The sequence below is a fragment of the Mastigoproctus giganteus genome, chromosome 9 (assembly GCF_048544385.1).
Source record: "Mastigoproctus giganteus isolate SK-2022 chromosome 9, ASM4854438v1, whole genome shotgun sequence".
Taxonomy (NCBI): domain Eukaryota; kingdom Metazoa; phylum Arthropoda; class Arachnida; order Uropygi; family Thelyphonidae; genus Mastigoproctus; species Mastigoproctus giganteus.
In genome coordinates this window covers 225,919,362-226,177,863 of record NC_143583.1, presented here as the reverse complement: position 1 = coordinate 226,177,863, position 258,502 = coordinate 225,919,362, and the positions used below count along the sequence as shown (strand labels likewise).

Here is a 258,502-nt window from a genome sequence, read left to right as displayed (position 1 = left end):
GGAACTTCAAACATGCTCGAGTAACACCGCACATAAATGGGGAAACTTCTGCCTTCAGAAGATGTGAATACGTGAGAATTTTACGCATACTACATTGCCACAGCTCGATCACAGGATTAATTTGATAATGTTTTTCTTCCCTGTCTGTACCATGTTGGCAGCTAGAATAAAAGACAACTTTCACGAGATGCACATCGGAAATCTGTACAAGGGACCAATTAAATCTGTACAAGACCATTTACTTTATTTTCATAATCTTCAAGTTCACTCCCTCCCCCAATTATAATTTTGCTGTCATTTTTTTTTTCTGAATTCTTGCGTATCATTTCCATTCATCATTCTATATGAGTGTGTATATATATGCCCTGTTGTTTATGCTATAATTAAAACTTAATATTTTCCCACCAATATATATATATCAAAGCACAACTATATATATCAGAACTATGATGTATCCGCACATATACCTTATTTCTTTATTATAATTACTATATTTTGCTTTCTGAAAATCAATCATGGCAGCACTGTCGTCTTCTTTCTTCAATTTCAGCGATAAAGATGGCTTCCTCTATGTTAGCCCATGGGGGAATTATAAACCTTACATCTTGACAACCCCTGACTAGTACGACTTCAAATCGCCATTCCTAAGTTCCTCCAGTCTTAAACTTTCCATAAATATCACTTCCAGGATTCACACCCCATTATCAGCAGTTATAGGCCACTTTATTACCCAGATCTCAACTTCCCTTCAACAAAATGGCCGCCAAATTTTTCATCTATTTTCTTTACCAATTCTTGACTCGAACGTTTTGTTTTTACTATACAATATCGTCATAGTCTATCATTTTTGAAATTTTTAGTAACCATGTATATTAATAACCCCTGAGCAGGCGCTTGCGTTCCTTTTCACATTTAAACTCAATAATAATGTCTTCCCACGAATAATTTAATTTTATTGAGAAATATATAAATATGAAATGACTCTCGATCTTCTCAGCTGTTTTTTTCCCAATCATGACCCTTACTGCTTTTTAACTCCCCTAACCAATCATTAATGTCCACAGTTGCAGTAAAATCCAAATCGATCCATTCACAATTGCCAGACTCACCCAATTTCAAATTGTTGTCTTTATTTTTTTGACGTCCTACGTTAAAACAGGCCGACATTACAATTCTTACAATGCTTACAATTCTAAGAAATTTTCAGCTGTTAACAACCTATTTTTAAACTTATTGCTATATAATTACCACCTCATTCTCTTAAAGCTGTGCCATCCTGTAGATATAACTTGATTCATCAGACCTGTATAAATTTAACTTTGAAGTCTCACTTTAAACGCTAAATAATGGTGTAATCTTATCACAGGTGTTCCTATTATTTTATCCGCCTTCTGTAAGTTAGTGTGTTAAAAAGTATAAAAACTACAAAAAAAATCGATTCTCAATAAAAATAAGTAAATAAACAATAGTGTAATTGTTAAAAGTGCATTTATATACAGGGTGTTTGTACTAAAACGCGTCCGCAAATTTCAATGTGCGCGTGTTCGCTCGCGGTGTCACTGCGACCTCATTTCTTCGCTATATGGCTAAGCAGACGAGAGAGTTTGGTTGTTTTCTGGTAAGATTCGAACCAAGTAAAACTACCACAAACGTTATGTCTGTTTGTATGGTATGGTAGACATCCAGGCCATTTGGCTTAGGCGATCCAGGCCTAGGGATAAAGCAAGAACCAAAGCATAGAACCAGAGGTCCCTCTGGCTTCCGACGAAAGAGACGAGAGAAACTGGTATTGGAAAGACTCAGAATTGGACACACTCATCATACTCATCTCTTCCTATTATTGGGAGAAAATCCACCGCAGTGCTCATACTGTCAAAGACAACTTACCGTCCGTCATTTTCTAGTTGATTGTCCCTTTTACATTCAACCATCCGGTCAAACACCTTTCAGTCACTTTCCACGTTGAATATCTCATATGATCTATCTCATTTTAAAGGAAATGAAGCAAATATTGATGAACTTTTGATATTTTTAAAATGTATTTGCCTGTACAGGACGATATACAGTAATTTAACATCTTTAACAATATGTTACCTGTACAAAAACCATGACCGGGCACAATTTTTCCACAGCAGCCCTTGTGCCGTTAAACCTAATAGTAACAACAACAACGACGCCTAGGGCGCCATTTGGATAGGGCCGCTTCGCGGTCGTGCGGGTTATTTAAAAGGGCGCCAAATGTTTGATTTGCCTAGGGCGCAAAAAAATCTCACGACGGCACTGCCTGCGTGTATCCATTTTGGAGATGAGAAATATTTTGGAGATGAGAAATATTTTGGAGATGAGAAATAGGCTGCCATTTTGGAGATGAGAAATAGGGGTTTTAAGGAGAAAGAAAAACCGCGCACCTTGGCTAGACACAAACTCGGTGGTCATCAAGTGTTTCCACCGTTCCGATGGATATCTTATTGTGTGACTACGGGAATCAAACCATACCGTTCTGTAAGCCTGATAAGCAGCGTAATCCATCAACCATAAAGGAGGCTGGCATCTACAAGAGAAAAAAAATTTTGTGGTAGGGTGACAAATATAGTATCTTAGGTACAACGGCTCCAGAACGGTAGTTCAACTCGGTGCAAAAATCTGTATAACAGTCAGAAATGTGCGTAATGTTTGCGAAGTTTGAGTGTTGCTTCTGGTGAGGTGAACAAAAGCAGCCTTCTTGCGAACACCCACTTGACACCACTAAAGTAACCGCGAGACGTGCAACGTTGCGCGCCACGCGTTCGTGTGGGGGAGGGAGAGGAACAGTCCAAGAAGAAGTACATTGCACACATGAATCCTACGCATAGCGCAAGTAGGCAAATGTGTGATCTATTTACGACAAAAATTTTATTTAATCTTTTATTTAAACTGCGGAAATTTATTTCATTTCAGAATGAAATTCGAATGAAGCAGACATGTCGGGCGCATCTACAGTACAGTAATAAATTAGCATCGTCGTGCCCGCGCAGGAAATGCTCACTGGATGTGTATAAAATCCACTGGGTTTACAATTTTGCCCATGGCGATGATGAGCCCACCTATATTGTCCAGGACGAAATACATAAAAGGTCTGTCCAGAGTTATGTGGACTACGTCTTTTCCGCTGGAGTAAGTCGAGTGGGCAGCGCGTCCAGGCTCCTTTACTTCGACGTAGGCGTCGTGAGTGATGTTGGTGACGTGCAACCAGCCGTATCTGCTGATTCCGAACAAGGAAGCGTAGCCAGGGGTGAAGATATCGACCAAGCCAAGATTGAAGAGCGCCTTTGTCAGGTTGCTGTTCCGGAACTCCACGCGTATTCGAGGCATCTGAAATAAATGGGGAAAACCAAATTCATTATCACAGCAGATAACCGAACTACTTATTCACAGTATTAGTGAATTACAAAAGTCTTAAATATTCAAAATGTTTCTGAAGAAAAGGTAGTAGAAGATGTACATGTTCATTGTCGCAGAAAGAGTTAAAGTAGGTCATGTAGTTGTATTTGTTTTAGAAAATACGAAAAATGCGGAGAGAGTTGAGTCATAACCGATGATATTACAAAGTTTCCTTTAAATTTGACACAGAATCGAATGACATCTGCTTGGGTACTTCAACAAGCATCTGATTCACGGATGGTGGCAGTGTGTTCCCAGTGGAAGATCCTCTGCTGTAAGAAGAAAGCGATGAGTGAGTGAATGTGACCTATTCGGGTTCTGTTTAGGATTTCTTCTTCCTGTCTGTTTGTCTGGAAGCCCATGATTGGGACCCAGGCTTATTTCGAATTAGTTTATTGTGTATTTCAGTTTTCCATAAAAGTGCATATTCTCCGTATGTTGGCTATGTGAGCGGCAAATGGTACTTGAAAATATGAAGAGGTTCTGCTGGATGGAAATTTGGCAGAATGATCTGTATACCCTTTCCCTAGTATTCTAGTGTGAATACTAGGGAAAAATACTAGTGTGAAAAAAAAAAAAAAAAAAAAAAAACTATTTTCTGGTGTTCCCGAAAATGCATACCAGCAAGGTCTTCTGTGTGGATTTAATAATAATAAGACCGGAGTGTCCGATGTCACCTGGCCTCGGAAACGATCCAACACATCCCTGTGCGATGCAAGGTGATCATTCAGACTGAGTAGCCAGGATAATACATCAGAAGCTATCAAGGAAATACCAGTTGATCGAAGAAAGTGTACCGTACTACAAGTACGAACTCCAGGCAGTACTAATGACCCCAACCCACAAGCTGTACTGGGACCGCGCCATAATAACGGATAGGACAATCCCACACAACAGACCGGATATAACCCTTGTGGACAAGAAGGAAAAGGCTACCTATCTGATTGACATAGTGGTACCCAACACTGGCAACCTGCAGAAAACCCATGGGGAAAAAATCAGGAATTAAACGAACCTAAGGCAGGAGATGAAAGAGATGTGGCATATGCAACGTCGTCTGCCTCGCAGAAACGTGGCTTCAACCTAATCAAGACACACTCTTCTGCTCAACTATTGCTGGTTACCACATGCTGTCTGCCTCCAGGGAGCAATCTAGAGGCGGTCGAGTAGCCATACTGTACAACACCTCCTTATTCTCATATGAGAATTCGACCTCAACTACAACTCAAGCTTTCGAAGCAATTATAGTCTCGCTACGCGAGTGACAAGCAAGAAGAAATCTCTAAAGCGAACGAGGCATACACATCGCAACAAATGGAGCCACCCTTCACCATGGAGGAGCTACAAAATGCTGCGGCACAGATGCGAAATAAGAAATGCCCGGGACCGGACCTCCTGGAGCCGGAGCTGATCAAAAAGGCTGTGGAACACATACCTGGCCTCCTGCTCAAACTTCTAAACTGCTGCCTGCAAGCGGGGAAATTTCCGACCTCCTGGAAAACCGCAAATCTGAAACTCATCCTGAAGAACCCTAACAAGCCACCGGAACAACCGGATTCCTACCGACCGATAGCTTTACTGACTACCCTGAGTAAACTATACGAAAGGCTGTTGCACAAAAGAATTATGAACCACTACAAAGCTGCAAACCTAGAATCACCAAAACAATATGGATTCAAACCGGGATTATCAACCATAGAAGCAGTCCAAAACCTTATATTCAAAGCAACCCAATGCGACAGGAAGCACTTCCTAGTCATTGCAGTGGACTTCGCAGGGGCGTTCGACACCCTGTGGTGGCCGAGCGTCCTCGACCGGCTCCGGGAGGCAGCGCTCCCAACAAACCTCTACAAGTGTATAAAGGATTACCTAACTGACCGAAGAATTGAGGTGGTAACACCTTTTCGAAAAGTGGCTCGATGGGTCCGCAGGGACTGCCCCCAGGGCTCGGTCTTGGGGCCACTCATGTGGAACTTTGTCTTTGACGAATTCCTGGCTCAGGACTTGGGCGAAGTGAGCTGCCAGGCCTTTGCTGACGATTTGGTCCTGATGGTGGAGGCGGACTCCAGATCGGGCCTGGAGACTCGTGCAAACCAGGCAATACAGGTGTTACAGGATTGGGCAAAGCTACACATGTTGAAGATCTCACCCACGAAGACGAACTCTGTTCTACTGAAAGGAGTGCTTGACATCCACAGACCACCGCAAATAAAGATAGCAGGAGCAACCATCAAACTTGCAAAACAAATACGATACTTAGGAATTACAATCGACAGTAATTTATCCTTCACCCCCTGACATCATCCACCTGAAAGAAAAACTAAGGAATTATGCAGCATTAATAGCAAGAGTCTCACGCAGGGACTGGGGATTAAACAGAAAAACCCTGTCCCTGTATTACAAAGCAATTTTCATCCCAGTCATTACCTACGCATCCCCGATATGGTACAAAAAAGCAGGAACAGTAGTATATAAAAGACACCTGGACACAATCCAGCGTAGCATTATGCTCATCATCTCCCGTACATGCAGAACAGTGAGCACGCACGCCCTCCAGGTCTTGACAGGAGTCCTCCCACTGGACCTGGAGGTGACTCGCTGCGGGCTCATGTACCACCTCTCTAAGGGAACACCCACTAACATCTATGGACTCACCCTAGAACCAAACAACAACCGCAAAGCAGAAAAGGATAGAATCGTGGCTCACCTGCTGCAGCTGTGGCAGGACAGATGGACAGCATCAAATAAAGGCGAAGTGACGAAGAGATTCATACCACTGGTTGCCAAGACGTATCCAAAAGCCCCCCCCCCCCCGTGGTTTAACCCGGGGTTAAATGCAACGTACTTATTAACGGGCCATGGCCCATTCAAGGCAAAATTGAACATGCTGGGTATAACGGAGGAGCTAACTTGCACCTGTGGTGAGCCTGAAACATGGCATCATATAATGCACGACTGTGAGTGCTATGAGGAACACAGAAGCCTGCTAATAACTAAAATACAATACATACCAAAAAATAAAGAACACCATCTCTTGGACACAGAAGACGACTACGCGGCTTTCAGCCAATTTGCACGAGAAGTCTTCGACCGAAGAAGAACGGAAATTGCCATCCACAATGAATGAAAGTAAATTACATGCTCGAAGAAAATCGACCACCCCACAAGACTGCAAAGAGTTAGAGAGGAAATCAAAATGAGCGTGGAAGAAGACAACCCCGACCAAAGTGAGGCCATAAATGGATCAAAGGACCCAACAGGACCCTACAAAGATCAAGTAAATAGTAAAGTGACAAGGAACCTGGTCAGACACAGCCATAGGAACTAACCGACGAAGATGAGTACATGCAAACAAACCAAGTGACAAAAAGCCCGGACTGGACATAAATGCAGGAACTACTTGCATTACGCCATATGGCGGTATGAATAAGACACCCTAGTCCTATTCACCTTTAATTCCCAATCCCCAGACAGAGGGGGAGACGGTTTGCTGTTTCCCCCCTGCCACTCCCCGCTTCTCTACCTCTGGTGGGGCATGGGCCTGCCCCACTGCTTTTGGGGACACCTACTCTATTGTCCCCATACTTCTGGCTTTCCCCCCAGTCTTTAGTCTCCCTCCCCTACTCTGTCTATACACCAGCGAACGTCCCACACAATGTTAAAAAATTAAAATATGTCCAAATTGAAACCGCGCACGCAAAACTCTTTCGGCTTAAACCTTTTCAGCAATTATTTTATTTTTTTATTTAAAAAAATTTTTTTTTTTTTTTTTTTTTTTTTAAGGCCACTGAAATCTCAGGAAACTAGGTGGCAGGGCCTGCCAGAGTAAAATATCAACTACTGGGTACCTGGTCTGCCTCCACGAGGCTAAGTGTGGACGACGTTGGGCCCCAGCAGGGGTCTAGCGGCTAAATGGCCAGAAGAACAACGATACACAACATTAAACTTACAAAATCCATACACTTTTAAATCTCTGGCCTTTACAGTGAACTGTTACACCTACAATGAAAGCAACGCGGAGTTGGGGGAAACCTCCGGTGCCGCTAGACACGAATACACTTTAGTCTCGCTACGCTTCACTCCAGCCACATTGATATCACATCTGTGTATATTCCCCCAGGGCCTATAATTGAAATTATTGAAGATCTAGGGAACTGGCTGTTAAACCATCTTCGTCCGTCTGCACAACATCTTGTTTGTGGTGATTTTAATCTGCCTTCAAACCGCCATCACCTCTTTATCAGGCTCTGTGAGTTCTTCAAATCCATTGACATGACACGGGTCAATGAGAACCCCACCAGTGGATTGAACCTACTGGATCTCGCTTTTGCTTCAACACCATGCACAGCTGAGGATGATCCCATCGCATTCTTCCTGTCCTATAGTTTTGACATGGTCATTGCAGGTGCCAAACTTCAACATCCCTGACAACAAAATTGTCAAATAAGTTTCAGCACCTAAAACCTTAATCCTCAACTCTGTGTAGAAGCAGCATCCTGCATTCCTTGGGATGTCCTCATTGACTGCGACCTCATCCTCGCAGTGACACTCTTATCTAACTGGATTAAATCTGTCACCGACTATGCTGCCACCAAACAGGTAACAGTAACTCCCCGTTCCAGATCGTGGTGGACTGTTGACCTCAACAACAGCTTCAAAATGAAACAAGTCCTACATAAGAAATGGAAGCTTACGAATGGCAGTCAAGACAGAATAGCCTTTTCCCGCGCCAGGGCCCACTTTAATCGAAAGAAAGCTGCTGCAATCCAAGTAAATCTTAACCGCACTCTGAGGAAAGGAAAGCCATTCTGTGCTGTCCCACATGGTGGATTCAATCATATGCTTGATCCTCAAGAATGGCTCAAATACATCGCCAGGTTTTCAAATACAACCACAGTCCCATCTATAGTTGTCCAGCCTGACTATGGAAACCCTTCAAATGTCCTAGGGACTGTCCAGATCACGAAGAAGCTCATACGTGACATCAATTCCCTTCCCACAGCAGCCACTGTTGGGGAGGATGGAATTCCGCAATTTATGATCAAATGCTTGAGCACATTCATCATAGATCCCCTTCTCTCGATCTACAACAGATGCCTCGCTGAGCATTATTTCCCACCACAATGGAATAAGTACAGAGTGTACCCCATCCATAAAAATCAATTTTCCACAAAAGTCAGCCAGTTCAGACCCATATCAGTTGCCTCGTGTGTTAAAAACTCTTGAAAAGACTTTGCTACCCACAATTACTCAACAAATCCTCCAGACTGAAATCCACTATGCCATCGCAGGAAAATCATCAATCACTAACTTGGCAGCCACCACAGAACGCATCCTCTCAGCATTCGAACAAAGAGCTGAGCTAGCAACCACGTATCTCGACATAAGCGCAGCCTTTGATGCCGTGTCGAACCCGGCCTTGCTCCTCCTACTTAAGGATAAATTTCACATTCGATGATATGCTGTGATTTGCTGTACTCTGTCACAGAATACTTATTCTCCATCGGCAACAACACACCCTATCCTGCGACATTACTGCTAGAGTACCGCAGGGGGGGGTGTCCTATCTGGTGTCCTGTTCACAGCTATCGTGCCCATTATTGCCTCAACGAATGGTCTCCTAAGCTATGCCGATGACTTCAAACTGCTGACTCAAATTAACCCTGGCGGCGACAACCCGTTCAGCTCAGCAACAGGATCAATTCCCAACTTAAGGATCTAGAATTGTCAAACTTCAATCTAAAAATCAACCCACTGAAGTCTGCTCAGGTTATATTCTCCCTTAATTCCATGCCGACAGTACTCAACGTTTCACTCGCAGGGATACGAATACCAAACGCACCCTCGCACACAGACCTTGGCGTTCTGTTTGACCAAAAGATGTCCTTTGTCAACCAGATCGACAAAATCAGTACCAAATTTTCTCATCTACGGCGGATCTCAAAGCAGCAGCTGCTACACGTTCGGCATCCTGTCACCGTTAAAGGTTCATCACCTCCACCGTCTACCCCGCCATTCTGTATGGTGCAGAAATATGGGCCTCTGCTGCATCTACAAACCTCAAGCGGGTGTACACCTCTGAATACTGGTTACTGAAATGGGCCAATAACAAGCTTCGGCTACCTCCCTCTACCACAACTACCATGATGGCACAAGCACTCGACATCCCGAGGATGAAGTTCCTGATCGTGGAAAAGAGCTGGTCTTCACAGCCGAACTCATCACAGGTCGGATATCCAAATATTTGGAACGCTTGTTCTTGGAGGATTCCAAAGCCAAGCCTAAGGTCGGTACCAGCACTCGTGGCTCACCACAACAGGCTTGTACTCACTGAGAGATTTCTTCCAGCATAATAAGTAAGAAGAAGGACAGACACAACTTTATCAAAGCCCTTGAACCCTGATCTATTGCCAAGTTGTATTTATTTCTGTATTTGTGTTCAGCTCTGTGTTTTTATGGTGAATTTGTATTTCTTTTGCATTTGTGATCGGTATTTTGTAGCCTTTTATATTTGTACGCCGTACTTATCTTTTCCCTAACTGCTATATGTGAACCCCTGGCGCTCGTCGCTGTGATGGGATATTGTGCTGTAACTCTACTTCACAATAAAGATTTATTTATTTATTTAAGTAACGACCATCCCGATCATCGTGTCAACCACAGGTATGGTGCCAAAGACCCTGCATAACAGCCTAGCAGCAATAGGGCTCCCGCCCAGCGAACACCTACAAGGAACTCCAGAAAGTCGCAATCCTGAACGCCTGTAGGATAGTGAGAGAGTTCCTCGACCAGCTATAACACCAGACATAACAACAACAATCACCCTGTGTACTTGGTAGCAATACCCATCACAAGGTGGAACCTCCAGTCAGGGAGAAATAATAACAACAACAACAGTAAAGGATAGGAAGAGGTCAAATTAGCTGCCGAATAGGGTGAAATTCAAAGAGGCGTTGAATTTATTTCATCTGCATAGTTCAGCAGTAACATCTTCCTCCTGATATTGAGTGTAGGTTCGTGGGACTCAAGAACTCCGTCCTTCCGACGTTTTGCAAAATGATGGATAGGGGGCGAGACGCGCTAGCACCCCCTATCAGAATCATAGACCGTAGTCTAATGATATTTTATTACAGCTCTGTGCAAGAGAAGTAGGGTTTAAGGATAAATCTTGCAATCTACTCTTTAGAAGAAATGACCCACAGTACGTTCATATTTCGCATGTGGTCTAAGAAAGGTCCTTGCAGCCTTTTTGCAGTGCAAAAAGGCTGTAAGAGTAGTTCATGGTGTCTTGTCAATGATATACAGAAATTTTTCTAGCAGAAAAATTTCTGTATATAAGGCGGTGATTGTCCCGTTGTATAAGGCAATGGTCAGGCCACATCTAGAGTACTGCATACAGGTCTGTAGGCATCATTTTAGGAAAGATGTAGAGCTGCTGGAACGAGTACAGAGAAGGGCAACGAGATTGATGAGTGGAACAAAGGGTGGTGTTACCAAGCAAGGCTTGAGTTCTGCAAATTGCAGCTTCTGGAGACTGCGAGGTAGCTGCGAGGCGATCTAATTGAGGTGTGTAAGGCCTTGAATGGACTGAGCAAGCCAAATGCTAATGAGATCCTTCCTCCTGCTCAGATTACTCACGTGAGGGAGCATAAATTCAAATTGAGGAAAGACAACTGTAGAATAGATGTGCGGAAATTCGCCTTCATCCAGCGGGTGGTTGATAGTTGGAACAAATTTCCATCTGTTGTAGTGGAGGTCGAAAACTTAAATAAGTTCAAGCAGAACTAGACAAACATTTGGAGTGAATGGATGGGTGAAACGGAAGGTTTTTTTTTTTTTTGTTTGTTTTTGGCTGATGTATATAATTATGCTTTTTTATCATATGCCCTGCTAATGCTAATGCTAAATTTAACTCATTATCGAAAATTAGGCACAGGAGACGAAAGTTAATTGGCCAAGGTTAAATATGCATCTTGCGCTTATCACAAAAGTGTACGGCTGGAGATTTCTGGGAGAATAATTCTGTGCCGTCTGTTGCTCGATATTATTATTTTATTTTGAGATGTGGTGGTGCCTCTGTACGAAGTTAATTCTGTGAATAACAGAAAATGGCAAGACCATCAGCATGACTCTGCAGTTTTCAGAATGTTTCTTAAACAATTTATTGTTTGTTTGTTATTTGGAGCATTAGCAACTAAGGCCATATTGCTCTGGGATATGCGGTGGTCATTTCCTGACCTTTCCGCATCCTCCGTATTTGGTGGTGACGGGTTCGAACCCCGGTCTAATCAAGAAGCGTGTGCTATGCACTGCTGCTCCTTCCCATCTGGCTATGGCGGCGCCAAACAATTTATTCTTCTCGAAGTTTTCAGAATATGTTTCTCAAATAATTTATTCTTCTAGAAGAAGTCCCAGACAGTTCTGAGAACAGAACCGTATGGGACCTCTGAGGTCCTACGGTGGTCCTCAGAGAACAGAACCTTATGGAACTTCTTGTATTCCAGAGAGAACATTCCGCTAGAATACTTGAAAGGATATGCGCTGAAGGAAATTTTGGATGATTTGACTTCTATGTATGAATCTCAAGTCGAAGAAATAAAGATCTCTCAAGGCACCAAAAGCCATGTGGTGTCGAAGGCTTTTTCTATATCTGGGCATCCCATAGCGAGATGGCGATTATCTATTTTTCCGGAAGCCAAATAGATTACACTGATCAGGTTTCGGGACTCATGATAATACACTGGTGTGCAAAATTTAAGGACTAGTCAGGTTTTCACCTGTAGCTTGTCATAGGAGTGGCCTGGATATGGCAACAGCATACCAAAGGAACCTCGTGAGGTACAGAAATGAAGAAGGAAACAACAACGTCAACAAAACGGTACAGAGGGACTTTATTCAAAAATGGCAACATAGCACTGGCTGCCATGATACAGATGCATCACTGCCAAAGATGGAACAAAGGGAAGAGGTGGTCCTCAGTAGGAAATATGGCCACCCTTAATGTCGATGCAGGCTTTGTATCCCCTGTCCATATTTAGTAAAACAATGTTGTTGTTCTAAATATGAACAGGGGATACATATTTAGTACAATGTTTTTGATAAGTTCTTGCGGTAACATCGTCCATTCCTCTGTTAGCGCCATCTTCAGCTGGTGAACATTTTCTGGTGGGTGTGGACGTGCCGCTAGGCATCTCCCCAGAGCCTCCCATATGTGTTCGATGGGATTTAGATCATAAGAACGGACAGGCCAACACATACGAACAATGTCCTCACTTTCCAAAAGTATATCAACAGCTGCAGTGCGATGGAGTGTGGCGTTATCATCCATAAACACGAACTCGGAGCCAATGGCACCTCGGAACAGACGCACATGGGGAAAGATTACCTCAGTACAGTAGCATGCACCGGTTACAGTACCGCCTTCCAGTATCTGGAGTTGTGTACGTCTATCCAAGATAACGCCTTCCCAGACGAGAACACCTCGACCGCCATATCGATCCCTTCCAGTGACGTTTGCGGGGTGATACCGTGTGCAAACCTCTTGCCAGATTAGCTGACGTCCAGAATCGCTGCTGAGACTGAATCTACTCTCATCAATAAAGAGTACCTTTAGTAAAGATTTTGTGGTTGTAACCTTTAGAAATAGTGTTGGTCCTTAAGTTTTGCATACCAGTGTATATGTATGTTATATGTGATAATATACATAATTATAATAATAAATGACCCTATCATACCACGTGAAATTAGTAAAAAAAAAAAAAAAAAAAAAAAAAAAAAGGTTTTATTACACTCATAGAATATAAGCTCATATTGTACACTAAATTGCTAGGATTGTACACTAAAATAAAACAACTATGTAAAATAAAGGTTATTTTAATTGAAATTTATTAAAATAATATAATACCAGGGGGCTCCGCCCCCTGCTCGGCAATCCCCGCGCATGCTTTTCTACGTAATATGTAGAGGTATGACAGAGTAAGTCAAATCTTTTCTACGTGAAAGGCACACTTGTCGAAACGCACTGATCGATATCTAATCTAATATATAAAATAAAATAGAAAATGTAAGAAAAAAACTATAAAAAGTAAAGTTGTGTGAATGTTGAGTGAATGAAAGTTATTATTAATTGCATATTCTATCTTAGCCTCTTCACTGGAGAGACTGATGGCTATGCAGGCCCTCAAGGACCTCATGGTTATCCAAGCTGACACCATGATGTAGCTTTTCCTATCTGGCGTGGTGTGGGAAGCTGACACTGGCCATTAGGGTAACCCCCAGGCCAGTGTGGGACAGCGCTTCCCAAAGCAAGTTCCACCATAGGAATCTCTTTCCCTGTGTTCTTTTATTCCTACCACCTGAGGTGGTTGAGTGTCCTTCACCCTATCTACTTCCCCCACCACCCACTTTCAACTCCCACCATCTCGACCAGGATGGGCATCCTGTACCAGGGGTCCTCTTACTGTCTCCCCTTTCAAATAAGGCGATTGCCTCAACTTCTCTCTGTTCTCTGCTCCTTTTATCTCATCCTCTTCCTATCTCCCCATTATTTCCTTTTCAATGAAATATATATAGTTTTTTGCTCCCCTTGGATGCATCGGGTACACCAAGATGTACCCTGCTAGAGCTTTCTTCTTTCCTAATGTGTTCTGGCCCGCCTCCCCGGGGTAGTGATGGAAACTGGGGTGTTAGTGGCTCTCCACAGGCCCCCAGGCTAAATGGCCAGAGGAACAACACAACCCACACTAATATTTCACAAAACACGCACTAGCACACGCCCTGGCCTTATGCAGAGTATTGTATTCTACACAGAGTAAAAACGCGGAGTTGTGGTCGACTCCCCCCCCCCGGTGCCTCCAGACAAAAAACATTGATCGATATCTAATCAGGAAATGAGCTATGTAATTATTTACCTGCGTTCACATAGGCCACTTAGGAAAAGGCCTTTGGGTTCCCATAATGCATGAGGAATATTGTTGCATCCGAAGGACTGATATATTTAATTGAAATATTTACAAACTATACTAATATTTACAAAATACTAAACTACTGTATTTACAATTTACAAATATACAATATTCATTAATGCAGTATATAACAACGTTTCAATGGAACATGAAATGTTAGACGCTGAAGCACGAGCTTAGTGAACGTTATGGAGGCAGCTGTCAATAATTAATTGCATTTGTAGTGACGTATTGCCTCGCCCTCTTCTCCCATTGGCTCGAATAAATATCACGAGGAGGAAAACGTTTTTACTGTATAGAAGAGATTAAAATTTATTTTAAAATAATTTAATTTTACATAGTAAAATTGATTTTACTATGTAAAATAAAGTTGCATTTAGTTTTTGGTTACAGTAAAATTAAATAAAATTTATTTTACTTAGTTGTTGAATGCTCTTCTATTCTTCCCCCCCCCCCACCCTAGCACTTATGGGCTGAGGTTTTGGCAAGAATCCTGAAACGTCACCCGCTAACAATTTAGTGTAGAATTTGGACTTGTATTCTGTGAGTTTAATAAAACCTATTTGGTTGCTAATTTCAAGCAGTGTCTGTGGCTTATTTATTATCGATTTTAAAGTATCGATCGTGTCCATTTTGCACCACAAACCAGAAGCATTCATCGCGAATGTTTTTCTGTTCCCCCGAAAAGATGCGTTTTCATTGTGTGATCAAGGAAGGAGCAGATGTCTATTTTAGAAAGGATCTCTCTACTTGCACGTACCACGACCGCTATCTATGAGCGACAGAAGACTGCCGAACAAAATGACTGTTACGTACTCACCCGCAAGGTGGCGTCTACAACCGTCATGTTGTTCAGGAGGTCGTGAAATCTCTGGGCGCTGAGTCGAGTTTCCATGAGTGGTAGTCCTTTGGGATCGTTGGACATCGTAAGAACTAAAGACACGAGGCCAGTGTGAAAAGGAACTTCTACGGCAGTGCAGTTCAGATAGTCGTCCTGTCCGTAACGAACTCGCGCTTTCCGTGCTTCCAGCATCACTGGAACTCTTCCGGTTCGGCTTCTGTCTTCGTCCAGCGGGACTCCCTCATTCCAGGTCACTTCCGACCTGGCGTAGTCGACAACCGACATGTTCATGTCGAGAGTGCCTTGAAAATAGATGGCGCTCAGCAGCAGTAGGTTGGTGGAGGGCGAAGGGACCTGAGGAAGGACTTCTCTGATCGTCCCGAAAGTCTCTCTCTCGAAGAACGAGTTGACGTGAAGCACGCTCTCCGGTCCGTTGCGCACGAAGTCCAGAGGATGGACGCTGGTGTTGTAGAAGCGCTGCAGGAAGAAGGTGAAGGGGAAGTTGATGGGGAAGTGCGGCTGGGTGTAGATGTTGCTGATAATCTTCAAGGTGTTTCCGTCTTGGTCTCCCGACTGCCGCTCGCTGTCAGCTCCTCCCGCGTCTTCGGGGATCTGTAGATTCAGCGCCAGGTGGGAGAGCAGATCGTGGTAGGCGTGGTGAATTTCGTGGGGATGCAGAGCCCCCAAGTACAGGGCCTGTCGCAAGGTGAAGGCGGTCGTTTCCCCCGCACCGAGCAGCAGCATGGAGAGTAGGGAGGACACGCAGAAGGGACACAGGGCGACGTTTTCGTCGCTTACATTCATGGCTCTGTACAAGTCGATGCCGAACTGGTTGGTCGAAGACGCGACCTTCCTCATGGTGTAAGTGACCACCTGGGTGGCTTGTGCGGACGATTGCAAGTTCGTTGTTGCGGAAATCGTTAAAAGGCACCAAAGTATTCTTCTCATATTCACGGAAGGAAACTGGAAAAAAGGAAACGACACATTTCAGTTGCAACAAATATTTCAACAAACATTTTTCATCTCAAAATTATTCTTTCCATAAAAAGAAATAAGACAAGCGCAAACTTGTGGCCTACTAGTATACACAGTGGACGAGTCTCCTGCCCCGCTTGTTATCGAACACGAATAAAAATGCTATTTTGAGAGAGAGAGAGAGAGAGAGAGAGAGAGTGAGTATGTGTGTGTGTTTAGTGTGAAACGGCACCTCGGGTTTCCCCATCTCCGTGTGCTATACATTGTGGGTGTGAAACAGAACACTGTCAATGCCAGAGGTTTAAAAGTGTATGGATTTTGTACATGTGCAGTGTCGTGTACCGTTGTTCCTCTGGTCATTTAGCCGCTGGGCCCCTAATGGGACCCAACGTTGTCCATCTGGTGTGCCCCTTGGAGGCAGACCAGGTACACAAGTAGTTTAGGTATTATTTACTCTGGCAGGTCCTGCCACCTAGTTTCCTGAGATTTCAGTGGCCAATACCTAATAAAAAAAAAAAAAAACCGCTATAGATAGGGGTCAGCCAAAACAGGGAGTACTAGTTGGACGTTTTGCTGTTATTATGTTTTTGGGTGTAGGGCTCAAGCAATTTGGAGTTGATTCGGACACTAGTAGTTGTAAGTTAGAGAGAGGGGGGGGAGACTGAAGGCTGGGGAACAAAGACAGAGATAAGGGGTCCATTGAGAAGATGACCCCGAAATCAGTGGAGCAGGCCCATGCTTCACCACAGGGAAAGAGGGGGCGACCAGGGGGAAGGTGAACAGGGATAAATTGCCCCGCCCGCCCGGGGAGTGGAAGCAAAGGGCCACGCAAGGGAGCGTGACTAGGAAGGCCTAATGGCAGCATCCGATCTGTGCTGGTGGTTGTGTCACTTCTGGGACGAACCAAGGAAGGAGTTGTATGGCGCTGTTCCCGTGGAGGTTTACAGTTCGTTGCCTGGCAAAGGGGTCTTGGGCAAACTTGGAAAAGGCGCGGTAGTATTGCTCGTGTTCCGGAAGATGTTTTTTGATCCTGCAGAAGGTAATGAATCTGTGTAATGAGAATGCGTCGAAGATCTTCGTAAAGCGGGCAGTGGTACATAAGGTGGTTGCAGGTTTCCTGGGACCACCTTATGTACCACTATATTCTTAGAACGGAATCCTGCAGGCAGACTCGGTATATATGTCTTGAAACGTGACTGTAGGGGGTCTTCACCATGATGTTTCTATCTGAAAGATGATGTAGCTACTGATGTAGTTATTATTATTATTTTTTTTGTTTGTTTCTTTTGAAACAGTTATTGTTTCTTTGAACACACTAGTGTTCAAAGAAACAATAACAATAACTGTGACACCGTCGAGGCATTGACAAGATCAATTTCTGAAGATAACCAACTGATAATTCGTGGTTCCAAACACCAATTATGGCTTCCACGAAGGGTCTTTTTGGTTTTTTTTCTGGCAACTGCACATTCCACAGGATGCTGTTGTTGTTGTTATTTGGTTTTTAGCAACTAAGGCCATATTGCTCCGGGGATATGCGGTGGTCATTCCCTGACCTTTCCGCATCCTCCATATTTGGTGGTCACGGGCTCGAACTCCGGTCTAATCAAGACGCGTGTGCTACACATTGCTGCTCCTGCTCACATGACTACGGAGGCGCCCACACACGATGCAAACAGTTCTCTATAGGATTCAGGTCTCAACTAGACATTCACATTGTGGTGCTGTGGGTACAGATGGCGAAACTACCGTACCACTACGTCCTGAACGTCCCGAGAAGAAGATTTACGTGATAAACAGAATCGCGTTTATTTCGACGTCTGCATTGAATTCCAGAGAGATTTTCAGAAAGTATTCCGCTTATTTCGGACCGTTATTTTATCGAAGCGCTGGCGAGTTAGACGAATGCCCACGGTAGAGACGTGCTTGAAAATTATTTAGGAGAGCATTTAGAATTGCTCGTGCAATGTAACGATAGGAATAATGAAAATTAGCTCGCCAATTTGGTGGTATCGCGCTGAAAGTAGCGCAGAAAGAAAAACGCCTGGGGTGATTGTACAGTCTGACTTCGAGTTTTCTGAGCAATGCACACAGGCTGCGAGAGGAGCTAAGTCCTGCCAAGGCCTTGAATGGTTTGAGCGAGCTCAATGCTGATGGATCTTCTTCTTGCTCAGATTAAGAACCTGAGGGGGCATAAACAGAAATTGAGGAAAGACCGTTGTAGAATAGATGTGCGGAATTTGCCTTCAGCCAGTGAATGGTTGATGGGTTAAATAAATTCGAGAAGGAACTGGACGAATTTGGGCGAATGGAAATTTCATTTTTTTTGCCCGATGCGTGCTTTCTTGCATCATTTGCCTTTACTGATGTAACAATTTGCGAAATGACGAAAAATTCTGCGTTGCGGCAGCTTTTTTTCTCGTTTGATCGGGCGGGCAGAATGTTAATGGCATAAAGCATGCGCATGCTACTAAAGCATGTGCACCCGTGCTTTTTTATCGAAAGCATATGGACGCTGTGACCGAAATAAAATAAAAGTTTTTTTTTTATTCGCGTAAGGGCGAATTCTCTGGGCGAAAGGGGCATAAGGGTAGACAACACGCCGTTGCACATGAAACACCCAAAAAGGTGTGCAAAAACAACGCCAATGTTTTCTACGAGACCGAAGAGGGCAGAAAACATTTGAAATACGAATTTCGAACTTAATGGACGGCCCCTCTACAGAACATCATTATTATCGATTTTTCAGATTACGTCTCGAAGAAGAGAACCCTAATTTCGGCGAAGTTAGAGGAAGACGAAGTTGAAGAGTGGTACTCACGTTTTCGGTGGATCCAGCTGTCCCGGGCCAGTCTCGAAGCTCGATTGCTGGCACTTTCCCGCTGCTTGTGCCGTCAAGGGTGCATTCACAACTGCCGAAATTGCTTTGTTTGCTCGCGACACTTGATGGCGATGTGGAAATGGTGGGGATCCTTACAACCGGAGTGCACCGCCGCGAAGAAAAGACTTCATTCTTCGCTTTCAGAGACAAAAGAGGCAGCTCAGTTGTCACAGATCGACTGTTCCTCGGCGTTTGCGAAAATAATGCGAATGTTCTCCGCCCACTTGGCTCAAGATCTCCTTCCGTGGCTCTGTTTTGTCGGCAGGTTTACCAATTCGTGCGTGCTGCGGAACACTTGAAATGAAAGGTCATGCCGCAGTTCTAAACGCTCTACATATTTTGTCGAGAGCTTTCTATTGAAAGAGCGAACCACCCACGCGGTTCAGGGGGCGGGAAATATTCCTTTAATAACGGAGTTCGCATCACGCGCAGTATAACCAACCGCCCCGCCCGTATTTGCATTTAACCTCAACCCTGACCGATTCGACAGTCGCACTTCTGCCGGCAACCGTTTCGCATTTCGGGCTCGAAACTCAACGGAGCAGAAGTTCCATTGAGAAGTCATTCGTAATGCGTCATACCGGGGGACGGAGGGGGGGTGCAGCGTACCGTTCGGCTTTCTTTCACCGCTGACCTCGAGAGGACGCCGATTTCACAGCAACAACACCACAGGACCCGTCTTATTTTTGTCAAATTTCCTGAAACTTGATGACGAAACCCGTAAAGATGGCTCCTCACCAGCGTGCGGTTAAGCAGATGCATATTGGCCACGAGGCGCGAATAAGAACCGTGATCAGCGAAAAAGGTGAAAGGAAAACAAATTCCCTAAACCAGTTTAAGTTTTTAGGAAGTCTTTGAAATTCCTGGCAGCAACGATGCTCGCCAGGATCCTACAGTTTGAGGGGCTTTCACAAATTCAGAACAAAACTCTTCATGAAATTCGAAAAAAAAAACAAAGCTGGTAAAAAAAATATATTAAGAACTTTGTGTACTGATCTAATCATTAGTAACATATTTATACATTTGCCTCTACTACCATTAGCATCAATAGAGGCATATGATGCAAGAAAGCAAGCTCATGTAGCATCAGCCAATTAACAAAAAAAAAAAAAAAAGATCCCATTTCACCCATCCACTCGCTCCATATGTTTCTCGAGATCTGCCTTGAATTTATTTAAGCTGTCAACTTCTTCAAGTTTGTTTCAGCAATTAACCCCCCCGCTGGATAAAGGCAAACTTCCGCACATCTATCCTACAACTGTCTTTCCTCAATTTGAATTTATGCCCTCTCAGGTGATTATTAGTATTAGTAATGGCCGCATGGTGCAAGAAAGCCTATGGTTTATGCTGCTCCAGACAAAAAAAAATAAATAAATAAATAAATAAATAAAATAAAATAAAATAAATTTTAAAAAAAACCGAAAAAAAACAATAATAAAAATAATAATAAAATAAATAAATAATAATAATTAATAAAAGAAAAAGAAATTAAACTTATCATTCTATGCGCTTCCCTGACCCGAAAGTACTATCCAGATGACCTTTGAATTTCCCCAAACTGTCGGCCTCTACCACCCATGAAGGCAACTTATTCCACTAATTTATAACTCGCTGGCTAAAATAAAACTTGCTGCAATCCAATCTAAACATTTCCCCCCGTAACTTGAATTTATGTCCCCTAGTTCTAGCATCATTTATAATCTTGAAAATTTCGTCCTCATTCATTTTACTGATGCCTCTCAGAGCCCAAAACACCCAAATCAAATCTCCTCTAAGGTGTCTAGTTTCGAAGCTGTGCAACCCACATATTCGAAGTCTTTCTTCATAAGGACGCCCTTTTGCTGTTCTCACCAGGCGAGCTACCCTTCTTTGCACCCTTTCAAGAAGCTCGATGTCTTTCTTTAGGTGCGGTCTCCATACTTGAACACAGTATTCCAAGTGTGGTCTAACAAAAGCCTTATATAATGTGATTATCACGTCCCTATCTCTACTTGCAAGAGTTCGACACATCATAGAAAGGACACCATGGGCCCTCCTTGCAACCTGTTTACAATGCTCAGAGAATTTCATGTCTGATCGTATCGTAACACCCAAGTCCCTTTCCTCCAGTACTGGCTTTAGTTGAACTCCACCAAGTGAATAAGTTTTTTTGGGATTACTGTTTCCCAGGTGTAAAACCTTACACTTTGTTGGATTAAAGCACAGCTGCTATTTTTCTGACCATTCTTGAAGTCTATCTAGGTCTCTCTGAAGACGCCCAGCTTGACAGTGATCATTAACTACTCTCCCAATTTTAACATCATCTGCAAATTTAGACATCACACCCTCTATCCGTTCATCGATGTCGTTTATGAAAATTAAAAACAACAGTGGTGCTAATACCGATCCTTGAGGAACCCCAAGGATCGGTATTAGCAACACAACCCAATCTGAGGAATAGCCATTTATCACAACCCTCTGCATCCTGCCCTGAAGCCATCCTGCTATCCATCTAAGGATTTTCCCAGTGATTCCAACTGTTCTAACTTATAAAGCAACCACATGAGCGGTTGCTTTATAAAGCTTATAAAGCAACCGCTCATGTGGGACTGAATCAAAAGCTTTGCTGAAATCTAAATAAATAATGTCGAAATTATTCCCTAAATCCAGCTTGTGAGTAGTGACCCTTTCAAAATAGCGAACCAGATTTGTTAAACCTGATTTTCCCTTTACAAAACCATGCTGAGTATCCTTGAGAATTTCTATTCTATCCAAATGATCCTGAATTCCACCCCTTGATCATGGCCTCCATGATTTTCCCTACCACTGGCAGCAGACTGACAGGTCTGCTGCCATTCTGAAGCCATCCTGCTATCCTTAGATGGATAGCAGGATGGCTTCAGGGCAGGATGCAGAGGGTTGTGATAAATGGCTATTCCTCAGATTGGGTTGTGTTGCTAATACCGATCCTTGGGGTTCCCCAAGGATCGGTATTAGCACCACTTTTGTTTTTAATTTCCCACTTCACTCATACACCACCCTTGTGTATGGGAGATACACTGGCACTTTTCCAATCCAAGGGAATTTCCCCAAGAGTCTAGTGATGCTCGCATAATTAGCCTCAATGGTTCAATGCACTCACTTGCCGCCTCCCTTATGCTTATAGGGTATATTCCATCAACCCCAGGAGCCTTACTGGCCTGTAGGCTCGAAAGTTTTTTCATTAAATAATCTTGCGAAATTTCAATATCATTAATTACATATTTTTCAACTTCGCTCCCACAATTTGCCATTGCCCCAAAAGGTTTTTCATTTTTAAATATCGATGCAAAATAACTGTTGAGTTCATCTGCAATGGTAGCTGGTGTACTTAATACTATCCCCTTTCCCTTACGTAAAGGTCCGATCTGGTTTGTCCTGCTCTTCTTGCCATTTATATATGTGAAGAATTCCTTATCTCCCCCCCCCCCTCTTCGCTCTGTTTGCTAGTGATTTCTCATAAACTGCCTTTGCCTGTCGAACCTTTTCTGTGGCTCTATTACACATCACCTTGTAGCTGTTATAGGCTTCAGTACTTTTTATTGCTCTGTATCCTTTCCATGCCACCTTTTTCTGCTCAAGTAATGCGGCAACTTCACTATTCATCCAACTTGAAACCCTCCTCGTGGAGTATTTTTTTAATGGTATATTCAAGGCATCTGTGATTAATGTTTTAAAAGCGTACCACAGTTCAATTGTATTCATTCTCTGCGCGATATCTACCCAGTTAATAGAGGCCGTGTGGTACCTTAAGGCATCGTAATTTCCTTTTCTTTGCATTTTACTTCTGCTATCTCTCTCATCATCATCCGCCATAGAACTGCGTGATCACTTCCTGCTACTGGTTCCTCTACTGTCAGCCCTGTTATGTCATCTGATTCATGTGTGATGAGGTCATGAGGTCTAGGATATCCTTTTGTCTAGTATTCTTTTCCCTGACATGTTGATACAAATAACAGTCATCTAGTTGATTTAAAAATTTTGTTCCCCATGTCGAGTTTCCTTCCCATTTACTCCAATCAATTAGAGGCAGATTGAAACCACCCATAATAAGGCATTGACGCTTACTTGCCCATTCCATTTGCAAGTAGAGGCTTTCGTCATAATCTTCACAATCACCTGGTCTGTAGATTACTCCTACTCGCATTATACCTTTGTTTCCAACTATCTCACACCATACAGACTCTATACTAGCATGTGAAACGTCTGAATCCGGGAAAGCTATCGTCGCACTCAGGCTGCTTCTGATAAGAAGCATTACCCCACCACCCCTTCCATCTACTCTATCCTTCCTAAATACATTATACAAGCCTTACTTAAACTCATCATCCCCAATTTCCGGGTGGCACCACGGGTCTGTAAGCCCTATTATGTCCGCGTTACTTGTTTTAACCAGCAGTTCGAATTCGCTCATTTTATTGACGACACTTCTAACAATACTATATAAACAATTAAGACTTACTGTTGTTGTATATTTAACAACCCTAACACAACCCTCGAAGTTTTTTAGTCTCTCTTCCCTGATATTAGCTACCCACTCACTGGAAACGTTTCTGTCCCCAGAACATCTAGATAATATGTCCAGTTGGGGTAACAGATAAGAACTCTTAAGGCATGTGCAAGAGTTACTTTGACCAATATTATCAGATAAACGCGTGTCAGTATTACCCACATTACCCACATCCCCCCTAACTAGCAGTTTCCCTGAACCTTTAAGGTATCCTCAATAATACTGGCAAAAACTTTTGCACCACCTTTGTTTAAGTGTATCCCGTCTCTACAAAAAATTCCTTCTAACTACAAGTGTGGGCCGATCTGATAGAAATTTTCCCTCCCCCTAAAGTTTTGCAGAGTCTTTCAAGTCTTGAGTTAATCCAAAAGGCTCTTAACATATAATCCCTCCTATCATGTCTGGGCAGAAATGCAGCCACATAGACATTGTCGCCTAGCCCGCGGCATTTCCTCAGCATGGTCCTGTATTTTGCCAACAAATCATGAGATTGTGTACGTTTAATGTCATTAGTCCCCGCATGAGTAATAATATTCTCTTTACCCCCCCCCCCCCCCCCCCCTTAAAATCTGACGATCTGCTGGTAACATCATTAATGGTTGCTCCCGGCAAACATACCCTGATTATAGTCCACCTATTCTTATTACAAAAAATATTCCCCGTTTCCCTGACAATGGAGTCTCCTAATAAAATAATGTCCTTTTTAACCAGAATAGTTTGCACTTGGTTTTTCTGTTTTGTGGCCCGAATCGGGTGTGCATCACCAAGCATTATTCTGAGCAAGAGGAAGAATCCCATCAGCATTGAGCATGCTCAAACCATTCAAGGCTTTATACACCTCAATCAGATCACCTCGCAGGTGCCTAGTCTCCAGACACTGTAATTTGCGAAACTTAAGCCTTTCTTGGTAAGAGCAACCCTTTGTTCCCTTCACTAATCTTGTTGCCCTTCTCTGTACTCGTTCCAGCATCTGTACATCGTTCTTAAACTGAGGCCTCCAGACGTGTATACAGTTCTCAAAGTGTGGCGACCATTGTCTTGTACATGGGAATAATCACCTCCTTATCCCTGCTAGAAAAATTCCTGTATATCATTGACAAGACACCATGAGCTACTCTTGCAGCCCGTCTGCACTGCTCAGTAAACTTCATATCTCCCTGCACAATTACCCCAGGTCCTTTTCATTCTCTACCACTGTCAGTGTGGTACCACTGAGTTGATACATTACTCTGGGATTACTGCTTCCCATATGTAGTACTTTACATTTGTCAATGTTAAACTTCGTATGTCACCTCTCAGCCCATCTGCTCAACTTTTCTAGATCCTGTTGCAGCAGCAGCATACTGTCATTAACAACCCTGCCAACCGTTGTATCATCTGCAAACTTCGACACTAAGCCCGATATACCTTCATCAATATCATTGATAAATATACAAAACAACAGTGGACCCAACACCGAACCCTGTGGGACTCCACTAATAACATTAGTTCACGAAGAGCAGCACCCATTAATTAACACTTTCTGTCTTCTCCCACTCAACCATCCTTTTATCCATTGTAACAACTTGCCCTTAATACCATTCTGCTCTAATTTGTACAATAGTCTTCCATGCGGAACAGTGTCAAAAGCTTTTCTGAAATCCAAATATATGATATCACAATTATTTTTTCATCCAGTTCCTTTGTGGCCACATCATAATAACCAATCAAATTTGTCAGACAAGGCTTTCCGTTAACAAACCCATGCTCTGTCTGAATTAAGGGCTTCTTAAAGTTATTCATATAACTAAGCTGTTTTGGTAACCGAGGCCTGCGTGTCGCCATTCTAAACAAGAGGGCCTGTTGATACGAAGATAGAAAAACGCAATAAATTCTTTTATTGCACGTTGCCGTTTTAGACTTTGAAATTTTTACTGTTATGGGAATTAGCACTACTAGTAGCACATGATGCTAGAAAGGAGCATCATACAGCATCAGGCAAAAAACGCATACACCTCGGATCGATAATCTAATTTAGAACAAACGAGTGCACAATGAAAAGATGAAGTAACGTACAACGATCTGCATCCCACGTGTTGGTGGATATAGCTCTGACATATACATGTCTGTGTTCGGAGTTGACGAATGTGTTGCAAAAATGTCAACTTTTTATCCAATTTAAGTCTCAGGAACTTTATTTCAGGTATTACTGGAATCGCGTTCTGTCCGAGCTTTAGTTCTGGTTCAGGGTGAAGGTTCCGTTTCCGACAAAAGTTAACGGAAAGGTCTTCTGGGATGAAACTCGCACCCATTAGCTATTGCCAAGGAGTTCAATGTTATGCTGCAGTTGCTTTTCGATAACCCTGTGAAAAGATTGAAGTCATCAACGAAGAGGGTTCAGTTTACGGTTGGAGGAAGCTGCTCAGTAGTAGAATTAACTTTGGTAGCAAAAAGCGTTTCGCCCAACACGATCCTTGAGGAATTCTTTCTTCTTGGAAAAATGGCCGAGAGAGAGAGAGAGAGAGAGAGAGAGAGCAATGAACGGTTTGAGAAATATTTGATAAAAATGGCAGTGTCCCCAAGATCAAAGTTGTAAATATCTTTTAAAATTCCAAATTTCAAAGCTGTGTCATATACGCTTTTTCCATATCAAAGAAAACCGACACATTAGCCATATGGTGCAAGTAAGAGGGAATCACCAAAAAAGAGAAGAATGATGATATCCAGCTCAGGACCCTTGGTGTGCCAAGCCCACACTCACCGGATGTGAACTCCTAAGGGTTGGTGCTGGATGTTTCCATTCGGATTAAATGCCCTAGTTTTGATCTGTTTATTTGGAACTCACAATGTGTCCTGGAAAGGAGGTCATTAGCTTCTAAATGCAGCATAATTCTATCATTGACCATTCCTATAGCCGGTCAGAGCTATAGGTAGATAACTATTTGATATTTTTGGAGACTTTCCTGGTCAGTGGATGTCGGGAAGTGGATTGGGAACATGAGGAAGGTTTGTCCATTAAGGAAAGCAAGTACGACTGACTTGTACCCACGAATCCGGAAATTGCTCTTCGAGATAGATTCTGTTGTAGAGAGAGAATCTACTTCAAAGAGAGAGAGAGAGAGAGAGAGAGAGAGAGAGAGAGAGAGAGATGGCCTCACTGTCCCTTTCCAGTTCCTTCTCGTAACTGGCTGCGTCCAATTCCAGTTTCGATCCAGCAATTTCAGATTTTACAGAACGAAACGAAGAACGCACTCACTCACTTTCAGTGAATGTCGGAAAGTGGATTGGGAACAGGTGGAAGGTGTTCATCCATTACACTCTAATCCTCGATTACTGCCAGGTTGTAAGTTGTATCTTCTAACGTGTTCAGGGGTGAGGTGAAGGGAAAAACTCGGGGAGGGGGTGTTGCTTGGCGCTGTGTCATATAAAGAAGGTATCAAGGTTTCTTCTGAACGAAAGAATACTAACATTTTATCGTGAAGAGTCCGAGTCCGTACGTTGACCTTCTGGTAAGCATAGTAACGCAATCCTCTCGAAACAGGTGTTTCCTCACACGTGGAACAACTACTCCACGAGACCGTTACAGATGTCAGGCCTATATGATCTGCTTCGACCCTCCCCAAAAAAAAGCAATTGTACCTGTGCTAACAGAACTCTCCCTTTTACAGTCTCTGCAATATCACCATGCATTAGCTAACCGCTCTACTGTTACAGATCTGGCGATGATTTGAGTGGACTCAATAAGTGCGCCACTCAAAGTTCTGATGATGAAGCAGACTTGGCTATTCCGAACATTGACCTGGGAATAGCCTTTAATAGCATCAACGTCAGAAAACTTCACGCGCTGCTGGAATCATTTTCCCACTTCGGCGAAATACCCTGGCCTTCATGAATCCTTACTCGCATGCAGAACTGCATCCACGAGAACAACAAACCAGTCTAAACCAGAAAATTAAGTTATTTTTCTTGGGGTGTTTTGTCTGGATTGCTGTTCATTGCTCAGCTGATAACTTTCATCGATTGCAATGAAGACATTTTGGACGACATCAATAAGATGCTAACTGCCGGCCTGCCAGGAGCTGATCCAGCCAAAATTACCAATTTTATGAATAACAAGCTGTGACGTAAAAAAACAATTTTATGAATAACAAAGCTGTGAGGTAAAAAACCAACAGTGACAGCAAAGATTCGTTTTTCAATTAAGATGGAAAATGTCGTGGGATGTGCAACTGGATGCCTTCTGCTGCTCTTGCACGCTTTGGGTTGGGTCAAGCGGAAGTGAGTTTTCTGTATATTTTTTTAATTATGATGCGAATATCGCGTAATTGGCACTCCTGCTGCAATTGAATTTCAACGTTTTTAGAAAACTGTTAGCCTGTTTTGGATTTCACCTGACTTTCCCTTTCGGTTAACACAGGCCCCCAGTGGCCAACATCGATGACCCAGCAGTGAACTGAAACCGACCATGTATTTCCCCCCCCCTCATCCTGCTACACGAGCTGTGGAGCTTGTTTCTGCGGAAGAAAAACACCATCTCTCTCTCTCTCTCTCTCTCTCTCTCTCTCTCTCTCTCTCTCTCTCTCTCTCTCTTCCCCCCTCCCCTTTTTATTTATTTATTTTTATTTTATTTTTTTATTATTTTTTTTTCTCTTCGCGTTCTACAATCAGTCACATAGTTGTTGCTTTTTTTTTTTTTTTTTTTTGCGTTCTTCAGGGTTGCTGTCACCTTTTTTTTTTTTTTTTTTTCTGTTTCGCGTTTTACAGTGATATCTTTTTTTTTTTTTTTAATTTTTATTTATTTTTTCTTTCTTTTGCACCACGGGAAAATCTAAATATATATATATATTTTTTTCTCTCTCTCTCCTCTGGAGTGGGCCCCTAGAGGAATCTGGCCCACCTTCTGGCAACATCAGATGGGTCAGAGTCTCGTTTTGAGACAGTGCGTGTTCCACTGGGACTGGCCCACCTTCCCGAGGTGTGGACGAGTACCCAGAATGATCTATCCAGGTGACTGATGCTTCTGGGTAGCCAAGAGGCCAGAACATAACAATAGAACACACACACACACACACACACACACACACACACACACACACACACACACACACACACACACACACACAAACCGACGTCACACACATATCTGGCCCATTTGTAGTGATACTGTTCTTCACAGAGAGACGAGGCAGAGTTGAACTAACGTTCTAGGAGCCGCCCTTTACAAAAACACATGTCCACATGTCCATGTTAACATAACCTGTTCAGGGCTAAACTTTTCGAAAGGGGCCTTGAGCCTGATCCTTTCTGTCACTGCGGAGCATCTGAGACATGGCAGCACGTTCTCTTTGAATGTAACGATTATTCGAATGAAAGACAGGTACTGCTGAGTAAAATAAATAATCTCTCAGAAAATAATGTACATTTGCTCATCGAAAATTCTGATGTCTTCACTACATTTCAACAGTTCTCTGCGGCAGTTTTCAAGAAAAGACTTGCGGCTAGAAACTCTACTGCGGGGTCATAATGATCCAGATTAACTCACTTTTGGGAAGAACATATAGGAAGATAGCCATCGACGCAACAGGAAATAACAGGTAGACCCCTTTCTCCTCTAAGTGATGCTGGACGGCTCACTGAGAAACTTTGTGTATAAATGGGCCTAAATTGTTAGGAAGCTAACCTCGAAGAATTGTAAATAATTGCTTAACGTACAGTTAAGAATACCCATACTTCTGTGCACCCGAACACACTTCTCTCTTATGAAATCTTACTTTTAAAAACATAATAAAAAAATAAAATAAAATAAGATCTTCTCCCCATGAGAAGAATCCTGCAATAATCTGAAATGCTACCAAGCCAATTGAACACAAAAAACTCCAATTTCTGCTCTCTGACTGATGTAATGCTACAACGTATAGAAAAACCTTCTGCAAGGACGCTAGTGTTACTCCGAGTGCTTTAATGCATGCTGGCAACTTCCTCTCCTGCCTAAAGCTCAGGAATACCATGTGAACTTTCTACATGGAAATCGCATCGAGGAACTTCTATCGCCCAATACTCTACCAGCTCAGATTCTACCGGGGAAGAAATTAAATGAGACTGTATTTCCCGAACAGTTAGACTACCGGACAGACTTTACCATTGTATAAAACGGAAATAACTATTGGAATGTAACAACTAATGTTGCTGTAAAAACGACTGTAAATGATTTTCAAATTCTGTTGCTAGAACTGATCAGAGAGAGTGGTAAACCTCACTGGAATGTAAATAGTGCAATCAATGTCAACAGTTTATCTCCTTGTTAATGCTAAACGTAATAGGATTACTAATATATAATGCAATTGAAAACTGCAGGGGTCTTTTAAAATGTTTGTCTTGGTTGTGTGACTTCAATGGATTTTTGAAGCTCCAGCCTTATTTTATTTTATTTTTTTTTTTTTTTGCGGGCTCCCAGGCCTGGGCAGCCTGGGAGTGGGTTTAGTTGGCACCCACTGGTATTGCACTACCTCCAGTGGGTGCGGGATTTCGTGCACTTTGGCACGTAAGAGGATAAAAAAAACCCAGGCCCGGCTACTCGTGCCTGGGAACAGACACCAGGCAGCAGCTGCCCAGGTTGCTCCTTTGCAGAAGTTTTATATTGAATACAGATCCACTAGGTGGAGATGGACTATGCCTAGGGGCCACCCTTGATATCAGAACACACACACACGTGTTTTGTACTGTGTTTCCTCAACTGTATTCTGAACAATATATATATATGCTAGGGTATATATATGAGAATGAAAACGTACATAAAATTGTATATAAATTATTGTATATGTTTCTTGAGATTGTAAATAATATTTGAGTGTGTAAATAAATGAAAAAAAAAAACTCCTAATCTCTAATTGTTCGTTGCCGTGTCCTGCGCTTGTCAAATCCCTGGCCTCGCAGGCCGTGGTGGGTATTTATTACCCGCTCTATCTGTGGATGCGTCCAATGAAATGTATCTTTACAACGACAGCAGATGGGCCAATTTGCGTGTCCCGATGATTTCAGCATTGGTAACCCGAAAGTAAACGAAACCCGTGATATCCCGGCATTCCATTCGTCTTGTAGAAAGCCCTCGCGGTAGCGCAGCGGTGACGTTCGATTGGGCTTCGGTCCTTTAATTGGGATTCATTCTCGTCAATGACGAGAGAAACTTTTTCTTTTTTCTTTCACACCGTGGACGAGTGTGTCTTGGGGATGCCAATGTGGATTTTTTGTCGAACCCAGAACTCACGCAAATTACAGACACGTATACACACACACACACACACACACACACGGACGATGAGCTTCTGTTCAGGGAATCCCAAAACTGAACCTGTTTGCTGATCGTTGGTTGTTGGAGGTTGTTGGACAACAATCAGTAAACAAACGGACCTGTCCGTGGGATTTCATTGTTGCTCGTTAAACAATGCGCGTGCCCTTTGGGCAAAGTGACGTCACCTCTCGCTTGTTGGAACAATGCGGTCGAACAATGCGCATTTCTCGCTGCATTTGTGATGTGGCCAACAAGTTTCAGTGAATGAAGGCAGAATGAACCCAATTAGCTCGCGCGGAGTTGTAGGAAGAGAATCGTCGTCTCCAGTCGAGACAACCGTCCGCCTTCCACTTCCACTGTGATCCCGTACACGGGTTGAGGCTTGCGAATATTCGATTACGATGCATTCCCTTCTCCACCACCCTTAAGGAGCTGAACCAAAATGAATAAAGAAGACGAATCTTCAGAAAAGGTGAGTACACGGACGTTTCTGAAAGGTACGAGGGGGAAGAGTACGTTAAATACCCGAATGTTAGTTAAGGTGTTATCACGCGTGCGCGCTTTTTTATGCATTTATTATTTTTTATTATATACGTATTTATTTAACAGCGCATTAAATCCCACAGCGTGATTTTCACAAAAGCCAAAGTCGAGGATCTGCATAAACTTGTGACATTGACCGGTCTCAGATGCAAAGTAGGCGCAGTAATTCGTAAAAGACTGCGCGGTCATAGAGTGGATATCTGGGAGCGATTTACCTCATTAACTTTCGCTTAACTGTTTCTACCCCTTTGAGGTCTCTTCCCTCTGTGGATTGCATACTTCCGATGCAATCCACAGAGGGATTACACTCGTATGATAGTTGCCTCGAATAATATCCGTGCGTGTTGTCATTTTCAAATCTCTACGGTCCTCTGTCAGCTGAAATTCCTCGCATTTCATCAATTAGGTTAGTTTAATGTGTCTCTCAACGTCTGTCTCTCTCTCTCTCTCTCTCTCTCTCTCTCTCTCTCTCTCTCTCTCTCTCTCTCTCTCTCTGTTTCATTAATGTCTCTCTCAAAGCGGCGTTTGAAGGAAAACAGGAAGCCGAGATCGTTCTCGTGATCACCCTTTTCAATTTGAACAGAATGGATGGTTTAGTTTGGGACTTGATCTCGAAGGTGAGTAAGAAATGAATTGGCTCTCGTATCGAATGAGCCCTTGGAAACTGCCCACTGACCCAGTTTGTTGTTTAAGGGTTTAAGACACAATGGCATCAAAGGCCGAGATGTGTCTTTCCGGGTTTGTTAATGTAAATCAAATTGTTAGATTTGTTTATTTGTTTATCAAATCAGATTTGCAAATGAAATTAAACGGTTCATCTGGTTACCTAATATCTTTGAAGGCAAGTGGAGTCTGATTATCGCACAAACTCTAGAAGCCGAGGAATCTGGAATTTCTGAAGCGAGGGCATACCTAAAGAATGTGTCATGCAGAAAGCCGAACTTGGCATTGATCACAGAGAGGGATGTTTTCGTTAGCTAATAGATGATATGTGTAAAATGAGTGTGGCCAATTCGTAGTCTAGCACGCATTACTTTTCTGCGACTTTTTCTGATGCTGGAGTTCCATATTTCTGGATTAGGTTTTATTTCCTGTATTTATTTGATTTCTTCATATCTGAGTCCATTCGTCTTCACTTGCTCTAATAACAATTGGCCTAAGATCAGCGTATGGAACTGCCATTCTTTTGTTTGGTAGTTCTGATGCTGATTTTGCTGCATTATCTGCTTTGTCATCGCCACCTGTTCCGGGGTATCCTGTGATTCAGCAAACAGTTATTTCAGAGTGTGTTTTTTGTTTTTGCCAGAGAATGTTTAGAAAGCTTGTAGGATGGGATGATGAGAATGAAGTTTACCCTGTATGGCTCAGATAGCACTGAAAACAACGGTCAGACAAAGTGCTGACCGTTGGCATATTCCACTTAATACAAGCTGGAGAGCATATGATTTTGCAGAAAGTATTCTGTACTCAACTGGAAAGGATTTTGAGACCATGTGCGAAGGGAATGAGGTAGTTTAGCCTCACTTGCCCTAATATCAGAAGCACTACCGCTCACTTTCCCTAATGGTGGTAACGTGCCCTAAGGAACGCTTGCCATAATGGTGACTGCACTTTCCCTAATGGCAACGTGCCCTAAGGAACGCTTGCCAATGCTAAGTGTGTTAATTTATTCAGAACGCCATGAGAACAAAAGTGGTGGAACAAATGAAGGAGAAAATCATTACACAACCAGAAGCAACGATTACTACAGTTTATAGGGAAATATTAAACAAAACGCTGGATTCCCAAGATGTATGGAAGCTGCTTCCGCTATGCCCAGCTATGAGAACGTGCGATCATTGCTTCATACAGCTTCTGCTAAATCTCGTCCTTGTCTTCATTATCAGAATTGAACATCCCGGATGAATATAAGTTGTTGAAAAGTGAAGAATTTTTACTATTTGAAGATGGCGAGGAGGAAAAGATTCTTGGTTTCGGAATTACGCAGTTCCTTCAGATACTCTTCAGAAATTCAAGAAATGCTATTTACACGGATTCTATTGGCTTCATACCATGCAGAGGCCAAATGTTTCCGTTTCTTTATATTCTTCTTCCAGATAAGTCAAAAGCAACTTACAATCGCATGTTCCGATTAATTCAACAGAAAGCATTGCAAATCGGGAAAACGTTTCAACCAAGAAAATTCCAAGTTGATTAGGAAAGTGCTGTCGTCAGATCCATCGAAGAAACGTTTTCTGATGCTGATGTTAAGGGCTCTTTATTTCATTTCAGTCAAGCAATTCGGGGGAAAGCACAACATTTAGGATTACGACTGGCCTACAACGAGGAAGAAGTTGTCAGAAAGTTAGTGAAGTCGATGGTGGGATTGGCATTTGTTTCTTTAGATGAACTACAGGAAGATTGGGAAAGAATCACTCGAGAACGTCCACCGCCAGAACATCATTCATATGAAAAGTGTGAAGAGCTTATAAAATATTTCGAAACAAATTGGATTGGACTCGCCGCTCGCTTTCTGCCATCATTCCTGGCGCGTGCGCGAATGGTTACTGTGGTGTTGTGTTTGTTCTCCTGCAAATGTATGCTAGAATGAATGATTCAAGTTGAATCTGTTCCAACACTTTGATACACTATGGGTCAGCGAGCGTTACTCTTCACAACTCTGAAAAAAGAAGTACTCGAAAGATAGTTTTCAAGCGTTAGTAAACGAAAATTATGTTCCTCTTCAACAAGGTATCTCATATAGTTTCTATAGGCAGCCACGAAGCTGGGAAGTTTTCAGCGTAAGGATTACTGTCTCGCAGGTTAACCAAGGTCAGTCACTTTACTGTTTTTGTCTGATTATTGCCCGCAAGGTCACCTGTCATTGTTCCTACAAAGAGGACCGTGCCTTTCAAAAGACTACTGATTAATCTGTAGTGGTGTGACCTTGAGTACTACGTGTAGTTCAAATTAGGACTGTTCTAAGCTTATCTCAGGAATCGCACTTAAATCTTTGAATGTATTTTAAAGAATTCTAAAGTATTTCAACTAATTCTCTAATTAGTTTACTGTAAAATTAGTTCAAATAGCAATAATATTGTTTCGAATATTGCATATTGTATATTTTGCATTTAATTTTTCATTTTAACTTTCACATTAAATTTTCATCTTAATATAAAAAAAGAAATTTATTGTTTTCACACTGTTAATTACAATGGCTCCGCAAGTGCAAATTATTTGCCATATGTGTAAAAAGAAATGCAAAGACTTCCTCCAATGCAATGCGGAATGCGGTCTTGTGTACTGTATAAAATGCATAGATTTGTCAACCGTAAACTGGAAAAAGATGTCGCAGGCAGCTATCGACTCGTGGAAAGGTCCCTGTTGCATAAATTACAGGCAGACGAAGAAAAAACAGACGAAAAATGAAAATAACTCAGGATCAACCCCAACGGATCTTTTAAGTTTTTCCGACGGTGAATCTCAGAGTTTCACCTCATTGTCAAATGGCACTCAACATAGTGGGCCATCTGAGGACATACCTCATGACGTGGTATCAGAGCAGACAAGTTGCTCCTTCTCTCACCTTCTTAACCACGAAGTCTCACAAGTTGAAAAGCCAAATGAGATGACCACGAAAATGATTTTTCAAATCCTGGACACTCAAAAATCCTTGATGGCCTCTCTTCTTGACGAAACTAAAAAAATGAGGTCAGAAAACGCCCAACTTCGCGAAATAAATTATAGCTTACTACAAAAAATTTTGGATTTAACAAATCTTATTCAAAACTCCAGTAGATCCGTCAGTCCTACAAGAAACTTGGCGAAATCTATAGAAAATCCCACATTTCAACCGACTCCTATAGCAGAAGCCACTTATGCATCTATTGTAAGGCAACCTCCACATCCTCCAGTATATGCTCCAGTTACTAGTCAATCTCAGAAAGCGTGTAAATATCGCAATAGATCTGTCAATCCACTCCTAGAAGATGTCATTTTCTCCAGGAAGCAGGCAGATCACATCAAAGGACAACGGAATCAATCTGCCTCTAATCAGACAGGAAGACATCGACACATCCCTGCTGTTGTGGGAACAGCTACCAACTCATCAATCAGAGCAGTCCCTAGAACTAAAAGTTCAACCAAGGGTATTTTCGTCTCGCGACTCGAACCCCAACTGGGCGGTACAGAAGTACAGCAGCATATCCGAACTCAACTGCAGATAGAAGTAAATGTAATAAAAATGAATTCCAAACACGATTCGTACAGCTCTTTCTATATTCAGTGTCAACAAACGGATTTTGATCTATTACTAAAGGATCACTGCTGGCCTGAGGGAGCCATCATTCGGCCTTTCTATGGACGCCCCCCTCTTGCTCGTACTGGGTCATCAGCCAGTGACTCAGCTATCGAAACTAGTCAACGGGATTGACAATTCGAGCATTTTTCAGATATTCTGGAATCTCAACTGGAAAGGACTTCGATAAATGATTCATCAATCTCTTCATCCTACCAGAATTTGAATGACTCTAACTCTTGTGAAAATACCTTTCTGCCATGTCACTTGCCAACAATTAAACCAAATAACTTATGCCTTACTACAGCATCAAAAGATGCAATTACTGTATTCTATATGAACGCACGCAGTCTTGTAAAACATAATGATGAAATCCTCGCTCAACTGACATCGTGGAATCTCCATCCAGACCTGATGGTTTTTACTGAGACCTGGTTCTCTCCTGAAGTTTCAGTCCGATTTCAAGACTATGCTCTCTTTCACAGCTGCAGATGTGATTCTAAAGGGGGTGGAGTTGCTATTTACGTTCACAATCATCTGCGATGCTCTGCCTTTCCTATCACAAATCTGCCTGATCAAGCTTGTGAAATCACTTTTATCCGCATTGCTTCTCTGGTGATTGGGTGTCTATATCGACCTCCCTCAGCTTCAGTCAACAGTTTCTTTGTAACTCTTGACAATATTCTATCTCACTTCACAAGCAAATCCCTTAGTCTTCTGCTGATGGGAGACTTTAATATTAACATACTTCAAAGCTCTTCCTCTCAAGTGCAAGACCTCCTAGATGTCATTTCTTCCAATGGTTTTTCTCTTCTGACTGACGGAATTATCCCGACTAGAATGGGAGAGTCCCACAATTCCCTTCTTGACTTCGCAATTGGGGAATGCTCACTAACCTACGCAGTACTGGATGCAACCATTTCTGATCATCGTCCCATCTTAATGGTAATTGAAAATGAAGAAATTGTGGAAGAGATCATGCACAATTACAGATCTGTGACTCCAGGCTCTCTCAATCAGCTCTGTTATGATCTCCAGCAGTCTTCGTGGGATGGGGTGATTAGCACAGATGATCCTGAAATTGCGACGAACTTCTTCTTTGAGCATATCCTAAATAGTTACGAAAAATGCGCGTCATACATCAGGATCCCAGGGATTAAAAAGACCACTAGGCCAAGACGGAAATTATGCCCATTTATGTCAAACAAAATTTGTAACATGCTAAAGAAAAGGGACAAACTTGCAAGAATTGCTAGAGAAACAGGAAAGGAGGCGGATAAAAACAAATACACAACGTACAGAAACAAAGTCACCGACACTATTAGGTCGGAGAAAAGGAATTATTATAGTTCCCAACTTAAAGGCGTCATCACAAGCAAGGAAAAGTGGACAGTCTTGGACAAGCTACTACCTGGAAGGAAAACGAAATCACAGAGCTACGTTGGAGATGTAGTTGAGAACGAGGTACTCATTTCGGATGACCAGGAAAAAGCCGCAGCCTTCCGTAATCACTTCATCTCAAGTGTGAATAACCTTTTTAAAGACGAAATTGACTCTAGAGATAATGCAACGAGTGAATCTGTCAAGCACTCAATGAGGAGCTCTTTTTTCCTCGCTCCACTCTCAGATCAAGATATTTTAGAAGCAGGACATCAACTAAAAGAAAAGGGAGCCCCTGGCTTTGATGAAATATCTCCTGCTCTTCTGAAAAAGGTCCTTAACTCAATTCTAACACCACTGAAGTATATTTACAATCTTTCCTTTCAATCTGGTAAATTCCCGTCTCAATTCAAAAAAGCAGTCATTGTTCCTGTTCCTAAGGGAAAAAATTGTAACTCTATCACCAAGTTTCGTCCAATAGCTCTTCTCTCAGTTTTTGCAAAATTATTCGAAAAAATTCTTCACGGCAGACTCATGGGCTTCCTGGAAGTCAATCAGCTTATCCATCAACAACAGTACGCTTATCGTTCAAAAAGATCAACTGACCTGGCAATTGTTGACTTCTGCTCTAGGATCACGGACTGTCTTGAAAAGGGTCACTATGCAATAGCACTGTTTCTAGACCTATCAAAAGCTTTTGACTGCATAAATCACAATATCCTACTCAACAAGCTCAACAATCTTGGCTTGAGAGGAAAAATTAACCTTCTCATTGAAGACTACCTTACTGATAGGCCATTTGTCGTCAAAACAAACCAGTCCTTTTCAGACATTTCTTATTTCTCCAGGGGAGTACCTCAAGGCTCACTTCTCGGACCTATCCTATTTGTTCTTTACATTAATGAATTTCTCTCTCATCTTCCATCTTCCCACCTAGTAGCGTATGCCGATGACATCTCTATTCTAATCACTGATAAAGACCCTAACCAACTTCAATGCAAGATCTCTGCCCTGCTCTCTGAAATGCATAGTTGGCTTCAAAAGAATCAGCTGATACTAAACCCAGAAAAATCCAAATATATGGTGTTTAGGACGAAAAATAAACCATTAAATATTGATTTCGAAATAACATACAAAGGAAAACAACTGGAAAGGGTGAATGATACCAAGTTTCTAGGAATCTGGCTAGATGACAAGCTGAGTTGGGATAAACAAATGATCACCTTACGAAAGAAGACTTCGTCACTAGCAGGAATACTCGCCCGAGCCTCTGCCTGGGTACCTCCTTCCCTTCTCAGACTAGTATTCCTTTCCTTAATACAGCCTCACGTCACATATGGAATCATCTCATGGGGTACGACCAGTCAACATAACCTTAGGAGAATCAATTCAATCGTCAATCGATGTGTTCGTTCAATTTTGGGCCTTCCCTGGAATGCATCCCTGACTTCGAGATATAAGGAAGCGAGACTCTTAAGCATCTACCAACTGATACAAAAAGCTGAGGCGGTCTTTGTCTACAATGCTTTGAAAACACCAAACTTTCCTCCTCTCTTCAGATCCTTTTTTATAACAATAGAAGAAGAAGGAATAAGATATAATTTAAGAAATGAAGCGAACCTGAAGGTTCCGCTTTTTAGAAAAGCCATAGGTCAAAAAAATATAAAATACAGAGGCGCAAAAACCTGGAATAATCTTCCTGAAAACATCAAAAATGCCATTTCACCAAACAGGTTCAAGAAGCTCCTAACTGAACACATCACCAGGAATGTCTGATCTAAATCACCTTCCACTGAACTCCTGAACTTTCCACAATGCATACCAGTTTGGAAATTATGTAAACAAGTTGAAGGAATAGCTGTCAAAAAGCTTGTAACTCTATACGCAATTATTTCATAATTTTTTTTCTTTCATACTTGTTATTGTAAAAGTACTCACAATGTAATTATAAGTACTGTTGTTAACCACGCGACATGTGTGGTTGGTTTACGAAGTCTCTGTACTGGAATGTAGAAATATGTCCGATTCATGGTGTATCTGGTTTGATTGTTATCTTTTTCAAAGGGAACACCCCCTAAAAAGCCTCTGGCTTATGTGTTCTCCCTCCCTTCTTGCTGTTAACTCCCAACAATTGTAACACAAAATAGGGATAAATAAATTATCAATTATCAATTATCAATTGTGCAATCATCGTGCTAAGTTTGGTCCTCGGACAATAAATCATGTGCAAGGATGGCATTATGCCTTAAACAAATCTGTGGGGCACCATCGTGTTAATATACGGAAGATGATTACCCTTTAAAAAAAAAAACAAGATTACTTTAAAAGAATAGTAGGATTAGGAAATGTTGGAAATCTTCCACCTCGTAAAAACCGCAAATTCATTAATAAGAAATGAAAAGCCGACAGACAAAACAAAGACAACGATTTACACCCCTGTGGTTCAAGCAGTTGGTTACTTTCTTCCACTAAATAATTAGTATAATTTAAATTCAAATCATTTCTATTTGTATTCTTTATTTTATATCAAAACATTTATATATAAAGAAAAATAAATTGTTTATTAACAAAACAATAATTTTTTATTAATGTATTTTTATGTTGTTGTTATTTTTATTTATTTTTTTTTCATTGTGTTTTTGAAGCTTCTCTTCTTTGAAATGCTCTGTTAGCAAAGGACAAGAAGTTCCTTGTGACTCGGATAAAAGTTGGATACAGAAAGCTGCAGTTCACGTCTTAAGTCGCAGTACGAAGAACAATCAAAGAGCACGTGATCCGCAGATTCTGGTGCTCCACAATGTCATAAGGGAGTAGCAGATAATGCAAACTTGAAGCGTTTAAGGTTTAGACTCCAGTGTTCGATGAAGAGAAATGTGAATAAACTAGGTGACAGCCAGAGCATCTCATTCTTCAGGAATTCTCTAGCAACAGGGAAATAACCTCTGGTGGAAACACCAACAGAAGAATTAGACCAGTCTTGTTGCCGCAGGGTGGCAAAATGCAATCTAATCCTCTTCTTTTCTAGAGAAAAAACTTCAAGATTCCGCTGATGGTGGCAGGAATACGTCTTCTTAAATGGTACAGGAGATAACGATGCTGCAGCTCATAATGAATTGGGAGTCGTCCAAGCAACACCTGTAGAGTGGCGGTTGAAGTGGTCGTACAAGTGCTAGACAAAGTAGCAAAGTGGATCTTTGTGCTTGCTGAAGCTGGTTTATGATAGCCACTTTATTTGCCCGGTACCCCAGGCACCAGCCCCATACAAAATGATGGCCAAAAAGATGCAGCGATAATACAGGCGAAGTGTGTGAGCTTTGATGCCCCAATCCTGTCTAGCAATTTGTCTTAATATAATCATCAATATCTTACATTTTTCTTTAATAAATTTAGCATGTTGCAAGAAACTTCTACGGTCGTCCAGTAGAATCGCAAGATACTTTGCGGTGGAACTATAATGTATGGGCAGACCATTATACTCGATAGCAGGTGGGCGTCCTGGATCCAATTTACTCTTAAGCAGCATTTGACAGGTTTTTGCAGTCGATACTTGTAACTGATATGTGCAGGTCCATTTGAAAAGCTCCGTCATCACATGAAGATATCCTCTGTGTCCTAAATAATAATTTGACAATTATTATTAATGGAAAGTCTAGGAAACGCCTAGAAGAAATAGCTAGGCGTTTCCTAGACTTTCCATTAATAATAATTGTCAAATTATTATTTAGGACACAGAGGATATCCTTTTAGAGCAAATGGGAAAGAGGGCAAGTGGAATATAGGGCTTAGCTATTAGGGCATATGGTTTAGGGCAAGTGAGGTAATGCGAGTGGGACTTAGAACCATCCGTATAGATTATAAGTTTCCAAGTATATTCCAAAGCATGGTTGTTATGTAGCTGTTGGATGTTAAGTGATGAAGTGGTATTTTTATTCACTGAGTGAAGTACAGATCAGTGTCTACAGTATATCATGTCTATCCCATGGAGCTAAAGGCATATTTGTATTTTCCTCACTTTTATCGAGATTAATTTTTTCCCTTCCGTATTTGAAGGCGTATCTGAACAGGCCTAGGTTCATTGGGCTTGGATTCGTAGAGTGTTGGCCAAAGAGGATGGTTGAGCTATACCCAACAAGGATGGGATGGAGAGCTTCTTATTTTGGCAGCGTATTAGCTAAGATAAAGTGGGTGGTCAAGTGCTTCCACGTACAAGCTCTGAACTGGCGAGGTTCTGAAGGCAGATTGAAGGGCACTGTGTTGAATGCAGAGGCGGCCTGGGTCAAAAATTCTTACCGGAGAAAAGTTGTGGCGACCTCATACTAGGTGGCGTCTAGTTATATACCTTGTGAATTTTGTGCTCCTAATTAAAGGTGATTTATGTGAATTACAGTGAATGCTCGACCGTTCAAGTGATACAGAGGTCATCAGTGAGTGCCTGTCTACTGGTGCATGAAATTTCAGCTGCGTTGCTCCAGCCAAAGATAAGTATTTTATAATTTTCCCTTTTTGGCCTGCGACAATGAATTTTTCCAAGATGGACGATATCTTGTCGTTTCTTATATAGCACGATGGCAGTTAGTGGACACTAGCACAACTGACCAACAGTGTTTTCCCTCGCTCTCGCTCTCTCCGTGTCACCTCCCTGCCTGCGGCAATCACTGTACAGCAGGAGGTCCCTTTCACATTTGGGGAGAGTCTCGTTTTTGCAGCAGTGACTAACGGGATTATGTTGAGTGCGCGCGCCATATACTGTACGTAGTTTCCACTCTCATTCATACCGTTCTCTATGGAAGGGGAGACTCGACCGAAAAATGCAGACAGCTGCAAATTATGCAAAAAAGAGGTTAATAAAGACTGCAAAGGAGTCTACATCAAATGTTCGAAGTGCAAATGCCAAATTTGCCAAAGCTGCTCAGGTCTGTCCCAGATAAGCCTGAAAAAATTATCAAGCGCAGCCCGCGCGAAATTCGTTGCTTACTGCTGTCGGAAAAAGCCGACGAATGGACAAGGGAGCCCTTTCCAATCAGTACCGGATTCCTCCCCCCCGAAATTGCTGCTCGACTGCAACCTGGCGTCGCCCTGCCCACTGCAGCATAGTAGAAGGCGGCACGTCAGTGACAGCCAGGTGTATTTCACCCAACTTGATCAACACGGCCGCGCTGAAGCTGTTTCTGTTCAAGGAGAGCGAACAGACCACGAAAATGGAAGTTCACACCAAAACGTACACACTAATCCGGAAGATTCAAAGTCTAAAAATACAGTACAGAAAGATACTGGCACAGTTGGTGACAAAACTGAACCAACAAATCCAGAAAATACTGAAAATATTAGCCCCTCCCAGACAACAGGGGTTCAAAGCACGTCTTTCACCGATACCTTGGATCTTGGAGCTTCTTTGGATCCAACTATTGTACACGCCACAGTTATAAAAATAAAGAAGGCGCTCGGAGATTTTATGTCAGCAGATACCAGTATGGTAACGAAAATTGCATCAAACTTCATTCACAGCCTTTGGGCTGACATGGAGGCACTAACAATGTCTCTAATAATAGATAATGAGAGGCTGAAGGCCAAGACGACCAGCACAGAATGTCGGGCAGATATTTTTGATCAACATATACTCTCCCCAGGAGGTTCCCATGGAGGAAATCAATCGTTGATGAAAACGACTTTTGCAGAGGCTGCAAAATCAAATTGGGGCCGACTTGATCCTGAGCGATCCCATCCATTGGAGAAAGTTAATTCCGGAAGACGGGGCGAAAAGCCTAGACAACTATCAACAGAAATGTCAAATGAACCACAGAAGGTGGCCCATTCAGAGCCTGCCAAAACCCCCTGGATCTCTCGACCTGGTGATCCACGCAATATACTAATCCTAAGACCCACTGCTAACTCAGTGATACAGTCCAGTCAAGACATTAGGAATGCGGTGACAAACACACTCAAAACCGAGTATAAAGAAATGAAAGTTAAGAACATCAGACTCCTCAGGAACAAGGGTTTGTTAGTAGAGACTACAAACTCATCTGATGCCACCAAAATCTGTACTTTGCCTGCACTCAAGAATGCAGGACTTTCAATAGAAAAGCCAAAAATGTCAAACCCAACAATTCTAGTCTATGGAGTTCCAAAAGATTATAGTAAGGCAGATTGGACGACCTGTATCATAAAAATTTAAAAGATTATTCCTTCTCACAACAGAAGGTAAACGAGGGTACAACATTTAGGTTCAGCTCAGGTTCTGGAAACAGTATTACTAACTGGGTGATTGGATTCAATCCTCAACTTCTCCACTGTTTACTTCAAAACAATCGAATATATTTAGGCTTTACATCGCATAAGTTCAGAAAATTCACCGTAGTTAACAAATGTTTCAGGTGCCTGGCCTACGGGCACTCTGCACAAAATTGCTCTCATAAAACCGTGTCATGTAGTCACTGTGCCAATGGGGGTCACATCTTCGCAGAGTGCCCCAACAGAGAAGAATCACCAAAATGCATAAACTGTAAACGCAAGAACAAGGACTCCAATCACTCAGTCAGGGATGGAAAGTGCCCCGAGTTTTTAAAAGCGATGGAACTAGCAAATAAGCGAATCGTTGATGGATAATACAACTACAAGCAGAAATAACTTTGGCTACTCTCAAAATACAGACACAATTAGAATTTTACAGATAAACGCACAGCGCTCCCGAGCCGCAGCTGACGAGATCAGAAATGTAGCCATAGAACATAATTATGATATTGTCTGTCTACAGGAACCATATTATTCATCAGGAACCATATTATTCAAGTAGGTGGAACAGCGCATAAAATCATGGGCTACCCCAATTCCACTAGAATCATAGCAACTTGTGATCCTCCACCCAAAACTGCAATTGTTGTGTTTAATAACGAACTAGTTATTACTGCGATTACAGGAGAATGCTCAGCGAATGCTACCTGTATCCTCGTATCTTCTAGTTCCATCTCTTTCTACCTAACTTCACTATACTGTCCCCCCTCAGAAGATGTGCATATAGCATTGCACCTACTGGACAAGATCTGTGATAAATTCGCAAATAATAACTTGGTGGTGGCGGCGGACCTGAACGCCAAATCGACGTTCTGGAACAGTGGCTTCACTGATCCTCGGGGAGCCCAATTTGAAAATTTAATTATGGCTCACAGCCTTTGTATTAAAAATGTACAAAATAAACCATTTACTTTCTGCACTACCAACGGAGAATCAAACATTGACGTCACACTTACTTCCATAAGGATGGATGACAAAACTGGAAACTGGGACGTGAAACCCTCCTTGGTGAACAGCGATCACAGGGCTATCACGTTCAACATATCAAAGAACTCCCAACACAATGACTTGACTGTCCATGACTTAAGAAGATACCGTACGGATAAAGTCAACTGGAAAAAATTCGAGGATTATCTGCGTACAGTATTTAATGGAGAAGATGCTGAAGCATTAAACCAACTATCGGCTTCAGAATATGTAGACACTGTTCAGCAACATCTATATATAGCTATGTCAAACTCAAGTAAAAGGAAACATATAAGAAAGCCTTCAGTGCCATGGTGGAACGCTCAGCTTTCTGATTTGAGGCTTCAAACTCAACAAGTCAGACGCTTATATCAGCGTAGTAGACATCTTTCTAACGAGGACGTTGAAAGGCTGAAAAACAGTTATAGAGAGAAAAGAAAATTATTCCATCGAGCCATATCTGAAAGTAAGAGGACCTGCTGGCAAAACTTGGTCAAAGATGTTGGGAATACCAACCCCTGGGGGATCATATATAAAATAATGAGGAATAAACTGATAAGTGGAGATATCTATCAGACTGTAATTAGTAATAACCTAGAAACAACAGACTGGCACTCTACTGTCGGAACGATTGTTGATAATTTGTTTCCAAAGGATCTACCTCACTGTGTTACTCCAGAACAGGCAGAGATCAGGAGGAAAAACCAGAATTATGTTGGATCTACCGATGTTTGCCTTTTCACTCTCGTGGAACTAGGAGCTGCTACTGCTAAACTCAATAAGAAAAAATGCCCTGGCATTGACTTGCTAGAGAATTTGGTAATTGTGAAATTTTTTAAACTGCTTCCCAATATCCTACTGAATATGTACAATAAATGCTTCCTCGAAGGACTTTTTCCCAAACCCTGGAAACTAGCTCTACTGAAAATTTTATATAAACCTGGAAAAGTCAAAACAAACCCAAGGGCGTACAGGCCAATATCCCTCCTGGCTAACTTAGGGAAACTTTTTGAGAGATTAATTTCTCCCAGAATTGCAAGCATGTTATCGGACCAGCAATTGTGCTCAGATCATCAACACGGATTCAAAAAGGGTCACTCGACCGAAGATGCTATAATTTCTCTTCTGAAATACATCCAGGACTCTTACAGCAAGTATGTCTTGGTGGTGTTCGTGGACTTCGAGGGTGCATTCGACTCCCTCTGGTGGGAGAGCGCCCTCGGGTCGCTACGATCAGCCATGTGTGATAATCATATCTACCAAATTATGAGATCATACTTTCAAGACAGACAGATCAAGGTTTGTGCCAAACACCTGACTTACAGCACGACTGCTTCCAGAGGGTGCCCGCAGGGTTCAGTCCTGGGGCCTCTCCTCTGGAATGCAGTCTTAGACCAATGGCTGACAAAGAAAAATGGAGATTGCAAAAAAATTGCATATGCAGACGACTTGGCGGTTGGCGTTACTGGAATGTCGAGAACAATCTTAGAACAAAAGATCCAAACAATATTGGATGATTTATCCAACTGGGCCAATCTAAATAAGCTCAAAATTTCCCCTACAAAAACTAATTTCATGGTTTTTCGAAAGCAATTCAATTATGGCAGACCTCCCAGAGTTATCCTAAATGGCTCACAAATCCCCTACGTATCCAGCACCAAGTACTTGGGACTTACAATCGATGACAAACTAAACTTTCATACTCACGTATCCAAAATTTCTGAGAAAATTAAAAACTTCACGGCTGGAATTGCAAGGATTTCCAGAAAAGAATGGGGCCTCAGCAAAAAGACGTTGTCTTTATACTATAAGACTATCTTCCTACCAATTGCTGCGTACGCAGCAGGTGTTTGGTTCTGGAGGGTCTCAAAAACTAAGACCAGGACTAAACTTCTTTCATTACAGCGTTCGGTGTTGCTCACACTTCTACAAGCTCCTCGGACGGTGTCGAATAATGCTCTACAAGTTCTAGCAGGAACCCTGCCTCTGGACCTTTATATCTCCTACAGGGGTATGATCTACAATCTTAAAAAAGGAATTTCTGTAAATATTTTTAACATTGTAACAGACCCTACGAACAGAATAAAAGAGGAAAAACGAAGACTCTGGAAGGAACTCACCGCTGTTTGGCAGCAAAGATGGGCTGAAAGTGAACACGGTGAGGTTACACGAAGATACATTTCAAATGTTGAATTCGCATCATTACCCACAGTCTCAAAATGGTTTGTGCCTAGCATGACCACATCATATTTAATGACTGGCCACGGATCGCTCAGGGCCAAACTTTTCGAAAGGAGCCTTGAGCCTGATCCTTTCTGTCACTGCGGAGCATCTGAGACATGGCAGCACGTTCTCTTTGAATGTAACGATTATTCGAATGAAAGACAGGTACTGCTGAGTAAAATAAATAATCTCTCAGAAAATAATGTACATTTGCTCGTCGAAAATTCTGATGTCTTCGCTACATTTCAACAGTTCTCTGCGGCAGTTTTCAAGAAAAGAATTGCGGCTAGAAACTCTACTGTGGTGTCATAATGATCCAGATTAACTCACTTTTGGGAAGAACATATAGGAAGATAGCCATCAACGCAACAGGAAATAGCAGGTAGACCCCTTTCTCCTCTAAGTGATGCTGGATGGGATTCCAAGAAGCTTTGTGTAAAACGGACCTCATACTAGCGTTTATGGCCCAAATCACACCACCGGCCTCTATCGGCCGCCAGCCTCTGGCCCACTGGGGTTTCCCCGGCAAGTCTTATGGCCAGTCCGCCTCTGGTTGGATGATGTTGAGAGACTGAAAGATGCTGTTTTTGGCTGAAGTACACACTATTATAGCTCCATACTCTAATCGTGACTGGATTAGAGCATGATATAAATTCAGCCATGGCTGGCTCTCAGCACCCCACGATGTTGAGGATACTGCACGAAGAATGTTTAATTTATGGAGGCACGCAGTTATGTTTATGAAAATGTAGTTTGGTGTCTAAAATCAAACCCAATAGTCTTATGGAATCTGTCATTGGTATTTCTCTTTTTTCAGTTAATACGGGTTCTGGATGAAGCGATCGCAATTTACAGAAGTGTATTGATGTAGTTTTCCCCTCGGTTAATCGAGAGCCATTGCATTTCGTTCAAGTTTAAAATTTAGTTATTGCTAATTGTAGTTGTCTTTCAGTGGTAACCATGCTGGATGATTGACAGGAAATAGCAAGATCATCTGCACACACATGAGTTTCTATTGTAGCTGGGATATTTCGAGTAATGCCACTGGTACACAAAGCAAAAAGTGTGGCCCTTAAGATGTATTCTTTCTTCTTGTGTGTGAATTGTGGGCAGCTCATTCTGGAATCGTACTTGAAAGGTCCTGAGATGGAGAAAATTCTGAATGAATCGAGGCAGGTTTCCTCTCAGTCCTTTGAGTCTTGGAGGGTTCCATATCTTCAGATTGTGTCAAATGCTTTCGTAATATCAAAAGTTATCAATACCATGCGTTGTTTTTTGACAAAAGCGTTTCGAGTGTGAGCTTCAACTTCGATGTGGACATCACAAGTTGTAGACATGTTACGACGGAAACCAAATTGGTGGCGTGTTATAGCATCTTGATCGTCAATAATCTAGACGAGTCTCCTCCGAACCATCTTTTCTAGGATTTTTCCTAACCAACTGGTTAGAGATATAGGAAGTTGGGGGAGAGCATCTTCCCCTGGTTTTGCTATGACTACAATTATTGACTGACGCCATATATTAGAGTAAACATTCTCTTCAAAGTTTCCGTTGTAAAATTGCAGTAGTGTAGATTTTGAGTTGGGTTGCATTATGTAGTAAATACCATCTGGTCCAGCATAACTATTTCGACAATTCTGGATAGCTTCGTTGAGTTCAGAAAGAGTAAACGGAAGGTTATCGGAATTTGATTTATTTGTATCAAAGTTAATTTTATATTTTTCCACAGACATCTTTATGTGTCTAAATGAGATTGAGAGGATGTGGTGGAAGCGAATGTTTCAGCTAATGCCTCTCCAGTATCAATTGGTGAAGAAATAACCATTCCTTGCCAAGACAGCACTGGGGCCGAAGTTTGCTGACACTTTCCACCGAGGATGCGGATCTTTCTCCAGATTAATCTGGGGTCAGTGTTTATGCAGATGGTAGAAGTGAATCGAATCCACGCATTCTGAATTCGGCGTGCTTCGGCTTTCAGTCATTTATACAGGGTGTCGCAAAAATATTGGTACAAACGTTGAGGGGTAGGTAACATCTAAAGGAATGTGAATCGCATACGAACCCATAACCGGAAACGTCACGGGAAAGTAGTAGCAGAGGCACAAGAAGAAGAAATGACAGAAGACAGTATTAATTAGTGGCAAACATTTATTTGACATAATATTAACAATGGAGTACGAGATGGATACATTTCATGATGTTACAACAGACGCTCAAAGGTTCCACCATGAGACATGAGCGATGCATATGTCACACTGACGCAGCATGGATTGGCGGACACGGTCGAACACACCTGGAGTTTCTTTGACAGTAGCAGCAACACAGACGAGTCTCTCCATGAGATCCATTTCCGTCTCCACAGGCAATTCATACACGATAGAGTTGAGGGCCCCCCACAGAAAGAAATCAAGGCTCGATAAATCAGGTGAGCGTGGGGGCCAGGCCAGGCAATGGGTCCACCACGGCCAATCCATCGACGCCCAAAACGCCTGTTCAAATGGTCACGAACACACACCTTCCATAATGGGCAGGCGCCTCGTCATGTTGAAACCAAATGTTGCGTCTCACATTTGCTGGAACATCGTCAAGTAACCCTGGTAGAACTTGTTCAAGAAAGATCCGATATTTAGCGGAGTTCATGCGGGATGGTAACAGGTATGGGCCGACTAAGCAGTCACCGACCATACCTGCCCACACATTTATTGCGAAGCGACGTTGTGCCGCATGGGAGACACACCGTGTGGGTTGTCATGAGCACACACATTGTGCCGATTGAATAAGCCTTCCCGAGTGAAATAAGCCTCATCCGTGAACAAAACATAGGCTGGAAAAGTCAAGTCTTGTTGAACAGTTTCTTGGAGAAACCATTGCGCAAAAGCCACACGTGCAGGATTATCTTGGGGGAGTAGTAACTGAACCCTTTGGAGATGAAAGGGGGTTAGGAATCGTCGTGCCAGACACGTTGTAAACTGCAACGAGATACTCCTAAGGCAGAGGCAACGGCACGTGTGCTGGTAGTAGGATTATTCTGGACGGCATTCAACACACTTTCTTCTATGGCTGGAGTTGGCGTCGAACGTGGTCTGCCCGCACTACTCCTGTTACCTCTAAATGACCCATAATCGCACAAATTTTGATACACACGCGCAAACAAACGGTGGTCCGGTACATGTCTGTCTGGGAAGCGTTTTCCATTGAGCGGCTTATCCATTGCCCTTTGCTAATCCATACACTACGTGCATGTCTGCCTGCTCACAGTTCGTATATCGATGAATGCTCTTCGTGCGGCGACTACTGCTTGAATGAGTAAACCAGAAATTTTCCCTCTCGCGAACTGATGAACACCGCCGTGTACCGACTTACGGTGACGTTTCCCGTTATGGGTTCCTATGCGACTCTGATTCCTTTAGATGTTTCCTGCCTCCCCTGAACGTTTGTACCAATATTTTTGAGACACCCTGTAATTTATAAGGTTCGCACCGTAGCATTTCGGCGAAAATTGTTCCAAGGTTTATTTTGCTTTCTTTGGCAAAAACAAAGCAATCTCTTGCCACCAACCATTATACTGTATCTTTGTTTGGTAATATTTTATTTCAGTATTGCGATGGCACCAGCTCCAAATAGTTCTACGATACACCTAGTGGAATTGTTAATATTGGATTGTATTAGAAAACTGTTCCCACGTAGTTGGTTGGTTGGAGGCACAGTTTATATCCGTCTGTATTTTGTAACTTATAGGAAAGTGATCACTGTTGTGAAGGTCAGTTGATACTGTCCACTCAAGGCTAGAACAAATGGACGAGGAACATATGGACAGATCCAGAGCAGAGCTAGATCCTATGGTCAGATAGATATACGTGCGCACACCGCTATTCAGCAATGTTAAATGGTGGTTGTCAAATACGGTTTCTATCATCCGCCCTCCCCGATCCATGTTCCGAGAAACCCCACAATGGGTGATGAGCATTTAGATCACCTAGAAGGCATACAGTATGGGGCAGTTGATTTAGTAAATCGTCAACTTCTTCAGTGGAACATGACGCGTTTGTTGGGATATACGAGGGGTTTCCGAAAAGTAAGGCAACACATTTTTTTTTCTTAATAGTTCACGCGTTTCATCTCATTCTCTGGTGGCAGGGAATCAGATGAAACGTGGTAGACAGATAGACCCGTTAATAACGTTCAAGAAGACCGCCAGAGCAGTGTTGCGGTACTATCGCTTCACAACAGATTCCAGTTGCAAAATGGCGGCTACCGCGCGAGTGTGGTTTAAAACAGGTGTTCGTCAAGTTATTCGCTTTTTGCAAGAAAAAGGTCTTCACCAAGTGACATTCACCGTGAACCGGTTGCTATGTATGGCGAAAAGGTGATGACAAAGAAGCAGCTGTGGTTTTGATGCAATGAATTTAAAGCGGGCCGTGTTGACATTGAAGATCGATATCGGGCGGGCAGGCCTTCATCGAGCAAGACAGAAGACAACATTTCGCGCATTAAGAGCATTGTTCTTGAAAACAGGCGAGTGAAACTGCGTGAAATTGCACAAATATTTATTTTATTTATTTATTTATTAAATCTGTTTATTGCTCTGCCGAAGAACATGTGAACATGAGTAAGTTGACTGACTATGTCCTTGGCTTTCAAAAGGTGTGCTGCCGCTGGGTGCCCAGACAATTGTCAGAGGAGGACAAATCAAAACACACGGGGATGTGTCTGGACAACTTGTTGCGATACAGCGACGAAGGAGAGGATTTTGTCGCTCGCATAGTCACAGCAGACGAAACATGGGTTCATCACTTTATCCGCGGAGAGGAAACAAGACTTAGAAATCCTACCAAGAGTGGTGTGTATTCTTTGGACTCGAAATGCTGGAAAAAATAAGACAAAGCCGACTTACTCCTTCTTCAGCAGCTGTTAAATGGTACCCTAAATTGCCCTCATCTCGTCTCACAAATAAATTTAAACACTCCGACAAGAGCGTTAAGAAACCATCCACTACTGAAACCATCCTATGCGAGAACAAATTATGGATACTACAACTTCTATAAGAAGGACTGCAAGATCAACGAACAAAGCAAATGTGGAGATATTTGACACCCCGGAGACACTTCAAGAAGCAACTGAAATTGCTAACCTCATCCGTTACCTGACCTTAGAATGGACTCTTCTTGCAAGTCCTAAGACTGATGTGTAATGTGTGTGAAGAAATAGCAGTGCTCTGCCTTACTCCTACCTGTTCACTTAAATCGGACGGATCAGTCCTACTTTTATTTTTTTAATCTGTACATTTCAATTGAGTAGTCTTCTTATGTACATTTACTTTCTCTTTACTTTGGGAAATGTATACTCCAAGTTTCTGCTTTGAAGCTGTGTAATAATGCTTTGTAGCTGTACCCTCACGCACGTTTCATTGCTGTTTTGTAGCTGTTAATAATAATAAGACTCCATTTGAACACCGGTAGTAGAAGGTGAACACACCCAATTAAGTGGCACTCTGTGGTTCTAGCGTCTTCTTCACCCTCCCACAAGTGAACTGCAATTGTAGGCTGTGAAAGTAATCTAAGAGGTTACCAGAGTGTGGGAAAGTCCCATCCCCCCCGGAACAAACTGAAAATTTTTTTCTTAAGGTGTAAAAGTTAGGGAACGTGCGATCTGCGGCGATGGATAACGTCTTTCTTCTTCGTGTTCTTTTACCAGGGAATCGTGAAAGACAAGGCTCTGGAAAAGGACCACGGCGCCGAGAGGTCGGAAGTGGTTTCGACTCAGAGTGAGCCTTCCAGTAACGGTCCCTCGTCGACAGTCAGGCAACGGCCCAAATTTCCCTTCAGGCGCCTTTATCACGGCAGATCCATAGAGGACCAGCACCACGCGCGACTCGGGGAGTACACGGCCGTCCTGTGGAAACAAAAATGCATGACCGACATCCTGATCGTGGTCCAGTCGCACTCCTTCACGGCCCACAAAGCCGTTCTCGCCTGCTACTCGCCCTACTTCAAGCAAGTCCTCATGCAACCGGGAGCGATGAACACCCACCACGTGAGTAGGCCCCTTAAACTGTCTCCCTCTTCTCTCGCTGACCTTTCAAAGCGAAATTCCCTCACTCGCTTTCGTCTGTCTCTTTCAGTTGGAGCTTCCGTCCGTCACCCCTCACGCCTTCGAGATCCTGCTCACCTACATGTACACGGGGGAACTGAAAGTCACTTGCCAGGACATGGGGGATGTGTACAGAGCGGCCAGAAAACTCGGAATGAAGGACGCTCTTCAGCGATGCGTGGACGTGAGTGTTTTCTCCCAAAAATGTTTTCCATTCGCTGATTGGGAAATAAACGTGAAATTGAAATCTGGAATCGAATATTTAAACACACCCTGACGATTTATTTATTTCAGGTATTGTCCGGAGTGTCGAGCAGGCTCACCAACACGCTCTACATCTACGTTACCGCAAAAAAGCTGGGGTTGATGGAAGCGAGTGTGCGCGCTTTCGCTGTCATGACCAAATATTTTGAAGAACTGGTGGCGACACCCGAATTCTTGGACCTGGACGTGGACCAAGTCTGCGAGTTTTTGTCTGCGGGAGAAATCGGTGCTCGTAGGTAAGGCCGCTAACAGTGACCTTAACGCCTTCTAATTTGCTTACACTCACCTTTTCAGGCCGTCGTAGCCGAGTGATCAGGCGCGAGGTTACATAAGTACACGTGCTTTAAGTGACAGTGGTTCGAGTCCGCGTGAATACCAAATACTAAATGTTTCTCGAACTCTCTCTCGCGTGAACTCTTCTGGCCGCGTTGTAGTCCCCAACATAAACAGATTTATTTATACGCGTAATCTTAAAAAAAAGATTTTCAAAACACCCATTTAGGCGCGATCACCCTCAAGGTGATGCGGGACGAAAGACGCCTTTCGGGATGTTTTGTACATTTTAACAGGAAACTCTCTCTGCGGTGCGCACAAACTGCTTGAACATTTCATGGGGTTCTCTCGATGATTGACAGGAACATCGGCAGAAGGAACAGAGCGGGGTCGTATAAAGCAACGGCCAGGTCACTTCTGGAATACTCCGTACAGGTATCGAAACTTCATTTGGAAAGCGCGCAGAGAGGAGATCTGTCCTTCCTGGAATCAGATTTGGGAAGGGTGAGAATCTGTTGGGAGGGGAGCGGAGACAAGCAACAACACCGATTGGGGACGCCGTAGCCGAGTGGTCAAGCGCGCGGGTGCGTAAGTACACGTGCCTTGAGTGACTGCTAAATACGGAGCAGTTTCTTGTATTTGTCTCTACCTCTGACCGCGTGGTTATTCCGGAGTATAAAGAGAAAATTCATTCGAAAGAATTCTTTACCAGGAAAGGGTGGGCTTCTGTAAATTGCTATGGGGGAAGGTCATTTACAGAACTGAAAGGTAAAAGAGTTCAGTAAACGAAATACCGATGGCGTCTTTTCCCTGCCGAGATGAAACATCGAGAGGAGTTGCAAATTTCAATCGGAAAAGGGTGATTGCAGAACAGAAATTCGTTCGGCCAGTGAGTAACCAGTTGTTGGAATAAACCGACCCCTGACGTTGTGGAGGGGTGGTTTGAATAAATTTAAGGACCAGTTATTACGAGGGTTTTTTCGGCTGCTGCTGTACATGCATTTTGCCACCGTATTTCCAACGGCGTTTAAATAGCGGGAACACCGAAAAAGAATGTGCGAAGACCATCCGTAAATGAGTTCATCGAGGTCGTTTAAAGTCCATCCTCGGCGAATAAATGAACGTAATCCAAGCAGAATATCAGAAGTGGCATTAAAAGCAAATTAGGTTAATAGAAAAAAAAAAAAAGTGCGACTGCGTGGGAGCATACTCTCACAAAGCGCGCAGAAACATTGACGGTGTCGCCTAAGTTTGCCAGGACGGGCCTTAAAAAAAAAAAAAAAAAACAAACATTATTGGAAGCGACCGTCAGGTTTACAGTCTCAGTTTTGGTTTTCACTCCATAGCTGAGTTAGCTGGTATCAGGCGTAGATACCAAGGTTCTGGTATCTACGCCTGATACCAGCCTGATACACTGGGGGGGTTGGTCCACCAAAACAGGCAAATCAACCAGAGAACACACGAAATGCCGAGCTTATTGAAGAAATTCTGGGCGACTAATAAATAATTTGAGTCAGTTTGGGAGAACAGGGGAAGGTGAAACGGGTGGATAATTGAAGAAAGGGAGACAGCAGACCTGTGCAGAGGCAACCCACTCTTCACGGAGGCGGGACTGTAAAGAAAAGTGAAGAGGATTTAGGGTGACAAGGCCCACCAGGCTAAAGTGTGAGCACCGACAGAGCGGCAGACCCCTGGAATTAAACTCATAGTTGGCTTTGTGCTCCTCATCTTGGCATTTCTTTCGCAATTCCGATGTCCGGTACTGGCCAGACTAGCTGACACCAATGTCTGCATCCCACGCCATGGCCCTCGTCGGTAGCATAGCGATAAAGATCGCGGTCCCCCCCCCCCACCCGATTAAAAGGACTTGAATTCGAGTCCCGTGGATGACGGAAGGAATTTCTATAGGTCTTTTTCGCAACGTGGCTGGGTTAGTCGATCTCAGGCGAGGGTAGCATGATTTTTTCTCCCGGAAACTCGGATTAATGTAACTCGCAACAATATACAAAGAGCAGTATGGCTTTTGTCGCTGATGCTCTTACAACACCCACGCCATGCAACCTGAGAAAAGGAATCAGAAGAAAGTAGTGGGGGCTTCGTGGGTAGGTTGACTCCCAGCTGCAGTGACGACTGGAGGGGACCTGTCTACTATAAGGGGTGGCAAAGCAGTGAACATGTTTTTGTAAAGGGCGGCTCATAGAACGTCAGTTCAACTCCGCCTCGTATCCCTGTGAAGAACAGTATCACTACAAATGGGCCAGATATGTGTGTGACAAAGGTTTGTGTGTTCTGTTCTGGCCACTTGGCTACCCAGAAGCATCAGTCACCTGGACAGATGATTATGGGTACTCGTCCACACCACGGGAAGGTGGGCCAGTCCCAGTAAACACGTACCATCTCAAAAGAGACTCCGACCCACTTGGTGTTGCCAGCAGGTGGGCCAAGATCCTCTGGAGGCCCGTTCCAGAAGGAAGAGGAGGGAAAAAATGCAGGTAAAAAAATAATAAAAATTAAATAACTAATTAAATAATAAAAAAATAAATAATAATAATGAAAAAGCTAGTGGTGCAGGGAAAAGTAAAATAAAAAAAGAATAATATAGAATAACAATAAGTATGGGAAATTTAGCAAAAAATAATAAATAAATAATAAAATAAACAAATGAATATTAAAACAAAAAAAAGTATTATTTAAATTTTGTTGAATTTAGCCTTTCTTTTCACCAGTGAAAAATAAAGTGGCTGTAGAAAAGTGCTGTAAAACCACTTATCTGGTGTCGGTTGGCATTGGCATATAAAGCCTTCAGCAGGGTAAAAATGCCAGATGCAAAGGCCTGCAAAAAGATCGTCTGGAATCTGGATTAGTTAATCCACCTGGGTTGGAGAGAAGTTAGGAATTCCTCTCCGAAGTTGATCCTTGAGATTCTCGTACAAATCGCAATCAAAAAGATGGTACCAGTTTTCCTTGGCTCCACAAAAGCATAGCTCAGTAGCTAAGAAGCCCCAATTGGTATAGGTTTTCATTCGGGGAGCGGTGGCCCGTCACCAAGAAGGACGTCTCAAGGCTGAGAGAGAACCAGGATCTTGTGGTTTTGGCCATTGCAAACGTTACCTCGGGGAGGAATCTCTTCGTTACTGTGCCTTGTGGCGACGTATTCCACCTGGCTTGCCAGATGTTGACCAGTTCACTGTAACATCTTGTTGTTTCACGCTTATCATCTGCAGTGAGATTAAGCTCAATATCCAGAATACAGGTTGGTATTTTCTTTCTTTCTGATTCTGAAGCAGAGCCCACGGAAGATTGTAAACAAATCAAGCAGGAGAGTTCCCGCAATTACCTGAATAGCTGCCGTGGAGACAGCCCTGCATATACGGTGGGTGGGTGGCCAGGATCATTCCTGTTTGAATGGAGTTCAGTTTGTTTCTCATTTTTATAATAACCGCACGGTGGAACCAAACACCGGCGGCATAAATTACAATGGGTAGGAACACTCCTTTCTAGTATAGCGATAACGTTCTCTTAGACAAAGCCCCAATCACTTCGAGAGACTGAGGATGGAGGCAGAAAAACCTCCAACTTTGGTGCTGAGGTGTTGGAAGAAGCAGTTTGTGGTATATAATGACCCGATCGTAGGTATAACTTAGCTTAATTTTTCAGCACTCACCTCATAGTAATCCGCTTAGTTTTAATTTTGCTAAGTAATAAATTCGAATTTGATAAATAAATAAATTAGAATTTTATAAATAAATACGAATTTATTTTAATTAGGGAACCATAGAATGGAAGGTGCACTCCCTTCTTCGCAAAATTTTTAAAGCCTATAAACTTAGTTTTTAAATCCATAATCACCGTAAGTTATTAGAATCTCATAACCACTATGTACGTGGTAAAACTTACCACCAAATTAGCAGATTAATATGAGGTGAGTGCTGAAAAATTAAGCTAAGCTATACCTATGATCGGGTCATTACATTACAGCACATAAGGACTCCTTACAATATCAAGAGTATAATGACCCCTAAGACCCTTGCTTGCGTAACTAAAGGCAGTTGCACACCAGAGATCTTGATTAGCGGGGTTCTCCGCAGATCAAGTTTGTTCTTGAAGATCTTGAATTCCAGCTAAATCCAAGAATGTTCTTCCACATTTTGGATTTAGCTGGAGCTTGTTTAACCTAACCCAGATGAAGAGATTGGACAAAACACGGTGAGCATTAGCTTCCAGAGCAGAGCGTGAGTTGCCAGACACAATGATGGTGAGGTCGTCCGCAAACGCTACAATTTTCGTGTTGTCAAAGGAGTTACCAAGACAATTTTGGAGACCCATGTTCCAGACTGGGGTCCCAGGACTGAGCCCTGATTACAACTCCGGTAGACAGGCCTTATGATCTGAAGAAATTGATTTTACTTCTACGGAGCACTCTGAAAAGTAGTTTTGGAACAGCTTGTACAAATTGGAAGGGCATCTGGCGGCTCGGAGACGTTCGAGGGCACTTTCCCACCAAACAATGTCAAAGGCTTCCTCGAAGTCGATGGAAATATTATTATTATTATCTGTTTGTTTCTCTTTCGAGACACCCATAAACAACACGTGGCTAGAGGGTGGTTACATTATATCAGTATTTAAAGCATATTTACGTGAACTTATTTACAAAATTTGGAGATGAAAAAACAGAGTATGTGGTTAATGGATTAATTGTTGAGTTGGTTTAATTAATTGCGAATGGTTGTTAAATGCTAAATATTATTATATAAATTAATTTTCTTCTTATATTTGTACCTGCCGGTACAGATTACCAAATATTTCTGTACTGTACATTTTGTCTGTACATAGTTTCTCTGGATCTATATTTAAATTATTAAAATAATTCGCAATATTTGCTGGGAAAAATCTCCCCAGAGAGTCCAATTGAGTCAGTTGGCACTTGAGACTTGGTTCTTCCCTCTTTATAGCTAGTTCGTATTTGGAAATAGAATTCTCCAGGCGAAGGACCAGATCAAAGAGGGCCTCCTCGCAGGGGCGGCCCGGTGTGAAGCTATAGGGATGGGGAGATTAAATCTTGTGAAAGGAACAAAGTGGTAATTCTGTGGCAAAGCAGCGCGCTGTTTATTTAGAGTAGAATGGGAGAGCATTCCCCGAAGGTGGCGACAATTGACCCAAACATTTCTTGAGAGAAAACTGCACTTTTGTCGTGAGAAATGTGAGATCTTGTTTTAAGCGAATAACTCCGCCAGTTTCTCGATTTGCGTTCGACCGTAAAGATCGCGAGTTTGCAAATATGTCCCCACCCACATTGATTGAAATAAATTAGGGATTTGATTATTGCGACGCGTTTAATGGTGTCGTCTGTTGCAGCGAGGTGATCGTGTTTCTCGCCGCCCTGAAATGGCTGCACTACAAGTATCTGGAGAGGGAGAAATTCTCCATTCGGGTCATGAAGTGCGTGCGCTTCCCCATGATGTCGATGAAGGAGATCCTGGCGTGCTACCACCCTCCTCTTCTGCCGGCCATCGTCTTGGAGATACCTACCATACGGAACGCCCTACTTAAGGCCACCTGGTAAGTCGACTTTCGTTTCTAAATGACACCGTCGCCAACTCTGTCCTTTCGTGTCGATCGCCAGCACGAAATTTATTCCCCTCTTTTCGCCATTTCCATTTGAATAATGGACTCAATGAAAAGCTTGAAAATGATTTTGTGTGCGAAGTCGAAAAGAAATACAAATTCTTTTTTTTGTTTGTTTTTTTGCAGCTACATCGCGGCCAGAGACTTGTGCGAAGAGAACATTTTTAAAGAATTCAGCTGCGAACACAGAGTGCACCTTTTAAAGGGGGAGCCTGTCGTTCTTTGGGTAAGTGGGTGCATCGTTTAAGAAATTGTGTAATTGAAGCCTTCCTAACAACAGTCGCTAAGTGAAGGAACGTCATCGGGCCGAGGGGGACACGCATCTTGACGCTTTTTCAAAGAGGAATTGTTCCCCACCCTCGCTGCACGAACCGCAAACAACGGTTCTGCGGCCCGCCGGGCCAATCCCCGAAAATTTCACTTTTTGTTTCAATTTCAGAAATCCGATCTCCAACGAGCACGGTTTGCCAAAGACCGAGTCAGAAACAAAATACTGGAATAGATCTGGTTTAGCCCACTCTCCTCGTCACGGTTTTATCCCAGACCCCGACGGGGTACTGTCCTATTATTACGCTTCCCCCTATATACCGTTAATTCATTTTTAAATTCTGCGAGAGTTCTTAAGTTGCCAGGACCCTTTCGATTTAATTTTCTCTTTCATCCGCATAAACATTGCCCGTAACATCGTTCCAATTCCATTCGGAGTCACGTGAGAAGCATCTTTATTTCCCCCACATATACAACGCGGGTTGTCTACCAACCTTGGTTTCCTTAAATTTCCACTGAAAGGTCCGTTACCCCTAACGAAATAAGTAAAGTTCAACCGCAGCCTTTCTTTCCAAACTCACCTCGGGTCTCGAACCGCAGCCAAAAACTCTGGTTATTAGCGATTGCAGATAATATACTGACGCCTCACAGCCTTAGTTGCTTTGGCACGTAACACGCGCAAAATGCGTAATCAATCGCGTTTAGATAAATTTAAATTCCTTATTCACTTTACAAACTAATTGCTTAACGAAATTCAGGTTTTGCGAATCAGGCCATACGGCGACAATTCAAGTAGTCCGGCCCTGTGCGTGAGCGAGCATTTCAGAATATGCGGAAAAGACCTCAACTTCCACTTCGATCGCCGGCTGAAATTTGGGAATGTTTCGCGTGTCGCGTGTGCGTTAAGCGCGGAAGCGATTAAGGCTCTGAGGCGTCAGCGTACTCATCCCGTAAATTGCTCGCGTGTGTGCGCTACGATCGATCTGTCTGTTTGCTGGATGCATCCGAGTTTTTCGGAGGGGGAATGGAACTCACACTACCCTCGCCCGAGACAGGCTAACAGAGCCGCGGGTAACAAATGCACCAAAGCCCATAAAAAACTCGCGTTGTATTCGAACTCCGGCCCTTTGTACCCGGTGTGGGAAGACTGTGATTATATCCACCGCGCTACCCGCTAGGGTTAGTTTTACATCCAGCCCGAAACGTATCGGGGATTCCTCACACGATGGCCGCATTAGTTGTTCCCGGGCGAGGGCGCCAACATTTTAAATCCGGGTGTTTTTCATTCCCCAGACTGGAGAAAGCACGAAATTTTCAGGAGTAAAGTGATTGAGGCGTAAAATGGGCCTCATTAGAGAGAAGGTCTTTATTGCGACTGAATGAATACTACAACGTAGATAAGTAAAGTTCAACTGTCTCGTCACTGCCAAAGGTCAGGGCTCAACACCGCAATTTATCAATTAATTATGGAACCCTGGCCTTTGGCCGTGACGGGACGGGACAGTTGCAACTTTCTTAAAAAAAATATTTAATTTGCAAAACTTAGAATTTAAAATAATCCAACGAGTTATCACGATTCCTCGCATCATGTAATATTAGCTGCATGAAGTTAGCTCGTATTCGCAATACATGAGGGGCATTCACTCCCCTGTGGAGACGCAATTACAAGTGAGTCCCCACTCGTTAATTCCATCAACACCAATCCTAAGTTCCCAGGAAGGTAGACCTGCCCGCCAGTTACTCAACCATTTGGTTTTCACCTCGCAACGTGGGGGCACTTACAAATGCGATGGGTTAGTACAAGGATTCTCAACGGGGCGAAATTTGATTTTTGGGGAAAGGGGCAAAAAATCAACAGAATTACCGTTGTTTGTGGCCTCCAAAGTTCAACCCTACCCGACGCCATCTTATTCCTTAACATTTAATTTCTCTCATTGGGGTTTTCTTTTCCCCTCAGACAACTGATTTTTAACATTTAGGTATTGACATACAAGTTGGTGCACGTGCATTATTTGTACACGACAACTACTACGTAACTAGGAAATGGCAAAGTACATCTCATATACCTTCACAACGAGTTACCATGATATTGCACTACCTGGAATAAGCAACGCTTCACCAGGGAAGAAGACTATTGTTACCTATTCTCCAGGGATACCACCACACACCCAGACGGCACCATTTGAAAAACGGTAGGGGATAAAATATTGCGTTACCCACATACTAATCCTAATAGACGTGGGAAAGCAAAAAGGTGTAGAAAAGTGACAGTAGGAGAGGAAGAAGAAATACAGTCGAAAGAAGAAAGGGGCAGTTACTCCTCACATTCACTCGCTGAACTAAACCACTCGTAAATCCCCCGAATAGGCAACGCTTCCCCATTAGTGAAGCTGTTGTTACCTATTCGCGGTAACGAAGGCCTCATCAAGACCCCCCCTCCCAGACGAAGTCAGATGGCGTTCTAAAGGAAACTGTCTAATAAGATTTGTAAACCTTTTTGATTCGATAATAGTTTTTTAGAAAGGGAAGGAGAAACAGATTTATTAAAGGAGATTTAGCAAAGGAGATCAGCAAATGCAAAACCAACGTATACTGTATGGCTTGGATTCTTCGAAAACTTCAAAATTTAATGAAGAATCGCTTCAACTTCGAGCGAAATTAATTACGGGCTGCCCACGGACTTCAAATGCGTATTAAAAGAGTTCACTGAAAAACTGGAAATATTTGAAAGCAGTCTAATGAGAAAGAAATTTCATGGCATGCGAGAGTTAGCTGAAATCAATGAATCTCTCACAGGGAATGATCTTAAGAATTATTCGGATCATTTGTGTTCTTTATAAGATGAAATGAAAAATAGAATTTCAGATTTATTTTCTTTTGAAATGAAGCCACGGATGTTAGATCCAATTGGATGCGACGCCGGCTCTTCTAGTGAAGAAATTCAAGGATTCATTGAATTAAAATGTAACGAAGAATGCAAATATAAATTCGAAAAAGGTGGAATGGCTGAGTTGTGGGGATTCAAAACAGTTGTTTTAAACAATGTGGTCTGAAATGGCCAGAGTACGGTTTATTTTCCATCTTATATGGTGGAAAGTGGTTTTAGTTCAGTAAATAAAATATTAACGAAGAAACAGAATTTATATTTGTTCAATGGAAGGCATTACAATTAAACTTACAAAAACTTTGTACTAACATCATACCAAACATTGACCTTTTAGCTGAGAAGCATCAGACTCAGGGATCCCATTGATCCCTGAGAAAGTATTTTATTGTTTAAAATTTCACGGGGGACGATTAGTGAAAAAAAACTGTCTAAAAAAAGTCCTTTAGGGGGCGATAATTAAAAAAAAAGGTTGAGACTGGGTCAGCAAAAAACAAAACTGCTTGCGTGTGTAATCTTTGTACATTTACTGAAAAGTTAAAACAGTCAGAATTTACAAATTATCAAAAACCACTCAGTTTCATTGGAACAGGGGAAGAAGCGTAAAAAGTCTCTTTGAAGACCTTTTATGCTTCTTGATGAAGGTAGCGAGGAAGAGGAGAGATCGAGGCAGGGCTATAGTGGATGTTATACCCATATACCCTCCGGATTTTTTAAGATGAATAGCGTACACCTTCTCGATTTGTATATACACCCTCTGGAATTCAATTAATAAGCGCAGTATATTCTCTGCATACGTAACATTCACACTGTACATCTTCTGCTAATTTTACGACTGCACCACTGGATTCGAGGACTGCGGCACCAGCGTAGTTAACCCTTGGTGCTGCCCACAAGTTCACATGAATTCGATACGAAGAAACTGGTTCTTGGCGAGCTACGTGCACTGTTTTTTTGGAGACAATCAAAAGGTAAGTTGAGATGATTCTGCAGAACTGTGAAAGGTATCTGTTGAGATCGTGGCAGACCAAGTACTTTTGCGTCCCGGGCAGAAAGATTTTTCGTGCCCTGCTAGCAACTCACTACTAATGGCTCGTCAGACCCATCGTCATTGAGGCTTGTAGTAGGAAAAAAAATTAAGTCACCCACGTAGGTTTTCATATCCGGAATGGACAAGTGGAGTGTGCATCGGTAATTTGGAGTCTTCCATTATCGCGTTATCGCCGGTTGTTGCGGTGTTGAGAAGAACCGATCGAAGCTTGAGTTTGTACGTTGAGAGTTTCTTCGGCGCTTCGAGTGACTCTCGAATTGCATTAGCATTATTTTTCAGTTTTCTCTCTCTCTCTCTCTCTCATCTTGTTTAATCCTTTTTCTAGGATACGTCTGTCTACGATCCGGACCGGTACGAAATCTACAGGAAGAACGTGGCCGCCATCAGGATTCAGGCTTTGTTCCGAGGCTACATAATTCGGAAAGAGCTGAACATCAAGTACGCGAAAACGCGCGAGAAATCTTTCACGATGAAGAAGCCCGTGACCAGAAGGCCCTCCATGAACTACAGATTCGCAGCTGCCAAAGTAAGTAAACGACACAAAACCGCTCTTTTCGTATCGGCGGTCACTTCCACACAAACCTCGAAGATCGCGGAATGACGCAAAAATCGCGGAAAAGAATAAACACAAAAAGAATCCCCAAAGATGAATTGAACGATACGATTCATCCTAATATCTACACGTCCTTTTTTTCCCCATCACTGGGCACGGTTCCATCAAATCGAATCTTGTTCAGTTGGGTTTAGACAATTAATGACACTTGCTTTTGTCAGCAGCGAGAAGACTGGGCGCACGTTGTCTTCCACTGCCCTTATCATTGTGACTTTAGAAATTCCCCACTGGAAAATGTTCCTCAGTTCTCGCCTGACAATGTTTTGATTGAAACTGTCTCTAATTTTAAATAAATTATAATCTTTATTTGTCCTACCGTACAACTAAATTCAACAGATTTCTGTTGACGTTTCCAACAGAAGGCAGCAGCTACCAACAACTTCCACGACGAGTTCCAACGATGCATCATTACGAATGAATGCTTTCTTCTTGCAACCTGCTTTCCTTTCAGGATTATCCATAGTGGTACTGAAATTCAAGAAGCCTTCAGAGACTTTTTTTTTTTTTTTCCTTCAGTATGGGCAACTAGAGAAATCTGCTGGCACCAACCGATTGAGTACTGCTTCGGTGGGTGCAGTATCCGCCCCTTTTTTGGGCAATTACGTTAATACAGCCCATCTTCTCGTGCTGAAGATGGGTACCGCTTTGCTGCTGCCCGGTTAAGGTAGTACATATAAACAGCACGTGATGTACATTTTTCCAGAATACTGCATTCTGTAAGCAATGCGATGATGATGACTTGAACGCAGTTGAACTCTAAGTCTTCAACAATATTTTGATTGAAACTGTTTTCAATTTTAAATAAAAAAATAATCTTTATTTGTCCTACCATACAACTAAATTCAACAGATTTCTGTTGACGCTTCCAGCAGAAAAAGGCAGCTACTACTAACAACTTCCACGACGAGTTCCAACGATGCTTGAACAGAACACACACGTTTTTCTTTAAAGTCTCAGTGTTTTTAGCTTTTATGGATTTGTACAAGTTGGTCTGGAAGCAGAAGTTTCCCTGCGGAACTGGACGATTGTGTAAGAAAAAGGTTTGTAAATAATAATAAGAGAAAACGTAATCCCCAGAAGTTCCCCCCTCTTTCTTTAAGCTATCGGGGTTGATTTATTTCCGCTAAATGTGTTACAGATGGGTGATGATTGAGTCCTTTCTGCAATTGCTGAGCGAGTTTTCTCCCTTTTGCCGAAAGAAGCGCGCGTCTGAGCCATTACTCGTAATAGAATGTTAGCGCTTCCTTCGGAACGAGGACTGCTGGAACGTGGACCGCGGCCCTAATTGGGAAAAGGGTCTTTTTGCTAATTAGGAAAATTGGGAGAAGCGTAATCTTAAAAAAGAACGTCGGTTGGCTGCTTCGAAATTTAAATGCTTTTGAAAGAAATTGAGTGAGTTCGCACTTAAGGAGGTCGTTACCGCTTTATCCGTTTTTTCCTTCTCCTTTCAGCTAATGGACGCCACTTCGCCCTTCGCTGAGAACCGCCGGCCTTCGTTGAACCGTGTGAACTTCGACAACGACCACAGGTACGGAGTAGAGCCGATGGACAGGACTTCGCTGATACATTACCTTTCGGAGCCCCGCTTCACCAGCTTCTCCACCGAAGCGGGGATTCTTCCCCCCAACAACCCCTTGACGGGGCCGAGCCAAGCACCCGTCGCTTCCCCGGCAGCTTACAAAGCGGCCGAACTGAGCATCGACGTGGAAGCGGACCATTACGAATACCCGATGTTGATATACGTCACTGGAGAGGTTAACAAAGAAAAGAAAAAGGAAGGTAGGTGCGGCTATTAAGAAAAAAATTGAAATTCTGTAGCAGGTACATTCGGTGTCCTGCCGCTAGCATATTTAACGCATTTTCCATTTAAGAGTGATCGGGAGGCGTTAAAAACGTTTTAATTTTTTAATTGTAAAGAAAAAAAAAATGACTTTCAATCTGAAAAACCCGGGTCACTTGAAACGAGATGCGTTTTCGAATTAACGCATTTCGGAAAGTTTTTTTGTATCTTAAAACCTCAATATTTCTGTTTCGAAATTCCTTAGCTTTTCAATGATACGCTATACGTCCACATTACCCCGTTTATTATGTGAGATCACATGATCCTACGTTCACACGTTCATATTTTCAACTATCCTGGAAAAACTACCGCAATTTTCAGCGATTTGAAAGTTTTTCCTCTGGTACAGCGCTAAGATGGAGCTCCGTGCAAAGTTTCGTTAAATTTGGTCTACTAGAAGATAAATTAAACTGGAATAAATTTTCATAACGCTTTTCGCATGACGGTTTTTCGTTACAAAATTTTTCGAATAGCGCCAGTAAAAACATTTTTAACCTCAAAAAAACTTAGTTGGATTTTAAGAAAAGCTCGCGAACACGCGAAATCTCTAGCACAGTGGTTTTCAACCGGGGTGCTGCAACAACATTCCAGGGGGTGCCACGTAATTTCAGTTTAAGTTACTTAAACTTATTATTTTTTAAAATTTATATGTTTATTTCATTATAAAATGGTGTACAGTACCTTTTTAATTTTGTGGTGATCTATAATTGATATTTACTTAGTACCTCTATATAAAGAATAAAATTATATGCTGTACATAAATAAATTAATACATTTTCTGTTTATACTCCGGGACGACCAAACTATCAGAGGAGTTCACTAGATAGACAGAATACAAGAAACAGCACCGTATTCAGCAGTCACGGGCTTGAGCCCCGGTCACTCAAGGCACGTGTACTTATGCACCCGCGCGCCTGACCACTAGGCTACGGCGGCCTGATTTATAATTTGTATTAGGAAATGTAATTTTTATAATTATATCATTGTAATGAATATCATATAACAGTAAGCCACGTGCTCATACAAATGCTAAAATGCAAATTAGGGGTCTTTAAAACCTAAACAGCAAAGCGCGAGTTACAGCTCGAATCCTCCTAATAATTTATTTATTTTCAACAATAATATACGCAACCAGTTAAAGTGTATAACAGAGCGGGAAAAGATGAGAAAACAAAGATTGTACAAAAATAAATAGCATTAGAACAACACACTTTGTACAATGAGAGTTCTTCAATCGGGAAAAGTCCAATTCAAGGAAACAAGAAAGGTATTCATGACATCAAGTCCAGTGCCATAAAGAAAATCATAGAGAACACACACAGCCCAGAACTCATCCCTCAGCCAGTCAACCTACTGCAAATAGTTCTATGAATCTTCTTCCTGTTCACAGCCATATCCACATCAAACTTGTCCACGAGTGCCAATGTTCTCTTGAAGAACGAGTTATTTGGATATCTCCAATGTACAGTTACCAATGTGGAATGCAGTCTTCTGTCTGGTAGCCACCGCTGGAACGTGAAGATCAATGGGGCATAGATTTAATCTACGGCAGCCGTAGAAGATCCGGCAGGTAGGTTGAACCAGTGAAGATATGACGCAACAGTTCTAATCGAGAACAGTTCTCAGAGTCCAAAGCTTAAAGTAGGAACAGAGATTCCAGTAGAAGATTCTGTGGTAAAACCTGCAAAGATAGTGGATGAATTTCATTTGCAGCGATACTATTTGCTGTAGAATGTGGCGGGTGTTGTTGTTTTAATGGTTTTGGGACACATTTCGGGCCAAGACGCGTATCAATTGGGCTTTCTTGTCCGTCTTGTGGCTTTTTAGGTGCGAGTTCGTCAAAGGGGAGCTGGCGAAGAAACGAAAATAATTATTCCAGATCTACAAGGTCACCTAATATGTGCCGGAGGGCAAGTGTTATTATGTTCCGGCGTACAAGTCGACCTCTGAAGCGCCAAGAAATGGTGTGAAAGGTCAATTTAAGAGTATGCGATGGCCCTGTAGGCGAAGAAGTCCAGACAACAAAATTCCAAAATCGAATTAAAAGGCACGTGCTTGAGTTAGAAAGCGCGGTTTAATATCGATTTATTTTTAATTTTTTATTATTCTTGCGCAGGTTCGTTGGGGACCAGGTCCACACAAACGCGTATACTACTCTTCCTCGCCTTCCACCAATTGGGTGCGTTGACTCACCGTCACTGCGTGCATATCCGCGTCTGTTAGTGAGCAGCCGAAATGTCGAACGCTGCTCTGAAGGCGGTGGCCGAGCGCGTGCCATTTCAGACACGGTGCAGATCCGATAATGAGGGCAATTGCACTATCGGCTTCGTTGCATTCGCTTTTCCCTTCGTAAGGGGGAGTTTCTCTTCTTAATGCGAGCTTCGTTTCTTTGCAGGGAACAAGTTCCTGTGCTATCACGTGGACAGCAAGAAATGGGACACTTTGAATCCACTCCCCGAGCCCTGCGTCTCCCACTGCATCACCTATTTGGACAACAACATCTACAGCGTTGGTAAGTATATTTCGTCCGCTCTCCCACAACGTCCACCCCCAGAAGGGTGGCCAATAAATTTCGGTTTGGTTTCAAAGACGCGTCAGCTTCTGTCGATGGTGTTCTGCGCAAGCGGTTTTTGACCCGGTTAGCATAACCGGGTGCATCGCCAGTAATGCGTTTAAATCTACATAAATAAACGCGCACGAGCGCCTATTGTCTTCGCTATGTCCGTCTGTCCGCCCGTTCCCACGCAGCACAGCGACTCCCAGCGGACGGAGTTTCGTACCAAACGTTTGACGAGAAACGTAAATTTCATTAAAATCGGACAAATGCGCGACTGTTTCTTTTTTGCACGCAGTTTGCGGGAAAAAATAAATTATTTTCAAAAATGAAACGAGAATTTAAAAAGAAATTTTCAAATTACCGTATTTTCTTGCCGCATCTCCAAGTAGTTGGAAATGCAGATAACAGATGGCAGCACGTACCAGACAAAATTGAACTTAATTCGTACGTTTAAGAAAGTATCGTCTGTTGATCTACGTACGTACTCGAGTGAGCACTCGCATGGAACGCTTAGATCTGCATACACTCACTGGCCAAAAAATTAGAAAACAAGTTTCCTCAGTATATAATAAGGCCACGTTTTACTCGAATACGATAAAGCACAGGCTGTACACGCACACAGGGCAACGCTGAAACTTTTTGGCTAGCGCAGCATAAGCCTCAGGCTTCTTCCCACCATATGGCTAATAATAATGATGACGCCGCAGCTTGGATTCCACCAGGTGCGTGCAGGAGTCTTGCTCCAGATTTGGCCGTTTTTACAACTGGATATTTGTGAACTGCGCATTGTGGCGATCCGCAGAGAGGTGCTAAACCGAACTGCTACTTGCGGCATCTCTATCCGAAGCATTCTCAATTGGATTGAGACCTGCAGGATTAGGTACATTTTTGGAGACCTTGGGACTGTTCCTGGAACTTTGAAAAATTTGTACCCAAAATTCCTCGCGCGTAGCAAACTGCATAAATAAAAATTTTCTTATATATTTTCAACAGGCGATTTAATTGCCGTTGGTGCGACACTTTCCTTCTTGTTGGGGCGTTATCCGGAATCAGTCCGCACGATTGATTCCGGATGATTCAATATGACGTCCCAACAATGTGACGCGTTTTTTCTGCCAGAGTGAGCAATGAGGCGTGTATTAACACACTTTACTACTCGCCTCAGCGTTATAGGACACAGCGATCAGATGCAGCCACTTCTTGTCGTCCTCATCTGGGATGATCGAAGTCATTTTGGGAACACGCGTCAAAGTTGACGAAAGCTGACGTGGAAAGCGCAATTTGACTCCTCCGCTGCTTCCCATAAACGATCGATTTTGCCACGTTCGTTTTCAAGAACGCACGCGTACGAACTTGATTTCTGTCACGATGCGCGATTCATTTCGGAAATTCTCTTCCGCAGGTGGATGCCATCCCGGCGGTGAGGACGGAAAGTTGGAAACGTTGAGTAAATGCCATCGCTACGATCTGAAGAAAAAGAAGTGGAGCTCCATCAAGGACATGACCCATTCGCGGATGCTGCACGGAGTGGTTACCCTGGACGGCCACATTTACGCCATTGGAGGAAAGGACAAGGAAGAAAAGTACGTATCCGTGGGAGTGCGTGTTTTGGAAGGGGGGGGCGAGGTCCTAATTTTCCATTTAATTTTTCATAGCATGGCGGAGGTCAATGACGGAAGACCACCGGAACCTGCCCCAAATATGGACGCACCTGAGTTTTTGTAATCGAAAATTTCGCTCCGCACAATAAACGCGCTTTGCAATTGAAAAACATCGGCCAAAATTGCAATTGGTGGCTTTGTAACGAGGACGTGAAAAAATTAACTCCATTACACCACCTAACAAACTGCCAAAAGGGTTTTGTTTCGTTTGCATTTTTCGGTGTTCATTTACGGCGTTTTTAGTACCGATTATGAACATGACCTTTGCACGTCATCGATGGTTAGCCCACAAACGAAGAAAAACTGAACACGCAACGACGCAATATCGAAAATTTACCAAAATACCGTTGTTAAACATTGTTGATATTTATCAAAAGATTTCGATTAATGAATGGATTATTACTCTTTGCTTCGAGTTAATGTGGCGCACTATCGCCATAGTTGATGATAAATCCTCAAACAAACAAGCTTCGAGTTAATAAAAAAAAAAATCCTGTAAAATTTAATTTGAAGTTTTGTGATAATTCGAGCCAAGACCCTGATGCCCATCGCAGCCCGGATGCCCACTCTTCTTTTCAATCGGATGGATGGTCTTCACTGGCATCGCCCAGCTTTGGGCAGCAGAAAGATTAAGGCAGGAGTTTTTTTTTTTTTTTTTTTATGTGAACCCCAAACACGAGAGGTATTATAACCTATAGTACTTAGAACCGTGCTTGGGTTAGAGGATGAGAAGACGAAAGAAGATATTTGTTGGCATTGGACTTGAACTTCTGTAGACTAATTTTCAGGAAATACGTGTGAAGGAAGGTTGTTCCAGAAAACGACAGTTGAATGAACAAACGAGGAAGATGAAAAGTTCGTTTTGTGAGTTTGAAGTTGGACAGTAAATGGGTGTTGGCTGGTGGCGGCACATGTTCTGACAGAGAGAGCGGGAATTATAGAAGCCAATTCAGAAGAACAGTGCCCATGGAAGTATCTGTAGAAGAGGCATGCAGCAGAAACAGTGCGTCTATGAGAAAGCGAGTGGAGAGACTGTTAGAGATGAATCCTTAATTAACCTAACTGCCCTCTTCTGAATGGAATCAAGAAGCCTGAGAGGTTTTGGGGCACCACCCCAGATGTGGGAACAATATTCCATGGCAGGGCGGATTTGCGATTTATACACAGTGAGCAGCTGTTTGGGAGAAAAGTAATGCCGAGAGCGAAAGAGAAAACCAAGTTTTTTAGATGCAGAGGAAGCAATATTTGTAATGTGCTTGTGACAAGAGAGATTAGAAGTCAGGGTAAACCCCAAAAGAGATATATCATTTTGCCTAGAAATCGGAGTGTCACCAAAGGTAAGCATAGGAGCAGAAGAATCCTTTTTGCGAGATATAAGACAAGACTGAGTTTTAGAAGGGTTGAAATCAACTAGGTTGTCTTTGCCCCACTGGAGAATTACCTGAAGATCGGCATTTAAGGAATTGGTAGCGGATATTCGACAAGTTGAAACTGATTGAGCAGGGCAAGGTTTCTCAAAATGGAAAGTGGAATGCAATGTGTTCTCATCATCGGAAAAACTATGGATAGGATTTCCATTCAATGGAAGAAGGTCATCAATATACAAGAGGAAAAGAGTGGGGGAAAGAACTGAACCTTGGGGGACACCAGCATTAGTGGAGAAGTTAGAAGACAGAGAGCCCTCTACCATCATTATCAGTGAGAAAACTGGATAACCAATTACTAAAAACAGTTGGCAAACCATAAGATGGAAGCTTGTTTAGAAGACCTTTATGCCAAACACGATCAAAAGTCTTTGAGATGTCAAGAGCAACTACTTGTGTTTCACCGAACCTTTCCATTGAATTAGTCCATAAATGGGTAACATAAGCCAGAATATCTCCAGTGGATCGACACTGACGGAATCCACACTGGTGATCGTTGATCAGACGGAAGGTTTCTAGGTAGTTGAAGAGTTGGCGGTTAATTGATTTCTCCATTACTTTAGAAAGAGTAGAAGTAATTGCAATGGGACGATAATTGAATGGGAGGGATTTGTCACCCTTTTTAGACTCTGGCTGGATATGAGCAAATTTCCAAGCAGAAGGAAAAATACTTTCGGAATAGGAAAGTGAAAAAAGGCGGCAAAGAATAGGAGTAAGTTCTGGAGCACAGGTTTTGAGAATAAGTGGAGAAATACCATCAGGACCTGGAACTTTCTTAGCATCAAGATTCTTCAAAATCCTTCTGACATCCTTTTGACAGAAGACCACAGGAGGCATTGAATGGAGCGTGTTGGGAATGGTAGGAGGTGTTTTACCAAGATCATTAGTACATGAGTTGGAAGAAAAATGGGATGCTAGCAGGTCAGCTTTATACTTGGCTGAAGTGGCAACAGAACCATCTGGTTTGGATAGAGGTGGGAGCAGAGATGGGCAAAGGTTGCGGCCAATAGCTTTGGCAAGAGACCAGAATGCTCGGCTACCATTAGGGCAAGAAGCAAGTTTTCTACTCTTAGCCTGTTCAAACTCTAGTTTGGACTGATTAATAACTGCTTTACAATTGTTGTGAGCTTTGGTGTAGGCAGAAAATGAAACTGAAGAATTAGAAACAAGTCAATTACGATATCTAACGTTCTTCTCTTGAACAGCCTTAGCACATTTATTGGAAAACCAAGGTTTAGATAAAGGACGAGGAGTGCATGTAGCGGAATTTAAATGGCGTTGTGCATCCCCTTTTCCCATAACTTTCAATCAACGAGATCTCTAATTTTCATTCTTAATATTACCGAGAAAGCCAATCAGTACGAAGCAAAAGAACTTTCGTTCGAAAGGGTTTCACTCAGCCTCGGTCATTTTGATGTTCGTTTCTCGTGGAGCCGACGTCTACTTAACTTGTGGACACCTCAAAACGTGCCCTCCGCTTTGGCATTGTACAATTTTGGAAATTCTCTTCTCCGGAAGGTGTCACCTTGAGGATCCAATGCTGCAACAAATTGTCTCACCAGCCCAGCTTGATATGGGGTGGTGGAAGCGAGACGAAAACCAAGGGAACAGCGCAGCATAAACTATCGCCCTATCCTCGCACCCAAAATCAACGGAGCAGTGAATAAGAAAGACAGATAGCCCCATGTGGCTCATCTGCATGATTGATTCCGAATGATTCTCGTCCCTCACGTACGAAGGAGAACAGATCTTCTTCATTCATTTGACTCTGCGCATTACGCACTTTAATCGGACATCCCTTTAGATGTCCAACTCTGCAGTCCTCACCTTCTAAGCCATTCTTCGTATGTGCATCGCTTTGCACTCGTCACCAAAGCTGGTCGCCCTTCTGTGTAGGAGATCTGCTGGAAGGTCTTCTTTCTTTAGGTACGGATGGTCTCCAGAACGGAATACAATATTCTACACGTGTTCTGCCTTTTAAAGGAGGATAATGACTTTCTTCCGCCTACTAGCAAAGGCGATTTAATTCATAATTTAACCTGACCTTCGGAGCCGCCTGATTACGTTGCTTGGAAAATTTTCTGTCACTGTGAATCGTAACCCCGTTTTCGTCTCCAACCACTTTTAGCTCTCCTACCAATTCCCAGCTGAAACGCGAATTACTGGTCCTCAACGAACAACCTTAGATTTAGGGGTGTTAAACTTCAGTTGGCATTAATTTTTCGAACTAAATTGGCAACCGGTCCGAGTATTTTTGAAGCAGCGTGGCACGGATTGTTCGCCACTTTTTCTCCCTCTTCAAATGGTCAGTAAACCTTGACAGCTCACCTTCGATACCCTCGTCGGTATTGTTAATGAAAACTAGAAATGGGAACCCAAAACTGATTCTTGAGGAATTGTACTCGATACCCTGGTCCACCCTGAAGGGTGTCCATTTTTGACCATCCTGTCTCCTATCTTTTAGCCAGCCTGCGCTCTAGAGTACGATCTTTTACCATTGGTGGACCGGCTCGAATACTTTACTGAAGTGGACGTGTGTAATGTCAAAGTTGCGTTCAACTTCTTGATCACTACGCAATAGTCATTCATCAGATTTTTCAGTTTAGGTTTTCGTGTTAATTGCCAAAACAACTAAGGCTACGAGGAATCAGTATATTATGACAAATTGCGTCTGTTTGTTCCTGAGACCGACTCACTCAGCCACGATGCGAAAAAGCTCATAAAAATTAACGTTCAAATTAACAGAAAAAAATAGGGGGCGCTCTTTGATGCTCGGACATCAAATAATGATCGATATTTATTACGTTCAGCAGCTGATCTTTACGAGTGGTCGTTTGTGCGATGATCAGTTGGAGATGCGGACGAATAATTGCCTTGTGGAACCAACCACGCCGATGCCACGACCTTGTTTGAGACAGGAAAGAGAATTCGGGTCTTTTATCTTTCTTTCTCTCTCTCTCTCCGCAGGTTACTTTCGTCCATAGAACGCTACGTTCCGTCGTCGAACACGTGGGAAGAAGTGGAACCCGGCCTTCAAGATCCCCGCTTCGCAATGGGCATTACGGTGTTCAAAGGTCTGATCTGGGTCGCCGGGGGGATGACGATGTGTCAGGAGAAACTCACCATCGTGGACAGCGTCGACTGCTTCGACGGCAAAGAGAACAGGTAACGTTCCGTTATTGTAATGTCGCGTGGCGATTAACCCGGCGGACTGCCGGCACACGCACTCCGTACAGTTTAAAAGAACTTTTTTTTTATTTAAAAAACTGAAAATTCAGTTAATTTTTTTTATTTTTCTGTGGCGTCTTTGATGCATTGCTTTTGATGCACCCAACTTCGTTTCATTTCGATTCGGACATGAGCTGTAGCTGTTTGCGGCGGTGGTTGCATTTGTCCGTCTCTGAAGGATTGCGGTGACATTTGGCCAATCAGACGAGGTTACTGAACACATCATCGCGCACCGATACTCGCACGTGTTTCACCGAGAAAAAGCGGAGCCACAAAATGGCGGGACACAGACCGAACAGCCCAGCAACGAATTTCGTAAGCGGTAACGTCGTCACACTAGTGGCCGTATTTGGAATTCCCCACGACACCCACCAACGCTTGTCTCTGCCTCCGGACAATCCTTTATTGATGTCGCATTGACTAACAGAACGTTTGGTCACTGTGTCAGGACTGGAGGGTTCATGCCTCCTGGACTGGTAGCGACCACAATGTTATTGCATTCAACATTGTATCGTCTTCAGATCCCACAAATCTTAATTGTAATTATGATTTTCCTCGTTACAAAACACAAAGTGCCGATTGGTAGCTCTTTGATTCCAAGTTAAGAGAAATTTTCACTGATGACAATATTGAACGTATGGGAGAACTGGATTTAAACTGGCAGTTGCGAGAGGTAATGAAACTTATTACTGAGGCTTGCGATGGAACTCTCCAAAAGAAAAAGCGACGAGGGAATTCTGTCCCGTGGTGGACTCAGGATCTTTCTGCTTTGCGAAGCAATCTAATGAATTCCAGGCGAGGTTACCAACGCGCAAACAGACCAAATGAGGAGATCGGACGCTTGCAGGAAATTCATAAAAGCAGACCAGAAGAACGTATTTCAATCTTATTTATAAAGAAAAGGTGTTTAGCATGGGAACGATTGGTAAAAATAAGTCTTCATGAAGACCCATGGGGTCTCCCATACAAACTGGTTGTTGAAAAGATACACCAGGCAGAGATCTTCTTATCCATATTAAATTCATATAATACTGAAACGCTTACATGGTCGGAGACAATGAATGCTATTCTGGACGAAATAATACATCAGGATGTTCAGTCTCCGGAAAATACCGAACAGACCATTTAACCTACGAAGGACCTTCATTTGAAGAAAATTTCAAGCGCGAGGAGATTGATGAGGCCATTTACTCCATGAAGGAGGGAAAATACCCGGATTTAGATTTGATGGCAGTTTCTGTCTTGAAAATAATTTGGAAAGTTTGTCCAAAACTGATTGAAAATCTACTTAAAATCTACTGTCTTAAAGAAGGTTCTTTTCCAAAATCGTGGAAGCAAGCGAATTTGAAAATATTATTGAAAAATCCTAACAAATCCATAAACCAGGAATCATCGTACCGTCCTATTGCCCTTCTGCCCGTTCCTGGGAACGAGCAGAAGGGCTTATTGTTGGAAAGACTTATTGTTGCAAGATTTCTAAATTATTACAATAGAAAAAATTTACATGTACTTAATCAATTCGGTTTTACTAAAGGAAAATCTACAGTAGATGCAATTAAACAAACTATGGATTTGGTCTCTACTTCAAGTACTAAATACGTTCGAGGCCTCTTCGTGGACTTGAAAGGGGCCTTTGACACCTTATGGTGGCAGAGTGTCCTGGCAAGGTTCCCAGGTCTCTGTCCCCATTTACAGAATTATCACCGACTACTTTCAGGACAGATGCTTTGTAGTCTCATCTGGACATTGCTCTGTATCAAGACCAGTTACTGGCGGCTGCCCTCAGGGATCCGTTCTCAGCCGTGTTTGCTGGAACATGGTCCTTGATGGGTGGCTGGTTAAAGAACATAAGCGTATTTCTAAAGTTGTATATGCAGAAGACCTTGTTGTTCTCATATATGGTATTTCCAGACTTCAATTGGAAGAACGTGGAAAAGATGTGTTGCTTGACTTAAATACTTGGTGTGTAACCCCCCCGAAACTAGAGATTTCCGTAATGAAAACCAAACAAATGCTCTTTAAAGGTAAGCTAAATTTACAGAAGAGACCACCAAACATAAGATCACACGACCAACCTATTAAAATTGTCCGTACGTAAAATACCTTGGTATCCTGAAAAAGGCCTCTGAGGTTGGATAAATTCATGTCTTGACGATAAATAAGCTCATACACCAAGCATTAATTGAAATAGCTCTTTACTGTGACTAGAATTTACAAATTAAAATAACATATTTACAATAATATTTAATATATAAAATAAAACTGCTATGATATACTCTATATAAGAATTAAAACTGTAATAAAATCATTATAATAAAATTACCTAAAATAAACTGGATTAAAAGCGATAAAACCTGTAGCTATCGGAAGCATCAGCTTTTCCTTCTTCAACAGTAATAAATCTTCTGGCAGCACTTCCTTGTATATGACAGGCTCACGGTATTTCACCACGTGGTTCCATCGGCGCATGGTCAGAACTGGAAGCGGAAATAGCTCGGAAGCGCGAAAAGCAAAACCGTTCATCCGTACTTGGGACAATAGTTTCAAATAGGGGATGTAAACGCATACCCTTGTCCCTATTTATGGTATTGTTGTCGGATGAACACATTCGCAGGCTCTCGAGCCATTTACGGTCCCAGAATCCATGCGCTCGATTTACAATAACCGCATCCCCTGGCGAGATTTCCCAATAATGCTCGGCCACCGCAGACTTGATATAAGCGGTTTTTATAGCATTTGAACGCTCACTCGGACGATCCTTTAACCACCGTTTTGTTTTGCCCACATAGCATTCCCCACAATCCGGACATTTTATCCTGTAAACAACTCCACTACTAAGGTCCTTTGCGATTGGATCTTTTACCTGGGACACAACTGTATGTAACCTCCGCCGGGGAAGCTGGCCACTGCGTGTTTAGAAACCCCGTAAAATTCTGTTAACCGCTCAGTAAGGCCCAGATAGTAAGGAATGTATGCGGTAGCCACAGGAACAAACGGTCCCCAAATTTGGACACTATTCCTTTGCTGTATCTGTCCACGATCTCTGGAGGTGTCCGCATTTTCTAAGGTCTGCTGTGACCCGTTTGATTTCACATTCTTTATCCTCAGAAGTGGTACAGTGTGACATTGCTCTATCTACTAGAGCTTTTATCACACCATTCTTACGTTGTCCAGCTTGTGCTGAACTGTGGTGGGTGTATTGACCTCTACACATTGGTTTTTTAAAAACCGAAGTCTTTAGCCTAGACATCAATACATCCAAAAATGCAAGGGTGCCACCTGTCTCCACCACTGAAGTAAACTATAAATTGGGAGAAGCTGTTCAGCCAATGAAGTGCATCCTCCTCGTCCCCTTTTTGGACCATGGTGAAAGTATCGTCAACGTACCTCTTCCATTTCTTCATGGGAAACTGGAAATCATCAAAAACTCTAGTTTCCAACTCTTCCATGGCCAGATTGGCCACGATGGCACTAATAGGAGAAGCCATGGCTGTACCATAAACATGTTTGTACATGATTCCTTTAAACACCATAGTGGTGCTGGACAGACAAAGTTCAACACCTCATCAAATGTCCTCTATACTTAAAGGCGATCTGTTAAACAAAGAGACACCGTTACTCAATGCCATTCACACACAATAAATTCCATGCTTAATAGGAATGCATGTAAATAATGACAACGTCAAAAGAAATCAGTCTCATTTTCATCTTATGTGGGTAAAACAAAACGGCGGTTAAAGGATCGTCTGGGGGAGCGTTTAAATGCTATAAAAACCGCTGATTATAACAAGTCTGCTGTGGGCGAGCATTATTGGGAGAGGAAGTATCAAATCTCCCCAGGGGATGCGGTTATTGTAGATCGAGCGCATCGATTCTGGGACCGTAAATGGCTCGAGAGCCTGAGAATGTGTTCATCCGACATTGTCCCTATTCAATACCATGAATAGGGACAAGGGTATGCGTTTGCATCCCCTATTTGAAACTATTGTCCCAAGTACGGATGAACGGTTTTGCTTTTCGCGCTCTCGAGCTATTTCCGCTTCCAGTTCTGACCATGCGCCGATGGAACCACGTGGTGAAATACCGTGAGCCCGTTATATACAAGGAAGTGCTGCCAGTGAGGAAGGAAGCTGATGCTTCTGAAAGCTACAGGTTTTATTTTAGGTAATTTTATTACAGTTAATTCTTATAAAGTGTATCATAGTAGTTTTATTTTATATATTAAATTTTATTGTAAATATGTTATTTTAATTCGTAAATTCTAGTGACAGTAAAGAGCTATTTCAATTAATGGTTGGTGTATGACCTTATTTATCTTCAAAATACCTTGGTGTAATGGTCGGTTTCGGTTCGTAGCCCATGCAAAATATGTACCGTACTCCCCAAAACAAAAGCACTGACTGCAGAATTAGTTAGAATTACAAGAAGTGCCTGGGGCCTTCTACATTAAAAATCTATTATGGAAGCATCTTTCTGCCTACAGTTTGCTATGCAGCAGGTGGAAGGGGGCACTGGTATTTGTAAATGTCTCGTAAAAAAGTATTTTGTGCAAACTCAATGGTTCTTTTTATTAGCGACATCGAGGGCATGTCGTACAATGTCGACATCAGGTACTAACGGGCAAACTGGCCATTCAGTTTGAAATAATATTTAACTACGTGCAGTATTATAGGCGGAAGGGTCTACCCGCTGTTATTGACCACTACACACTTAATCTAGAGTTGGCAATTAAGAAAGAATTCGGAATCAGTTCCTCGTAGATTGGCAGGAGGAATGGTCTAATGATACTAAGGGTAGAATAACTAATAAATTCGTGTCTAGGGTGATAGAATTAAGTAAATCAAATATACCTCGGTTTAACCCGGGCTTAAATTTAACGTTCTCGATTTGAGGCCGTGGAAGTCTCAATTTTAAATTGCATACTTTTGGCCTCGCGGCTTCATATTGCTGAAATCTCAAATTGGTTGCAGTATTTTGGTGTAGTCTATTATCTGACTTACTATTTTCTTGTTGCGAGATCACGATTTCTGACTCGCTAAATTGAAATTCAAATCACCGCGAAATTTTGTTTGATAGATATTGAGCCTTTTGTTGACAAATTTATATCTTAGGTTGTGATCAAATTTCAATCGAGTTGAGCCGTAGTGATGATGGGGATAAAGAGGTTACTCGATTATCACAAGACAGTGATTTCTGGTTTAACGTAGTTGTTGCTGCGTGTTCAGTGTAATGATTGGATGTTTTCAATTGCGTAAATTGCTTTCTTACTGGCTGGGGAAATCCCCATTAGCTAGTACCTTAACCTCTTGTCTTTTCTTCACTACGTGGTCTTGTGTTAATAATAATATCAAGAGTTAATGTTCATAGTTTTAACCAAGTCAATTGAAAATTATGTTTCGGTATCTGATTGTTGGTATCAGCTGTGAAACGTTCATTTTCTTGGTACTGCTGCCAAGTAGACAGTTCTTGTTCTACAAGATTAATCTAAAAGATTAATTTCTTAGTTTAAAAATTGACTGCCTTTTCCACTAATAACTTTACTCTTTTCTTCCTGCTTTGCTTCTTTTCTGGAGATGCCTATTTATCTCGTTCCCTCGCTTTCTATCCACTTTCCTCTCCCTCCATTTTCCATACTACCCTTCTGTATCCCTTTTCCTTTCTTTAAATACCTTGGCGCTCCCAGGCTTGCCTGATAGCCCCAATACGAGTCTCAGCTAGAAAGTGGAACGTGGTGCGCACAAATGTTTTCATCGAACACCCTGAAGCGCAATAAAGATTATTTCACCTTCTTTTCGTTCGTCGTTGTCAACCGCTGACCTCCGCATTTCTTTCAGGTGGTTCAAAAAGACGAAGCTGCCCTTCCCACGTTGCTACATCACCCTGATCGAATGTGCTCAGAAATTGTTCGCCCTCGGTGGTACCGCCAGAGCGTCGCGAGCCGACGACGACAGCCGCTTCGCACTTTCCAGCGTCTCGGACAACTATTACTACGAGTCCAGCTCCGCCCAGTGGATACGATTGATGCGCATGCCAGTCCCGTGTCATTCGGTCCTGGCCGCCACTGTCCGTAAGTGCAATCGACTCCTTTTAATCCTTCGGTTAATAATGTCATTGTTTTTTAAGGGCCGCGTGAGAAGTGGTCCGGCGATGGATGAATCCATCCCGCAGTCGTGGGTCGCCCGACGGTGGTTAACTTTCGTTTCTTTGCAGACAACACCATCTACGTGCTGAACGCCTTGAAGACGAGCGAGAACGAGGTCAACGAGATGGTGACAGAAATCCTCAGCTTCCGTCCCGAAGCACAGAAGTGGGAGGTGCTCGGCAGCCTCCCGGACGCCGGCTACGCCACTGCTGCCACGTCATTGCACTGCCAGTACGCCTACTGATCACCCTGCCCCGACTCGGAAGGGGGCTCTTTCGTCTCGAAATTCAACGGTCGTTTTCCGAAGGACTGACCGTCTTTTAAAGAAGTCCGGATTGAGCGGCGTCGTGCTGACCTTCGCCATTTCGGATCGTATTCGTCGTTCGTAAATTTCCGATTGTTTGTGTGTAACCCCAAAATAAATAAATATTGTTTATTGCGCAGATGACACGCGCACCCGCATCGTTCCCTTCGAGGGGGTTACATTACACCAAATAGCGCAGCCCACAACGGGTCAGGGCCTGCATCATCCACCTGCACATTTGGCAACGGCGCGTAAAGTGAGGGATTCTGTGGTGGGGGGAGGTGAACATTTCGTCACACTGATTGGATACACAAGAGATGAAGACGCAAAGCGAAAGTAATCGTAAGAGCGATTCTAATAAAAATGGGCAGTGGGACAACGCGGGTGGCAGTCCCGCAGAGAACCCAACGCGGCAGGAACAGAAGAAAAGACCATCCGAGATGTGTTTTCTCTCTGGAGTTGCTGCGTTTTGCGCAGTCTCATATCGTTATTTGTAATCTGTTTATTTTAACGGCGAGGTTGTGGCCCGACACAGCCTAACGGCAAGGCGGGCGTGCTAGAAATTAAAATGCACCATCAATGAGAATCGCGTTTGTTTCAAGAAGATGAATCGAGAGAAGGAATTTTACGGAAGGTGATGCGCGTGCGTTGAAGGCTGCCACAAGAGACGGATGAAAAATTATTTACTCGTGAGTTCGTCGTCCGCACTTCGTTTCCCAAAAGTTTTTACGAAAAAAGTTCGTTTACTTTTTTTGGGGTCCTGTCGAATCGAATTGTTGCCACGCTCTTACGCACCGACGAACTGGGACTGGAGGTCTCCTTTGGTGCGTGATCGTCGTCCTCGCAAATTCGCACGGGATCTGGCGAGAGCCTTACACACACTGGGCACGAGAGTTAATTTTTAAAATCGCAATATGGTACGTACATTACCACGTGTCCCCAGTTCCTTAAAAATGAATTAAGTAATGCTGTCCTACCTTCTTCCAGAAGGCGGGTCCAAGCAAAGCCACCCAATGCAGCCGCTGCCGAACCCCCGCTTTATTTTAAATCGGCATAGGCACACAAAAGGGAAGACGCACTCAAAGATCCTCGGAGTCCTCCACAAAAAGAAAAAAAAAAAAATCCGTGAAACGGAGTGGAAACCCATCTTGAGACGATGAAGGACTCAATCGCGGCCGAATTCAAACGAGAATTCACTTTTTTTCTTTAACTCATGTGGATTGTTATGCAAATCACGAGGAATGGCCGTTTTATGCAAATTGGAAATATTTTATTTCTCTTCTCACGAAGTGAATCTTAAGGACTGTACATTTCTGACCCTTCTTCGCACTCCTCTTCTCAAGTATACAAAGAACGTCCCACTTCTTCCCTCAGGAAAAGAACGTCTTGGGGGAGGGGCACCTTACGTTCCTGTACGTAGCGGAATTGTGGTTTAAATAAGTCGCATCTCACGCCCAAACAGGTTCGTTTCGCCAAGGAGAAAAACTCATCATCGGCAAAGTCCCATCCACGCACGGCATTCTGGGATTCCTACGAGACAAAAAAAAATTAAATAAAAATAAATAATTTTTAAATCAAAATTATCATCCTTCAAATACTATAAAAAAATGTCACATCAGCTTTTATTAGGAAAAAAAAAAATGTAAGGATTCGCACCAGAAAAGATATTTTCATAAAATCTTATCCACCCAATTTTATTAAACCAAAGTTTAATTTGAAGCGTGGTAACGAAAAGTGGCAACAACACACACAAAGAATAAAAGCATCAAAACAAAATATAAAAGCGCCGAGAAACTTTAGGGTCAACGTGCCCTGTTTAGAACTACGAAGATAACAGTTTGGAATTCCATCAGAGAAGATTTCCATCACAGAACATTATCACCACACCCTTTTGGCATCTCTCATAATGTGGATATAACTTCGCAACTCAGATGGCTTGTTGTATTACCTGGGTACCTGCCCGCCCACTGATGACGAAGCCAAGCAGCTTCGAAACGATCGTCTGGATGGTGGTACAGCTGAAAATAAATAACAGTAGTCTTCTCTACTAGAGAAGCGTTATTTATTTGAAGTAATTCAATAGTAGCTATCTCGTTGTGAAGGCAACCACATTACGAGATACAATTAAAACGATGCCTTCTACGCTACAATCGTAGCTCAAATCTATGGGTTAACTATGGTGTATTTACACTGATATTATCAGAGAAGATGTACAGCATCGGACCATGCAGGTGGTGAACGGGGACTGAGAGAAGTAGGTTGCGGAGGGGGAGATCTCATCACCTGAGCCATAGGCGGAAACCCTGCGACAATGCCTGATGTATACAATCTGTTGTAAGCAGACATTGGTGAAGACGGAATTGTCTGAAGCCACACTTTCTCAATGCACAAAAGATCTCGTAAAATATGCGCCAATATAAAAGAAATCTCGTTGTAGAGAACAAACCTCTTTGTATAAGTAAAACTCTTCACATAAACAAAAATCCCAGAATAATTTGAGCCTCATTGTAAACACTTCAGAAGCAAATTGCGACACTTCTGCAAATTTTGAAAGTCTCGATAGCTCGACGAGATTCAAGCACACCAACTTATTGGAACTTCCACTGTCGGTAATTTTCGCAATGAGCGGTGGACGTGTCCATCGTCGTTGACAGCTGCAGGCTTCATCTTTAACAAGTCCAAGTTGCTGAAGCCTAGCTCTCAACCCATAACCCGTGACAACCACGGTAGAAAATAATCGCGGATACTGCCAATTTCGTGCTTTTTGCACGAGAGCCACCGAAGCACGAGTAGCCCGGTCCTTGTGTCGGGCTTGTCCAAAACGATGAGCAAAGGTGGTCGTACGTTGCCCCAATTATAAATACCTTGCCAGCAATGATGATTATTTATTTTGTTTAAATTAGAGAAGACTGAACTAGATGGCGCATTGCGGCCTAGCAGCTTATGCAACTGAGTTAATGTTTCCACGAAACCATAAAGAGGACTTCCAGACATCAAACTGGAAAATTTCTTATTTTAACAATGGAAAAACATCCATCATCCTTGGAGTTGGTACGGGAAAGGTGGTGGGGACCCTGGTCTGACGGCAACTGGTTCCTACAATAAGAAAGTGGCACCACATGCAAAACAAAATTCAAAAGTAATGCAAACAAAAAAAATACACTAAATTAATCAATGTTTAAATCTATTAAAGCATGAATTAATGGGAAAAAGTGTTTGGGACCAATTCAATAACACGCAAGCAGAAATGCTTCCACGAGATTTGAGCACACCTTCTTCAGAGCCAAGAAAGGTTTTATTCTAAAGACGCTACCACTGCTGAAGCATGGATGGAAATCTTCCGAGCTTCTTCTTCCTTTTCATTTGGAGAGAAATCTGGGGGATCCAAATCGATTAGATGATTGCTGCAGATATTCAACTGCAGTGACTGATCGAGCATCATCGAGATGATGTAAGCAGGTGCCATTTTCCCTTTTCTGTTGACGTTCCTTTCTAGGTAATCACGATTATCTATAGGGAATCAACCGATTCACCTCCAAAAACTATTCGTGGCGAGGTCTTCACGATAAAACCTTAACCGATGTTTGCCAGTTTTTAGAAGTGCTGCGACGCTGTTCGCGGCTTATTAATTTCTCCCCACAAAATGTCGCTGTTTAAGCTTTCAAAATGCATGAAGCGTTGCGATTTCCCTCGCACCTTTTCGCGCGGAATTAGAACTTACTGATGTACCATCGAATATTCCCGATTTCTCACAATTGCCCTAAAACATACTACAGTTGATTACTGACATCACATCTAGAATATCATTTCAGAAATCAGGACTTAACGAAATCAGGACTTAACGAAATCGAGACGCATCAACCTTGGCTACACTTCTGTTTAAATTCTTTCTTTGAAGAATGTGGCATGACTTAAACTCCGATCACCAATAGGCCATGTACGTCTCCTGCAACGAATATGCGACCTGTCCGCAGAAAGGTTCCCTTCCCGGATTCATTTGCTTCAAAAATGCGAGAAATGTGCCACAGAAAATTGACCCGATTGAGGTAATCCTCTTTGCAAACTAAATCGACATTCTATCCATCACCGAGAGGTGGCTAGAACCTGATCAGGAGTGCACTGTGCTCCACCTGCAAGTTTAAGTCGAGTTTACCTCAAGAGGATATAGGCAGGACAGTGGGGTCGCAACCTTTTTAATCAGCCAATATTTCATTTAATAAATAATCAGCGAAGTGAGTCTACTAATTTTGAAGAACTGATTTTAATCCTCGCTCTCAATAAAGCCATTACTATTGATGTTTGCGCCATGTCCAACCCTGTACTACCTCACTCTATCTAATCGCTGCTTTTTTTTTTTAAATTAATTAATTTATTTTATTACTATTATTTTTTATTATTATTTTTTTAATTTTATTATTTTATTTTTTATTTATTTATTTTTTTTATTATTTTATTTTATTATTATTTTTTTATTTATTTTTTTTTATTTTTATTTATTATTATTTTTTTTTTACTTGGTCTCCGCTCAGGAAGCTCAGGCGACCTTGACGGAGACTAGCCAGAGAATAATGGGCAGCCTGGCTACCTCCTAGTGGTGTGTGCGGGCAACGTTGGGTTCCACCAGGGGCCCTGCGGCCAAATGCCAGGACACACAACAGAACCCAACACAAAACTACACACTCAACACACTACACTTTTTCTGGCATTTACAGTGTTCTGTATTTCTTCACAGTGTACATATGGCGCAGATGTGGGAAACCACAGGTGGCGCCCGACCCTAACACTATGCACACTATGGACCAATGCAAAGACAAAGATTGAAACTTGGACTCGGACTTTGAAGATTGCATCTTATGATGCCATATAGCGCCCCGGCTCTGTCTAGCCTGTTTTTTATTCCTCTTTCCCTAGCAGGGGGGAGGGGACGGCCTGCTGTCGCCTCCCCCTCCTGCCACCCCTCTTTCTCCTCTGGTGGGGCATGGGCATGCCCACTATTTCAACAGGGGTCATCTTCCCTATAGACCCCTTACTTCCAATTTCCAACCCCTCCAGTCTTCCACCTCCCCTCCCATCTCTTTACAACAGCGCCTGCCCCACACGTCCAAATTTAAAACACCAAAATTCATGCCCGACCTATTAGGAAATATTATTACCTCCAGCGCTTATCCCTTATAGCCCCTCTAAGTTGCGTGTAATGTACCATCTGTGCCCAAAAGAAAAGAAGAATTTTTTTTTTTTTTTTTTTTTTTTAAGGTCCTAGCCACTGAAATCTCAGGAAAATAGGTGGTAGGACCTGCCAGAGCAAACATTAAGGGAACACCTGGCTGGCCTCCACGTGGCGGAGTATGTAAACGACAGGTCCCATCTGGGGCCTGGCGGCTAACAAGCCAGAGGAACAATGGGCACAACATATTACACAATACATGACCCACACACTTTTAAACCTCTGGCCTTGACAGCGTACTGTCCTCGATACAAAGAACATACGCGGAGATGGGGTAAATCCCTGCTGCCGTTAGACCCAAAAAATACTCTGTACATCAATGTCCACTCGGGTAATTAACATTAAAGTTGGATCTTGAATTACCTCCATCCATCCGCAGTCCATGCTGTGATTGGCAACTTCAACCTTCAAACTCGGCGTGATTATCCAAGGGAGCGCCTGATTTAACATATGAAATCTGCTGAAATCCTCCAGATCAATGACAGGCCCACTAGAGGAACCAATCAGCTCGACCTTCTCTTCTCATCCACACAATGCACATTGTTTGACTCCAGAAACATCTTTTAACTCCGATCATGACCCGCTTGTTTGTTTCCCAAATTTCACTGCCTCCGTGCAAAGGGACTGTCCATAAGTCGAGCAAAACTTCCACAATCACAGGCCCGATTTTTTTTTTAAATAGTGAACTACAGTAGTTAAAATAAATTCAAAGAGGAACTAGAGAAACTATTGGGGTGAAACGGGAGGTGTCCGTTTTTTTTTTTTTTTTCCCTCCTTTATATGGCAGCTACACACATTCCTTGGCATCGTAGAAGAGTGTGAAGTCACATTTGCAACAGCCATTCTAACAAACTGGATTAATAATGTTGAAAATTTTACATCTCCAAGAATTCTCCAATTCACCGTTAAGCGACTAGCCCATTATTATTCAACTACTCCTGTCTCTCTACAATGACCGTGAAGACTCGTTCGTTTCCAATTGAGTCGAACAGCTATAGCGTTAGGCCTATACCCAAGAAGATCCGTAATCAGTCGCTAATTAAACTCGATTCAATGGGGGTACCTCGACTCTACGAGCTAATCTCTAAAGCCCCAAACGCTTCTGAATTTATTAAAAAAAAAAATGCTACTACCAGTCCTCACCAAATAGATTCTTGCAGATGGGCCTTGCCAGATTTATTGGGCTCTCTCAGAGTGGTCAACGACTATAAATCTCCTCGCAACCACAAATGCCTTATTATCAGCGTTCGAGAGCAATCGGGAATTAATCATAACTTACTTAGATATAGAGGCTGCTTTTGATCCTGTGAATGTTTCTTCTCTATTGTGGCTTTTAGAATCATATGAAAGGAAACATCGTGTGTTTTCTGCCTGATCCCCTTGGCAAGAGGTTGTTTCAACTTAACATAGGAGGAAGATGCTACAGGGAGACTATTACCGCTGGAATCCCCATCCGGATTGTTATTTACAGCAATTATAGCTCTACTGGTGCGGAATAATCGATAAATCATCTCCTACGCCAATGACCTTAGAATATAAAAAAATTTTAAAAAACTGGATCCAGTTGGGCCCAGTCCCAACCGCATCCTGACCACTAACTACATCAATAATAGTCTAATGAAAATTGAATTCTTTTTTCGGCCTGACGATCAATCTCGAAAAGACGAAGATATTGATATTCTCACCGAGGAGCAATCCCACAGTGACCTCTCCAACTTTTGGTAACACCCAAAGCCTGTTGTAGCTGCGCACTCTGACTTGAACGCAATGTCCGACCGTAAACTCCTTTTCAGTATTCAGCTGGATAACCTGATCTCGAGGGCCTCGAGTCTGCTTTGAATAACAGAACAAAATCTGCTCCATATTAAACAGCCTGGAATTATTAAGGAACATGTCAGAAGCATTGCCTACCCACCATTATTGTGCGTTTTTTTCTACTGTATGAGTTTCGGCCACCCCGACGACCATGCATCTGAATTTGCTACTGAAGTGGCAAGTTGGAAATCTAACCTTCCTCCGTCTCCCAAAAACGGGACAGCATTATCAAATTCAATGGGGGTACCTCGACTCTATGGGCCAACAGCAAACTCCACCTTCCCCCAGCTCTCAGATCAACGCAGTTAGCAGAAGCTCTTCAACTACGCAGGCTCCGGTCCTACATCGCAGAAAGAAGGCTGCTGTTCACCATCAAGATGGCCACCGGTAAAATTACAGAGCCGAACTTCTGGGATCACTGCTCTTGGCGCATTCCTCCCCCTTATCTCCGGTCTTCAGCACAGCTGCTAGCAAACCGTAACCGGCTAGTACTAACCGACAGATTCCTGCCAAAGCAAATGCTGCCCTCACTGCAAGCCATCGACGGGGGCCTCCAAGAAGTGGTCAATAATAAAAAATACAGTAAGGGTATCCTCGTCGAACTGAAAATGTAAAACTGTGCTTTGTTAATAATCTGATTTATCTTTTTTTCTCATGTGTATCTCTTTTGTAAATATGTTTTGTTAACCCCTGGCACCACCATGCCGTGACGGGACTAATTGTATGTCTATCATTGCTGCAATTAAAGATTCTTTTCTATTCTATTCTATAATTCATTCCCAGAGGTTGATTATGAAGGAGAAAGTGGCTGAGGGACTAATTTTAAGCTCCACCACTGTAAATCCCATTTGAATCTATATGGGATTCATGCTGCTGGATTATTCCTCTCCCATCTTTGAGGACTACTCCACGACTGACTCCCAAGGACTTGAGACTTTTCCTGATGGCCCGTTTCTGCCTCTTTCAAATGCTGTCTCGGGTCTAAGAAGTTGATGCTGACCTTCATAAATTTGCAAATGAGAAAATATATAGAAAGGAAGGAAGTGCTTTCCACGCGACGGCAACAGTCGGACTAAGCACTGTCGTGTCTTTTTTTTTCCCCTTTTCTTTTAGTCAGACTTGCAAACATCTCTGGTTTCGGCGATGATGATACTTCCCAAACGGAATAAGGATGACGACGAGTTCTCATGTTTATTGAGTTTATAAAGACATTCGAATGAATTACAAACTATAGGGGAGGAGAGTTTTCCTCTCTCTGTGTTTGCGATTTTTATCCCCTTTTCGTCTACTTTAATATAAGACGCTTTGGATTTAAATCGATATCTTTATTGCATTCAGTGACTGGTTCGTGGATGCAATGCCCGTTACAGCGACAATGGTTTAACATAAAGTCGACCAAAACAGGAAAAAATACAAAAAACAAATGTAAAGATAAAACGAATAATTACATATTTAAAAATTATATAATACGGGAAATGAAAGAGCTTTTTTTTTTTTTTTTTCTGCTACACACTGCGCGATGAAAAGACGATGGCAGTCACTCGGCTGAAGACGAAAGCTGTTCCCTCGTGACGATGCGTCTTCTGTACGATTTGTCCTCTAACCACTTCTTGTAGTCCACGTCCATCTCCTGGATGTTGTGGAACGGTTCTATAGGCAGGAATCTCTCGCCTATCCTGAGCTTCCACGCCCCAGACGACAGAGAGGGGAGAGCTCTTAAGGGTTTCGGGGGATCCTCCGATTGCACATCTGCCAAAAACTTGGCGTATTGATTTCACCAGCTATCATTTTAATTAATTCGCAAATACCCTTTTTACTGCACTCCTTTATATGCATTTTCCTTTCTTTGTCTTAAGCATGCAAGTTCCGTGACGCAGCGGGTAGACTGCGACAACCCTTCTGAAGTCGTGTAATTTTCATATTGCAATGAAGATTCTCTCTCACTTAATACGAGGGAAAAAAATCTTACCATTCCGCAGCACGGATAAATGCGACTTGCTGGATGGCGTCGACGTTGGAGTTGTCACAAAGCACGCGAGACAACGTCACCTTCCGAATTTCTGCCAGCTGATCTGCAATGAAAGAAAGCGTCGCAGATGAAAAAGAAAACATGTAAATGAAGAATATGAACGGCGCCAATGTGGCTGCATTTAAAATGTTCATTAAACTAAAAAGGTAATCAGTTTTCAGTGGTATTAAAATGATATTAATTCGCACTGCACATACTTTGAATATATATATATATATATATATATATATTTTTTTTTTTTTTTTTTTTTTAGGTCCTAGCTACTGAAATCTCAGGAAATTAGGTGGCAGGACCTGCCAGAGTAAATATTTCAATACTAGTGTACCCGATCTGCCTCCACGAGGCATAGTGTGGACAACGTTAGGCCCCAGCAGGGGTCTAGCGGCTAAATGGCCAGAAGAACAACGAAACACAACACTAGACTCATACAATATCCATACACTTTTAAATCTCTGGCCTTTACAGTGAATTGTTACATCCACAATGAAAGCAACGCGGAGATGGGGGAAACCCCTGGTGCCGTTAGACACGAACACACTATACACATACTTTGAATTTAATGTTGAATGATGCGGCAAAAATATCTTTTGAGAGAATTTATTTCTTTGGGACTTTTATTTTTTCCCCTTTTAGTACTAAACGGTGAGCAATACTAAAAAACAAAAGTTTCAAATCTTTCTCTGAAACTTTTGTCCGCAGCCAAAGCAAAAATAAATGTATTTTCGTTATATTTTATTTTTAACATATTTACTTCATGTATCATAATACGTTATTTCGTGTTTAAAAAATAAAATTTTAAATATAATTTTGGAAATATATTAAATTCCCAAAATAAAAAACAAATTGATATAAGAAAAATGACCGTATGGGGAGAGGGTAGGGGCGGCAATAATAAGTTCACACCAGGGCGACTATATAGTCTGGCGCGGCCCTGTTTAGATTCGTTTCCCTAGGTTTATCTTCCCATTCATTTGAAACTTGGCCCCCCTCAGAACATCCTGCTAATATGATCTGTTGCGCCAACAAAGAATTGTTGAGGGGAGTGCAAGAATTACTTCGACCAATATCATCACACAAACACGTGTCTTTATTACCATTCTCCCCATACAACCAGCAGTTTTCCTGAACCCTTAGGACAGTGGTTTCAACCTGGGTGCCACGTAATTTGAGTTTAAGTTACTTAAACTTCTTTTTTAATTTATATATTTACTTCGTTATAAATATTCCACTTAATATCTGATAATCACAGAATGCACAAAAACATCTCACTGAAAAGTTTGGTGAACCAAAGTGTTCAAATACCTTCCACTGTCCGGTGGTACCTTTTTAATTTTGTGGTGATCTAAAAGTGGTCTTTATTTAGTACCTCTACATAAAGAATACAATTATTACCTCAGTACTGCATATATAATTTCTATTATGAATTGTAATTTTCTTTATAATTATATAATATTAGAATAACTATCATATGACATTTCTTTAAATATATATATATATATATATATATATATATATATATATATAGAGAGAGAGAGAGAGAGAGAGAGAGAGAGAGAGAGAGAGAGAGAGAGAGAGAGAATCGGATCTAACAGGCAGAAATTTGAGTAGGGGTGGGTGCCACAAATTAAAATTAGTTGTTTAAGGGTGCCATTATTAAAAAAACGTCGAAAACCAGTGCCTTAGGGTATCCTCTGTGATAGTGTACATAGTGTTTGGGGAGGGTCTGCACCAGTTGTTTCCCACAATTGCGCACTCTCGATGATACTGGCAAAATCCCTTGCCAGGAAAATCAGGAAGCCCGCAGTTTTATTTCTCACATCACGTGACAAATAAAAACTTCCCGATTTTCAAACAAGCCGTAAGATGTTCTGTCAATAATCAAATTGCCAACAAGATTCATTAAGTTATTCAAGATTCATTAGAAGAATTATTTGAAGGAATTCTTTTAAGTCTGGAAGCGTTACTTACTTTCTGAGAAGGAGGACTCCAAACCGCCGTTTTCATACCAGAATCGATCTCCGAACTTCAGTCGATGGAACTGTTCGGCAACGATGCAAGCGAAGGTGGGTCCCAGAGTGGCGTCGGGTAGGGGATTCTCCGCGATACCAGCCGGAAACAAATCGATGTCATCTACGCTCCTGTGGGAGGATAAATACCCTCTTTAAGAAACGAAGACAAACTTAAAAAGTACGCGATTTGGGAAAATTTAAAACAAGTACTTTGTACCTCGCGCCACTCAAGTTTGGGGTCTCTTCAGACATGCGCACCGAGACAGTTGTTGTTATGATAGTGTTTTAGAAGCATCAAAGACAAAGGCCACGTTGCTCCGCATATATTGTCTGTAAATTGCTTGTTCTGCTGTCGATTTTATGTTTTGGTGGACGAAAAATCCAAGTTTCCGGGATAAAAAACCGTGTTACATCGCCTGAGACCGACTAAATCAGCCACGTGGTGAAAAAGACCCATAAAAATTCCTCACGTCATCGACGGGATTCGAACTCCAGTCTTTTCCACCCAGTGTGCAAAAGATGGCGATTCTTCTAGCTCTGCCACCCACGGTGGCAACTACAACAGTTTACCAATTTTGATATCGTGCCCCACGTGATACCGAAGCAAACGCCAATAAGAACCTTGTGGAGAATCAGTGACCACCTGAATCGGCACATAACACCCGCATTATATCGACAGCAATGGTACAACATTGGAGGCCATCCACACAGCAGTGTATTGTGCTGCGGTAGCAACCACAAGGATTAAGGGAAGAGAAGCGAGAGACCAGCAGCAGAAGAACAGACGGAACAGCCAGCTTGGGAAAGAAGCATTAACATAGCTACACGTTTTCGGCCCGGAATCAAAAATTTAATTTAACTTAATTAAGTAGGGTCCCGAACACGTTCGGGACCTTACTTAATTAATAAAAATTGCAAAAAGAGGAGACAGCCAAATACGCCGGGCCCGGAGGCAATTGCCTTGCTTGCCTACATGGTAGCTACACCACTGGAAAGAAGATTTCAGAAGAAGACAGAAGAATTAAGAGCCAAGATAGACCAATTGACTCAGTCCCAACGAGGTCATAGGAGTAAGAAATGGATTTCAAAAGTGAAGAGCATCCTCAAGAGAGACAGCGTCCACAAATCATAGAATAGGAGAATACTTGGACACACTGAAGCAGAACCTCCTCGCACTCAGCAAGAGACTACACACCTATACAAAGAGCTCCAAAAGGAAAATAAACAACCGAATCTTCGATGATGACCAAGAGCCTTCCTACAGGAAACTGGGTGAGGATGAGAAAGCAGGAAACGGACCACCCAAGAAGAAGACGATCGAGGAGTTCTGGGGAAATATCTGGAGCAGTGAAGTAAGACATAACAGCAGAGCACTCTAGATAGAAGTAGAACGCAAGAAAACCAAGGACATACAAGAGATGAGATGGTGGGAGATTCGGGAAGAAGTGAAACAGATGATCAAGAACTCTCACAACTGGCGAACTGAAGGAATAGATAACGTCCACAACTTCTGCTACAAGAAGCTCACTTGCACACACAAGCACCTGGCAGAGCAGTTCACCAGAATGATAAGGCACCCAGAGACAATCCCAAAGTTTCTCACTCAAGGAAATCACATATCTGAAGCCTAAAGACGAAGATACAAGAAACCCGGCAAAATATAGGCCAATCACCTGCCTCCCAACAATCTACAAGATCCTGACAGCTGCATAACCAGGAAGATATCAGAACACTTGGAGAGCCAGAACATAATGGTTGAACAGCAGAAAGGATGCAAGGAGCAATTAACCATTGATGCTGCGGTTGCGGAGCAAGGCTAAAAGAAGTGCCGCAACATGTACACAGCCTACATCGATTACCGCAAGGCCTTCGACTCCGTGCCTCATAGTTGGCTAATAGAGGCGCTGAACATCTACAAAGTGAATCCGATAGTGACAAACTCCCTAGGAGAAACGATGGCGAAATGGAGTACCACCAATAAGGTCGAAAACATCACAACCAGGCCAATCCCAATCAGGAGAGGAATCTTTCTGTCAGGCTAGCACTTAACCCTCTACCTACCATGCTCAACAACGCAAGTACGGATATAACCTCAAAGAAGGAAGAAAGAACCTGATGTACATGAATGACATCAAGCTCTACGCGGAAACCGAGAAGCACCTTCAGCAACTACTCCAGATCACCAAAGAATTGAGCAATAACATTAGGATGGATTTTGTCTAGACCCACGCAATCGGTGGGTCTAAACAAATGCAAGACCCACCGATTGCGTCAGGGAAAATTAGTCAACCGAAACTACCAGCTGCAGAGTGGTAAAGAGATCGAAGCCATGTCATAGGGAACGGCCTACAAATACTTGGGGATGTTGCAGGCTCAGCAGTCACAACACAAGGAAATTAAGGCCTGCCTGACCAAAAAATACCATCAGAGACTCAGAAGCCTGTTGAAAGCGAAGCTGAATAGAGGGAACACAGTTCAAGTCATAAACACCTATGCAGTCCCAGTGCTAACATAAACCTTCGGGGTCACAGATTGGACTAACACCGAGCTGGAGGATATCATGAGAAGGACAAGGACAATGATGACCAAGAGCCGCCAACACTACGCGAGAGCTGCCGTGGAGAGACTGACAATTGCCCGGAAGAAAGAGGAAGGGGCCTGATAGACCTCGTTGAGCAACAGAAGACAACGATAGTAACCTGAAGATTACTTCCAGAAACAGACAGTAGCACTCCACAAGGAAGATGGACAAGCGGTATACCCCACTCAACCTAAGCGAGGAGCCCCCGCAACAAGGAGGTATAAACGAAGCTAGAGAGATGGGCAGAGAAGACACTCCACTGCAGATACTACAATGATCTCCATCAAGACCACAGAGATAAAATTGCTTCCAATGAACGGCTCACGAGTGGGACGCTCTTCCCTAAGACTGAAGGATTCATGCTCGCCATCCAAGACCAGGTAATCAGCACCAGGAACTATAGAAAATACATTGGCAAGGAGCCTGCAGTGTTCGATGACACATGTCGATCGATGATGCCACCTGGCCTCAGAAACGATCCAACACATGACCGCGGGGTGCAAGGTGATCCAGACTGAGTACACTCATAGACACGACCAGGTAGCCAAGATAATACGTCAGAAGCTAGAATGGAAATACCCAGTTGATCAAGGAAAGTGTACAATAGTACAAGTCTGAACCCCAGGCAGCACTAGAGACCCCAACCCACAAGCTGTACTGAAACTGCGCCATAATAACGGATAGGACAATCCCGCACAACAGACCGGACATAACCCTTGTGGACAAGAAGGAAAAGGCTACCTATCTCATTGACATAGTGGTACCCAACACTGGCAACCTGCAGAAAACCCATGGGGGAAAAAAATCAGGAAGTACACGAACCTAAGACAGGAGATCAAAGATGTGGCATATGACCATCCCGATCATCGTGTCAACCACAGGTATGGCGCAAAACACTCTACATAGCAGCCCACCAACAATAGGTCACCCAGCAAACACCTACAAGGAACTCCAGAAAGTCGCAATCCTGAAAACCTGTAGGATTGTTAGAGAGTTCTTCGACTAACAGTAACACCAGACATAACAACCACCCTGTGTACTTGGTAGCATACCCGTCACGAGGTGGAACCCCCCCCAATCAGGGAGAAATAATATAAGAGCAACAATAATAATCGTAATTAGCGCAGTGGTTACGACGCCGGACCAGCAATATCATGAATACCAGTTGGAATTCCGACGCGAAAGACAAAAAAAATAGCCGTTGGAACTACGGCTTTTTTTTTTTTCCCGTTAGGGACGAAAGAAATCTGTTATTCCACGTGCTTTCGGAAATAACCGATTGCTGCGCCAATGGGATATACTAATAAGGTTGAATTGATGGCCGAAGGGTGGGACATCTAGTGGCGCTCCTAACAACTACCAACCCGCACTGAACGCTTAAGTTAAACAGGTAACCACCAGAGCCAGATGAAAATGAGAAGTAGAAGTATTAAACACCCTACATCGAGTGTGGCGTAGGATAAAGTCATTCATGTCCAGGCAAAGGCGTCAGTGGTTCGAAAAGTCTTCCGAGGACGACAGTGAAGTAAGTGGTGCTGTCCCTGGCATGGCTACCACAAAAGAAGAGCAAGAACACCCAGCCTGGAAATGCTTCCTTCACAATTTCTTCCAGGTGAGCGACCAACTACAAAGAATATGAACACAACCGAACCAGAACTCGAAGAGGAACGCCAAGTACAAGAACCCGGAGAAAGATGAATTGGAAACAGGCGAGGTTGCGATATTCAGAATAGAAGAAGAGTGGAAGAAGGCCCTGGCAGAATCCGAAGGAATGGACTCCACAAAAGACCCATACCCTACTGAAGCAGAGACCGAACAGAATACTGTGCCAAATCAAAGCCCACCTCAATCGGCGAATAATAACGGATTACCCAAACAACAACGAAGTAACACCAGATACTGTCCGCACAGCCATATACGGTGTCGCTGTAGCAGCCGCTAGGATGAAAGGAAGAGAAACCAGAGACCAACATGACACAAAACGCAAAGACAAGGAATCATCAGCCTGGGAAAGAAGGCTACAGCACAAGACAAAAGGGATAAGAGTGAAGATAGGTCAACTGACTAAGTAGCAAGTGAAGGCCATCCTCAAGGAAAACAGCGTCCACAGCACACACAAGACCTTTAATCAGAGGATTGAAAAATGCCTTGACACCCTCAAGAAAAACCAACTGGCACTTACCAGGAGACTTCGTCGTTACAGGGAGAAGTGCTCACAGGAGAGCCTTCTACAGGAAAATCGGACAAGACGAAGCAACATATTTCCTCGACCAGAAGGCACTCGAAGAGTTCTGTGGTAACCTGTGAATGAGCGAAGTTAGTCATAATGACCGTGTCCTCCTGGATAGATAAAGCAAGGAAGAAAACCCAAGCCCATAAATGAGATGGCAGATTCGGGAGGAAGAATTACAACAGTTTATCAGGAAATCCCATAACCGGCGAACCCAGGAACAATTAACATCCACAGCTACTACTGGTACAAAAAAGTTAATCTGCAGATACACAGTGGATCAATTCACCGTGATAAGGTACCCAGACAAAGTCACAAAGTAATTTGATCCAATAAGTCACCTGTGTGAAGGCGAAGAACAAAGACACCACAAACCAGCGAAGTAAATAAATAAATAAATTTTCTGTTTATACTCCGGGACGACCAAACGGTCAGAGGAGTTCACAAATAGACAGAATACAAGAAACAGCACCGTATTCAGCAGTCACGGACTTGAATCCCGGTCACTCAAGGCACGTGTACTTATGCACCCGCGCGCCTGACCACTAGGCTACGGCCGAAGTATGGTTCTGTCCATAACTAAGCAACTATTCGCCCTTTCTTGACCTGTTCCCGAACAATGTACAAGATCCTGACCAACTGCATAACTAAGCAACATCAACCCACTTGAAGAGATAGAACATCGTGACCGAGCAGCAGAAGGGAAGTAAGCGGATGAGCAAACGATGCAAGGAGCAATTGATCAAATCGCAACCAGACCGATCCCTATTAGGAAAAGAATCTTCCACGGAGATGCCCTCAGGCCACTATGGTTCTGTCCATAATAATAATAAACCACAGTTTCTAAAAGATCGGATGTTTTCGTACATCAGCATAGCTATCTAAGGCAGGGGTACTAAAAAACCTAAACTGTTTATTTGGGTCACCCAGAATGTTATTTCAACTACCCATGTGTATTGTGTCTGTAAATTGGGTCGATTTGCCTGCTTTGGTGAACCCAGTTTTTCCGGGAGGGGGGACTCCTTGCTATCTACGCCTGAGACCGACTAACTCAGCCACGGAGTGAGAAAAGCCCATAAACCTCCCTCGCGTGATCGACGGGATTCGAACCCGGGCCTTTTCCACCCGGGGTATGGAGGACGGTAACGATACCGCTTTGCTACTGTGCACACAAGCCAGGAGTACGCAGTTTTTAGTGAGACCACTGAAGAAAGTTCTTGTTCCTTGATGAAAGCGGGGTCAACGAAAACCTTTGAAACAGTGGCAGGACGCCATAGTTCATTTGCAATTGGCGAAACCAATTTACTAAAAAAAAAAAAAAAAAAAAAAAAAAAAAAAAAAAAACAAGAATACTGGTGGCGCTGCTTCTGGTCCAATTTATATTTTACCGATTTTGCAAGTGGGTTATTTTTACAAAAAGGTACCGATAAAAATACGTAAAAACAGAAATATCAAAGGGCTGCAAACTGGATTTTAACTCGGCTGGATTAAACTTTTTTTTTTTTTTTTTAATTCTTCAGCCAGCTCATTTTAGTGTCAGTTCCTTCTTCAGCACACAAGTCGGCCATCGTGTTGACATTCCTTCCCTATCCCCCGATGCCTTTTATATCCTGACGGGATTGTCTCCTTCCTACTCTTCTTTTAAATTACCTAAATTTGCCTAGAAATAGTTGCGATGAGGGTGCAAAACGTGCGCCAGAAGACTCATGTCACGTTGCAGTGTGATTTTCAGAGCTTCTCGAGCATTTCACTACTCACAATCCTCTCGTAATCTGAGAGTTTTTTGCTTTTATTTTTTCTCAAAAAGTTGAACTGTGCGTATCACATTTTAACGCCAGTCCATGCGTCTTTCAGTTTGGTTCACGGATCCTTCAAATGCCAAGCTCAGCAGCAGCTTGCGGATTTCACGTCCAAAAGAAATTCCTGCGTCGGTGGGAATTTCCTTCTATATTCGGGGCTTCATTAACTGACTCATTAAACCCAGCTTCATATTCAAAGGGGCTTCGTTTCGATCTACTGTTGGCTTGTCTTTAACGTTCTTTGAACTTTGGTCACAGGCTGTCTCGGTGGTCACAATCTCCTTTCCCAATGTTCACTTCTTGCTCGACTACCTCGGGGTAGTGGGAAGCAAGAAGCACAGAAAGCAAAACATTATTCCCGGAAATGTGGTAAAAACCGCGTCACTGGCCGACTAGCAGACTAATAAGTTTATAATCTCCGCAATAGCCAACCATTAGAATCAATGTACTGAATTACCTTGTCTTGTGGTACCGTAGTTCAGCCCCAAGTAGTGGGGGGGGGGAGGTACTGGCCTTAAAGCTAAAGTAATATTTTTGGGGTGCACAATGCTCTGGTTGTTCTTCGCGTTATAATCTGCTCATTTAAAAACCAAAGTAGTGGTCACTGATGCGATCCTGTGGTTCCCTCGACACGATGGGACAAGCAAATGTCATCGCTTTCCTTTTACCACAGTTACAATCTTGATCATCAAATCAAATTCCAAAATATACGGCATATGCTTTTTTTTTTTTTTTTTTCAACAACATAATTACCGCAAAGCTAACAAGCTTCGCCCTTTCAAACGGGTTACTTCGTCACCCAGACTCCCCTCCCCCATACCCAGAAGTTTGTTTGTCTTGCGTTTGGCGCCAGACACGCCAGTATAGATAGGGGTCTGTTATTACTCGGGATGATCAGTTGCTGCACAACAGTAATAATCCACATCAGGCAGAGCATTGTACTGGTGCTGACATGTGTCCCAATCGTCTCACTGAGGGCCTGTGTGCGTTGCTATAACGGCGACAACCGTTCCAAACAGAGGATTCTTCGGACGACTGTCCTATCCGGTTCCGTCAGCTTCGCAGCTTTCCGAGTTATTTCGTGACGGCTTCCTTTTTCAGGTCACATTCCCAATCGTCGACCTAGGGATCTGCAGAGCCGTGAAATGTCAAGTAACAGACCGATTATTTAGGTGACACCGTATTATCGTTTCTCACTGGAAGTCTGTTAACTCCGTCAATTGCGGCATCCACGGTCGTACTACTGTCTCCTCCAAACCCTACGAGCAAAAGTGTAGTCGTGCCCTTCAACGTGCTGCTTGATTAGTTGGGACGCGACCAACTATCAACGGAGGACTGTCCACTTGTTAAATGGTTTCCTTTTTCAATTATTTAATTTTATTGCATTATTTCCTTCTTTTGCCTCTTTCGCCCCCGATTCACCTCTTCCTGCAGTGGCCCCTTATCAAATTCTTGTTTTTTGTGGCCCTTCCACAACGAACAGCGTGTGCCACAAAGGGGCGGATGAGACCGCAATGGCGAGGTAGGGAACCATTAATGAGCATCGTCTGAGGACGGTGCAGTCGCTCCTGTGTGAAGGAACAACCCACCCAATGACAGGAGCCAGCCCATCAACCAGAGGCAAACCAAGCTCGGAATCACCGATGTTCTGAAGTTTCGAATCAAGTCGGGTCCCATGGCTGCGATAAACCGAAAATTCGATCTGCAACAAATTATCAAACAGCCTCGTGGAGATTGAAACCATCGAATTACTCGGAGTAATCTGCGGACGCCGCCTGCTCATTAAAAGATACACGCGCATCCATTAAAAAAAAATGCAGGCGGCGTCCGCAGATTACTCCGGTTCTCTTTCCTTTCTTGGTGCTTCCGATGGGGTAGATTGAATTCGGCGGATATCTTTTTGGTAATTCGGCAGTTACTTTTTTCAAACGCAGTTGCTGCCGCTCCCACCGACCTGAACTCAGCACATTTCAGCCTCAAAGTCATGCAGAGGAGGGTTTCGTTTCATAAAAATGTGACCCCTTCTCGGAGGTGGCAAACCTTAGAAGGGTGCCCCAACACGTAATTTTAAATTAAAAGAAACGAGAAAAGCAGTTGGGGATCAGCATGCACGAGCGAGAGTTAGACCGCAGTCTACAGCCTTGCACTCGCTCTCAATTACTTTAAACTTTGCTTTTTCATGAAATTGGTAGTGAGCGCAAGGCTTGAGAGAAATTTTTCAACGAAATCACAACTCACCTCCTTTCCCAATTGCATTCCTGCTTTTTGCAATCGGAAACATTCCTCGCTTTCTTCCAGCCATTCATGATTAGGGAAGTTAGCATTAGTAGAGGCACACGATGCAAAGAAAGCAAGCTTATGCAGCATCAACCAAAAAAAAAAAAAAAAAAAAAAAAAACAAACTCCCATTTTAACCCTCCATTCGTTCCAAATGCCTGTCCATCTCAGCCTTAAATTTATTAAGGCTATCAACTTCCACAACAAAAGATGGAAGTCTGTTCGACCAATCAACCACCCGCTGGCCAAAGGCAAATTTCCGCACATCAATTTCACGTCTTTCTTCAATTTGAATCTATGCCCCCTCAGGTTCTTAACCTGAGCAAGACGAAGAATCCCATCAACATTCAGCTTGCTCAATCCATTCAACGCCTTAAACACCTCAATCAGATCACCTCGAAGGTGCCTACTCTGCAATTTGCAGAATTTAAGCCTTTGTTAATAAGAGCACCTCTTTGTTTCCCTCACCAATCTTGTTGCCCTTCTTTGTACTTGTTTTAGCAACTTTACATCCTTCCTAAAATAGACCTGTACACAGTACTCTAGGTATGGCCTGACCATTGCTGTGTACAATGGCATAATCACCTCCCTGTCCCTGCTAGCAAAAGTCCTATATATCATTAACAAGGCTCGATGATCTGCCCTGGCCACCTGTCCGCACTGCTCAGAGAACTTCATATTCGACTGCACAATTACCCCCAGGTCTTTTTCCTTTCCACTTCCCTGAGTGTAGTACCACAGAGTTGGTACGTTTCTCTTCGGTTATTGCTACCCATATGCACTACTTTGCATTTGTCAATATTAAACTTCAGTTGCCACTTCTCAGCCATTTAACAAACTTCTTTCGAGAGATCCAGTTGGAGTAGCATACTGTCTTTGCTGTCATTAACAACTCTGCCAACCTTTGTATTATCTGCAAACCTGGACATTAAACCTGATATAGCTTCATCAATATCATTGATAAATAAACAAAACAACAATGGGCCGAACACCGAACCCTGGGAAACTCAACTAATAACATTAGTCCACGAAGAGCAGTGTCCATTGATTACCACTGTCTGTTGTCTCCCACTCAACCATCCCTTTATCCATTGTAACAGCTTACCCTTAATGCCATACCTCTCCAATTTATGCAGCAGTCTTCTTTGTGCAACAGTATCAAAAGTGTTTCTGAAATCCAAGTATATGATATCAAAATTATGTTTTGCATCCAGTTCTTTTGTGACCACATCACAGTATCCAATCAAATTGGTCAGACAAGACCTCCCTTTAAGAAATCCATGCTGTCTTAACTACTACTGCAGTCTTGTCTAGATAATCCACTAATGCTTCTTTAACCAGTGATTCCCTTATTTTCCCCGGAACACAAGTTAAACTAACAGGTCTGTAGTTATTTTATTATTTTTTTCTTGGTAGTTATTGGCGCATTGGCTTCTGTGACCATGGTTTTTGCAGTACTTTGATCCAAGCCCGCGACCTTTGGGTTGCCAGGCAGGCACTTTACCCACCTGGCTAGCCCAGTCGGCTGTAGTTAGTTGTGTCACCTTTTGAACCATCTTTGTGAATTGGTGATACCTCCAGTCCGTTGGACTCTCCAGAGGTTAAGAAAGCTCTCATAATTATGGATAAGGGTTTGCTTACTTCCTTTGCCGTCTCCTTTAAAGTAACTGGATAGATCCCATCCACCCCGGGTACCTTTTTTATGTTTAACTTCAACAATTTCTCCTCCACTTTGCTCTCGGTTATTACAAAATCACTTAGCTCCCTGTTAGTTTGATAAACTTCTGGCATTCCCCTCATTCAATAACTCCTCATGTGTGAATATAGATGCAAAGTACTCATTCAGTTTGTTAGCTACCTGAGCACGATCATCAATAGTCAACCCATCTATGTTAAGTGGTCCAGTCTGATTAATTCCTTTCCTTCTAGATTTTACATAAGAACTCTTTGCCGTTTTTCTTTGCATCCTTTTCAAAAGATTTCTCGTAATCTGCCTTCGCCTGCCTACCCCCTTTGTGACTTGATTACAGACTAGCTTATATCTGCCATAGGCTTCTGTGTCACCTGATAATTTATATGCATTCCATACATTTTTGTTCTCTGGCAGGAGTCTCATTAATTCATCTGACATTAATTTAGGCCTAAACCTTGAACAGTATTTCTTAGTTGGAATGAAAAAGCCAAGTAACCTCGAAAATTAAGTCCTAAAATGAAGCCTCCAAATTAAGTAAAATTAAGTTGTCGTACAATCGATCAGTTAAGTGTTTACAGACTTCGGTTTTTTGAATTTACACCTCGTGTAGACGCAGCTGAGCGTGCCCACTGACCTGTACAGTCTGCTGAAGTTGCGAACGGCGGCCGGATCCATGAGCTTTTCCAGTTCCTCGAAGTTCTTAATGCGGGGGAGGTTGCAGTGTTCTCGCCACTCGTTGTATCCGGGCAGCCCGTGGTCACGTCCTCTCTGGATGTTCAAGGCGACCAGGTCCAGTCCGTACGTGTACCCGGGAGCTTGGAAGAGATGGTTGGTCAGCTGGAAGAAGCAAAAACCTTTTTGAAGACAGTTTCATCGACGTAATAGCAATGAAAAAATTAAAATATTTTAAAAAAGTTCAATATATTTCACTCAGTAATGCCACTGTTGTGCTCGGCTCCCACTAATGCAGCCCACGAGTTCTCCCACCCCCACCACAGTCCTCTGCCCCAAATACTTATAACAGAAAGTTTCTCAGCCTGGAATACTGGTTGCTCCGATAGTTGAATAGGATTGTCGGGAAGCCCTTCACAATTTCGAAATCCATACTGCATACAAACTTGAGCGTGGCTCCATGGATCCAGATGGTCACACTACGTAACATCTGCACGCTGGCACAACTTCTGACTGGGAATTTAGATGCCCCTCAAATTGAAAATTTTGTGATCAGCCCCCCTTCCCCCTGGAACCTGCCTTTACTACCCTCATTACTACCCACATGTCAGGGAAAGTACTAGAGAAAAGAATATCCTAGACCTCATCATCACACATGAATCAGATGACATAACAGGGCTGACAGTAGAGGAACCAGTAGCAGGAAGTGATCACGGAGTTCTACGGTGGATGATGACGAGAGAGAGAGAGAGAGAGAGAAATAGGGGTAGCAGAAGTAAAAGGCAAAGGAATGGGTTTTAATTTCAGAAAAGGAAATTACGATGCCTTAAGGTACTACATGGCCTCTATTAACTGGGTAGATATCGCGCAGAGAATGAATACAATTGAACTGTGGTACGCTTTTAAAACATTAATCACAGATGCCTTGAATGCGTATATACCATTAAAAAAATACTCCACGAGGAGGGTTCCAAGTTGGATGACTAGTGAAGTTGCCGCATTACTTGAGCAGAAAAAGGTGGCATGGAAAGGTTACAGAACAATAAAAAGTACTGAAGCCTATAACAGCTACAAGGTGGTGTGTAATACAGCCACAGAAAAGGTTCGACAGGCAAAGGCAGTTTATGAGAAATCACTAGCAAACTGAGAAAAGAGGGGGGATAAAGAATTCTTCACATATATAAATGCCAAGAAGAGCAGGACAAACCAGATCGGACCTATAAGTAAGGGAAAGGGGATAGTAATAAATACACCAGCCGCCGTTGCAGATGAACTCAACAGTTATTTTGCATCGATATTTACAAATGAAAAGAATTTTGTGGCAAAGGGAAATTGTTGGAGCGAAGTTGAAAAATATGTAATTAATGATATTGAAATTTCGCAAGATTATTTAATGAAAAAAACTTTCGAGCCTACAGACCAGTAAAGCTCCTGGAGTTGATGGAATATACCCTATAATCTTAAGGGAGGCGGCAAGCGAGTGCATTGAACCATTGAGGCTAATTATGCGAGCATCATTAGACTCTGGGGAGATTCCCTTGGATTGGAAAAGTGCAAATGTATCTCCCATACATAAGGGTGGCTCTAAAAGTGAAGTTGGAAATTATCGACCTGTCAGTCTGACTTCAGTAGTAGGGAAAATCATGGAGGCATTGATCAAGGGTGGAATTCAGGATCATTTGGATCGAATTGAAATTCTCAAGGATACTCAGCATGGTTTCGTAAAGGGAAAATCATGTTTAACAAATCTGGTTCGCTATTTCGAAAGGGTCACTCACGAGCTGGATTTAGGGAATAATTTCGACATTGTTTATTTAGATTTCAGCAAAGCTTTTGACTCAGTCCCACATGAGCGGTTGCTTTATAAGCTGGAACAGGTGGGAATCACTGGAAAAATCCTTAGATGGATAGAAGGATGGCTTCAGGGCAGGAGGCAGAGGGTTGTGATAAATGGCTATTCCTCAGATTGGGTTGATGTAAAAAGTGGGGTTCCCCAAGGATCAGTATTAGGACCACTGTTGTTTTTAATTTTCATAAACGACATTGATGAAGGGATAGAGGGCGTGATGTCTAAATTTGCAGATGATGTTAAAATTGGGAGAGTAGTTAATGATCACTGTCAAGCTGAGCTTCTTCAGAGAGACCTAGATAGACTTCAGGAATGGTCAGAAAAATGGCAGCTGTGCTTTAATCCAACAAAGTGTAAGGTATTACACCTGGGAAACAGTAATCCCAAAAAAACTTATTCACTTGGTGGAGTTCAACTAAACCCAGTACTGGAGGAAAGGGACTTGAGTGTTACGATACGGTCAGACATGAAATTCTCTGAGCATTGTAAACAGGTTGCAAGGAAGGCCCACGGTGTCCTATCGATGATCTATCGAACTTTTGCAAGTAGAGATAGGGACGTGATAATCCCATTATATAAGGCTTTTGTTAGACCACACTTGGAATACTGTGTTCAAGTATGGAGACCGCACCTAAAGAAAGACATCGAGCTTCTTGAAAGTGTGCAAAGAAGGGTAACTGGCCTGGTGAGATCGGCAAAAGGGCGTCCTTATGAAGAAAGACGTCGAATATGTGGGTTGCAGAGTTTGGACACCTTAGAGGAGATTTGATTGAGGTGTTTAAGGCTCTGAGAGGCATCAGTAAAATGAATGAGGACAAAATTTTCAAGATTATAAATGATGCTAGAACTAGGGGACATAAATTCAAGTTATGGGGGGAAATGTTTAGATTGGACTGCAGGAAGTTTTATTTTAGCCAGCGAGTTATAAATTACTGGAATAAGTTGCCTTCATGGGTGGTAGAGGCCGACAGTTTGGGGAAATTCAAAGGTCATCTGGATAGTACTTTCGGGTAAGGGAAGCACATAGGATGATAGGTTTAACTTCCTTTTTATTTATTTTTTATTTTATTTTATTTATTTATTTTTTTTATTTATTAATTATTATTATTTAGTTATTTATTTATTTATTTTTTGTTTTTATCATTGTTTTGTTCGGATTTTTTTTTTTTTGGCTGGTGCAGCATAAGCCATAGGCTTTCTTGCACCATGCGGCCGTTACTAATACTAATAATCTCCTTGGTGCATTATAGCCTTAGATGCTGATGCGCCATAAAAATCCTAATAACCAACCAACCTCATTGCCTCCGTAGTGCTCGCCATCACTCGGACGTTTCCTGCCAATACTCTGGAGCTCTTTAGAGACTTCAAAACAGACCCGGACAGGTACTGCCACGAGAAAACTTACTGGAAGCTCATTGCAGCGGATCTGTACATTAAACTATAAATGTAATGAAAAATGTAATTCTAGAAAGACTTGAAGCGCCCTTGAATAGTTCGATGGATGCCTGATGCAATACGCATAACAACTATAATACTAGGGGATTAACGTAAAATTAACCAATACAGGAAAAATTACATAAAACATGTATTAAAACATGAAGCATAATATAATTACATACAAAAATTGTATATTAACATGGGAAATGAAAGAACATGGTTTTTTTTTTTTTTTTCATGCGCAATGAAATAACGATGGCAGTCATTCAGCTGATGATGTTTCTTCTGTAGCATTTGTCCTCTATGAACTTTTTGTAGTCCACATCCATCTCCTGGACGTTGTGGAGCATCTCCATGGGCAGGAATCTGTCGCCTATCCTCAGCCTCAAAGCTACAGAGTGCAGAGAGGGGAAGGCTCTTAAGCCTTCCCCTCTCTTGGATTGTGAAACTGAGTTGCTCCTTGTGTTTTGGGGATTGGTAGGACATATTGGTTCCAGGATGATGGGGAAACTTTGCGTTGTGAGGATTCTATTAAAGATTCCTAGGAATGCATCAATGATGAAAACACTAACACTCTTAAGGATGAATTGTGGGACCCCCATCATATTCGGTTCAAGACGTTTCGGGATATCATTGATGGCCGCCTGGATAAGTTCTTTGTAATGATGATAGACACAGTCACAGGCTCACCACCAAACAATCATACTGTGCATCATTAAAAATCACTACAGCAGAATCAAACTACAAACTACTCAGCCTTGCATCATCTTGGCAGGGGCACTTGTCAAACACGCCTATACTTCAAAGCGCACCTCAACCAGGATGTGGTATCCTCAATGGATTGAAACCACGAATAACGAAAGGAAAACCTGACCCAGACCCGCCATCAAGTCGAAGTTTGGGGAGGAACATTCAGGTCATACTAAACAGAACCTTCTTAAAGGTCCAAACAGTCTCATAGAAGCTTGCCAGCGACATGATCACCTGCCACTAACGCCCGAGGGAGGACATATGAAGATTGAGGTGAGAACTACCTCCAGAACGAATCATAGACGATTGGTGAAGGCCATCAGAGCTGCAACAAGGACATGCATTGAAACTTCTTTAATGGGCACAATTTTCTATCAAAATGCTAAAGGCTGAGAAATAAACTTCAGACAATGGAAATTCTTCTCTTGTCAAGGTTGTATGACATCATTTGTATCACAGAGACATGGCTGTCCCCCAATGAAGAAAACCTCGCATTCTCTCAACCCGCTTACTTCTCGGGTATTTTTGCCCCCAGGGAACGGACGACTGGTGGTGGTGGTGATGTAGGCATTCTCTTCAACACACACAATTCTCACTGACTAGCTCTAAAAATAGAACTGTTTGAAGCTGCACTCATCGTCCAAGGCCACAGACGACGTGTGCACAGTCTACATCCCCTCTCCCACAGTAAAGAACACTTTACATGAGGTCTTCAACTGATTCATTAATCAATGCCACCCCAAAGCAACATTAAAGATCATAAAAGATCTTATTTATTACTTGTGTGGAGATTATTATTAGCTCAAGCCAACAGTCTGCAGATTGTTATCTTCTAATCTGGCTGCAGTAGGTCTGACCCTCCAGAATTTTTCCGCTACCAGAGGCACTAACCTGTTAGACCTAATCTATGCAACAGACACCCTCATCGTCAACAGCCAGCCTGAAACAGCCTTCATGTCAGACCGTCTACCAGTAGCTCTCATTCTTACAATCAGTTCCAGGACATCCTGGCAACATCAGGCACCAATTAAGACGGAGATTAGCCCTTACTCCTCAATCCACAGAAATGCTGCTTCGCAGCATCCATTTTTCCTTGAGAAGCCCTAAATCAATGTCACCCACAGCTCGAGCTGCTAGTTATTTTTAGTTAGTTATTTTTGGTTTTTTAGGAGCATTAGCAACTAAGGCCATATTGCTCCGGGATATGCGGTGGTCATTCCCTGACCTTTCCGCACCCTCCATATTTGGTGGTGACGGGCTCGAACCCCGGTCTAATCAAGAAGCGTGTGCTACGCACTGCTGCTCCTTCCCACCTGGCTACGGAGGCGCCTACTCGAGCTGCACTTTCTTACCTGCTGGCTGCAAGTAAGAAAGTGCACGCTGCTCTTTCTTACCTTTTTTTCACGTTGCTCGAACTGCAGCGTGAAAAACAGTTCCAATCTCTTTTCGGAGCAAAGCATGGTGGAACCAACAGCTCAGCCTTAAATTTCAGAATAAACAAAGGTTACCTGCAAAATGGAAAGCAACATCAGACCTACTAGAGAGGACTGCATATTCAAGAGCCCGTGCCCAGTTCAATGGAAGAAACTCTAAAGGCATGAAAGCCTACATCGACAAAACAATGTAGGGCAAGGCACGATGATTATATACAATTTAAGACAAGGCATGATGAACTCCCTCAACAACTTAATCCGATCGAATGGTTAGACTACATCAAGATTTACGCCAAGGCTTCATCACCAGACTTTAAGACCATTCACAACAGTCTATACCCAAGTCTTCATTCAAAAATGACTGTATCTATGTATGTATGATTTCTGTATTATGTAATTTTTTCTCTATTTTTATGTATTTTCTGATATTTTATTCTACCTTACACTCTACCTTACACTCTCGCACAAATGCTCACAGGCAGAGTAGATGCTCCAGTCCTGGATAATATTCTAGTCAAACCGCGTGCCACTGCTAGACGTTGCGGAGAACTAAATAATCCACTGCGTTCAGTCCTGAACAATCTTAGTAGCCTGCAAAGATTCTTCCCATCAAATGCAGCGAGAATATTTAACTCACTACAGATAGATGCCGAAAAACTGTGTGAGGATGCAGCATACCGGAAAGAGATCTTCCAGGATTCGTACAGACTTACCGAAATATGAATCGGCTGCAAAGTACCAAAGAATTGTGAGTAAAAGTGAAACTTTCTGCTTTAAGAACAATAATAATCTGTTGACTGTAAAAATATACCTTCTGTAACAGTTATGTTAATATGTAAGTTATAGATGGAATTATTAGTGAATTGTAAATATATCAGTTGTATAATATATGTACAGAATCATAAATGTGTAAATACTGTATGTATTAAACATAAAATGTGTATATAATATTTCGGGACGAGACTACGTGTTCAGTATATGTAACCCACTGCACGTAGTATCTCGTACCCTGATATGTACTTAGCACCCTCCTGGCACTTTGCCGTCCCGGGGTTTGTTTGTTTGTTTGTGTTTTATTGGCGCATCAGCAACTGAGGCTATAATGCGCCAAATACCGGTCATATATAAAAGGTAAAAGATTCAGTGACCTAAGTAGTTAGGCCACCATGTCCATATGTATAATAACAAAGATATAAAAAGTAAACCAATAAATACGTAACAATAACGTAAATTTTTATATACAATTAAAAACTTTTATTAATTTGAAATAGCTAAAAACAGCAGACACGTTGTCGTTGTCGGATAAAATCTGACTGAGTGTATACGGCTCAGTCAGATGATTAAAAATGCTAGAACGGATATTGCTAAAATCTGGACATTCGATTAAAAGGTGTCTAATTGATATAATTGTGCCACAAGACGCACACATAGGAGGGTCATCAGCCCTCAGCAGAAAAGAATGTGTCAAATGACTATGTCCTATGCGGGTCCGGGCAAGAACAACTTCCTCCTTACGATTCCTGCGCAGACAAGACTGCCACGGTTCAATAACAGGCTTTATACGATGTAATTTATTCGCAGTCTGTCTATTCCACGAATCCTGCCATTGGGAATGTACCTTTTGATGTACTGTTTGCCTGTAGTCTGTATAGGGGACTAACAGGCAACGGTTATTATTGGGAATTGCTGATTTGGCTGCGGCGTCAGCCAAATCATTTCCCCTAATCCCAATGTGGCTGGGAATCCAGCAGAAGCGGATGTCATATTCGCGTCCATGGAGAACGTGAATCTTCTGATGAATGCTAGACAGAACTGGATGAGGATTATACCTCACAGATATTAAAGCCTGTAACATGCTAAGAGAGTCGGAATATAAAATGAACCGTTGGTATTGGCATTTACTAATATGATCCAAGGCTAACTCTACAGCGTGCAGCTCTGCAGTAAATATGCTGCAATCAGAGGGAATCTGCTCTGATATAGTGCTGTCTGTGAAGACAGCAGCAGATCCCACATATGATTCCGACTTCGAACCGTCTGTGTAGACTGGCGCGAAGTCGGAATATTCAGTTCGGTGTGTTGAATGAAGCTGCAGGTAGACACATGATGGCGTGTCCAACTTTCCCCAGTTTCTAAGCGACAAGTCGCATGCCGGGACACGAGCATGCCAGGGTGGAAAGGGTTGCTTTGATGTTTGGGCAACCTTGTCTACCTTGATATTAAGTTCTTTGAGTAGCTCTTGGAAACGAATACCAAAAGGACGATTGGCAGTCTTACGGGTATTGTATAAATTTTCCCATCGTGGCTCAAAAACGAAGGGCCACGTAGGATGGTCTGGCAGGGATTTCAATTTTAAAGCATACTTTAAAGACAACTGCTTACGTCGAAGTGATAACGGTGGTTCGTTTGCTTCGACGTATAAGCTCTGGACAGGAGATGTGCGATATGCTCCAGTAGCAATACGTAGGGCCTGATGATGGACGGGGTCCAGCCATCGCAGGACACTGTCTCTGGCTGAGGAATATACATGGGACCCATAATCTAGTTTGGATCGCACAAGTGCACGGTAGAGCCGAAGAAGGATACATCTGTCTGCTCCCCAAGATGTAGAGGAGAGCGAGCGAAGCATATTAAGGCCTCTTGTGCACTTTGTGCGGAGCTGACGAATATGATCTAAAAACGTCAGTTTTTTATCGAATATGAGTCCCAAGAATTTTATGTTCGCTGCTACTGGAATGGCATTTTGTCCGAGCCTTAATTCAGGTTCAGGATGAAGATTACGCTTGCGACAAAAGTGTACGCAAACGGTCTTCTCCGGCGAGAACCTGAAGCCATTAGCAAGTACCCAGGAATTCAGACTATCAATGGCTTTCTGCAGTTGTCTTTCAATAACCCTCATGTTGCACGACTGGCAAAAAATGCTAAAGTCATCAACATAGAGGGCACTGTTTACAGTCGGAGGAAGTTGTTCTGTGATGGAATTTATTTTTATGGCAAAAAGCGTGACACTTAATACTGATCCTTGTGGTACTCCCTCCTCTTGGCTAAAGGAGCGAGAGAGTGAGGATCCCACACGAACTTGGAACGATCGATTGGCTAAAAAGTTTTGAATAAAAAAAGGCAGATGCCCTCTTAGGCCAAGGCTATGTAAGTCTTTTAAAATGCCAAATCTCCAAGTTGTGTCATACGCTTTTTCCATGTCAAAGAACACCGACACCAAGTGTTCCCGTTTTAGGAATGCATCCCGGATAGATGCTTCCATTCTAATAAGATGGTCCAAAGTGGACCGGTTCCGTCGGAAGCCGCACTGGATGTTGGAGAGAAGGTCATTTGATTCTAAATACCATAGTAAACGAGAATTGACCATTCTCTCCAGGATTTTGCACAAACAGCTAGTCAGAGCAATAGGACGATAATTGGTGGTGACTCTTGGATCCTTTCCTGGCTTAGGAAAGGCAAGAACGATTGCCTTTCGCCAGGAGTCCGAAAACTGTTCTTCAGTAAAGATTCTGTTATACAGAAGGAGCAGACAATCCATAGATTTTGGTGAAAGATGTTTAATCATTTCATAATGGATGCCATCTGGTCCAACGGCACTTGCTTTGGAAAGAGCGAGGGCTCTTTTGAATTCCACAATAGTGAAATCCCCGTTGTAGGGATAAATGCCCTTAGTTTTAAAGTTAAGTGCCTGTTTTTCTATTTTATATTTCAGGACCAGGAACTCTGGGGAATACGAAGATGTTGCAGAGATGTTAGAGAATGTTTCCCCAAGAGCATTGGCTATTGCAGTTGGATCTGCAATAGCGCATCCATTATAATCTAGGATTGCAGAAGGGTGGGAGGTATATTTTCCCTTCATTTTCCGGATTTTATCCCAGACTACCTTAGAGTTGGTAGACTGGTTAATAGATGATGTAAAACGGATCCAAGATTCCTTTTGACTCTGACGACGGATGTAGCGTGCTTTAGCTCGTGCACGTTTGAAGGCTATAAGGTTGTTCGTGGTAGGATATCGGCGAAATATCCCCCACGCTTTGTTTTGAGCCTTTTTTGCTGCTGTGCATTGTGAATTCCACCAAGGTTTGGGAAATGGTGGAAACCGGGCTGATGTTTTTGGGACAGCATTAGCAGCTGCTTGGACGATGATTTCTGTGATGAACTTTACTGCGTCATTGATCGGCTCTTGACTGACTGTGCTAAGATCGAAATTTGCCTGTTGTTGGAAGGCAGTCCAGTCAGCCTGATCAATCTTCCACCGTGGTAACCTAAAAGGAAGACATGGTCTCCCACTGTGTAACAAGGTTATCACAGGGAAGTGATCGCTTCCGTATGGATTCTCCTCCACTTCCCAGGTGAGTGAAGGGAGTAGAGAAGGGGAGCAGATAGATAGATCAATGGCAGAAAAAGTACGGGTAGGCATGTGGAAGAAGGTGTTATTTCCAGTATTTAGAAGGGAAAGGTCATTGTCATTGAGCATACGCTCTACGACTCGTCCCCTTCCGTTGATGTTAGCACTACCCCACAGGGTGTTATGTCCGTTAAAATCCCCGAGAAGTAAGAAAGGGGGAGGCAACTGCGTTACAAGATCATCAAGGTCTTCCTGGGAGATATCAGTCCCAGGTGGCAAATAAATAGAGCAGACCGTTATTAAAAATCCCACTGTAAGGCGAATTGCAACAGCCTCTATGCTGGTTGCAATTAGCAAGGGCTGAACTGGGGTCTGATTACCCACAAGGATAGCCACTCCTCCATGAGCAGGACCATCCGCAATTCTATCCTTACGAAAGATTGTGATGTTATGCAGGGTGGGATCATCATTTGCCTTTAGATATGTCTCCTGCAAGCAAAAGCAAACTGGCTCGTGCTTTTGCAGGAGGGCCTTGATGTCATCAGTATTTCGCCGGAATCCACGACAATTCCATTGTAGGAATTTAGCCATTATTTTGGCTTGGTGGGTCCATCAGGCGGCTTCCGAGGTGCTGAGGGCTTACTTTTATCAGTCTTGGCTTTGTCTTTTTTGGGGAAGAATGGACGATGTCCCGTGTCCATTTCTTCCTCCGCAAAGAGTTCCAAGACTGATTCATCCTGTACCTCCTTGTTCTCTACATCCATTGTTTCTGGTATTACGGGTGACTCTTCAGAACGTTTTTGCTCTTTTTTACCACTTGGTTTTGGTAGTGGTGGAGCACTAGGAGGTACGGATATAGGAGTGGCAACTGATTGTGTTTTTTTGGTGGGCTTTTGTGAATTTAATAAATAGCGTGCAATCGGAGTGAATGACTCTTTCGGTGGTATAGTCATCTCAGTTTGAGTACCGATAGTGCACTTGGCAGAAACCTTCTGAGCATAGGAAGGTTTCCCGCTATTTATTGGTTCGATACGTTTTCTGGCCTCTGGGTAGGAGATATTCAGCTCTGTTTTCAGTTTTTGGATTTCTTTTTCATCCTTCCACCGCTGGCATGCTCGAGAATAGGCAGGGTGCTCTCCTTGGCAATTAATACAGATCGGTTTTGAAGCTGAACATTCCTTGCTCTCGTGGTCTTTAACACCACATCGAGCACAGGCAGGGTTACCACGACAAGATGTTTGTGAGTGGCCGTATTTTTGGCATCTAAAACACCTCAGTGGGTTTGGGATGTAAATCCTCACTGGGCAGTTTAGATAGCCTGCCTTGATGGAACTTGGAGGCCTTGGGGTATTGAACGTGAGGATAAGAACTCGGGTAGGGACGAGATTCCCATCCTTTCGTATCGATATTCTTTTCACAGCTGTCACTCCTTGGTCTTTCAATTCAGAGCAGATCTCTTCTTCAGAAACATGAAGAAGGTCCCACTCTGATATAACACCACGTGAAGAATTCAGAGTTTTGTGGGGGGTTACGGTGATAGGTATTCCCCCTATGGATGTAGAGTTCAAGAATTTTTCAGCTTGTTTTGTGCTGGAAGCTTCAACTAAAAGATCGCCAGAACGCAGTCGTTTAACGGATTTTGGTGAACCTGCCAACCCTTCTAATCCTTTCTGGATAAAGAAGGGTGACATCTTTCCAATTGACTGTTCTCCGATGGAATGGAGAATGAGGAAGAGCGGTGTCACTGATGGTGTTGGTGTATCCTCAGTTCTGGCTCTTTTTGCAGAGGTGTTTTCTTTTTCATCTTCTCGATTAGGTAGGGGCCTTGTTGGGGCCCCAGAAGAAAGGGGATTTAAATTACTCATATGAGTAAAGAGAAAGTGTCTGATGCCTAAGTACCTCACCCACCACGGAGCCCTACGAGGGGGCGCCCACTCGTGAACTAGCAGGTACTGCGTACACGAATGGGACGCCGAGTTCGCTTAGAACACCATACCCACGTTACCAATAAATCTTTATCCCGTCCCAGGACCATAGGGAGGGAGACTTATTGGAACGCAGTTGACCCTAGCAGTATAAAACCACCCGCCGATTGATCCCAGTCGAGCCGGTCCGGGACCGCCCGTCTTGTCGAAGCAGGGGCCAAAGTGGTGTATTAAGGCTGGGCCCCTCAACCACCAGGATCCCCCTTTCCGCTTCCACGGGTCGCGGCGCACGGCTGCACACGCCGGATTCCAAAGATGTAACCCTGGAACCAAGGTATGGGCGTTAGATCCCAGTGATGCTAATCTGGAAACCCAGCAGCATCACTGGGAGGTCCCCTCACCACGTACAGGTGCCCACGTCGAGGGGCCGTCCCGGGGTGGTTTCCTTATGGAAATAAACGGATAATAATAATAATAATAAGTTTAGTTGGATGTATGTATGAGCCATCCTCCTAGATAATTTCTGTACAGGAGTGTTTGTCAAATAAATGACATGAATAACCGTTTGTACGACCCACGAGCTGCTCTGAGCTTGACATCCCTTCCCCACACCGACATATAAATCACTTAATAAATAATCTTCATTCTTATCCCGTCAGGAGCTCGTGGATAAGTGGATCTTTCATGCACAGAAGCAGATGCGGAAGAGAGAAAAAATATTAATAAATATCATAAAAATGCATCGAACTCCTATAGTGTCCGGAGGGCATACCTTAATGAGTACACGGCTGAAGACTCGATAGTTCTCAGGAACATTGTAAGATGCTTTTGGCCAAATCCCGATTGCGGAATTTGGACAAAAGGACCTTACATTTAGGACCTTAAGATTTGATATAAGGGGATTTCTTTAAGTGTGAAGCCTCCTCTTTGCTCGATCACTTGAATTGTAAGAAGGCGCGAGTGTCATTCTCATTTATCCGTGAGCTCTTTGCCACCCCTGGGCGCCTCCGTAGCCAGGTGGGAAGGAGCAGTAGTGCGTAGCACACGCTTCTTGATTAGACCAGGATTCGAGCCCGTCACCACCAAATACGAAGGACGCGGAAAGGTCAGGGAATGACCACCGCATATCCCGGAGCAATATGGCCTTAGTTGCTAATGCTCCTAAAAACCAAATAACAACAACAATCTTTGCCACCCCAACCCCATCGAAGTTTTCTTTCTGCCACCTGGGCGTTTTCTTGGGCCACCTGCAACGCGAATAAATGAAGTCCGATTACGCAATGCACGTGCCCGTTACTGCGGGAATTCGATTCGCGAGACATTTCGGGAAAGGCGCTCGCTCTCTTACATTTCGGGGAAATTTATTTTTAAGGTGGCGCACACGTGTGAGACGGGACCAACAGCTACTGCTCTCCGTACCTACCTCTTTGGTGATGTACTTGTCGAATGCTTGGGCTGGCTGCTTGGTCATGCCAAGGGCTATGCGATCGATGTATCCCGACTTGTAAAGCAGCGAAGGGTTGAAGAAATTGTCCTTCAACCGCAGATTTTCGGACTCCATTCCGTTTTCCTCCTCCAAATGTACGGCCCCCTGCAACGAAAAAGAAGAAAAAGATAATTCCGTCCGTATCTTAGCATTTCAAATGAATTTTCTGATGTTTATTTTGTTAACCGCTGGCTAAGGTGCCGAGATGGGACAATTCTGTAAGAAGCAACGCACGTTTATGCCATTTTGCACACGTTACAGTAAAGATGCTTCTTTCTCTCCTAAACGCGCTCGTGCAATGCTTCTTTAACGCAAAATTGATGCTTTTCAAACATAAATTGGACCCTTGGAAGACATCACACGTACCTGGATCTGAGAATTGATCTGGGATCCATGTGCCGTAGCCTAGTGGTCAGGCGCGCGGGTGCATAAGTACACGTGCCTTGAGTGACCGGGGTTGAAGCCCGTGACTGCTGAATACGGTGCTGTTTCTTGTATTCTGTCTATCCTGTTAACTCCGGGTCGTCCCGGAGTATAAACAGAAGGAAAAAAAAAATAAATATATATATATATATAAATAAAAAACTGTTCACTGATTGCAATAAAGATATATAATAATTCCTCCAAGATGGTTTAGGGATGCGCCATCAATTGGGACTCCTCCCCACTGACGACCACTCAGTGGATAATGAATCGTGGCATCCTCTCCTTCGTTATTAAAGAAAGAAAAAAAAAAAAAAAAATGCGTGCGTGCTTGTGTGTGCCGAGCACGCAAAGTGAAAGTTAAGATAAACTTTCTTTAGGCGAACATTTATTACTTGACCGAGGATCCCGTATTGACCGTATGAATTCCGCAGGCGACGAATCTGCATGAATGGGAGCCTCGGAGATATGAGACGTTCCGTTACAAAATCTAGTTTCGGCAAGTGCTGTGGCATAGGATGACATTTAAAACTATTTGACTTCGACAGAGCCAAAAGCGCGCCTAAGGAAGTTTCACTTTAAAAAAATCGTCAAGTATGCCTGTTCATCTCAAACAAAATTCCCAATGTGTTAAAGAAAAGGGTTAGACTCGCAAGAGGAAAGACAAAAAACAAATACACAGTGAACAGAAACAAAGTCGCTGACTGCATTCGGTCCGAGAAGAGAAAATTTCATGGTTCCCACCTTGCAGGCATCACAACAAGCGAGGAAACACGGGCAGTTCTCAACAAGCAGCTACACCTGGAAGGAAACTGAAATCTAAGAACTTCATCGGAGATGTGATCGAAAATGATGTACTCATTTCAGATGACCACCTGAAAACGACTCTGCGTTTAGTAAATACTTCGTCTCAAGTGTGCATAAAAAGCTTATTCAAAGTTAACAGCAAAAACAATGTCACAAGACAATCTGCCAAACTGAATCAGAAACATTTTTCCTTGCTCCACTCTCTGCTCTGGAGATTTTCGAAGCAGGACGTCAAAGAAAAGAAGAGGGGGATCCCTGGCTTTGATGAAATATCTGTGCGGGCTGAAAAAGATCCTTGTCTCAGTTCTGGTACCGTTTAATATATATTTAAGCTCTCCTTTGAATCTGGTAAATTTTCCTCTCAGTTTATAAAAGCAGTCATTTTCTCCATTCTAAAGGGAACAGCAACTCTGTGAACAAACTTTCGCCCAATAGCTCACATCTCACTTTTTTTTTTTTTTTGAAAAACTGTTTTTAAAAAAGGTTTGCATGGTATTCTCGTGTAGTTCCTTGATGCTAATCGGCAATTCATGAAGAACAATATATATACTGTTCAGAAAGATCCACTGAACTAGCAATTGTTGCCTTTTCCTACAAGGTCACCACCGTCTTCAAGAGGACCACTATGCAATAGTATTGTTCCTAGACTTACCTAAAATGTATCGATTGCAGCAATCATAATCTGCTCCACAGCAAACTTGGCTTGAGAGGAAAAATTAACCTTTTCCTCGAAGATTACCTTACCGTATTTCCATTTGTTGTTAAAACAAACCAATCTTATTCAGACATTTGTTATTTCCTATCCTATTTATCCTTTTCACCAATGACTTTCTCCATGCTCTTCCGTCTACCCATGTATTCGCATATGCTGATGATATTTCCATTCTTCTCACCGATAAAGATACTAACCAGATCCAACTGAAAATCTCCGTCTTGCTCTCCATAATGCACACCAGATTTAGTCTTGTTGTGTACGGTTATAATTTTGCATCATAAAAATCAGCTCTCTCCTAATTCTGAAAATCCAAGTACTGTTATCTGGTCTTCAGAACTCAACACAAACCACTAGATATGGAATTGGACGTAGGGTATAAAGAAAAGCATCCCGAGAAAGTGAATGATAATTTCTAGGAAAGTGGTTGGACAGTAAGCTGTTGGGATAAGCAAATAATAATCATACGCAACAAGACCTTCCTTGCCCTAGCCTCTGCCTGGGTAGATACTTCACTTCTCAGATCGGCTAGTCTTTCTGTCTTTAATTCAGCCCCACCGCACGTATGGAATAATCTCTTGGGGAACCGCATGCAAAGAGAACCTTGCAAGAGTCAACTCCATTCTTAACAAAAGTGCAAGTTCAGTTTTAGGCCTTCCCTGAAATGCGCCAGTGAGCACAAGATGCAAGGAAGTGGGACTCCGCTACACCTGCCAACTGCTTCACAAAACTGAAGCTGTCTGTCCATGATGTCTGGAAACACTAGACTTCGTCTTCTTTTCAGATTTTTTTTTTTCACAACAAAAGAAGAAATAGTCTGCAACCTAAGTAAGCAAGCAGATGAAGATTCGCTTTTTAGAAATTGGACAGAAAACAAAACTGTGGAGCCGCAGAAACCTGAAACAACCTTCCTGTAAATACGAAACGGGGAAATTCACTAAACGGGTTCAAGAACACTCTGTTCTGTGGATGACCGAATCAAAATTCCTTCCAACCAACTCCCGAATTTTTAACGATGTCAAGCAAATGTGTTGCCAAAATTAAAATAATGCAAATTTTTCGTAATTCTACTCGAAGAAGACGCTTCATTATTTTAATCGGAAAAATAGTCCCAATTTTATTAATCTTTCCGAGCATCGTGGGAATCTTGCAAACTTCATTATTCTAATTGTAAAAATACTCGCAACTTGGTGAGGACAACTTTCATTGTCCTCACTACTCCTCCTCCTGCTCCGACACCGTCGAAGGAGTGTCTTAATTTCTCCTCTCTCAAATGTACTCAATTTTCTAATTTTTAGCAGTACATCCGTGTTGTAATTGAGATCTGCACAATTAAATGATCTTCGTCCCATCACCGCAACTTTCCAGGGTTTACGATGTAAATGGATGCTGCTTAGAAAAAAAAAAAGTTACATGAAGGAAATGAGAAAATCAAAGTAAAACGGAAACAATATATTAATGGAAGGAAGGTACAATATAATGAATTTGTGCGATGTATTGTCATTTGTGTCTATTTTCTAAGGAAACACCCTTTGAAAAAAACACTTCGACTTATGTTTTCTTCCCTTTTTAAAGCATCAAATTAATGATTAGAACCTTATCAGATACCTCTGCATCAGTTTCGATTTCACCCGCATCATTACTACGTTTTAACAGGCTGTCACGATTAGCGTCCGTTCCAAAATCTAATCCATTCCTGGTTTCGAGGGGAGAGTAAACAGTCTACCTCTCGAAACGAACGGCTTTTCTACAGAATGTACTTTCAAGTTTAGAAAATATTTATTGTACACTAAAGATACAATAATGTGCCCAGGTTCTTTCTCAGCACCAAAAATGTCCGAAACAAAGAGGGAAGCTTGGACGTGGAGCGAGTGGTACGTGAAGATAAATGTGTTTCTCGGCTAAAGATAAAACTGACCCGCTAGCATCCTACTCTTTTCTTCTAACTCGTGTATTGACGAATGATCTCGGTGAACCACTTCCTACCATTCCCAGCACGCTCATTCATTGCCTCCTGTGGTCTTCCGTCAAAAAGATGTCGGAAGGATTTTGAACAACCTTCATGCTAAGAAAGCTGCAGATCCTCATTGTATTTCACAACTTGTTCTCAAAACTGGCGCTCCTGAGCTTACTCGTGTTTTGTGTGGCCATCTTACACTTTCTTATTCCACTGTCATTTTCCCTTCTGTCTGCAAATTTGCTCATATTTGGGCATTCTTTTCAATAGATTCATGAACACGGTTCTTTTGAATTGGCTCCTTTAATTCCCGCTATCTCTTCCAAACCAGTACGCAAGCATCCTTTTACTGCCCAACTTCAAACTCACAGTTATCAACTGTGCTTCTTCCTCATTTATTCCTTCAACTTCCGTTTTCTGGAATAACCTTCCTTCATACGTATTTCCCAAAAATTGCAGCTGACAGAAATTCAAGTGTAATGTCAATAAATATCTTCTTTCGTCTTCTCAACCTTCAACTGATGCACGGTACTAAGCGGCACTACGGTTCTAATACCTCTCATGCTTGGGTTTTCATAAAAAGATCGCCTCTAAGCCCGGACGTAGTGGAGTGGCCAGGAGCACATGCTCATTGAGTGGACCGGGGTTCAAGCCCGTGACTGCTAAATACCATTAACATTTGTATTAATTAATTTATTGTAAACTGCACTGACCTGGTGGTCGTTCCGGAGTATCAACAAGTGCGGGTTTTTCAATTTTAAAAACTTTGCCTCTTCGAACCAAACGGATACATTCCAAGGAAGACGCAAAACAGGGTGGATGGAACTATTTAAGACAATAATCGTCGCGGCAGGTTGTTCGTTCTCCTTTCAAGAAAGTGGCTGGACCAGGGTCATAAAGCCACGTGTGAGGATGGCAGCGTTTACTCAGGCAGCTGAACACGCGACAGCTCCTGCTAGTGAAGCAGTTTTGTGTCTGACAGCGGTGCTCTGACTTAGGGTTTTTGTTTGCTTTTTGTGAAGATTCCCAAGAACTTTGCATCCTTGGTTATTTCGAGATCGCTGCCGTTGTAACTCATTTTGAAATAGAAGTCCCGGGAACTTGTCCCATTTCCCAAAGATCGCGCGTATTGACTGCAGGAAGTATTTCTGTTGAAGTAGGCAGCCACCACCACGCTTGTCTGTTTGCATACGCAGATCCTACGATTCAGTACCTTTGTGCGTACGCAGGTGGGTGATTCGCACAAGCGGATCATCGAGTGGTCCCAAGGAAGAGCCCTGTGGCACTTCTCTGAAAGACTAACTAATGTTCGAGTAGGAGTAGCGATTTTAAAGAAGGGACGATCAGCTCTGTACGTAACCCCACGTTCCGTAATATGTGATTTCATATTCCCCTGTTTGTGCGCTGTGAGCGAGATTGCCACACTCAAATTCTTATCTCATGCATGTTGCATTCACGATACATCCTCATATTTATGATGGTCCTGCTCTCCCCTCTCCCCCCACTTTTCTCACTGTTACTTGATAGAAACAATAACGTACTGAACTATGTTGCTGCGCCATCTAAGAGGCGGGAACTTCTTAGATGACGCAGATGCCGAGTACCTTGTGGTGTGGAGTCCATAATTACCTGCACCAAAGTGTGTCCCAGTCTGAAGGCTGCCGTGGCGAATTCGTTCAAAATGCTGGGATTAAGTTTGGCATCGTAATCGAACGTGTGTCCTCCGAGCTTGGGTAGCAGTCGGAATGACGACATCACTGTCTTTCCTGCAAACACAAAAGCAAAACAACATTTGTAAAAACACCATCAGCTGATCAATGTTGAAATCATTTTCAAAGATGCGCGTTCAAAATTCTGATTTCGAAAGTTAAAAAGCGGCGATGAAAAACGGAAACATTGAAAATCTGTCGCTCCACGGGGACACAAACAGCACCGGACTGTCCGATGGGCGCAGCAGGAGGGAGGGGGGGGGCATGTGGCTGAAAACGAAACGAAAAAAAACAAAAATCGCGGTTTTCTTTATTCCAAGGCAATGAAATTCTGCGTAATTTTGTTGGGTGAATAAACCGGCGCAGTTCATTTGATCCGTAGTGACCTCGGCCGTGGGCGATGTTACCCCGGGGTTCTTGGTACGCAGCTGCAAGTGGAGGGTTAACCTGCCGCTGGACTCAAAAAATGCTTGAAATGGTTCAAACCCCTCCTGGCATTTCAATCCCGCGTGGTTTCCTCATATGGGAATAAACGGATGATGATAATAATAAAAAATCCCCGCAGGGAACTGTTGGTCACAGTTCACTGTAAACAGCGTGCCTGAGAAAGGGGGAAAAATATACTTTCCTGTTTTATCTTTTATACGAAATATACATTACAGAGAAAACTTCACAAATAATGCACACACGAGGAGGGAAATCGATGAAAGTTTTAAATGAAAATAAAATTCAGCAAACATTTCGGTTACTTCAATGAAACGAAAATGTGAACTAAATCCAAATTATTGTTCTTATCTTATTTCTCCCTGATTGGGGGGTTCCATCCCGTGAGGGATATTGCTACCAAGTACACAGGGTGGTTGTTGTTATGTTGGTCGAGGAACTCTCTGACTATCCTACAGGTGTTCAAGGATTGCGACCTTCTTGAGTTCCTCGTAGGTGTTCGCTGGGAGACCTATTGTTGCTAAGCTGTTATGTAGGGTTTTTGGCACCATACCTGTGGTTGACACGATGATAGGGATTGTTGTTACTTGTTGCATATGCCACATCTCTTTGATCTCCTGTCTTAGATTTGCGTACTACCTGATTTTTTCCCCATGGGTTTTCTGCAGGTTGCCAGTGTTGGGTAACGCTATGTCAATCAGATAGGAAACGTTTTCCTTCTTGTCCACAAGGGTTATGTCCGGGCTGTTGTGCGGGATTGTCCCGTCCGTTATTATGGTGCCGTCCCAGTACAGCTTTTGGGTTCGGATCTCTACTACTGCCTAGGGTTCGTATTTGTAGTATGGTACGCTTTCTTTGCTCAACTGGTATTATTATCATCAACTGTTTATTTCTCTTTCTAGAATTAAAGATTCATCGCAGTTTCCCCGCTTGAAGATTTTTAAAAGGAGCCGAATGCAGTTCGTTCGGCAAAGATGCGGGGTGAGAGAGACAGCGGATTAGTTTTTCTCGAAGTTAGTGCTACATTTAATTAAACCGAAAATGAAATGAAAGAGCCGGATGGATGCGTGCCCAACTTACCCGCACCCGCCATACCCACCTAGCAACAGCGGGAGGAACTCGCTGTAGGTGATGTGCTGGATCTGCGCTCCCACGATGCGACGGGTCTCTTCGAAGATAATTTCGTCCGTCCATCCCGGATTCAGCTTGCCCAGTTCTTCGGCGATTCTGTTGTGCTCCCTCATCCAGATGGTGTGCATCACCGTCAGCATTATCTGTTCGTTCACTCTGTTGTCGCCTGTTCGAGGAAGGGAAAAAAAAAGTCGATGAACTGAAAAGAGAATTCATTTCTTTCAGCTGAATTTTCAGCGAGCATTTATTTTACGCACCCTGAGTGTTCAAAGTCCCACTAATATTGTAAAGTTAATGCACCACGGAAAGGTTTACAGGGACTATAAGTGAAGAGGAGGAAGGGGGAGAAGAAAAAAAAAAAAGAGGCAAGGTTGGTAAATTTGGAGGTGAACCATCAAAGGATATCAATCGTTTACACATCTCGAGACCTCCCCAAGCATACAAAGCTCTGTTTGCTGGGTTTCCACAACTGACGGTGACCACCTCTCCCTAACAGATTATTTGCATACTTTTCACCCACACAGACGCTAACATTTGGCCGAGAAAGCTAAGCATTGCAGAGAAGCGATACAACATCTAAAGAACAAGAAACTGCACCCCATCTATCACAGGAAGCAAACAAGGCAATCAAGAAGCTAGAAGAATATCTGCACTACATTGGCCTGAAACGTAATGAAAAGAAAACTGCCCGAATGACCTTCACCAACAAAAAGAAGAAAAATGAAATTACGATTTTTGTGAACAATACCAGAGTCCAAAAATCTCCCGCACATGTTGACCTTGGCCTTAAGTGGGATGAAGGATTAAACTTCATACCTCACTTCGAACACATTAGGAAAAAGACATACGCAGCACTGTGGAGCACTAGACAAGAACTCACCGGTCTCCGAAGCCCTCATCTCATGATTCAATACATACTTAAATGCGTTACACCGATTCCGTTGTACGCATCGACTATCTGGTCATCAGCACCTGAGAGCGACATCAAGGCCTTCTTAGGAGTAGAATACTGGCTCCTGAGATGGCTAAACAAGATCGCCGGGAAACCGTTTACCATCTCAAGAGCGGTCTTGTCTGCCAATCTGGACATCACACCATGGAAGTATGTGGACTTGTGTTTTTGTAAGGGGCGGCTCCTAGAACGTCAGTTCAACTCCGCCTCGTATCTCTGTGAAGAACAGTATCACTACAAATGGGCCAGATATGTGTGTGACGTCGGTTTGTATGTATTATGTGTGTGTTCTGTTCTGGTCTCTTGGCTACCCAGAAGCATCAGTCGCCTGGACAGATGATTCTGGGTACTCGTCCACACCACGGCAAGGTGGGCCAGTCTCAGCTAATCACGTACTGTCTCAATACGAAACTCTGATCCACCTGATGTTGCCAAAAGGTGGGCCAGATTCCTCTAGGGGCCCACTCCAGAGGAGAGAAAAAAAAAAAAAAAAACATATATATATTTATTTAGATTTTCCCGTGGTGCAAAAGAAAAAAAAAAATAAATAAAATAAAATAATAATACACTGTAGAACGCGAAGAGAAAGGAAAAAAATAAAATAAATAAAATAATTAAAGAAATAAAATAAATTAAATAAATAAAAAAAAATAATAATAATTTTAAAAAAAATTAAAATAAATAAAAAAAAAAACAGGCATGGACTGATTGTAGAATGCGAGAAAAAAAAAACATATGTATCTATAAAAAAAAAGGGGGGGGGGAAGAGAAAGAGAGAGAGAGAGAGATATGTTTTCCTTCCTGAACACAGGCCGCAGAAACAAGCTCCACAGCCCATGCAGCAGGATGGGGGAGAGAAATACATGGTCGGTTTCAGTCCACTGCTGGGTCATCGATGTTTGCCACTGGTGGTCTGTTAATCCTTCTTCTGCGCCTAAAGACTTCAGCTGAGTAGGTTTGCAGTGCAGGGAGGTTGTTAGGGTTCTGTAGGAAGAGCTCTAGATGCTCGCCAGAGATCTGTGTACAGCTGACAAGGTTGTGTCTCAGATCAGCATACGCAATGCACTCGAATAGTACATGCCACCAGTTCTCTTTGGCTCCACAATGGCAGAGATCTGTTGGGTGGAGACCCAGATGGTGTAATTTTTCATTCATGGATCCGTGTCCGGTAATTAGGTATGATGTTTCTAGTGAAGGGGTGAACCAAGACTGTACAGATTTAGTAGCAGTGTAGGTTACATCAGGTAGGAATCTTTTTGTGACAATGCCCTTTGTTGAATTATGCCATCGAGTTTGCCAAATGTTGAAGAGCTCGTTGTAGCAACGTGTCATCTCAGCCTTGGGGTCAGCATCCAGATTAACCTCAATGTCAAGGATCCTTGTTGGGATATTTTTTTTCTTAATTCGGAAGCACAACCCTCGGAAGGTGACATGTAGATCGAGCGGAAGTGCTCCCGCAATGACCTGAATGGCAGGAGTGGAGACCGTTCTACACACTCGGCAGATTGCCATTAACATTGACCTCTGGATGGTTCCAAGCTTGTTTCGCATCTTTACAAGAGTTACCCGATGGAACCAGGCTCCAGCTGCATAGGTCACAATTGGTAAAAATACTGCATTGTAATACAACCGCAGGGACCTTTTGGAGAGTCCCCAATCATTCTTAGAGATGCGTATGATGGTTCCTGAGAATCTCTTAACTTTGTTTCTTAAATTAACAAGATGTGGAAGAAAGCTGAGTTTGTGGTCAATAATCACTCCAAGTACTTTGGTTTCGGTGACGATTGGCAGTTGAGCATTACATATCTTTACCTGCGGTGGGCGCCTGAGATCCAGTCTATTCTTGAATAGCATCACTTTGGTTTTTGTTGGGTTCATATGCAACTTATTAAGTGCGGCCCAAGTTGAGAGATCGTCGAGGACCTGGTTTGCATTTTCTTCAATGGCCTTCCGTGAATGCCCTGACACCACAACTGTGAGATCATCGGCAAAGGCCACAATTTTTGTATTCCTGAAGGTGCGGGAGAGCCAGTCTTGAAGGACTATGTTCCAAATGAGGGGTCCCAGGACTGACCCTTGGGGACAACCTCGATTTACTGATCTTGTGACTTGCTGGAATTTTGACTTGAGAATAACTGCTCGGTCGGAAAAATAGTTCTGGAAGAGGCTGTATAATTGCTGGGGGCAAGCGGCAGTTCGAAGGCGTGCCAAGGCACTGTCCCACCAGACGGTATCGAAGGCTCCCTCGAAGTCTATGAAGATGGCCAATTCGAATTTTTCTTCAGAACTTTCAATATGTAAAACCAAATCGAACAGAGCTTCTTCACACGACCTTCCACGGGTGAAGCCATACTGGCATGGTGAGACTAAATCATGCATTTGTAGCATGGAGAGAACCCTGAGAGCCATGAGTCGCTCAAGGACCTTACCAAGGTAAGCCAGCAGGGCAATAGGCCGGAAGCTGCGGGGGTCTGTTGGTGGTTTGTGAGGCTTCTTGATGAGGCGAATGAGGGCAAACTTCCATTCTTTTGGGAAGCATCCTTCTTCCAAGCATTTATTGAAGAGAAGGAGTAGATGGTGTGGCCGCAGTGTGTGAAAGCGGATGATGAAGATGTATTCTATTAGGTCAAGGCCTGGACACTTTTTGGCATTAATGTTTTTAAGGACTGCTCCCAGTTCTTCTAGTGTGAATGGGTTGGCTTGCTCTTTTGCTATGTAATTGCTGAGTGTTCTGGATGATCCTCAGAGATGTCATCAGGTGGAAACAGTTTGTCTAGAATAAGGTTGGCAGAATCTTGCCAACACTTAGTTTCCTGAGCGTCTACTGAAACAGTGTTGAATATTTCTGGGGAGAAGGTTTTCTCTCTCAAAATCTTATATGCCAGGCCCCATGGATTTGTACGGTTGGTTTCTTTTACGAAATTTGCCCAAGTTTCTCTCTTTCTGGCTGCAATTGCCTTGGTATACTCATTCTTTTTGGCGATATAATCCCTATGAAGGCGTTCGACATCAGGAGCTGGCCAATCACGGTGTCGCTGGTAGTTCCTGCGCGCAGAGTGGACTGCCTTACGAAGGATGGTAAGTTCCCGGGTCCACCATGGGCAGATTGCTGGGCGGAACACCTTCTTCCTTGAGGACCTGTATGAGACTCTGAGTACGGAGTGCTGGATAAAGGTGGTCAAGTCCTGTGCATTTAGCGAGTCCATCTGTGATGGGTCTGGATTTGGAAAGTCCAGTTCTATGGAGCTGTCATATGCTTCCCAATTGACGTTTCTCGAAGAGAATCTAATGAAGTCAGTTGGCCTTGCTCTGTTGTTGTTTCTCGGTGGAACCAAGTCAAGATGGAACAGTATGGCTCTATGGTCGCTAACAGTCAGATCCGGAGTTACCTTCCAGCAACTAACTGACTGACGTAGGTCTTTTGTAGAGAGGGTTAAATCAATATTAGATTCACCGGTGGAGCTAGAGTAAGTAGTGAACTGGCTAGGCTGGTTATGGATAATAAGATTTTGGCTGAGGATGAAGTCCTCAAGAAGCTGGCCACGGCCATTGGCAACTGCACTGTGCCAGAAGGGGGATTTTGCGTTCAAGTCAGATGCAACCAGGAGTTGTTTGGAGCCAATAAAATTCAGGGCGAATTCCAAAAAGTTTAGTGCTTCATTGATGTTACTTGAGGGAGGGCTGTAGAGTGACATCAGGTAGAATGATTGATTTGTACATGTAATCTGGTTATGATGATATACTTCCAGGGTGTATCCAGATTACCCTGGAAGTATATCATCATAACCAGAAACATCTTAACTCTGGCAAAGCTACTAACGGAGAGAATAGATTCGCCGAAAGTGGGAAACGTGATCACTCGCCCCCGGATGACACGACCAAGAATAAAGAGGGAAGAACCAAGTCTCAAGTGCCAACTGACTCAATTGGACTCTCTGGGGAGATTTTTCCCAGCAAATACTGTGAATTATTTTAGTGATTTAAATATAGATCCAGAGAAACTATGTACAGACAAAATGTATAGGACAGAAATCTTTGGTAATGTGTATCGGCAAGTATAAATATAATAAGACTAATTTAATAATTTATATAATAATATTTAGTAAATTAATAAGAGGAGTTTACCTCAATATAGTACGTGGAACACTTCCGTATGATACCCTCCAGAAATTAAAACGGAAAAAACGAAAAAAATCGACAACTTACCGGTACATTAAAGTAAAATATAAATAATTAAAGTAAATTATAAATAATTAAATAATCAATTTAACACAATTCAAAATCAATTCAAAACAATTAAAATTCAAATTAACGCAATTAAAAGAATCTAACGAAAATATTCAAAACGATTTTCCTTCCTGAAGCTGACAATGCTTTTCGACCGACTGTCGTGATCACAGGAATGAAAATTATCGAATCAGCTAAACCTGCAACTTAAATAGTGATTATGTGTCTTCGCGCATGCGCGTAAAGGTCCACGCATCGGAGATCAAATATGGCCGCCGAACATTAACAGAATTCTCGTGTAATTTAATTTCAACGGTTTCTGCAATTAATAGTCGCGTATAATTACGTTGAACGTTAAGTATTTTGGCCTCGTTAAATAAAAAAGTATCAGGGTTCCACGCGGTTTTCTCTTAATATCCGTGTAAATCAACACGAAGCCTCAGTTCGTGCTTCTCGTTCAGCAGCGTCAGAATTAGCCTTTCATGCCATTAACGAAAAACATACTTTTTTATTTAACGAGGCCAAAATACTTAACGTTCAACGTAATTATACGCGACTATTAATTGCAGAAACCGTTGAAATTAAATTACACGAGAATTCTGTTAATGTTCGGCGGCCATATTTGATCTCCGATGCGTGGACCTTTACGCGCATGCGCGAAGACACAATCACTATTTAAGGTGCAGGTTTAGCTGATTCGATAATTTTCATTCCTGTGATCACGACAGTCGGTCGAAAAGCATTGTCAGCTTCAGGAAGGAAAATCGTTTTGAATATTTTCGTTAGATTCTTTTAATTGCGTTAATTTGAATTTTAATTGTTTTGAATTGATTTTGAATTGTGTTAAATTGATTATTTAATTATTTATAATTTACTTTAATTATTTATATTTTACTTTAATGTACCGGTAAGTTGTCGATTTTTTCGTTTTTTCCGTTTTAATTTCTGGAGGGTATCATACGGAAGTGTTCCACGTACTATATTGAGGTAAACTCCTCTTATTAATTTACTAATATCATTATCAACGTAGAACATATTGAGTATTACAGCTCTGATTCATACTATATAATAATATTTAGCATTTAACAACCATTCTCAATTAATTAAACCAACTTAACAATTAATTCATTAACCACATATTCTGTGTTTTTGCATCTCCAAAATTTGTAAATAAGTTCATGTAAACATGCTTGTAAATACTGATATAATGTAACCACTCTCTAGCCACGTGCTGTTTATGGGTGTCTCGAAAGAGAAATAAACAGATAATAATAATAATAATAATAATAATAATGCAGTCGTTTGCGTGAAAATCCGTGCAACATTCGGATTAGTGAAAGAGAAAAAACAATTTCATAGCCGATGGATTAAGTGGCTAATGAGGCGATTAACTGAAGGAAAAGGAACGCCGCACTAGCGAGTAAAGGTAGAATACAGCGGACAGTGTTTTCTGTCCAGCGACACTAGGGATTTAACCCCCCGAAACTCCGCGTCGTGATGTAATGCAAACTCTGAAAATGTCAGATAAGATGTGCGTGTGTAGTACAGTGTTAGGTTATGTTGTTCATCTGGCACTTAGTTTTCTTACATAAAAATCTCTGTGAGAGCACACCACCTTATTTATAATGTTGCGATGTACCGTGGATGACCGCGGGGCCCTGCACTGGGACCCGAGTGTTGGATCGATGGCTCTCTCGGGAGCTTGAGCAGTGTCGTGCAATAGCTTAATGGAGATGATTTAGCTATTTGCGTTCCTGGCTCTTCAAGATTGACGTTGCAGAATAGAGTTCAAAAAGTAGGGGAAGATCTACCCATATGGACTTTAACAAATAAGCTACGTACGTCCATTAATAAGACTAAGATGGTGTTGTTCAAGGGCTCCTTTAACTATGAACGTCCCCCAAGAGTTCGAAATTTTAAAAACAGATCTGACACACAGCATCGCATGTCATACAAAGAACATCACACCAAATACACCACGCTCTGCTGTGCTGTGAAAAACACCAGATGGGGCATATTGTAACAAACAGCCAATCGTACTGAATAATTTCTGGATTCTTGAAATTGGTCTTTGGGGTTGGGAAAATTAAATATCTTTATTGCAGGCAGTGATTGGTTACATGATTGCCTGATGCAATAATACCCACAACAGCGACAATGCTAGGGGTTTATCATAAAGAGTTGTGACTCGTAATAACCGCAATGCAACACACCAACCGTAAAACCGCCATCAAAACAATAACAATATGAGACCGGATCAAACTCCTTTGCTTTAAATACTTGGGATGGACAATAGATGAAAAATTAAATTTCTCAGTCCACTTAGAGGATTCAGCTAATAAGATTAGAGGTATGAAAAATATATACAATGATAACTCAGTTTAATATAATACAATAAAATATACAAGAAGCTTTTCGAGACTGTAGCGTCTCTTTTTCAACTGATAATTTGATTTGAATACACCGGATAAGTGCAATGAGCTGAGAGTGAGGCACGTTATTCCTCCAAGCTGCTTTCCTACTGTTGTCGCATGGACGTGCGCTGTTTTAGTCCAGCGTTAAAATGGTTGTCTCTAGGATGGGGTGCAGACGTATGCCTTTGCAGCAGTTTATGGCCTTTGGATTGTTTAATATGTTAAGTGACTCAAGCCATAGGCGGTGGTGAAAGTGTCGTGAGTGGTCTACTATTCCGAAGTGACGTTTGGGATCGTGATTGGTGGCCCAGAAATGCTCCGCGATTGCGGACTGGTCAGTTTTGGCAAGCCGGATTGCTCTTTCACGTTCCGTAAGGCGATCTTGGAGACGTCTTGATGTCTCTCCTATGTAGCAGCTGTCACAGTCTCTAGGAAAAGGGAAGGACTGAACCCAGTGGGACGGAGTCAGATGATACAAACACGTGCCGATTGTCGATTATGCGATCATACTCCGGGGTTCGCATTCAGTGGATAATCCCCTGCAGCTTTCCTTTTGCCAAATCAAACTCGCGCTTATCGGACGGGCAGTCCGTTTATAACCGAAGGGGGCGCACTTCTCATTGGCCGCTCCTAATCGCATCTGACATCCCCCGGAGTTTAACGTGCTGCCCGACACGAAGCGACTTTTGCCTCGCTCTTGGACATTGTTGTCTCAAGTGGGACGAAGGCCTGACCTTCCGCCCGCACTTCGCATACATCCGTAACAAAACATACGCGGCGCTTTAGGTAACCAGGCATGAGCTCACCCACCAGTATTAGAGACCCCGGTCTGATGAAGCAATACATCAACAGATGTGTTACTCCTGTTCCCCTATACGTTGCACATATCTGGTCTTCAGCTGCCGAATACTGCCTCGAATACTGGCTCTTGAGATAGCTGAACAGAATTTCAGCTAAGCCTTTTACCATCTCAAGAGCTATACTATACTCCAATTTAGAGGTCACACCTTGGAGACAAATAATCACGTCAAGAAAGAAGAAGAAAATCTTTATTGTACAGTAAAGATACAGATACAATAATGTGCCCGCCACAGCCAGGAGGCCAGGGGCTTGACAATGATATAGGGTAATATAAAAATATGTACAGTATAAAAATTTGTGCAGTATAAAATATTACATAACAATTAAAAACGTAGCATTAGCCATTCAATAGATATGAGTATGTACATAGTTGTGAGGCAGACAGTACACCAAGGTACGTACACGTTCATATGTACAAAGCACATATTTAAGCATATTCACACAAGTCAGAAAATTTCAGCGCCAAATTATTGTTCGGTATTGCATTTTCTTGTGAAGACAGTTCGTCGATTTGCCTGCGACGTGCCGTTATGCACCTCATAGGAGATAGCAGATGGAGATATCGGTATGAGTCGACATCAGGGGCCAAACAAAAGGGGAACACATAATGACCCTCGCTCAGCTTTTAACGGGAGGGACGGCTGGATGCACCGAAAGCCCGAGAGTGGATAAAAATACCCGGCGAAAAACCAAGACGAGTTGCAGATAAGGAACCACGACTGAAAGCGGCATTTACGCAGTTGGATAGCCTCGGAAGATTTTTTCCAGCAAACACCATCCAGCTATTCAACAACCTCAATATCAATCCTGAAAAGCTCTGCACTTGCAAATCCTACAGAAAGGAAGTTCTCAGAAACTCTTACTTGCAAATACAGATGTAATTAAGGATACAGTTCCAGCACCTTGTTCGGCCAGACACAAGCCACTGGGATTTAGGAAACCCGACCTCATCAAGAAATAGGTGTTAGTATTTTTCTACCCACCCCACCCAACCCACCCAAATGTAATCCCCACAGAAGAAGACGACTGCTGGAAAATTGAACTTTCAAATTTTTATTTTGCTGTATCGCGTTCATGTCCACCCCCCCCCTCCCGTGTTGTTTCATATGCTGTACGTTGTCTGGCTGTAAATATTTGTGTTTATGTAAATATGGTGAAACTCCCCCTTGTGTGTGTTTAAGCAGAAGATATGCTTCAATTGTCATGGTATTATGTTTCTTACCAGTTTACGGTAGTAAAAGCCTTTGCGGGTAATTAATAACGCAAATATTCCAGATAAAGTGTACTTGTAAATCAGATATTATGTATTTTTTAATTGTAACATAGTTGTATATGTATGATCACCCTCTAGCCAGTAGCTGTAACCGGGTGTTCTCCTAAGAGAAATAAAAAATAAAAAAAAATAAAATTGTGGCGTCGTTCATCCGAATGGTCGGAGTTCAACGCCGGCGATCGTTTGTTCAGTCGCGTTTCTAAAGTGCTGACGTCTCGAAATTTGTACCGAAAAGAAAGGCGAAGAAATCGCCGCGTCAATATTTTCCAGCAACGGGGTTCACTCGTTGCTGGCTCGTCGGGCGAAACGTACCTGCTTTGAAACAGTAGATGTTCGGGTCGGACGCGAGACACGCCTCCTCCACGTAAGAATCGCCCGGCAGCAGCTCCTCCCTGTTCACCACGCTCGACTTCAGCTTCCCTGCAAAGAGAGAACGAATAAATAAACACGATGTAAGGTGCACGTGCACACGCGGGTACTTCCACTTTAGAAGACCCTTCAGCCAGGGTTTTCTAAAGCCAGACAGGGATATCATCTCCCAGGAAATATAATAAATAAATAAATAACACGCAGCTTCACTTAAAAAATAAAATAAAATAAGTTTCCTCGAATTCGGTTTTCCGTCAAGCAACCTCACCTGATGGGTGTGGAGACCACGTGCAGATCTAGGATGAGCCGTCTATACTTTTTATCACCTAACATTTTAAACAACTCTGCATCCGGGGATTGAACCAGATGGAGCTTCTGATAAGGGAGGAACCGAACTTTAAAATGTAACCTCGAAGGAAGAACAAAAGAAGCTTCCAAGTGGAGTGGACAGCTGGTTGGGGGATCCATATAATTGAAGACCGCAAAATTTCATTGCACTGACCGCTTAAATAAAGTAGGCCAATTGACCGATGTTCTGCCCAATGGAACAAAGGCTGCTAAGGCGATGTAGTGTGTTTCTGTGGCACGTTGGAAGACTTCCATTACGAAAAAGACGCGTTGTAAGCGGTCAGATAATTTCTCCGTCGAGAATAAAAGGCTTCTTCTCCGATAAGATCAGGATCATCTGTCTCAAGTTCGGTTAATAAATGACCTTTATTTTAGTGCGTTAAGCGCCAAAGCAACTAAGGCTATCAGGCACTAGCATATTATGTTTATATTCTCGTGTATTCTTCAGTCGGCCTACTGAACGAAAATCCAGAGTTTCAAGAAGAAAAAAAAAGTTTGCGTCACTGACTAACTCAGCCGCGTGTTTCAATGAAGTCCGCTAAAATTCCTCAACTGTTTGATGAGATTTGAATCCAGACCATTCCATCCTGTCTGGTTGTTTCGGGGGGAAGGGAGGTATTTTCTTCATTACATTTGAAATGAAACGTTTCTGTGCTTAAAAAAAAAAAAATACCCTTATCTCATTATGGTACCACTTAAATATATATTCAATCTTTCCTTTCATCCCGGTAAACTTCCCTCACAATTTAAAAAAACAGTGAATTGTCCTTGTTCCAGAGAGATAGACAGAGAGCAACTTGATCAATAACTTTCGTCCAATGGTTCTCATCTCACTTCTAGCAAAACTATTTGAAAACAATTCTTCGTGTCAGACTCGCGTGTTTCGTTGAACCTAAGAAGGCAAACCATCAACAGCACCCCCCCCCCCCAAATGAATGACCCACTGATCTTGCAATTGTTGTCACAATCAGCTCCTCAACAAAACAATCTTGGCTTCAGAAGCAAACTTAACCTTCTCCTCGAAGGTAATCTTACCCCACGTTCTTTTTGTGAAAACAAATCGGTCTTATTTGAATATTTGTTATTTCTTCACGGGAGTATCTCAAGGCTCCCTTCTTCGACTTATCTTTTTCCAGTACATGGGTAGACGGAAACAATGGAATAAAAATGAAACAGGATGGAAAACAGAATGGAAGTGTCATCACGTATGCTGTTAACACTAATCACACCATTCTAATCACAGATGAAGATCCTAACCCACTCCAACAGTCTGGGTAACGCATAATTGGCTTCGTAAAAAACCAACCCGTACTTAATCCAAAAAATTCCGAGCATATCATGCTTTTGGTTTCTTTAGAACCAAAAACAAACCGCTAAATATTGACTTCGAAAGAGTACATGAGGAAAAGTTACTGAGAAGAGCGAGTGAAACCAAATTTCTGGGAATTTGGCCTTAAAAGTAGACTCAGTTGAGATAAAAAAGTGATCGCCATACGCAACAAGATTTAATCACTTGCAGGGATCCTTGGCCGAACCTCTCTCTCCGGATTCCCTTTTCAGATTAGGCTTTCTTTCATTAATTCAACCTCACCTCAATTACGAAATAATCTCATGGGAGACTGCCTGCCTGCCAAGAAGCCTCGCAAGAATTGACTCAACTGTCAACGGATGTGTGCTTTTCAAATTTAAATGAATAATCTTTATTTGTCCTCCCATATTAAATAAAGTGTTAGAATGGTGAGTGACAAATTCCCTTCAAGGCAGTAAATGCCAGGAGATTTAGACCTTCCCCAGAAGAAGTCAGTGACTGCAAGATAGAACAAAGGGGGAGTCCTCAGCATGTACAAACTCCTTTATAAAGCTCAAGGCGTCTTTGTTTACAATGCTCTGAAGCAGGAGCGAATCTAGGATCTTGGAGACCCAGGGCTGACGTTCTTAGTGGGTCCCTTTGTAGGTTTACTATAACGTGCATATCACAATCAGTTAAACCGATGTGTGATCACTTCCTGAATAAGAGGATCGGTCAATTAAGAGGAGCTGTTAACTCTTCTCTCACCGATGTCCCATTTGTTAGTTTTAATAAAGATAACAATCAGTGTCGCCACAATATTTTAAGAACATATTTCAGAATGTCGTTCAAGCGTTGTTTGAACGATAGGGTCCTGTCAAGGCAAGTGCAGTATCCGCTGTCATTAACATCGCGATTTGTAGAGGATTTTAGTTGAAAAGCTACTTCCAGGTTCTAATAACAGTTAATCATTTAAAAATTCGAATGCCAAAAGTGCCTTTTGTATGTACTGTAAATAATAAATAAAGAGTTTTATGAATTAATAATAAAACACTAAAAAAAAAAAATACGAGAGGTATTTGGGGTGTCCCTGTACTGAAGGGGACCCAGGTCCTATTAGCTGAGCCTGGATGTGCCGCTGCTCCGAAGAAAGCGGACGTCCCGTCCCCTCCTCTCTTCAAATCGTTTTTCGCAACGACAGAAAAAGGAATAACGTAAAACTGAAGAGAGCAAGACCAAGAGAGCAAGATCAAGAAAAACCTAAAATACATAAACCAATTTACTTTGTCTGTTCGTGCAGTGCGTGTACAATTTGAGAACTGCATAAATTGTTGTATTTCTTTTCTAAGGGAACATCTCTGCAAAAAGCCTTTGCCGCCCCCCCTTTTGCAGTTATCTCCCAAGTGAACCAAAAAGGAACAAACGTATTGAACTGAAACTGCGCCCCCTTTAACTTAAAAGAAAAGAACTATTTGAACTATCCTCTCGAAAGGGACCGGTCTGTGGGTCCCAAACTTTAATGAGCACATTCAGATTTCTAAGTAACCTTAAACTGAAATTTCCATTCTCCATGTCTTAAGCAAAGAAACACGATCATCTTAAGAGCATAGAAGTGTTTCTCGTTCAGCGCTAAGAGCAGTTTCGAACAATTTAAAACCCAGAAACGCCCTTTTTTACCGCAACGGTTGCATTCAACATATTACAGATGACTGCATTTTCCAGTTAGAACAAATGCGTTTCACAATAATTTAAATTATTTTGTTTAAAAGGATCAGCCTGAATTTGTTGTTGTTTCGGTTGAACGAAATGTCTGACGAAGGACACCTTTGGCGGCCAAACCCTTAAAAGCAGTAACTGGAAACGTTCCTCAGGAGCAGCGGCTAACGAACTTCGCATTAACTTTTGAAACATAGTAAACCTATTTACGCAACCCGCGAGTAATCTTAGAAGAGAACTTACCATCCTGGAAACTCCTCAGAGCCTCGCTCTGTTCTTCGGTGGAGCCGTAGATCATCGAGCCGTCCAAGAAAGCGGTCAGCTGGTTCAGCTGCTCACGAGGTCCTGCGAGAGAAGTCCGTCGTCGTTAGAAAAAGAAGAATCTTTATTGCAACAATAATATGATACAAAACACATTTTGTGTTGCAACCTACCCGTCACGTCCAAACATAATATGCAAATATTTAAATATGATTGGAATAAATAGGGTAATTCAAATAGAATTGAAATAAATAGAATAATTTAAAAAGGACTGAAAGACAGACAGTTGAAATGCTGAAATGTCTGTTTTACAGACTCCTTTACAAAGAAAAGCGCCCTCTACGCAATTTATGACTGTTTTCCATAAATTAAAGAACCTTTGAAGGCTCTTTCGTTTGGAAATTCATGACCGCTGCAACTCGTTGTGCACAATTTGTTCTGCTGCGAGCAAGGACACTTCAATAAACTGTCCCAGGGCCTCCACAGACATCGATAGTCTCATATTTCGGTGTTTTTCAAAAGATTATTTCGTTTTGCTATTAGTTTTCAATAATCACGAGGAAAACACGGAGGCGATATCCACTAGGGACGGTGGTTGACAAGATTCAAATGTTGCGCGATTCTCGGTGGATCAAATTTCAAATACGTTTTAAAAATATTGGAATAGGGAAGTAAACAATACTTTCTAAACTGTTAAAGAGCTTCCGAATGTTTTTTAAAAGTATTAAAATACATTTTACAAACAATAAGCTGAAATTTATACACGTTTAAAGTTACTCGATCGACGGTTTTTAAAACTAGAAAAAAAGTGGAAGAAAATAAGTTTCATCTTCATATTTTACGTCTCTTTAATTTGTAGTAGAATTTTTCATATTTTTTTAAAGTAAATTGTGTAAAAAACACCTTTCTTTAAATGTTTTAAGTTTTTTTGGAAAAACTAAAAACAAAAAAAAAAAACACATTAATTATTGTTCTGCCAAACTGCAAAAGCAGAATTAAAAAAAAAAAAAAAAAAAAAACCTCAAACTTTTTCCAGAAATTAACAGATAGCTTACGTCTATCAGGTGTAGCGTCACCGGTTTTGTAACAATTAGGGGCGCCAAAATTCCAGAGTTAATATTCTTTTCTGGGGGAAAAGAAGTTTTTCAGCAATCCCCCTTCGTTTTGGCAGAAACAGTAAGCGAGGAAACGAGCGATCAACTCACGTGAGGTCACACATTTCTTAACAACAAAGCAACGCCCCCCCCTCCGAAGTAAGGGGAAGTTCATAGGACAAAACGAGGAAAGCTTTGACGAAGAATGTTTTGGACTCACCAAATGTGCAATCAGGCCGGGGTGCGGCGAGGGAACGGACGAATTCCATGCAGTTTTCTCCAAACTGGGCGTAAAAGGGGTCATTCTTCGGGATACTGATCGGAAAACAGGCCGGATGCATCAATCGGGGGTTCCTCTGAATCTCTTCCGCGCAACAGCGGATTCCTTTTCCTTTACGAGCTGCAAAGAACAGAAAGTGTTAACGCATGCGCATAACACGGCAATTTATTTTGGCGTTATTGCAAACTCCATTCTCTTTCCAACGATAAATTTCGCTATTACCTCGAAAATTCCTCTCGTCACATCTGAGTTCGAGGCTACGCCAGTGCACGCACGGGTGATGCCACAAAACGTAGTTTCCCCTCTTGCACCGCAATGAAACCACAGTTTCCTATTTCAGCGCAAAACACCGTTGGAGCCTCCGTAGTCAGGTGGGAAGGAGCAGCAGTGCGTAGCACTCGCTTCTTGATTAGACCGGGGTTCGAGCCCGTCACCACCAAATACGCAGGATACGGAAAGGTCAGGGAATGACCACCGCATATCCCGGAGCAATATGGCCTTAGTTGCTAATGCTCCCAAAAAAAAAAAAAAAAAATCAAATAGCAAAACAGCGCCCGGAATTCCGTAAACGGTGCAGCAGAGTGTGTATTCTCATAGAGGGCATTCTCAGAGTGACGCCTCAACCCTTCGATCAATGAAATAAAAAGGAGCATCAGCGACTAAAGCCGTATTGTTCCGTGCAAATTTTTAGTAAATCGCGTGCGTTCTGTGGTCAATTTTCTGCTTGCTGGACGAAAAACCATGCTTTCCTCGCCTGAGACCGACTAACTCAGCCACATTGTGAAAAAAGTGCATAAAAATCCCTCACGTCATCGACAGGAATTTCTATTTTTATTTTATTAATAACAAGATACACAACAGGTAACCATTCAGAGTGTATCTGAGATCAGAACAATAATATGAAATCTAACAGGAAGATAAACATTGATATAGATTCAAACATTAAAAGCATATGTACAAAAGAGAATTGCATTAAGTTAAGTTACCGCTAAAACAAGTAATAATTAATCAGTTAAAGAATAGAAAAATAATAAACTACAATAATTAAATGAGAGCTAGTCATTTGGCATTTGAAGTGAAGAGGCAAATTTGTGGATGGGGTTCATCAGTGACTGGGAGTTGTCAAAGAAGTCAATGAGAGAGTCATTTGCTGATTTGCTGATTCTGTTCAGTGGACTGAACTTCATAAGGTCCGTTGTGGCAGAGTCAAGGCGAAACAGTGTGCGGTTCCTGACTTGTCTACAGGGAGCATTGAAGTTTATTTTAGTTTCGGATCTTTCCCAACCGGTGAGGGGAGGAAGGCGATCCTACCAACTGTGCTACCGCGAGAGATACTTCCTGGAAAACAGCGCCAATCTACCAAATCATAAGAAAGACAGACAAACGGCACACAACAGTCAACCTCAACAAGGAGACCACACCCACACCGACAGAAGCAGCAAAGAGAAGATGGTGGAAAAAATGCCACACCAGGACAGACACTACAATGATCTCCATCAAGACGACGTGGATAAAATGGCTTCCATGCAAGGCTGACCAATGGGACGCTCTTCTCCGAGACTGAGGGATTGATACTCGCCACACAAGACCACGTAACCAACTAGGAGAACTACAGAAAATATAGGGTTGTTAAAATTAAATTATCCCTATGCAGAGAGGGCTCTGGAGCGAGTTCTAATGTATCCCTAATGTATGCATTAGACAGTACGAGCATTGCAACTCGAATTTGGACAACAGGTATATAGAATGCGCTCAACATTTATTGGAAAAAAAAAAAAAGTTACTATAGTTAAAAAAAATTGTCACTATATGGCGCTGTGGAAATACAAATATCCTATCCCTCTGTACGCATCTCAGATTTGGTCTTCTGCCCCAGATGCTACCATCGAGGCTTTCGCTGGGTTTAGAGTACTGGATGCTGAGATGGTTAAACAGGATCACTACGAAGCCATTTACAATCTCAAGAACCATTTTATATGCCAACTTGGATGTCACGCCTTGGTCTCACATAATTGTCACCAAGAACATTCTCACGCTTGCAAAATTGCTGCCCGGGAGACTCGACTCGCCGAAAACTGACAAACTACTGACTCGGCCCCTCATGACGCAAAGGTGGGCGAATAGAACACCATCCCTCCAATCAGTAGCGCGCTCACGCAGCTGGGAAGCCTTCGGCGATTTTTTCCTTTGAACACCATTAAGATGTTCAACGATCTTCGAGCAGACCCAGAAAGGCTTTGCGCAGAGAAGATATACAGGACTGAAGTGTTTCAAAAGGCAATTACTCCACCTATAAATGTTGAGTGAAGCCCACAGATGAAAACAAAAGAGAATGCAGGAAATGAAGAATGAACTGGTCGGGACTGTTTTTGCTCAACACTGGTGCTCCTGTTACGTTGATATTGGACGTCTTGTCTTTCTGTTTTCTCGATGTAAATAGTGCTGTAGAAGTGAACACATTAATTCTTGGTAAAATTGCAAATTATGTTTGTGCTCTCTTTATCTGCCTGTCATGTAAAGTAAGGCAATGATGTGTATAATATAATTAATTAGATAATGTATAATTTAGAAAATGTGTAATTTATAAAGACGATGATTTGTATAAATTATAAATGGATAATTATGTATATAACTTATATTTGTATATATGAATGTGCACCCCTGGTTAAAAGCTGTAAGGGGGTGTCTCTTAGGAGAAAATAATAATAATAATACAATACAATTTATTTATCAAGAGAATTCGTTTACAATAAATGAACTTGTTAAGAAAAGTAAATTTCTTGACAAGTTGTAGTTCTTCCTTTACAAGTTTTGTACAAATTTGTTATCTTACAGAAAAGACTATGAAGTCACTACACATAGTATATTCCACACTGTAAACAGAGGTAGTTTATCTGCATATCAATTCTAATCTACTGTGTCATTGAGTATCAAGAATTTTCTTATTAGGAATTTTAATTTGGAGATGGGATAACTTCTCCTGAGCCTGAAATCAATGCTAGCCAACAAGTTGTTTATTACATTCATTGTGTGCCTATCTCCAAATCTATTTAGTATCCTAGGGTGAGGCAAAGTAATTGCTTTTGGGTTCCTTAAATTATGTGAGACATTTCTTTGCAGATTCGACTCTTCAAAAATAGTGTTAAGATTTTTTAAGAATAGATTTAACTTTAGTTTTTGAACTGGATACAATATTTTATGTTTCAACAAAAATTGCCTTCTCTTATGCAGGTCATTCCAAGAGTTTGTCCCCATTAAAAGTTTCAGAATCCTATTCATTAAGTTGTCTATTGCCCTTATTTCTGTTTTATTTGCTCGTGCCCATATATTTACTAAATAATTGAGTTGGGAGTCCACTAATGCATAATATAAGGTTACTTTTGTTCTAAGATTTAACTTATTCTTAATGTAGTAGAAAAAGTACACATAAAATCTCATTTTTTTGTACAAGTTTGTTATATGCATTATCCAACTTAGACTGTAGTCGATCCATAACCCAAGGTAACAATGATTTGAGACTTCTTCCACAGTTAGACATTCGCAATTCTGGAAATTCTGTTCATGTAGGCAATCATGTTTGTGCAATTTGATAGAGGGTTGAATGTCCAAGGTTTGATGAGGAGGCCTTATCAATAATAATAATAAATCACTTGAACAGCGCTACAAGTGCATCCAGTTGACACAGTTGGATAGTGCAAGGTTCACTCAGTTTGGTGTGACAAGCACTGGGAAAGGGAAAATGAGAATAGGGGTGATTTGTAGCATAATCGTAATGGTGATGGTGATGCAGATATTCGTTTCATATGCGCACTTCAGTTTCTGACAGTGGATGTTACACTTCGACATGGAACGTCCTTTGGAGTGATGAAGCCCACTTATGCTTAAATGGACAAGTGAATACGCACAACTGTCGCATTTAGGCAACAGAAAACCCTCGAGTTTTCCAAGAGGTCCCGTTGCATTCTCCAAAAGTGAGTGTGGTGTGGATTTACGGCCACATTCACGATTGGGCCATATTTTTTTTGAACAGTAACACCGGTGGACCCCGCACCTGTTCCGTCACTGGACAGCGATATTATGAGATGTTGTCAAATTTCGCAATACCAGAGCTGCAACAAGGTGGGTGCCTTCAGGATACCATATTCTTGCAAGATGGTGCGCCACGGCACATCACCGTCGTGTCCAAAGATTTCTAAAGAAACACTTTACAAACGAACGGATCATCAGCCGTTGTTTCCAGACATCTTGGCCACCACGATCATCGGACCTCAACCCCATGCGACTTCTGGTTGTGGGTTTTTTTGAAGAACCAGGTGTATCGGGAAGGTTAACATTAGACGTCATGTTTGTTCTGCTGTTCTTCGAATGAGAACCTGATAGTCACCAAAATGGAGGACACATTGAACAATTGTAGTGCTGTTCAAGTGATTTGTTGTGGCAATAACAATCACTTGAACAGTGATACAGATATTCTGTAGCACTGTTCCAGTACAGATATTACATTTACGATTATGCAAATAACGTAAGTTATTTACGTTATTTGCATAATCGTAACTAACATAATTACGCGCCATACAGTGACAAATTTTGTAACTATTTTTTCCCAATAAATGGCGAGCGCATTCTTCATTGTACCTGTTGTTCAAATTTCTCTTCAATGCGAGCCTTAGAACTGGCTCCAGGGGATTCTTTAATTTTAACAACCCGATGACACATGTCGACGATGTCACCTGGCCTCAGAAACGATCGAACATAACAACTGCGGGGTGCAAGGTGATCACCCACACTGATTACACTGATAGACACGAACAAGTAGCCAGGATAATACACCAGAAGCTAGCGAGGAAATACCAGTTGACCAAAGAAAGTGTACACCATACTACAAGTATGAAACCCAGGCAGTACTAGACACCCGAACCCACAAGCTGTACTGGGACCGCGCCATAATAACGGATAGGAGAATCCCGCACAACATCCCTTGGATAACAGAATCCCTTGTGGACAAGAAGGAAAAGACTACCTATCTGATTGACGTAGCGGTACCCAATACTAGCGATGTCCAGAAAATCCATGGGGAAAAGAGACAGGGGATCAAAGAGATGTGACATATGCAACAAGTAACGACCATCGTGTCAACCACTGGTGTGGTGCCAAAGACCTTGCATAACAGCCTAGCAGCAATAGGTCTCCCAGCGAACACGGACAAGGAATAATCGTAACTCCTTGTAGGTGTTCGTTGGAGAAAGTCGCAATCCTGAACACCTGTAGGACAGTCAGAGTTCCTCGACCAACAGTAACACCAGACATAACAACAACAATTACCCTGTGTACTTGGTAGAAGTACCCCTGTAGCCGAGTGGTCAGGAGCGGGAGTGCAGTAGCATACGCTCTTTGAGTAGACCTGGGATCAAGCCCCTGACTGCTGAATACGGTCGATCTGTCAACCCGCACTGCACCAGCGTGGCAGATTATGGTCAATTACCCTCAACATGAGTTGTTGAGGAGGCTTCCATCCTGCAGTGGGTTGATAATGACTGCACTTTACCTTTTTTTACCCTTCACGGGATGGAACTCCCTCCTCCCCACCAGGAAGAAATAATAAGATAAGAATAAACGCTTCTTACGTTGATTTGAGAGAAAAAGGATCTCCTTAGCTGTCGTGTTATTTCCTTGTAAACAGTGTTCATTGTGTACGAACCTCCGATCCGTCTTACTAAGGAATATTTTTGTCCACATCCGGGGAGGGAAGGAGGGATTGCTGCCATAACCTCTCTCAGATTCCATTGAAAAAAAGGGCGGTTAATTAATGACCTGTCACGAATATGTGGACGATGGTTATTTCGCAATAGAAGGGATGATGGAGGAAGAAGAAAAGTTCCTCTGAATTTGGACATTAAAAGATGCTGCACACGTGACACAACCAGTCTGCATCTTTTACTGTCCAATTTCAGAGAAACAACTTTTCTTCTTCCTCCATCATCCCTTCTACTCCGGAATAACCTTCGTCCACGTATTCGTGGAATCCAAAAGAACGCCATTTCGCATTCGCTCGCTCGTTAATGAGACATAACGCTCGCTCGTTAAACAGTCCACATTTCCAACTTCGGTCTTTATTCGCAGTAATTAAAAATATTGGACAAACCGAGGTCACCAAAAATATTTTATAATTCATTTGTAAAAGATCGCAAAAATGCAACGGGAGGAGGAGGCAGATGAGGGTGCTTCATTTGCGCACCTTTTTATGTAAGTGACGGGGCACCCTACACTGCACTACTCGGGATCAGGTCGAGGGGAGGGATGTCTTACTTACATCTCGTCAGTCCGGTGAGCGTCATGTCGTGGTCCAGGAACTGGGCCCACTGCATCAGCAAAATCGTGAACATCTTGTTGGGGATGTCGACTTCGGCAGATATCCGAAAAGACACTTCTCTGGCGCTGGGCAGCGGTCCTCCGTCGTACGCAATCCGGGGAGCGTTGATTCCTAATTACGAAAAGAAAATAAAAGGGATGGAAAGGAAGTTGAGTCTCCTTCTGCGTGGCTGGGGGGGGGATAGATCTAACCGGCAAGTTTAAGGCTGAGCGCGAGTGCGTTCTTTTCTTCTTCCTTTTTTTTTTTATTTAAGGAACAAATCAAAAAATGCCGATTTGCACTCGGCGGAATAGACGCAATCGTAAAAAGTTATCGAAAATGCGATTCATTTCATTGGAAAAACAGATTTTCGAGAGAAAAGAAAAAAATGGGGGGAAGGGGGGGCAATGCCAGTATTTCCGAGAAATACTGCGCTCCAGGATCGAAAATTAAAGCAGGCCTGAAGCCGGGAAACGGTGAATTCCCGAAACGTAGCCAGAATTGTTTACGAATTCGGTATTTCGATCGCTCAGATGTAAAGAAATCACTCGAATCCGGAAGCGACACAAAAGGGCGTGTCTCAATCGATCGATTAATTATTTCAGAAACCGAAACGGTTTTTGTTTCAACCCTCGCCCGACTACTCCGGTGCGTAATCTGAATTGAGGACTTTGACCCCCAGCGTGGCCGAGGCGGTGTTCACATCCACCGAGCTACCGCGAGGGCGTGTGCGTAGACCGGCTGTCATAAAAGTATAGAAAATTATTACGCGAGCCTCGTTTCACTTTTATCACGCGCTAATTATAATATTGCGCGTTAAAATTAATACAAAAAGAGATCCGAAATAAAAAGATGGCTTTTGAAATTCCACATTCGAAACCCTTTTCGCACTTCAACGAACGGAACGGCAAACTGCATTCGTCACTTACAGGGGCGCACACTTTAGGGGGGGGGTCACGTACACAATCCGCATATGTACCCAATAAAATTCGACGAAAGGTGGAAAGAATAAATTTAGGGTTCGGGTTTAAGTTTCGATCCAACGAAGCCGCTCATTCCACGAGCTGAACCCGCTTTCCATCGATTGTTTCCTACAACTAATAAAACTACAATAAAGCAAAGTAACAAAAATGTACCCTTAGAAACCCTTTCGCGTAACCCTGCGATACGCGTACAACACTTTGGGGAACGCCGCACTAGTTGATCAGCGTGCTTCCCACAGTTACCAATAGGTTGGGTCCCGTGGACTATTTAGCCGCAGACCCCGAATCACATAACCACGTGAGACACAAACCGTAGTGCGTGACAAAATGAATGGCAGAGCTTTGCTCCAGAGACGAACCGCGGGGTTCACTACTTCAAGGGTCGGCGTTGTCTTTGTTGTGCTGGACACCCAGCTTCATCTCTGCAGTCTTTAGCTCACCTTTGGGCTTTGACCTTTCGCACGAGATGTTTGCAGGGTTACTCGTACAATCCCATCATGGAGAGGATGTTGTCGCACAGAGCTTCTTCATGTGAGGACCTGGCGAGGGTCGATGCGGCGTCCTTCCAGCTAAGAGTGTCTAACCGTACTGCAACATTCTGTCGGTTCTCCACAAGTAGCTGACCTTTTAGTCTGGACAACGGTAAGCTACCCCTATTTTCATAATTGTGGGAGGAGACAGAGAGAGGGGGCGCAGTTTTTAACAGACTCATCTCCTCCCGGTGACTGCACACAAAATAAAGTAATTCTTCATTAGTTGCGTGCCCTCCCGCCAAATCCCATCCATAGTACCCAGACGGTAAGGAAACTTTGCTGTACTGGCACATGGATCCAGACACTGTCAGTCGCCAATTGCCATTGCCCCTTACTGTAACGCCACGGGAATAAAACCTTCAAGTTACGACTTTTGCCGGAAAGCTATTCTTTCCCTCAATTCTGTTAAAAATTTCTCAATTTAATGCCGCATTAATGAAAGTACTGAAATTTCCGCACGAAATTGACAAAACTTTGGCCTTCCTGGGTGAGAAGGACCCAGCGTGTAGACGCGATTCTTCCTCGGAAGGGTGAAAATGTGCTTTCATTACGGAACTTAACGATTGGGACAACCGAACAGAACTCCCTCCAAAAATAAGTCCCTCCACCCTCTCTCTCTGAGAAATGATCCTCCCTCGAATCAAGCAGAAATCTTTGAACCCCTCAGCACAAGAAGAAGAAATCTTTATTGTACACAAATTCTTGGCATCAAAGATTCCAGAAACCTGATGACCGAATCGCGGAAAATGTTTCCTTCGTGAATGAATCCGCGGCAACGGATGGGAAACGGGCCGAATTTTGTTTCGACGCAACGGATTGGGCCAGGGTCCAGATGAATCCCATTTTCGGTGGAAATCGCAACGAAGAACCGAATTGAGAGCGGTCACTCACCGTCGAAATACCTCGGGGATATCAAGCGGGCGAAGGTGGTGTAGGATTTTCCCCAGGTGGGGTTCTCCAGGTTATTGCAGCTGCCATCGGAGGTTCTGTACTTCGTCGGCGGGCAAGGCGGAGGTCGGGGACACGTGTTCTTGATGACAGTGTTCTGTAGACTGAATTTCCGCAGACCATCCCTGCCCTGGATGGAATTCAGCTGGAACCTGCAAAGACAAAAAGGAACACTTAACCGCACGGGATTCGCGTGCATTATTTTCTTCGCTTTTTCAAAGCAACAAACAAACAAAATAAACAAATAAACAAACAAAATTAGTTTGATTTTCGAGAGGATCGAAAAAAATATTGATTTACCGCGGGAGCAAAACTACTGCGGTACATCAATATTGATTTATTTGTTTTGTTGAAGGGAGGGGAATCAGAATCAAACCGTTCCCTTTTATAAAGGAACAAATTTCTGTTTAAGGACGGAGTGTAATCTGAAAGCTTTCAGGCGCAGAAAATTATAGTGTAAGTGTAAGTGTGTGTTGTTGTCTTACGGCACCAGGGGTTTCCCCCATCTCCGCGTTGCTTTCATTGTGGTGAACCAGTTCACTGGGAAATGCCAGAGATTTAAAAGTGTGTGGGAATTGTTCATGTGTCGTGTTCTGTACCGTTGTTCGTCTGGTCATTTAGCCGTTGGACCCCTATTGAGGCCCAACGTTGTCCCACTTACGCCCCGTGGAGGCAGACCAGGAACTCAGTAGCTGTAGATTCACTCTGGCAGGTCCTGCCGCTTAATTTCCTGGGATTTCGGCGGCTAGGACCTTAAAAAAAAAAAATTAATAAAAATAAAAATAATAAAAAATAAAAATAACAAAATAAAAAATAATAATAATAAATAAATAAATAAAAGAAAGAAAAGAAAAAAAAAATAAAAAAAATAAATAATAATAAAAAAAATAAAAAATAAAATAATAAAATAAAAAAATAAATTAAAAAAAATAATAAAAAAATAATAATAAAATAAAAAAATAAATTAAAAAATAAATAAATAAATAAATAAATAAAATATAATAAAAATAAAAATAAAATATATATATATAAAAATAAAATAAATAAATAAAGAAAAAATAAATAAATAAAAGATCTGCGCTGTTGTAGGGGTAATGTCGCTTTGGTTTGCTAGGCCGAGTTTTGGGCGTAAGGTAATTTTATCATGTTAAGTTTTTGACGTGTGGGGCTTTCGCTATGATGAAGGTAGAGAGGGGACCAGACCAAAGACCGAAGACTGGGAGGAAAAGACAGAAATATGGGGCCAATAAAGTAGATAGCCCCAGTTTTCAGTGGGGCATGCCCATGCCCCACCAGAGTAGAAGTTTGGGGGTGGAGAAGAAGGAACAAAAATGTCCCCTCCCCCCCAAGGAAGTGGGAATAATAGGTGAAGAGGGCTAGGGTGTCCTCTTCAGATCGCCATAAAGCTGTTTCCAACTGTGCTGCGTTTTGTCTGTTCTCTACTGTCTGTGCTGCATTCCCCCGTCCTTGCTTTTCTCTTCCGTGTGATCAGCACTGTTCTTGTCCAAGTACTGGTCCTCTGCGGGGTTTCAGTTTTTTGTCACATTTGGCGCCAATTTTTGTCAATCTCTGTGTACGTTGCTGTAGATAGCTATTAGTGTTTTTCTCCTGGTGAATAGGTCTTGCGCATACTGGGAGAGTGCCCTATATTCATCCTCAATGTCCAGGAAGTGGTGCTCCAGTCCTTTTGGAAAGTATCTTAACCTTGTTATTAGTCGCCCTCTGAGGTCTTCATAGTGTTGACAATCATAGACTATGTGGCTCCATCTTTCACTTTCCCCACATATGCAGTTGGGGTCCTCAACGAGCCGGAAGCCAAACAGCTTCTCCTTGTAGGGTCCGTGTCCGGTTAATAGTGTTGTCATATGGTACCCTGGGAAGTACCATGGTGGCTGCTTTGGGTATATTTTCCGGAGGTCTGGTAGAAATCTTTTTGTTACTTCGCCTTTTGTAGTCTCTGTCCATCTTCTCTGCCAAAGATCTAGGAGGTGGGTCTGTAGCCTATTTTTTTCGTGTTTTAGGTTGCCTGCCGGGTCAGTCGTGTATCCTTGGTGGGTAGCGGCCACTCCCCTGGCCAGCAAAAACAGTAGCCCCCGCCTGAACTGCCTCCAGGTCCAGAGGGAGCGCTCCAGCAAGTACCTGCAATGCTGGGGTACTTACCGTGCTGCAGGCGCGCGTTGTTGATAGCAGTACGGTCCTTTGGGTCATTTCTAGTGTTCTTTTGTTGACTACCAGTGTCGTTTTTGGATACCACACCGCTGCTGCATAGGTGATTGCAGGCAGGAAGGTTGTTTTATAGTAAAGCATCAGTGCTTTTTTCTTGAGTCCCCAATCTTTCCTTGTGATTTTGGTAACCAGTCCAGAGTATCCTCTGATTTTTCTTCTGATATATTTCAGATGCGGCTGGAACGTCAGGTTTTTATCTAGGATAACGCCCAGATACTTCAGTTGGCTCACAAATTTGATTGTTACATTGTTGATTTTAATTTGAGGGGGTCGTCGTAGTTGCAGAGTCTCCTTTAGGAGGATAGATGAGGTCTTGTCTGACGATATTTTCAGCTGGTTCTTTGATGCCCATTGCTGCAGCCGCTGCAGTGCCTGATTTGCCAGCGTCTCCAATTGGGCCGTGGAGTCCGCCTCTACCGTCAATGTCAAGTCGTCCGCAAAGGCGTGTGCTGCCACAGAACCCAGGTCCGTAGTCAGGAATTCATCGAGGACCATTGTCCACAAGAGCGGCCCGAGCACCGACCCCTGCGAACATCCTCTGTGCACCTCTCTTGTTATTTTTTGATAGTGCACGTTGATTTCCACTCTTCTTTGCGTTAAATAGCTTTCAATTACTTTGTAGAGGTTAAGAGGCACCTCAGCCTCCCTCAACCTTGCCAGGACGCTTGGCCACCAAAGTGAATCAAACGCCCCAGCAAAGTCAACAGAGATGAGCAGCAGATACTTTCGTCTACAATCCTGGAATATCCTTAACAAGTTTCCCAGTGCGTCCACAGTTGAGGATCCTGGTCTGAAGCCATACTGATTTCTGGCATGTAGGCCTGCCGCTTCATAGTGTTTTATAACTCTCACATGGAGTAATCTTTCAAACAATTTGCTTGCCACTGGGAGCAGTGCGATGGGCCGATATGAATCCGGAAATTCTGGATTTTTGGTAGGATTTTTCAGTATTAGTTTTAAATTTGCTGTTTTCCATGCAGTTGGGAAATGTCCTGTTTCCAAGCATGGATTGTACAGTGTGAGGAGAAGGTGCGGCTTGTATTCGACGGTTTTCTTGAGTATTTCAGGCTCAATAAGATCGAGGCCCGGGCATTTTCTATTTCTGACCCTACTAGTGGCCACGCTGAGTTCATCCAGGGTGAAGGGAGGCTCAATCGCCTGGTTTCTGTAGTTATCGTTTCTCTCGCATGTCTGTTTCTGACCTGGCATAGTTAACATACAAAATTTGTATTTGGTTTTTGATATATTGTGTCGAGTATGTTATTCATCGACTGCTCCCAGGTTGTGGTGAGATCTCCCTGCCGAGTCCGTGGTAAATTATAATTCATTTGCTGTTGAGGTGAACTCGCACTCTCGCAGTTCGTTTCCAAAACTGCATAAAAGTGAGAGCGAAGCAGAACACGACGCGCGAGCTGCTTGGGGGGAAAAAAACAAAAACAAACTGCTGCCGATGATGGTCACGTAAGAGACGTGATCGTTAACGATCTACGGACAGCACAGTTGGGCGCGAAAGTGCGAACTGTCACTTTTGTAGCGTTCAAGATTCGATCCCACGTGACTACGAGGCGCAAAAGCCCTCTGATGTCGCGCTTTCCGTCGAACAAAAGTCGTAAGACGTAAAATGCGGCGGCGACATGCTCGGAAATAAAACACATTTCTTATTAAAAACGTTCATTCGGATCGGACCTGAAATTACGACCACCCTTGCACGGGCAAACAAACTGACATCGCGCAGTGTCACGTCTGGGGGCTGCCGGCTCTTATGAAACGCCGGAAACCGACTATTCAGAACGTAAACGCATTTTATTTAAGAAATGTTCTTTAAAGAAAGGAGACTCACGTTTTGGCGAGCTGGAGCGCTGCCTCGACCCCAATGAGCCCGTCCCTGCCCAGCAGCAGCAGTTCCCTGCGGTCGCTGTGGAAGAGGGCCTGGTGCAAGTCCTCTTTGGTCCCGTGCTGGATGTACAGTCCTGAAAAGAAAAAAGATTCATTCGAGATGCGAACAGGCCTTCGGGGGAAATCATTCAACTCCCTTAATGTCCCTTAAACCATTTTTGTTATTTTTTACGTGCGAGGACAGAAATTATGATTGTTCTATCCGCGAGTGTGTGTGTTTGTGACTGTAAAATACGAAAATCTGGTAAATCCTAAGATCTACTAATCCGCGTAGGTAAAAGTTGAAAATATGTTCCACATCGACGTTGCATTAACTTTTCCGGTTTTTAAACAAGGGCATGGGGGCGGAAGAATATCTTTCGGGAATACGAGATATATCCCCCCTCCTCCCATGCCCTTGTTTAAAATCGGACAGGGCGACAGAATCGGAAGGAGCACGAAAATTTCCTGCTTCGTTCACTTTTTCAATTTGTAAAAAAGGGCATCGAGGGTAGAAGGAACAGCTATTCTTATCTTCGCAAAGTATCCCCGGCAACATTGCCCAACATATAAATCTTCGGATTTACCGAATCTCTGGCGTTTACAGTAATCACATCCGTCGATTTCGATTTGCATAAAAGGACAAAAAAAGGAAATAGGCACTATTTCTCGTCCTCCCTCCATCCTGTGAACTCCTCTGACCGTGTGGTTGTCCCGAAGTATAACCGAACAATTTGTTTTTTATTTTAAGGCGGAGAGTTCAGTCGACAAAACAGGTCTTTTTACAACCAATCATGTGACGTAAACCTCAATCGGACTGCTTATCCCTGCAAAAACCTTTCAGTATCTTCTGCACTTCTGGGACCTGTAATTTTGTTATGAATACAGGCAACTGTAAGGTGGTACCTTTTAGGGAACTCCTTATAACTTTAGATGATTATTACATTGAAGCCCAACGTCATGTATTGGTGTTTCACAGGTGATCTACTGATTTACGTGACTCTTCGTCCAACGAATTACGCAGATGCTCTTCACATTTCGAACGCTTCTCATAGTTTGGTGTAATGGCCCTGAGAACAAACTCCCATCTTAAGGATAGCTGATTGTTTTCTCAATAGGGTACCCAGTTTTCTCTGTGACCGCTCATGATGGTAGATGGCTCTCTGTCTTCTAACTTCTCCGCTATGTTGCTGTTCCCGAAGGTACAGTTTTCTTTCTCCCATTGAAACTCGCGCAACCAATTCTTCTTCCTCCTGTACAGAAATTCAGGTCTAATGTCAACAAATATCTTGTTTCATCTTCGCATCTTTCAACCCACTACCGCAGGTTTTAATACCTTTGTGTTTGGATTCGCCCTAAAAAAGCCTTCTTCCCTTCTCTTTGCAGCCGCTTATTTCTGATTTTAAGATTGTTATATATGGAGAGTTGTCTTCGCATATACTTAGTTTTGGTGTAGAAACCTCCCTCTCCACCGCTAAGGTTGATTTAAAATTTCTTCAAATATTTTCAAGTTTTTTCATGATTTTGTGGCCATTAAATTGAAAGAAAGGAGTACCTGGCTTTGATGAAACATTTCCTCTGCTGAAAAAGGTATTTAGCTCAATCCTTATGCCATTGAAGTATGTATTCAATTTCTCCTTTCAATCTGGTAAATCCCTTTCTCAATTCGAAAAAAGCAATAATTGTCCCTGTTCCAAAGGGAAACCGTTGCAACTCTGACAACAACTTTCGTCCAGTAGCGTTTTTGCAAAATTATCCGGAAAAATTCTTCATAGCAGACTCTTGGGTTTCCTTGAAGTAAATCAACAACAAAAGTACGCTTATCGCTCTAAAAGATCCACTGATCTGGCAATCGTTGACTTCTCCTCAAGAATCCTTGATAGTCTTGAAAAGTGTCCTATGCTATAGCACTGATTCTTGACTTATCAAAAGCTTTTGACTGCATAAATTATAATATTTTACTGACACACTCAATAGCCTTGGCAATAAGATGACCCACCACTGCTATCGAAAACCTGCAGCGTTCATCGCTGTAGAAGTCGCTGACAGTGTACATAATCTGATCGTGAGTACTGTTCTTGCTGCTGCTGGGTTTTATGCGCATCAGCAACTTGAGTCATATTGCGCCGTACATAATGTCAGTAAACTGCGCGTGCGATGAATTCAATTTTCTGTTTACTGGACGAAAAACCCGACTTTCCAGGACAAAAAACCATGTTCCCCTCGCCTGAGACCGACTAACTCAAAGTGACTTAAATAGACTTCAGGGATGGTCAGAAAAATGGCAGCTGTGCTTTAATCCAACAAAGTGTAAGGTATTACACCTGGGAAACAGTAATCCCAAAATAACTTATTCACTTGGTGGAGTTCAACTAAACCCAGTACTGGAGGAAAGGGACTTGGGTGTTACGATACGGTCAGATATGAAATTCTCTGAGCATTGTAAACAGGTTGCAAGGAAGGCCCATGGTGTCCTATCGATGATCTATCGAACTTTTGCAAGTAGAGATAATCCCATTATATACGGTCTTTTGTTAGACCACACTTGGAATACTGTGTTCAAGTATGGAGACCGCACCTAAAGAAAGACATCGAGCTTCTTGAAAGGGTGCAAAGAAGGGTAACTCGCCTGGTGAGATCGGCTAAAGGGCGTCCTTATGAAGAAAGACTTCGAATATGTGGGTTGCAGAGTTTGGAAACTAGACCTGACGTAGCCCAGTGGTCAGGAGCGAGAGTGCATAGCACGCGTTCCTTAAGTGGACTGGGGTTCAAGCCCGTGACTACTAAATACGATAAATATTTGTATTGACGATTTATTGTAAACTCTACTGACTTGGTTGTCGTGCCGGAGTATAAACAGAATATTTATTTATTTTTTAGACACCTTAGAGGAGATTTGATTGAGGTGTTTAAGGCTCTGAGAGGCATCAGTAAAATGAATGAGGATGAAATTTTCAAGATTATAGATGATGCTAGAACTAGGGGACATAAATTCAAGTTACGGGGGGAAATGTTTAGATTGGACTGGAGGAAGTTTTATTTTAGCCAGCGAGTTATAAATTACTGGAATAAGTTGCCTACATGGGTGGTAGAGGCTGACAGTTTGGGGAAATTCAAAGGTCATCTGGATAGTACCTTCGGGAGGAGGGAAACGCATAGGTAGTCTATTTCCTTTTCTTTTATTTAATTTTCTCATTGTAATTTTTACTTTTCTTTTGGCTAGTGCAGCATAAGCACTTAAGCTTCTTGCACCATATGGCCATTAAAATACTGACTCAGCTATTTTTTCGTCATAAAGACTCAAAAATTTCTCGCGTCATTGACGAGATTCTAACCCGACCCTTTTCCATTCGGTATGAGGACGACGCCGATTCTACGAATTGTGACCCACGACCCTGTGAGGACTGATCGGCAAGTGACAATTCGGTACATTGCCGGCGTCTTTGGCATATCATCCGAACGTGTCTCCACATAATTACTCCGATTCGCCCCATGTCCCGTCGATGACGCGAGGAACTTTAATGGCCTTTTTTCACTCAGTAGCTGAGTTAGTCGTTCTCAGGCGAGATAGCAAGGTTTTTCCCAAGAAACTGGGGTTTTTTCGTCCAGTAAAACAGACAAATCGATCAGAGAACACACGCAATTTCCAGAAAAAATACATATATTATGGGTATATATTAGAAACAATGGGTGGCCCTAATATAATAATTTGAATTTCAAATTAGCTTAGTCCTATGAAAGACGTGTCACACAGCACGACTAGTCCAAAGTTGTTGCCCTCGTGGGTAGCATATTTCGTAGGATCGCGGTCTTCTCCGCATGGGTTGGAAAAGAACTGCGTTTGAATTCCGTAAATGATGCGAAGAAGTTCTATGGCTCTTTTTCACAACGTGACTGACCACAGAACGCACACAATTTACAAACATCATATAAGGAGCAATATCGCCTAAGTCAAACTATACCAACAAAGAACTCCCAGAGTTGCTGACAGCAGATCAAAAACGCACAAGATTGTCAAGTCAAGTGGACATTTCCATCGTTTTCAAGCAGATGCAGAAAGTTTCCTTAAGATTTATCAGCATGGAGGAGAGGCGGGTTCAGCACTTTCAGCCAGAGACAAAGCAGCAATCCAAACAGTGGAAACGCAGCTCTCCTCCCCCTCCAAAGAAAGCAAAGTCGATTCCTTCTGCTAGCAAAGTGATGGCATCGATTTGGGTTGCTGATGGAGCGCTACTAGTGGATTACCTCCAGAAAAGACAGTCTCAGGGGCGCATACGTGAAACAAAGACAAATACCGAGGAAAAGCTAGGAAAGGAGTATTGTTCCACCAGGGCAACGTGCCTGCTCACAAGTCTATTATTGAGGGGGTCTGCATTGCATGGATTCTGCTTTGAAATCTTGGACCAACCCCCCCATATGCACCATCGGACACTTAGCTATTTCCTAACTTGAAAAAAAAAATAAAAACAATACCTGACTGACCTTCATTCTCCCAAATGGCAGTTGCCATCACCATTCCTGGAGACCCACAAGAAAACTTTCTTCGCAGCTGGATTCAACGCACCACAACATCGGTGGCAAAAGGGTATGGGCTCCAAAGGGGAGTACGTTGAAAAGTGGCGTGTTACGAGACGCCTGAAATAAACCCATCATACTCAGGCCACAAATCTTTCAAATGCCCTTCTGAATCAAACTGCAAACTGTCTGAAGAAATCGGAAAGCGCAACTGAGAAAAGCGCTAAGCAAATACCAACAGTAATAATCCCAGAGAACTGCAAGCATCAGCAGCGCTGTATAAGAAAGTCCTTGTTCCAAAATTCGACCCGAATTCAATGGAAATCTGACTCGCGCTTATTTTTGCGTATGGTGTGAAAGATGGCCAATCCGAGAACTGCAAGTGGCGCGTTTTACAGTTCAGCCGTTCTCAAAGCGTCGATTATGTCAACATTCGCACGAAGGTGCATTTTAAATTCATAATTGTAAACCCAGCGAAACTTGTACTTCGCTCTTTCTGAATGCCTCTCGATGGTTTCCATTCTGTTTTGATGCAACTGAGAACGAACTGTTTCTTCTTCCTACAATCTGCCTTCTGAAATCATTGTTCGCCATTTCTCCCTCATGTGTGCTTCAACTGACACGTCAGTTGAAGAATTCGCGAATGTTGTTACGAGAATGCGCTGTTTCATTGCGAGCCCCAATTATGAAGCCGTGTTCAACGTCACGCCCTGATCCTCGTACGCTTCCCTTACTTTACTCGAAGGTCACGTGTTAGCAAAATTCGTTTTAGGAATCAGTTAGTGACGCGTGCATTATCTTACCTCTGGTCTGCAGTTCGGTCTCGAGTTGATCTAACCTCTGCACTATCGACAGTCCTTCTTGACCGGCGAAATCGAGGTCGTTGGGCGATATGTTAGGCATCGTAAACTTCTGCTGGTCGGCAGATACGTCGATAACCACCGAAGCTACACAAGAAGAAAAAAAAAAAAGAAAGACAAAGAAAACGTTTTTTAATCGTCCAATAACAGGCAGGATAAAACATGAAATTGGGAGCAAAACTTACCAAAGTGCACTTCCATAAATGCTTGGAACTCTTTTACTGAAGCGTGCACCGTTTGTTTACAGATTCATTTGTCGTTGATTCCGCAGCAAAATTGGTGGGGGGGGGTTACCGAATAATATTGCGGAAACCCGCTTTCAACGGTCCTCGCAGAGTCTAGAGACCGCATTCAGCCGCTCAGAGCTCTGGCTTGCAGTGACCCATTTGAGCGAGATGACCCGTTGTATCAGCAAAATGGAAAGGCCCCTTTTTAGAAGTTGCACAAAAATTGCATGCAAAATTACCTGAGGGTAATTTTGCAGTTTCATATGCAATCCTTTGAACAGTGCAGACATGCTGCCAGGACAGCTCATGGGATTTGTGTCAATAATATACAGAATCTCTACTAGCAGGGATAATGGGGTGATTATCCCTTTGTATAAAGCCGTATTTAGGCCACATCGTGAGTATCATATACAAGTCTGGAGGCCCCACTGTGTGGATGTGCTATAACGGGTACAGAGAATGGCAACTGGTGAAGGAAACAAAAGCGTGCCCTTACCTAGAAAGACTTCAGTTCAGCAAATTGCAGCGTGTCTGTACTAGGACCTGCGAGATGATCTGATTGAGGTGTTAATGCTTTTAATGGATTGAACAAGTCAGTGCTGATGGGATTCCTCCTTAAATCCTCTTGCTTAGAATACTCACAATGAGGAGCCACAAATTCCAATTTAGGAAAGTTAGTTACAGAATAAATGTATGGAAGTTTGGCTTTGGTTGATTGATTGAAACCAAACTTCCATCTGTTGTAGTTGAAATTCATATCTTAAATAAATTCAAGAAGAACTAGACAAACTACTGGAGGGAATGAAAAGGTGTTTTTCTTTTTTTTTTTTATTTGGCTGACAGGACCGTAATTGCACTTCTCAGAGACCGAGGCGTATGCTCTTGCGGGGTCCTCTTTAAAGACCAGAGTCTTAAAAAAAAAAAAAAAAAACTTGGATATATATAAATATAATCAGGAAAATCACTACCCAGCAACAGGAAATACCCAGTCTGGACCTAATAGAACCGGAGATGGCTAAAAAAAATCTATAGAATATATATCGGAATTGACGCTTAAACTCTTCAACCGATGCCTGGAAACAGGGAACTTCCCGACAAAATGGAAGACTGCACACCTGAAAACTCATCCTGAAGAACCCAACAAAGCCACCAGACCAACCTACTTCACATCGCCCCAGTTTCTACCCTAAGTAAACTATGAAAGGATGCTCCAAAAAAGAATCATGAACCACTATAAAACCGCCAACCTAGGAATCACCCAGGCAATATGGTTTCAAACCGGGCTCCTCGACCATAGAGGCAGTCCAGAACCTCATAACCAGGGCCACCCAGCCCAGAGTAACAGGAAGTACTTCTTGTTAATAGCAGTGGACTCTGCCGAGGTCTTTGACACCGTCTGGTGGCCGAGTGTCCTTGGCAGGCTACGGAAAGCAGTACTCCCAGAAAACTTGTACAGCAGTGTTCGAGCATATCTGACGGATAGGAAAATTAAAGTTGTCACAACCTTCCGTAGAGTGGTTAGAAGCGTCCTCAGGGGCTGCCGCAGGGATATGTCCTGGGACCGCTGCTACTGTGGAATGTGGTGTTTGACGAAATCTTGGCCCTGAACCTTGGCAACATTACCAATTAGGATCTGACCAGATGATCAGATTCTAACAGTGGAAGAAGACACAGGCTAATACACTACAAACCCTGCAAAACTGGGCGAAAACACATATGCTTAAACTCTCACCAACCAAGACAAGCTGAGTCCTACTAAAAGGTTCCTTAGACACAAGACGACCGCCGCAAATAAAAATAGCAGGAACCACCATTAAATTAACGAAGCAAATAAAATATCCTGGATGGAAACGTATCCTTTACACCCCATCTGACCTACCTAAGAGAGAAACTGTGGAATTACGCTGCACTCGTAGCAAGAGTATCTTGCAGGGACTGGGGACTCAACAGAAAAACCCTGTCCCTGTACTACAAAACAATATTCATCCCAGCGATCACCTATGGATCACCAATTTGGTTCAAGAAAGTAGAAACCGTTGTCAATAGAAGACTACTGGATACCATCCAACGAAACATACTATTAACTATCACTAGAGCATGCAAAACAGTGAGTACTCATGCCCTTCAGGTCCTGCGGGAGTCCTACCAGTGGACCTCGAGGTGACTCGCTCTGGGCTGATGTATCTACTCTCGAAAGGCATGCCAGCCACTTTCTATGGCCTTACCCTTACCTAACCAGCAACCGAAAAACAGAGAAGCAAAGAATCGTGGCTCACCTGTTGCAGATGTGCAACACAGATGGCAGACATCTACAAAAGGACAAATAACACGATTCATACCGATAGCTGCAAAGATGTACCCAAAAGCACCATCATGGTTCTACCCAAGGTTAAATACAACGTTCTTACTGACGGGCCATGCCCATTTAAGGAAATATTCAATGCTCTTGGGATAACAGAAGCGTCCCCATGCACCTGTGGGAAACTGGAAACTTGGCAATATATCATGTATAACTGCGAAAACTATGAAGAACACAGATGCAGACTTATAACAGAGATCAAATATTTGCCAAAAAACCAAGAGCACCATCTCCTGGATTCAGAAGATGAATATAAAGCCCTCAGCCGCTTTGCACTAGACACTTTCAACAGAAGACGAACAGAAATGAACAATGGACCATCCCTAAATGGGTGTAGTGCAGCAAAGAAATAAAATAGAAATAAAGCGACATAACAGAAAAAATAATGGAAAGCAATATCAAGGAGACAATGCCTAAGGATTAGACACCAAACAGACATAACATGCACCAAGAACTTGGAGTAACAACAGAACTGAAACACCGAAATGTGTCCGACAGAAAAGGATCGGGGAACCCACCATCAAATAGGAACTACCCCCTCCTAGGAAGATTTATCACTGGGCACGACTCTGATCACCACAGTCAGGACAAGACTCACATATGAGTGAACAGCGGATTGGACTTAATAGAAATCACTGCCTATTGCTTTTTGGAAACCTGGACGGGGCACCCTTTCCGGCCCACTCTTTCTCCTTTTCCCCAGCGGTAGTAGGAGGCGACGGTTCCCCGTCCCGTCCCCTCCCCTCCACCCCTCTCCTTCTGGTGGGGCTTGGCATGCCCCACTGATCTCTGGGGCACCTTCCCTTTTGGTCCCATATTTCTGACTTTTACCCTTCAGCCTTCCCCCACCCTGACAACCTCACAGTGAATGCCCCACACAACAATCTAAATATTCAAAATTGCGCATCACCCCTTCTTGGTCTCTAATCTTTTAGCGTCTCACCCCATTAATCGCGGGTCCTATCTTCCCCCTCCCCCGGGGGAGGAGGGGACGGTCTTTTCTGTCTCCCCCGTCGCTCCTCTCTTCGCCTGGTGGGGCATGGACCTGCCTGATTATCTGGGGTAGCCTTCTCTATCGTCCCCATATTTCTGTCTTTCCCCCCAGTCTTCCTTCTCCTCCCCCCACTCTACCTAATACGCTAGCGAATACCCCACTTAAGTTGGAAAATTTAATTGCGTTCACACCAACCTAATTTGGCTTTTCTACTCAATTTTATTAACCCCACTGAGCAAGAATTATTTTTTTATTATTATTAGGTCCTAGCCACTGAAATCTCAGGAAATTAAGTGGCAGGACCTGCCAGAGTAAGTATCTAAATACTGGTGTACCTGGTCTGCCTCCACGAGGCAGAGTGTGGACAACGTTGGGCTCCAGCAGGGGTCTAGTGGCTAAATGGCCAGAAGAACAACGGTACACAACACTACACTTACAAAATCCATACACTTTAAATTTTTGGCCTTTCCAGTGAACTGGTACACCCGCAATGAAAGCAACGCGGAGATGGGGAAACTCCTTGTTCCGTTAGACACGAACACTATCCGACATTTTTTTTTTTTTTTTTTTTTCCCTTCATACCTCTGGAACGAAAGTTGGTTATTCTGAACAAAACTAACGTTCTGATTCTGAAAATATCAATCTTTTACTTCTACATCACATCAAAACATATACGCATTTTTTAAATTCCTTGTTTCAGCAATATGGTTTTTATTATTACACACAGTATATGTTACATAGACACGTTTCCCACTCAATGATTTCCTTTTATACTCCAGATTGCTTTGCCATTTAAGGAAAGCCACAGTAATCTCCCAATAATGGCAGAGTACCAGCGACCTTGCTATCGTTTTTCCATTGCAGATGCGTCCTGGTGGAAGCGCTCTCTTTGTTCATCACTGACATATGTTAAGTTTTCAGGAAAGAAATCCAGATGGAAATTAAAGAAATGCATTTTCAATGACATTCGGCACCCCATGTTCTTGTAACGTTTCAGCAAATTTGTCACCAGTTGCTCATAGTTCTCTTCTTTTTCTCTTTCCGAGGAATCCGTGTACCACAGCCTTGAAAGACCTCCATGCAGCCAGTTCAACATCATTCAGGTTTCTTTGAAATTCTTCAACTTTTAGGAGCTTTCTTATTTGAGGACCTATGAAAATACCTTCGTTCAGCTTTTCATGAGATAAATTTGGAAACATTTTCAGTAAATATGCGAATCCTCTGCTTTCTTTATCCAGTGCCTTAGTGAAATTCTTAATCAGCCCAAGCTTGATGTGTAAAGGGGGAAGAAAAACCTTTTGTGGATAAACCAGTGGAACATACTTTACATTGCTTTTGCCCGGAATATATTCATCTCTCTTATCCCAGTGTTGTACGGCGTAGTGTTTGGCTGTTGCACGACTGGCCCACAAACACAGGAAACAACAGTATTTAGTGAAAACACCTTGCAAACCAACAAGCAGTCCAATCACTTTGAGATCACCACAAATATTCCAAGCATAGTCATTGTAACGTATAGCAGCAAGAATCTGGGACATACTATCGTAAATTTCTTTCAGGCCAACAGCATGAACAAGAGGAATTGATGGTAAAGTATTTCCATTATGAAGCAATACTGCTTTCAAACTTGGCTTTGACGCATCAATGAACAAACGCCATTCAGAGGTATTGGGATCAACGTTCAGTTCGTGCATAAGACCAACGACGTCTTTGCAGACACACATGTTGTTTTCCATTGCAAAATATCTTGAAAACTCTTCATTTCGCTTAAGGTATATTGTAATGTTTCTACCTTTGGCGAGTAAGTTCCACTGTTGTAGTCTGGATCCGAGTAATTCAGCCTTTTCTTTGGGTAAGCCCAAGTCTCTGATCAAGTCACTTAATCCTTCTTGTTCAATGTAGTGTGGGGCCTTTTCTTTTTCTGGCTCGTAGTCCAAATCATGTGAAGTACATGGGTCCGGGACATCTGGTAAAACGATTTCTTCTGTACCTTCATCACTACTTCCAAAACCCCAAGATTTTGGTGGCACAGGTACTGGCAGTTCTTAACCGTGTGGCACTGGCCTAATTGCTGATGGGATATTTGATGCAGTGCTTGCTCTTTTTGGAAATACCTTTTATTTTTGTCATGCAGAAATAGCAGTCGTCGAAATGGTTCTTGGGCTCGCGCCACACCATACGGATGGCAAAAGGTAATGCTCTGAGTTTGTTATATAACCACAGCCTTAAGTTCGTTGTAGAAGTAATACAACAGATATGTGGAGCCCAATTTTTTTCTTGGTCACCGATCTTTCAGCCGAAGTACAACGAATATGTAACTTTTGCGATATTGTATATTTTCTTCCTTTGAGTTTTTGGGGTTAAGTGTCCACAAACAAAACAGAAGTTGTCTCGGTGATTGTCGCAAGTTCTGCGCTTTGTCTTCTCTATTTTAACGATGCATGAACATATAAACAGTAAAAGCAATTTGGTAAATTTGAACAGAAGGTGAATTCTTGTAGCGTAGTTTATCATATTGAACAGTTGAATGGTGTAATAAAATTAATAAAAATGCTGATTGTCTGGAAAAGTGCATCAAAATCAAAATATACTATATTGCAAGAACAGTAATGATGTTCTTGCTTAACTTTTAGCCCAATAAACAAAACCAAGTAAAAGTTAATAAGTTTAAAAATTGTATTTCAAACAGTAATGATATCTTTGTACAGAATCCAGTTATCTATGTCTTAAAACTGATACGAAAGATTTTAAAATCTACACAAAACTTGACCAGAAACAACCATTGATTTGTTGGAGATAAAAATAATGTTGGGTAGCGTTATTTTTACTGATCTGTTTAAACACAAAAGGTGTAATACTGCGAAATATAGAGAACAGTATTGAACTAAACTCCGTGGCGCAACAGCCCGTAAGGATATTATGCAGACATGTATAGCATCTTATGTAGGATGGCACGTGCATGAAAGTTCAACTCCGCCTTTGAACACTGATGGTTACAGAGCACTGAAGAAGGCCAGAAGTGTGTGTGTGTGTGTGTGTGTGTGTGTGTGTGTGTGTGTGTGTGTGTGTGTGTGTGTGAAATATTATGTTCGTGCAGGCAGCGTGTGTGTGGGTTGTTGTTTAGTTGCTTCTGGCCGTTTTGTCACCAGGCAGGCGATCACGTGGAAAGCCTGCCCAGTGTCCGTCTACACCACGGGGACGTGGGCCACAGCTATGCATGTAGCATGGCCGACTGTCGAGGTTGTCCAAAGCGAGTTTGGAGCCATTCAAAAGAACACCGTGCCAGCAAGCCGGCGACAGCGCACGCACACTCACGGCCATTCCCAGGAGACAGGACAGCAGAAGACGAAGAAATAAAGTTAAAAAAAAATAATAAAATCTTTATCCATGTCTTTATGCAGTGCTGCTCAAAGTAGTCCACAAAGAGAAAAGGTGTACTGTCAAACAGAAGTACTGTAGTAACTTCATTCAAACAAGATCAGCAGGAACAAGATCTACATATAATTCTGTTAATCTGGAGTGGTATCAGAGGTCGCTGGTTGATGACTGTGTCGCTGTGAAGAGATTTAGTTGTGGAGAGTTTTGATAAAGAATGAACAAGAAAATGCAGCATCTGTTAAAACCTTCGTGTGTTCTTGAAAACAATGCGCTTTTTCACCCAACAGAATTTTGGACATTACATCATCAGGACGAAAATAGAGGCAACGGGTTGTATTTTCATTCATGAAGTGTTTTAAAAAATGAAAATACAACTTGCTGCCTCGTTTGTCGTCCTGATGACGTAATGTGAGGACATCGCACAATTTAGTGTTGTCTGTAACATATATACAACCGACTCCGACATACTGTACCTAGAAGTCGCGCTGGTCAACTGCTTTCTTGTATTCATAGCCAGTGGACAAGATTAAGTCATATTCCCAACGAGGATAATACGCCGTGGTCAACCTATGTTCTACTGTTCCATCCTATTAGAGAATTAGGGGGGGGGGGGAGAGATTTCCCTTTATTCTGGAAATTAATCTGTTCTTTCACTAAATTTCACCCGTCTTTGTTTGCATGGTGGGTACAGGTGGGCCCTAGTTTAGATGAGCGCATTAAAAAACGAAATCGCTTTAAAAATTTGAGATTAGAGGCCATGCGAGCTACCCATCCCCCTCTATGATGAGGTTATTCATAAGCACGACCCTGTTGGCTGATGCTGTATAAGCTTGCATCGGTTGCCGCTAGCAATACTAAAAAGCAACCTGAACCAAGTATACTGCCAGAAACACCAATGCAGAAAGAAACACCACTAGATTGGTGTTTCTGGCAGTAATTATGGGGCGGTCGAGTGGACACGATACTGCCAGGTTTATAAGCATACACCTTAAGTTGCCGATTTGCGAAGATTATAATAAAGTTAAGAGAAATATACCGATAACAGTAGTTGAGGGTTGAACGTACACATCAGGAATGTTACTGTACCAGAGTTGCCCTTGTCCAAATTACGTCCTTATAAGAAAGGGATTTCTACGTGAGGACTCTAAGATATTGACTTACATGTATGGTCTGTTAAAGAATTAGACGGAAACATTGCACTACGAAAAAGAGGGAGGAGGAGAAATTTCATTTATATCCAATTGCAGTACGATCTATGTAAAATTAACGAAATAAAAATTAAAGAGAGAGAGATAAAAGTAATAATTGAATTAAATGAGAAAATTAATGCACATCGTTCTAATTGTTAGTGTATCACACAAAAGCAACAAAATCCGGGCTAGAGGGAAAGATAATCTTGGTCGCACCTGAGGGTATGCTGAATCATAACACCAGCAATGTAGCGGGACAGTACGCCGGTGAAGTCGTCCATCAAATATGTTGTCGATCACTTCCTAATATAAGAGAACTAATTAGGAATATGAAAGGGAGAGTAATTCTTAGAGAAAAAGGGGGATCAAATTCCAAAAAAACGGTATGGAGAATTTTGTGGTAAGCCCTCTGATTGGTAGAAAGCTCCGAGAAAGAAGAAGAGAGGGAAAACGCGCGCAGTCTAAAAGTTTTAGAAAGGAGTACAGTCGGGGAAAGCTTTGGTAAGGAGTGAAAACAGTTATGGAGAAGGGGAGTTTTTTCATTAGGCATCGAGGCCCTAATGAAACGAAATGATAAAGAGCGTTAGAGTGGAAGGATAGTGGTAAACATCTGCCGATAAGGAGAGAATCGTTGGGTTGTAACGTTGGGCTGGTCAGAGAATCAAGAAATCCTGATCGTATATGCCGGGAGTGCCCTTTCATCGAATGTATTCAGCGTCGCCAGGATGTACACCACCCATGGAGGCCAATAATCTTTCTCGTCCTGAAATGCAGAATCCACGCTATACGAGAACATCTGTAAAACCCCAGAAGGAACTGCCAGTTGGAATTGCAACAAGAATGGAAGGGTATCCCAAGTAAGTGTAATGACTCTAAACCTCTAAGTAAGCGTTGCTTATAGTCCCCCCCCCCCACAAGGGAGTTGTGTAATAATTGGGAAATGTAATAAATGAGAATTGCTGCATTCTAAGACGGAGAAAAATGTAACTTATGAAGTATGGCTTTACTTACAGTGGGAATCAGAAAATCAATGAGAAGTGAGACAATATTAGAATTAACCGAGTGTGTGACTAATTAAGGGAAGTTAATTCCTAAAGGGAAGTTCTTTGTGAAACGGATTAATTGTTACGATTAAGGGTCACCTGACCGAACATAGTAATGTGTACTCACCATTACACAAAGTGTTAAACTGTACACATAATATGTTATGTACTGCGCATGTTGATATAAGAGTGAACCAAGTGAGACTGAACATTGATAATCGAGAAGAGAACGTCTAATTAACGAATACTGTATAGTTACTGCTATACCGTTGTTGATAATTGATTAACCTTAACCCTTCCACTGTGTGAGATCCTACAAATTGTCCAATGTGTATATAGATTTGTAATTATTCATTAGAGTGTATTTGTTTTTCACCAAATTTATTGCTCTTGTTATTGGTAGATGCTAACACTTGCTTGCAGCTATAAACGGATTGCATTAAATCTGAGGGGGATTACTTAACCCTCCTCGAGCCAGGAATCTCTGAACTATCTCAGAATCCTGCAGTCAGATAGCGCGGTGGGGACAAGAGAAAGGAGGAGAACTTTTATAGATCAAGTCCAGTAGAGCGCCAAATTAACGCCTCTCTAATATTGGCAAAGTAAATTAGCGATACGGAAAAGAAAAGAAAAGAAAACGAGCCTCCCCGCAGGATCATTGCTCCAATATACGGAAATCCACGTGCAAATACAACGCGTGTTCCACCGAAGAAAGCCGAAATTTTGAAACCGCGGTACTTCGGGGCGAGTGCTACCATTTATTTGTCCGGTTGCGTAAATAAACAGAAGCCACACGCGCAAACAAACAACACAAAAACAAAACTCACGTTTCCTGGACGGGGGCGGGCTTGTAAGGCAACATACCCCAATGTCGTTGTTGGACTGAGTACACGCCGGTTGCTGCAGCTGGTTTAACCTGTCCGACTGGAAGACGCACATACTCGCTGCTCGACATATTCCTTCGCTTCCATCTAATGTCGAGCACGGGGTCTCGGGCAGATCGGCTTCTTCGGGAAAGATGACCGGCTCTTCTTGTCCTGTCGGAACAGAGAAAGAGCTCGTTACAATCAAGGACTGACACACATTAAGACAAGATCAAGCAGGAGGTGTATAAAAGAATGGGTACGCGGGAATAATAAGATCTTTATTTATAAGGTGCAAAGATACACGCAGGTATCTTTCTCTTCCCTTCTGATAAGGGAAGAATGATTACAATACCCTTCACGGCACTAAGCCAAGGGTTAACAAGCGGCAGAGATATCATCTCGCCGGAAATGTAATAAATAAAGAATGGGATAAACAAATAACATAAAGCAGATTGAATTTAATTAAAATAAAATACATCAAATTAAAATAACAAAATAAAGTAAAATAACACGTGATAGTTTTCTTGAATTCAAGTTTCCCTGAAATTCTTGCCGAGCCGGAGCGATCTCACGTCAGTTGATGGCTGTGGAACACACGTGCAGATCCTGAATACGCCGTCTGTACTTTTTGTCATCGACGATTTTGCACAGGTCGGCGTCCAAGGACTGAGCTAGATGGAGCTTCTGATTAGGGAGCAACCGATCTTTAAAATGTAACCTCGACGGAAGAGCAAGAAGCGTGGGAGTGGAGCGGAGTGCTGGTTGGGGGCTTCTCCAGCACACGGTGTCCCAAATGTTGGGCGTTGAGATTCTTCCAGCGATCATTTTGATAGTGAAGATTAGTCTTCTTTCGTTCATTAAGGCTACGAATCTGGTTAAATTCAGTGCTTTGGCCATCGGTGTTGTGTGAAGTTCTGGTGGGAGATGACACTTCCAGGTAGCCCACTTCAGGAGCCAGTATTCCGCGGCGGCCAATGGTTTGATTGTTGTGTCTGCGGCCGAGCCCCACAACTCTACCCCATACAGAATAACCCCACCCATTGCAGACCAATGCATTACTAATTTTTCTGCTTAGCTCCTGACCTCTATCAAGCGCAACCAGAAAGTAATAATTCTCGAAGACTTCAACCTGCCCTGCCTGCTGCATCAAAGCTCCTCGATCAGTTAATTTCGGATCTGTCGAGTCAACTTCCATTGCATCTGTGTTTCCCCCCCCCCCTCTCGAGGAGAAGCCACATTACAGAGAATCTTTTCCAGCCATTGGAGTGTTGAAGCTGCAATCAGTTCTAATTCTGCATTTCCCTCCGACCACAGGTCAATTGAAGCTTCTCTCATCCTGTTGAAAGAATACTATAACCAACCAAACCAATCAACCTCGATTGAAAAGATCAAGAAAACTGTATATGATCTAAAATACCTAAAAATTTAAACAGCAATGGATCTCAACCCCTGGCAAACTCTCAGTGAAATAGATATAGAGGAAGCTGCGTTTTGGCTTCAGAAATGGTTGTCTTTCATTGCTAGAGTGGCCAAGTCAAGAGTTTGCGTCATCTGCCCACATTCGAAGCTGTGGTGGTCCAGTACTCTTATGCACCAGTTTAAAGAAAAACAACGGCTACATGCCCAATTCAAGAGATCACCCACAGAAAGATCATACTCAGCATACTCAATAGCCAGATATAGCTTCCAGAAATCCAAGAAGCAGGCTATAAACTCGTACATGAAGAAGAGGATAGCGGGTGGCCAGCGATCCTGGTCGGTCAATCACATCCGGTCAGCAGAATCGTTAGACCTGGCCAAATGGTGAAGCCATCAACGCCCTATCCAATAAGAAATCAATGGGAAGTGACTCAATTCCCACCTTTTGCCTTAAAATTGCCTCCTACTTCATCAGCGACGAGCTGACAAAGTTGTTTAATAGAATTTTACAACAGGGAGTCGTCCCAAACGCTTTGCTAAATTATAGAGTCATCCCAATTCCCAAGGTGCAGAATCCGACCTCAACTGCTGACTAAAGGCCTATTTCAATCTCCTCCCCTTTTCTCAAATGCCTGGAGAAGCGCTTGTTTAAAGTAGTTACCAATCAGATCCTTTCCCAGAGACCTCAGCATACACATTACGCGCTCTCACAAAGATCGCGGATAACATGCATACAGGCTCTGAATTTGAAACTCTTCAAGCCTGGGAGCAAGGTTTATGCATGCTGTTTTTCTGGATCTGAAAGTGGGCTTTCACTCACTGCAAGTTAAGCCACTCATGTGCCTCCTGGAGAACTACTACAGTTTCATGGGTAATGTCTCGAAGCTACCCAGAAATTTGCTGACCAAGAGGTGCCTTACCTTCCAGCAAGGGAATGACTGCATCACAAAACAGGTGGAAGTCGGTATACCCGAAGGTGGATCGTTGTCGGCGCTGCTTTTTTCAGCAATATTTATTCCATTTATTAATGAATGAATATTTATTAAATATGTTTTGTAAACCCCTGGCACCACCATGCCGTGACGGGACTAATTGTATGTCTATCATTGCTGCGATTAAAGATTCTATTCTATTATTATGATTATTACAATACTTAAATGTTTGATTACAATTTGTATGATTTTTTGCAGTAATCTGGGTTTTGTAAACTGATTGTATGCTGTTAGTGTGTGTGCGTGTGTTGTTTATTCGTTAATATGACATAAAACATTATCATATGTAATGTTTGCATAACTGCAACGTTAAAATAAAATTTGAATGTTTTTAGGGGCCGTTTTGATTAAATGAAAATCATTTTTTATTGCAAAAACAGTTTGAGATAAACTCAACTTTGTGTTTTTAAATAGAATGGGTAAGTCGGGATTTTGGCCGGCACCGATTGTACAGTATAGGGGTTCTTTCTGTGGGTGTAGTCATTATAGAATTGCGCAAAAAGAGCCTGTATAACAGCCATTGCCGCGAGGAACAGGGTCAGTACTCTGCCATTTACCATCAATCACAAAGAACATTCTGACGCTCGCGAAACTGTTGACCGCGAGATTCGACTCGTCGAAAGCTGAAGAAATTTCTTGTGCAGTAAAGATACAATAAATGCGCGCCACAGCCAGGGGTTTGACAATTTTATAGGGTGACATAAAACTGAGTACTCGGCCTCGCATGACGCAAAGGTGGCCGAGTAAAACGCCATCACCTCCACTCAGTAGCGCGCTCCGCAGCTGGGAAGTCTGTGGCAATTTTTCCCTTTAACGCCATTAAGAAGTACAACGATCTCGAGAAAGGCTTTGCGCCCAGAAGAAGTACAGGATGGAAGTTTTTCGGAATGTGTTCCTCCACTTATGAGTGCTCGTCCACTGCGAGGAAGCCCACAGAAGAAACAGAATGCGGGAAGTGAACTGAATTGAGCAAAGACAAAGAAAAACAAACTGAATGCGCATCATTTCCGCGCTGGCACTTCTGTTATGTTTTGTGAAATGGGGTCTCGCTGGAAACAGCCGAGAACATACTTAAAGGTTACTTTTATTTCCTGTAAAATTACGCTTTGAATGTATGATACGTATAAATCATAATTTTTGTAAAAAGAAGAACAAGAGAGGTTTCTTCAATGTGACACGTGGAACACTTTCGTACGATACCCTCCAGAAATTAAAGCGAAAACAATTTCTGGGGAGTATCGTACACAAGTGTTTATATTGAGGTAAACTTCTTATTCTTTTGCAAATATTGATATCAACGTAGAATGTATTATAGCTCTGGTTCATACTATAAAAGTATAAATTATAAGCATAAATGTAAAAAGTATAAATGCATTAAAATTTATGTTTAAATTATAATAGTATTGTGATATGTACAAAATAAGTGTGTTTGTATATTTGCAAGTGCCGCCCCTGGTCAACAGCCGTAACCGGATGTCTCTTAGGAGAAAATAAAGACTATGATGACAGTGGAGCAATAGTAATATGGACCAAGGCCATATTACTCCGTGTTTCTAAATTGCGTGGTTCTCGGGTCGATTTTCTATTTGCTAATAAAAAAATTAAAAAAAAAACCATGCTACTCTCGCCTGAGCCCGACTAACTCAGCCACGCTGTAAAAAGGCGCAGAAAAATTCCCGACGTCGAAAACGGGACTCGAACTCGTCGTTTCCACCCGGTTTGGGGAGGCTTGCAATCCTACAAACTGCGCTAATCCACGAGGGCATTGCGCACGCACTGGGTAGAATCCGCTAATTGAAGAATGGCTCCATTTCACAGAAAAGGCAGGTGTACCTAATAATGCTGCAGCTCAGTGTACATAAATGCCCAGTAAATAAATACAGTGCATACCAAAATTAATGTGCTCCGGGTGCGACGATTAATATGAGAGAAGGAAGAAGTTTTAGGGATTAAAACTTCTCCATTTGTTGGGATTTAAGGATCAGTTTCGATCCAGAGTGCACTGACGCGTTGCCACCACACCCTTTTTGTTGCTTAAGCGTTTACAACGCTTATTATACCGTGCGTGCTTTGTCTGTGAAAGTGTGTGTTCATCGGTCTCCAAACGACTGACGAAACCACTTTACCGTCAAGCTGGAAAGTCCTCCCCCCTTAACCTAAATACGAAGATCCACAAAAAAGCCATAAAATAGGAAATTGTGAAGGCACATTACCGAGTGCATGGCCTCTTTCTGGATCGCCGTAGGAAATTGAGGGTGACGCCAGAAAGGTCAGCTCGTTGCCATCAAAGATTAAACTGACCTTATCCTCCGCTATTCTGCCGATAAAACTTTTGGTTATTTTCTCGTAAATACCTGCGGTAATTGTACGAATATATCTAACTCAAGTACGGTACTTTGTCACCCTTATTTCGTGACCTCCGTGACAGTGCGATGGTTTTGGCACTCGTTTGGAGACGTTCTCATCGTGTCGAAGAACGGAGAAATTCTTAATGCCATCTACAACAGGGCCGGTTCCGTATTTTGGGTTTTCAGTCCGCACAACGTGGAAATCGGTTATGAACACACAATGGCGCAAGACGGTCTCGGATGGTAATACTTCGAAATACAAATCGGGATAACTTTTTATGTGACAACACCCAATCCAGCTGAGGCGAATTAAAGTAATAAACTGAGAATTACAAATAAATTAACTTTATGCGCTCCGGGATGACCTCGTGGTCAGAGGAATTCACGATGCGCAGAGAACATAAGAAACAGCGCCGTATTTCACGCGGGCTCGAACCACCGTCACTCAGATCGCTCTCACTTTTGTACCCTTTTGTTTGACCACTCGGCTACATCATAACCGGATCGATACTAACAGAATCTCTGCGATTGTTCATCAGATGGAAGGTCTCGAGACATTAAGATTCGGCAGCTGATTGGTTTCTATAATTTGGACCGAATTGAGGTAAGTGAGGGTCTGACTACGAAGACCTTTCGGGCCAGAGGGAAACAGCCAACGGGAAAAAGAATGCCGAAAGAAGACAAAAGCTGAAGTTAATTCTCGAGCAGTTTTTAGCGCAATCGGAGAAATTCCTCAGAACCGGAATCTTTTTGCAGAAAGATTGTTCACAAAGACCCGGGGTTGCGCTGAATGAAATTGTTCCTCGCGGTTGGATGACCTAGCGAATAAGTGAAATTTATTTATTTTCAGACGATGATCCGATCAGGTGGTAAGAGAGGCGAGAGTGCAGAATTCCGGACCGATGGCTTTGGCATGAGACCAGAAGCAGTTTTTCTTAACCCATTCAAAACTGAGTTTGAACTGATTAATACTTGTGTACAACTGTTGCAAGCTTTAGAGCAGGTAGATAAAAATGAGGAGATTTGGACACCAGCCAATTGGGATAAGCTTTACTTCTTATCCCGACCAGCCACAACACATTTTTGGTAAACCAAAACTATGTTGCGGGATAGAGGAACAATAACTTTTAACATTCAGTGAGAAGGGTGGATTTCATCCTTACAAGAAAAATTTCCGTAACTCGCACGATCTGGTCTGAGAAATATTGGGATCAAAAGACAGTAGTCTACCCAAAGAAAAGAGAAACAGAATTTGCGCAGATTATCTCATTTTGCATCGTTGTTGTTGTGCCAAACCACGAGAGACGGAGACTCCATTGGAGAAACGATCATAACCAGCTTGCATTCAGCTGCACTAGAGGACAACTAAGTTAGCTGTATGTTTTTAGAGGTTGTTCAAGCGGTCGAGCGCGAACGTGCATAAGTACGCGTGTCTTGAGTGACTGGGGCTCAAGCCCGTGACTGCTAAATACGGTGCTGCTTCTTGTATTCTCTCTACCTTGTGGTCGTCCCAGAATATAAACAGAAAATTTCGGGATGAAAGAGACGCGATTCAGATTAAGAAGTGGCGGAATGTCAGAGCGGACGCCCAAGTACCATCTTTAAATCGAAAAGGGTCGCAGAGCGAGTAATTAGGACAAACAAGGTGATTGAGGCGAACCGATTATCGAAATTGTCTGAGAAAAAGGCAACTTTCATTCAAGACTGTAGGTGCAGATGGACATAATCGAGATTGGAACTGAGACCACATACATTTATGAAATGAATCGAGGTGTTTTTGGAGATTTCCGCTGGTTAGTTTTTTTCATTAGTGTTGCTGTCCAAATAAAATTTGGGAGGGGGAACAATATCGTTTGAAGCGATAAAATTATTATTAGATGCTCCGTTAAACTAGTCAAATACACTCAGCTCCTTAATGTGAATATGGGGTTACTTCATTGTTCATCTACTGAAATGAAACAGTTACAACGAAGTTCAATTCTTTAGGTTGTTTGTGGCCGCATTAAGTATAAAAGGCTTACGAAAGGTCTGTCTTTCATCACTTGCAAATCAGCGAAGTCTTTTATTCCTTAAAATTAAAAGGGGAGGACAGGCAGTACATACTACGAGGACTTCCTTCAGTCAGAGCAGCTAATCGTGGATGAGCTGGAAAATCTAACCCCTGCCTACGTTCTGATGGAGATGGAATATTCAGTGGCTGGCCTGCAAAAACCGCATTAGAGTTGCATCCTACGGAATTCCAGAAATACTAGATCAGGCTTTGATTTCCGGCATTAACCGAAGAAGCATGGCCCATACTGCATGATAGAAGACGCAGGGAGCTGCCTAAGCTTTGCTCCAGAGACTAGACGTACATTTCTTCCCTTTATCGCCATCACCCACTAGCTAATGGGCGATTCCAGATATAACAATTTCGAATAACTTTCGCAAACAGATTTAAAAAATAAATAAGTTTCCAATGTGGTGATGTCGCATCATAGGATGGTCATCCACCATCTACTGATTAGTCATCTAACCTTTGTGTGATGTGAACGCACCGCCTTGACCCCTGCTAACATCGGTTCATTTCTATACGATATTCTCCAGCACCTTAGGCGCAGACAAAGAAGAACCCTCATTGCTGTACACAACACCCTTCACGGCTACAAGCCAGGGATTTGCATGAAATGAATAACACAACATTATAAACTAAGATGTAGAAAAACCAGCATTATGACCAATTATAATAAATAAATAAATATTCATTTATTGCAAAAGCCCATCACAGCACATGGCTAGGGGCAGGTAAAAATACAACGGGAATGACATAAAATAATCGAGTATGTGTACATAGCAGGCTAGGAATTTTAGTTATGAATTAAAAAAAAAAAAAAAAAAAAAAAATTGCAGAACAGGACATTTGGCTTTCAGTTGCAATTACTGGGTTGGATTATTTTATTTCATTTTATCGGAGATCTGACTCCTGTAGGCTTCAGAGTTCATTAACCTGTTGCAATCAATGTTGTGATAATTTATGAAGTGAAGGGATGCATTGGGGAACATTCTATCCGTTTGGTTGAGCCTGGAAAGGTTGGATTTGAATTGCTGATTTCTTGAATTTTCCCTGTTGGGGGCAGCTACTGTATTGGCTAAGTTTGGTGAATCACATGCAGAGGTGATTAACTTTGCAAGAAGCATGACTCCAGACTCGTTGATCATCTGTTGCAGAAGCTTTGTTTTTAGGTTTTCATAAAGCTGTTGCCTGGATATTGTATGGGGAAAACGAAGCTTACTATTGAGCCATCTAAGAACCCAATATTCTAGGGCAAGGAATTTATTGACGGTTACAACATGATTAAAGCCTGGAGCACACAAATGACAAATTCACATATGAAAATATGTTTACAATAGCGTGTTAGCAAGTGAAGGTATTTCCAGACCTCGCACTATCGGTCCCGCAGCGTAAAAACGACGTCAATAGAGAATTTCGTTGTTTTGGAAATTCCCCAAAAGTCAACTTTCAGTAATGCAAAACGACTCTTCTATCGAAAGTCGCACCGTTTAACTCACAAGAGGGTTCTGAATATCCACCAGCGTTCTCAGCTTCCAAGTGACGGCATCTGCACATCCATCACTAGAACAACGTTCATGAAAAACGTCGGGGGCCCTAACAGTCAAAACATCCTTCTCCGTACCTGCATCACCGATCATACCGGAGTCTCTGCTTTTGATTCCCCTTTACAGTCGGGGAGGAATTAATTTCGGTGTAACTACTTCATTGTGGCAGATAAATCAGACCGGTTTTGGGGGTGGCAAAGTGCTCCTGCTCACTAAACGGGTGTCAGTTTTTGATACTCCAAAACAACGGGTCTTTAAAGCTTATGCAAAACATAGGTATGTATATACACCCTAGTTAATGGCCGTAACCGGATGCCTCTTAGGAGAAAAAAAAAGTCAGAGAGTTTCCCCATGGGTGTCAGTGGACCAAGTGGCGTTGTCTCCCATATGGCTACCACCCAGTCCAAAACAACTGGAAGCACTTCCTGTACGACTTTGCCAATGATCACCCAAGAAGGAACAAGAGGCCAACGCATGAAGTGGAGCATTAAAATGAATACTTTCCCATGCAACACATTACAAAGTAACGAAGCAAGAGAGAGAGAGAGAGAGAGAGAGAGAGAGAGAGAGATGGCGATGTACAGCACGAAAAAACGCACCAAGTGGTCGGAATGGTTCTCGACTGTTACGATCAAATAGCAAATAGCAGACCAGAGACGGGCCATGGTCTAAAAGAACCTGATAGGCCCTGCAATTTTGGAAAAACATTAAGCAGGATGAGAGCCGCCGACTACAAAGAACACGACCAAACAAGAACCAGGAAGGAACAGCAAGTACAAGAACTACATCCGAGAGCAGCCAAAGTGGAAAGAGACGAGATCACGATATCCAGAAACGAAGAGTGGAAGAAGGCCCTGCCAAAATTCGAGGGAATCGATCCCCTCTGGCAAGTCATAGACGATCTCAATCGGAGAATAATACCGGATTACCTCATCAACAACGAAGTACCATTCGGCACCATCGCACAGCCACATACGTACCATTGTAGCAGCACCCAGGATAATCAGAAGAGAAACCAACAGAAAACAAAATGCAAAGAAAAGGAGGCAACAACAGAACACAGAAAGGATAAAAGTGAAGATAGACCAACTGACCAAGTTACAATTGAGGTAATGGAGTAAGAAGCTGATCAGAAAAGTGAAGATCAACCGCAAGAAAGACCATGGGCTGAACAGGCTGCAGAGAACAACAACAATTGTTAACTACCAGACTCCTACCTGTTGCGGACCGTTGTCTCACATAGGCCATGTTGTTGTTTGTTTGTTATTTGGATTTTAGGAGCATTAGCAACTAAGGCCATATTCTCCCGGGATATGCGGTGGTCATTCCCTGACCTTTCCGCATCCTCCGTATTTGGTGGTCACGGGCTCGAACCCCGGTCTAATCAAGAAGCATGTGCTACGCACTGCTGCTCCTGCCCACCTGGCTACGGAGGCGTGCGCCCACGCACGCACGCAGGCCATGAAAGAAATCACCATTACTAAGGAACAGTTAATGTTATCAACACTTTACCAATGAAGCTACTGTTGGGCTGGACGGCTCCCCCTATTTGCGATTAAAATAGCCTCAATTGTTGAATCCTTTTACATATTTTCCAGCGCATACGAGAAACACACTGTCCCATCTCTTTGGAGGACCTACTATGTCAAACAGGCTCCAAAAAACAAACATCCAGAGTTACCAACTGATTTCCGTTTTATATCCATCGGATGCTCCCTGCAATAATTGACCACTGCCTCGGTGACAGACCATCACATCTCCACACCGCCGATCTACTATAACAAACCTTCTTGACACGCTGTTTCGGAATCAACATGCCACCGGTAACATATGTCAAACAGACATCCTCTGACATAAAATCAGCTTTCGATAATGTATCAATTCAAACACTGCTTCATATATTAAAGAATTATTTCAAGGCAACAGCCCTCACCAATCTCCAATACTCATAATATTCCATAGTCAATGCCAGACTAGGAAAACGGTAAGAAGAGAAGTACCGCAAGATGGGATGCTATCTACCACCTCTTTGCACTTATCCTATAACGATTTTTAGCGCAGTTTACAAAACTTTAGCTGTTACGCTGATGATTAAGTTGTTTGCATCTCGGATGACATTAAAAGCGTTCAAGAAATAAATCAAAATACTGCTGCACAATTTAATCAAATTGTTGAATACTTAGATATGGCAGCGCTCCAATTAAATCAGATAGTATCACCTAGAAGTGGAAAAAAAATAATTATATTCAAGCTCTAATAAATGGCAATAAATTCATGAAGGTTTCATCCCACACGGATCTTGGTCTCAGCTGGGACCAAAACCTTACTTTCCAGGACCATTTTATATATTATATATATATATATATATATATATATATATATATATACACAGGGTGTCTCAAAAATACACGGCATAACTTCAGGAATGAGTTCCTCGTATGTAGATAACAAAAATATTTTATATCAACATAGTTCCGGAAATGTTTTTTGGTTCCCGAGTTTTGAAGGTCTATCTATTACACTTAACTGTTCACATCACCTTATAGTAATTGTTCAAAATGTCCACCTTCTGCCTGAATACAGGCCTCACATCGACGTCTCATGGACTCGCGAAGACGATGCCAAATTCCTGCCATGTTTCGTATTGTCTCACAATTCGATTGTGGAGAGTTTCCACATTAGCTACCGCAGTCGAATACACCAATGACTTTAAATGGCCCCACAAGAAGAAATCTAGTGGGTTTAAATCAGTGAGCGTGGAGGCCAGGCAGTTGGTCCACCCCTCTACTTCAGGAGTCGTAAATATTAGTCGTCTTTTGTCGGCAGCACGAGGTGTAAAGGTCCTATGTTCACAAAGGCGGCGATGGATACCTTCAAACGTTCTCCTGTCTGGACATCTTCGTTCTGTGAACCTTTCGTGGTACAAACGAAGAGCCTTCAGAGCATTGTCGTCCGCCAAACATTACATAAAGGGAATATGTATAAAGGGCAACAGCATTGTCGCTGTTGTGGGTATTATTGCATCAGGCAATCATGTAACCAATCACTGCCTGCAATAAAGATATTTATATCCGCTCGCTTCTGATTTGAGTACATTCCATTCCGACCCGTGACGGGTCGGAATGGAAAACCACCAGATTCTGTCAGTACCTTATGATGAAGGAAATCACCTGTGGGAGATAAGACATTCCGGTTAATAACTCGGGAACCAAGCATTTCCGGAACTATGTTGATATAAAATATTTTTATTGTTTACATATGAGGAACTCATTCCTGGAGTTATGCCGTGTATTACAGAGACACTGTCTGTCTGTGTGTGTGTGTAGGAATGAAATAATGTTAAAATGTAGAGGCCGTCCTGTCGTTTAAAAAACCCGAAGCAATCCATGAACTGACCGAACCCTAGGCAACAATGGTTAAACATAAATATTAAATTCAATAAAAATTATATATAATTAGCCGTCCATTGGAGAAGATACTTTGCAAGGGACTTTGCCGAGGGCTAAATCCCTACAAAATACCAAACCCATGGCTGGCAGAGTCATCAGTTTCTGTTGTCATCTGCCTGTATAACTAGGACCTAAAGAAGTCCATATATACCCAAAAGATGGGTATAATATAATAAAATAGCAATAATAAATATAAAATTATATAATAAAATAGAAATTAAGTAGCTTATTAATAGTAATTTTGCAGAATACAGGCTCATTCCTGCATAACGACGGATGTAATGTTCAATCGCTGATGGCATTAATCCGATTGGTTAATATTATCATATAATATCCCTGTTCAATGCCTTAGTAATTATAACTTTACAGTACTACGCTTTAGTAATTTGATTATATATATATATACACACACACACAAAGGAAAAACATATGCAGCCTTCTGGGTAATCCGACAGGAGCTTGTTGGTTGTCAAAATACGTCCCTCATATGCAGATATGTTGAAGGGTGTCTCACGCCCATCGCTCTATACGCGTATGAGTTATGGTCCTCAGCCACAGCCAGTATTGTGAAGAAATTCCTGGCAACTGAATATGAGGTGGTTGAATAGGATCCGTGGAAACCCGTTCATCTCTAGATCTATACTGCATGCAAACATGTACATGACACCATTGAAAATCAAAATTCTGGAAAAGAACCTCTTGCCAAACTTAATAGGATTGATTCCCCCAACGTGCAAGAAATTATCTTAGCCTCAGTACCCATCCAAGAGATCGACATTATAGGTCGCCTCTCACTAACCTTGTCTGCCTTAAAGATATGTTCCCAGCAAACATTATAGAGCATTTCAACAAACTGCAAATTGACCCCAAATAACTACTGGAGGACAAGAAATACAGGAAGACTTACATCGAAGCACCGACCTCCAGCGATTCCTGACTAATACGATAAAGTGACTCCATCTACCAGTCCATCACATGCCATCGACATACGCATAAAAGTCTCTATATTTCAAAGCTTTGTCATTTTGATAGATCGTAAACTGAATTTATATTGTTTAATTCTCCTTACATGTACAAACCTAAGTTTTCTCCACTCTTGCAAATATATATATATATATATATATATATATACATATACACACCTATATATATATACACATACACACAAGGGCATTGTCAAACATTATCTATTGTCCTTTTAACGTATGTATTTTTCACTTATAATTCTATGTACACCCTTCTAACCAACCGTACAGGGGGTGAAATAAAGCTTAATAAATGAATAATAATAATAATCGATCTACAGGCTAATACGAATCCCAGGCAGTAGTACTAGAGATCCCAACCCACAAGCTGTACTGGGACCGCGCCATAATAACGGACAAGACAATCCCGCACAACAGACTGGACATAACCCTTATCGACAAGAAGGAAACGGCTGCCTAACACTGATACCTCCAGAAAACGCACGAGGAAAAGATCGGGAAGTACATGAACCTAAGACAAGAGATGTGGCATATGCAACAAGTAACGATCATCCCGATCATCGTGTGAACCACCGGTAAGGTGCCAAACACCCTGCATAACAGCCTAGCAGCAATAGGTCTTCCAGAAAAGACCTACAAGGTTGTTGTTGGTTTAGGGATTTATTAGGCGCATCGGCAACTATGGCCGTAATGCGCCACACCTACAAGGAACTCCAGAAAGTCGCAACCTGAACACCTGTAGGATAGTTGGAGTTCCTCGACAAACAGTAACACCAGACATAATCACCATGTGTACTTGGTAGCTCCCCGTCACGGGGTGGCATCCCTAGTCAGGGAGAAATATAAGCGCAACAAAAACAATAATAATAGCAACAACATCCAAAGCACACAAGAGAATTATAATTAGAGGATCAAAGAATACCATGACACCCTCAAACAAAAACTCCTGGCACTCACCATAAGCCTCACAGGGAGAGTGCCCAGAGGTAAAAATAGACAACCGGATATTTGATGAAAACCAGGAGAAGAAAATCAAACGAGCTCCCTAAACAGAAGGCACTCTAAGAGTTCTGGGGCAACCTGTGAAGGAACGATGTTAGCCCTAACAACCGTATCCCCCCCCCATAGATCTATAAACGAAGAAAACCAAAACGGAAATTCGGGAGGAAGAATTACAACAGTTTATCAGAAAGTTTCGCAACTGTCAAACCCCAGGATGTGATAACATCCACAAGTACTGGTACAAGAAATTCATCTGAACACAGGCACATAGTAGAGCAGTTCACCCAAATAAGCCACCCTGACACAATTCCTGAGTCTGAGGACAAAGACACCATAAACCGTGCAAAGTACAAAGCTGTTATCTGTCTTTCAATAATGTAAAAGATCTTGACCAGGAGTATAACTAAGAAGATAGACCAATTGGAGAGCCAGAAAATCATGGCCGAGCAGCAGAAGGGGTGTAAGCAGATGAGCAAAGAATGCAAGAAGCAATTGACCATTTATGCCGCAGTTATGGAGCAAGTCCACGAGAAACCACGAACACAACTTGTACATGGCCTGAAACTACTGCAAGGCCTTCGACTCTGTGCTATGTAGTTGGCTGATAGAGATACTGAAGATCTACAAAGTCAACCCGACAATTCCTAGAAACAACTATGGCGAAGTGGTGGACCGCCATCAAGGTCGAGAACATTCCGACCAGACTGATCCCCATCAGATCATCTTCCAGGGAGTTGCCCTGAACCCACTGTCCACCATGCTCAATAACAGCAAGTACGGATATACGGTAAAAGAAGAAAGGAATAAATCCTGAAATAAAGCGCTAGCTTTTCCTTCAATCTTTTTTCTAGAAATTCCATTTTCTACTACCAGATCCTGGGCGTATGCAACTACTGAGGAGTCGCCCTCCAAAACTATGGACGAATTCTTGGAGGGCGGCTTATAGGGTCGTAGTATCTACACTCCTGGGGACAACCGCGCTCCACTTTACTCAACTAAACTGGATCTGATTATCACTCTATGGCCTTTGAAACAGTCCCACAATGTTATCATGGAGAAATAATATTTTTTCTGTTTATACTCCGGCACGACAACCAAGTCAGTAGAGTTTACAATAAATAGTCAATACAAATATTTATCGTATTTAGTAGTCACGGGTTCGAACCCCGGTCCACTCAAGGAACGCGCGCTATGCATTCTCGCTCCTGACCACTCGGCTACGTCAAGCCTATGATAAAAAAATAATTCCCTTCGTGAGCAAGGACTGTGGATCGCATCAAGGATCTCCAGTCAACCAAAAATGCCAGCTGAAGACCAGTGAAGTGATTGAAACCATAGCAGAGGGAGAAACCATGCAAATATCTGTGGGTAACGCACTAGTTAGAACCCCAAGAAATCAACGCTCGTTTTACTGAAAAATACCAACAGAGACTGAGATGCCCGCTAAAATCAAGAGGAATATTGGGAACGTGGTCACGGCCATAAAAACTTACGCAGTCCCACTAGGTGCACCAGGACACGTGGCCCCCTGTAGTTTTTCGGAGAATATACATCTATCGTTTAAATTCCCCTTAGCCACAAAAAATATATTTTTTCATTGTTAACATGGGATTTTTACAATTTTTGCATTGTGGCTCAGCTATTTTCAACTGACTACATTTCGCAACACTGATTATGTGATCGCCATTCTAGTGCACAACATGGTGGCCCTCCTGTCATTTCTTACTGGATCCGCCACTGCCAACTACTAACATTCTTCTTTGGGATAATAGATTGGGCCAACGCTGAACTGGAGATTATGAAATCGACTAGAATAATGATGCGCAAGATCACCGAAGTCCACCATTGAGAGACTGGCCATAGCCCAGAAAGAAGGGTATTGACTGAAAAACAGAAATCTCATAGAACAAGAGAAGAAATCGATTAACAACCTGAGGGATTACTTCAAAATTTCAGCATCAAATTGCCATTAATAGGGTCACATTAATATAAGTTTCATTTTTTAGTTTTCGTAAATCCACGGAATACTACGATTGGGTGCAAGTTGTCCGTTTTCGGACTGCTACTTCGGCCTTGCGCGCTAAGGCTGTTCATTGGGAAGTGCCTTAGCGCGTTCGTTCTGTCTCTTCGAATCTTCCACGTCGGTGGATTCGTGGTTTTATTTGTTTTTGAAGGTTTTCGAATCGAAGCCGGAAAAGATTCGATAAATTTCGTAGAAGTAACAAATTTCTTAATATTAGACAAAGTTCAAATCTTATTTCTTCGGTCGAAGCAAACTGTGATTTGCGATACTCACCTTGTCTTTTCTGCCTATTTGCGGCAGCACTGTGCGCGACAAGGAACAGGAACCACGGGATTGCCAACATTTCGGTGAGCCTATTGGAAGAAAGAAGATACAACGAATAAGAAAAGACGTCTCGAAAGCAGCCTTCTCAGTCTCCTGCAATAAATTCATTATTTCTCGTTAACGACACAGAAGAGAAGAATTAACGTGAGAAAGAAGCACCACGTTAACCCAAGAAATACTCCGGATATTTGCAAAGTATTAATTGCAAATATCCATTGCAATTCTTTTCATTTGCAAATACGACTGTTAGGCAAGACTTCATCAGGCGCCTTGGCAGAGTAACAGATGACAATCTTCAAAACGGGATGAACTTCAGGAATTGGTTGAAATGACTAATCAAATACAGTAAACCCTCGCTAATCCAGTTACAGTTAATCCGGATCGAAATATGAAAAATTCTGTTCACAGTTCAGTACTTTGAAAAACATGGGATTTAGGAAGGCAGATGAGTAACTCTCACTGCGTGCTTAGAGAGAGAGAGAGAGAGAGAGAGAGAGAGAGAGAGAGAGAGAGAGAGGCAGAACACAGCATAAGCATTAGTTGAAGCATATGATGGAAGAAAGCAAGCTTATACAGCAACAGAAAAAAAAAAAAAAAAAACACACACCTTTCCACTTCACACATCCGGTCACTCCAATAACTTCTCTAGTTATTCCTTGTATTTATTTAAGATATCACAAGAGATGGAAGTCTGTTCCGGCAATCAACTACTTGCTGGAATTGGAATTGGCAAACTCCCGCACATCTATCCTACAACTGTCTTTGCTCAATTCGAATCAATGCCACCTCAGGTTCTTAATCTGAGCAAGAGGCAGAATCCCATCTGCATTCAGCTTCCTCAACACATTCAAGGCCTTATACACCTCAATCAGATGACCTCGCAGGTGCCTAGTTTCCACATACTGCTACTTGCAGAACTTAAGCCTCTCTTAGTAACAGAACCCCTTTGTTCCTCTCACCAACCTTGTTCCCTTTCTTTGTACCATTCTAGCAACTCTACACCCTTCCTAAAATGAGGCCTCCAGACCTGTATACAGTACTGAAGGTATGGCCTGACCATTGGCCTTATAGAATGGGATAATCACTTCCTTGTCTCTGCTAGCAAAATTCCTATATATCATTGACAAAACTCCATGACCTGCTCTGCTGGCCCGTCTGCACTGCTCAGAGAACTTTGACTGCACAATTACCCCCAGGTCTTTTTCATTCTCCACCTGAGTGTAGTACCAGGCAGTTGGTACGCTTCTCTTGGTTTAGTGCTACCCAAATGCAGTATTTTGCCTATGTCAAGGTTAAACTTCAGTTGCCACTTCTCAGCCCATCTGCCTAACTTGTCTAGATCCTGTTGCAGTAGCATATTGTCTTTAGTATCATTAACAACCCTGCCATCCTTTGTATCATATGCAAACTTTGACATTAATCTTGATATCTTCACCGATATCATTGATAAATACAAATTAACAATGGGTCCAGCACCGAACCCTGGGTACTCCACTAATGGCATTAGTCGACGAAGAGCAGTGTCCATTGATTACCACTCTGTCGTCTCCCACTCAACCATCCCGTTATCCATTGTAACAATTTACCCTTAATGCTATACCTCTAATTTGTACAACAGTCTTCCATGTGCAACAGTATCAAAAGCTTTCCTGAAATCCAAATATATGATATCAAAACTGATATATCATGTATATGATATCAATTCTTGTCAAGACAAAAATTAGCTGAGGTTCAAAATGCTCAACTACATTGTTAGTTGCATTGCCCGGTGGCTTCATACGCTTCGGTCATCTGGTTCTTGAAACGTATGTTAAAACACCTTCCTAAACATAGAATATTGGATACTCGGGTGGCTAAACAATAATTTTCCAATTCCGTTTCACTGTCTCCAGAGGCATTTTGTATGCAAATATGGATTTAGAAGGAGGAATGCACAAGGCATAATTTCCTATGGGTTTAGGTAATTAACTATATAATATCGGTGTAGATACACCATAGTTTGCCAATAAATTAGAACTACGTATGTAGTGTGAAAGGCATCGTTTTAATTGTATCTCATATATAAATAATGGATAAATCCTCCATCTTCTAAATCATTATTTATGCATAAGTAGTGCAATACCAGCTATCTCGTTGTGAAAGCACCCACAGTATGAGATACAATTAAAACGACGCCTTTCACACTACATACGAGTTCTAATTTATTGGTAAACTATGGTGCATCTACCTCGATCTTATATAGCAAAAATGGGGCGGACACCGTGGATGTTTGTCATTTGGAAAATATACTGGCCAAACTATTGACATGACGATATGATGCGCCAGACTTGGAGACATCTGGCACCCACGAAGTCAAAGGCAATCGTGCAGCCTGCAAATTAAGCCACTTCGCTCTAATCTAACTCCTTGAAAAGTTTAAACAGGACATTCCCACTAAATACCATAGAAACGTTAAACTGGTTTTAGCTTAACTGTGCTCCCATAAAGCCTACAGAAAGCCCATCTACCAACGAACCACTGAGTTGCAACGCTACTAACTGGAACCCACCCGCAGTCCTTTAGTACTCCGAGAGTTATGCTGTCATCACGACATTGCAGTGCGAAGTTAATAAATTTTAGTGTTGCGAATACGAAGACACTCAGAAATGAAGAACAAGATATTTATATTAATATACACTTCCTTTATTGCTAAACTGTAAATGTTTTTGTAAATACACCGCTCTCTTACTTGCACGCCGTTAAATAAATAAAATTATTCTTTTTGCATCCAGTTGCTTTGTGACCTCATCGTAGTATCCAATCAAATTGGTCAGAAAAAGACTTTCCCTTGACAAACCCATGCCGTGTCTAAACTACTGTCGCAATCTTGTCTAGATGATCCTGCAATGCTTCTTCAACCAGTCACTCCATTATTTTCGCCGGAACATGGAGTCGTTCAAGATTTATGACATTACATTGCGTTGTTCAGTGCAGTTGTTGACCGAGTCGGACGGATGCTATCGCTTATAGGCGATACGGTGTTGAGCGTCGGTGAGGACGCAAACTGTGCTCCGTGTGTGCGTTTAATAGTGAATGACATTCTCTGTGAACAGTTCCATGTGCAGTATCTACATGATCTGAAGGATACCAATTACATACTGGTACTCTTCTCTGACCTGTGATTTAATTCAGCAATAACAGGGAGCTGCTTGCTAACGGCATTAATGACTCAGACTAAGAACAATGCTTGCAGTAACTGCTGGGACATGTGACCACTGTCATGGTTCTGCAGACGAAACCTTAATCTGCAGCAAATCAAAACACAGAATATGCGTGCTATGCTCGGGGTATTCAAGCCTCGCTCGCTTGTCACTGAGCAAAATGAAAGGGTTTCTGGGAAAACGTTGTGTAAAGAGTAAACAAACAGGAACCACAGCAACGGCCAATAGGAAGGATGATACTCCCCCTCAACGAAGAGAAGAAATGGGATTGGCCATAGCAAAAAGGTAAATCCATATTTCGCCCTTAACATACCTACGGAAAGGGGGCTCTCAATGGTGATTGAAAACTACTCAATCTCCGTCATCTCTATCTCCGAATTTTACGATCCGTGTCATGGTTTCAACAAATCAAAAACCAGCAACGCATCACAGACAGATCAGACAGTGTACATTCCTCGTCAAGGTCAAAAGAACAGCTTCATTCCAACTCTTATTTCAAAATGTGCGATCCATGAGGAACAAGTTGAATGAAGTTGAGGGCTCTTGCTGTTCAGTTCAATGGACGTGGTTTACTTCGCAGAAACATGGCTTGATCCCAGTGAAGAAAACTTTCTTCTACTTGGCCTTCACTATATCAGATGATGTGCACGTCTAGATAAAACCGCAAGGGGAGGAGTTGCAATTTTGTTCAGTGAGCAGGTATTTTCTATCCTCCACTCAGTATCGAGCCAGTCTGATTCTTTCGAAGCAATTCTAGTCACACTAACCTAAAAACGACGACAGCCAGAGCGTTTCTCTCGACATTGTCGCACTGTATATCCCACCAGTTCCAGACACACAAGTAGTTGATGAACTCCTCAACTGGCTGCTTAACCATCTCCATTCAACACTGAAGCATGTCGTGTGTGGGGATTTCAATTTCCCAAATACCCTGGGGAACCTCAAGAGAAGATTGAGTCAGCATCTAAACATAGGTCTTAAATTGGTGAGCTCACCACCAACGGGGGGTGAAAGCACATTGGACCTCGCGTTCGCATCAGCAAATTGTGTAGCTAATCAAAATCCGACAAGCAACATACAGTCTGATCATAACCCCATCATTCTCTCTGTGCAAAAAGAAATGCCCATCACTTCTGGCAGGAGGAAAGTTACAGCCAAAACAGTTACAGCGCCCAAATACCTCGATCCTGAAAGGTGTGTTTATGCGGCCCATGCAATCCCATGTCCTTGAGGAATGCGACCCTGAACTCGGAATTGACCTAATGACAAGATGGACAGGTCTCTCTCTCTCTCTCTCTCTCTCTCTCTCTCTCTCTCTCTCTCTCTCTCTCTCTCTCTCTCTCTCTCTCTCTCTCTCTCTCTCTCTCTCTCTCAACAAAGAAGCTAACTATTACAGAGCATTCAAGGGACTGGTGGCGTCCAAAAGTCTCTGAAAGTTTCCACGTCAAACAGAACATGCACAAGCGGTGGAAAAACTCAGGCTCACCCTCGGACAGAACTGCCCGGGAGGGTTAGGGCGCTTTTTATTAGGAAAAAGAAAGAGGCAGTGAAACTTCACTTAGAGGCTACCATAAATAAGGGGAAGCCCTTCCACAGAAGCAAATCAGAGGATGCCATCCACTCACTCACTCAATCTGAGCAGTTGGCTCGACCATATAACTAGGTTCGCGGCTCAGCCAGAATCCACTACACCAATGGAATTCCCAACCAATTCGATTTCAACAGACTCCTTAAATTCAGTTCAATTCACCAAATATCAGCTGATTGATGCAATAAATAGTTTAGCAACTACGGCCGCATCCGGCGCCGACGGGATTCCTCAGTTTATGCTGAAATGCCTCAGTACATTTATTGTTGATCCCATTATGTCGTTATTTAACAAGATCCTTAATCAAATTTTTTTTCCTCCTACGTGGCATGTCTATCTAGTAAGACCGCTGCCGAAAACACGCTCTGCTTCTCAGCCCAGTCACTTCCGCCCAATTTCTTCTGCATCAAGCCTATTAAAGCTCTTTGAGAAATCCCTTCTGAGAACGTTAACCAACCAAATAATGCCACATCGCCACATGCCACCCGGTCAAGATCCACCGCTACAAATCTAGTCACCACCACTACCAAGATCCTCGAGTCATTTGAGCACCGTTCGGAAATCACCGTTACATATATCGACGTCCAGGCAGCATTTGATTCCGTATCCATTCACGCGTTGGCAAGGCTACTACGCGAGTATTACCTGATTGGTGGAGACATGCTCTGGTTCATTCAGACAATGCTTGAGAACAGGACTATTATTGTTCGCGATGCCAATCGGCGCTGCACCAGAACTATTACAGCTGTAGTCCCACGGGGTGGGATCCTCTCTAGTAGCTTCTTCTCGGCTGTTCTTCTGCCTTTCGTGGCGGGCCGAACTGATATTATCACCTTCGCCGATGATATAACACTGTTCACTGCTATCAATCCTGGAGACACTGCTGACTACACAAATGCCTTAAGCGTACAGAAAATCCAGAACCTCGAGGCCATCATCTCCGGTTTCGGTCTTAATATCAATCCTGAGAAGTCAAAACAGTTGACTTTCTCTCTCAGACGGAACCCAACAATGGTGCAACCCAATATAAGAGGATCTGCAATTTCTGCTGTTCAGCAACACACTGATCTGGACGTCATTTTTGACCAGAAGCTCTCCTTTCTACAACACAGACCACGTGCAAATAAAGTTCTGTCGACTCCGGTGGATGCTTAAGCAACAACTTATGCATATCTATGACCAGGCCGTTGGGTGCAGATATATTAAGACATGTGTCTATCCGGTCATACTTTATGGCGCAGAAGTCTGGACCTCAACTGCCACAACGCATCTGAGACGGTTTTTTGCGGGCGAATTTTGGCTATTGAAGTGGGCCATATGGAAATTTCGGCTTCCCCCTGCACCAAAGACCACCCAGATGACGGCAGCTCTAAACATCAGACGTCTTCCTGCCATTATCGATGAGAGAAGACTCGTCTTTGCTGTAAAAATGATGGTTGGCATTATTTCGGAACCCGACTTCTGGGCTAACTGCGGGTGGAGAATTTCAGTACCAAGTCCTTCAGGCCACCGCAAACCGGTTCAAGTTATCCGATCGGTTCTTACCCGTGCAAATGCTGCAGTTCACACACTCCTTGGACGGCGACCTCTACAAGTTCGCATTGGATAAAAAATACAGGCAGTACTTACTCCATTCACTTCTCAGGACCACGTCACAGGACATTATAACCTGCTCCCAATGACCTGTCCATCACTGCCATGGATCCCTCACTACATTGCTCCAACTTTCTGCACCTGCTCGGATGACTCCAGCACTGTAAAAGGACTGCTCCCTGGAGAATAATCTAACTTGATGACACGCTGTCGTGTATATATGTTCATATGTAAATTTTTCATTTGCTTTCCTACACTTGTATAATTAGTAATTGATTTTTTCTCCTATCTCATTCTTGTTTATTACATTGTATTAGCCTTTACTGTAACCTTGTATTAGCCTTTGTAGCCTTGTATTAGCCTTTACTGGAAACCCCTGGCTTGTAGCCGTGAAGGGTATTGTGTTCGGCGTATGCCTTTTGTATGCAATAAAGAGTTCTTCTGTATGTACATAAGTTAACATACTTTATATAATTATGGGTTCTAAAGAATTGTAAAGTGGAATGCAAAGAAAACGTTACTTTAGCTATCATTAACAAGCTCAAAGTGATAGAAAAACTTGCTGAAGAATTTGGTATTGGCCAACAGGCTCTGTCAGATATTAAAAAGCAAAAGGAATCTATAAAAAAGGTATTTCCTTTATAATCCGATGTGGGGAGTGATGGAAGAGACAGACATGAAAAAACCAAAAGAAGTTGTACTTAAGTGGTATTCACAGCAACGATCAAGGGGCGTTGGTGTGCGAAGCTAGCGCCATCTGATAAATGTATAAAAAGACAAAATGCAACGCATTGATTACATTGCCTTTTAATTATTAAGCATTTATCCATCCGTAGAGGGATAAATGTATTATCTTTTTATACTTTTTAAATAAAGGCTCTGCAATGACATTTTTTTTTTTTATTTTCATCAGCACTACTATATTTCATTTATTAAACTTCCCATTCGTATTCTCAGTTTTTGTTCTTTTCAGGCTATCTTTTGCTTCCCTAATCGGCATGGCCTCTCCCCAAATTAATCCGGCTTACCGAGTGTTTACTGTACAAAAATTGACCTCCTTTGGGTTTAAACTTGTGAAAACAACCAGGTTTCTTTTCACTAAAGCAAATTAAACGCGGTGTAATGAAATTCTATTTGCAGAATTAAACTCTGTTGTACCACTCAAAGAAACTGCTGCCACCTGCAACGGAGAACGCCGAGAAGGTACAAACTGCCACCTTCGTCCGTGCTATGCCAAGGGCATTTCTACGCATACACTCGACGACTATTTCTTCTTATCTTCCTATCCTCAGCTTTCCTTTTCATCACCCCACATCCTCTCAATTCACCGTCATTGGTCTTGGTACATTATAGCCTTAGTTGCTAATGCGCCAATAAAATCTAAACCAAACATCAGTCATAGTTTATGCCCATCTGCCTGTGGTCTTTTCCACAATTTTCTTTCCAACGCATTCTTCCTCAGTCCCTCTTCTCGCAACGCATGTTCAATCCGACTTCTCTTCCATCTTTATTATTTTGCTCAAACGTCTCTTCTCGCTCAAATATCTCGTCTAGCAAATCGACCGCAGAACACACGCAATTTACACATACACTCACTGGCTTAAAAAATATGAAGCTGTATTTAGTATGAAATCGGCCATATTGCTAACAGCATGTGCTGCGTGGCATGGACCGTTTCTTCCAGCAAAACATCTCGTAGCTGTGGAAAAGTTAAAGGAAGAGTACTTCGTTGCCTTCGGCAATCTCCAGCATGTCCTGAGCATTCTCAATAACATTGAGTTCAGATAAATGTGGGGACAGTGAAATTGGTGGAAATCAGTGCATATTCTCCGAAGCATTCTTGCACGATGTGTTGTTCCACTGTCATCCATAAAATGGCCATCACCTTCGGGATAAAAGTGATGCACTCCGCATCACATTCGGGATGCAGCGTGCAGATGATCAGATACAAAATTCAGGTACTCTCTGGACGACATTCAACCTTCCACTGGCATCAACGGATCCAATCCGTGCCAACATTCCCCATACTATGATACCACCTGCAGATGCTCGAGTTGACTTATCAAGGCAAAGGTTCTGCCTACCATCAGTGCAAACCAAAGTGTATCCTGATTCGATTCTTATCTTTGATCCACTGTTCAGCGGAAATACGGAGATGGGGGAAACCCCTGGTGCCGTCAGACAACTAACACACTTTAGCACATAACAGTAGAGTTTTAATTGCGATAAATAAGGAGCTCAAAGGTTCTAATCACTGTCTAGTCATGGCGTTCTTGTCACAATTAAATGTGGATTTTTCTGTTTTTTTCTGAAATAAGTGGCTTCCGAATAGGCAGGCGACTGCCAATGCCCAATTTCTTCAAATCCTTGCGCAACGGGTAGTTCCTGGGCTAGTTGAATTCAGTTGTTATTTTCTGCTGCACTCTAGATGTCCTAGTTTTCCGTACAGTTCTCCTTAGAGTACGACGGCTTTGCTGTTGAAGTATTGTTCTTCTGCCACATCTACGCCTTTGATATGTGCAAGAACCGCTTGCTTTGCAGTCATTAAAAACCTTTGAGATGGATACTTTTGAGAAACCAGTTCTGGGCTTTCGTCTGTTGAATTGTGGCTCGTACTGAGATCGCGATAAGACCATTAAAAGTCTAATAGATCACGCGTTTTCCCTATTTTGGCTTCAGATAACTGCCCGTGCAGTCTTTAGACTCAATAAGTCAACACTTCATCATCCCCATGTCACAGTTTACTTTGCATCTATTCGTATTTCTTCTGTCTGTCTGTGATTGTCTTATTACAAAGGTCCTTTTTTTTTTTTTTTTTTTTTTTTTTGTCAGTATGTGTTATGGCGTAAGTTGCTGATACGACTAGAAGACGACAACAACAAAAAATCTGTCCATCATCCAAGCTAGAGCGTGGCAAAAGGATAGTTCCTTGGGTTATTAGTACAGTTACAATAATACAGTATTGATCCGCAATAGTATTTACAATTGTTATTTGAATACACAAGTGAAATGAAATTAAAATATAAATTAGATTTTGGTAGTTCAGCTTCTAGAGAGCAGTTTAAGAAATCTGACAAGTTGAAGATGGCTTGCTAAGTGAGATCCTGTTTAGTTGTACAAAGTGAGCGTCACTGTTTCGTCGGATTTAGCGGAATTTTACAATTGATTCTTTATTGCTAAAAGTATCGCTCCAAGAGTTTAGGCATGACTCAAGCAAGGCTGGGACACAAGTTCTCCTAGATTGCTGGTTTTTTTTTTTGTTTTTTCTTTTGTCAGTTAGTAAAAGTCAAGTTCATTTGTCGTAGTAGGATTTTTTAAGAGCATCGGCGAGTAAAGTTATATTGCTCCTTCTATATTATCTGTAAATTGGGTATGTTCCGAGGTAGAGTTTGTTTGCTGGACGAATAACTCGACTTTCCGGAAACTCAGCTACGTTGGGAAGAAAGTCCATTAAAATTCCACCCGTCATCGACGAGACTCGAACTCGGGTCTTTTCCACCAGGTGCGGGGAGGACGGCGATCGATACAATCGCCGTCCTCAAGTTCATCGAAATATTTTATGGAGTTCGCTGGAAAATCCTCCCCCCCAGTTTTCAGTCTTCATCCCTCTTTTCCCTTCTGGTGGGACATGCCCCACTGACATCAATCTGGTGTCGCGTTCCCTATTGACCCCATATGTCTGTCTTTTCCCTCCCCTTTTCCACCTGTACGTAGGTGAATGCCCCACACGTCAAAAATTAAATTGCGGATCATTTCGGTCTCTCAAACTCTAGCGACACCTGCCGCACGCTTTTTTTTTCTTCTCCAAGCCACTGAAATCTCAAGAAACTAGGTGGCAGGACTTGCCAGAGTAAATATCTAAACAAATGGGTACCTCGTCTGCCTCCACGAGGTTGAGTGCGGGCAAAGTGAGCTTGAACTGTTAGTCAAAACATCAAAGACAGATATTGTTGGGATATCAGAGACGTGGTGTCACACAGACATAAGCAGTGCAGAATTGGAATTTGGAGAGTACAATATGTACAGAAAGTATAGAAAGGACAGGAAGGGAGGAGGGGTTATGCTGTTTGTTAAGAAACAAAATCTAAGGAAGTACATCCAATTGTTGTCGGCGGACAATGCAATGTTGAGTGTTTGGTGTGACATAAGCATTGGGAGATCAAAATTGAGAGTAGGAGTGTGCTATAGGCCTAATGACTCTGATGAGTATAATAAGGAACTGTACAGGGAAATAGAGTGGGCCAGTAAATCAGAGAGTCTTATAATGGGGGATTTTAGATTCCCAGATATTGACTGGAATTTGTGGGTTGGCCACTCACACACTAGCAGGGCTTTTGTGAATTTATTGGATGATTGTTTTCTACACCAGCATGTTCGGGAGGCAAATAGAGGGAGTAATACTCTTGATTTGATTGTCAGTAGTGATTCTTCATGCATTAAGAATCTGCAGATAAAGGAACCACTGGGCGACAGGGATCACAATGTACTCATATGGGAATTACTTAAAGATCTAACTACCATCAAGGCTAAAGGGAAGGGCTTTTGCTTTCGTAAAGGCGACTACGATGGTCTGAGACAGTATTTAAGTTCTGTACAGTGGGAAAAACTGACGACGTTACCAAAGTTGAAGACTGAAGACTGAACATTTAGAATACGCAGAAAAGAAAAATGCGTGGGATGCATATAAATTTTCAAAGGACACAAAAGCCTACTGCAGATATAAACTAGTCTGTAATAAAGTCACAAAGGAGATTAGCCACGCGAAGGCAGATTACGAGAAACCTTTGGCAAAGAAAAACAGCAAAGAATTCTTTACTTATGTAGGAAGGAAGGGGATGAATCAGATTGGACCATTTAACATAGATGGGTTGACTATTGATGATTATGCTCAAGTAGCTGATAAAATTAACGAGTATTTTGCATCGACATTCACACATGAGGAGTTATTCAGCGAGGGAAATGTCAGAGGTGTATTCAACTCTAGTAGTAAGCTAGAGAATCTTGTAATAACTGAGAGTAAAAGTGGAGGAGATATTGTTGAAGATAAACACAAGAAAGGCACCTGGGTTGGAAGGGACCTATCCAGTTATATTAAAGGAGGCAGAAAAGGAAATAAGCAATCCCTTACCATAATTATGAGAGCTACCTTGGACTCAGGGGAGGTCCCCATGGACTCCAGGTGTGTGGAAATGTATCACAAGTAACTACAGACCTGTTAGTTTAACTTGTGTTCCGGGGAAAATAATGAAATCACTGGTTAAAGAAGCACTGCAGGATCATCTAGACAAGACTTCGGTTATAGCATGGTTTTGTTAAGGGGAAGTCTTGCCTGACCTATTATATTGTATACTGTGATGTGGTCACAATGGAACTGAATGCAAAAAATAATTTTGATAGCATATACTTGGATTTCAGGAACGCTTTTTATACTGTTGCACATGGAAGACTGCTGTACAAATTGGGGTGGTATGTCATTAACTATAAGTGGCTACAATGGACAAAGGGACGGTTGAGTGGAAGACCACAAAGAGTGGTAATCAATGGACACCTCTTCGTGGACAAATATTAGCAGAGTTTCCCAGTGTTCCATGTTGGGCCCATTGTTGTTTTGTATATTTATCAGCGATATTGATGAAGGTATATCATGTTTAATGCCCAGGTTTGCAGATGATACAAAGGTTGGCAGGGTTGTTAATGACAGCAAAGACAGTATGCTACTCCAACTGGATCTCTTGAAAGAAGTTTGGTAAATGGTTTGAGAAGTGGCAACTCAAGTTTAACATTGACAAATGCAAAGTACTGCATATGGGTAGCAATAACCCAAGACAAACGTACCAACTGTGTGGTACTACACTCAAGAAAGTGGAAAAGACCTAGGGGTAATCGTGCAGTCGAATATGAAGTTCACTGAGCAGTGCAGAGGCTGCCAGGGCAGGTCATGGAGTCTTTTCAATGATTATATATATATATATATATATATATGAGTTTTGCTAGCAGGGACATGGAGGTGATTATGCCGTTGTACAAGGCAATGGTCACGCCACACCTTGAATACCGTGTACAGGTGTGGAGGCCTCATTTTAGGAAGGATGTAGAGATGCTGGAACGAGTACAGAGAAGGGCAACAAGATTGGTGATGGGAACAAACGAGTGCTCTTACTAAGAAAGGCTTAAATTCTGCAAATTACAGCGCCTGCAGAGTAGGCACCTTCGAAGTGATATGATTGAGGTGTATAAAGCCTTGAATGGTTTAAGCATGCTCAATGCTGATGGGATTCTTCCTCTTGCTCAGATTAAGAAACTGAGGGGGCACAGATTCCAATGGGGAAAGACAGTTGTAGAATAGATGTACGGAAATTTGCTTTTAGCCAGCGGGTGGTTGATTTAACAGACTTTCATCTTTTATTGTGGAAGTTGATAGCCTAAATATATTTAAGGCTGAGATGGACAAGCATTTGGAACGAATGGAGGGGTAAAATGGGAGGGGTTTTTTGTTTTTTTTTTCTGATGCTTCATGAACTGCTTTCTTGCATCGTATGCCTGTACTAATGTTGATGCTAAAGCTAACGTTCGGCCTCAGCAGGGGTCCAGCGGGTAAATGGCCAGAAGAACAACGATACACAACACTATACTTAAAGATCCACTCACTTTTAAATCTCTGGCGTTTCTAGTGATCTGGCACACCTACAAGGAAACAACGTGGAGATGGGGGGAACACCTGGTGCCGTTTTGACACTAAACACACTACTCTTGCACCCTGCAATGGAGATGGCAATTGTCATCCGCGAATGCTTGGACAGTAACAGGGCCCAGACTTTACGGGAAGATCACCATATCTTCTGGGTCCTCGCGGCAAAGTGTGGGCAACGGAGGGCCTCAATATGCGCCCAACGGCTATATGGTCATAGAAACAAAGAACAAAACACTACACAAACCACTCGCTCATTTAAGACCTTGAAACACGAACGACTGCGGAAAGGCAAGTACGAGTCAAAGCGTCAGTTGCTCAAGAAAAATCAGAAGGAAAAGTGAAATTAATGTCATCAACGGGAAAACTGCTGTTCAGAATGCGGAATCATTCCTCGGGCCAAGGACGAGGGTTTTAAGATTCTTAAGAAAGTCAGTTTTCGTAAACGAGTCCAGGACGTTGTGCCGGAGGGCAGGCCGGTTATTTCGTAAAACTCGAATTCACCAGTCACGTGGTTCCGAACAGTTACGGCGCAGTTCGGGCAAACAGCGCGCGCGCGCGCACACACACTCTCCTCATAGTTTTGTGGGCGGTGAGGTACATCGAATAATAAATCTCACTTACCGGATGTGGCACTTCAGAGTCTTCGCATCTTTTAATCAACTCGGTTTGGTTCCCACAGAATAAGACGGATGTCTGCAAGTCCGGATTTAAGGAGTGCTCGCATTTTCTACTACGCCATTTAAATAACCGAAGACGGCATGTCTTACCACACCCTCACGGACTCCCACTTCGGTTAGTTCTCAGTCGTCCAAATTGGAGGAAAATCCCTCGACAATCGTGTCAAGGTGCGCGGCGGATAAGTGCGAAATCTTGTTTGAATATCAAGGTCGGGTGTCGCGGTAGTGGCGAAGCAACCGGTTTTTCTCTTCTGATTACCACCCTCCCTTCCAAGAATTACTAGAGATGACGTCACTGGACATGGTAACCCGTTCCCTGACAGACGAACCGTAGATCACAGGAAGGGCTCTTTGCTGGGGCGTCTCTATTCAGCGTGACGTAATCCAACCTCCCGGTAGCCACGGCAGTGACATTTAGGGGTGGAGAAGTCTTTGTTCTCACAAGGGCAAAGCGGGCGCGAATGTGTGAGTGGCCGAATCCATTTTAATGGCAGATGAGCTTTCAGAAATTATCCCTCTGCACACTTGTTGCCAGAGCCGAATTTACACATGGGCTGAGTGGGCTACAGTCCAGGGCCTCATAATCTAGGGAGGCCTCTGCCTCCTGACAAAAAAAAAATAATAATAATTTACCATTAATTTTATTTGATTTGTAACGATAAAAACCAGGGGCGTACACTCTCTCTCTCTCTCAGCCCAAAATGTGCAAGCACAAATTCAAAATTTCAAGAACATATTGATGGAAGTGCCGAACGCACTCGCCCTTGAATCTGATTTTACTGTCTGGGCCCAGTTGCTTAGTAACATTAAACACGTGACGTACGAGTCTGACTGTTACACAGCTATGAAGCAATACAAGTGAGGTATTGTGAATCACAATATTTCATTTTAACTTTGTGAAAATAATGAGTAAACGATATGAAAGTGGGGGTGCTACTAAACGAAAGCGACAAAAAGAACAGAAGGAAATACTCAAGCGTTTAAAGCCAATCATGTCATATGGCTTTGTACAGAAGGCAGAAATAGCCCTACTATCCCTCAGACACAGAACATTCGTGTTTACAAACAGAAGAAAATAGAGTAGACTACACTGAGCAGTCTGAAGAACAACAACCAGTTTATATACGGACCACAGCCTCCCAAGACATTGAAGGAGAACTGTTGTCAGTAACTACAAGTACAGAAACTTCTGGAGAAAGTGATAATGAAGTGACAGGACCTGCAGCCAAAGAATTAACACGAGGCGCTGAAGGAACATGCCACGAGATAGTTACACCAAAAGAAGCAGTTCAAGCTCATTCCGTCTTAAAGACTTGGAAAACAAAGCAAATGATCTGAGCGAAAACCCTAGCATTGCAGACACAAAAATACCAACTGTTCGTGGTAATAGTGATTTCAGAGACAGCAATGACGTAGTTTATGACCCACATTGAATAAAGAGGAAATATCATTCTGCATTGAGAAAGGTCCATCGGAATGTCAGCACTGGGATGGACCTTTACCAATTCGAAGCGAACATACAAAAACCAAGCAGCCCGGTTCTGCTAAAAGAATTTATTCCATTCCACCAAAGTAAATGGAGAAACCTACCCTCGATAATGGGTAGTGTATTCTCCCACAAAAGAAAAAAAGTCTGTTTTCTGTGTAAACTTTTCTCTAACCAAACTACCTTAACTACAGCTTTAGCTTCTACTGGATTCGATGATTGGCATCACGCTTATCTTGTTCTAACCCACGGAAACTAAAAATCATATGAACTCTGTGCTAACATACTTGACAAGAAAGCGTGGTCAAACGCTCACATCAAAACTCGAAGAACAAATCAAAGCAGAGCAGGATTACTGGAGGCACGTACTCTTACTTCAGGGAGTTATTGCAGTGATTTCCCTTCTGGCAGAACGTGGCTTGACATTTAAGGGAGATGATGAAACATTTGGTTCACCAAACAATACTAACTTTCTTGAATTGCTTGAATTAATTGACAGATTTGATCCCTTCTTGTGTGCTCATATAAATCAGCATGGAGGTAAAGACTCTGTTGAGCCATCGTACTTATCCAAAACCATATACGAAGAGGCTATCCAGTTGATGGCTAATGAAGTTCGAGAATCAATACTGAGCGACATCAAACAAGCAGGTCATTTTAGTTTATCAGTCAATTCAACCCCTGATGTTTCCCATGTTGATCAACTTACTGTCATTGTTAGATATGTTTCCCTACTGATGGATTACTAGTTGAACGCTTTGAGTTTTTTTGAACTGAAAGGTCAAAACGGTGAAAGTATGGCTGAGCTGATACTGAACTACTTCAGTGAACTTTAAATATATTTCAGTAAATGCAGATGACAATCTGCATTTACTGAAATGCAGCCAAAATATGGCTGGAAAGTATAACGGCGTTCAACAAAAAATTCAACGGCATTCAAAGGAACAAGTTTGCAAAGTTTATTCCATGCACTGGACCCAAAATCTAATTGAATGAACCGCAGTTGACTCGTGCCTGGATGCAGTGAATTTTTTTGGCACAATAAATGAGCTTTGTTTTTTCTCAGCTTCTACAAAAAGATGGGCAGTGCTCAAATTTCTTGCCCCCTGAGTCAAAAGTTTCTAAACATTTATCAGACACAAGATGGAAGGTTCACACCAAAGCTACTGCAGCTATTAACGAAAGTTACGTTAACATTGTTGAAGCCCTCAGTCACATTTACTGGGATGACACTGAAAGAGGAGATACTAGACGACAGGCTGAAAATCTTCTGCAGAAAATGGAAGAATTTGAATTCATTTTCATGCTTCGCCTTTGGACACATTTGCTAGATCAATTTCATAAATTTGACAAGGCACTCCAGAGTTCGCAAATTTCATTGAGCACATGTGCAAATATTTTCAGCTCACTATTGCAGTTCGTATCAAACACTCGGGTTAATTTTGATGAAATTTAACAGCAAGCAAAATTTACTCTCCTGGATGTAGAGTACAGAACTGTCAAAAGAAGGCAGAGTACGAAAAAAAACAAAACAATGATGGGACAACACCCGAAGCCTTAGAACTTTCTCCACGAGACAAGAGCATCTATTACAGGGTAAATTCATTTATCCCTGTCATAGATGCTCTTGAAGCCAACCTAGACAGAAGTGCAACAGTGTATAGGAGTGTAGCTGGCAATTTTTCATTTTTGGTGAACCTGCAAGCAACCAAGGAACAGATTCGCAATGGCGTCGAGATGTTGATGCAAGGGTATCCAAAGGATGTTGACCTTAGTCTAGTTGAACTCTTGCACTTCCACGTTTATGTCAAACGAGCTCACCCTGAAAAAAAAAAAAATTCAGCCACCAAGATATGTTTCAAATAATATTCCAAGGAGAAAATTCGGACAGCTTTTTCAAATGTGGAAACAATTTTCAGATTGTTCCTGTGTTTAATGGTTACTAACTGTACTGGCGAAAGATCATTTTCTAGACTAAAAAGGATAAAGAATGATCTACGGTCAACAGAGTCCCAAGGTCAGTTGTCTGATCTTAGCATTCTCTGCATAGAAAATGATAACCTGCGACACTGATTTTAATGATATAATTGATAATTATTGTTATTAATATCATTTTAATTCCACATCAGTGGGCCTCCACTTGCTTTAATCTGGCATTGCTTTTTTGCACATCCTTCGCAGCTGTCCATACATATCCGAGAGGGGATAACCCGGTTTACGGGTTCTCCACATGGATGCATGGTTGGAGTAGGAGGGGGGTCCTAACGAAACCCCAATGTCAGATGAGAAGCAGAAAATTCACTCCAATTCAAGCTACCCCTCACAGAAGAGCAATGGCCTTTACATATCAAACCAGCACGAGATGGCGCGTCATTTTCATATTGGTCAGGAAACGGGAGCACCTCTTTGGAATGCCTTTCAAGTTCGTTACTTGCATTGGTAATATCACGGATTCGAGTTCATTTCTCTGTTCCTGACGAGTTCCGTTTCGCAGAATTACCAGTTCCAACCTCAACGTACAGAATCTCAGAAAACGCAACAGTGTAAGGAGTTTCCAGTTTATGAAGGGAACAGCACGCACTTCAAACTGTGCGAAACAGCGGGACAAAAGAATCGTCGAAAATTGGTTGAGAGATGGGTTGGTGGCGAACAACTGGTGCCCAGTAAGGATGACACGAGCGAACTTGACTGCAGGACTATTTCAATACTGTAAATCCATATTCGCACGCGTTCGATTTCGATCATTGCTCCCACCGAAGGACGGGGATCCGTTATTCGTTAGACAGAAATATGTTATTCGCGTTTCTGTCTACGTGTTGATACCCTTTTAAGTTGTGCGCCATCACCTGCATAGGTGAATCCGCTCTACATTTAAAAATCTGAGACCCCCAACGATGGCTGTTTCGGAACTTACTGGCTTCTCAACTGGCAGGCGGTCTCCATTAGCGAATATTCCGAAGTGCCAATAATGCATTTTTGTGTAAGAGAAGTAAATTTCAAAAACATGGTCGCTGCATTTAAACTAAAGTATCCCCCCCCCCCCCGTTGACGTCTTCAAAGAAAGGTTTTGCCGCGGATTTATCGAAAAGTTCACCTCAGAGAAAACATCGGTCGCATTTCGCTAAGCGAACCAGTAAGCTTCGAAACAGCTACCCCTGCATCTCAGATCGTTAAACGTGCAATGATTGGATTGTTCGCCTCTTCGGGTGCTGCTGTTCTGTTCAAGAATGAGTGAAGCAACTTAAGGTCTCTAAAAACAAGCTCGAGCGCCGACGACTCGCTACTCCGTCTCCAGCGGAGCACACAGATCCCTACAGTTGAAACCCGGCGCAATAAAGCATGGGAATTTGGTGTGAACGAAATTCTCGTGCAATACGGCGTTTTTTTTTTTTTTCATACTGCAGTTCTGTTATATACTGCAAAAATTGCCCAGTTTTATTAATTAATATTAGTTGAATTGTTAAAAAAAAAAAAAAAGAACACTTCCAAAGCACTTTCCAATTACAGAGCCCCTCAATATTTTCTATTCCACAAAAAAAAAAAAAAATCTCGAAAAACGTCTGATTAGGCGGAGGTGCCAAAAAACGCCAAAAATTCTGCCACGCATCGACTTCGATACGAAACTACGAGGACCCAAAGTGGAATAGTTGAGCAAATCGCCGTAGTTCAGATTGCAGCGCTCACCTTGAACGGAGTTCTGGAAGGGGGGGGGGGAGGATTTTGACGATGTTTTGGGAGGGCGTAAAAGGTAGTCGCGATAGTGCTATTGCGTTCGGATAGAGTAAGTAGACGATCTCTGTTCTCGTGCATTAGGACGCGTCTCTGTAAAAAAATGAAGAGAAAAAAAATTTTCTCTTTCAAATAATGCTCGCACGTGGTGGGCGCCACTCACGAAATCCTCTCCGAACATCAGCCAACGTTTCTTCCCCACGCACTAAAATGAGTTCCTCGTTTTCATTCTAAACGGAGTCGTGTCCGCCCTCTTCAACCAGCAGACGTTTCTGAAGCCTGACGAGTTTCAACGGAAAAGGTGACGGATGTGCCAGCAGACAGACCCCACGAAATCGTCTCGTACATCTTAGCAAATTCGCGGAAATGCACTACACGGAAAACCTACCTGGCATCCTCCTCAGACTGAAAAGACGCAGTTCTTAACGGATGTCCGAAGTGTTCGCCACTAATTTTTAGCATCCCCCCTCCTCTCCCCTCCCGACACTTGGAAATCGACTGTGAACTGCGTTTGACTACAAACGATAAAAAAGATTGAGCGATGTTATTGTGGAGAATATCGTGACATCCGGCAGATCATCTTCAAACGTATCCCGATACCGGCACTGGACTCGTTCACTTTCTGTCATGAGGCGGATCTGATAACAGTCAGTGAAGAATTAAGGCGCTCCTGTTTACTGTCGTAAACTAGGTTGCGCCTTAATTCTTTAGTGAGCCTTATAATTTAACCTTTAATCATTGAAAACTGATCGCAATATCCTTTAATTTAACCGCTCTTAATATTAATTTCTGATCACCATCAAAACAATCAACGCGTGCTGCTTTTACTTTTAACCAGAAATGGAAAGCGAACTCGTGATATCACCAAGGCTGGGGTGTGACCTCACTCCGGTGTCGTAATTTTCGGGAAATGTATTCCGAAGAACAGAAGTAAAAAATATAAACGAAAGAGCAAGGTTCACGGATAACCGAAATCCTACAAAATCATCGAGTAAGGCTGCCCAGATACTCCCTGGGCAGCCTTACTATCTGCAAACACTTTAGCTTCTCTAATTGCTGGTAAAACTCTGGTATTCTTGTGTGCCAACTGCTGATCACCACTGTGGTAAAGCCATCATTCTGAAAGATCCATATCAAACGAGCCTGACAGCTGGCACCCGAAACGAGCTGGACCTGCAGGATTTCATAGCAAGGATTTCATTTTGGGACCATGATTGCGTCATGGTCACAACAGCCACGACAAACTGGAAAGTGCAGGAGGCCCGAACTATGTCCGACCACCGTGCAATTACATTCCAACTGGTAACGACAGCAAGATCAAGCCCCTCTCCTAGTATATCAGATGGTAACACCGGAAGGGCCCTAAAAAAAAAAAGCAATACAAACCGTGTCCCGAACCTTCTACAGGACTAGGCAAAAACCCACAAGGTGATTATTTCAAGCACAAAAATCAAATTCATCCTTAAGAGGATTAAGGAAAGTTAAATATAAGAAGACCGCCTCAGATAAAGATTGCAGACAAAATCTCGATAAAATATCGGGGAGTCATTTTTTTTTTTTATCTCTAAGTAACCCGCTTCCCTTATCTTGGAAATGTCAGTAGCAAAGTGGGAAGCTACGTGGCATCACAGCCAGAGTTAACAGAACTTACCGGGGCTTAAAGAGGAAGACATCTGCACTCATCTTTCCTTTCAGCAATAAGCTACGGGGCCCCTACGGCGATGTTCTCGTTCTAAAAATGTACCTAAAACTGCAGATTATGCAAAAACGAAATCAACAAAGAAAACAAAGGTGCATTCACTAAATGTACTCAGGTCTTTCCTACATAAGCAAATTGGTTCCATAAACCGCGGAGACGAGCAATTGCCCATCCCCGACGACACACATCACAACCTTCTGCGAGTTTGCTCAAAAACTTTGAGACCAGGAGAAGAACCCATGCTGCAACTACTTAAAGTGAGTCACCCCCCTGCTTGACAACCACTTCCCCGATTATGGCTTAACTGCAATGTGTCTGATCCGCTGGAATTGTGTTTCCCACCCACCTACAGGTTACGAAATTCATTATGTTTTAGACGTGTTATTAATGCGCGTGTCTTCTTCTAATGATATCTCTTAAAATTTGTTATCTTATTAATATCGCACATGCTCTCCAGAAAAGATTTTACGTGCCCTTTTAATAACATACCATTTTGTACGTACGCTTTCATTTATGTGTTATTTACTATCCTCTGTACGAATGTGTATTAATAAAAGTATGTAAGTACAAATGGAAATCTTTCTATTTGTAAGTTGTCTAATCCTTTCTTTTGCTGTTTATTTAGCGCAAGTGCATTAACTAAAGCGTCTTGTGTTGACTACTCCAAAGATTTGCAAACACGAATCAAAATATATGCAAAAAGTGCAATCTACCGCTACACGTGGTAGAAGTGGTATCTCATGGCTGCAGCTATGGATGTCATTTTCGATGCTCATCGAAAGAAGCAACCCATAAAGGGATGGCGAAGCAGAAGAAACAGAAGTGGAGGTTATCTCTTGTGCAGGAAAGAAAGAAGTGAAATTTCCTATTCGGCCGAAGATTTTCACGAATTTCTGAATTCAACAACAGGCATAAACAAAGACTTAGAGGTTACAAAAATGCAGGCGAACACAAATTTAAAAGATTTACCAAGGAAAGTATACAGTAAAATCCATTTACTGGATTTACTAACAGAAACTGTACCAATAAGGAAGAAAATGGAAGACCTCAAGACAGAAGTAGATGATATCAAAAAAACCGATGCTTTTGTCTCAGATTCCTTCGATAAAATACAAAATAGCATAAGCAAGCTGCAGGACTCCAACGCTGCTATCAATAAAAAACTTGAGGAACTGGAAGCTTCTTTCAAGAAAAATGAGAATTCTATTCTACTTAACTCATGGATCACGATAGAACAACAGTTATTAGAAAATAATGTAGAAATAGTAGAATTAACAGGATTAGCGGGCCAAGACCTAGAGCATGTTATTCAGCAGCTGGGGGGTTGCATTAAAGCTACAGCACAATAACAAAGTGGAACGCTACTACATACCTAACAACAAAAAAAATAAATGAGGAGCCTACACTAATTGTGAATTTTCAAATCATGTGGTAAAGGAAAAAGGGATGAGAAAGGCAAAGGAAATTTGATTTACAGCAAATGATGTATTTCAGAATAACAGCAGTGCTCCAATCTACATAAATGACCACTTAACGACACACCTCAAGTAATTATTTTGGGAAACAAAACAATTAGTAAAAACTCAGATTCAAATTTTTATGGTTAAAACATGGAAGGATTTACGTGAAGAAGAATGACTCTTCAAGAGCCATAAGAATCTTGAGTTCAAAGGACCTGCAGTATATAAAATAGACTCCTTCATTGTGAATAATTGTAATTTCTTGAAATCTAGGCCTAAGGTAATATTAAGACATCAGGTATGCTTCTTGAGGAATCAAACTTTCAATTCACCTTTACATTTTTTAAAAAAATCCAAATATCCAAAAACTCTTAATTGATAAAAAACAGTTTTTTCTGGTAGCTCTAAACATCAGGCCATTAAAAAAAAATTGATTTAACTTTTTGCAATATATAAATGCAATGAAAAAATATATTTCTTGTATAGTTTTAACAGAAGTTAACATAAAAAGTGATGAAATTGCCAACTATAACATACTAGGATATGACAAGGTCTATAAGTTGAGAAGGGGTGGTGGAATAATAATATACTATAGAACACGCTATAAGGCATTACAGGTTTACCACTTAACTCAGTCTTGCAAAAACTGCTGTCTCGAATTATTAGGAGAAGATCCACTTCATGATTTGTGCTTTTAATAGGCCACCATCAGATTCTATAAACACTTTTCTAATAGAATTAGATAACATAATTCTGCAATGGGAAGACAAACAAGCTGATAAGACCATGCTAGTGGGAGACTTCAATATCAATTTACTAAACGATGAAACAGAAAATGTAATACTCAGATACTCTGCAATCTTAAATAATTATGGATTTGAACGTACCTTATTTGGAACAACAAGGCAACAAACGATGGAGGGAGATAGAACGGTAAGCTCCTGCTTAGATCATCTTATAACAAATAAAGTTGAAGTATGCAAATTCCTACATACTACTAAATCAACTTTCAGATCATAGAACATGCATACTAATAATAGATATGTACTCAAAACAACACCCATGTGACCATAAAAATTAACAAATGTTGCGAAGAACAAATATTTATCAACAGGCAAGCTGAAACACAACACAGAAAACATGTTAAAGATAAGATCAAGCATCTTACACAACTAATGTAAATGTCTTTTCAAATAAAATAATACAAATGATAAACAATTCGAGGATTAATACGGAGAGAAAAATAAGTCTCTCAGCTTGCAACACAGATTCTAGGAGTAGCAGGATTAAACATAAGAAACCTTGGATGACAAGAGAAATAGAAGAATTAATGGTACAAAGAGATAAATACTTCAGGCAGTATAGTAATTGTCCACAAAAGATAGAACATTAACACAATTATAAAACACTCAGAAATAAATTGACAGGTTTGATTAGAAAGAAAAAAAAACACTTGCTACAATCAACTTTTTATGGATAAACAGATAACCGAAAAGGATAAATGGAGCATTATAAATAACCTGCTAAGTACAAAGAAGAAAAAGTCAACGGGAAACCAAATCAAAACACTATTAGAACAGGTATCTGGTACAAATAAACAATGAGGCTGCAATCAGATTTGCCAAAGAGCTCAGCAGATACAATATACACTACTGCCAAGACTCCCTTGCTCAAAACGATAATCTTCCTCGGGTAGTGAACGCCTGTGTAATCTTTACTCCACAGTACACGGAGATTCTCAAGATCATAGAACAGTTAAAGAACAAGAAATCTTACGGACTTGACTGTGTTACAGTTGTAAGGACCCGTCCTTACAACGATTATTAATAATGGTTTTACCGATATGGGAAATGTTAAGTATTTTAAAAACAGTCTGCATTCCGAAATATATCATGTTTTAACTGATTTATGGATTTTGAATATGGTAGTTCAGGCAATTACCAGCTGTAATTGTGTTTTTTTTTTTTTTTTTTGTCTATTATCCTTAAGTACGGTGAGGATTAACGTAGCGACGGGGGGAAGGGGGAGAAAGAGCGGTTCGGAACACGCGAAAAATGGGAGCACCGATCTGGAGCAGTTCGTAGTTGATGTGCACAGAGCATAGGCAGCACTCCATCCGGAAGGAACAATAGACCGAAACAAAACCCACTTGAGAAAGGGCCAGTACTCAATAGAGAAGGCACTCGAGTAATGGGGTGCGCTCTTAAAAATTTCATGGGGCGATTAATGGCAGGTGAAGCGCGACGAATAAATGGGTGTAGATGTGTGGTCACAAGGAAGATCTAGAATCTTCTAGACTGCTGGAACCTCCGGCCATCCTTCTGGAAAATTCGAGAAATCTCTGGACACCGGAAGTTCTCTCTAAAAGGATGGAGGACACGCCCACGGTAGAATAAAGAGAAACGGGAATACAGGGGAGAGGATGAACAGGTCAACGATTGGTCAGCGGAAAGAAGGGGGAATTTTCAGCAGAGAGAGAGAGAGGGAGGGAAAAAGAGAAGTTTTTGTGGTATTCTTGGCAGAGTCGTTGTCGAGTTTGGATAGTGGTTGCAGTTCTGGGGAGGTGGTAATTGTAGTGGGAAAATTTTGTTTGAGAACTTTGTGGAACTCTGGAGTTGGAGAGGATGTTCCCTAGGAGAATGGAAGTATTGCAGTAGTTATTGAATTCAGAGCAGTCAGAGAAGTTAATACGGTTGATAGAGATACTAACCTATGGTGGAGAGGAAGGGTTGTCGTCTTAGTGACCGTCGGAGTGAAAGCCCTGAGGGAGAGTAGCGGTGAATAGAGAAAGAGTGGAGGGAAAAAAAAAGAAAGAAAATAAAAAAGGCAGTGCCTGGATGCAGCCAGACGGATGAAGCGAGATAGGATCCTTTGCTAATATCAGCAGTGCAGAGCCACGGAAGAGTAACCTCAGATAGATTGCAGTATTCCACGGACGAACAGCCGTTCGCTATCCAGACTACGCCTCATATACAGATGGTTATGGCAGCCCAGAGAGAGAGAGAGCCGCTCAGCCAATTGAGTAAGTGCTAGTTAAGTACAAAAATCTTAAACTTAGTAATGGAAAGGACTCTAGGAGGAAAGTTATAAATTTAGAAAGAAAAAAGGTGTGCGTATGTATATATATATATATATATAGAGGTGTAATACAAAGTGAGAGAAAGAGACAAACAGATAATTTGAATTTAGATGCGGCAATAAGGGTAGTAAATTTAAGTATAAGTTTAATCAATTGTTGAAAAGGGAATTTCTGACTGAAGTGTGTATATTTCGTAATAATTCTGGAAGGGGAGGCAGTGTTAAAGAAAGAGGAAGAGTTTGTGACGAAGAAGAAACATTATTTATATTGTTTTGGTCATAGAGGCCGCCGTAGACTAGTGGTCAAGCGCGCGGGTGCATTAGTACACGTGTCTTGAAGGACCGGGATTCAAGCCCGTGACTGCTGAATACGGTGTTGTTTCTTGTAATCTGTCTATCTAGTGAACTCCTCTGACCGTTTGGTCGTGGTCGTCCCGGAGTATAAACAGGAAATTTATTTATTTATGTGTTGATTTACTTGTTGGCCTATTAGGACAGTTGAGCAGTAGGAATACGGATGTGTGGATTATGAGATGTGTTAAATACCTGGATCTGTTGGAACCAATGTCGAAGTACATGAAGAAACAATCGTGCATCAGAATTGGTAGTTTTCTTATTACAAAATATGTACGCAGTTAATTGCTAGCAGTCTAACAAGGACCCACAGAATAAAGTACTCAGTTTGTTACCATGTGAATGGTGCCAATAAATAATGTTATATTTAGCCCATATGAGTTTGTCAGTCATTTTGAACCTCAACCAGTCCGTGAGGGGAATGCATTATTATTGAGCCTCCCTAGAGTCTAGAATCTTCTGAGAGATAACAATTCAGGTGTAAAGTGGGAGGGGACAAAAAGGGGGGCATAGAAAAGTTCAAAAAAATTAATTAAATAAGACTTATAGAATAAGGGAGTTGGAATTATAAAAATAAAAATAAATTATAATAAATAAATATAAAAATAAAATTGTTGAAGAAAAGGGATATTAGGAATTAAAATAAAATAAATAATAAAACCCATATAAACCTCCCCGCAACACACACACACACTAACCGAAGTAAAGAGAAACAAAGAGCAGTTCTCGGTTCTCTTGGTGGAGCTTATAGCACGGATGTTAGAGTCGGGAAGCTATCCTACAAATTTACTTTCTTTTAAGATAATTCCTATATATAAAAAGGGATCACCAGATGACTTTTGCAATTACAGACCAATAACAAAACAGTCAGTTTTAAATAAGATAATAGAAAATTATATTTTTTCCCAATATAAGCAAATATTTACATCAATATGGACTGTTAAACAACTCTCTATTCTCATATCAGAAGGGCAAGAGCACACAGACATTATTAGAGAACTTAATAGACTCTCTAAACTTACATTTAAACAACAATAACTTCATAATGATTTTATTTATAGATTTGACCAAAGCATATGACTTAATTGATATCCCAATATTGCAACAGAAATTACAGAAATATGGTATTAGGGGAAGAATCAATCAACTACTAGCAAAGTTATTTAACCAATAGAAAAATAACAGTTGAAGTAGAAAATACAAAGGGAAAAATCTTATAATGTAAAAAAAGGAGTACCTCAGGGCACTCATGCAGGGCCAATCCTGTTCAACATCTTTATAAACGACATATTCGAAGTAATAAAGAACTCCTTTATAAAAATTTATGCAGATGATATAATCTTATATACAATTGGAAAGAACCTGACAAAAATGGCAAAAGATTTACAGCCGAATGTAATACATTTACAAACTTGGTTGCACGATAATAAATTAGCACTCAGCTTTGAAAAAAACTGAATTCTTGGTAATTAGACCTCATCAAACCGTGGACATTCATCCCTCTATCAAATTACATAAACACGAATGCCTACATGAACAGAACTTCCAGAATTGCAAATGTCTAACTGTGGAAGAAGTTTCAAATCATTGTTACCTTGGGTTATGGATTGACTACAGTCTAAGTTGGGCAATGCAAATAAATTTGTGCAAAAAATGAGATTTTTTGTACTTCTTTTATTATATTAAAAATAAATTGAATCAAAGAACAAAAGTCACCTTATATTGTGCATTAAGACTCCCAACTCAATTATTTAATAAATGTATGGGCAAGAGCAAATATAACTGAAATAAGGATTATAAACAATTTACTAATCAGGATTCTGAAATTGTTAATGAGGACAAACTCTTGGAATGATCTGAATAAGAGAAGGCAATTTTTGTTAAAATACTATATCCAATTCAAAAATTGAAGTTAAATTTATTCTTGAAAAATCTTAACACTATTTTTGAAAAGCTGAATCTTCAAAGGAATGTTTCACACAACTTAAGGAATCCAAAAGCAGTTGTTTTGCCTCACCCTAGGGTACTAAATAGATTTGGAGATACATTTAATATATTTGGAGATATTTAATACAATGATACATTTGGAGATATTTAATACAATGAACGTATTAAATAAGTTGTTGGCAAGCGTTGATTTCAGGCTCAGGAGAGGTTATTCAATCTCCAAATTAAAATTCGTAGTTAGAAAATTTGATACTCAATGATACAGTAGAATAGATTTCCAATGCGGATCAATCACTACCTCTGTTTACAGAGTGGAATGTACTATGTGGAATGACTTCATTGCCTTTTCTGTTAGCTAACAATTTTGTACGTAAAAACTGATTTAACTGATGAATCGCAGCTTGTTGTCAAGATTTGATTTGATCTTTTTAACGAGTTCTTGTATTGTAAACAAATTCAAATGATAAATCAATTTGTATTGTATTGTAAGCGAGTGTATTTGCGTAAGTGTAAATGTGCGTGGATGAGTTTGTGTTGTACGCGTGTACACTCGAAATTAGGGACCGAGTAAAATTGGTGTTTTGCTTCCGTGTATGTGTGTCGCGATATGCTGGGGGAGAAACCAATCCACTTAACCCAAAGGGGAAGAAAAAAATCAAAGTGTGTGCGAGTCTTATTCGGGGTACTGTTACGAAGGAGTTTAATGTGTACAAATAAATGAGGATTGAAGAAGAACGTCCCTTACACGTTCACTGTTGTACCCTGAATATATTTTAATTTAAATTTTATCTCCGAGTTTAACAGCGCAAGTGACAGAGTAAAGACTACCCCCCCCTGCGTAAACTATGCTGTGATTGAACTGCGATTTGCTCAAAAGAGTCCTGTCTTAGTAGATGTCTTCATTCGGTGGCACTTGTCCTGTCTGAATGTGTGATGATGATGGATGAAGCAAGGTAATTGAGGGAGTGAGTGTTGTGTATTCTTAGAAACCATTCTATCCATAAATAAGAAAAACAAATTAAAAAAAAAGTACTTATGTAATTGCTGGTACGATAACTGTATACCGAGAAGAATAAATGGTTAGTACATGTGTTCTAGTAGACTCCACCCTCCAAATTGGACTGCAGTGGGAGGCAACCTACGTGAACCTGCACTGCTGACGTCATTCCCTCATTTGTGGCATGGCGTGGGATATGTTGACACCGGCTACAGTTGGTCTGGCCGGTGTGTGATTTACATACAGAGAACCACTGTTCTCAGCGCGATCGCGATCGCGATCTCCCCCACCCCAACCAACATAGGACGCCCTGGCACAATGGTTGATCCCCACATTACCCAAAATCCCTTCCCTACCTCCCATCCCTACTTTTTGCCTGGTGGAACCTGTCACCACAAATGTTACTTTCTGGGCAGCCCCCCTGTGTGGATGATGGGCTTCTTCCACAGGGGTGCGCCCCTCTATTCGGTTAACTTCCTACTACTTGGTGGACGGCCTCCCTAACCTCCTTGCTCTGCGGCTCAAGCGCAGTCCAGGTTTTGTCCCCGGCAGAGTCGTTCTGCTACTGTATCTCGCTGCCTCCCCGAGGCCATGGACGGAAATGCGAGGTCCACTAGGGCCTTGGAGGCTAAAGAACAATGATCAACATAACCCGACACTACACTACGCAAATTAACGTTCTGCTTTGGGTCTGAGATTAGTTCCTGGATCCGGAGTAGCAATAGCACTTTCCTGCTACGCTTTCCCTCTCTGTCCCGCACGGGATGAAACACTTTTTATTACTATTATTTATTTACTTTTCTCTTGTGTTGCTGGCATCTGATCGATGCTCCCTTCCTTTCCGCGATCGGGATGCGGGATTTTTTTTTTTTTTTTTTTTTTTTTTTTTTGTTCTCGTGTTCTGCCCTGGGGCTCCCAGGCCAGGCTAGCAACCTCTCACCCACTCTGTTTTTTTTTTATCATTATTTTTTTTTCTCCCCTAGCAATTTATCCTGGACTGGGGCTCCCCCTCTTTCGTCCTTCCCCCACTTCACCTTATTCTAATTTTCTTTTCCTCTCTGTGAAACTGGTTCCCCAAGGAGGAGGGCAAGCAGATAGTAATGAAGGCCTTACCTTCCCTCGGCTAGGGACGAGTACCTGGAAGCGGAAATCCAAGTGATCACTGCTTCCAGGTAGCCAAAAGGCCAATACACAACGAAACACACACACGAGCTTCTTTCTGCTTCATTTTCTCCTATGACAATTCAACTGGCACAGAACCCTCCGTCATGTGCGGGATGATTTTTTTTTTTTTTTAATTACACGACACACGCTGGCCTTACCTTTGACAGAGTGTAAAAACTGGACAGAACACAGAGGCGAAGATGAACTTCTCTTCAAGGAGCCGCCCATACAAAAATACAAATACTCAAATTAACAAATACTTACATTAACTCTGGCATTTACCAAGTTTGTCTGCGTCACAAAATACAAACTTCGTGACGCAGACAAACCTGCCACCAATCCTAGCCTCGCTGAAGACCATAATGACGACTCTCCTCGGAACATTAAATCTATTAACGAATAAATTCTGAGCGGGCCTCCACTTGCTTGACCTGGCGTTCAGAAATGCGCTCCACCAGCTGGAAATGACCTCAATAAATTGGTGCACGACCTCAACTTTCTGAAAGACCATCTACCCATCATCATCGTAAGAATTACCTTACCATTCCGAGAAGAATGGTATGGTGAATGGTAAACGGAAGAATCGCCTGGCCGTGGGAGATGTTGCCATTGTAAATGCCGTGGATTATGGTCCTCTCGATCTTTTTTTTTTTTTTTTTATGAAAACCCCAAACACGAAAGGTATCAAAACCTATAGTACTTAGTACCGTGCATGGGTTGAAGGAGAAGTATGGGGGGGAGGGGGATGCTGGAAACTTTGCTCTAGAGACTAAACATGGGTTTCACCACTTCAAGCCTCCAATAAGCAAAGTGGTGGTATTTCACCGGTTGATGAAAGTCATCTACCACCTACTAGAGCAAGCACAAGTCGAGGACACGCCGGCTGTTCAATTTCCTGGATCCCTGGCATTTTCCTTTACTGGAATAAACAGATGATAATAATAATTCGGACGAAACTGCGACACAACTTGCTGTAAACTGCGAGGGTCATTCTCGTAAATAAACAGATTTAATCGGCGTGCCGATCTTAAATTCAAACGGAACTGGATGAATTTGCGCTACTGAAGAAACGAGACCCCCCCCCCCCGAGAAAACAAATCACGAGAAAACAAATACTCATCACGGGGTACATCGTCTGACGGTCATATGATGATACGCGAACTAAGCTTCACTTGGAAGGGAAACTTCCGTTTCTGCATTTTGTAATAAAGACAGACGAACTACATTATTGGTTGCATGGCTACATCTACAGTTAAAATCTAATAGCCACCATCAGGGGGCTATTAGATTTTTGGGAGAGGGTCAAAGAGAATATTATTGGTCGTGCGTGAACTAAGAACCTGCTGGACAAGTACAGGGGCGTGTCAAAACTATTCCACAATTTGGTCAATGCTCCTGTTCTGCGAATCTGCCGGAACACGATAGTAGGGATGCGGAAATTCTACGTGCCGAAACTCTTGTGGATTAACCCGAGGGATTCGGCAAGGTTTTTGGTATATGGCAGCCCCTGGAGGCAGAAGAAGATTTGTAAAACTGAATACATTAGAACAAAAGTGGTAAAAGAACATTATCACTGATGCTTCCTCAAGACCAATATTATTATTATCAATAACTTTAAAATAAAATTGATATTAAATTAATATTGCAATTACAAATACAGGTTGTCCTACATATTATTTCTTCTCTCATTCCAATTTGTTTTGCATTAAATTATTTCCATTTCTCATACAAATAAAGTTCGCATTTTATAGTAATTCTGGTGATTTGGTCAAGATTTCATCGATAATTTGGCTTGTGTATCTTCTATTTTCTCCAAACTTATTTGGATCTCTGGTGAAGGTGTTGAATCATGTTACACGGGAACATTCCTTTCAGGGAGTTCAGGATAGTGAGCTTCATCCTAAGGGGACGTTGCCCGCTCTGGTGGTTTCCACTGCTTGCTTTGGGAAGTGAGAATATCCTCTATCGATGGGGCATCAATCTGACGGGTTAGCAGCTTAGAGAGTGATTTCTTTTGAGAACAGTGAGCTTCCGGGGGGTCATGCCTAGATTGACTAGAAGAATAGATTTGGAGATGGTGAACGGACTCCCCCCCCCCAGACGGTTCAGCCACCGCAGAATCCAGTTCCATCGCCATGTTACGCAGAGAGGCAGGTGCTCAGGACCAGATTTCAGATGCATATAGGTATAGGAGTGAGACCCCTATCAAAATGTATTGACAAATCAGATTGATGTTGTGTCAGCCTACGATCTCCTGGCGGATAGCCCAGAATGCAGCATAGGTCTTCTTTGTCTTGAGGAAGTGATCTTTGAAATTTAAATCTTCATCCCACGTTAACCCTAGGTCAGTATGCGGATACTTTTCGTCATTAACTACAACTCAGATGTCATTCCTGAACTTCCTCTTCGTAATTGTCATGTGGGCTGACTTCGCATTGTTTAGTAGGAGTCCAGGTAGCTGTAAATAATCTATTAATTGTTGAATTTGATTGGAGGTTTGATTATTAATTTCTTGAATCTGTTTGGGATCTTTTGAACTAATAAAAAATTTAAAATCATCGGCAAAGGAGCAGAAATTTGGATGTGCAGCAAGGAACGGCTCAAGAAGAATTGCAAAGAGGGTGGTCGACATCACCCCACCCTGAGCACCCCCTCGTTGCATAAATAGTTTTTTGGTGACATACATTTTCTATAATTAGCTCTCTCCGGTGCAGTAAAGACTCCAGAATGCTGACTGTTTGGTTTTGTGCCTTGAAATATTCTTTGAGGATGTATAAAAGGGTAGGGATTGACACAGTATCATTAGCAGATTTAATATAAAAAAAAAAAATAATGCCCAGTTGAGCTCTGTCATTCAGGGCCTTTTGTACTCTGAAGAGCGTATCGAGGAGATTTGAGGTTGTGGATCTGTGGTGTACAAAAGGCTCTGAATGATAGAGCTCAACTGCACATATTTTTTTGATATTAAATCTGCTTATGAGGGATAATCACTGGATGTGTTAGTTTTTCAAAAACTTTTAATAAAGTACATCCTATGGCAATTGGACGGACGTCTTTAACAGTCTTGGGGTTTCCAATTTTAGGGACTGGTTTGACATAATTAGATTTCCGGAGTTCAGGTATGGCGCCTGTATTTAGAATTTTCTGGAAGATATTAAGGAGGAGATCCACAATGTACACAGAGCACACCTTGACCATAAACAGCGGAAAGCCATCAGGTCCAGTTGTAGCCTTGTTGGGCAGACCATTTATCACGTCAATGAGCTCTTGCTTAGTAACTATTATATCATCCATAGAATTTAGGGTTTTCCCAGTTAGACTAGGCAGGATTGCGGTTTCTTTGGTCGCATCTGGATGGACAAAAGATATGCGCGTCCACTCCTCAAATAGCTTTCTTTCCATGTTAAAGTGATTGTTGTATTTCGAGCAAATTCTCCGGGACTTCTTAATTTGGGACAAGATATACTGTGGATGTGCTCCTCTCTTGAGGCGCGGGAAGTGAGCTCTCTCTCCGTTTTAATGGTTTCGTGGTCTGTACTGCCTCCGTAGCCGAGTGGGCAGGAGCGGGAGTGCAGTAGCACACGCTCTTTGAGTAGACCGGGGTTCAAGCCCCTGACTGCTGAATACGGTCGATCTGCCAACCCGCACTGGACCAGCTTGGCAGATTATGGTCCATTTTTCCCTCAGCATGAATTGTTGAGGAGGCTTCCATCCTGCAGTGGGTTGATAGTGGCTGCACTTTAATTTTTACTTTTACTGTTTCTTATCCATTTTCTATATGTCCTCTGCTTACGTCTAAAGGCGGTTTTCATGTCCGGATGAAACCATCGCTGGGTTCTCTCGCTAATTCTGATTTGTTTAGATGCACCAATCATGGCCACATGTCTCAACTGCTCAGCTAAGGATTGGATTGCCTCTTCAGTGGATAATGAAAATAAATTATTCCAATTAATGGTGGAAAGATGGTTGATGACTATTTCAGGATTCAAAAATTTTGTAGAAAATATTATTTGACAGTGGGTATCTGAATTATAATTTCTAACTTGAGTTCCTGACACAGTTTATAAAAAGAAATATCATCAAGTGGGAGCTTAAGGAAATGTTTCGTAACTGCTGTTCCCTGGAACTCTCGTATTTCGTGTTCCTCAAAATGTTGCACTCACCTACGTTAATATTTTGAAGTATCAATACTAAAAACAAATTCTTCTGATGTCATTAAGTTTGATTACTTCATTTCTAGTCGTACAAACGTTTTTGGTTTTTTTTTTTTTTTTGTTATTTCTACAAGTAAATGAACAAAATTCATATTTGTTGTTCCACCAGTATAGAATAACCGTAGAGTGGCAAAAGTGGTGGTTTGGTCATATTCTTACGTTTAAAGTTTAGTTTAAAGTGTTCCATTATTCAAAAGAGGTTAAAAAACACCGCCTTAAGGGTTCGCGGAAACTGCTATTTGGGAAGTGGCAAAACATGAACATTAAGCAGATGGAGTGGGCAGTGGCCCATTCTATGCAAAGAGCTCAGCAGATCCCATGGACTCGAATGCTGGAGCCCGAGGTGGATCAACCGTCTTAATAGACTACCGTTCGCTATCTGAAGATCGATTCTCCGCTCCAATCAGGCAACGGTACACGACACTACACATGTACAAAATCAATTCACCTTTAAACCTCTGTCATTGACTAGTCTGTTTCACACCCACAATGTATAGTACGCGGAAATTGGTGAAACCCCTGATGCCATTTGACACTAAACACACTACACTCCAACCGCAGCCTAATCCGGTGGAAACAGCCCACTACTGCAATATCCACCGCTAGCAAAACTCCTCCCAGGGATTATTCGCGTCGTCGAATTCGAGTGTTTGGGGTGCCCAAACTTGGCGGGCAGAGAGCAAGGACGTACGAGATTTCCAATTCGGACTGCCGTCAACAATTTAGCTCTTCTCAAAAGGATTCCCATTCGACACAAGCGGACTATTATTATTAATCTTTTTATTTCCACATCAGTGGGCACCCCGGAACAGCCTGGTACGGCTAGAGGGGTGTACATTATAAATATTCAAGGCATGATTGAATTCAGACATTGATTGAATTAAAAGAAAGAAAAACACATTGTATTTACAACAGACACTGAAGTTTCAAAACTGTGAAGGTGGTACATTCAATAGTTCTAGTTTATACACTTCTTTCAGGATGTCTCCTGTCTGTAGCGCTTCGAGCTGCACAAAGCTGAGGCATCGATTCCGAGGTAGTTTTACCGTCCGAACGTAGTCGCCGGAAATACTGATCCTACGTATTGCAGGTTTTGTAGTGAAGATCTAAAGACAAGATGTTGCACTGCACCAGGTTCGTTCAGTGGTCCGAGGGTTTGTCGTCACTTCCCTAATGTCGGATGAATCCATTCGGCCACAAAGGAGTTGTGCCAAAGCGTGCAAATTCCTCTCCTTGGTTTCATGCTGAGGTTTGCGTACAGCTTGCTCTGAGAGATGGTAAAAGGGTAGCCCATCGGCCTGTTTAACCATTTGAGCAGCCGATACTCTATTCCAAGAAATCTCTTGAGTTGAGCAGAGGAGGTCCCTGACCAAAGCACAGATGCATAGAGCGGTACAGAGATCAAATTTCTTTGGATGTAATACAAGAGGAACCCTCTAGGCCTAAGATCGACCAGCTCCTGTCGGATTGCCGAGAGCGTTTTTTTTTTTTTTATCTGGCCATATTGAGGTGGTCTTTGAAGGTTAGTCTGTCATCCCACTTCAATCCCAAAAAAACGCTTGCACAGTACTTTCTTCCTACTTCTTGGGTGTGGGGGGGGAGAAGTCTATTGTCTCCTCCCCATTTTTTTTCCTTTGGTAGGGCATGGGCATGCCCCACTGACCATCTTGGGTCGCCTTCTCTATTGACCCCACCTCTATCTTATCCCTCACTCTTCAGTCTCCCCGCCCTCTGTCTATACTTTTGAATAATTTTGGTTTTGAATAATTTTGGTTTCAATAGACACTACGTGTCTATTGAAACCAAAATTATTCAAAACCCACACTCAAAAACTTAAGTCAGCCATGCAAAAACCCTATTACCATTTGGCCTACCTCCTTTCAACGTAAATTATAGTAACTTTTTTTTTTTTTAAGTGGCAGGACCTGCCAGGGCAAATATAACTATACTGAGTGTACCTGGTCTGCTTCAACGGGGCCATGTGCGAGCAACGGTGGGTCCCATTAGGGGCCTAACGGCTAAATGAACAACGGTACAAAACATTACACATCACAATTTCCATACACTTTTTAATCTCTGGTCTTTACAGCGAACTGTATCACACGACAATGTATACTACGCGAAGATGGGGGAACCTCTGGTGCCGTTTGACCCGAAAACACTTTACACTTCAACCCCAAATCGGTGTGACAGTGAACCTTTTCAATGACGGTCCCGTTGATTTTGAGTGTTATTTCATTGCCTTCCTTTTTGTGAAGGTCTCTGAGCTGCTGCTTTCTGAGGATTCAACTTTAGCCCGAGACACCCTAGATAATCCTGGAGTTCAACCAGGACGTTCTGAGTTTCAAAGGCGACTGCAACTAGCCGCCGTAGCCTAATGGTCAGGCGCGCAGGTGCATAAGTACACGTGCCTTGAGTGACCGGGGTTCAAGCCCGTGACTGCTGAATACGGTGCTGTTTCTTGTATTCTGTGTATCTTGTGAACTCCTCTGACCGTTTGGTGGTCCCGGAGTATAAACAGAAAATTTATTTATTTATCTACTTTTGCTGGATCGTCCGATAGTGCTTTGCAAGGAAGGGCTCTAAAGCAGTGGCAAAGAATCACGAGTAAAGAAATCCCCTTGTGGGATGCCGACAGAGGTCGCGGTGGTGCTCTCCAATCTACGGTTATATTTGATAAGAAGTTTCCTGTTGTTAAGAAGTTGATTTAGAATAACAATAGGTTTCCTTCGATTCTGAAGTTTTGCTGTCGCCGTTCGCTGCAAATTTTGCAACGATAACAGGTACAGGAAGCACGCGCCAAAGAACGTAAACAAATTCATTGAATTGTATTGCCATAGGAACCAATTCCGGCCGGAGCTAATTAATTGAGACTTCCAGTTTCTTATAAAACTATGGCGCACTCCAGGGGAACTTCCAGCGTACGAAGATGAAAGATCACTTCTTCAGAAAAATGTACTGGAGAAGTCTGTACACAATCCTAACTTGAATTTGTAAATACTGTATATCAACTGTAAATAAGAATGGATTCTTCTATAGTGGTGACAGTGATAAGTACTGATCAACTTGCATATGATTACGCATGTTTTCGTGCATCTGTAACCTAAAACACTGGGACCAGGACATACATCGTTAGACGTATGTGATTCAGCTCCTGCTTTAGTGATTTTAAGTAGTTTTTAAATGGCGTCTTTATAAAATCTATCCTTAGATGGCTTTTATGAAGTCTTCATCAAGATAAGTACTATTTATTTAAGCTTAAATTTTTAGCGCGCAACGTTACTGTCTGAGCCTTTGTGTAGCATAGCTATAAACAGGAACATTATTGACTTTTGACCTGAAGTGCTTACCTTGACGTAGCTGTTCGTGCCTTGGCACTGTTCCTGATTTGGTAAAGTCCTGCAGCCCTCTAGCAATTTTGCTGTTAGCCACTCCCACGTCCGAACTGTCGTCTTATTTCTTCAGACTTACTACTCTTCTCCTCGATTCCCTGCTATGTCAATAACGGCCCACCTGCTTATTTGTTACATTCTGTTTGATGATATTTAAAGTCATTCTCAACTCTTCAACATGCCACCTAGGGAAGCGGTTTCATGCAATGTTTATTAAAAAACAGGACGAATTTGGGTTATCTGCAAGGGAATTTGCAGTATGGTTTTTGTGACGCGTGTTCATTAATAAAAGAACTTTTCTAAATCAAGTAATTTAAAAAACAAATTTCAGATGCCCCTCATGCAAAAGTAACAAGAGAAGTGCAAATTTACAGTCTCCTAGTCAGCATCAGCTAAATTGCCAGGATATCCCAACAGATGCTGATCTCCTTCGCAACGCTGCACCATCGTTCATCTCCCTCCGTCAATATACTAGTCTCCTAAGCCCTCAGACCATACAAGGAAGTCAACTAAAGATGTCACCCCCCAAAACGATGACTCTTCCTATCCGTCTCCCTGCCTTCAACAGTCCCAAACAGTGATCGCTCATTTGCTTCCATGGAACAAATGCAGAGGAAACAATTTAGAGAAAATGAAGATATTAAACAGAATCTTTTTCAAATAGAAGATAAGCAATGTAAATTCTACCACCTGCTTCTCGAACTAAAGGCTATGGTCGAAAGCCCTCCGATGCCTCACCCTTCTGTTCATCAGGCTTCTGCAGTTCCAGTCCTCAGTCCAGATGCTGAAGAATTTGTTACAGAAAAAACAGCTGCGCGATCCCAAAAATCTATCTCTATAGCTCTTTCTCTCCGAGAACACAATCGTGGTTCCTCGCAACGTGTTGACACAAGCAGACAACCGATATCCACCACTATTAGCAATCAACAGAAACCGAGCAATTTGTATGCGCAGTCAAAATGATCGCTTTGAGCATTATCCTAAAGTGCCTTCCCATAATGGCTTGCCTACAAACTCCAAGTTTTACATTTCCCCGCAGAAACAACAGATATGCATTCATAATAGGAACAAGAAATATGCAGTCTTGTATTAAAATTAGAAACAGAAATAGTTGGACGCTTAGAAGAAGTAACATTTTTGTTAGCAGGCTAGACCCCCAATACTACCTCCCAGCAGATGGACCAGCTACTATTAGAGCTAGAAAATTGCAGGGAGAGCTTTCAAAATAAAAACCAAACAGCCCACATATTCATCATTTAGAACTGAGCTAAAGAATTGCGACCTACAATAATATCTAAATCCTGATATCTGGCCAAATTGTGTACTCGTCATGCCATTTTATGGAGCTATTGGAAGATCGGCCAACATATCTAGTGAAAAGTTACCAACTAATTCTCAATCTGCTGAACTCTGCATAGCTAGAGAATAATATTCCTGATTCTCATCCTAATACACCTGTTTGCAAACAACCTTCCACCACATGTCCATCTCAGCATTTTCCTTCAAAACGTAAGAAGCGTAAAAAATAAACTGTCTACACTTATTTCATTAATGGTTGAAGAATCTCATGACATCATACGCTTAGTTGAAACGTGGATGCAGGAATCTCCACAGGATGTTTTCCTACTGCCAAAGAACCTCAGCTACACGCCATACATAACATCGGGAATTAATCGTAGAGATGGTGTATGCCGATGATTTAAAGTAATCTTCAAAGCCAGCGATGATATTCGCAAAGTTATCAAAAATGCGAATTCATCAATAATTTTAAAATCCATTATTAAAGTTTTGAACACATACAACTCTATAATACCTTCTACTTTGAGGGAATTTCCCTACTAAAGGAAACGTGCCCCGTTAGAAGGAAGGTGGTGTACAACCCCGGTGAGAACCAGGCCGGCTGGTAGGGTAGACTTGGGTGACATCCGGGATGAATTTCCGGGTTATGGCGCCTTTAGTTGATTCTGCCCATCGGGACTGCCAGGTTTGCCGCAGATAGTTCATAAGTTACAAGTTATGTTTTTCTCATGCGTATCTCTTTTGTAAACCCCTGACACCCACCATTCCGTGACAGGACTAATTGTATGCGTATCATGCTGCAATTAAAGATTCTATTCTATAAAATAGAATTATATATTCTATAAAAAAAATACGTTTTTTCTCCATGTTGTTGTTTTTGGCTGGATCGATAGTGAAGCCGAAATAAACTGGAAAATGGGGGTGGGAGTTTAATCTGCCTGGAATTGACTGGAACAAGGAACCAATGAGTGAGAATTAATCGCAGAAGTAAAATTTTTAATATCAGCATTAAGGAAAGTAATGAAAAGGGTAAGAATATTAGAACTTTATCACTGCAAGCAGTAATCCAGGTTCTTAATTTCAGTGCTTAAAAACCATCAGTTTTGTTTTTATGGCAGATATTCGTAATTTATTTATACTCGACCTTTTATCTTAGAAAGATCTCTATTGGCTAATCGTTCTAGTTGAAGATGATGATCGACCTGGAATTAGAAGAACCAAATCATCAGCAAGGCGAAGGCAGAGATATTTTCAGGTTTTTACAAAAGCCAGCTGTCCAAAACTATTTTCCAGAACAGTTGTGGGACCCTCTTCTGCAACATAGTTTTGGACATAGTGGCATAGTATTTAGGGTCAGGCGCCATCGGTGGTTTCACACGTCTGCGCCTTATATACTCTGTGATGGAACTGCAAAGCTAGAAAAAGTGTAATGTCTGATTTATGTAGTATTGTGCTTTGTTCAGTTGTTGTCTCTGGCTGCTTGGCCCCTAGTGGGACCCTACGTTGCTCGCCATAACCACTGGGAAATGAGTCAGGCAGCTCATCATACTATGGCTGGCCTCTGCCAGGGTCACGTGAGCTTCCTGATGGAGGCGATAAAAAACAGTTTTTTTTTTAAAGAGCATATGGGAGAGTAAGAAGAATAATAGGTCAGAATGTGGGGAACAGTAATCAGTGGACCAATAGGGAAGGCAGTGCACTCTCTAAGTTAGGCGAAGGTAGGAGATGGAGAAAGGGGGTTGAAAGTCACAGGAGTAGGTACCCCAGTTGGGGCTCGCAGGGGTGGCGCGTTATTCTGTTCTGAGTTGGGCAAGTCTAGCTCTTCTAGAATTGAATACAGCCTGGGCGTAGCGGGTTAAGGCTAGGTATGTGGCCTCTTCCTGTAGTAAAGTTGCTTCCTGATTCACAGAGAGACAGGGGGATTTTCCTGAGTCTCTGTGAGGAATTGAAGTCTGGCGCTGTCGTAAATGAGACACTCGTACATAAGGTGTTTCGAGGACTCCTCTTCACCACAGTGGCAATATGGATTGTTTTCTATTCCCACGGCTGTTAGTTTTTGCTGAAATACATAGCTTTGGACAGCTGGCTCGTGCAAAAACCTGACAATATCTCTACCTTCCTACGCCGATGATTTAGTTCTAATTCCAGGTCGATCGAGCCTTCAACTAGAACAATCAGCCAATATAACTAACTCTTTCTGAACTAATCGAGTGGTCTAGTTATAAATAAATTACGAATATCTGCCATAAAAACAAAACTGATGGTTTTTAAGGGCAAGTTAGATTACTGAAGACCTCTATAAAGACAGACGGCAAGCAAATCCCTTTTGTAGTTGAATTGAAACATCTGCACCTGCTCGGATGACTCCAGCACTGTAAAAGGACTGCTCCCTGGACAATAATTTAACTTGATAACATGCTGTTGTGTATGTGTTTTCATATGTAAATTTGTCATTTTTTTTTTCCAATGTTTAATCCTACACTTGTATAATTAGTAAAATATTGTTTTTTTTTTTTTTTTTCCCTCCTATCTCATCCTTGTTTATTACGTTGTATTAGCCTCTCCGGTAAACCCCTGGCTTGTAACCGTGAAGGGTGTATGTGCGTACGGTGTGTGCCTTTTGTATGCAATAAAGAGGAGTTCTTATCTTGGCGTAATTTTAGATGACAGGTTAACCTTCTCTGATATTAATCACCTCGCCTCGAAGATTAAGAAGTTCACTGCAGCAATTATCCGCATTTCCAAATCGGACTGGGGACTAAATAGGAAGACTCTCTTACTATATTGTACAGCAGTATTCGTACCAATAGCAACCTATGCTTCGGGAGTCTGGTTGCATAGAGCCGTTAATGTTAAACTCCGTCACAAGCTCATCTCCATTCAACGGATTATGCTTCTTGCCATGCTCTGAGTCTATAGAACAGTGTCCTCTGTAGGTTCCTGCCCGAGTCTTACCACTAGGCCAATATGTCATCTTCAAAGGACTATACTATCGTCTAAAGCACGGAGTTCCTGGCGAGATTCTCTGCATGTCATGTAACCCAACTGCTGACCTCAAAAAGGAGAATTTGGAATGAACTTACTAATGTGTCAATCACGATGGGATTCCAGTACTACTTGTCAAATCACCCGCGTTTTTGTTCTTGTAGTTGCCTTCAGAGGCGGACCGGCCATAAGACTTACCAGGGAAACCCCTGTGGGCCACTCTGGCTTCTGATACATTGTTTCTTCCCCCCCCCCCGGTAAGAATTTTTTACCCAGTCTGTCTGTTTTTGCCTTCCCTCTCAACAAGAACGTTCACAAATGGTTTTTCCCCCCACCCTGGGCACGGCCCGGCTCCATCAACTCCAAACTCTTTCAGTTTGGCTTGTCTGACACCAATCTCTGTTGGTAGGGGTGCTGAGGAAACGTGGACGCACATTCTGTATCTCTGCAATCTGTAAATAAACGGATTTTAATAAACGGATTTTAATAATAATAATAATAAATACCACGACGACAGATCTACATTACAAACTGCTGTCAGCAATTTTTCTGAAGGAAATGAAGTGGCACTGACTGAAAATTCTCTTTTGTTCTGAGTTCTACAATTCTCCTCTGCTGTTTTCACCAAAAATAAAGCAACTCTTCTTGAGTCTATCACATCTCAACAACAGCAAGGAACCAACCCAACTCCTGCAACGTTTATCGACATATGTAGAAACTAACTTCTCTGTCATCTTATCATCATGTTACAGCATCCTTGTTGTTTTAAATCTAAACCGTTTCAAAATGCACTGCTACACAAACACACACACACCCCTTCTACTTTTCTATTCTTATATATATTTTTTCTCTTTTTTATTTATTTATTTGCGTTTAATGTTTTTAAATTTTATTAGTTTTATTTATTTTTGCTGGTATTCCAGTTTTGGCAGCTGTGGGCACGATACTGGATCTGCTGGCACCCACTGGAATAGTTAAATTAAATCAACCTCCAATGGATATAAGTTTTCGTCCTTCGTAGGACAGACAAATTGTAGGTTCCACCTCCTGGTGGGTAGGGATACGCTTAGTTGTGGCCCACCTCTCCGTGGTGTAGACGGGGAGGTGGGCCACAACATCCTGTGGAAGCATGCGCGTGTAGTCAAGTGATTGTATACTCTTCAGCTTTTGAAGAATTTTATTTTATTTTATTCTAGCTTATGAAGTTTAAATTTATACTAATAGGTGCCTTACTTGATACTGATCTCGACTTTCAACTTATCTCATGCAGAACGACATCAGGTGACTAAGTTTTCCTATCTGATATGCTTTTGGATACTCTGCTAGTTGTTGCTGTTCGGTTTCAGGAGCATCAGCGACTAAAGGCCACATTTCTCTGTGTATACTGACTGTAAATTGCATGTGTTCCGAGGTCGATTTTCTGTTTGCTGGACAAAAACCCCATGCCACCTTTGCCCGAGTTAAAGTCCCATCGTCGACGGGACTTAACTCTGTTCTTTTCCACCCGGTTTGGGAAGGACGGCGATCCTAGCAACTATGCTACCCACGAGAGCCCGCTAGCTGCAGTGGGACTAAAGGTCAACTATTAAGGCTTTAATGATCAATGGCTGAGAAACATAAGATAAGACATCCCTGTTTCTTTCTATGGACCTTACAAGCCCATAGAAAGAGGACATTACCTGAGAACTCTTCCCGAAATGAAACAGTACTAGAAGGGCTATAGGGCAGACTTCAACTCAGAGAGAGACTTCACTGGAGTCAGTGGAAGGAATCCGCACAAAGAAACCCCATTGTGAAAGAGAAGGAACGGAAGTCTTCTGAACTGTGTTGTATTGGAAAGGGGGTTACATAAAGTTGTAGATTATTATACAGTAAGGTTCAATTTTTAGAAATTACGAGAAAAAAGAAAACGTTCAGTTGGTTGAAGTTGTATAGAGAATTCATATTGCAAAAAATTTGGAGAAATTTAAAGAATTATAGGAATATTCCTCTAATGAATCGTGAGGACAAAGGCCTCTTTCAATTAATTTAAAGAATTGTTTAGTATTCAGTTAGTTTATAGATCACTATTGCGAAGAGAATTGATATTGCTGATTAAGAGAAATACGAGGATGTGATTAAGATTGAATTAGTTTAGTATTTGCAGCTGTAGAGGGAGAGTCCTGGACATCCCCAACTCCACCCCTTCCCTACATTGTTAGTAACTGCGCGATTTCTGATTCCTAAGTGCAAAACATTACATTGAGAAGCATTACAGTTCAGGTGCCACTTTTCAGACATTTCTGCAACTGTTTAAGTCATTTTGATGAGCCGGTTCTTTTCGTTAACCACACTTCCTTCTAAATCATCGGTAAACATTGAGAACGGCAAACCCCCCCCCCCGCACTACTTGATCGATATCATTTAAGGATATAAGAAATAGAAGTTGCCCCAACACTGATCCGTGAGGGACTCCACTTTCTACAGTGGAATAAATGTTTTCCCAGCAGCTGGTGAGATCCTTCTTACCTTTTAGGCAGCCCTCGAGCCAACGAAGGATCTCACCAATAATTTCAGTTTGCTCCATTTTATTTCATGGGGAAACCGCATGAAAAACTCTAAAGTTGGGAAATATAATCTAAAAAGTTTTTTTTTATTGCATCCAACTGTTTTATGACTTGGTCATAAAAATTAAATAGATTTGCCAGTGAAGGCTTCCCTTTCACGAATCCATCCCGTATTGTATCCTTAACCACAGAGTGAGTTTGACTTCTTACCGAAGTCAAACTTACTGGTTTATAGTTCCCTACCACGTCCCCACCTAATCCTCTGTGGGCAATGTCAGCGCTTCTCTGGTTCAGTGAAATCTCCAGATAGTGTAATAATGATCTCGTTAAGTGAATACAATGCGATACATCTCACTAACTGGGAGATGTACGGCGAGTACAATACCATATTTAACTAATTTTTTTAATTAAAGAATTTGATTAAATTCTTTAATTAAAATTAAATTAATTTAAGAAAATTAAGAAATGATTTAAGAAATGTTATTCGTTTTTTCTATTACGTACCGTTTTTTTATATATCACTTAAGTTGATATCACGAGTTGTATTATTGAATGTATTACGTTAGGAGTAAATGCTGGGAACTTCTAAACTAAAAATTTTCACACGTTGTCAACGCTGCCCTCGGTCATTTGTTTCTTCACCATGACAGCAGCAGTTTTCATCAGTGTGAGCTCAGTTTATTTTTGAGTTTATGTGCGTCAAACTTATGCTTGTTGAAACTTGTTACTCAACTTGTTGAGTAAAATGTATTCGAACATGTATTCACGCAAGTGTTCGAACAATCCGAACTTTGTTATATTTTTAGAAGTTTTGCAGTCCTCAAATATTGCAGAATTTGTAAAAAAAAAAAAGTATTGTGCTTATTTTGAGTGAAACTCGGTGACCAAGATAAATAATGGGCTCCACAGTTTTGTCAAACCGGCGTTGAGATTGTTTGGTTTGGTTTTTTTTAGGAGCATTAGCAACTAAGGCCATATTGCTCAGGGATATGCGGTGGTCATTCTCTGACCTTTCCACATCCTCCGTATTTGGTGGTGACAGGCTCGAATGTTGAGATTGTGGAAAAGTGGTAGTAAGACGGCTTTACCATTTGCAATGTCCACGACTGGCAGCGGGAAGCGAAAGCTAAAAAAACCACTGTGATGACTGTTACTTCTGCTAAGTTAATGTAGAGGGATACAATGCAAAGAGTAAGAAGGGCATTTCCATTAGACCCGTCCCACGTGGAGAACCTGCCGATTCCACGCCCTCCACGTATATATTGGAAAATATAGCAGCAGAGAGGGCCAAAGTGAAGCTTCTGAAGTCTGGAGGTATTGAGTCGAACCGTTATCTGTTTTCTCAGCATCAACTCAATGATCTGTAACAGATTGAAATTTACCAAAAGAGTCTGCAGAACTCATTGGTCCTAGACCTATTTAAAAAAAATAAAAAAAATCTAGCACATGGGATGTTTTCCTCATGATACAGACAAAGGAGAACTAGTCCCCTACTTTTCTGAATACGATTCTATGGTTCATTGCTGTTATATAAGTGACTTAGTTATATTAATGAAGTATTTAGGAATTAGTTGCAATCTTAAAAAAAAGTGGAGAATTTTTATTGACACATCAGAGAAGCTTCAATTATGTGTTGCTCCACAGTGGACATAAATATGAACCAATTCCAGTAGATCACTGTGCAAGAAAAACTTTTGAAGTTGTTCAAAAACAGTATTAAATATGAAGAACAGGTTGGTCTATGATGGCTTCAAAGTGATAGGTACATTAAAAGAAAAAAAAAAAAGCCTTTTTGTGCGAGTGGGACAATCAAGTAAAGAATACTCACTGGAGTGTCAAGTCTAGCTGAAGAGACGCAATTTGTTGTGTAGATCAAAGAATATAGTTCATAAACCGCTGGTAACTCAAACTGTCCTCCTTCCACATCAAACTGGGCTTGATGAAACCGTTGTAAAAGCTATACCTCAGGAAGGTCTCTGATTCAGCTGCCTCTGTATTATCCATCATCTAACAGAAGCTAAAACAAGGTATTGGACTTCAAATTCGTAAACTGATGAGGGAACGATATTTTGAGGGGAACTATGAATAACAGGCATGGATTACTGCCTGTTATTCATAGTTCTCAACAACAGGTGTGTTGTTGAGAACGCCATAGGAAACAAGGACCAAGACTACAAATGCAAAGTACTACATATGGGTAGAAGTAACCCCAGAGAAACGTACCAACTGTGTGGTACTAAACTTAAGGTGGTAGAAAATGAAAAAGACCTGGCAGTAATTGTGCAGTCAGATATGAAGTTTTCTGAACAATGCAGACAGGCGGCTGCCAGAGCAGGTCATGGGGTTTTGTCAATGATATATAGGAATTTTTCTAGCAAGGAAAAGGAGGTGATTATCCCTCTGTATAAGGCAATGGTCAGGCCACGGCTTGAGTACTGCGTACAGGTCTGGAGGCCTCATTTTAAGAAGGATGTAGATTTGCTTGAGCGTGTACAGAGAAGGGCAACAAGATTGGTGAGGGGAATGAAGGGATCCTCTTACCAAGAGAGGCTTAAGTTCTGCAAATTGCAGTGGCTGGAGACTAGGCACCTGCGCGGTGATCTGAATGAGGTATATAAGGCCTTGAATGGGTTGAGCACGCCGAATTCTGATGGGATCCTTCCACTTGTTCAGATTACGAACGTAAGGGGGCATAAATTCAAATTAAGAAAAGACAGATGTAGAATAGATGTGCGGAAATTTGCCTTTAGCCAGCGGGTGGTTAATTGCTGGAACAAACTTCCATCTGTCGTTGTGGAAGTTGATAGGTTGAATAAATTTAAGGAGGAACTGGACTTCATATTTTACACTCCCACATCGACTGCTTCCTAGAAAACCTAGGAAGGGATAGCGAAGAACAGGGTGATAGGTTTCACCAGGGTATTAAAGACATGGAGACTAGGTGCCAGGGATGGTGGAATGTAACACGTTGGCTGACTATTGCTGGGTGTGGAGAGGCACCGAAAGTAGAGGTATCTGAAAGAAACGGAAATTTGCCACAACGAAGGTCACTTTTTAAAATGGAGGGGGGGGGGTAGTATTTTGTGGGCTTTTTACTACACTGACCTTTTTAGCGGTGCTTTCAACGTGTATTTAAATATAAAAGTGTGGTAAAAGTAGCATTTTGTAATAATTTCAGTGCACAAATTCAGCCAAAATTTAAAAATAAAATGGAAAAGTTACTTTCATCACGTCAGGTGTCTGACGTGATGGAAATAACGGAAGTCATTTTTTAAATCAGCATTAGAGAGTGATTGAGAAGAACCCTTTTCTGAGAAAACATCGGGGAATTTTTATCAAATTGGGGTAGTGTAATTAATGACGGCCTCCGAAATTTAAACCCAATTGGAAGTGATGCGCGTGTTGGATAAATTTCCCACAAGTGGCAAGTCCATCCACAACGCGCGGCTCTTCTCTCTTTTTTTTTAAATCTGCAACTCGATCTACGAGTCGAGTCGAATCAGGTTGGGTCTCTCGAAGTTCTGTTTAAAACATTCGTAGCTTTTTTCGTTTTTGTGAGTCGTTTTAGGAGCCGATGTTAAAACAGAATTTGAATGTCTCAAGAAAATTGAGAAACGCAGCATTGAGGCAGCCTTACCTGTAATATTCATCCGCACGGAATGCGAAGAGCGGGGGTAGAAGTTCAAATTTGAAGAAGCGCACGCGACAGAACAAGGAATATCACAACACGGACGATGTGCCCAGAAAAGAGAGTGAGACGGGAAACACGGGACGACCACCGCGCCCTCATCCGGAATAATTTAACATTTCACGCGTTCGCTATTCAAAATATTCTTCTTTCAAAGTGGACGCGCGAAAAATGATGGCGGCGGGGAGGTCGACCAAAGGAACGCGCATTTCAATTGCGTCGTGTATTGTGAAGCGCGATTATCTGTTCGGTTAATCCAATTTATAAAGTACGATGTGTGGGGGAAGGGGGAACGGCTAGATTACGTTAAGCAGTGTCATCTGTAAAAACCATTTTCGGACTCCTACTGCCTCGAAACTACGACATGTTGGACAGACAACTTGTGTGATCGAGACCACCCCCTAATATTCGTAAAGTCGGACAAATGCTAACTTATCTTGATTTTCTCTTGTAGAGGATCCGTGTCCTCATTTTGAATTGAATTTTTAAATCAGTGTTTGACGTTTAATCAAATAAAAATAAAATATTAAGAAATATTATAGAAATTTCAGGAATTCTCTTACCCGAGTCTTTTTCAGGAATAACTGCATCCGGGTAAGATGTAATGAGAATAGATGGAAAGTAGTATTAAAAGACCTGTCTAAAGATAGATGAACCTCGTAACGGGACAAAGAAACGAAAACGAACTTTGACCCTAAATCCATGCGTGGCGAATAATTGGAAGTAGAAGGGACCCCTCTTTTCAATTTCACTCCGGGTAGATGTAGTTTCAATTCAGTATTAATTCTGTGAAATGCAAACAAAAAATACTTCCAATCTGACACACAACCAATCTTTTCTTAAGTCCACAGATATTAAAAGCAAGTCTGCTCTATCGTTTTATATTAACTTAATCTTTCCTTAAGTTTAGCGTAATTTTAAAGAGTTGGAGTGTACACTATAGCTCGGGGCTACATTGTACTACCAAGTTTATACATCTGCACGGAGTCTATGGAATTGGAAGTGTAAAGGGAGATAATTCAAAATGAATCGCCTCCCTTCATACTTCCAGTTATTCAAAATTAATTCAAATATGAACATAACTCAGATTTGAATTATATCTGAATGAAATATGAATATAATTCAAAATTAATTAAATTCAAAATGAAGACCCTCTACAAGAGAAAAAGATCCTCTACGGATCTTTTTCTCTTGTAGAGATTTTTGTAGAGATCCTCTACGGATCCTCTACAAGAGAAAATCACAATAAGTTAACATTTGCGCGATTTTAAGAATATTAGTGGGTGGTCTCGATTACACAAGTTGTCTGTCCAACGTGTCGTTTCAGCAGTGTCAGTGAAAACAAAGGAAAAGGAAGGCCACGGAGTTCTGTTGCACTGAGAAGAACCTTTTAGTTTATGCGCCATCAAAGAGCTCATGGAGGGGACCAGCGAAATGCAACTTCCTTCCTCCCAGTAATTAACGAAATGTAAATTACTGCAACGCTTAGCTGTTCGGATTTTGCTTCAGTAGTGAGGTCGACATCATTGGTCGATGCGAAATCCATTCGTGTTGGGGATGCGGCTTACTACAAAGGGATGCACTTTAAACCGATTCTGCGTAAGGGGGGCCTTCTAACAGGGGGCCAGAAATGAGAAGGGGCCACTCTTTTTAATTACACTCCAGGTAGTTGTATAAAGTTGTGCGGTTATAATCTGTGAACTTGCTGTTATTCCTTATCTGCGGTCTTAAGAAAAGATTAATTCTGTGAAATGTAAAAAAAAAAATACTCCCACTCTGACACGCAACAGTATTTTTAATGTGTATATTCTGTGAACTTGTTTTTAATCAACTTTTAACATCTGTCGTTGTTAAATAGGCTCCTTCTAGATGTACACTGCGCTGCCACTTTATTAGGTACACCCCTGCTGCGCACACAAATGGGCGCCTCCGTAGCCAGGTGGGCAGGAGCAGCAGTGCCTAGCACACGCTTCTTCATTAGACTGAGGTTCGAGCCAGTCACCACCAAATATGGAGGATGCGGAAAGGTCAGGGAATGACCACCGCATATCCCCGGAGCAATATGGCTTTAGTTGCTGATGCCCCTAAAAACTAAATAACAACAGCACACAAATGGTTTGTCCCACAACGTTGCAAGTCACATGACCACAGTTGTGGATGTAAATGCAGCAGAACAACCCTTCTAGTATCAGTTAAGCGTACAACCGCAGCAAGAATGGGGAAAGGGGGTGATCTAACGGACTTTGAACGTGGCATGGTAGTAGGTGCAAGACTTTTCACGACCTGAACTTTTCACGCACCACAGTTTCAAGGGTGTATCGACAATGGTGCAACGAACAGAAAACATTCTCTCAATAGCACTCCTATGGAAGAAAATCGCTTGTTGATGAGAGAGGTCAGAGGACGATGACTAGAATTGTGCAAGTAGTCAGACCGGCCCCAATGTCGCACATCATGTCAGAATACAACCTTGGTGCACAGAACAAAATATCGCAAAGGACCACTAGTCGCACCTGGTCGCGAATGGGCTACAACAGCCGACGGCCACATCGCGTATCTTTGTTATCAAAGAAGAAAAAGAGCGCACACCTCCTGTGGGCACAGCAACACCAGCACTGGACTATCAAGGATTGGAAAACAGTTGTTTGGTCTGATGAGTCAAAGTTCCTGGTGCATCATGTTGATGGAAGGCTCAGAATTTGGCAAAAACAACATGAATCCATGGACCCGTCATGTCTGACGACTACTGTGCAAGGTGGTGGTGGGGGGGGACAGGCAGTGTTATGGTGTGGGGAATGTTTTCTTGGCACATGTTGGGTCCATTGATACCCATAGATTCACGTCTGAATGCCCCATCGTACCTAAACATCGTTGCTCACCAAGTGCATCCGTTCAAGTTGACAGTTTATCCTCAGTCAGATGGTTACTTCCAGAAGGATAATGCACCGGTGCACAAACCCCGAATCATAATGGAATGATTCCAGGAACATGACTATTATTATATTAGGGTTACTGATTACATTAACCCGTATTCGTGTCTGTAAATTCCGTATGTTCTCTGGCCGATTTGCCTATTTTGCTGGACGAAAAAAAAACCCAGTTTCTGGGGGAAAAAAACTTGCTATGTACGCCTGAGAGGACCATGACTTTTTTATGCTGCACTGGCCCGCTCAGTCCGTGGATCTCAATCCTATTAAACATGAGCTGGAAAGGGCTGTTCGGTGCAGGCCTACACCTCCATCGAATCTCAAGGAACTGCGTGATGTCTGCACTTATGTCTGCATGGTACTCCATTCCTGCACAACGTTTTCAGCATTTTGTTCAATCAATGCCTAGACGAATTCAGGCTGTTTTGAAGGCTAAAGGAGGCTCAACACGCTGCTAAAGTAGGTGTACCTAATAAAGTGGCAGCACAGTGTATAAACTTGGTACAATGTAGCCGACCTGAGCCGTACTGTAGACTTAAACTTAAGAAAACTTCAGCCCAATCTGACATGTTAACATTTTTTGAAATCACAGCAAACTTGAGAAAAGATTAATTGTGCAGTTATATTCTATCAACCTTTTCTCAAGACTACAGTCTGCCTATTTTCGGGAAAGAAAACACCGATTAGCACCTCCGTTTCAGATCTGATAACTGAAACCCCAGTGAAACGGTGCTCCGAAATTCCTCCGGACTACCACCTTACCAAAAGCAGACCTTTTCAAAAGGGTGCCAAAGGATCGGCCCTCTGTGTCTTCACGGAGGTCAAAGATTAAAATAGTGGTACTATGGAACCAGCGAGTGGATTATTTAATCCAGTTTCTCAACCTTTTTGTAAATTATCGCCCCCCTTAAGGGCTTTTTTAGACAATTTTTTTTTCTAATCGCCCCCATGAAAATTTAAAGAAGAAAATACTTTATACTTACTCTTTTTATTCAATGGGATCGTGTACCTCAATGTTAGAAATCAGTTGTCTCAGAGGAAAAGAAACCCAGTGAGAGAAATTAAATGTTAAGGAATAAGATGTCGTCGGGTAGAGTTGAACTTTTGGAGGGCCAAATCATGAGTATTACAAACCATTGTAATACTCATGATTTTTTCGCCCCCCCCTAAAAACTAATTTTCTCTCCCTTGGGGCAATATCTCCCCCGGTTGAGAAACTCTGATTTAATCCATTAAGATAGAAGCAGGCTTAAAATTACTCACCTAATCATAATCGAGAAAGCTACGAAAGTGATGTCCCGAACAAAAACATCCCCCTCTTCCTTTAAGTCCCTGTAGAACATGACCCTAAACATTGGACTTCCGAGGGCAAGCACGAACTTGTCGGCGTGGTTTTGAAAGATTTTCATTTCACAGAATACAACCAATCTTTGCTTGAATAAAAGCAAGTCCGCTCAATTGTTTTACAAAATTAATCTTTTCTTAAGTCTACTTTAAAGAGTGTAGCCTTTGATTGGGTTGACCTTTTCTTAAGATGAAGTGTACACTACAGTTCAGGTCTGCATTGTACTACCAAGTTTATACATCTACACGAAGTCTACTCGTATTTAACAACGCAAGAGGTTAAAGGTTGAATGAAAGGGAGTCTACACGTTTCACTACACATCTGCCCGGAGCTTTATATTTATTACGGGTTAGATTGGGAGAGAGGCGGCCGCACTGACGCTGTCCGACCCCACCAGATGCCATCGGACAGCGTTAGCTCGGCGCGGACGATTTCAATAAAAGAGCACCCACCGTTTGCCGAAATTAAAACTTTATTGATCACGTGCACACACACACACACACACACACACACACAAATTTGGCTACACGTGAAAAAAACCCTTCCCGAGATGATCACAAGTGCACCGTGATTGAGGGTCCGTTCCTCTTCCTCCTCCACTTTCTGGTCAACAGTGACTGAGCGTGTGCACCCGTGCTTTGCTCGACCACACATCGAGGACAGGCCACGTGAGCAGCCCATCCCCGGGATAGTTTTTTTTTGGTGGGTCGGGAGAAGGGCCATTCAATGAAAACACTTCTGGCTTTTGTGCGTACAGGACGTTCTTCTTCGCGTGGCATCTGCGGACGTGCTTTCTTCGAAGAAGGAGATCCCTTCGTCACACGGCGTTCTTCTCGATCCAGTCCATGTACTCGCTCACTCGCGTGTACACCCCGGGGACTCCTTCCTGAGCGCAGCGACTGCCGAACGACACGATCCCTATCACGGTCCAATGGCGCGAGTTGTCCGGAAGCATCAGAGGACTTCCCGAGTCGCCCTGAAAGAAAGAAGAAACAATTAAAAATCCACTTCGAGCGCAGTGTTTCACTCTGTACAATAAGTTACCTCGAATCCGTTTTCTTGCCGGGTGGGCCAACCTTAAATTTTTTATTAGCGCGCAAAGAGACGCAGTGGTGGCGTCTGTTGCGTGTGCAAGTGATCTATCAACGCTCACTGCTGCGTCGATACATGGGTCACCTCCGCTGCTGCCAGTAATGATACTCTCCGTCTCTTTAAATAAACAAATATTCCCTCGCGGCAAGTTGCAGGAGCTCCCAAAGCAAATGTACCTTTTTTCTTTTTCATATAAAAAAATGGTACATCTAGAAAAAAGGTATGTAAGAAAACCGGAAAGAAAATAGGATATCTAATATAGTTAGGAAGGACGCTACGTGGTTGTTTCCATTAAGATTATTACTAAATATATTACCACTCATATACCACGTGAAGTTAATAATGCAGTTTATTAAGCCATTCGCCTAACTACTATACATTAAGGTGACGTTTCAGGCATCTTTCCGATACCCATCATCAGACCATGCTGCTGCCAGACTCCTCTTGCCGATGTTCCCAGAAACTTGAAGTGCATATAGGGAGCAACTGGAAACATCGGCAACAAGAATCTGACAGCAGCATAGTCTGATGATGGGGATCAGTAAAGTCATCTTAAATTGTATAGTGGTTTAGGACATTAGCTTAATAAACTCCAGTACACTATTAATTTCACGTGGTATACGAGAGGTTTTAATCATAGTAATAATCTTAAAATAACATATCCTGGAGCGCTGTGGTAGCCCAGCTCGAGATCATGAAGGATTGTTCATCCACAGCTGCAGCCCTGTTGAATGGGTTGGCGGAGTTACGATGCCGTGAGAAGCACATGGCACCTAAAAGTTGCGTCCATGGGAAACAGATGGAGGTCAGCATCGAGTTCTTGGATTCTGTCAGGCATCTTATTTGGTAGGACACGTGGTCCAACCCAGGCATTTCACCGAATGCCTGGGGGGCGTTAGGTGAAACACCTAACGCCCCCAGGCGGTTGGTGTTTAACCTCAAGTCACCCGGAAACTCGACCCGAATGCAGAAAATTACTGAAAACCTTTAAGGATTGGGTTGAAGCTGAGTTCGGAATACCCCTCAAGGAAAATCAAGTTAATAGTGAAGATAGCATTAACAAGATGCAATCAAGAAGATTAAAGACATGTTATCAACACTAATCAAATAGTGACTAACAACGAAGGAAATCAGTATCAGCAGAGACAACTTAAAAACAGGAATCAACTGTCTCCCAAATAAAGCTACAATCGGGCAGGACAAATTCCCACTTTTTATGATTAAAATCTGTAGTTGTTTCATCATCGATATATTATTACATCTATTTCGGAAGAATAATGGTGGAAGGGGATTTCCCGAAGCTGTGGAAAAGCTACTACGTAAAATCTATTCCCAAAACAAAAAACCATAAATCTGTAAAAGACTTCAGACCAATCGCTGTTGGATGCTCTTTGCAAAAAATATTCGAAAAAACAATCCTGGACATCATCATCCAACATTGCTTCAAATACAGACCTGAATACCTGCACTCAGTACTTCCTCAGAGATCGACCATCACCAATCTCATGGGAAGACTACTAAGGATGCAGCAAGCGCTAAATAACATGCAGCAACTGGAAGTTGTTTTTCTAGATGTAGCAGCCGCATTTGACAACATATCCATCCAAGCTCTAATAGTTATTCTGAGGGACTACTTCCTCATTACGGGAAATGTCCTCCATTTTTTAACGAACACTCTTTTGCGCAGACAAATCACAATAACAAACGGGAATGTGTGGGCTACGTACCAAGTCGATAAAGGGGTCCCACAGGGCGGCGTATTGTTCGCCACACTGTTTGTCATAGCCCTCGAACCCTCCTTAGCTCGAAACAGGAAGCAATTCATCACATATGCGGACGATGTGAAATTTTTTATTACCTCAGAAGACCAGAAATCTGCCAACTACTGCAACCAAGTGGCCAACGCCAAAATAAAAGAACTACAAAAATACCTCGACTCTATCGGGCTGCAACTAAATGAAGACAAGACTGCGCAAATGACATTCACAAATAAAATAAATCCAAACAAAATAAGAATATACGCGAACGACATCCTTGTCCAAAAGGTTCAGTCACACGTTGATCTTGGACTCAAGTGGGACGAAGGACTGAACTTCCTTCCGTAGGAAAACAAACGCGGCGCTCTGGACAACCAGGCAGGAGTTCATGGGTATTTGAAACCCCAATACAATGATTCGGTATATCAATAGATGTGTTATCCCTATTCCTTTATACGTGTCACAAATCTGGTCTTCAGCTCCCGAAAGCACTATCGAGGCTTTTCTAGGAATAGAATACTTGCTCTTGAGATGGCTGAACAGAATTTCAGCTAAGCCTTTTACCATCTCAAGAGGTATACTATACTGCAATTTAGAAGTCACTCCTTGGAGACAAACGATCACTACAAAGAATAAATGACACTTGCTCAGATCTTATCGGGACGGCTGGATTCTCCGAAAGCCCGAGAGTGGATAGTAACACCCGGAGAAAAACAAAGACGAGTTGCAGGTAAGGAATAGTAACTGAAGCCCGCATTTACGCAATTGGATAGTCTGAGAAGATTCTTTGCAGCAAACACTTCAAAGCTGTTTAATACCCAGAAAAACTGTGCACAAGCAAAACATACAGAAAAGAAGTTCTCGAAATAAACTGCCACCTGCAGATACAGATGCAAGAAAAAATAAACAGCACTAAGAACCTTAACACAGTAGCTGGCAGGAATCCCGACCTCATCTGGGAACACTCTGCTGGATATACTTCTACTCCCACAGAAAAAACAGTAAAAATGAGCTTTTACTCTGTATTATATTGTATTGTGTATACTGTTGTGCTGCGAATATCTGCGCTAATGTAAATATGGCGATGTTATGCTTTAAACGCAACAGTATAAAATATTTTTCGTTTATTTATTAAGTCTTAAGCAGATTACAAGTTATTAATGTATCGTATAATTCTGATAAGTACTACAAGTATTGTTTAATTTAGTAACGAGTGTTACATATAATATTATTCTCTGTTGCATAACAGAATATGTATCTACACCCCTCTCCCCCCTAGTCAATGGCTGTAACCGGGTGTCTTCTGAGAGAAATAAAGATAATATTTAACCCCAAGGGTTCACATCGGATGAGTATGGACTTGGCAAACCAATCAGTTGTGGATATCTTTCTTTGGTGATTCCTTTTTACTTCTTTTTTTCTTTCTCTCCCTCCTCAGGGTAACTCGATTTTTTTTTTTTTTTTTTTTGCTGGTGCAGCATAAGCCTCAGACTTCCATATGGCTAATTATAATAATAACAACAACAACTTCGGTTGACACCAGAATGACAGGGTCGCCTTTTAATTCGGCGGGGGTTCGCAATGTCAAGTGCAAGTTAGCTGGACGAGCTGATCTCTTTTTCGGAACAGCCCTGCTCTGTCCTTCGTAGCAGTTGAATCGGCACGATACATCGCCGTTGTCGATCTCTGGGGGGGGGGGGGGGGGGAAATGGTTTCGATTTCTGTCGGAGCTACGGGCATTCTTAACGCCTTCTTCAATCGGGGTGCTCGACAATTACCTGATCTCGGGGGAAGGTAGGTTTTCTCCAACGAGTAATCCGGGCTTCTCACCTCATACAACACGCAAATCGGTGCATGCGCACTGAGGTGCTGTACACGGTCGAGAGCGAGAGACTGAGGTGTCCCCAAATTGTGATCCGAGTTTGAATTTTGCTCATTCGGCGATCACGCTGACGACAACTCCTTCAGTCGTTCTATTCTGAGTGTCCCACGAGGACCACTTCTCTCTCAAATAACAAGTACAAGAGGCGCTCCCTAGTGATTGTTTTTATTTAAAAAAATAATTGCGGGTAGAAAATTAGCGGAAGTAATGTGAGAAAATTGCAGAAGTAGTGAATGGAAGAGAGATTTTCTTGCAGAGTGTTTGTTATGAGTCAGTTCATATTGGTGTCCAGGCTATAATCTCGTTTCCACCTTATAAACTGATAGAAAAAGTGCTCTTTTTCTATCAGTTTATAGAAAAAGAGCACCGCAGTAACTTCCAACTCCCCCCCCCCCGCGCAGTTAAAGGGAGTTTCGTGACGAATTTCATTCGCCGTTCGCTCGTCAGAGGGCGCTTCGCCGGATGCGGAACGAACTTCTTACCTGACACGCGTCTTTTCCTCCCTGGACGAAGCCGGCACACACGAACCCTTCGGTGATGGGCTGGAAGTACTGGCGATTGCACTGCTTATTGTCCCAGATGGGCACCGAAACTTGATGCAGCGAACCGGATCCGCGCCCTCCTGAAACAGAGAAAAAAAACAAAAAAATTATACGATGACGTTTCCTCCGATGCGTTCACATTCAACTGCATCCGCACACAACACGCAACGGTTTCGATTCACAATAAGCGGAACTCGGGTTCGAAACCGACTTTCCACGGGGCTGTACGACTTGAGAGTCGCGTGTGACACTTACGACTTGGGGTAAAAGGAACTTGGTCGTTCCTCCCCCCCGTCGGTGCGGGAGGAACCACAAAGCCACTTCGATGATTGCGACGGGGAAAAGGCAGTTGGACTACGGAGATGCCTCCCTTGCACGCGATGAAAAACGCAGTTACACGAGAAGGGCCGCTGCTCGTCGTGCTTCGACATTCGTCCGGAAAACGTCGAGCAGTCGAAGACGGAACGAAGATTTTCTTAAAGAAAGTAACTACGGACGTGATTCGCTGTTCCCAGTCAAGGGTTATCAGCTCGCGAACTCACTCCTCCTGACACGATTAAGCACGGAGTCGCCCTTCCTCCTCCCGTGCATTGTCATCCCCTTATTGGAGCACGTTTCCTTTGTGGCGTCTCGCGGAATTCTATGCACGCATTGAGTGAAATGAAGGAGTGTCCGGGTTGCGTTGGGGAAAAACAGTCCCTCGCTGGGTGCTCCTTCTACTCTTTCCCTTTCAAATAATTGACGAAGCCACTTGGCCACGTCAATTAGTTTTATAAAACTATTATTTAAGGACGCCGAATGATGATTAGCCGCCAGAGCCTTCAAATGCTGTCTGAACGTCATTGAGTCGACTGTTCAACAGTTTTCTTCAAGATTTGTCAAGTTCGGAGAATTGGAAGAAACTGCAAAATTCAATAAGCTCGCAGACAACATCGAAGTAGCCGAAGTGAACCTGAAAATGTTTCGATAGATAGACCCGGATGATTTTGAGACGCAACTGATTGATTTTCAGAGCAGCTCAGTTTGGAGGCAAAAATGTATCGATCTCGGAGCTGATTTAGAAAGTATTCAAAGGGAAAGATTAGTGACGGGATTAGCAAGGAAAACCGCAGAAAACGACGTATTAAAGAGAGAGGTTTATTATTTTATATTTGAATATTTGTTTCGTAAGCTAAAAGACATTTTTGTTACGAAGGATTTTATTTTAATACCTTTTATTAAAGCATCTTTCAAATACTGTCTTTTATTTCATTCTTTTTTGGTTACGCTTTTGTCAATTAAAACGTGCATGAGAAAAATAACGATACAGTGGAACTTCGATTATCCGAACTAATTGGGTTGGTTCGGATAAGCAAGCACACGTGAGAACACCCGGTTTACAAGAAACAAAGTGTAATTAGGCCTACAATTAAATTATTGTTCGCGAGGCATTTTGAAATATGAAGCATAAAAGATAATTCAGTGAGGAAATGGTTTGTAAATAATAACCAAAACGTTTCAAATCGAAAATCTATATTTTTGTATTTCTTTTAAACTTACCTAATTTGTTTTTCATCGTTTCAACTACAAAACACACTTTTTTTTACATAAACAAGTAATTGCGCACAAAGAAGGGTATAATGAATCGTGGGATGGGGGTTACTTTTTAAGATATGTAACCTTGAATTTTTCTTTCAACCACGCGAGATGGTCTTTTTCTTCTCGGCGAAGTCTCTCATCCTCTTTAATAAGAGGACCTCCGAAGAACCGCATTCGGACTTACTCAAATCACGCCATTGCAACGAAGGCGTCCGCGCGAGTGGCCTGCCAAATGTATTAAGTGGCAAGGATATTTCGGCATAACAACCACGGCATGAAAAGCAGATGCAGTACTGTAATTGGGGGGTTCGGATAATCGACGTTAAATTTTGGCACGCACTCTTAAAAAGGTTCGCCACCCCTGGCACAGGTTATTGAGAGGAAAAACGAATTTAAACTTTCCCCAGTTATGTCTCATTTGAAATAATATCCGCCTTTCCTAAGATCCAAGCACATGACAACAAAATTATTTTTTGCATCCACTTCCTTTGTGAACACGTCATGGAATCCAATCGAATTTCAGGAAATATAAAAAATACATTTCAGGAAATATAAACTCTAGAAGGAAGGGGATGAATCAGATTGGTCCACTTGATATCAACGGTTCGACTGTTGATGATCCCGCTCAAGACATCTGACAAACTGAATGAGTTATTTTGCATCTACATTCACACATGAGGAGTTATTCAATGAGGGGAGTGCCAGAAGTTTATCAAACACTAACGGGGAGCTAAGTGAATTTGTAACAACTAAGAGCCAAGTGGAGGAGAAATTGTTGAACATAAACATAAGAAAGGCACCTGGGGTGGATGGAATCTATCCAGTTATATTGAAGGAGGCAACAAAGGAAGTAAGTAAACCCTTTAGCCATAATTACGAGAGCTTCCCTGGACTTAGGAGAGGTACTCATAGACTGGAGATGTACAAATGTGACCCCAATTCACAAAGGAGGATCAAAGGCTGACACAAGTAATTATAAGTCACTTATGGCTAAGATTGCCATATCATTTATGATCCTGTTCTATTTACCAATAGAACAGGATCATAAATGAAGGCCCAACTAGAGGTCTTCATCGTCTCGATCTCATATTATCGTCTGCTTCCTGTAGCGTCGACATTAAACCTGAAACTCACTTTGAATCCGATCGTGAACCCATCGTAGTCCTATTGCAGCTCCCAACGCCTAATTTTAATGTCTCCCACAACGTCAAAAGGAAGATCATCATCTCTCCCACCTTCCTACAACCGAACAGATGCCTTTATGCAACAAGATTAATTCCCTGGGAAGTTCTTGAATCAGGAGATCCGGAACTGGCTCTAGACATACGAACTAGATGGTTGCACACTGTTACCATGTTCTCAGCAGCTAAACAGGTCAGTATCTCTGCTAGAATTAATGCTTGGTGGTCTTCGGAGCTAAATTACAGTTTCAAGTGCAAACAGTCCCTCCATAAACGATGGAAACAGTCTGGTACAGCATATGACCGAACTCAGTACTCTAAAGCTAGAGCATTGTTTAACAGACTGAAATCTCAAGCCATTAAAAAATATACTGACAAGACCTTATCCAAAGGCACAGTGCCATATACCCATAACTCTGAACCAGGTTCCAACTTCAATCCAGTTGAATGGATCGACTATGTAGCCAGATTCCAAGACAACATCACACAACCATATGATTACCAACCAGACTCCATTTCTGGTCCAGATGATAAGCTGTTTTCCATTCAAATCGATCGACAGCAGCTCCTTCAAGCAATCAACTAGCTGCGTCCGTCATGCACCGCTGGCATCGATAAAGTCCCGCATTTCATCGTAAAGTGCCTAAGTCTATATATCCTTGATCCTTTGTTCTACTTGTTCAACTCCATCCTTTCTTTTAGAGTGTTTCCTGCATCCTGGAGCAAATACGCTCTCGCCCCACTACCTAAAGTTCAACTGCCAAGCCAGCCGAAGCACTGTAGACCGATATCCACTACATCCACGCTCCTAAAGCTACTGGAAAAAGTCCTTCTTCCGCATATAACACGCCATCTTCTTCCACAACTGTCTCCAACCTTTTGGCAGTCCAAACGGAAATTCTAAATGCTTTTGAGGCCAGATCAGAAATGGCGGTTTTTTATGCCGATATCGAAGCTGCCTTTGATAGCCTGAACATCTCAGCCCTTCTGAATCTCTAACCAATTACTTTCGGATCAAAGGTGACGTTTTCGCTTTTCTGCACTCGCTCCCTTGGAATAGAACAGTGTACCTCAATCATCGCAACCTCTCCTATACCCGATCCATCAATGCAGGTGTGCCACAAGGTGGCGTTTTATCGGGGTTACTTTTTACCGCCCTCCTTATTCCGTTTGTGTGTAACAGAGATGATGTCATTACCTACGCCGATGATATAAAGTTCCTAACAGAAATACCTCCATCAGCCGACAGAGGAGTGATCACATCGGAAATCTGTAATGAGATCACAGCTTTCTGTAGCCATCTCAACCATTTCGGTCTTAAACTTAACCTCCACAAATCCGTTATTATGGTTTTCTCTCAAGAAGTGTCGCACATTCATACAACCCTCACTGGAGGGTGCAGTTATTCCAAGTGTAACTAAACACAAAGATCTCGGTGTAACCTTTGACCCAAACCTTAGGTTCAACTGCCACATCGAATAATGTGTTCTACGCAAGATCAGCCGAATGCGCTGGATTGCCCGTCAACATCTTCTTCATAACTCAGACGCAAGAACCACAATCAGATATCTGGAAACCATTGTGTATCCTACCTTTCTGTATGCCTCTGAAATATGGGCATCCGCAGTGCCTTCTCTCATGAAGCCCATCTTCGCCAGTGAATACTGGATATTGAAGTGGGCAACCCGCAAACATCGACTCCCTCCCCCCAACAGAGGACCACCAGCATGGCCGACCAACTCCAAATCCTGCTAACGATCGGAGTTGATCTCCTGAAATTCGTTTCTGATCGCAATTATAGGCGCTCGTTGGCCGAACTTGTTCCCCTTTTGTTTGGCCCCTGATGTCGACTCACACTGATATCTCCACTTGTTATCTCCTATGAGGCGCAGAACGGCACAAATTGATGAACTGTTTCACAAGAAAATGCTATACCGAACATCAATTTGCAGTGTGAAATATTCTGACTTGTGTGAATATTCTGAAATATGTGCTTTGTACATATGAACGTGTACATACCTTGGTGTACTGTCTGCCTTATACTCATATCTATTGAATAGTAAATGCTACGTTTTGAAGTTAATTTAATGTTATGTTATCTTTTTGTTATACTGTACATATTTTTATATTACCCTATATCACTGTCAAGCCCCTGGCCTCCTAGCTGTGGCGGCCACATTATTGTGTCTTTAGTGTACAATAAAGATTTTCTCTTTCTCTATAGACCTGTTAGTTTAACCTCAGTTCCAGGAAAATTAATGGAGGCACTGGTTAAAGAAGCACTGCTGGATCATCTAGACAAGCTTTTAGTTATAGCTCGGACACAGTATGGTTCTGTTAAAGGAACTGGATGCAGGGAATACCTTTGATATCATATACTTGGATCTTAGAAAGGCTTTTGATACTGTTGCACATGAAAGACTGCTGCACAAATTGGAGCAGTGTGGCATTGGAGGCAAATTGCTGCTATGGATAAAGGGGTGGTTGAGGGGGAGAAGACAGAGAGTGGTAATCAATGGACACTGCTCGTCGTGGACTAATGTTTTTAGTGGAGTCCCTCAGGGTTCAGTGTTGGGTCCATTATTGTTTTCTGTATTTATAAATGATACTGATGATGGTATATCAGGCTTAATGTCCAAGTTTGCAGATGATATAAAAGTTGGCAGGGTGATTAGTGACACTAAGGCAGTCTGCTACTGCAACAAGATCTAGAACGCTTGAGCGAGTACAGAGAAGGGCAACAAGATTAGTGAATTGAACGAAAGGGTGGTGTTACCAAGAAAGGCTTAAGTTCTGGAAATTGTAGCGTCTAGAGACTACATACCTGCGAGGTTATCTGATTGAGGTGTATAAGGCTTTGAATGGGTTAAGCAGGCTCAATTCTGATTGGATTCTTCGTCTTGCTCAGATTACTCACCTGAGGGGGCATAGATTCAAATTGAGGAAAGACGGTTGTAGAATAGATGCGCGGGAATTTGCCTTTAGTCATCGGGTAGTTGATTGCTGGAACAAACTTCCAACTGGCGTTGTAGAAGTTGATAGCTGAAATAAATTCAAAGAGAAACTGGACAGACGTTTAGAGGGATTCGATGTGTGAAAAGTGTTTTTTTTTTTTGGCTGATGCTACATAATTTGCGTTCTTGCGGCCTCAACTACTACTACCTACGGGAAACGATGGATATAAAATTCTATAACAACTTATAAATTCATTAAGTGAAAGGTCATTGTTTATAAGAGTAGCCGTCGCCCTGTTCCATTTAACATTTCTGTTAAATGTTTTTTTTGTTAAATATTATTTTTATTAAATGTTAGCTAGAAAAAAAAAATAAAATATATATATGTATAGAGAGAGAGACATGGATATGTATTTTTATAAAGGGTGACTCCTAGAACGCTAGTTCACTTTTGCCTCGTATCTCTGTGAAGAACAGTACCACTGCAAAATGGTCAGAAAAGTGATTGGTGTAGGTTTGTGTGTGTGTGTGTGTGTGTTCTGGCCTCTTGGCTACCCAGAAGCATCAGTCACCTGGACAGATTGTTTTCAGTACCCGTCCACACCACGGGAAGGTGGGCCAGTCGCAATAGTGCTCGTAGGAGGGGGGAGAAAAAGAGAAGTTCACGTGGTACATTAATAAAAAAAAAAAAAAAAGAAAGAAAGAAGACAGATAGAAAGTGTGCACCAAAGCAATTAAGGCTATGAGGTTATTATGACGCAATAAAACTTAGTTTTCGCAAGAAGACTTACCGTAGCGCATGGCTCCCCAGCCCAGGACGGTGGCCATGAGCCCCGCAATGGACTTCGTCTTCAGCTGGTCGTTGGGCAGACAGACGGGTTTCACGAATTCGCTCATCTTGGCGGGTTCGCTGAGTCGCAGCAGTCCCACGTCGTTGTAGAAGCCGTTCCGAGAGAACTTCGGGTGCAGCTTGATCTGCGCGACACCGTGCTCCACGGGATTGGCCTTGTCGTCGGCCTCGAACAAGTGGTGCTCGCCGAGTCGCACGGAGATCTGATTCGGGCTGTAACTGAAACGAAACGAAAGGAAGGGTCTCATTTGGCCGCCGCGGAATACGACGGGAAAAAAACCAACAAAAATGCGCTTACGACGAAGAAAGCGGAAATGCTGCGCGCAGTCTGAAACCCACTTATATCAACTGGATGCACTTCGTTTGATTTTCTTAATTATAACAGCATGACACCTCCTCCCTTCCTATCCTTTCTGTACTCCCCAAATTCCAATTCTGTTCACGGGGGTTTGGCGCGCACACTCTTTATGTACACGTGGGTGGTATTATTGTTAACAGCAATGAAACGTGCGTGAGGGTGCAGCTACAAAGCATTATTGCACAGCTTCAAAGCAGAAGCTTGGAATATACAATTCCCAAAGTAAAGAGAAAAGTAAATGTACAGATAAAATAAAACTAAATAAATAAAAGTAGGGCTCATCCGTCCTATTTAAGCGAACAGGTAGGAGTAAGGCAGAGCACTGCTATTTCTTCACACGCACATTCCACAATGAGTCTTAGAACTTAAAAGAAGAGTCCATTTTAAGGGCAGGTAACGGATGAGGTTAGCAATTCCAGTTGCCTCTTGAAGTGTCCGGGGGGTGTCAAATATCTCCACATTTGCTTTGTTCATTGATCTTGCAGTCCTGTTGTAGAAGTTGGAGTATCCATAAGTAGTTCTCGCATAGGATTGTTTCAGCAGTGGATGGTTTCTTAACGCTCTTGTCGGAGTGTTTAAATTTATTTGTGAGACGAGATGAGGGCAATTCAGGGTACCATTTAACAGCTGGTTAAGGAGGAGTAAGTCGGCTTTATCTCTTCTTTCTTCCAGCGTTTCGAGTCCAAAGAGTCCAAACACCACTCTTGGTAGGATTTCTCATTGTATTCATTGAGGGTACTTTTAAAGCAGACGTATTGGATTGCTCTTTTTTGAATATTTTCAATTTCTAATTTTTGATAAGCAACATGTAGGGACCAGACCTGTGAGGCAAATTCTAGGGCTGGCCTAACATAGATTTTGTAAAGAAAGATGAAAAAGTGACAACAACTGATTGAAGTCTCGGTTAATTCTTTTCAGGAAACCTAGTTTTTTGCTAGCTGCCTTCACAATGTTAGAGACATGAACATCAAAGGAAAATGATTCTTTAATAAAGATACCTAAATTTTTGGCTGTACTGACTTTTTTGATTGCCTTGTCGTTGATACAATTATCAAAATTAAGTTTGTTTTTTTGTGTGCATTAGCAAAGCTCATCAGCCCGCCCTTATTTTCATTTACCCAGCTGACCAGAGACCGGTACACCCAGCTGGTCTGAAATAACATTGAACGTTCTTCAGCATTCACAAATTGAGCTGTCAGTGGCAAAAAAATGGAAAACAACAACAACTTAAGAAACAGTTGGAAATGTAGAATAGATGTGTGTCGTGAGGAAGTAACAGAAATGAAGGGTCCGCAGGCTTTCTCTCCCTGGGGGTGACGCAGAGCGTGGTAAAGGACAGTCATTGGGCAAAAAATGAGAAACCTTTCGCAGTCGGCGGATTAAACTTAGGTATGCAAATTCCAAACGCTACGATCACAAGCTTCCCCGGGGGGGATAACTTCTGCGCGCTTTCTCGGACTTCTCACTCGATTCGAGGGCGGGGGGGGGAGACAGTCGACCGTTCCGATTGTCGGTAGAAGGGGAGCCACAACGGAGAAAACAAGGGAAATCAGCGGTACGCGTGCGAACCACCTCAAAAAAAGCGTGCAACGAGAATGGAAAATGACCCCGCACTTCATTCAGCGGAATGATGGAGTGCGGGGTCATTTTCCGGGTAGGGAGGTTTCTCGCCCTAATACGTTTCTCGAAATGATCTTTGGCAAGCTTTCCCGCGATGCGTGTCGTGCTACTGACGACTGTTCGGCGTGTTTTGTTTTTTTTTTTTCATTTTCTGCGTGTTTGCGTCGCTTAGTCTACTTTTAAGCGACCTTGATGGGCGCAAGCCGGTTTGGATTGGGGGTTCTACGCCAATACAGCGCGTGGTCTCATTTCGCTTAACTAATGTTTCGATTAATAATTAAGTGGTGTAGTTGGAGACACCAAAAGGCAACGAAGAAGCGCTCTTTGTCGATAATGACCATAACTTGCAAGCAGAATAAAAATGACATCTCGATCTCTGTGAACGGGTCTAATGTGGTAAAAGTGCACTCTCACCTGGACCTGGGTCTTAAGTGGGATGACAGACTCACCTTTGCTCAACACTTCGCCCATATGAAGACAAAAATATTCGCCGCTTTATGGGCTACTAGACAGGAACTGGTGAGAATTAGGGATCCTCAGCTAGCGACCAAGTACATTTTAATGTGTGTCCTGCCAATTGCAATGTATGCCTCGCAAATCTGGTCTTCAGCTCCAGATTCACATTATAAGTCCGTCCTTGGGATCGAGTACTGGTTCTTGCGATGGCTTAACAGAGTTGCTGGCCACCCTTTTACTATCTCAAGGGCCATTCTCTACTCAAACCTTAACATCACACCCTGGATGCAGCGGACAATTAACAGGAACATACACACTCTCGCACAAATGCTCACAGGCAGAGTGGATGCTCCAGTCCTGGATAATATTCTAGTCAAACCGCGTGCCACTGCTAGACGTTGCGGAGAAGTAAATAATCCACTGCGTTCAGTCCTGAACAATCTTAGTAGCCTGCAAAGAGTCTTCCCATCAAATGCACCAAAAACTGTGTGAGGATGCAACATACCGGAAAAAGATCTTCCAGGATTCGTAGAGACTTACCGAAATATGAATCGGCTGCAAAGTACCAAAGAATTGAGAGTAAAAGAGAAACTTTCTACTTTAAGAACAATAATAATTTGTTGACTGTAAAAATATACCTTCTGTAACAGTTATGTAAATATGTAATTTATAGATGGAATTATTAGTGAATTGTAAATATATCAGTTGTATAATGTATGTACAGAATCATCAATGTGTAAATACTGTATATATATTAAACATAAAATGTGTATAAAATGTATTTCGGGACGAGACTACGTGTTCAGTATATGTAACCCACTGCACGTAGTATCTCGTACCCTGATATGTACTTAGCACCCTCCTGGCACTTTGCCGTCCCGGGGTGGTTTCCTTATGGAAATAAACGGATAATAATAATAAAATAATAATAACCGAGACTGCGCGTTGAATACCAAGACCGTGACGCCGTCGTGCGCAAATTACGGGCGACGTAGCGTAACGCGCACGTTCCGTGCCAGTGATTCTCGAGGATTTTTTGTCGACGGGAAAGAAAAATGAACGGAAGAACGGGCACGCACGAGGCAGGAAAAGCGTGGAAGATGGGCGTTCGAGCGAAAGAAAATCCTCCGAAAGGTACTGATCGTTCTATCTGGAAAGGAAAGAAAATAAAAATACGATAAAAGTTGCGGGGAACCATCAGACAACACGCCTGATAAAGAAACAAACAAAAATTGTTGGAAATTTGCCCGCCTCGGTCGAGTCCGGAAAATGATTTCACAGAACGTCCCAATTAGAAGTGCTGCAACACAAAATAATAAAAAATCTGGCTATAATTTAATCTTTATACTCTCGGCGAGGTTAGCTCTGCCGCTTGTTAATTAACCCTTAGCAGGATGCCGTGAAGGGTATTGTAGAGTCGTGGTACCTGCGTGTACTTTACAATAAAAGATCTTATTTATTTATAAAAACAAAAAGTACGTAAATAACATAATGCACGAATAACACTGATCGAAAGCAGTCAGCTGCTCGGGGTCAATGAGTGAGTGATTCGTATTGTTGTAGGGTTTTAGGAGCATCGGCAACTAAGGCAACCTATGTTGCTCCACGTATACATCGTCTGTAAATTGCGTCTTTTCAGAAGACGATTTTCTGGAGAAAAATGCACGCTACCTCGCCCGAGACCGACTAACTCAGCCACGTTGGGAAAAAAGCCCATAAAAATTTCTCGAGTCATCGACGGGACTCGAACTCGACTATTTTCAACTGGCATGAGGGGGGGGAGGCGATTCTACCAATTATGCTGTCCACGATGGCACTAATTCAGTGACATAACTTAAAGCACATCGATTCAGGGTTGCCTCTGTCTTCAGTGCTCCCTTTGACTGCGCGAGTAGCACACTGGTATCGTCTCCATCCTCCGCAAACCAACTGAAAGATGCCCCGCTTTGAATTCCGTGGATGACGCGTGGAATTTCTAATCATTTTTTTTTTCTCTCTCACTCCGTGGCTGAGTTAGTCAGTCGGAATTTTAGATAGCAAAGTTCCCCCTTCCCAGAAAGTGGGGTTTTTTCGTCCAGCAAATGGAGCAGAGAACACCCCCAATTTAGAGACAAAATACGGGTATTTGTAAGAAATTTCGGGTGACCCTAATAAATAGTTTTTTTTTTTTTTTTTTTTTTTGGTTGTGTCGATGAACGGCGCTTACTCCACCTTTTCGCTCTTGCAGCGCTTTGCGAGTGTAGTGATGACCGAAGCGGAATCTTGCGTGGCACGGATTGCTCCACGTGTGCTCAGGAATGACCTTCGGATCTTTAAGTTGCCGAGGGAGGATCTTTCAGATTCCCGCTGATTCCCGTTCCAGTTCACGAGCAGATGCACGAGCTTTCCTCCGGTGAAGGTCTGCGATGTACGTCGTCTTCCCTTCTCGCGGTGTGTCGGTTATTTTTTTAATTACGGTAAAACGCGCTTCGTAGAAATAAAGGCAGCGGTGAAAGCGCAGTTGCGTTCAGTTTTGTAAAATTCTGCGGACACCCAGCCACGCGTGAATTGAGGACGAATCTCAAATATACGTTAAATGGACTGTAAGCGGAGCTATACGTTAATAAACGATTTGAATGTGAGAAATGATCCGAAGTATTTATTTTATTTGTATTTTGAAACGACTGAAAAGAATCCGCGCCTTTTCGAGTTCCGTAGAATGAACCGTGGTATCCCCCACTCTTTAAACCTTTTCGTCGTCCTCATGAGCGTCCGTTTTACTAACTGGACGTCCGTTTTATTAAAGCGTATACGCTAAATGATTTATATATGCGCGTTAAATAACATAGGTCGTACAGTCGATTCCCCCCCCCCCCCGAGGAACATTTGAAGCGAAAGGCAGAGACAAAGTAGTACAACTCTGGAAGCGCGAAAATAAAAGGTAACTTTTTTTTTTTATCGAAGAAGGAATGGCTTTGTAAGTCCACGAGCGTGCAACTTGTAAGTCAATGAAATCAACTGCGCCGGACGAATCGCAATAAATTACGTCGTCGACTGTGCGACCTGCATTCGAGGAGAAGAAGACGTACTGCCGAAAGGTTAGCGGGTTGCTTGTCATTAAAGAAGGCATTGATCGATGCACCGACATTTTCAAAAGCGGGTCGTTCTGATTTAATGAAATCTCCGAGTTGCCGGTCCGAGGGCGCTTTCTTGAAATTCATTTGAAAAGACAACCTCCACAGTATTATTCGCACGTGTCGGATTTGCTTCGTAATTAAAGATTTAAAACAGTTTGGTTATATTTGGACATTTAAAAGATTACGCGTGTTTCTGCCTTGTAAACCTATTGGAAGGGATATGTGTGGAAGGTTCAGCCCAACCCATCCCAGCCAAATTGGGAAGGTAGATGGCGGGATATTACTATTATATTACTCTCTTAACAGTTTCTCATTTTTTTAGTGCACATGCGTAAAATTCTTTGAGTGACATTTTGGGATTAGTTTTCCGCAACAGTTCTCCTTCGACATTCTTATTTCTATCCTTTTTCCACGCGTTAAACATTGAGCTGAATACTCGCTCACTCATTGCATTTGAGTGAGGAAAAGCGAACACAAAATTAATATTTCTACGGAATGATTTCGACAGAACATATTCTTCATACAGCAAATCGATATTGGGGATTCTAAATTAAAAAAGTTTGTTGCCCGAGCCTTAAACCATTACAACGAAATAAAAAAGAAGTCGAGGGGAATGTAAAAGATTACAAAGTGAGCGTAACATAAATATAAATATTCTGGCTACGCTTCGGTTAGTTTCATTAAAATGTGACTAATTTTGCATTCCACGAACTTGTAAAAATCAACAAAATATAGAAATAAAATGGTTCTTGTCAAAATTGTTCGGTTTTCATAAATGCGAGTACCCCTAAACGAGGAATGAATACCCCAAACGTGAGCGCCAGCACCCCGAGATGAAATTTTTAATGTGGTCGCAGTGACGACGCTTCTTCTCCGATCGACTTCGCAGTTTACACTAAGCGACGACATCAAAGAGTCACATGACGTGATAATAGCGCGTTTCCGCCTTTACAGGAAGGGTCGTGTTTCGAATCGACTTTCATTTTTGTTTAATAAAAAAAGGCCACGTTAGTTTACGCCACTAATTATTATTATTATTATTATTATTATTATCTTTATTTTCTCCTGAGAGACACCCGCTTACAGCTATTAACCAGGGGGTGCACATTCAAATATACAAATATAATTTATATACATAATTATCTATTTATAATTTATACAAATCAGTCTTTATAAATTATACAAATTATACAATGTCTAAATTATACATTTTCTAAATCATACATTGTCTGATTAATTATATTATACACATCATTGCCTTATTTTACATGACAGGCAGATAGAAAGAGAGCACAAGCATAATTTACAATTTTACAAGGAATTAGAGAATGTTCACATCTACACCACTATTTACAGCGAGTTCACAGAAAGACAAGACGTCCAACATAAACATAACAGGAGCAAAAACAGTCCCGACCAGTTCATTTTCTTCATTTCCTGCATTCTCTTTTGTTTCCCTCTGTAGGCATCACTCAACATTTATAGGTGGAGTAATGCCTTTTGAAACACTTCGGTCCTGTATCTCTTCTCTGCGCAAAGCCTTTCTGGGTCTGCTTGAAGATCGTTGAACATTTTAACAGTGTTCAAAGGAAAAAATCGCCGAAGGCTTTCCAGCTGTGTGAGCGCGCTACTGATTGGAAGGGATGTTGTTCTATTCGCCCACCTTTGCGTCATGCGGGGCCGAGTCAGCAGGTGGTCAGTTTTCGGCGAGTCGACTCTTCCGGTCAGTAGTTTTGCAAGCGTGAGGATGTTCTTGGTGACAATAATGCGAGACCAAGGCGTGACATCCAAGTTGGCATATAAAATGGTTCTTGAGATTGTAAATGGCTTCGTAGTGATCCTGTTTAACCATCTCAGCATCCAGTACTCTAAACCCAGGAAAGCCTTGATGGTAGCAACTGGGGCAGAAGACCAAATCTGAGATGCGTAGAGAGGGATGGGGATGACGCATCTTAAAATATATTGTTTAACAAGGTCAGGGTTCCTGATACCTACTAGTTCTTGTCTGGAGGTCCATAGCGCTGCGTAAGTTTTCTTCTTTACATGTCCGAAATGGGGTGTGAAGTTTAGGTTTCCGTCCCATTTCAGACCAAGATCAATATGTGTCCTGACTTTTTTGACCACACTGCCATTTACGCGTATTGATATGTGGTTTTTTAATACCTTGTTGGTGAAAACCATTTGGGCTGTCTTGTGTTCATTTAGTCGGAGCCCCATGCAATTAAGATATTCTTGCAATTCGGCGATTTTGGACTTTGCTGGTAGTTTGCATGAGATTGGTGGTAGTAGATCTTTGTGGGATCACTGAATGAAGGTACTCCGGTCTATGCCCGAAGATGTGTTTTGGTCATTCGAGGTGACGAAATATTTCAAGTCGTCTGCATATACGACAAATTGCTTTTGATTTTGGGTCAGGAAGGGATGCAGTGCTGTTGCGAAGAGAGTAGCAGAGAGGACACCACCTTGTGGGACTCCCCTGTTGACTTGGAAGGTCTCTTTGGAAGTTCCATTTATGGCAGTGATGTGTCTCTCCCTCAAAGAACTCGTTATTATAGCTAATACGTGCCCAGTTATATGGAAATATTCCTCCAAGATGATAGTAATAGCCGAGATGGATATTCTGTCGAAAGCGGATGCAACGTCTAAGAAGATAATGTCTAATTGCTGTCTGAAGTTAAGGGCGTGTTGTATTCGAAATAGAGTCTCCATGAGATTGGTGGTAGTAGATCTTTGTGGGATCACTGAATGAAGGTACTCCGGTCTATGCCCGAAGCAGTGATGGTTGATGGTATTTAAAATGGATTTCTCAAATATTTTTTGAAACGAACATCCAATTGCAATAGGCCTGTAGTCTTTGGCGGATTTAGGATTGCTATTTTTGGGAACAGGTTTAACGAAATACGTATTCCATATCTTCGGAAAGTGGTTTTCACTTAAAATTTTGTGGAAAATGTGAAGGAGCAGATCTATGATGTATACACTGCTGATCTTAATCATGAAGAGTGGGAATTTATCAGGCCCAATTGTGGCTTTATTCTTGAGGCTATTCACAGCGGCTTTAATGTCATCTCTAGCGATACTGATTTGAGACAGTTCAGGATAGAACTCTGTCTTCAGTTTGCTAATTGCTTCACGGATTTTCTCTGTGTTGACTTCACTTTCAACTTGATTTTCTGCTAGAGGAGTTCCAAAGGTGGCTTGGGTCCATTCTGAGAAGATGTGCTCGGGCATTATATCCGTACGCCTTTTCTTATTATATATCTCGGGACAAATTCGCGTAAAAAAGAGGCCGCCGCAGCCGAGTGGTCATGCACGCTGATGGATAAGTACACGTGCCTTGAGTGACGGGGCTCCGAGCCCGTGACTGCTGAATACGGTGCTGTTCCTTGTATTCTGTCTATCTCGTGAACTCCTGTGACCGTTTGGTCATCTCGGAGTATAAACGGAAAATTTATTTATTTAAAAGAAGTGTGGCTTATTTAATAGACTTCCATTTTAATTTATGTTCGTCCCTCCCTCGTTCACTTTCTTTTATTCCCGTTTTTCTGCTAATAAACTTGTGAGTTTCGCGCGGAGTTCGTTAGGTTTTGTTCTGTGTGGATCTGTCCTCGTGCCGTCAGTTTTTCTTTTGTTCTTCGTTTTGCTGTCGTCATTCGTTTGCTTCCTCGCGTTTCTTCTCTATTCGACTCTGAAGGAGTGACCTAACAGAGCGACTAGGAGCGAAAACGTTGAATGTTTTGCAAAATGATGGTTGTAAGAGTGCGATTGATTTCTACATGACGTCGGGTGCATACCTGTCGCGTGACCTTTTTCGCGGCTTTCTCCGTGATTGGTCACGTGACAGGAGGAATGGTGGAGCGACGCGTCATTCGCTTCAATCGTTCGTTGGCCACGCTCAGGGGCACCCCGTTCTAAAGTACTACGTAAAACAATAACCCGATCTCATTACTTTAATAGGTTTGCGGCGCAGAACCACAGTTTCACCTCCTCTACTGCCCCCCCCCCACTTAATGATATCTGAATATGGAGCCTCGATAAGTTCATCTAAGCCACGTTTCGTAAACTATATTACAATACTGTAATCTTAAAAAAATTTCGCGTTAATAAGAGCGTTTATGTCGCTATAAACGTGACTTTAATTGCTGCTGATTTGCTAAACCACTTTTCTTATTGCGAGTGCGATTTGGATCAAAGGGGCGAATCAAAGTTCCTTCGGGCCAATGTGTTAACTCCTTAAGTACAGGCTTTGGGTTTGGGTTCACACTTTACGCGGAAAGAAGCGCGATCAGATTATTTAGTTTTAGGCTATCGGATATTTAAAAGGTGTCGAAAGAGCCATCTCGTGCGACGTCCCGTGTCAATCTCGAAACGAAGAATTTATGTTTAATACTAACCGTACATAAATTATTTATTTTAAAATATTCGGTAAATTCTAGTTTTTTAGTATTATTATTATTATTATTATCTGTTTATTTCCATAAGGAAACCACCCCGGGACGGCAAAGTGCCAGGAGGGTGCTAAGTACATATCAGGGTACGAGATACTACGTGCAGAGGGTTACATATACTGAACACGTAGTCTCGTCCCGAAATATTATATACACATTTTATGTTTAATATATACGGTATTTACACATTAATGATTCTGTACATACATTATACAGCTCATATATTTACAATTCACTAATAATTCCACATATAACTTACATATTAACATAACTGTTACAGAAGGTATATTTTTACAGTCAACAGATTATTATTGTTCTTAAAGCAGAAAGCTTCACTTTTATTCACAATTCTTTAGTACTTTGCAGCCGATTCATATTTCGGTAAGTCTGTACGAATCCTGGAAGATCTCTTTCCGGTATGCTGCATCCTCACACAGTTTTTCGGCATCTATCTGTAGTGAGTTAAATATTCTCGCTGCATTTGATGGGAAGAATCTTTGCAGGCTACTAAGATTGTTCAGGACTGAACGCAGTGGATTATTTACTTCTCCGCAACGTCTAGCAGTGGCACGCGGTTTGACTAGAATATTATCCAGGACTGGAGCATCCACTCTGCCTGTGAGCATTTGTGCGAGAGTGTGTATGTTCCTGTACCGTACCGTACTGCGTTTGCAGTGGCAGCTAGAGAACGAAGGGGGAAAGCGAGTCGTATGTATAGCGCAGAGGGTGTTTTGTTTCACAGCTGAAGAATACAATCGATCATCAGTTCGATTATTATTGGCTGTAAATTTCACCCCAGGATCAGAGCGCTGTCCTACGTAGTCTGATTGCGTGTTCCAACAAGTAGTTCGCCACTTCTACGTTCCACTTTTTCAATCGATCTATTTGTAAGAGAATCAGATGCAAAAAGATGGTTAAATTCTGGATCTAGTTTGTTTCAGGCATCGGAACTCGTCAGTGCAGAACGTTCAACCGTCCCATCGGTCAAACGTTCATTTTAGAAAGCGCCAGTTCTCTGCCATCTTGTGATGTGCAGGCGATTTGTCTTTTGGCCGCAGTACTGTACTTGTTAATTTATGAAAGCGCGAGAGTAAACATTTATTTACTTCCTTATGCGTCTGCCATACCACGTGATCCAGCACGACACCCGAGGCACGCAGATACCGGAATGCTCGATTCTCCAATAAATGCGCGCCAAAGCCGCGCATTTATTGCAGAATTGGAATTGGAATTTGGAGAATTGAAAAGCAGCGAATGCGTATTTCAAAGCTTCTTCGAAAAAAAATAGCTTCCATCTTGATGGGATTCGAACCCCAGCCGTTTTTGGCGTGGTGTGGAAAGCCAGCGATTGTAACCACTGTGCTGCTGCCAAATTTAAACCACTGTGGAAGCACCCTACGGAGATGTCTTTGCTCAGCGGTGTCTCAAAATATTCATCCCCTCCCGTCCCCGAATAGTGGCCACGGAGAAGGACCCTCGAAACGTGGAACTTACCTGCGACCTGATCGATCGGCGAGGCAAT

The 258,502-nt window shown here is 42.2% G+C and overlaps 3 protein-coding genes and 1 pseudogene across 4 annotated transcripts; 1 reads left to right on the top strand and 3 right to left on the bottom strand.

Annotated features, from left to right (window-relative positions):
* Positions 1-3,021: 3,021 nt before the first annotated feature.
* LOC150081146 (iris-like) lies at positions 3,022-16,083 on the bottom strand. Its single transcript, XM_090380940.1, has 2 exons — positions 15,205-16,083; positions 3,022-3,351 (listed from the first exon to the last, which is right to left on the bottom strand). Exons 1-2 carry the CDS (start codon positions 16,081-16,083, stop codon positions 3,022-3,024), a joined length of 1,209 nt encoding a protein of 402 aa, XP_090237066.1.
* A 28,249-nt stretch (positions 16,084-44,332) lies between these two features.
* LOC150081145 (kelch-like protein 41a) lies at positions 44,333-74,273 on the top strand. The gene is made up of 10 exons (XM_090380939.1): positions 44,333-44,609; positions 48,285-48,364; positions 52,250-52,588; positions 52,677-52,829; positions 52,940-53,145; positions 58,934-59,033; positions 65,074-65,401; positions 67,858-67,974; positions 69,422-69,602; positions 74,072-74,273. The coding sequence occupies exons 1-10, from the start codon at positions 44,333-44,335 to the stop codon at positions 74,271-74,273; spliced, it is 1,983 nt and encodes a 660-aa protein (XP_090237065.1).
* A 7,753-nt stretch (positions 74,274-82,026) lies between these two features.
* On the bottom strand, positions 82,027-230,901 carry LOC150081144 (immunomodulatory peroxidase-like). The gene is made up of 17 exons (XM_090381387.1): positions 230,824-230,901; positions 183,037-183,116; positions 166,909-167,118; positions 156,834-156,977; positions 151,481-151,610; positions 147,358-147,566; positions 144,912-145,082; positions 138,542-138,721; positions 137,210-137,311; positions 133,558-133,665; positions 123,487-123,684; positions 121,864-122,000; positions 116,273-116,440; positions 103,070-103,272; positions 91,815-91,984; positions 89,787-89,889; positions 82,027-82,308 (listed from the first exon to the last, which is right to left on the bottom strand). The coding sequence occupies exons 2-17, from the start codon at positions 183,104-183,106 to the stop codon at positions 82,227-82,229; spliced, it is 2,385 nt and encodes a 794-aa protein (XP_090237513.1). The 5' UTR covers positions 183,107-183,116; positions 230,824-230,901; the 3' UTR covers positions 82,027-82,226.
* Positions 230,902-235,844: 4,943 nt separating this feature from the next.
* Positions 235,845-247,029, bottom strand: LOC150081143 (proclotting enzyme pseudogene; annotated as a pseudogene). The gene is made up of 3 exons (XR_016547359.1): positions 246,924-247,029; positions 240,360-240,499; positions 235,845-236,122 (listed from the first exon to the last, which is right to left on the bottom strand). The product of XR_016547359.1 is annotated as a proclotting enzyme pseudogene (transcript).
* Positions 247,030-258,502: the final 11,473 nt, after the last annotated feature.

What these genes read in the sequence shown, in the direction of transcription:
- LOC150081144 (XM_090381387.1), bottom strand. Translation starts at nt 183,106, where the DNA reads ATGTTGGCAATCCCGTGGTTCCTGTTCCTTGTCGCGCACAGTGCTGCC. An exon ending in ATCCCCGAGGTATTTCGACG is followed by an intron (nt 145,083 to 147,357) that starts GTGAGTGACCGC and finishes TTTCGTAATTAG; the next exon opens with GAATCAACGCTCCCCGGATT. An exon ending in ACAAGTACATCACCAAAGAG is followed by an intron (nt 103,273 to 116,272) that starts GTAGGTACGGAG and finishes TGCTTCTTCCAG; the next exon opens with CTGACCAACCATCTCTTCCA.
- LOC150081146 (XM_090380940.1), bottom strand. Translation starts at nt 16,083, where the DNA reads ATGAGGAAGGTCGCGTCTTCGACCAACCAGTTCGGCATCGACTTGTAC. An exon ending in TTGTAGACGCCACCTTGCGG is followed by an intron (nt 3,352 to 15,204) that starts GTGAGTACGTAA and finishes CATTTATTTCAG; the next exon opens with ATGCCTCGAATACGCGTGGA.
- LOC150081145 (XM_090380939.1), top strand. Translation starts at nt 44,333, where the DNA reads ATGGATGACAAAACTGGAAACTGGGACGTGAAACCCTCCTTGGTGAAC. An exon ending in CTCTTCAGCGATGCGTGGAC is followed by an intron (nt 52,830 to 52,939) that starts GTGAGTGTTTTC and finishes TATTTATTTCAG; the next exon opens with GTATTGTCCGGAGTGTCGAG. An exon ending in GGAGAAATCGGTGCTCGTAG is followed by an intron (nt 53,146 to 58,933) that starts GTAAGGCCGCTA and finishes GTTTTTTTGCAG; the next exon opens with CTACATCGCGGCCAGAGACT.